The 285,675-nt window shown below is 49.6% G+C and overlaps 3 protein-coding genes and 2 long non-coding RNA genes across 17 annotated transcripts in view; 1 reads left to right on the forward strand and 4 right to left on the reverse strand.

Moving 5' to 3' along the window:
- Positions 1-1,557: 1,557 nt before the first annotated feature.
- Positions 1,558-104,976, reverse strand: Atp2b4 (ATPase plasma membrane Ca2+ transporting 4). Of its 6 annotated transcripts, none has more exons than XM_052736991.1 (22): positions 104,594-104,975; positions 56,444-57,103; positions 41,757-41,954; positions 40,995-41,252; positions 40,377-40,502; positions 39,840-39,965; positions 38,257-38,292; positions 36,687-36,848; positions 33,000-33,214; positions 32,423-32,665; positions 31,349-31,590; positions 30,103-30,334; positions 29,052-29,231; positions 28,307-28,394; positions 27,426-27,532; positions 19,413-19,604; positions 18,762-18,975; positions 17,666-17,877; positions 16,286-16,393; positions 14,534-14,710; positions 10,607-10,714; positions 1,558-6,007 (listed from the first exon to the last, which is right to left on the reverse strand). In XM_052736991.1, the coding sequence occupies exons 2-22, from the start codon at positions 56,634-56,636 to the stop codon at positions 5,702-5,704; spliced, it is 3,723 nt and encodes a 1,240-aa protein (XP_052592951.1). In that variant the 5' UTR covers positions 56,637-57,103; positions 104,594-104,975; the 3' UTR covers positions 1,558-5,701. The 6 variants fall into 6 exon arrangements, with proteins under 6 accessions (XP_052592951.1, XP_052592945.1, XP_052592946.1 ...); XM_052736989.1 differs by having other exon boundaries at positions 5,863-6,007; positions 10,561-10,714; XM_052736988.1 differs by having other exon boundaries at positions 5,863-6,007; positions 10,540-10,714.
- A 19,649-nt stretch (positions 104,977-124,625) lies between these two features.
- LOC128109702 (uncharacterized) lies at positions 124,626-154,439 on the forward strand. 8 transcript variants are annotated; one of them, XR_008217903.1, is made up of 8 exons: positions 124,626-124,875; positions 125,533-125,629; positions 126,989-128,573; positions 128,727-128,858; positions 131,317-131,412; positions 142,048-143,211; positions 148,846-149,019; positions 153,741-154,431. It is a non-coding gene; the product is annotated as an uncharacterized LOC128109702 (long non-coding RNA). The 8 variants fall into 8 exon arrangements; XR_008217904.1 differs by lacking the exons at positions 124,626-124,875; positions 125,533-125,629 and adding exons at positions 126,209-126,323; positions 131,527-131,636 and having other exon boundaries at positions 153,741-154,433; XR_008217905.1 differs by lacking the exons at positions 124,626-124,875; positions 125,533-125,629 and adding exons at positions 126,210-126,323; positions 131,614-131,636 and having other exon boundaries at positions 153,741-154,432.
- Positions 154,440-207,919: 53,480 nt separating this feature from the next.
- On the reverse strand, positions 207,920-217,126 carry Optc (opticin). The gene is made up of 7 exons (XM_052736557.1): positions 216,896-217,126; positions 215,613-215,748; positions 214,023-214,181; positions 213,085-213,287; positions 209,990-210,085; positions 209,424-209,618; positions 207,920-208,093 (listed from the first exon to the last, which is right to left on the reverse strand). Exons 1-6 carry the CDS (start codon positions 217,118-217,120, stop codon positions 209,448-209,450), a joined length of 990 nt encoding a protein of 329 aa, XP_052592517.1. The 5' UTR covers positions 217,121-217,126; the 3' UTR covers positions 207,920-208,093; positions 209,424-209,447.
- Positions 217,127-221,893: 4,767 nt separating this feature from the next.
- Prelp (proline and arginine rich end leucine rich repeat protein) lies at positions 221,894-233,500 on the reverse strand. The gene is given in 4 exon segments (XM_052736992.1): positions 221,894-224,360; positions 226,236-226,985; positions 226,988-227,211; positions 233,340-233,500. Coding segments are annotated over 3 exon segments (1,134 nt in total). The 5' UTR covers positions 227,196-227,211; positions 233,340-233,500; the 3' UTR covers positions 221,894-224,184.
- A 47,173-nt stretch (positions 233,501-280,673) lies between these two features.
- Positions 280,674-285,675, reverse strand: part of LOC128109386 (uncharacterized) — a 5,852-nt gene continuing 850 nt past the window's right edge. Inside the window, exons 1-3 of the long non-coding RNA XR_008217808.1 lie at positions 285,328-285,675; positions 282,276-283,844; positions 280,674-281,678 (exon numbers count right to left, since the gene is read on the reverse strand). The exon at positions 285,328-285,675 is cut by the window's right edge and continues 850 nt beyond it. This is a non-coding gene — a long non-coding RNA (uncharacterized LOC128109386). The remainder of the gene's footprint in view (positions 281,679-282,275; positions 283,845-285,327) is intronic.

A 285,675-nucleotide genomic window follows, 5' to 3' on the forward strand; every position in this document is an offset into this window, starting at 1 on the left:
AAGTGATGCATATCTTTAATCCTAGCACTCAAGAGAAAGAGACAGGTGGATCTCTGTGAGTTCGAGCCAGCCTGGTCTACAGAGTGAGTTCCAGGACAGCCAGGGCTACATAGAGAAACCCTGTCTCAAAAAACAAACAAACAAAAACACACACACAACAAACCAAAAACCAAAACAAACAAACCAAAAAAACACAACAAAAAACAAAAACAAAAAATGGGTATTTAGAAGGGCACTTACAATGGGGGAGAAAAGCAAGTGACTGATTTATGGCTTCTGTTCTCAAATAAGGGCCCAAACTCCTTTAAAGCTTAAAGTTACTTAAATTAATTACTTCCCTAGCCTCCATTTTAAAGAAACTAGGTGGGCCACGTGTCCACGCCTATGGAGAGCAATCTGGGACAGGCAAGAACGCTGGGGATAACACTTAGGCTGAGGGCTGGCGAGATGGCTCAGTGGTGAAGAACACTTGCTGCTCCCAGCACCCACATGGAGGCTCCCAGGCATCTGTAAGTCCAGTTCCAAGGGATCCAAAGACATCTTCTGGCCTCCTTGGGCTCCAGGCATGAGGAGCACAGATATACATGCAGGCAAAACACCCATACACATCAGAATTTTTTTTTCTTTAAGACATAGCCTGCGAGTCTTCCATCCAGGCTAGTCCCTTTTGAACCAGCACCTTCAGAAACATCCCAGAGAGACCACCAGGGAACACTGGCTGTCCTCCGCCAACACACTTTACTAAGGAACCCTGGACAAGAGACAGGGCTCTTTTCTAGAGGGGGTGACTTAAAAGGGGGCAGGGAACTTGGTTGTATACCTGGGTGCAAGCTACAAGGAGTCATCTGAGAGATATGGCAGCCCAGAAGGTAAATGGCCTACATTCTTTGATCAGCGATTGGAGTCTAACACAGTCATGATGCCAAAATGTAACGAACGGAACGTTAAAAACAAAGGGAACAGGAGGTGGGCGGTGGAGAACGTCTGCAGGAAAAGCAGTTACTGTAAGGGGGACTAACTTTGTCAAAAGGCATTTTAAGAAAGAGGAGGGGAGAGCTGGGCATTGGTGGCGCATGCCTTTAATCCCAGCACTCGGGAGGCAGAGCCAGGCGGATCTCTGTGAGTTCGAGGCCAGCCTGGGCTACCAAGTGAGTTCCAGGAAAAGGCGCAAAGCTACACAGAGAAACCCTGTCTCGAAAAACCAAAAAAAAAAAAAAAAAAAAAAAAAGAGGAGGGGAGAAGGTTAGGAGGAAGGGACGAAGGAGGAGAAGAAGGAGGACCTAAGCCAGGAGTCCTCTTGCTCATCCTTCCCAAGGCCTCAGCTTTTCAGGACCTAGATCATGAGCTCTAGCCAACTCCAGCTGTAGAGTGTACAGAAAAGCTGGCTCTCCTAGGGAATGAGGCTGGTCCCCAGGGCTGTGGGCCCCTGAAGGAAGCATGTCATGGGAAGGAACATGCTTGGGCCCTGTTTTTGCTCTAAAGGTGGTGAAGGTAAAACCCTTCTCAGCCCCGGCAGTCCCAATGGTGAGACCCAAAAGACACATGGAAGACAGCACATTACAAGTGGGCATGGGTTTTTATTCTCAGTGCATGGCATTGGTTTCTGCTCATCAGCAAAAAGCTTTATTGGTTCCAAAAAATGACCCCTTTACAAACTCTTCTTCCCGTGTCAGTGGGACGACACATTTGCATTACAGATTTGTCAGTTTATAGCATCCCCCCAAGAGCCATATAAATACATGTGAAATATTACACATAGAGCTTAAATAATATCAAATGCAAATACAGATTGGGTGCACTGTTAAGCTGAACTGCAAACTATGGCAATACACACTAGGATATACATTGCTTTGATATGATCATGTCTGTCATGCAGACTACAACAGTCAATTTTCTGTTTTTTTTTCTTTTTCTTTTGTACAAAAATAACCAGTGCTCATTATACTAGTTACTGAGAAGAAACTCAAAATTCCTATCTGCATGCCGATTAGAAAAGATGGCATAGATCAATTTGTTGGCACATATATATGGCATATTTACATATGGCATATATACACATGGGGAGAAAACACGAACCAAAGGCCGATTGGGATGCAGGGAGCTCACCTCCCTTCACCTCTCCCAGGAAGAAGAAAGGGGACAGCAGGCCTAACTGCAGAGCTGGGAAGGCAAAAGTTCTGGCTCTGAGCTGAATGGCAGGGAGGGAGGGTGTGTGGTCTACTGAGGAAGAGGCTGGGATGGCTTTAGAACAGCAGGCATTGTAAGTGCGCACCCCCACCAGTGCCATGGGTCGGACCCGAGACGCAAAGGTGGCTGAGTGCGCAGACTGGGATGGTACCACAGGTAGCTTCAACTGTAAGGCAAGGGATGGGAAGAAAGGGAGGGATGCAGGACAGGAGTCAGGCACACTCAAGCACGCGTGCCCCTCTGGATTTTCGGCAGTGAGGTAATCACTCTGATTGTTCTGCGCAATTGTCCCCTAAAGCTTGAAGGAAACTATAAATCCAAACCTGAGGAATCCACAAAGGCCCAGAGGGGGTCTAGCTGGTCTCTCTTACATCCTTTGGGATGGGAAAAGCACTCTAGAGGACAGTGAAGGACTGTTGAGAGGGACCTAGTCCTCGGACTGTCAGACTGGAAGCAACCATTGCTGTATTTATCTTTTCTATTTGGAGCTCAGTCTCCCATCTGCTGTGTTGTACAAAAGAGGAAGGTGCCACTACTCAGATTCATGCACAGACACTCACTAATGGGGTCACTCTGGGGAGAAGGGGAAGTGAAAGAAGCGTAAAGAAATGCAAGCCCCATGTCACAGTTCCCTTGCCTACCAGGAGAGACTGTCATTGACACTGCTTGCCCGCTAACTTCTCACACACAAGCCCAACTGGCCCTGGGCCCTGGTTACCAACAAGCCTGGCCCTCCTCCACGGCAGCATACATCCATGTCCTGACAGATGAGAAGTCTCTTTCCTGGGGTTTCCCTCACTACCTGCAGGGTTATCAAGAGGGCTCTAGGATGGTTTCTCTTTCTCCCCATCAGAACTCTTTCAAATCCGAAGCACCATGTAGGGGAAACGGTTATTAACTTCTGTCATATTTACTCACTGCCACCTGGATCACTGAAACTGAATAGAAAAAACATATGCACAGAAACACTTGAACTTACTCAATTCCATTTCAACAAAATATATATTAAAAAAAGTCTAGAACCCAACAATTATTTTTCCCTAAATATAAAGATGGCTGTTTGGAGAAAGGAAGTATGGTGTGTATATATATATATATATATATATATATATATATATATATATTAAACCAATTACAAATATACTGAGCCACCTGTCATGCCAAAGCTGGCTGTGTGCTCCCTCTATGGTGCTCTGTGACGGCATTTTATTTGAAGTTCTTCAAACAATATATATATATGGCTGACTCAAAAATATTAGTTTCTGATCTAAAGAAAACTATGTTTTTTGCATAATATTTCTATATTTTCTCTCTTACTATGGAAACTAGAACACACACATACACAGGCACACACACACACACACACACACACACACACACACACACACAAACTATTGACTTTGAAAAAGTAGACATAAAGCCCTCAAGAGTGACCTTCCAGGCACCACAAAAGTCCCTTGGGAGCAAGGATGGTAGATGGCCTTCGAAGCCTGTTATTGGCTTGCTTTGAAAAATGATCTGAGGTAATAAAAGAGTTGACAGAATCAATCTTCGAATGTACTTAAATGTGTGTGTGTGTGTGTGTGTGTGTGTGTGTGTGTGTGTGTGTGTGAATAATTAACAACTCCAGTGAGCTGTTTTTTCGCCACAAGGAAAGATTGCTCAAGTGTGTAAGCTTTGCAAAACCCAAATCAAAGCCTTCTCGCTACTTCCTGTAATGATGGAGTATGCTGTAATGGGTGTGGAATGGTGATTGTTCACTCATCCTATCTTGGCAGCTTGGGTGGGAGGAAGATCTCTAGAAGAAAGGCTAGGAGTGGACAAGTTCATCTTGTCTTTCTCTCCCAAGTGGAAACCTGGCAGTTCTCATGAGCCTCGCGCATCCTCCTTATTTCCATACCCCTAGAAAGTGGGAGGCAGGCTTCACTGAACTCATGGGAGATGGGACTTACTTGGGGACATCAGTTTGGTCCACCTGCACAAAAATGCTTAGATCAGCATATCAGGGGTACAGATGGAGCACCTGGGAACGTGCCTCCACCTCGTCCCAGTAAGGCGAAGTCCCTTTCGGTGAAGTTCCCAACTCCCGAGAGGCGGGTGGGCAGAGGATGCATTGGGCAGTGTTGGGGGTAAAAAGGCACAGGCTTTCCTGGGCAGCAGTGGAGACACTGCTGAAGGCAGGGAGAGCGTGTGTGTGTATGTGTGTGTGTGTGTGTGTGTGTGTGTGTGTGTGAAGCGAGGAGAGAGGAGGCAGGGAGCTTTCCGGGGAGGGCCTCTTGCTCCTTGAATCAGAACCCTGTCAGGGAGCCTCCTCTTTCCGGTGTGTATTTTCAACATTGAAATATTTGCAAAAGTTGGGGACCTCCTTAGAGGCGGAAAATGTTGTGGAACACAACAAAGCATAGAATTGGAAAAGCAAAGAGAATGTCAAAGCTGGTACTCAGGCACCTAGCCTGAGGGGAGGTTTCTCAGATCCCGATGGATTGGTTCTTTAGCCCCTCCCAAGGCTTCCTAACACTCATTCCCTAACCATCAGCTCCTGCCCTGGGAGAGCCTTGGCAAATACCCTTGAAAATAGTCTGCTTCAGTGATTTCTGGTCCTACGCCTGCCCCATGTTGGTCCTGAAATTCGTCATCCAGCTAGGAGGCAGGGTCATGTCCCATTCAAGGAGGAAGCTCAGGCCTGTGGTAAAAACTATATATTATACATATGAAAGCTTCATGGTCATGGCTGATTTCCCTGGCACTTAAAAGCCCCAACATACTCAAGAAGACAGCTGGACATTCAGAAGTTGGAGCTGACCTGGTGGAAATAGAGAAATATTTCACTAGCTCATTTGCTCCAAAAAGACCATTTTAGCAAAGAAATCTGCCTGCCTCTAGAACAAAATGAAAGGTTCTACCAGGGCCAGAAGGGGCCAAAGTTGACTCAACTTGTCCATGTCCTTTCCATTCTCTTAATTACCACAACTTAGGAAAAAAAAAAAAGAGTAAGAGGAAGGATGATAAGGGTCATATAAGAACCAAAGAACCTTGGAGAGGTCAGACTGAAGAGCAGGAAGAGCTAGAGGCCTTAGGGTGGGCATTTTCAAAATAGGAAAAATGTTCTAAGGATAATCATCAGTCTACTGAAACACAAACACAGGGTATTTGTCTCTCCCTGAGCCTACAACTTAGCTTGTCAATGGCAGAAACTCATAAAGTCTCCAAGTCAGTAGGCGGTGACACATGCGGGAATGCCGTGGAGACTTTGGGTTGGGTGATGCCAGGAGGATTGTCATCATTTCTTTAAAGACGACAACTGATACACTTGAGGAGTAGATCTACCATTACCTGCCCAGGGTTTGACCGAATCCTTGTAGGTCTGTGCTCTGGTTTCTTCACGGCCAGGTAGGGGTTCTCACACACTTAGGAGCAGCTGACATAACAGTGACAAGTCCCATCGTCACCTTATAGACGGGATAGATGATAAAAGAAACAGGGAAAGCAGGGACGGGAGTCAGAGAATGGAAGTTCAAACTGATGTCTCCAGGCTTTGCAGAGGGCTGTCGGAATGGGAGGTGACGATTTGCACTTGGTTGCAATCCACGGCATTGTTGTTTTTGTTGTCATGTGGAGTGGCCTCACCATCCAACAGGAGCACCCCAGTCCCCAATTTAGAACTCGGTCCAGAATCTTCCTCTTGATCATCCTGGGATGACTTCGGAAATTCATCGTCTACGTTGTATTCAGGGTGGTTCATGAAGTTGTGGATGGAGTGTTGGTTTCTGGGTTTATGGATGACTTGTTGGAAATTATGGAACACTTTGACCACTTTGATCTAGACCAGGGGGATGAGAAAGAGGATGAGAAGATAGGGAGGTGAGAATTGGTAAGCAGAACAGGAAAAATTAGTGGTCTAAGGAAAGAAACAAAACCCCAGCCACAAAACACGGCGGTTCAACAACCCAAGCCATCACACGCCTCAAATCTCAAGCACGAGGCGTCAGTGAGGCAGACAATAAGGATGCTTCAAAGGCTGCATTCCAAAAAGTAGCACAAAGCCAACTTAGCATTCCCAAACAATCCACTCTTAAAATGAAACCAAACCAAGAGACTCATTAGTTCTTTTGGACAGAGGACAGTGTGTTGGAACTTGGTGACATTGATGGACAAACTTAAAAGACAACCCACACGGGTGGCTTTCTGGAGTGAAGCAAACCTTTTGTGAGTGTGGGATGAGAATCACACACTGCAGTTTTGTTATCCATTTAAAGCCCCTCAGAGAGCCAACATTCACCAGTCTGCACACGATCAACACTGGGTGACAAGTGCCCGTGGATACTGTGCGGCCAGGCAGACAAACCAATCTTCATTCCACAGCATGCAGGAAATGAAAAGTCCCTAACTGTTCAGTCAGAAGACATGCACATCCTCATACCCCCACAACCTCCACTGTGTCCCCTCCCCCTCAAAAGTGGAGTTCCTCCGCTCCATGCCCTCCTCTCCTGGAAGATGCAGATAACAGACAGGTGTCAAAAGAAGCCTTGCCCTGCCTCCTGAAGAAGGCCTGGTGTCCCCCATTCAAGTGCACATTCATGTCTGGTCCACAGCAATGCTGCCCAGACCCAACGTGTAAACTCACGCTGCTTGGCCCAGCCATTTGCATATTGTAAAGAAGAACATGACCTTGTGTGAAGAAGCAGAGGACCAGGAGAGAAACCTGATCCTGGAGGCGGCAGTGTTCCTGGGGAGACGGACAAACACGCTACCCTGTCACCCTGTCCTACTACACAGGAGGGACTCAATCCGTCAAGGAGTCCAGAGAAGCCCTACTGCCCTCCCTGGGGAGGAGCAGCTTTTCCTTAGTCAGAAGCATCAACTTGGTTTTTTTTTTTTTTTTTTTTTTGCTGTTATTTTGCTCTGCTAATTCTACGTTTCTGAACTGTGCCACTCAAGTGTGGCTTAGAATCTGGGCTGGTAGATTGGGGTGCGGTGTATGTGTGTGTGCGTGTGTGGGGGGTGTTGGATGCCAGAGAGAACTGAGAAGGGAGATCAGGAAAGGAAGATGGTGATTGGATGGTTTTTGTTAGGGGAAGTGGCCAGTCCTAGTCTGGTTCAGATACATTCTCCCTCAGAAAAGAAACGAGAGGGATGCAGAAGTTGTTAAGGTCGGGAGAAGGTTAAGAAGGAGTGGTGGGTGTTGGAGTAAGAGTGTCTCTTTTATTCTTCTGCTGTTTAAATAAAAAATACATCCCTGGAGAAGAAGCAAGAGCATGGAGGTAGCAGCACACACGGACAGTTAGCCAAATAAGCCAGCTGGATTTCCTGTCCCAGAACCTCTCATCATTTTACAGATCCCTCAAATATACTGCCTACAGCAGCCTCACCATCAGAACTGTGGCTCTCTCTTCTCTGGCTAAGGCTGTCCTTCCCTGGCCTCTCTCCTCTATAGCCTACGGAGTCACCCATGACTGGGGTGTTCAGACCTTAGAAGGCAAGGGACTCTGCCACTCAATGGCCAGCTCGACACTGCAGCATCCATTAAGAAGCATAAAGGCATCTAGAACCTCATCAGCAACAGTGAGGGCCTGTTTCCATTCATCTGTGGTTCTGCTGCCCATCTGCTGGTGAATTTCACCAGGCAGCTTGCTCCTGCTCAGATCTGGGTAAAGATTAGGTAGAATAGAGGCCACCTCTAACCATCGTGTGGTCCCAACTTTTCTGTAAGTTAGATTAAGCGAGCTCAAACTCAAGGCTCTCTCCCTTAGCCCTGGTATAGATACTTTGGCCAAGGGACAGGTCCCAAACCACCTCTCTTTGGTATGTATTTTTATCTGCTATTTCGGTCTTCACATTCCTCAGAGTCATACAGGAGGACAGGTACCTTTATATTACTAGTTCCTTGTCTTCTAGATTAGTGACTTTTAAATTTGTAGATTCTAGGTTTTTTTCTTTTTTCCTTTTAAGCAACTGGACACTTTATTGCAACAATTATATGTGAAATCCATTATGAAAGGAGCTGATTTGTGGAAATTAGGGTCGGAGGGTCTGAGCCTGTTCTGACTCTTCCTTTCCCCCACTGGGGCAATTAATAACACTCTCATGGGTAAACAAATGAGTGAGACAGAAGAAAAGAGGGATGGGCAGGTGGGAGGAAGAGGGGAACTTTTCGGGGAAGCAAAGCACAGTCGTTCAGTTAGATTTCAGGACTTCTGGGGACTAAGGAGAACCAGCTAACCTGTAAGGAAGCTCAGGCAAGGAGTCAGGGCACCTGGCCCAGGGGGTGGGGGCGAAAGTGAGCGGCAGAGGCCTGGGGCTGTGCTGGAATGCTCAACTCCAACATTGGCTCAGTGAACGTGTGCTGATGGACAGTCACACAGTCTGTCACCAACTGGTCCAGGGCTGGCATCCTCTGTGCCCGGAGCACAGGGTCTCCATGGAGTACATGGACAAGTATTGGGGACAAGGGAGGGCTGGGGGAGCTGGTATGGGGAAAGCTTCACACACTCCTCACTTAGCCAGCCAACGCTTCCCTCTGGGTAATGTTTCCCCAGGGGCTGATTGAAGGGTAACTCCTTCATGAGGCAGGAAGCCAGAGTAGGCTGGACCATCAGGTGAAAGTGGAGCATACTGTGGAGCTCAGTGCGCCAGCTGATGATTTCCCCACTGGAATTCTGTACTTTTCTACTCCCACGTCATAGACTAGGGCTAGAGAAGTAAGGGGCTTCCTCCCAGATGGAAGCCTTAGAGACCTTAGGGAGATAGGATGCACAGCATTTTAAGTGCCCTGGAACGGGAACAGGCTTTAAAACACACAGCTGCAATCCCCGGACCTCCAGGGGAGGGGCAAGCTGGAGAAAGAGCAGGTGTGGTCTGTCTCCTTTTGGTGTAAACTTTTGGGGGCTCAGGACATGGGGTCTACCAGCTCCTCTGAGCCCACTGGTCTCTGCCATCAAGGCTCTGGGACAGCCAGCACCGGCCGTTTCTAGAAACGAATCACTAAGCAGGACTGAAACTAGTTAGAAGGGGATGGCCGGGTTTAGAGAGAGAAGGGATTAAACCAGGAATGTGGGAGAACTAGAGGGGGAGGCGTCTGCACTAGGCAGGGCAAGGTTTTAGTGCCTTCAGGCCCGCCTTCGGGCCTGAGGAAAAAGCAGCCATCACTGTCACCTCCACCCTCACTCCCCACTCATACCAGAACTCTTATGGGTAGCTAAAAGGCAAAAACAAGTTGAAGCTTGGAAAACCCGCTCCACAGTCACGTGAAGCATGGGCAAAGCAACCCAGGGCTGGCTGCGGGAGGGATGCCCTGGACACGCAAGCATTCAAAGTCCACAATACTTGTGGTGGTGGAGGACCTTCCCTCACCAGGCACTAGAAATGACAGCCTCCCCCTGCTTCCTGTTCTGGGAAGGTAAAATGACCAGAAATGGGAAGGCGTTAGCAAGTGTTCCACAGTCTACCAGGAAGAGCAGCAAGCCCTTAGGCTGAAATCGGACAGGTACTAAGTAAGTCTAGACAGACAGGTTTTCCTAAAACTGAATGTGCAAAGCATGATACAAAGGGCTGGCCGTTGAACAATCAAACTAGATGAAAAGATGGGGTGAGGGGGCTCTTCAGAAACTTCTGAACTCACAATCTTTTTACCTCAGCCTACTGAGTGCTGGGGTGCCACATACGACCACAGGGGCCAGACACGTTTTATTTCTCCTACTCGTTTGTGAGTTAATTGGCTCTTGAACTAGAGTTACAGTTAAGGTCATCTATGAGCGGTGGGACAACACAGGTTGGACTAACTTCTCCAATCCTGTGGCCAGCCAGCAGTGCAGTGGTAGCCCAAAGGACTGCAATTACTGAACAAGTTTGGTACTGGCTCCGTTTGGCCAGGCCCTGGTTAAGGACCCGTGGGCAGAGGCTCCCTCTGCCCCCAAGTGAAGAGACAGACTTCTTAGGTCTTCACTAAGGACTGATCTCATCTCTAAAGGGGCGGAGTTAGACCAGAAGAGGGGGAGAGGGACAATGCAACAAACCAAACCTGAGGTGAGACAAAGCAAAGCGAAGCAAAACAACTCAAGAAAAGAAGCAGCAGGCAACGCAGAGAACCATCGGAAAGCAGGGTTATTGTCTTTAACACAGTTAAGGTTTAACTGCTTTCCATCAGTGAAAAAGGAAGTAAAATGAAAGATCATACAGCCTGGTTTTAGTCTTTTTGTGTTTTTTTTTTTTCTTTGGTCTTTTCTTCCTTTAAGTCAAAAGGTCAAAGGGGGAGAAAACGAAAAGGATAAGGAACCACGGTTGGTTAAAGTGGATGCCACGTGCTCTCTTGTGGTCGCTCTAGCAAATCATGCACGGTAACAGACTCTCACTCACTGCCCACAGGAGGAGACGGACCAGCAGAAGAGGTGGAGGGGGAAGGTTTGGCTGGAGTGACAGCAGCGGAATAGGAGCTAGGAACCAGCTTTACATCAAGCTGTTGGTTCATGTTCTGTCGCTTTAGGACTCCCTTAATGGAGGCTCCCGTCTGGAATGTGTTAATTACTTCAATCTGCAAAGAATCAGAGAGTGAGACGGCTTTGTTCCAGAGTGAGAGGGAAGGGAAGGACGAGGAAGGCAGGGTCAGTCGGGCTGGGGGAAGGCGAGGAAGAGCAAGAGAGAGATTCCCTCGAACCCAGAGCGGCAGGTGGAGATGGGGTTGGGAAGGACATCAAACTGCATATTGCACTTCATTTAAGGGACCACTTGCTATGGATTTTTCAAACACCCCGCTACGATTCGGTTTTCATTCCCCTGTAGCCTAGGATGGACAGGAGTCCAAAGGCCTTTTAAAATGTAAAGGAACTTCTCCCAACCACTAACAGCTAGGCAGAGACCAGTAGCTCATTCATCATTTTGAACTGTACCCTTAAAAATAAGGCAGACAGACAAAAAAAAAAAAAAAAAAAAAAAAAAGCCGGGCGGTGGTGGCGCACGCCTTTAATCCCAGCACTCGGGAGGCAGAGGCAGGCGGATCTCTGTGAGTTCGAGGCTAGCCTGGACTACCAAGTGAGTTCCAGGAAAGGCGCAAAGCTACACAGAGAAACCCTGTCTCGAAAAACCAAAAAAAAAAAAAAAATAAGGCAGACAGAAACTGTGGTTGGTATGTAAAATAAATGAAAAAATGTACAAAAATTAATTAATTAAAAAATAAGGCAGACAATTTGACATATTGGAAGCAAAGTATATATATATATATATATATATATATACATTAGTGAAACTTAGGGCTCAGGAGCTTCTAAACCAACTAAGTCAACTAATCATTTTGACAAAATTTCCAGGAAAACAACAGGTGTTTAAAGAAAAATGGGCAGTATAGCAGTCCACACACGGGTGGCCACGGTCGAAAGACTACTAGACCGTGAGCTGCTTTGCTTGGATGAGGTGTCTTTCATGACCAACTCTTCCTCTGGATGCAGCGGAGCTCAGGTGACCTATTAGAATTCTACTCATTGTATTCCTGAAGCACTGGAGACCTTCACTGGCAGACCTGCTGACAGGAAGTCAGCAGTTTCCTGAGAGCTGGCACCCCAGTGGCTGGCGGTTCGGTGCAGGTGCTGGTGCCTGGAGGCTCTCAAAGTCTACCTGCCTACCAGATCAGGCCTCTGGCTTTCAGTTTGCTCCACCTCAAGGACAGAGGCAATTAATACCATCACTTTCCCACAGTGACTGTGATCTGGGGTCTGTATCAATCTACTATCCTTTTCTTTGACCCCTAAGTCATAAGGAGCAAATAGAAGGGTTTGTTTATCCTTCTGAGATCTGTTGGGATCCCCTTAGGAACAGTCCAGGAGGACAGGAAAGGCACTGTCTCTGTCCTTCGACTGCATCCCCAGAAGATGAGGCAGACTCCTCTTCTTGTATACAAAGCCTCTGGGAAGCCATGAAATGCTTAGGGGTAGCCTCCGGGTGGAGATCAAGGTTAAAACACCCCCTTTTCTCACTTATGCGATTTTCTGTTTCAGTGGACTGAGGGCTAAAGCTGGAGGTGAGGGCTGCCCTGGGGAAGGTTCCAGCCCATGAAGAAGGTAGAGGCTCTTTTCTAGGTGCTTATAGCATTACAAGGTCCAACTTCCACAATGAAATTGCACTCTATGTTTACTGTTCTAAGAGTCCAGCCCTTTCATTCTTCAAATATTTGCTTTCTAGTGCTTTTACCTCCTCCAAACTAAAGGGAAAAGGTAAAGGGAGGAACCGCCTAGACCAGGGGAAGGGGAAATCCCAACCAGGACTGAGCAGGCGCTTGGCAGCACCTCCCACCCCACCTGCTGCAATGGGGTGGACCATCTGGACCAGCAGCCCGACAGTAAGGGATTTTGTTAGGACCCCACTGAGGCTGAGCAATCGATGGGGTAGGAGGGCTTTAGACATGGAAGGTACACTTAGCGTACTCAGCATCGTCCACGCAGTCAGGTGCCAATTACAACGGCATGGGTGTCAATGGCATCTTTTTTTTTTTTTTTCCCTCGAGACAGGGTTTCTCTGTGTAGTTTTGGTGCCTGTCCTGGATCTCGCAATGTAGACCAGGCTGGCCTTGAACTCACAGAGATCCACCTGGCTCTGCCTCCCGAGTGCTGGGATTAAAGGCATGCGCCACCACCGCCCGGCTCAATGGCATCTTTAATAGGCTGTCTTTGGAACCTAAGTTTAGGCTTTTGCTTCTCTGTTTTGGAGGCAGGATCTAGCTAGATAGCCCAGGCTGACCTGGAACTAGGAAGCCTTGGCCTCCTGAGTGCTGAGATTAAAGACAGGCACCACCATGCGTGGCCTCAAATTTAGGCTTTAAAGCCATTCTGACCCTTATGCTCTAGCAGGGAAAGACGTATGCCGAAAGCTACATATGCAGTGAGATCAAACAGGAGTACAGGCGAGGGAATGGGAACGGGCAGTGACGGGGGAAAAGGTCCAGGAATCTCAGCTCCCCAGAGGAAGACTGGCAAGAAGCAAGGAGGCTTCGGAAGGAGGGGTCCTGGCTAGGAAAACAAAACAAAACAATCACACAGGAGAAGAGGAGGCAGGCGATCCTGAAGGGAAGAAAAGCAAAGAGGTTATTTTGAGAAGAGCAGACCCAAAGCACAGCATCGGGGGCTTCAGAGGTGGGAGTCAAGGTGCTAAGATCTGCAGCCACCCACGGGACTCAGGGGACGGAGGGTGGGCAGAGGTGGGGACTTGACGCCATGAGGCAGTCTGCAGGTCATGATTCGATTCCTTTCCTGGCAGAGAGAGGAAAGGAGCCCCGGAGTTCCCTACCTGTATCTTGCCCAGGGAAGGACAGTTCCTACCGGGTATATAGTTTAGAGTGTGCATTCATTTATTTTCCCTGTGCACTAAGGGGGGTGGGAGTGGGGGTTGGTCAGACAAATTTCTGAACCACTTGAATGCTGGTTCATTCAACACATTTCATTCAACATTGAAAATGAAATATTTTGGGGCTCTCTAGCCAACTAGGAGGAAGAAACAGGCCTCGCTCTGGAGCGTCCCCTGGAGATCTTGGAACTGATGGTTGGTTCAGGAATCTTGGACTAAAACAGTAAACAGTCGTGGGGCTGGAGCAGAGGAAAAGCCTTACTGATGCCAAGGCCAGTCCGCTCACCCAGAAGGTAGTTACACAAGGAAAGTGGAGGGAAAAAAAGTTACGGTTAGGGCTACAAGCAGGGGACTCACTTGTACCCCATTTCAGAAATTACAAGAAGGGAAAGGGCTTAGAAGAAAGGACAGCCTCTTTCTCTTTCGGAAGCAAGTCTGAATCCTTCAAAAGATATCAACTGAGAGACTGCTGTTCATACCCACTTAATCATCGGATTCCGAGAGAGGCCTCCCATCAAATCAGGACAACGGAAGCAGGCAAGTTTCTTTAACAAAGACTTCCCCAGACAACGGCTTTTTACCATAACAGCAGATGAAGGTCACCCCAAGTGACTGCCAGGGATGCTGACTCTTCCTTCCACTTTTATAAAAACAGGGTCTCTTAGTCCTTCTTTGGGGGCAGGGAAGGACTACACATTCCCTATCTTGGGGTCAAGATTGGCACTGAAATAGACCTTATGTGGGAAGACAGCTCCGCCGACAGGTCTGAGGGGGGGACTGTAGGGCCAACCACAGCTGAGGAACTCTGTGAATAGTGACCCAGGGTCCCTCCTAGAGGAGTCAGTCCCACAGAGACCTCTAGCCTTGTTGACCCTGAAGCCAAGGAGCACAGGCCACCCTTTTAACTGCGAGCCTTAGGAAGGGGTAAGGTTGCTGGCTGCCGGGAATTGCGACTTTCCTACCCCTTCCCAGGATGGGGAGATTTCTTCTCCCAGGATAATGACAAGCCACTACAGAGTACCTGAGTCTGAATCCGGTTCAGGCCACGGAACCAGAGGATCTGGCCTCTGCGCAGCTCCATCTCAGCAAGATCAATCTCATCCATTCCCTCGGCATCCTTGGTGATCTCATCCTTGGCAGAGCCATGCCCAGCCTCCTTTAGGAACTTCAGGGACTGGGTAGGTATTGCAGAGATGATCTGCGGGCAGTCCCAGCAAAGAGGGCAACAGTCAAAGTGGAGAAGAAGAGATGTTAGCTGGCCTGGGCCAGGCCCTTGGGAGGTTCCTCTGCCCTACACCTTTCCCACCAGGACAGCACCAAGAAGCACTAATCTGCCCAGAAGATTAACTGGTTGTTCCAGCTGTCAGCTCTTGGGAAGGTGCCAACATTCATGGACACACAGAACGGGACTTAATTCCCACAATCTCTCAGCCGTGTGCCTTCCTACACTCACACTCGGTCCGGGCTCTTCCTTCCGGTGTGATCCTTGTAGTTCTAGACGAGAGAACTACAAAGCGGGCGTACAGCCGGAAGAAGCGGGGCCTGGGGCGAACCAAGCCGGGAGAAGGGCACATTGGACTTACGGAGCTGAGGGGCTGAGAAAGGAACAGGAAGACAGCTAGCTAAGGGTTTTACCCCTTCCTTCCTTTCTTCTTTCCTTCCTTCCTTCTTTCTTTCTTTCTTTCTTTCTTTCTTTCTTTCTTTCTTTCTTTCTTCTTTCCTTCTTTCTTTCTTTCTAATTAATTAATTTATTTATTTATTGTGCATTGGGGTTTTGCCTGCGTAAGGGTGTCGGTTCCCTGGAACTGGCGTTACAGACAGTCGTGAGCTGCCATGTGTGAGCTGGGAATTGAACCTGGATCCTCTGGAAGAACAGTCAGTGCTCTTAACCACTAGGCCATCTCTCCAGCCCCGGTTTTACCCCCTTTCTTAATTCCATCCTTAGCTTGTGAAGGGACACTAAGGGAGTCTCAGCAGAAACTTGAGATCTGCAAAACGGCCCAGGCCAGAGCTAAGGACGGTATTAAGGGAGGGATGAAACGCTTAGCTGAGCTGACATTACTGTAATTAATACTAACACTCACTGAGTACTTATCACAGGTATTGTCCTATTTTTTTGTATAGTAACAATTAGTGATGACTCTGTTATCCTATGTTGAGGTCCCCGATTAATGGAGTCGCCCATCGCTACTCAGCTTGTGAAAAGGAGAAGGGTGATTCAAGCCCTTCCAGTCGATTCCAGAGACTGTGCTAATCTATGTGCCACGCCTCCTCTCTAGAGCATTTGCAGTACTGATTTATCTCAGGTGGGAGTTGGGCGTTCAACCAGAGAAAGCCATGGGGATGCACAGAAAAGGCAGGATGCCCTGCACCACAGCAGTGCAATAGCCCTGGCTAGGCTGCTGCGTTAGCGGGACGTCGGCTCGTGAACTCTTCTCCTTTTAAGACTCAGATTTATTTCTTAATGGAAAATTTCTACTTCTGTTTCAAGAAAGCTAAGTTTTTGCAGCCTCTAGGTGTGGGCAGAGAACATAAGCCCCTGAAGGGAAGGCAGTGGTCACTCCAACCCAGCACCCCAAGATGGAAGGAGCTTGGAACCGAGATGGAGGGGAGGAGAGGGGAGGAGAGGGGAGGGGAGGGGAGGGGAGGAGAGGGGAGGGGAGGGGAGGATGAGATGAAACAAGGAGCTGGGTGTCTGTAGCCACTGGTCCCTCTCATTCGGAGAGGAGAGGTCTGCAGCCTGGAGGATCTGTGGAGGGCACACCACACTCACCTGGCCCCACAGAAGTTCTCCAATCCCTATGAAGAGACACCATAACCACTGCTCCAGGTTGAGGCGTGTACAGCTGAAGGGCTTCCCCCCAAATTCCACGATTAAAATCTGAAACGGAGCAAAGGGCAGCCAACCATGATGGAAGCCACTCTCGGGGAGTCAGCCCTCCACCCACCAAGGCCGACAAGGTGGCCAAGGCCACAGCACCCCCTGCGGGGCCCTGGGGGTGCAAGTCCTGATTTTCCTGTGGACCGGGAAAGAGAAACTCTGGAAGTGGAGAAGGGTGGCAGATGCAATCTTTACAGCACTTCAGTGGGAATCACACTGTTCCTATGGTTATTGTGACAGTGATTAGTGTACATTAACGTACGGTCTGGCCAGAGCAGAGGAAGCTGGAGGCTTCCTGTGACTGAGGTCAATGGGTGACAAAAGACACAGAGTCAGGAATGGGGGTAGAGGGGTGGGGCATAAAGGAGGGGCTTTGCTGAGAGAAAAGCCAGCATATTTTCAAGATTTATTTTTAAAATTGTGTGTGTGTGTGTGTGTGTGTGTGTGTGTGTGTGTGTGTGTCTGTGTCTGTGTCTGTGTCTGTGTCTATGTGTGGGTCTGTACTCTGATCCATGTGCCACAGAAGCCAGAAGAGTGTGTCAGATCCCCTGGCACTCATTACAGGTGATTGTGAGTCAAATGATGTGGGTGCTGGAATTCAAACTCCGGTCCTCTCTTACTACTGAGCCATGTCTCCAGCCCCAGGAAGATGTTCTTTTGTACTGTGACCTGCTCATAATCCTTTGTAGCCATCTGCCTTAGTGAACTCTGACTACGGCAAGAAAAGAGGAACTCATTTTTCCACTCCCAGGCAACCGTGCTCTTGACTCTAGTTCCCATAACAGAAGCCCAAGCCAGGGTTAGCACAGCAGCTACGTGTGCACCAATCCCTCACTCTCCTCTGTGAATTGTGTGGCATTTTCGAGCATAAGCCCATTCAGAACAAAGGGGCAGGGAGAAGGGGTAGGGGTGGGGAGCCTACACTACCTGTACATACACATGCCATGTGTGCTGGCCTGGAAAGGAAGAAGAAGAAGAAGAAGATAGTGACCCTTCTCTTGGGCACTGTATGGAACTTCTGCACATTTAGAAAGATCATCCAAGTTTTCTACAAGTCGTATCTGCAGGTGACATGCTACCTTGCCCCGGAGCACCTGACTGGGCTCAGGTCCAGAACAAGGTGCACATGGAAGCAAACTGAGAATCCCAAAGTGTTTACTCACAGTCTTGGTCCCCATAACTCCCTCTCTCCTCATCTTGGGCACATTAGAGTCCCGGCTTCTGGTCTCTGTCCCCCAGCCCCCGCTACCCCAACTCCAGTCAGAATCTCACCTGGCAGAAGAATGTGCCTAAAACTACAGAGCAGAAAATGACGTTGTGGTAGATGCCTGCAAAGACATTCTTCTCGCCATGTATCTTCCGGGAGTTGATTTCGTTGAAGAGCTGCATCAGCACGAAGGTGTTGAAAACGATGGTGTAGTGCTGGCTGGGTGGTGAATGGAGAGGGGCCTTCCTCCCGCTGTCAATGTCAAACATTTTCTCACCTGGTGGGGGCAGGACAAGTATTAGAGAACACCCGTGGTCTCAGTGAGGGTTCAGGTTGAGTTAGAACATGTCGGGACAGCCATGCTCGTGGCTTCTGGCCACTAGAGAGTTCATTTTAATTGGTCAGCTTCTGAGTTACGCTAGTTAGTGAACGTATTATTTTATTCATTTACATTTATTTATTTATTTATTCATTCATTTATTTATTTACTTATTTATTGGTTTTTCAAGACAGGATTTCTCTGTATAGCTTTGGCACCTTTCCTGGAACTCACTCTGTAACCCAGGCTGGCCTCGAACTCACAGAGATCCGCCTGCCTCTGCCTCCCGAGTGCTGGGATTAAAGGCGCGTGCCACCACCGCCTGGCTGAACATTTTATTTTTAAAATAAAACATTGAAAAATTATTTTAGATTTATGTATTTTATGTGTATGAGTGTTTGGTCTTTATGGATGTCTGTGCATCATATATGTGTCTGGTGCTGCTGGAGGTCAGAAGCAGGCATCAGATCCCCTGGACCTGGACTTACAGATGGTTGTGAACCATGTGGCTGCTGGGAGCCAAGCCCAAGGTCTCTCCAAAAGCAATAAGTGCTTTTAAGTATGGAACTCTTTCTCCAGGGCCCAAGAACGAAATATTTCCAATGTTGTCTCTGGTCTCAACCTATCTGACCTTGTCCGTCAGTTGGTTCCACTGGTACTTGTTTCCCCGTGGTGTGGCATGATGGGAAGCCACGTGCATTGTCAGGAATACAAAGGCTGAAGCTGCTATTATGTCGGTCTGTACATCACCATGCACCACACTGCCATCTCTTCTCAGCCATTCTCTGTCCCTAACAGATCTAGCACCCGACAGTTGCCCTCCTTCCCCAACTGTGGCTCACCAGCAAAGACAAGGACAAAGACGACCGTGAGCTGATACACCGCATGGCCCAAGATGTTTTTCATCATAGTCCGTGAGATCAGAGGTTTGTTTCGCCCGTAGGGGCGACGCCTCAACAGAGAATCGGTAGGGGGCTCTGTGGCCAGGGCCAGTGAAGCAAACGTGTCCATGATCAGGTTAACCCACAACATCTGCACTGCTTTCAATGGAGAATCCTGGTGGGAAGAAGAACCAGTCCTTTCAGCGTGCTCCAGAAAGCGAGACCGTCTCACTCTCCAGCTCCATCCTTCCCTTGAGGTAGCTTAGCTCCCACTACCCACCAGACCTTGAATCCGGCTAGCTACCTATGGAGTGACCTTGACAAATTCACATAACTTTAGGCTCATCACTATAAGGGGAAAATAACATCTGCCTAGCAAGCTTGCTTTGAAAAGACAAAGATAATCCACATAAGTTCTCTTCATAGTTTCTGACAAAAGAATGCTAAATTAATGGTAGGTAACCACTACGGTAGAGACTGTAAACCTGGACCAGCTAACTGTCCACACAGTGCTGGGAAACACTTGTCCTTAACTCCTGAGTAGATATCCTACACTCCGTACCCTGTGTTGCTTAGCTCTTGAGTCATCCCGCCATCCAAGCCCTGCCTAACCTGAGTGATACAGGCTCCGGTGAAAGCCACGATCACAGCCACCACATTGACGGTGAGCTGGAACTGCAGGAACTTGGAAATGCTGTCGTACACGTTCCGTCCCCACATCACCGCCTTCACGATGCTGGTGAAGTTGTCATCGGTCAGGATGATGTCTGACGCCTCCTTAGCCACATCTGTGCCCGCAATACCCTGAGGTGGGAGAGGAAGGCAGACAGCGAGCAGCTGAATTCAGAGCGCGTAGCACACTCGGAAACCCAGGGTCTTAAGAACGCTGACCTCTAAGGAGCCACAGATCCAGGTACAGGCACTAGAGGGCACTATAGCCACCACAGAAAACAAGGGGGCTCCACTTCGCTGCTGCTCTACAGAAAAGATTCCCCAAGGTGATCAAGGGAAGGACCATCATTCTCAAGTCTCTCAGGGTCTCTTGCAAGCACCCATGAAATGTGTGTGTACATGGACCTGAGCCTCCCTCACTATCTCTGCTCGTTGTTCTGAGGAAACTCTGGGTTGGAAATGCTGCACGATTCACAGAGAAGTGAGGAGTTGACGCGTTCTGTGTTGGCTAGGCTCCCACTGTGGCAATGGGTCCGTGGCGGCTTGCTGGTAGATGAGAAAGGAGACTGCCGCACATCTGGAGTGTGACCTCATTGACTGACTCCTGCTGCCTCAGGTGAGGAATCAGACATCTTTTAACAGTCCTTTCTCCCTACCCTACTGCTTCCTCAACCTCAGAACTGAAAGGGAGGGGACAAGTCCTATCTAGTCTACCTCCAAATTCCTACATTTCTTTGAACACAAGCAGGACTGGAGCCCACGTCTCCCCAGCACCTTTCCGAAACCTTGCAGGTTGTTCTAGGAAGAACGGTCTCATAGCGTACAATAATGTTCTGTCCTTGTTCAAAACCCTGTCATTGGGGACCCATGAAAGCCTTTTGAATAGAAACTTTCTAGGCTGACAGTCTATGTCTTCACAGTGACCCTAGATTCAGGTTCCAACCTGCTCTCAGGCAAGCTTTCTTCTCAAAAGGTACTGGTTTACTAAAAATCCCCTGAATCCCTCATTCCTTTTTAGAGTTTGGGCTTTTATTCCCATCATTTCTCTAAGTCGGAGACATCCTCTATCACCATGTTTGAACCCTAGCGATTTTTATTATCCAGTTCAATTAAATCCTAACATCCCAGCACACAGCTCACTGCTATACACAGCTTTCCTTCTTGTCCTCTTCTTTGAGACAGGGTCTCATGCAATCCAGGCTAGTCTCAAATTCACTAGCTGGCCAAGGCTGGCCTCAGATTCCTGATTTTCCCATCTCTGCTTCCCAAGTACTGGTGTACATTACCATACACAGCCCTACTTGGTATTTCTATCACACACCGTGCAACTCCTAACCCACAAGAGCTTGTTCTTTTTGTAAAAATCTTTTAATTTTTTTGCTTATGTGTCTCTTCTCTGTGTGTATGAGTACATGTATGAGGTACCTGCAGAGGCCAGAGGAGGGTGCTGGATTCCCTGAAGCAGGAATTACAGGTGGTTGTGAGCCACCCAACACGGGTGCTGGAAACTGAACTCAGGTCCTTGCAAGAGCAGCAATTGCTCTTAACTGCTGAACCAGCCCTTTAGTCCCAGGACTTATTCTTTATTTTGACGTATACTAGATTATTCTAATTACCTACTAATAGTGTTTTACTGTCTAGATGGCAGCAAATGAAGACTGTCTACAGAAGAGCATGTAACTTAGTGTTTCTATCAAAAAGTTCGACTGTGCAGGACATGGTAGTATGCCTATAATCTCAAAGCAGGAAGATGTACAGTTTGGGGTTGGATAGGCGATCCTGCCCCCTTCCCCCAACACTCAACACAGCTACATGCTGCCATCTGGTGCACTGTGAAAAGAAACAAGAAGAGTAGTATGTTTGCATCCACTCACTGCTATGAAATAATTTCCACCGAGGAAAAGAAAGGTGGGAAAGAACATATAGATGCTACCATTTATCGAGAGGGGAACACACTGTAGTTTAAAAAAAGACTTATTTTTATTTTGTCTGTATGGGTGCTTTGCCTGCATGTCTGTGTACCACAGGCATGCCTGGTCCTGTGGAGACCAGAAGAGGGCATCAGGTCCCCTGGAACTGGAGTTACAGATGGCTGTGAGCTGTCATGGGGATGCTGGAACCCAAACCTGGGTCCTCCGGACAAGCAGCCGGTGCTCTTAACTGCTAAGCCATCTCTCTAGTCCCTATTTGATTTTGTTGTTGTTGTTGTTTGGTTGTTTGGTTTTTTTTGAGACAGAATTTCACTGTGTAGCTTTGGCTGTCCTGGAATTCACTCTGTAGACCAGGCTGGCCTTGAACTCACAGAGATCTGCCTGCCTCTGCCTCCCAAGTGCTGGGATTAAAGGTGTGTGCCACCACACCTGACTTAATTGATTGTATTTTAAAGCAGCAAAAGAATAATATAAAACCTTAAAAATATATGTTTTTCTGAGGATGAACACACAGGGACAGGAACCCGGTGTCTAGGCCGAACCTGGTTCTGTATACTTCTTTTACAACAAACTATTTGGTGTAATTAGAACACAGAATTCAATTAGAAGTCCATCTCTAAAATGGAAAACACTTGACGTGATGAACTGCTGCAGCCAGTCATTGGCACAGCTCCAGAAAAGAAAAGTGGCCCCGATGAGTTTTCAGTAGTTTGCTTTGTTTTGTTTAAGAGTTACTTACTCCTGTATTTTATGTATCTGAGTGCTCTGTCTTCATGCGCGTCAGAAGGAATCAGATCCCCTTACAGACGGTTGTGAGCCATCATGTGGTTGTTGGGAACTGAACTCAAGGACTTTTGGAAGAGCAGCCAGTGTGCTTAACCACTGAGCCATCTCTCCAGACCCAACCTTTCCCAAGACAGGGTTTCTCTGTGTAGCCCTGGCTGTCCTGGAACTCACTCTGTAGACCAAGCTGGCCTCAAACTCAGAGATTCGCCTGCCTCTGCCTCCCAAGTGCTTGGATTAAAGGTGTGCACTGCCATTGCCTGCCTCAGCCCCTATTTTTTAATTGAAAAAATAAATTTTTAATTTTTTTTTTTTGGTTTTTTGAGACAGGATTTCTCTGTGTAGCTTTGCGCCTTTCCTGGATCTCGCTCTGTAGACCAGGCTAGCCTCGAACTCACAAAGATCCACATATGTGCATGAATGTTTCACCTGCATGAATGTCTGTGCACAAAGCACAAGTATGGTGCCTCCACAGGCCACAAGAGGGTGTCAGATCCCCTGGAATTGGAGTTACAGGCAGCTGTGAGTCACCATGTGGGTGCTTGGAATAGAACCTTGGTCCTCTGGAAGAGCAACCTGTGTTATTAATCTCTGACCCATCTTTCCAGCCTCTATTTTTTAATCTAAAAAATTATGCTTTTTAGTAATTTGATGATGCATTCCTAGTAAGATATATTTACAGATAAAAAGACAATAAGAATAATACTTATATATACATGTTCGGAACTGCCAAACAATAAAAAATAATATAAAAACTAAAAAAAAGAAAAAAAAGAAAGAAAACTATTTAGTTCAGTATGGTGGCACATGCCTGTAAGTCCAGGACTCCGGAGGCTAAGGCAGGGGGATTGTGAGTTTAAGGCTTTCCTGGGCTACATATTAAGGTTGAGGCCAGTCTAGGTTCATAGTGAGACCCTGCCTCAAAACAAAATGATAAAAGAATATTTTTAGTAATTATTTTTGTTATTTTATAACTAGTACATATGTTTTCAGACAAAGTCAATAATTACATTAACAGCATTAGGAATCATGGTTTTTATCTTAAGAACTACAAATATGAAATTAGGGAAGCTAGAAACAACGTAGAGAATTAGAAATAAATTAGGAGGTTAGCATTCCAGAATTTTGAATTTGAATGAGAAACACGAACACTGATTTAGGAAGCATTTAATCTTAGAAGCAGGTGTAGGAACAGCACTAGGCTGCGGAAGCTCGTGTCTTAGCTTGGTGATGGAAATGGTGTGTGCTCAGAGGGAGAGTGTGCCTTTGTGCTTCGCTTGTGTTCCCTAATATGGCTTGTCACCAAAATGACGCAGAGCCCCTGAAGGAATGCTCCATGCCAGATCCGGGATAAGAAATAGGTGCAGCTGGCCAGTGGTAGCACAAGCTTTTAATCCCAGCGCTCAGGAGGCAGAGGCAGGTGGATCTCTGAGTTTGAGGCCAGCCTAGTCTACACAGCAAGTTCCAGGACAGGCACCAAAACTACACAGAGAAACCTTGTCTTGAAAAACCAAAATAAATAAATGAAAAAGAGTCCCAATCTCTTCCAAGTGTCTTATTGGGCAAGAAACCAAGAAATCGATAAAAGACACCTAGGGTTACATTAAAAGGACTCAGAGACACTGAAGAGGCTTCTCCTGGCTAGTGATGGATCGATTTGGGCATCAAGACAAAAACAAGAGCAATGTATTGAAACACATCAAATATATATTCTAATTCCCTTGTTTGGGCTGAGCTGTACCTCAGCGATAGAGCATATCTGAAGGGAAATCTCCTTTTGTGTAACTATTCAAGTTAATAATAAATAAATTCAGAATACTGTCATTTCACAATCCCCAAGGCATAGGATCTGATTGCTTCTAGAACCAATGTACAGAAAATTCAAGGGACGAATCAGGCACAGTGGTGCATACTCAGGAGGCTGAGGCAGGAGGACTGCTTCAAGTATGAGAACAGCTTGGACTAAAGACCGAGGGGAAGGCCAGACCATGTCTCAAAACCCAAAATGAGGCAGAAAAACAAACCAAAACAAACCAAAAACCAAAACAGATGTGGCGGGGCAGGACACCTTTCATCCCAGTACCTGAGACAGACAGAGGCAGTTCTCTGTAGCCAGTTCCAGGCCAGTCAGGGTACATAGTAAGACCCCGGCTCCCACAAAGCACTTGGTCATGCAAATCTAATGACTTGAGTTTGATCCTAGGATCCCATAGTGGAAGAAAACCTGCTTTCCAAAGTGGTTCTCTGACCTCCACACCCGTACCTTGGTGGGTCCACAGACACACACACACAGAGGTGGGGGTGATACAAATACAAACGAAAACATAAAACCTCACTCAAATCAAAGCCAAGGGACCCAACACTATCAACATTACAGGAGACTATAGAAAAGAATGAGCACATTCGTGCTACTGGAACGGTCTGTGCAGACAAAAAGTCCAGTTCCTTCAACATAAAATAGCTAGGCCAGAGGTGGAAGGGAACTGCGCAGACCCTCAACGCAGTGGCCCTGAGACCACCGTCCTCAGAAAAGCCCACTCGCAAGGCTGGCTCCCCAGAACTTGGCTCTCAGAACACTCTGCTCGGCACTTCACTGAGACCGAGTAGCTCACTTGCACACAGCCGGGGGTGTCCAACCTTTTGACATTGTGACAACACTCAGCTACGAAGTTCTCACTCTACAACAACAACAAATAGCGCGCGCACACACACACACACACACACACACACACACATACACACCCTGATCTCAAGGTATGTAGAGCATGTCTTACAGTTCTGTGTTGGGTCTTATTCACAGCTATCCTTGGCTGCATGTAGACCGCAGACGGCAGGTTGGACACTCTTGGCGGACTGTGCTGAAACAATCTGGCTTCGACTTCCCTTTAGGGAGCCTGCAGTTTTGGTATGTGTTAGAAAGTTCCCAAAGGCCAGTATTAATAAAAGCTTCGGGAGCTGAGTGTGACGGGCTTCCCTGTCAGAGGCATCATACACACTACTGAAGTGTTGCAAATATGGAAGAATGGACTCCCGTCATGGCAAGGAGACCACAGGAGGCTACATGTGGACCCCTCTGGAGTCTGCCAGCATTCTGTGATCTAACTGTAACCCCAGCACACGTCTGGAACAATGGCTAGCTACGTGTGTACAGAGTACATAGGCCAGGTTCCATGAGTCCTTCTAGGACACTTGTGACTACAAGGACAGTCTTTGAGACACAAGCTGATACAAAATCAGCGCCTCTCAAACATTAGGGCACATTAGGACCCCCAACTCCAGGCCTTCTGGTCCAGTCGACTCAGGTGGTGCCTGAGAATTTGCATTTCCATAAGTTTCCAGGTACTGCTGGTGCATTGGGGTTTGAATACAGTTTTTTTAAATTCATTTTATGTGTATGGGTGTTATGTCTGCATATATGTATGTGCACCACATGTGTGCCTGATGCCTGCCAGAGAAGGAGTCAGATCCCCTGGAACTGGAGTTACAGATGGTTGTGAATTGTTTTGTAGGTGCTTGGAATTGAACTTTCATTCTCTGTTAGAGCAGACAGTGTTCTTGGCCACAGAACTGTCTCTCCAGGTCCACACAGGACACACTTTAAGAGCCACTGCTGTGGATTCAGAGATTCCACCGATGCCTCAGACAATCATAATGTGTGGATCCTCTTTGGATTCTGACTTGGACAGATAAACCATAAAAACATTTATGAGTCAGTGGGAGAAATTTAAACACGGACTAGAATTTGGCAATAGTAAGGACTTGTCAGTTTTTTTAAATGAGAAATTCTAATTTTTTACACATATTTTATTGATATACATTATTTAGAGATATATTTAAAACTTGATGACTATAAATGACAAAATGTCTTAGATTGACTATAAAATAGTTCAGCTGGATAGAGGAAACTGGTGGGGGGTGGTTTGTGAAGCAAGATGGGCCATGTTGATAATTATTTTGTTGTTGTTTTGCTTTTTGTTTTTGTTTTTCGAGACAGAGTTTCTCTGTTTAGCTTTGGAGCCTATCCTGGAACTCGCTCTGTAGCCCAGGCTGGCCTCGAACTCACAGAGATCCACCTGCCTCTGCCTCCCGAGTGCTGGGATTAAAGGCGTGCGCCATCACCGCTGATAATTACTGAAGCAGAGTGACAGGCCTATGGGGATTCATTATATGACTCTAACTTCTTAGACACACTTTTGAACTTTCTTAGAATTAAAACTGTGTTTTGTTTTGTTTTTTAGAGCTCCCTAGGAGCTGGAGAAACGGCTCAGTGGTTAAGAGCACACGCTGCCCTTCGAGAGGGCCAGAGCTGGATTCCCAGCACCCATGTCGGGTGGTTCACAACTGTCTCTGGCCTTCATGGGCATCAACATACTTGTGCATATGCTCACACACAGACACACATACATACACATAACTACAAAAAAAGAGCTCCACAAAGATAGGTTATTTTCTTTCTTTTTGAGACAGTGCCTTACTATGGATCCAAGCTGGTCTGGAACTGCCTATATAGACCAGGCTGGTCTTGAACCCAAGATCCTCCTGCCTCAATTCCCCCAAATGTTGAGATTACGGGTGTCCATCTCCAAACTTGGCTAATATGACACTGGCACACACACACACACACACACATTTCTAAATTCCCTTGCATTGCTTAGATTCCAACAGCAGTCTGATTTGGATGGGAGTCTGGGAGCAATGAGCCCCTTGAATGTGAGGGTGCACTTTGTACTTTGGGGACCCCCATGCCTCTCTGCACACCAGAATCAACTGCTGTGCTCGCAAGAACCATCAAACCTCCATCATCACCACCAAAAAAAAAAACAAAACCCTCACACCAAACCAAACCAAACCCCAAACGCTTCAGCACCCATCCAACCTAACTGAAGCAAGATGCCTCTTTGGGATTTCTGACTTACAGAGGAACTTGCCACGAGGTTCTGATACTCACGGGCTCACATGTGAAGAGCACGGTACTGAACGCGTTCTACGCGGAAGCTGAATTTCCTGTGACTCCCACAGGCACACAGCGTCCCCACGGTGCTCTTGTTTTCCTGGGTGTGGCGCTTTGCGGTCTCCCTGACAACCTCCACGTGTTTTACACACACAGTAGTGGCCAGGAAGGCAGGAGAGATGGAGGCAGGAAGAAGAGCATCGGCGGGACGCGAAGGCACAGGAAGCAGAAGACTGTCCTGGCTCCTGATGGAGAGGGTGACCCACGGGGAGACCCTGGTGAGCTTACCATGGCAAAACCGACATCTGCTTTCTTTAGGGCAGGTCCATCATTTGTCCCGTCACCGGTGACAGCCACTACCTGTCGCTGTTCCCCAACAGTGCTGTCAATGATACCTGGGACAAGGAGACACACACAACAATGAACACACACACGCCACCTGAGGTCGTGGTGGTGGTTTGAAAGAAAATGGCCCCCCAAAGGCGTGGCTTTGCTGGAGGAAGTGTGTCACTGTGGGGGTGGGCTCTGAGGTCTCCCGTGCTCAAGCTATTCCCAGTGTCAGAGACCACTTCCTGTTGCCTGCAAGATGTAAGACTCTCAGCTACCTCTCCAGCACCATGTCTGCCTGCATGCCACCGTGTCCCACCATGATGATAATGGACTGAACCTCTGAATGGTAAACAAGCCACCAAAATTAAATGTTTTCCTTTGTAAGAGTTGATGTGGTTATGGTGTCTCTTCACAGCAACAGAAACCCTAAGACAGAGGTCATGTGGAGAGTACTGTTTCCTATGAAAGGGACACTTTTAATCTCCTCCTCCATCTCCACTATTCTGCCTCTACTCTCTCCTTCCTTTTCCTCTCTACTGCTGGGTCTACAGTAACCATGCAAGGGCAATTGATTCACCAAGTCACCCTGCGCTGAGAAAGGTAGTCTTCATCCAGTGCCTCACATAGCAGCTAGGTAGTTGGGGAAGCATGAGACGGCTTTGAAGGCAGCCGTCTGGGTTCAAGCGTACCACTCCAGCCTGCTAGCAAGGGACTAACCCCCCCACCCCCAGCTCTAGACAGCTGTGATGGCCCACCCCTTAAGCCCAGTACTTGGGAAGTGAAGGCAGGAGGATTAGGGTTAGATATGGCAGGCACACACAATCACAGGCTGACCTCACCTTTCACCAGCGTGTGCTTGTCCGTGGGAGAAGATCGTGCCAGCACCCGAAGCTTGGGCCAGATCTTGTCCAGCTTCTCTTGTTCCACCTGCCAGTAGCAGAGACAGCTGGATCAGTCAAGCTCAGAGCCACTGTTGAGTGGAATCTCCACATAACTCCAGCCTCCAAGGGTCCCCTGAGCCCCTGGCCTCTGGGGACATGAGACAGCCAATAAGGCTTCACTGATGGTGACCATACAGGCCCATTTTTTCTTGTCCGTCCCAACTTCCTTAATGGGAGCCAATCCTTATTTTTTGGCCCATGATAGGAGGAGGTCAGGGTTAACAGCTGGTTCTGGAGCTTCCAAGGAGCTGCCGGGGTCTTAAGTCTGATTCCATGTAGACCCGGAAGCTTTAGTCTATTCCAGACCCATAATGCATCCAAGCACGAGCCTGTTCCACCCACAGCCACAGGACAGTGACACTGGAGGGGTGGGGTAGGGGGAAAGCAGCGCAAAGGAATCATTCCAGGAGTTTAAAAGCAAAAATAAAACGAAGTTGGTGATTCTGTCCCCACAGGTAATTGAATGAAGACGAGACAACTCCCCATTCACCATACGAGCAGCTGCGGTGGGAAGGGCCGTTTCACTATGAATAGACTCCAGTTTAGAAGCCACCCACGTGCTCCCACAAGCCCCAGATACTGCGCACTAGAACCAGCCATTCCCTTGTGAGCGGTGCCCTGGCTGCTCCCTCCGTGGCCCTACCTCGCCCTTCTCGTTGCGGATGAGTCTGTTGAACTCTTTGCCTTCTAAGCACAGGAAGTCGTCTCCGGGGCTCAGAATGCCGCATTTGGTGGCGATGGCTCGTGCTGTGTTGACGTTGTCGCCTGTCACCATTCTGACAGTAATGCCAGCCCGTTTGCATTTGGCAATTGCGTTCGGTACCTAAGGAGAGCGAAGCAAAAAGAAAACGGTCAAGAGACTGAGGATGCGCGGCACGCTGCCCTGGTTCAGCTCTCACTTCACTCAGGACGGCGCAGAGGCTATGGCTGGTCATTTTCATATGCCCCCCTGATTCTGTCCATCCTACGGTGGACGTTTAAATTTCACTCATCATCTCACAGGTTGAAGGGGAATTTGCTTTGGGAGCCTGATGTGAACATTTGTGCCTCCCTTTCCTCCAGGTTCCCCGGGGAAGCATCTGGTGATGTGGCCACTGCTCTCCTTCCCACTCTCTGACCACCTGGCTCAGGCTCCAACCCATGAGCTCACTGTAGTGGCGGGATCCTCTCACCATCTCGGCCTTGACAAGCACCGGTCCATCTATCTGACTTTTCCGGCTTTTTGAATCCCCTCGTGCCTAGAACAGTGTTCTGCACACAGGGACTGCTCAAAAAGACCAGGTCGTTGAAAAAAAGTGACTAAAGAGTAAGTTGCCTTTTGGTTAATTCTGCCCCTGACTATTCCCAAGTACCAATGAAACCATCACTGTCTGCCCCTCAGATAGCCCTCGCCCTCGCGGGATGATGCCTTCTACCGACTCGGTACTCCATAGCTGATGTGGGAAACAGGTATTGGAGAGTCATCTGTCTTTGTTTGTTTGTTTGTTTTCTAGAGTTATCTGTCTTTGTAAGTGACAAGTAATTAGGCACAAGTCTGGGGTCACAGCTAGGCCAGACATTTGCACACGCTTTCTGTGACTCCCGGGTGGCTCATTAGGTTACACTGGATCTGAACCCTAACCAGTGGTCAGTGGGAGACCAGCACCTCCACTTTCCTGCCCTTTCTCTTCAGTTTAGAAGCTGACAAGCCTTACCTCTGGGCGCACAGGGTCCTCAATGCCCACCACTGCAATGCAGATCAGCTCAGCAAGGACTTCATTCTCATTGTCCCATATGGGCTCTGGGCCATCGAAGTCCCGGTAAGCTATGCAGATGGTCCGGAGTCCTTCGCTGGCCATGGGCTCAATGACATTGCGTACCATATCGTCTCGGTCCTTATTTTTGAATTGTACGCATTCTCCTCCCTTGTCCAGGATTTGATTACACCTGGGGAAACCAGAAATCAGTGTCTGTCATCCCGCTTGACACCTTCCAACCATCACAGGCATTAGGGTGATTCTGTATTATTCCTAGAGACACTATTCCATGGTTAATACATCTTTTATCTGTCACCCAGCTGAGTCTCTCTCTCTCTTCCTCTCCCCATGCCCCCCCCAAATGAGATAAGAGTCTCATGTAGCTCAGGCTAGCCTCAAACTTGCTATATAGGTTGACCTTGAACTTCTGGACAGGGTCTTTCATCCTGGCTTTACTGGAATTTGCTATGCAGACCAGGCTGGTCTCAAACTCACAGAGATCCTCCTGCCTCTGCCTCCGGAGGCAGGCAAAACTATGCCCAGCCTTCTTTTGGTTTTTGCTTTTTTTTTTTTTTTTTTTTTTTGAGACAGAGTGCCCTAGAATGACTCTGAACTTACAATCCTCCTACCTCAGCCTCCTTAGTGCTTGGATCATCGGTGTGTGCCACCCCTGCTGGCCACGTTGATTGGGGTGGGTTGATTATAACAACTCTAGGTAGCTTAGCTACTTTTAAAGGTATATAAAGTGTAATCAGAACTGAGAATGAGAAAGAGAAGGAACAGAGAGGCAGCATTGTCAGCTCTTGGTGTGTGCAAGACATCTTATGCTCACCGACTCCTTCGAGGCCAGTGAAATGAGGAGCATTCTGACTACCTCCATGAACTCGACAGGAGGTGGAAGCTTAGGCTGCTCCAGGCTGAACCCTGACTGTGGCACTGTTAGCTGCTCTTTCTATAAGCAAGCTACGCAGCTTCACTGCGCATATTTTCTCATCTGCAAAATGGCTCAAAATAGTACCCACTTCGCTATTTTAAAAGATTAAATAAAAGGAGTCAGCAAGGTTCTGAGAAGCAATGCCTGTCCTGAGTTCAAATGTCACTACCTGGCTGGAGGGTCACTCATCCTTCAGACTGGTTCGGCACGGGCCCTCAGACCTTCCTGAGGGGGAGTCTCAAAGGGGAAAATGGGAGGGAAGGGGCTCACCTGCGCAGCATTATCTCAGAGGCGCCCTTGCTGAACATGCGGAAGCCCCCTCCAGGCTTCCTGATGACGGTGCTCATGGACTTTCGCACTGAGTTGAAGGTGTACACTTTGAAGAGCTTCTCCTCAGGCACTTCAGTGCGAACTGCTTGGTAATCCTGCTTCAGATCTGTGACAAAGCCCAGCAGGGCACACTCTGTCTTGTTGCCTACCTGCCGAGGTAGGCCTCCCTCCTTTTCTGGAGGCTGAGAGAGAAAAGAAAAAACAGAAACAAAACCAGACATGGAAGTCATGAGCGAGATATCTGGGCCAGAGAGAGAACTTGGGCCGGCAGATTGGGCAGGCATACCAGTGCCCACAGGGGAGGCAGCATCTGCTTTTGTTCTTTCAGAGGTGACCTTGACTCATAGCCATACAGGTCTTGGGATCTTACAGTTGCTCTATGGTAATGAGGTGTCTCGTCCTCTGGAAGTCTCATTCAAGTGCTCTCTCTCTCTGTTTCTGGAAAGTGAGTAATTAATTCTGGATAACTCTAAGTCTGCTGTAGGCCTGAGGTTCCTTCTTGGAATCACTGCCATAGGTCCACCCTGAACACGTTCAGTCAAGAGTAAGAAACAGAATGCTGAATGGAGATTCACACAGAATAATAACAGAGGATGTGGTGGCTTGAGAGAGAACGGCCCCCATGCGCTCATAGATTTGAATACTTGGTCCCCAGTTGGCAGAACTGTTTAGGGAGGATTAGGGGGTGTGTCACAAGGGGGTTTGAAAACTGATGTCATCCCCAGTGTGCTGTCTGCCTCCTGCTTGTGGACTGAGATGTGAGCCCTCAGCTACTGCTCCAGCGCCATGCCTGCCTGCCTGCCTGCCTGCCTGCTGCCATGTTCCCTGCCGTGATAGGCAAGGGCTCTAACCCTTTGAAACTGTAAGCTGCCAATAAACTCTTCTATCAGTTGCCTTGGTCACGGTGCTAGCACAGTCATAGAGAAGTAATTAGGACAGAAGAGCTATCTCTGGCAAAATGAACATTGCTCCCCAGTCACCTACTCCAGGTGCCCAGACAGTGGGAAAGCTTACCAGAATCTTAGAAGTATAAGCACTGTTAATGGAAATGCCATTGACTATGAGGTCCAGGACCTTGGGTGGGAAGATGTCAGGGCTTGGGATCTGGCGGTAATGAGTGCCCCCAATGTAAGCTTGCACCACGGTCATGCGGTTCATGGTCAGTGTTCCTGTCTTATCAGAGCAAATGGCTGTGGCGTTGCCCATTGTCTCACAAGCATCCAAGTGCCGTACCAAGTTGTTGTCCTTCATCATTTTCTACAAAGGAAAAGAGAAAGGAGTTGAAAGGGGACCAACAGAGCTCCCCCAAACAAAGGTCACAGGCGGGCTAAGTCCTAGCCGACATTTCTCTCTTTGTTTTCTAGTCCTGCACAAAAATGCAGGGTACTGTTTTTGCGAGGCTTTAAGAGTCTACTGATCTAGTTAAACAACTAACTGAACAGTCATTTCCTAGAGCTAGGGGCTTCTGTTCTTGGGGGACCACCTAAAGTGTACCAAGGACAGAATAGCTCATCCTTTAACTGAAGGGCACACGGAACCCTTCTTTCCCATCTCTGTCCTTAAGTAACACAGAGTATTTTTCCAGTCTTACCTTTACAGAGTAGGCCAGTGAGATGGTGACAGCCAGTGGCAGCCCCTCTGGCACAGCCACTACCAAAACCGTGACACCAATGATGAAGAACTTGACGAAATACTGGATGTAGACGGGAGTACACTCAGGCAGCCATGATCTGCGCTGTATCACGAAATTTTCAACCACAAAGTATAGAATCAAGATGACAACTGTGAGAGCAGACATGATCAGACCTGTCCAGGGCAACAAGGCACACGAACAGGGGTTAGCCTGCTAGCCTGCTAGACCCTCGCTATAGTTGGTTTTTGGTTTTTTTTTTAGCTTTTTAAAAATCTAGTTTTTGTGTCTTTTACATTATGCCTCCCAATTCCACCCATCTCCCTGCCCCCCAAAATAAAATTTAAGAGAAAAAAGGAAAAAAAAGGCAGAAGGGGAAAATCCCGTCATAGAAGCTGCAGTGGGACACAGTGAGTCACACAGTAAACCCCTTTGTCCATCCATCTTTACATGCAGGCTTTCATCACATAGAATCATTGGTCTGGTTTGAGGCCCCTGGTCTCTGCTATACCATCGATGCTGGGCCCTCACTGGGACTCTCCCTGGACATCTTGCCGCTGGCTTGTGCTGTGGAGATCCTGCAGCCCTGGGACCACAGGACCGACCCCCTCGTCACCATCACTACCTGTGCTCCAGCAGGTCACAGATGGGGTGGACATGGGGGTGGGCCAACACAAAACTCTGGTTTGGGGCCTGGGTAGTTGTAGGGTTGGTCAGCCCGCCAGCCCTCTCCTGTTTTCACCAGGGTGAGCTCTCCAGCATGGCCCTGGCTAGTTCACCCCTTGCAGGGGGCATGAGCAAGGGGCGGGGCCAGTTCTCCCACTCTCATATCCTCAGGGTCGGGTCTTCCATGTGATGATACATTGTGTATCCTGACAAAATTTGCCTGAAGATCAGAGGACAGAACAAGCCACTAGATTAATCATAGAGGCCAGGCAGTGGTGGCACACACCTTTAATCCTAGAACTCAGGAGGCAGAAATCCATCTGGATCTCTGTGAGTTCAAAGCCACCCTGGACTACATGTGATTGACTCAGTCTAGGAGAGAAACAGAGCCAGGCAGTGGTGGCACACACCTTTAATCCCAGTACTTGGGAGTCACACAACTTTAATCCCAGTACTTGGGAGTCACATGCCTTTAATCCCATCACTAGGAAGGAAGTGATGATGGCTGGGTGGAGAGAAAGGTATATAAGGCGTGAGGAGACAGGAACTAAAGGCTTTTTCAGCTGGACCCCTTTTGACTGAGGACTCAGAGGCATTAAGTCAGAGGATTCGTGGAGTTGGTGAGGTGAGGCGTGGCAGTGGCTTGTTCCTTTGTCTCTCCGATCTTCAAGCAAACTTTATTAGGGTACACAATATATCACCATACTCCCACACCTACACCTTTGATTCTCCCTCCCCTACACCTTTGGGGCCAGCTCTACTGTGATGTCTGGTCAAGGTGTAGAGGCCACTCTCCCGAGTGCTGCAGCTGGTGAGGGGCAGGGACAGTTCTCCTGCTCTTATGACCTCAGGGCCAGTTCTCCCACCTGCCATAGGCATTGATGGGCAAGCGGGGAGGGGTGGTGGTGGTGGGGGGGTAGGGGGGAGGCAACTCTCCCCAGCCCATGCTGCCACATGACAGATGAATAATGGGGACAACTCTCCCATGCTCACACCTTCGAGGCTGGCTCGCCTACACTATTAATAACAGGGTCAGTTTTACTGTGCTGCCCAGGTGAGGTGCAGGGTCTGCTTTCCTGAGTGCTGCAGCTGGTGAGGGGGAGGGCCAGCTTGCCCGTCTGTCGCAGGCAGTAAGGGGTAAGGGGGGGCATCTCTCCCTCACCCACACCGCTACACGACAGACGAATGGTGGGGACAGCTCCCCCATGCTCACAACTTTGGGTCTGGCTCACCCACACTTCCATCAATAGGGTTGTCTCTACTGTGCTACCAGGAGAGGTGCAGGGCCTGCTCTCTCGAGTGTTATAGCTGGCGCTTCCTATAGTTTTTAAAACCATAAGCTTTAGAAAGTTATATATTACAATTTTCTCCCATTCTCTGTGGCTTGTATACAATGACAGAGTTTGTGGGCTTGTGTGTGTGTGTGTGTGAGTGTGTGTGTGTGTGTGTGTGTGTGTGTTTCCCTCTGGAGCTGAGGACCGAACCCAGGCAAGCGCTCTACCACTGAGCTAAATTCCCAGCCCGTGTGTGTGTGTGTGTGTGTGTGTGTGTGTGTGTTTAAGATGTATTTATTATGCATACAGTGTTCTGCTTGCATGCGTCCCTGCAGGCCAGACGAGGGCACCAGATCTCATTACAGATGGTTGTGAGCCACCATGTGGTGGCTGGGAATTCCACCCCCTCACCCCCCACCCCACCTCCCCCGCTAGTGAAAGGAGACTAGTTTGGTTCTGGCTTGATTAAGGAAAGGACCAAAGTAAGGAAGCAAAGCACCTGTGGTATGAAAACTTATGGATGCTCGCACGCGCGTGCGCTCTCTTTCTCTATGGGTTGGAAGGTATCTTGCTCATTTCACACAAGTCCTGACCTAGCTTGACATGGACTTGTGGCCGATCTCTAGGTACTTTTTACCTCCAAGGAAGAATGAGGCAGGGATGAGGAGAACACTTGGGCTAAGGGGTCTAGTTAATGCTTCTGACTTGGATACTGGGCTTGACAGGGGACTTGTGCACCCACAGCTCAGCTCATGGAGTCTACATAGAAGATTTCAAGGTAGTCAGAATGAGCTAAGTGTTGACTGAAATGAACTGGCTAGGTCAATACATTCCCACCAGAGCTTTCTGCGGTGCTTGAGATGCTCTCACTTGGGACTGTCCAGAAAGATGGTTACTGGACACGTGGGGCTAGTGAATATTTAAAATGCGGCTACCCGGCAGCAGACTGCAAACAGTGGTTGCTGCTGTAGCTATCACAGATCCCTGTGGACTCTCAGGCCCTGCCACAGACTTTCTGAAGGTAGTCCGCACTTTAGCAAGGACAGCTGGAGAACTGTGCCCAGAGAAGCATACTGAACATGACAGAGCACTCACTGGAGGACCACACCTTGAGGAACATTGCACGAAGGAGTTATCCTTTTGTCCCCATTCCTGCTGCTCCCCTAGGCCAGAAGATGGCAGGAAAGTGTAGGGGTGGATGATGGAGAAAGCACTTGTCACCCCCACTATAGGAACCGTCTTCTGAATAGTCTCTTTAACCGATCTTCTTTGCCCTCCAATCTTTACTATGTATTTATTGCTCCATGCTGGGCCACGACATTCCTCCACTATGGAGGGATCGCCTCTAGCAAACTGCAGCCCCCTCTGCCCTTGAGGGATTATAGGACAGGTGAGAGTTCTTAACCTCCTTCTTGCTAGCATGACCCCCTCTCCAGTAGACCCCCCCTCCAACCCCCCCCACCCCCCACCCCCCCGCCAGCTGTTTGGATGAAAGAGACCTTGGGGCTATTAACCTTTATACGTAGGAAATAGCTCTCTTCCAAAGCCCAGGAGTGGCCAAAGATACAGCTATGTAGATCCCAGGAGCCACCTCAAGTGCCAGCGTCTTCCTGCCAGCCCTGCTTGGTGTGGCGGGAAGGAAACTGTAGTAGCCAGCACACAGGGTAGCGTTTCGAACCGGCAATGGGAGGCAGGCTTAGCTACTCACCCGCCTTCCCGATCTGCACAGCCAGGCGCGTGAGCTTGCCCTGCAGCACCGACTTCTCTTTCTTGGGTATCTTGCTTACTTTCTTCTCCTTTTCCTCACTGTCGATACCCTCCTGGCTGTTGAGAGGCTGGATTTCCAAGGCCACTCCATCTTGGGTCTTTGCTAGGGTAGACACACAAGTGGGGCATGTGAGTAGGCAAGGATGTGAATGGCAGGCAGGTGGAAGGCAAGACGCCCCTCTGTCTTTCTCCTGGAATGTCCCTTAGGCCCCTGACCTCAGTTCTGATCATTCCTCACTGGTGCCAGATGTAGGACTCCACTAGGGCCTTTGGGACAAATCTAACAACTGGTGATGAAGTGGAGGATGCCTTTTGGGTCTGGATTTCCTCTTCATGACAACTTCCTGGCACCCCTCAGAGTCACATGCCAGGTTTATAGCAACAAGGGGATTAATTACACCACTAAGGCCATCACTACAAGCAGACTTTCTGGAATCCAGAGCTTAAAACAGTGAATGTTTACCATAGACCAAGGGGAGAGTCTAGCAGATGCTAGGGTCCTAGCCTATTCTGTTAAAAGCCCCCCTAACTCCCAATCAGGAAAGAAACACAGATCCCACCCCCCCCCCCCAGACCAAAGTTATTCTTCAACTACTTCTTATATAAGTTGAAGGACATGGATTTGAAGTAGCAAGCAGAACCTGAGTTCAGTATTCTGGGGGAAAGAAAAGACGCTGCCATGAAGACTTAGAGTAAGGGGAAAGCAGAGATGTGCAGACCCAGTAAACCCATGTATTTCCCTTTTAGAAGAAGAATAAAGAAACCCGAGATTCAATTTTTTTTTCTGCTTAAGCCCTGGTGCTCTGATACAGTGATTTTATTTCTAAAGAGTACTACGATGTGTGTAACAAGGAAAAAAAATAGCTTTAGGAACTGTCTCAAGACTACTTCTTGCTGGTCCCCAACATCCCTCCAACGTCACTGTTTGCTTAGGAAGTACTTCTTGAGATACAGTCTCTTCTGTCTGATGCACAAACAAGACAGAGATGGGATGTAGACACAGCCACCAAGAGAAACACAAACCATATCAGGAGGAACAAAAACAGACTGTGGGGAGAACAAAGAAAGAAGTGGGCAGAGAGGCAGAGAGAAAAGTCTCTCTCCAAAGCCTCAGAGCAGACGAGCAGAGAAGAAATACAGAACCAGAAGACACCGGTGAGACTGTCAGCAGAGGAGGGTGCAGGGAATGCCCAGCCCATGTCCTCCACCATGACTTCCAACCCAGAAACTGCCGGTGTGGGCGGGGAAGCAGAGCTCAGCACTCTGGGAAGAGCAGATCCGTGTCCCACACCCTAAGAATTCTGGGCATGCGCTTCCTCAAGCCAACAGCAGAGGGTGCTGCTGTTCCGCCTTGAGCCCACCCCCGGATCTCTGCACCGTCCTCAGGATGAGGCACTGGGCCACAGCAGCAGGTAACAGATTATGGAGAGGGCAGGGAGACAGATGGCCTGGAAAGGTCTGGTTTGAGCGTGGGCAGATAGAGATGGCACATGAGTGGGTGGAGAGGTTACCTTTGTTGCGATTTTCAGAGACTCCTTGTTTTTTACCTGTTTGAACAAGAAAGAAAAAAGTGGGGTGGAGACCCAAAGTGACTACTAAGAGATGATCAGGCCGGGCGGTGGTGGCGCACGCCTTTAATTCCAGCACTCGGGAGGCAGAGCCAGGCGGATCTCTGTGAGTTCAAGGCCAGCCTGGTCTCCAAAGCGAGTTCTAGGAAAGGCGCAAAGCTACACAGAGAAACCCTGTCTCGAAAAACCAAAAAAAAAAAAAAAAAAAAAAAAAAAAAAAGAAAAAGAGATGATCAGATATCTAATTTGTTGGTCCTCTCCCAGCATAGAAGGGCTACAGCGAAGGAAGGAGGTGGGCTGTAGGGCAGGGAGATACATGTCAAGGAAGCTCACATCTCTGTTCATTCATCCTTCCTATCGGTTCTCATGAATCCTTGGGACCAGAGCTGAGTGCTGAGATATGTGCACACATGGTCACGCCTGAGCTTCTCTTCCTGCTAGGAGGGAGGATGCTCTTGGCTTGAGTCAAATCTCTTGAGAAAATGGGGGTGGGAGTTCGGGAGAGAGAGGCAGGAAATGTTCAGCCCACGGAAAGGCCCTAAAAGGCATTTCCGGGTCAGTTCAACAGCACGAGTGTTGTTCTCCTAAGTGTCCATCTGAGGGTAGCTGTGGAAATGAATAGTTGGGTTCTGAGAGACTGTCTCTTATTCATAAACTGCTCTCTACTAAGAACCTAAGATGAGCCTTGGCCAAGTGGTAGGAACTGTTCTCTCCCCACGGGAAGAAGGAATGATCAGAAAAAGGTGTGAGTTTGGCATTAACATCTGGGTCTTTTACTCCTGTTGGTCCTACTCTGGACCAAGACTAGTCTAAAGGCCTCTCCGGTCCCACTCTTCCAACTGTCCTTCTCTTCTGCAGAGGCCCACAGTTTCAGCGGGACCCATGTTCTCCTCAACTCACCTTCCTCTTAGCTGTGATGGCTCACTTACTCCTTAATCCGTGAGGAAGAGAGTAAGGGAAGAGGAGGAGGACCCGGGGCACTTTGGCTGGAGCACCTTCCAGCTCACCCAGGGTAGGGCTAACTCAACGCTTCACAACCAACCCGAGATACAGGAATTAAGGTCCAAACAAAATCTGACTTGAGGGCTTTGAGCCAGGATTCAGTGTTTTCATCAGAGGTCCTCAGAGACATAAGGTTGACGTGTGCGTGCGTGCGTGCGTGCATGCCTGCCTGTCTGTCTGTCTGTCTGCACATACGCCTATATACCATGTGTGTGCCTGATGTCCACACAGGCCAGAAGAGGGCTAGGATCCCCTGGAACTGGAGTTATAGATGGTTATTAGCAGCCACACGGGCACTGAAAACCAAACCCAGGTCCTTTGCAAGAATAGCAAGTGCTCTTAAACCACTGAGCCACCTCTCCAGACCCACAAGTGACATGTGCATCTTGGCAAGGAGTCTGGACATCCGTCGCTTCATCCCAGCAGACTTTTCTAATAGGCTTTCCATCTGCATCTGCTCTCTGACCTCGAGTTCATTCACAGAGAGCAAAGAGACTTTCATTCTCATCTGGCATGTCCCTTACTTTTCTTCTTCTTTTCCTCCTCATCTTCCTCACTGGCCCCTAAGAGGGTGAAGATGATTCCGGTCTGAGAGTTGATACCCACAGCAGTCACTACCATCCGGCCAGAACCTTCCATCACGTGAGTCCCTGTCAAAGGGAAGGGTGGACATGAGTACCGTTTGATGTTCTTAGCTGTGATTTGGTATGAAATACACACACATGCACAGCTCCCTTTCCTTTAGGGACACTAATCTATTTAGAAGGCGGTAAGAGAAAGCCAAGAGATGAGCCCATTTAAAGTGACCAAGGAAACAGAGGTTAAGGTTAATGTGTTAACTTTACGCCATCTTCCCAAATAGCAGAGCTCCCATAACACTTTATGAAAAACTTCTTTCAGATTACTGACATCCCTGCATCAGGACCACCCACATGTTTCTACTCCATCTGAACCCAAGAGAAGAAGAAGAATGGAGCTAATAGAGGGAACAGGGCCCAGAACCCGTAGCCTGACTGTCTGGGGGCCATGGATGATGACCTGGGCAGCCAGAGAGGCTATACCTGAGAGCAACATGGGGTCTTTCTCCAGAGACTTCTTGACATGATCTGACTCTCCCGTCAGAGAGCTCTCATCAATCTTCAGGTCATTCCCCTGGATTAGGATTCCGTCTGCAGGGAGTAGGTCACCTGGTGTAGGAGGGAAAGGTTGACGGTAAGGCCAAGCAGGTAAGAGCCAGCTCCTCCACTCCACCTCAGGGCTGCTCTTCCGGCAAAACCCAGAGGGCTATGGTCCCACGAGAAGCTGAAGAGCATCTAAAGGTAACTCTGGAGCTGTGGAGGGCCTCAGTGGTAGAGGGCTTACCTATACTGCAAATGGCCCTGGGCTTGATCCCTAGGGTCACACCTATCTCAAACCGATACCTTCCTGTGGCCTAAATATTGTATACCTTTACTCCTAAGCCAAACAGGGCACAAGTATGACAATCCCTTGGAAGAGTTTTGGCTATGGCTTTCTCCAGAATTCCTTCCTGCAACCTCCTAAATTCTACCAGATAATTTAGCACAAGCTGGGGGATTATTTGGGGGCGGGGATCCAGAAACTCCTAGCCTTTCATGTCAATGGACCTACTCCTCAAATGTATGTGTGGGGCATAGGCCAGAGAAACAGAGTGCTCTCACCGTATTTGATCTGGGCAATGTCTCCCACCACAATCTCAGCCACTGGGAGCTGGATGAGCTGACCGTTCCGGATAATGCAGAATTTTTGCTCGAGTTCAATGCGACTCTGCAGCCCCCGGAACTGCTTCTCTTTGCTCCAGTCATTGAAGGCTGTCACTAACACCACAATGATCACCGAGGTAAGGATGGCTGCCCCCTCAATCCAGCCGGTTTCTGCTTCCTCCTCGTCGTCTGGGCTACTTGTAGTCTGACCACAGACTAGCCAGGGAGGGGAGAAAGAGTCGTTGGAACGAGGGTGGTACTTCCACAACCTCCACAGATGGAAGGTCATGGAAAGAGAGCAATAGAACATAAAAAAAAACCCTGCTCTCCAAGGAAATCAGAAGAGAGCAGGATGGACTGTCATCTCATCACCACCAGATCTATTTGTGCTAATTCCTAAATGGCACAAAATATGCCGATGCAAGTGACATGAAGCGCAGTCGGGGCTCACTGCTCTTTCCCATAATGCCAAGCACTATGGTCAGGACGCACTGAGCAGCAGAGGTAAGGACACAGGATGGGTGGCATTCTGAGTTAGGATGTGGTAGGGGAGGGGGACGGTTAGGAGAATGGCTTACTAGCTGCTAGCTGCTCTCCTTTGCAGAGCCTGCTGGGTAACAGGAACACTGTGTACTACAACCTGTCAGCCACCGGTACTAAGTATGGTTGGCGGTGTGGAATGGACCCAGGTCAGCCACATGGCGCAGCTCAGACACTCACTTTCATTGTCTCCGCCAGGGGGTCGATAGAAGGACAGGACCAGGGAGATGATGGCTGCAATCTCCAGGATGATGAGCGTGACATCCTGCAGGGCTTCCCACACTAATTCTAAGAAAGTCTTGGGCTTTTTCGGAGGTATCACGTTCTGTCCAAAAACAAGTCTACGCTTCTCCAGATCTGTAGGGTTCCCAGATAAACCTGAGGAGACGAGAGAGAGAGTAAAGGGGGTGGGAGGTGATATCAGAAGTCAAGTTAAAGGCCTGTCTATTTATTTATATCTGTCTGTCTGTCTGTGGGTCTGTCTGTCTATCTGTCTAACTACCTACCTATGTGTATACGTGTGTCTCTGTGAGAGTATATGCCATATATGTCTGTGTGCCTGTAGAAGTCAGAAGGGGGCATCAGAGCTCCTGAAGCTGGAGTTACAGGTGCTTGTGAGCTGCTTAATGTGGGTGCTGAAACCACAATACAGGTTTTTCCAATGAATGATCAGCAAGACTATCATGGTTGAAGCCTTGGATACCACAGAAAATACAAAAGCCAGAATCTAGCATAAGGAAGGAATTCCTGATCAGCAAAGTTTGACCTTTGCTAAAAACAAAAAAACAAAATAACAACAAAAAACAAGCAAACAAACAAACAAACAAAAACCTGGAAGATGTTTACACTTTGAGTATAACACTCCAAAGGAGCTGACACTTGACCTGGTGTTGAGACTTTGTGGTGCTAAGAAAGTTGGGGGTGGGGGTGAGGTCTAAAACTGCTCTCCAGAAGCAGAAGAGAAAAAAGGTTAAATTGACTGACTTGAAACACTATGAGGTGAATGAAAATGGCAAAATGAGTCACCTTCATCAAGAGGGCCCTTCGGGGGCATTTCAATGTCAGCTGCTCTGGCAGACATCAGTGTGCCATGTATTGTTTGATTTACAGACCAGAAGACCGTGTATGGGTTAATAAAAGACATGAACTAAAAATCAAACCAAAGTGAAAAGACCTCTTGTCCACTTAGGAGACCCGGAATGGCGGTGTGGTGGGACTATGGCCAACCATCCCAGTTTGTCATGACACCAGGACTATGGAACCTTCAGAAGTTTCAAAATGAGGAAAGGGTGACAAGATGGCCACAGGATGGGGGCCTTTTGCTTCTGGTGACCAGGCTAAGTAGATTTCTGCTCCTCAGGGGCTGTGCCCCAGGCTCTAGCTCTAAGAACAGAAGCACTAGAATGTTCTCAGGATGCACAGAACTCTTCTCTCACAAGAACATGCAAATTCTGGCAAGGACCTGAGCATGCTGGTTCACACGTGAGGGCCAGAAAGAACCAGCCATCTGTTCCAGGTCATGCAAGGCGGAGGCAGAGGCTACCCATGTGTCTGTCTTCATTCCAAGTTGTAGGAGCTGTAGGTCACTGAAGGAGAACTCTCGAGGGAAAGTAGTCTTAGGTGCGCCACCCCTGCTTCTCTGTCTATCAGAACCTTCAACAAAAGTCTGGCTGTTTTACTTCCTGCTAAGGACTTGGGGTGAACTAGACAAAGTATTACAGCTCAGGCTGAATAACCTGAACCAAGCAAGGCCATGAAGTTTCCAGATATTACACAGTTCTTGACAACCAGTATTTCCCCACTAAAACAAAACATGTAACTCCCCCCCCCCACACACACACACTCCCAGGGTGGGGGGTGGGAAGGCAGAATTATACTCCGTAGCTTCCCAAGAATTTTGGCCCCTTTTCTGGACCCTAGAGGGGTCACAGGTGGAGGGAAATCTTATCCAGCAGTAAACACCAGTTGGCATTCATTAAGTTGTTTACATATTGCAGCAAATTACTTTTTTTTTTTTTTGGCTTTGGTTTTGGCCCTGGATGCTGTTGGCTGCCTGTTTGATGGGTTCCCCCACAGGTAGGGTGGGGCAATCTTTGTCTTGAAAACAGGTCAGCAGCTGAGGAAGCTCAGGATCAGGGCCAGGGGATCCTCCACTGAGCTTCACACAAAGCAAGGAAATGTGTGCGCCTGGAAGGAACAAGGTCGGAATGGAGTCCAGGATGTCAGGGACTCCACACTCGGTCATCATGGAGGTCTTCCAATGGTGAGGAAAGGAATAGGCAAACAGAGCACCGTGACAGGAGGAAGGAAGGGGGGCTAAACCTTAGGAAGACCTCGAGGCAGAAAAAGATCCTGAAAATGGGCCAACAAGCACACCCGGAACACTGCCTGCGGGGTGGGAGGTGGCTGCCATTTCCCATGCTCACAAAATCGGCTCACAAAATTGTGCAGAGCCCTCTGGCTCTGAGGGAGAGGAGTCGGAAACAGGCGAGTCTGGCAGGATGGATGATTTGGTATCATTCTGTGCAGTGAGAGACTGGAGGGCATGGAGGGCAAGCCACTTTCATTTGTTAGGAGGCAAGGGGCAGGGAACTCCTTGGGGACACGGTGGTGCCTGAGACTGTAATCCAGGGCCCCATCAGTCAGCGTTTAATCCCTCACTCCAGCTGAGCAGCCAGTTGGGCTCCACAGGGGAGCAAGGCTGGCTTCAAAGCACTGGAAGCCAAGTTGAGCTTCTTCCCAGACGTCCCTGGCCTCCTCCGCCCGCCCTGCCCGCCCTGCCCGCCCTGCCCGCCCTGCCCTGGGAAGTCAGGTTCCCAGTCAAAAAGGCAGGGAAGGGCCTGGGAAAAGAGTGTTCTGGGCAGGGCATCTGGATCCCCAGGCAGACAGGGGCAGGGTGGCCAGGAGGCAGGGCTTTCTGGTCCTTTGCCCTAGGGGACCAGAAAGGGCAGGGCTGTGCCAGCTAGGGATTACTGCTCTGGATGGACAGATCGGCTTGAGGGAGACAAGAGTTTGGACATTTTGTTAATCTACTCAGGGTGTTTGCGAAGATGTGGGATTCACAACTCACTGGGAGGAAATATCCTTCCTTTCTTTGGTAAGGGTCACCAGGGCATTGTGAGGGTGACCGAGGTGTTAAAGATCAGGGCTGGGTGTGGTGATTCAGGCCTGTATTCCCAGCACTCAAGAGGTTAAAGCAGGAGAATGGCCGCATGTTCAAGGTCAGCCTGGACCACATAATGAGTTCCAGGTCAGTCTGTGCTAGAGAACCTCATCTTTAAAAACCTAAAGAGTGCTGCATGGTGGTGGCACACACCTTTAATCCCAGCATTGGGGAGGCAGAGGCAGGTGGATCTCTGTGAGTTTGAGGCCAGCCTGGTCTACAGAGCGAGATCCAGGACAGGCACCAAAACTACACAGAGAAACCCTGTCTTGGGGAAAAAACAAAACAAAAAACCTAAAGAGCTACCAAAGATCATTTTAAGGGACACCCCAATAGCCTAACACTCTCCCCAAAGTGAGTCTGCCTGAGCTACTTACTTCAGTGTGCAGGGGCAGGGTGACTACTTACCTGTCAGCAGGCTCTCATATTAATACCTAAAGATCATCTCTCTCTCTCTCTCTCTCTCTCTCTCTCCACCTTGCTCTCCGGTTCTCAGTCTGCTCCACAAAGATCTTTTGAAACATGTAAGGCAGTACATGCCACTCATCTTCCCAAAACCCTATGTGGCTTTTCCATCGAGTGAAACCAGGCACCAAGGCCTCTGATGGCCTCTAGGGCCACTTAGGGGCCTCCAGCATTTATCTCTTCCTATTTCCCAGTCTTCAGAGCTCTGGCCCAGCACACCTTCCTTTACTCTCAGAACATACCCCCTGATCCCTACTCAGCCTCTGCACACGCTGTTGCCCCCTCTTTCCCCAACAGAGCCTCTTCCTAGGCTGCCCCTCCCATCCTTCAGGTCTCTGTCCCCATCTCAGTGAGGCTAAGGCTGTGGCCGACCCCATTCCCCAGGTCGCTCTCCTTCTTGTCCACAACACTGAGGCCTTATTCACCCGTTGCTTGACTCCGCCATCGCCCTAAGAGCAGGGTGTCTGCCTTTGTTCCTGAGCAGCACCTGGCGCAAACACACACTCAAGCCTGCTGAATGAACCGAGTGGATGACTAATGAACAAAGTCGCTAACATTTAAGTGATTGCTGTGTGACAGGCACGTCGCCAGGCACACTTTGCTTCTCATTCAAATATCAAGAGTCAGTAGAGGCAGTTACTAGGAACCCCATTTGACGTGCAAGACAACTAAGGCTTTAGCAGGGGCAGGGTCTGGATCTCCCATAGGAGGCAGCTGGACGTCAATCTATACCCAAAGGGTCCTAGGACATGAGGGCAGTAGGGCTCAACTAAAGCTCCATTCTAGTATGACCGACTTACCCTGGTTTGCTGAGACTGCCCGGGCTTCAGCACTAGCAGCAGATGGGCAGGTGACCACCTTGTTTCTTATGCCGGAGTGTTGGCCCACACATTGTTAGCTCTGTACCTCTGAGCAAGCCAGTGCTGCCCCTATGGCCTATGACTGGAGGGGTTGGTTCCTGCCTTTTGCCTGTCCTCGGGGATGGTGGCTTCATCATCATGGCCCAGCTCACTGAAGCCTGTGCTCACTAAGAGGCTCCTATGGCCTTTTCTGGACTCGAGCAGATGAAACAAGATACATTTTAGATAGTACAAAGGTGGAACTTGGCCTCATCTAGATGTTCCCTCAAAGGAACACATTTGCTCCCTCTCGCCCTATTCATGAGCGTGCGTGCGTGCGTGCGTGCGTGTGTGTGTGTGTGTGTGTGTGTGCACATGTGTGCTTGTGCACATATATGTGCTGCACATGTAGAAGTTGGTTCTCTCCTTCCACTATGTAGGTCTGGGGGATCAAACTCAGGTCATTAGACTTGGCAGCAGGTGGCACCCTTACTCACTGAACCATTTCGCCTGTCCCACACCCATTAGCTGTTTTCTACTCATCGATCCGCCCCACCTTCAGTGACACACAGACTGTACAACAGCTCCCTTAAGCAGTCAAGTGACTGTCCGGGTTCCCAGAGCGCTCTGCAGGAGGCCAGGGAGGGCCCTGGATGCTGGCCTGGGAATCCTCTCTGACGCGCCGTGCTGCACGGGAAAGCCATGTGGGGCTGGGACCTCCGCCAATTCCCAATTTTGGGCTTTCCACTCCATTCTTTCCACCCCTGAGCTCAGTGGCCGTAACCTCACACGAATAGTCTGTCCAGTTCAGAAATATGTTTTGGGCCCTGATCTCCACGGTGGCTTCTCAAATACTTACACGGCCTCCTGGAGAGGGGAAGGAAGGCTTGGCGAGAGGGCTATGCAGAAAACACAGGAAAAGGGGTTCCCCCGAGAAATTCATGAGGGGAATTTATCTCTGAGAACAGGAGAGAGACAGCCCCACCCAAACCGAGAGTGCTTCCAGTCCTTAGAACCAGACCGAGCACATGAGCTGGGAGAGGCAAAGAGAACGCGCATCTGAAGTCACTGCCCCCGCCCATGCTGGGAGGTGTAGGGTCCCTGCCCAGGCTCCTCAGGCCAGAGTCAGCAACAGTGAACACTGGTGTCTCCTGTGCAGGGCCCAGGCCAGGAGGAGTGGCGGCCAGCCTAAAGTGGTGAGACTCCGCCAGGACAGGGCCTGGGTCAGCCTCCTGTTGACACCACAGATGGTGTGGGCAGAGGCGCCTCTTATCAGAGCGGGCAAAGCCCCAGAAAGGGTGGGTCTAAGTCAGACATGAGGGACTTCCCAGCTGTCTGAATTACGATACCTTGCCAAAGGAGGTGGAGGAAAAGCCTCTCCCATACAGATAGTGCAAGGGAGAAGTTTCTTGAGGATGATCGAAGGCAGCCATCTTTAGGTTCATGAGAACAGGCATTGGGTACGTTTCAAGATCTGGGTGTGTAGGTCAGTGGTAGAGAGCTTGCCTGGCTTACAGACAACCCGGGTTCTAGTCTCAGCCCTCACCTCTAAACACATAAAAATGTGTCTGCAAGTCCTTCTTAAAACACTGGACAGGCTTCTAAGGAGGGGAATAGCTTAAGATCAGAGGGTCTGTGGGGGCAGAGTCAGCTCCTGCTCCTAGCCAAGTGCTGTGCTTTCAAGCAGCATACAAGACCCTTCCTGTTGCAACACCTCCAGCGCAACACAAATACAACCGGAGACATGCTTGTCCTGGACTCCCAGCCCTGAGATGGAGGGACAGACACAAGGTCCAAGTAAAAGGGCCCTGGCTGGGTGGTGGTGGTGCACACCTTTAATCCCAGCACTCAGGAGGCAGAGGCAGGTGGAGCTCTGAGTTGGAGGCCAGCCTGGTCTACAGATCGAGTTCTAGGATAGCCAGGGCTACACAGAGAAACCCTGTCTCGAAAAAGAAAAAACAAACAAACAAAAAAAGGACACTGGACTATAGAACAATGTTCCCTCCAGAGTGGCAGCTTCTCCAGGGTCCGGCTTTACCAATCCCCCACCCCTACTCCATCCCTGCTCTGACACAGGGAAGAGGAAGTTCCCCTGAACATCCACCCTCTTCATTCCTCTGCTCTGCCACCTTCCTGCACTGCCCGCATGTGCTTCTAACCAGTGTCATATTCCCAGTGCTCACACCTCTGAGCTAAATAAAAAGAGCGAAAGCTCCACTTCTAAGGGTAGACGCAACTGTCTGCCTCAGCCAAGGAGGGAACACCAATTTTCTTCCCTTTTCCTGGAGGCTCAGTGCAACACAACTGAAAGGTTAAAGGTCAAAGCACGAGGAGCTGGGGAGATAGCGCAGTTGGTAGGGCACGTGCCTAACAGGCACAAAGCTGTGGGTTCAATCCCCAGCACTATATAAAACAAGGCAGGACAGTACAATCTTGCTATCCCAGCACTCAGGGGGTGTAGACAGGAGGATCAGAAGTTCAAACTCATCCAGAGCTACATAGCAAGTTTGGGGCCAGCCTAGACTACATGAGACCCTGTCTCAAAGGGAGGAAAAGAAAGGGTTGGAGATACAGCTCAGCAATTAAGAACGCTTGTTGCTCTTGCGGAGGACCTGGGTTCAGTTCCCAGCACATACAAGGTAGCTCACAGCCATCTCTAGCTCCAGTTCCTGGGGATCTGATGGCCTCTTCTGACCTCCTCTGGCACCGGACATGAATATAGTACATATACATGCTGTTCAAATACTCATACACATAAAATGAATTTAAAAAGAAAAGAAAAAAATCAAAGCAGAAGCCAAAAATGGAGCATGCCTATCATTCCAGAATTTGAGAGGTTGAGACCAGAGGATCACTGTGAATACAAGGCTAACCAACCAACCAGCCAAAACTCCACTCACCTCAAATTAGAGGCTGGAATGTAATTCAGAAGAAGAGGGATAGGAGCCTTCTGTTCATACACAATTAGACAAAAAAAAAAGCAAACCAAACTCCAGAACATGTAATGCTCAGAAGACTGCTGCTGAGCTACGGAGTCTCCCAGCACAGAGGTGCCACGCCTGGGGGACAGGAAAAAGCAGGGAGGCTTTCAGGTCCAGAAGACCTCGCTCTCCTATCAAGGGCTCTCACCCCTGCCTGGTACATGGTGTCCCCAAACTCAGATGCTCAGCTCTGGGTGAGGAGGGGTTGGATGGCGAAAGGTTGGCAGAGTGTAGGGTTGGGTGGGGACAGCTCTCCTGGCCTAATTCAGCCCTAGGCATGAAACCTAAACCTACATTCCAGGGTGCCAGAAACCTTCCCTGTTGGGGCGGGAGGGCATCTTCACCCTCCTGCGGCCTCCAATCCTTTCATCCTCTAGATGTTACAGGAACCCTCCTCACTCCTCCACCAAGCATTAAGAATTTCTCTAATGAAGGCACTAGCCTGGCCCACATTGTTCACACTGGCCCACACTGCTCACACTGGCCCACACTGGCTCACACTGGCTCACACTGCTCACACTGGCCCACACTGCTCACACTAGCCCATACTGCTCACACTGGCCCACACTGCCCACACTGTCCACACTGCTCACACTGGCTCACACTGTCCACACTGCTCACACTGCTCACACTGGCCCACACTGTCCACACTGCTCACACTGCTCACAGTGGCCCACACTGTCCACACCGCTCACACTGGCCCACACTGCTCACACTGTCCACACTGCTCACACTGGCTCACACTGCTCACACTGGCCCACACCCAAGGCAGCTAGCCCTTTTCTAGCTGTTGCTGGCTGTGCACATGTGCCCTGTCCCCTCCCTCCAAGATATTCCTCCAGTGTGAGATTCACACCTTAAATTAGCACTAGCAGATTTACCCGAGGCGTGAGAACCCAGTGGACCACAGAATGCTAGTCTCGGCAGCCAGGCCCAGACAAATTGCTAGGAAGGACCCTGGCAGCCCTAGGAGAGGCGGGACAAGAGTCCAAGGAGAAGGCTGGGGACAGAGGCTGTAAGGAGAGGTTGTGCCTTTCAGAGTCACGAGCTCTGCCACACTGATATTCCAGGATGGACTATCAACGTTAGAGAGGAAAGGAAGCCAAAGAAGCCAGGCCCCTGCCTTCCTGTCACACCTGTACCATCTGCATTCACTCACCCACCTAGCTCTTCACTTCCCCAACACTAACATTTCCTAAAATGGTGGTATCTAAGTGTGTGTGTGTGTGTGTGTGTGTGTGTGTGTGTGTGTGTGTGTGTGTGTAGGGCGGGGTGTGTGTGTGTGTGATGCTTCTACCTTTTGGAGAATAGGGAGAAAGTATTAAGAAGGTATTAGAATTTTCTATATTACCTCATCCATTTCTTTCTTTCTTTCTTTGGTTTTGGTTTTTTGAGACAGGGTTTCTCTGTGCAACAGCTCTGGCTATCCTGGAACTTACTCTGTAGACCACACTGGCCTCGAACTCACAGAGATCCGCCTGCCTCTGCCTCCCAAGTGCTGGGATTAAAGGCGTGCGCCACCACTGCCGAGACCCTCATCCATTTCTATGCCTGCACATCTTATTATATAAATAAGTTTAGTGTTAGAAGAGAACTACCAGTAATTCAGATGTGTCCCAAGTGAACATTTATTAGGCATGTATCAATTTCTTTTTCTAGATTGATAATGCTACTAGAAATTTCAGGTCTGAGGGTGCAGCTTAGTGATGAGCACTTGTCTAGCTAGCATTGGCAGACCTCCGGTTTGATCCCCAGTACCTTTCTGGGGGTGGTAGAGGAGGGGGGCAGATTGGATTGATTTCAGTCTGCCCTGTGGAGGAAGAGCCCAATCCTAGCCTGTTCCAGATCGTGATAAGATGACCACGTCCAGGTAGTACATCGTGACAGGAACACAGTAGAACCCCAGATCTTAATCTTGTAATTGGTGAACTCCAAATCATAATTAGTCTGTCTTCAAACAGGTTCTTCTCCCTCTGGCCATTCCCCCAAAGAACTTCACCTTCCTACATCCAACAGCTACTCAGCAGCTGGGGAAGACAAAGATGCTTGCATTGTAAACTAGGAACACTCTGGAAGGGGAGCAATCACCACACAGCTGGTGTATTCCTAGGCGAGCCTTAGATGATGCAGAGGGGCAGGGTCAAGCTCCCAAGCCCCTTTCTTCTCCATTAGTCCTGCATCTTAGCTCCTGTGCTGCGTGTCTCCTCGACACCGCTCTTCCTCCAAACACAATTTGAGAATTCTCTTTCATTTGTGTGCAACTTCTACTGACTTGGAAGCTCTGGGGGAGGACAGACAGTGTGTGCTGTCATGGTCACCAGTGTGAGGTCGTCTACGGAGCTGGAACTAGTTGTCGCATTTTGTTGGAGGCGTATTAGAGGACCTTAATTACTGTGCTGCCCTACTAGGTTTTGTAGGGGAGGGACCATGTAGAAGGCTAGAGATGGAACCCGAGATAGAAAATCCAGCCAATGTTTATCTACATCCAAATTCAACAGAACTGTCTTTAGCCACTTAAAAGAGGCCCCATGTCAGTGATTTATAGTTTATTTAAAGCTCCCTGTTCTGACCCTTCTTCTCTGCGTCCAGAATTTCCTCCCATCTGCCAGCCTACTGCTCCCAGAAAACAATGTCTCCCCTGATTAGGGTGCTATGGCAGAGGGTGTATATGGAAGACTCCTATGTGGAAGAAAGAATACATCCTTCTATCTCGTGCAAAGAGGCAGGTTCCTCCTTCCACACTAAGGAGTGCTGAGACTGAGGGCATGCCTCCTCTTGTCCTCAAGGCAAGGGGCTCCTCACTCCAGACTCACCAAATGTTCTCTCCTCAGGAAGCCCCAAGATGGGAGGGGCAGCTCAGAGGATAAGGGCTCTTTCCTAGCCTGAGTCTCCTGAGCTGCTCCACTCTGTGGCGCTTCGAGAGATTTCTGGAAATGGGGCAGAGACAGAAGATGAGAAAATAAAAGGGGGGCTGGAGGAATTTGGGTTGAAAATTTGAAGTCAGCCTGGCTCTGTCAAGAGGAAGCAGAATTTCAAGAACTGGAAAGGGGGAGGGGCTCATGAAGGCCAGCCCTTCCGGAGGATCTACAGGTAGTTAAGAGACTTTCACCCCCCAGGAATGTACCCACGGGTAAGGTACCGATGCTTCTGTAAATAACCTTTCATCCATGTTTATGTAACAACTCTAGTGAAATTCAATGGGTCATTAGAAGAGGAGGAGGAGGAGGAGGAGGAGGAGGAGGATATTGACAACAAGAAAGTAGACGGAAGAAGTTGGGAAGATGAAGTCATCAGTGGGAGGGGGCTGGAGAATGTGATCAAAATGCATGTACACATGTATGAGAATGTTGTAATGAAGTCCATTACTAGATATAATTACTAATACACTATTATAAACTTTTTTAAAGAAGGGAATTGGAACTGGGGAAAAAAAAGCAAGAAAATGAAAAGGGTCCCATTGGCGCAAAATGCTGAGTCCCTCTCCTGATAAGCCCATGTTGACAAAGTGTCCTGTTGACTCCCATCCCTTTGTCTTAGCTTTTGTTTATACAAAGCCATAAAGAACTGGGGCCTGCCGGGCGGTGGTGGCGCACACCTTTAATCCCAGCACTCGGGAGGCAGAGGCAGGTGGATCTCTGTGAGTTCGAGGCCAGCCTGGTCTACAAAGTGAGTTCCAGGAAAGGTGCAAAGCTACACAGAGAAACCCTGTCTTGAAAAAACCAAAAAAAACAACAACAACAAAAAAAAGAACTGGGGCCTGGAGTGACGGTTTGCACTCAGGGACCTGGGTTTGGTTCCCAGCACCCGAATGGTGGCTCACAACCATCTGGAACTCCTCCTTCAGGGGATCTGATGCGTTATTTGAATTCTGCAGGCAACAGATTTGCACATGGTGCATAAACACAATATGCAAACAAAGTATTGACACATAACATCAAACAAACAAACAAATAAACAAATAAATTTAGACTGGAGTCTATAGCTTCTTCCACATCTTCCCAACCCTTCTTATTTCTCTAGACGTCCCTCCTCTTTTCTGGTCACTCTCTCAACTTTGTGGCCAGTCACTGTTGACTGCTGAGGTCACCCAGCACTAACTAGCTCCCCGACTCCCACCACCCTGCCCAGGGTCTTCCTTATTCTAACCTACTCTAGGCTGAGGAGCAACTGCTACTCCAACACATCAATGCAATGCAGGAACCGTATTAGCATGTGCATTGGACCCAATTCCACATTTTATCAGACATTAAAACGCAAAACCAGGGGCTGGAAAGATGGCTCAGCAGTTAAAAGAACTTCCTGCTCTTGCAGAGGATCTGGGTTCAGTTTTCAGTACCCACATGTCAGCTCATAATTACATGGAACTATATGTGGTGGTTTGAATAGGTATGGTCCCCATAGACTCATGTGCCTGACAGCTTGGCCCATAGGGAGTGGCACTATTAGGAGGTGTGTCTTGTTGGAGGAAGTGTGTCACTGTGGGGGCGGGGCTTTGAGATCTCAGATGCTTAAGCACAGGCTCAGTGTCACACAGTTCTTTTGTGGCTGCCTGTGGATCCAGATGTAGAACTCTCAGCTCCTCTCCAGCACCATGTCTGCCTGCATGCCACCATGCTTCCCACCATGACGATAATGGACTAAACCTCTGAACTGTAAGCCAGCCCCGATTAAATGCTTTCCTTTATGAGAGTTGCTGTGGTCGTGGTGTCTCTTCACAGCAATAGAAACCCAAACTATCATACTTTCATTCCAGGGGATGCATGACACTGACTTCTGGCATCTTCTTGGCACCAGCATACATGATGCACACAAACTCATTCAGGCGCGCGCGAGCACACACACACACACACACACACACACACACACACACACACACACACAGAGAACATCTTTTAAAATACAAAACCAACTTTAAGTCCTCTGCACTTCTGTACACAAGAGGAAACAGAGCATTAATAGGCTGTGAGCCGGAAAACAGACAGTCCTCTACTGGTGCAAAGACCCCAGGCAGGTCATTAAAATCTTTAGCTTAGCAGAGAATAATAAATTCAAGTGCTAGTCAAACAACAAACTCAACCAATAAAAAGTAAGAAAACAACAACAACAACAACAACAAAAAGCAAGTCCTGTCTGTCTCTAGAATTGCATAAATAGAGACTAACAAAATCACATTAGTGTCAAAAACCCCAAGTTCCCTTAAGCCTCCTTATTTGCTATAATTTGAAAAGTTGTATCTACAGTAAACCCAAGCAAAAAATAAAAGAAAAAGGGTCACACTCTATTTCCCTCACCACCGACACCCCGCCCCAGAAGCCGGGCTAGCTTCAAACTCCCTGGCTCACGAAATCCTCTCTTCTCCTGAGTAGCCAGGACTTCTGGCAAAAGGTCCCCTACTCCAATCTACTCAAACTTACTTCATTTGGGGCTCTAACCAGAATTCAAACTTACTCTCTTATCTTTATTCCCATTATTAATCTGCAGGAGCCTCCCACAGGTGACAAAATCATACGAAACCAAAAGGCATCTGAGATTGGTCTTCTGGTAATTTTTATAGATGGTAAATTATCATAGTTATATGAAAGGATGAGAGAAATGGGAGGAAAGTCTGGGTCCTGCTCTGAGGAGCCCCCAGGTCCCAGCTTATTGGACCCCTGAGTCCACTTTGTGACAGAAACAGCTGACCCCAATAATAAGAGGAAGAAAACAAAAAGATCCAGCTTCAGTTCTGGCGGGAATCTGTAAAGTAAGACCTGCATGTCTCAGGAAAGCGCAAGATACACCCTCTCCTTAGAGCCCACCCTGCTCTAAGAGTCACTGAGAAAGAAGATCAAGGGACGGCCTTGGTGGTGCATGCCTATAACCCTGGCACTAAGAAGGGCTGAAGCGGGAGGATCAGAGGTTCCAGGTCAGCCTTGGTGGCAGAGTGATACTGTCTCAGAGAAACAAACAAACAAAATAAAACCAGGAGGTGATGGTGGGTGTGGCAGTGCGTGCCTGTAAATCCCAGCACTTGGGAGGCTGAAGCAGGCTAACTGGTGTGAGTTCAAGACCATCCTGGGCTCCAAAGTGAGACCTTGTTTCAATAAATAAATAAAAATGAAAATGAGCCGGGCGGTGGTGGTGCACGCCTTTAATCCCAGAACTCGGGAGGCAGAGGCAGGCGGATCTCTGTGAGTTCGAGGCCAGCCTGGTCTACAGCGCGAGATCCAGGAAAGGCGCAAAGCTACACAGAGAAACCCTGTCTCGAAAAAACCAAAAAAAAAAAAAAAAAAAAAAAATGAAAATGAAAAAAAACTTTAGCTGGCAGGAAGTAGGCAGTGTCCAGAGGGTAGTATTAGACACAGCTTAAAGGCCCAGAGGAGCTGACTGAAGGCCACCAAGCCCTGCCATCTTCAGCCTCTGAGGTGACAGGAAGCATGGGGGACAGACAGCAGCTGCAGTCACACATACCTTAGCCACATTAGAGATTAGGATTCTTTGAAACATATAAGCATGCGTATTCCAGCAAAACCTCCAGGCACACGAGCTCTGTTTAATTTACACAACACCTATTATCAGTTTTCACATGCATACATAAACACACATGTACACACATGCACTGTACTATTTAATCCCAGGAACTCCTATGGGCTAAATATAAACATTACTTCAAGCACCTGAACCTAAAGCTTATAAGATATGTACCAGGCCTGTAATCCTATCTACTTGGGAGACAGGCAGGAGAAGCATGGACTGAAAGGCTGCCTACACTACAGAGTGAGTTCAAATCCAGCCTGGGCAATGTAGTGAGAATCTGTCTTAAATTTAAAAGTAAAAAAGGAGGGCTGGGCACTACAGCTTAGTGGTGGTGGTGGTGGGCGGGGCTTGTGCAAAGTCCTGGGTTTGGTCCCCACATGGTGGGGGAAATATGTTTATCAGACAGGGTTAAGAAAAAAATCAGTAATCCCAAGACAGAAAACATCAATTGATCCAAAGGCACGCTTACGATATGCCATCCCAATTCTAACTGTGTACAATAAGGTACTCAGATGGTGGGAACACTACTTCCTGTAGACCTTTCTCAGACATTGAACTTTAAGATAAGTGTGAGGAAGAACTCTATAGTAAGTTCTTCCGTAATCAAAGACTGACAGAACGGGAAATTGATTGTAAGTGCATCTAAATCATAAATAAGTACAGACTGGTAAAGAAATAGGAAGAAAGAATGCTTTGGAGAATCATAGTTCCTCAGGTGTCAGGAGAAGGAACAGCTCTTCATGGCCTCCCTCCTTCCAGCACTTTAGAACACTGTACTCTTCCCACAAGACGAAAACCAATCCATTGGGTCTCCAGAAATGTACCTTCCCTAGAAGCTGGAAAATAATATTTCAAAATCCTGGTCACTGTCCTCCAATCCCCAGCCCTTGAAATGTCCTTTACCTTCTACAGGGGAGGTTTTCAGTCTCTCGCAGATATTCTGTACACTTCCATAGTGGGCACTGATCTGGGTGACTGCATCAGCCGCACGAAGCTCCATGAGCTTTCTCAGGTCCATTAATGTGCAGCCAAACTCCCCTTCATAGTCCTCAGCTACTGATTTGCCCGGCAAGCTATGTGCTGATGAGCTCGTCATTTTGCCTGCGGTTACCAGACTCTCAAACAGAGAAGATGTAGAGTTTCCCTCCAACTGATCTGTGTCTCTTGCCTTCTCTTCCCTGTTTCTTCTCACTTCTTTCTTCTCTGGGGGCCCGGTTAGGGGATAAATTGACAATATCTTGTGCAATAAGCTTCAGAGTAGCAACACCAAGCCTAGATCTTTTCTTCTGTATCAAGTCTACTAGTGAGAGGAAGAAGAGGTTGGGGGAACTTAGTAGAAGACGGACTTGGCGTCACGCTGATTGGTGTCCTCTGTGTGGCGATGGAAATAGTCATCCAGAGCAGGTAGGTTCCTAGCTTAGACTACTTGTCCATATAGAAGTGTAAACAGGATAGGCATGTTACCATGGAGGCAACCTTAGCAACAACCAGCAACTGCGGTGGTAGAACAGCGTCATCAGGAGAAAGAGGAGGGCTCCCTGGATAACGATGACACCTAGGTCTCTGGAATAGAGATGCAAAAAAAAAAGACAAAAAAGAAACAATTAGAACAGCCATGAGGAGCCAGGATCTGCAAGGTACTCTCCAGCACAAGGGTTTAAATGACAGTTGGTGTCTGAGCGGAACTGATAGCTGAGGCCTAAGCTGAGCGGCCAGACTCATGGGAGGCCCTGGGTGGGCCTGTCAACTGGTAATGTAGAGAATTTATCTCAGAAACATCATCTTTAAGTTACTTCTTCCAAACCAAGGCACACAAATTAACTTAAGAAACTTGCATATAAAAGGTTACCACCTCTAATGCCTTCCCATAGTCCCCCAGGAGACACTTTAGTCTGGCCTTTCCTGTAAGGTGAGAGAAGAATCAGAAAAGGAATTCAGACCCAAGAGGGCAGGATGGCTAGGCCACGCACCATGAACTCCTATGCTCCATACTCTTCCCCACTCCCAACACAGACGTTTACAAACCAGGAAGACAGGCTGATAAAAGGTCCCTTAAAACACCTTTCGGTAGCCGGGCAGTGGTGGTGCACGCCTTTAATCCCAGCACTCGAGAGGCAGAGGCAGGAGGATCTCTGTGAGTTCGAGGCCAGCCTGGTCTACAAAGTGAGTTCCAGGAAAGGCGCAAAACTACAGAGAAACCCTGTCTCAAAAAACCAAAAAAAAAAAAAAAAAAAAAAAAAAAAAAAAAAAAAACCCACCTTTCGGTGGTATGAAGACTTGGCAACCCATGGCAGTTATCTGGCATCAAATTTTGGTCTTAGGGCTAAGCCCTCTCAGCAGCTTTTCCTGGTAAGGAAAGAGTAAAATGCTCTGGCAGTTTATGATACAGGGTGGGATCATTTTTCTCCCTATAAAGGGCCGATGGGCCTCTGAGGAAGGAAGATAGTAAGTCTGACGCCTATGAGTGTTCAAGTTTCTCCAACGTAGGAGAGATAAGTTCAGCCGGTGCATAGGCCCCAACAGTCAGCAGTGTGAGGAAGCACCAGAGGGTCTCACGTTAGGACAGTGACACATCAGAGAGAGAGAGATGTTACGTGGAGCACATACTGGCTGAGTGTGTGGGCACAGCTAAGTGTAAGTAAGGATGAGCAGGGCTGAAGGTGTCACAGAGACTGAGCTGAGCCCTGTGCTTGGCTACAGACAAGGGCTGACACGCGTCACACATCAGCCTCTCCAATGAGAGGGGCTCTCTCTAGACGTAGCACCCAAATATGTAGGGCCCGTGTTAAATACTCATTCCATATAACTGGGTTATGCCGCCAGGAGCTGGCAAGGCACTCCAATTGGCTGGGTAATAAACAGATGTCATTCTTGCTTCCAGAAGGTGAACGAAACTCAAGAGTCATCAGATAAGGACTTGGTTCTTTTTATCAATTATTTTCTCCAGAAGCAAATTTGATCAAAGCCCCTGCTGATTCCAACCAACCCTGTTTCAGGAGGGTTATTCTGAGATAGAGGTTGTTACACCCCCTCCCTCAGCTAACATGCCCCATCAACATTTTCAATGCCCAGACTTACAGTAAGTTAAGCAAGCAGGGAATCCTGAGAAATGCGGTCTGGAAAGGGCCTGAGGCAATGGGTCTAACTCCCTTGTTCAGACAGGCCTAGATGCAGGAAAACCCTAGCAGTCCCTTCCTATTCAAATCCTGTGGAAAGGAGAATTGGGGATGTTACGAGAAGGGTGCATACATTCACATAAATATGCTGTCATAGTTGCCCAATTTTGTTATTATTTTTGTTAATTTTTTTTACTGTATATAATTTATTATGTGTGCATGTGCACATGTGCACTTGTGTGCACACACAGGTATATGTGCATGTTTGTGTGCATACATGTGCTTAGAGGATAGAGGTGCACTTTGGGCCAGGGTCTCTCATTGACCTAGAGCTCCCCAATTAGACTAGGCTGGCTAGTCAGTGACCTCCCAAGATTCCCTTGTCTTTGCCTACCCAGAGCTGGGATTACAAGCACCTACCACCACCCTGGCATTTTACGTGGGCAATGGGGATTGAACTCAGGTCCCCGGGCTCGCATCTGGTCTATCTCACCCAGTTTCTGTGCCTAATCTCTAAATTAAACTTTGTCAGCAGGTACAGTGGCATATGCCTGTAATCTCATCACTCAAGAGGCTGAGGCAGGAGTGTTACAAGTTTGAGGCTTAGTCTGAGCTATAAAGCAAGGCCCTGCCTCTAAAATTAAATGTTAAAATAAGTATTTTCTTTTAGGAAAAAAATATTGTGTCTATGAGTATGCCTAGTGTTCTGTTCTACGCAGGGCTGCAGTGGGGGTCTTGGACTGCACCTTTCACCACCAGCTGTCACAGGACTTGCTCCCAGTTTGGTTTCTCCAAGACTACCAGGAGTGAGAGGAACTACAGCAGCAGGGGACCCATCTTCACCCTCAGGTAGAGACCCTTAATCTTGCAGAGGATGTCCAAGACAATGCTGAGGAGCGTGGAACTGGGGATCAGATTTTACTTTTCTTCCCACTCCCTCTCTTATTTGAGACAGGGTCTCTGTGTAGCCCTGGCTGTTCTAAAACTTGCTCTTGTAGACCAGGCTGGCCTTGAACTCACAGAGATCCGCCTGCCTCTGCCTCCCGAGTGCTGGGATTAAAGGCGTGCGCCACCGTCACCCAGCGGATTTTTTTAAATTAATTTTTTTAATTTTATGTATATGGACATTTTGCCTGCATGCATGCCTGTGCATCACTTGCATGATAGAAGGTACCCAAGGAGGCCAGACAAGGGTGTCAGGTGCCCTGGAACTTGAGTTATGTATGGTTGTGAGCTGACATGAGAACCAGAGTCCTCTAGAAAAGTCGCCAGTGCTCTTAGCTGCTGGGCCATCTCTCCAGCCCTACTTTTTTTTTTTTTTAAAGACAGTCTTGCAATGGATCCCAGGCTGTCCTGGGACTCACTATATATAGCACAAGCTGGGTGTAAATTCATGACCCCCCAGCTGCTGCCTCTCAAGTGCTGGGATTACAGGTGTGAGCCACTACTCTTGACAGAAGATTCTTATTTTTTCTGTCCCTGCCCACTACAGTGGTGACTCTGTGAAGCCAGGGATTCTTTTGTCCATCTTGCTCACTGCTTGCTCCTCATTGCTTAGAAGAGAACTTGTATATAGTGGGCACTCAGCTGACATTTTTATTACTAAATGCACCGGTAGCCAATTCAGAAACACACCTGCTACTTCCCTAGTCACCTTTAGGGAGTCACTTAGGCTGCTTAGGACCTTTAATTGGGAGAAGAATCAGCCCCACCTAACATAGTGTGCTAAGGAAGCAATAAAGGAATGGGTTTCTTGACTTAATAAATGAGCAATTCAGCATGCTGGATGTTCAGCATAGGGCATTCAAGCGACGGGAGAAAACCTCACTTGATCTGAGTGAACGTTTGTTTCTTCATCCTTTAAGCGGAAGGACAGTTGCTCCATGAACCTCTCCAGGAAGCCCCCCCACTTCAAGGAAAAGAAAATTCTAAGGCAGCTTCCTTAACAATACCATGAGCTGGGCTGCAGCCACTAGCAATCGTCATTGGCATCTATGGTCCTGGGTCTCAAGAGAATAAGAAAGGGCGGTCCAAGTCTAGATTCCCTACTTCAGACCTCCCCTCAGGTTCAAGAGGGGGAAAGCCTTCCTCTCACAGAGACAACCCATGGAAGTGGGTACAGACGATTAGAAGGCAGAATGCTACGGAACTGCTCAGGAGAGGCAGAGATGTACACACGGCAGGGCAGCTGTCCAGCCATGGGTGCAGAGTCTAAGGAGCAATGTGTGATGGAGACCTCAAGTGTCAGTGGGATCCTCCAAAGTCCTGCTGCACTGAGGGGCGCATGAGGTTTCTAGAATGAGAGCTCTTGGTAACTGCTGAGCTTGCTCCTACCCTTGTTAGGCAAGTGCCTAAGAAGAATCTGTGAGCCTCATAGTATTCCAGCCAGCGAGGCACAACCTCCGTCAGGTCAGGATTAATCAGTGACTCAGAGGGAAACATTCTGGGCTAGGTATGTTCTCCATCCTAGGGGATGATAGGCTAGAAGGCTGAAGTCTCATCCTTTTTTCTTGGGGCAAGAAATCACATTACTTCATATGATCACATTGCCCTGCTTCCCAATGCACCGGAGAAGCATGCCACCCCACACTTCCTGATAAGCTGAACCTAACGAGGTTCATTAGCAAGTACCCCAAATAAGGAGAGAACCCTATGACCCAAGTCACAACAGCCTGACGGCCTTTCCTTCAGTTCTGTCCAAGGAACCCCCTAATCCCTGAGGCTTTCCTGAGGTACTGAAGAAGGCATTCATCCCCAGAGCATCAGGGAAAGGGGCAACTTCCTGTGTAGGTGACAGAGGAGTCACCTTTGATGGAAGGAACCTGTCCCCCGATTCTCCTGCGCCTCTGAAATTGGATGAGGCACAGGCAACAAAGCATGCTTGGAAATGGAGAAAGGGGGCAGCGGGCTTGGAGTCAGGCTTCAGGCTGGTCTAGCACCACAGACAGGCTTGCCTAGGACAAGAGATGACAGGGGTCATTCTACTGGGGCTGCTGAGGACAGCAGACTTGTATGTCCTACCCTCCTCTGTCCTTTTCTCTGGGCCAAGGACTTTTGCTTTAGGGCAAGTTGATAGCACTTGGGGACACTCCAGGAATCATTATCAAGCATGGTATGAGGGTATGGAGGAGAGCTCTCGGGGTAGGTAAGAAGGCTGGCCCTGTCTATGGGATGCATCAGACTGAAATCTGAAAGCGGCATCTGAGACCCCCCAGCAGCGCCTGTCATCTTCTCTGATGAGTCCCCCTCATCCCAAATGAGACTCCAATTTTCTTGCATTCAGGAGTAGAGCAGGGATGAAGAGAGGTGGAGAAGGAGGGAAGTGCTATTTTTCTTTTGAGTACATTCAATGTGTTAGGCACTATATTTGAGATTTCATGTGAAGATGAGAACGATATTAATTACATATAATATGAATGCAAACATTATATAGTACCTAGTACAGTGGCCGACGAGGCCTGGCTGCTGTGTACCCAGTAGCTAGTATCATTATTACGTATACTGTGTCACTGAATGCTCAGCAATCTTATTTTGCAACAGACAAATATGGCTTCAGAGAGCCAGGGTTTGAGCTCTGATCTGAACCCAAAGCCACTCTACCTCAAAAAACAAGACCAAAGCTATAGGAAAATAAAAACAAAGCTATAGATTTACTTCCTCAACCTCAAAGGCCCACAGAAACCTTTTGGTCTCTCGGTCATGACCCACAAAGGCTTTGAAATAGGTGAGAGAAACACTTTTTGACTTTTCTAAGTAGTAGTAGACTCCAAGTTCACCATGGGAAGACACTGCCCAAATCTTCCTCTCTCATCCACCCCGCATCCCCACTCTGACTCCATTCCAAAGCAGCATGAATTGGCCTCTAGACTGGGCTCTGGGAGCATGCAGTCCCCACCTGAGAAGAGCCCAGGAATGTGGATACCTCTCTGCTCCACATCTCGTGCCTCCACATCTCTTGGCCTTTCCAACCCCGGTGACCTGCACTGAGAGGTCCTGCTCTGGTCTGCTCCTCTCTGGCATTCCAACACTTTCCAGAGAGCCGTTCCCTGTGAAGAAGGCTGTCAAGTAGGCTGGGTGTGTAGCTCAGCTGGCAGCATGCTTGCCTAGCATGTAGGAGGCGCTGGGTTCCATCCCCAGAACCACATAAACCGGAGCCAGAGTGGTGGTGAACACCTGCAGTCCTAGTGCTTGGTAGAAGCAGGGGATCGGGAGCTCAAGTCCAGCTTACGTAGTGAGTTTGAAGTCAGCCTGGCCTGCATGAGACTCTGTCTAAACAAGGAAAAAAAGAGGGCCGATGAGGTAGCTCAGAGGATAAAGGTACTTGCGGCCAAGACTGAGGACCCGAGTTTGACCTCTGAGGACACACGGTGGAAAGGGAGAATGGACTCCTATAAGTTGTCCCCTGAGAGCATCCACACATGCGCCTTGGCTCACATGCCTCCATACACATACTCCCCGATACAAATAAGTAAACGTAATTAAAACAAAAATTTTGAAGAAAAAGAAGAGAGGTAGCCGGGCGGTAGTGGCGCACGCCTTTAATCTCAGCACTCAGGAGGCAGAGGCAGGTGGATCTCTGTGAGTTCGAGGTCAGCCTAGTCCCTAGACAGAGATCCAGGACAGGCTCTAAAACTATACAGAGAAACCTTGTCTTGAAAAAAACAAAGAAGAAGAAGAAGAAGAAGAAGAAGAAGAAGGAGAAGAAGAAGAAGAAGAAGAAGAAGAAGAAGAAGAAGAAGAAAGGGGGCGAGCACCTGGTCATACAGTCCTTCTAGTTCTTGGGGGCCAGAGGCAGGAGGATGGAGGGTTCAAGGCTAGCTGGGGCTACACGGAAGCTATAGGCCATCAAAAGCTACACATGAGACTCTCAAAAACAAAACAGGAACCTGCCACAGCAGGCTGCTGGGTGCGAACTATCCCGAGCTGGCCCCTCACACAGCTCCCAGGCAGGCTGACCTGAACGCACCCCTCCTTTAGATACACATGGGAAGGAGCCACAGGCAGAGCGCAGGACTTCGCCAGAGTGGTGGTGACATCTAGGTGGTGGTGGTCCCGCTTCTCATCATTTCTCGATCGCTACACTCACGACAGGAAGGCAAGTGAGGGCAGGGCAATGATCACAGGATGGCACTCTGCGGCCAGATCCGGGAACCTGATGCTGTGCTCTGCTAGCACCTAGACCTGGGGGTGTAGTGGGTCAGTCCTTCCTGGAGGAGAATACTGCTTGCTGGTTAGATGTGATAGTGCATGCCTCTAATCCCACCCCAGCACTCAGGATGGGGAGGAGTTCAAGGCCAACCTGAAATTCAGAAATACGGTGTCATCATGAGGGCAATCCCTTAGAGAAAATGTGACCTCAGAGATCCATAACCCATCCCCCTCCCCAGAGCCACCAGGTATTTCTAAGCTAAAGTAGGTATAAAACACTATGCTTGGTGGAAGAGGCTGATAGTTACACAGCTTTCACAAGGGTTAAAAGACATGCATTCAAAACAATTCTATACATTTTAAGGGACATGCTTGTACAAAAAGATATCTTCGACCATTAGAATGTTGCCTACAGGCAGAAAAGAGAAATAGGAACTGGGGAAAGATTGATCAGAAAGGGACCTGATATAGACTGATGCTAACAATGGCCATGGATCCACAGATTAATTAGCCTGCCCCAACTTAACCCCAAGGCCCCAAACTATATACCATCAAGCATGGTGGATTACACCTGTAATTCCCAGCACTTGGGAAGCTGAGGTGGGAGGATCACTGTGAGTTTGAGGTCAGGATGGGCTACAGAATGAGACTATGTCTCGAAAACAACACCCATCCAAAAGAAGAAAAAGAAAATGCAACATAATGCCAAGACCTTTCCATTGTGGAATGGCTGTGTTGTCTGGGGATGCCGTATAGCAAACCTTGTCAGGTCTTGTGGGAGGCGGGAAGAAGGTAGCCCGTAGAGATACCACAAGTTGACCTATGGTTGATGGCCTGCTCCTGCCTGGCCTGCTCAGATCCGGCCTGTGTCAGAGACTGCAGGATAAATTAGGTGACAACAGACATGGGCAGGGAGACAGCGCATGGCAGGAATGTGCCTTCCTTCCAAGGCAATGTCACAGCCCTACCTCCACTCCCAGCTCCATCCTATAATAGCACTAATGTTATCAGGACATGAAAAGGCAATCCCCTGGGACCCAGAGCTACAGGAAGGTACTCTCTTCCCAATCATCTGGAACACACTGGCCCAGGTCATCTCCATCCTCTTGTGGCTAGATGACCGTGGTGTGTGTGTGTGTGTGTGTGTGTGTGTGTGTGTGTGTGTGTGTGTGTCTGTCTGTCTGTCTGTCTTGGGGTATGCAGAGGAAAAAGCAACCATAATGTTCTGTTGGTTAAGGAGGTTGAGAGTGGATTTTTTTGGGTGGGAGAGACAGTACCATCTAGATCAGTGGTTCTCAGCCTTCCTAATGCTGTGACCCTTTAACACAGTTCCCCATGTCATGGTGACCCCCAACCATACAATTATTTTGTTGCTACCCCATAACTGTAATTTTGCTACTGTTATAAATCGTGGTGTTAAATATCTGGTATGCAGACTATCTGATACAAATACACAAATGGGTCTCGACCCACAGGTTGAGAACCGCGGGTCTAGACGGGCTAGCATCTCGGGAGTTGGGCAGCCTCGCTGCCCCTGCCCCCTGACCCTGAGAAGTGCCTGGGAAAACAATCAGCTGGAGTACTTAGTTCTCAGTCCTCAGAACCGAGACAGGAAGCTGCAGGGCCGCGCTCAGTGCTCGAGGGCAGTGACATTCAAGCATTCGGTATATACATGTTCTTGGATGACATGGATTGCCTCTCTTGGGGCTGTGGCGGTTTTTCCACACGTTGGTTCCAAGGGAACAAAGGGGCTTTTTAGCAGCTGGATTGCCTCTGGGGCTATTTTTAGAAACAAATTTCATCAGAATCTGTCCTGTTCATGGAGAGAAGTGGAGGGTCAATCTCCCTTGGCTGTGGGAGTATGGGCCTGCATGCTCCCAGGTGATGTCTCCCTCATCTACCACAAAGGAGTGCCAGGGCAGCTGCTCTGTGCCTAGGGTCTCCACAGGAAAGCCAGCAGAGTGGCACTCACCAGAGGGCCACATGGTGGCCCTCCATTTCCCCCCTTCAATCCCATGAGTCCCATCTACACAAAGACAAAGCTCTCGCCACCCTGGCCTTCCTGGACTTCTCTCAGCCCAACTAGTTCCTAGAAGACGCAGGCAAAGGGGTGAGGTCGGCTTGCTGAAAAGGTGTGCATTAAGAAAACGGCTACAATAACAAACCCAAAAGACAAACCTGGGTGTGGTGGCATACGTCTATTATCCCAGCACTTGAGAGGATGAGGCAGGAGGATCACTGTGAGTTTGTGGCTACATGGCAAGACCCTGTTTTAAAAAAAAACAAAAAGGAGGGAAAGGAGAAGGTGGGGAGAGGAGTCAGGAGAGGGGGAAGCAAAAGAAGGCTTTGGGAATGGGAGGGACACCAGGACTCCTGGGAGCTGGCCCTCCACCAGCTTGCAGATCAGGACTGAGGCCAGCCTGGGAATGGACATTTCTTTCTCTCTTTGTCTCTTTCTTTCTGTTTGTTTTTTGCTTTTGTTTTAGAGATAAAGTTTCTCTGCACAGCCCTGTCTATCTTGGAACTCGCTCTGTAGACCAGGTTGGCCCTCAAACTCAGAGAACTGCTTGCCCCTGCCTCCCAAGTGCTGGGATTAAAGGTGTGCTCCACCGCCCGGTTGGGTATGGATGTCTCTAACAACTGGATAGTGAAGCCATTGGTCAGGGCAGCATTTGAGAGCCTCTTGTGTGTGTGTGTGTGTGGGGGGGGGGGGGTTCTGATGCTCTCCACATTCCACCCATGTGAGTCAGCCGCACCCAAAGGTTACAAGCTTTGGAAGCCCGAGGCAGTCAGAACACTGCCCAAGCTCCAGGCTGACAGGGGAAGACAAGGCCTCTCCGCTCTTGCCCTCTCCCTCCTCAGTGCTCTTCGGACGCTGATGTCCTTTTTCTTCATCTCAGAGACCCGGGAGCTTTCCAAGGAGAACTGCTTCTTTTTATAGGGTACAGCAGGAGCCTGTGTTTATTTAAGAACTTGGGCTCAGATAGGGCGGAACCCCTGTCACTCCTGCTCCCGGTCTCTACAGGAGAGGAGGGACAGGTGGGAACAGGTGAGAGAGGAACAGCACCCCCCAGCCTCCTACCCCACCTCATCCCCATCCCACCAAGGGCCCCCCGCTTAAAGGCCAGGCCCACTGTCTCCATGACACCTCCCCGGGAGCCTGCCCACGGCTCCCAGGCCAAGGGCCCCAGCGTGCTGCTGGTCCGGCTGCAGCTGCTGTTTTCCAGGCTGGCTGACAGGCTGTTATAAACACTCGTTTTAGGTTGCTATGGCAAAGAGAGTGTGTAGCCTGGCTACGGTGAAGCTATTTATGTGCCTGAAATGGCACAGTGGTATGTTTTTTATTATTTTACTTTGAAAGTTTTTCTTTCCCAACCCCCTAGAACAGCCTTAAAAAAAAGAAAAAAAAAAAAAAAAAAAGAGGGAGGGACCACAACTTTCTGGGGAACAAGAAGAATCAAGTCAGAAAACAAAGCTTGTGCCTTGAGCTGGGAAGGGGAAACCCGAAGTGTGAGCCCGGGTAAGCACTGGAAAGAAGGGAATGCCTGGCTTCAGGCCACAAGTGTGCCTTACCGCTCGGGAACTGGAGCCCTCCCTCAGCCCCGGCTCATCAGGGAGAAGGGCCAAATCCAGGCTCTTGTCACCTTTCTGTAAACTCCTACCACTGAGAAAGACAAAGCCCCTTTGTCCTTGTCCTCCAGTCCCGGCATTTTGATGTCACTGGGATGAAGACACTGATGAGCTCTCCAGGGTCAGAGGAGGGGAGCCTCAAAGCCACCGCACCCTCTCATGGGCAGCAGGGCCATCTGGCACAGAACCCAGTCACATGTGGCTAGAGGTCTGCAGAGAACAAGCTCTTCTGGTACCTCTGAGGGGGACACACATTCCTCTACTTGTCATCTCCAGGAAGACTCTCTCTCTCTCTCTCTCTCTCTCTCTCTCTCTCTCTCTCTCTCTCTCTCTCTCTCTCTGTATTCCTATACAACACAGCTAAGATGTTAGTAGAGGTACACCACTGAGTATGTATTTAAGTTCAAATGCTACAGGAGGATTAAAAGCTTAATTTCTGCTTAGACATTTGTGTCCCCATGCCACCAACATAGAGAGAGATTTTTGGTAGAGGCAGGGAGTGACCAGAAATCAGGCTCACTAGAATACCTTTCTAAACACTATGACCCTCTGCCTTGTCCAGTCTCTCACCCCAAAATAAAGTAAGTAATGGGAAAGCAAGAGGACAAAAGGAAAGAAGGAAGGAAGAAAGGAAAAAGAAAGAAGGAAAGAGAGAAAAAGAAGCCATGGATCACAGCAGCTCAAGAGGAGCAGAAGAGAAATCACTAGTTATTGGGTAAATGTATGAAGAAAGTGTGTACTGACTTTGTTAAACATTCTGTAGTCACTTAATGGTGGACACGAGAGTCACCTTCCAGAGGTCACTGGTTAGCGTACAAAAGATTGCTGGTTGGAGATACAGCTCAGTGGTAGATAGGCCCCGTGATCAATTCTCAGTACGACAAAGGGGGAAAAAAAAAGATTTCAGTATCTTCACATCCCTCTCTCCATCTTATCCCAGCTCCTTTCTGATTGGCAGACTCTTATTAGTAGGAAGAAACTTCTACTGCTGTTGGGCGTATTAACTAGATTGAAACACAGTGAGGGTGGGCGATGGTCCAAATCCTAGACTGGTCCAGCTGCCTCCATATTGAAAGATAACGGACTGGGAGCCTCTGGGATGCCACCATGGCTGGGAAAGGATACAGAAAACAAGCCCCATAGGGAGAAGAGAGGGCATGGGGAGTAAGGGGAGGATGCCAACCCCCCCCCCCCGAGGGAAGCCCCATCTGCAGCCCCCTGAGAGGTCAGAGTCTGGCAGCCCCTGTGAGCCGATGAAGTGGCATTGCAGAAATCAGAACTTGGGACACATATCAGTCTTGGCAGCACCTTGAGGTCAAAAGAGCAGAGCGGACCGGGTTTCTAAGCTTGTCAAAGCAACTGTCATCAGCTTCCCAGTCCCTGAAGGGGAGGAGGGGGAGGGGTGGGGGAGGGGGAGGGGGCAAAGCGAGCAGCAGGAGTGCTGAGCACAAGCTGGTTAGAAGGCCGCAAGTTGGCCCTCTCACACTCCAGACAACCAGCGGCGGCGTGGGTCTCCCGGGTCTGAGGCGGGTGGACACTACTCAGGAACTGATAACACAGAGCAGATGCTGACATCGACCTGTCTCCGAATCCCAGGGTAGACACGAGCTTCCCAAATCACAGACTGTAAAGAACACCCGTGCCAAAAGGCCGGGCTCCATGGTGATGGACACGGAGTTCATTGTTGACCGAGACAAAGGGCAGGCAAAGAGGTGACTCAGCCACAGCTGGTCACCGTTGGCGGGTCTCTTTAACAGAGAGAGTGTGCGTATTTTTCTTCCAGGTGAGCAGAAGGTTGTGTTGCGTCTGTATCCCAGGCGCAGCCTGGTGCTTGGCTCAGGGTTTGGAATTAATGAGTAAGAGTGATCCGGTGAGGTATCATTTCCAAGGTAAGGAAGAGTAGACAAGTCCTGGGGGCGGGGGCGGGGGGAGGGTGCCATATCTCCAGAGAGTCAGTCCTTGTAAGCCCCTAGTCTTCTGCATTGGCCCATCTCCCCTTTTAAATGTCCTGACCTTGGCAGATGGAATAGACTGGAGGCAGGCACCACGCCCTCGGTCTCTGGGATTTGGGTACAGGGGACATGTGGGCCATCAGCACAGGAATGACACACTCTCTGGTGAGAAGTGAAGGGAACGTAGCTCATTCAACACTGAGCTCCCACACCCACCACATCCAGTATTCCCCAGAGCTCTGCACCATCTCCAAGAAGACTATGGGTAGGGGTGGCAGTAGAAAGAGTGGGGGAAAGATGTCTTCCAGACTGTTTTATTTCAGAAGTTCCAGGTTATCAGAAATCATGGCCTGGCAGAGATCTAGCATCACTCTAATTACGTCCTCGCTTTCCTCTCCACACACCATTCCGAAGCCTGGACTCAATGCTTTCATATCTACATACAGCACCATCCCATGTGTCTATTTCAATGTCTGATTCTTTCTTTTTATACATCTACCAGGACAGTTTAGCTGTGCAGAACTTAATTCTCCATACCTGGATAATCTCTGAGCCCAATCACCCCCATGCCAGCCCACACAGGCAATAAATGCAGCAGAGAGATGCTGAGAAGCAACGAGGTACTGTAGGACTCCCATCACCGGTACCAACATGGGGCTCTCTGTAGCACCCGGGTCCCAGAGGATGGGACCCTATGCATATCCTGCATTCTCTCAAATCCATCAGAGCTTGCCTGGCCAGGTCAGCTACTCATGTGGTCTCTGACTGCTTGAAGCAGAAGAAAGCTGTTGCCACTAAAGACTGCTGAGTGGGGAACACTGACCGGGAAAGACTACAGATTAAAACCCAAAGTCAGAATTTTGTGTGCTCTGCCAACCCTGAAATAGGGGCCGGCTGATGGTGGAAGGGGCTGGAACACTGGAAAGATGAATGACACACTCCAAGATGACTGCTTTCAAGGATCCCAAGGAAGCCCAGAGGATGGTAAGCTTTTGCTATCCAACTGCACGCTACAAGATGTCTCTGCTGTCTGTCCCTATGGAACTTGGGTAAGGAACAGATGGAAGATAAGCTCTACCCCGCCTGGTGGCAGAGGCCTTCTTTTGACTCTCCCACCTCTATGCAAGGATTCCGAGAGGAGCCGGAGGAAGGGCAGTGTCACCCTCCCCAAAGGAGCCAAATTTCTAAAACTCCCATAGGCATCTCGCACAATCTGCCATACATGAGCTGGGGTTTGCCGGAGTGAGTGAGCGTTCCCAGGCTTCCCCAGCCTCCTTCTCCCTGGCCAGCTGTTTGGAATTAGTGAGATCTTCATCACCAGGGAACAACCCTTTTAGGTGTTGGGAAAGCTTGTGCCTCCCTCTCCCAGGGAGCTGCCGGCCCAAAGAGAAGCTGAGGACACACAGCCTCCTCTCTCCTCCCCTTCCCTCTTCCCAGGCCTCAGCGACTATCCTTGTGGTGGGGGGGAGAGGAGGGGGGTGCAGGAGAGAAGGGCAGACCCAGGGCATGCAGGCAGCAGGCTGGGAGAAACTTTGCCGTCTAAGGCTGTGGAATTCTCCCTCTGGCTTCCTCCTTAATCATTGCAGCTCAGCTATATCCCCAACTCGGAGCTTTAAAAGGTAGCCCCGCAGCAAGAAAGACAAACATGTCAGGGAGAAGAAGAGCGGCCGCAAGCTGGTGTAAGCACCTCCAACACAGGCTCTGGGGTAACCAAGGCACCGCGACAAGGGAAAGTCCCGTGTCGTTCCCCCCCCCCCCCCCCCCCCCCCCCCCCCCCCCCCCCCCGCCAAAAGAAAAACCAAACAAACCAGGCATAGGCCACATGGCAGAGATGGCTTCCAGATCCCCATCAAACACCGCCTGTGCCCACATTCCTGACCCCATAGAGAATTCTGCTCCCATTATAAACCTACCCAGAGAAGGAACGGCCAACGGCTGGTGGAGATTGTTTGATTAGTTTTTGGAAACTTTCTCCTTTTAGCAGATCTGAAAAATCAGAGGCGTTGTGGCCTTTTGGGAAAAGAAATAAGTGCTAGAGCACTCATAGGTCTGAAATCCTAGCTTCTAAGATGGTACAAATGGCCTCTGAGGCCAGGTTGCTATGGTTTCCAGGAGGACAAATAGAGATTTGGCCCAAAGAGGGGTAGGAGGGGGACTGCCTTTTGCTTCCTATGGGAATAGTTTCAAGAAAGGAGGGTGTGTGCGAACTGAGGAGAAGGTTACAGGACACGGAACAAAATGTGTGCAGTCCCAATCTTCCTTCGAGCAAGAGGGAGAAGGCCCCTGAAGGATAAGACCCTATCCAGGAGTGAGATCACTTCAGAAGGCCCAGGAAAGGTGAGCACTTCTCACCCAAGCCTAGAGGCAAAGAGGGCTGAGCTGAGCTCCTCGGGAGAGCCTGGACCTGGAAAGACAAGTGAGGCCAACAGCCCAAAACTCTGCACGAAGGCACAGTGCCCCCAAATGAAGGTCTTCCCACCCCTATATGGCATTAACGCATGGTCTTCCCAAGTCTCCTGGTTGCTTCACCTTCTGACTCTCAAGGCAGAAGAATAGGATGGGCGGGTGCCAAGTGCCAGCCTGCTACCACGTCCTCCCAGCAGGAGCTGTCAGCTGAACCCAGCCACCTGGCCAGGGAATTCCCTTCTAGGGCATGGGAGAGCGTTGTTTCTGAGATCCCTTCAAATGAGAGCAACAGAGCTCACACCAGCTTGCCTCCTCCTGGAGAGGTGACAGAGACAGAGTTGCTGAGGGTTCTGTCTTCTTCAGAAACAGTGACGTGGGTGCCACAGTACACAGAGGCTGTCATCAGCTGACCACAGCCACGAGGTCAACAAATCACAGTTGACCCACAAACGCACCAGCAAGTCCCCGGCCCTTTCTTGGAACAGATCCCTGCTTTCCTTCCTACCAACTGCAGTGCCGGTTCTCAACCCGTGGGTCGAGACCCCTTCAGGGGCTGAACGGCTTTTTTCACAGGGATCGCCTAAGACCATCTGCATATCAGATACTTACATTACGATTCGTAAGAGTAGCAAATTTACAGTTATGAAGTAGCGATGGAAATAATGTTATGGTTGGGGGTCACCACAGCATGAGGAACTGTACTAAGGGATCACACAACTCACAGAATCCCAGCTTTGCAGAGAACTTTGGGGAAAGTAATATAAACCTCATGGCTTTACACAAATTGTGAGTCGAACATGGGGCCCAGGCATTGGACAAACACGTTGCACGGTCTAGATGTGAAAGCAGGGTAGAGGCCGAGGAGGCTGATGAAGTGGTCTGTATTAGGCATGGGCTGAAGGCTAGCGCTGCCTGCCTTTAGCTATTCATTCACGTGTATCCAGCATCTCTGGGGCCCTTCTGCTTGTGGCAGTCAGACTTCATGAAGCGGAGCTCATTCATAGCCCGGGCCTCCCCTTATGGGCTCAGCCCTATACCTTGAACCAAGAAAAGCCTTCTGCTTTTTAAACCAGGATACCACCTACAGTTGTATAGGCTGTGCCCTGCACAAAAGTACCAAGTAAGGGGGTGGTTGGGACACAAAATCTACACTGTTTTTCAAATTAGCCTCGTACCATGGGCTATATTCACCTTTCTAAAATCTTTACAAAGGAGTCTTATGGACTAACAGCTAATCTTACCTCTTGGCCTGGAATATTCTCTAGACCCACCAGACAGACCTCGAGCAATAAGTGAAAACCAGCAGTGCAGCCGTTTGGCCAGTGATATATACTAGAAGCAGAACTTAGGAGGCCAAAGCAGCCTGGGACATGAGCCTCGGAGCCCAAGGCCTACAGCTCTGCACAGGAGACCAGGGCTATCACCCCTAGCCACGCTGCTGCCAGAGAGCCGATTCATGGCAGTCTGTCCCAATCCGCCCTCCCGGGGTCTTCCTGTCCCTTCCTGAACAACGCAGAGCACCAAGTGAGCCACATCCAGGAGTCTGAGGCAGTCATGATTTTGAGGCTAGCCTGGGTTATACAGACCCGATCTCCAAACTGCAATTCACTATATAGAAGCTGGAGTGCTCTAAAGGATTGTTTCCTTTGGGTGTGAAGGGTCAAGGACTACAGTAAGAAGCCATTGAATAGTAGAAGTGAACTGCCTGTCCCTCTGCCATGGCTCCTGGCTCCTCTGGCAACCCTGTTCCCATGCTCCCCATCCTGGACCTGACCCTGGGCTCGACAACGGAGGAGCGGGAGGACTCCGGGGTTCCCTGCTTTCAGACTCCTCCCAACTGTCTGAGGAATCTGTTTGCCATTTGTTAAGCTGTGTCAGCAGGACTCAGCAGAGGCAGAAAGGGCAGTGAAGGATCACATCCCAGGTTTTAAGACACTCTGCCATTTGGTCTTTGTGACAATCTTTTAAGACAGGCCAGATTTTCATTACACGTGGGTCTCGATGAAGTGACTCATTAAGACCATACAACAGCCACAGGAAGAAGCCAGAAGCAGCTAAGATATAGGACATGTTCCACGGCCCTATCGAGAAAGTAGAGGGAGCCAGGCCCGGGGGTACAGGCCCATAATCCCACCTACTTGGAGACTGAGTCAGGAGAACAGCCATTCACAAATACCAACGTCAGCGAGTTTTGAAAACCAAGAAGCTCCAGTCTTACTTGGGTTGCAGAGGGAGTTTAAAGTCGTCCTGGGCAGCAAGTGAGCTGGAGTGGGGACCAGGACCAGGGCCTTAAACAACTGGTTGGTCTATCCCTGGTCAAACTCAGTGAGAGCCCGTCTCAAGAGAAATAGAAAAGCCAGACATGGTATTGTCTCCCAGCTCAGCACCTGGGAGGTAGAAGCAGGAGGGTCCAGAGTTCAAGGCTACTCTGGGCTACATGAGATCCCATCTCAAAGAAAGAAGGAGTATTGGGGATGTAGTTCCGTGATAAAGCACTTGTCCAGCATGTGTGAGGCTCTTGTTCCAGGACCAGTTCCAGGAACACTGCCTCTCCACAGATATACATACTCGAGAGAGCAGAAAGAAAGAGACAGAGAAAAGCGGAGGGGCACACATGAAAAGGATTATTTCAGACAGTATACTGGAGCTAGGGGATTCCTGTCCTGGTGAGCTCAGAAAATTATTACAGGGTTCTCTGACTTCCTCCCGGAGGTGACTGTGAGGCATGATGAGTCTATGTGTGATGTCGGTGTGTGTCATCGTCACCATTGGCCACGGACACCTTAAGGGTACAGATTGTGGTCTCGATAGAGGCTACGCAGCTACCGGTGCACTGGGGGGAGGGGGGCCGTAAAAGGGAGAGCCGCTGAGGAAGAGTCAGGGCAAGAGATCAAGAGGGCTCTCTTCCTTAGGGAACTCCCAGTCTGGAGAAGTCTGAATGAAGGGTCCAAGGCACACCCACTGGAGCTGCGAGGAGAGCCAGTGGTTACGGTACAGTGTGCACTCAGGAATTTTGGGGGCGCTGAGGCCAACGTGGAGCCCTGACGTGATAAAAGCAGACAAGGGGAAGAAGTGAGGAGAAAATAAAAACAAATGAACCCCCCTAGACGTTTTTAAAAGCGAAGAGGAAAGGTTGCTGTGGGGTCCTAGACTCTAGGAACATGATCCCTGGGCTGCCAGGGGCACGTTCTCTGGCACAGGCAGGCTGAAGCAAGGTTGAGGTCCCAGGAAATCACTTCTCTCTAAGCAGCCCTCTGGGACCTATGTGATGTCATGCCACTTCCTTGAAAAGAGATCTCTGGAGTCAGGCGCAGTGGAGCTCACCTTTATTCCCAGCACTGGGAAGCAAAGGCGGATCTCTGAGTTCAAAGCCAGCCTGGTCTATATAGTGAGTTCCAGGACAGCCAGAACTATATAGTGAGATCCTATCTAAAAAAAAGAACACAAAAACCAAAAACCAAAAAGGAAAAAAAAAAAGAAAAAGAAAAGTAAAGAAATCTCTGGCAGGTGAAACTTAAGGTTTTACACCTACCCTCACTGTCTGCAAGAGCAGGCCTCTAGTTTCCTGCTTTTAAATGACTGCAGATTGTGCTGTGTCCAGTGTGTGGAAGGAGAGCCCCGGTGCTGAGAAGTGGGTAAGCACGAGGTACTGCACACTCACACAATAGAACTGTTATTCTGTTACTCAAGGAAGGAAACTCTGACACATTACAATACCGAGTCTCAAAACCGCGATACTAAGCGAAATAAGCCAGACACAAAAGGACAAGCACTGCGATTCTATTCCTGTGAGGGACCTAGAAGAGAGGCAGGAAGGGGAGTGCCGATTACCAAGGGTAGGGGTGAGGGAGAAGGTGCAGCATTGTTCAGAGGGAACATTTTCTGTTGAGTGGATGAAAAATTCTGGGGATGGATGGTGGTCATGGTTGCACAATAGCATGGCTGTCCTTAATGCCAGCGAAAAGGGTAAGTTTCATGCTTTATATATTTTAACACACACACACACACAAACACACACACACACACACACACACACACACACACACACACACACACACACACACTTAAGGAAAGAAAGCAAAAACAAGAGCAGCACTGTTATGTATGTAGTGCAGAACTCAGTTCAGGGCTTGAGCCCACCATGGTCATAGAGGTGAAAGGTCAGAGCTACAAAGAACAGTCACCATAGACAGTGGCCTCTGACATGCTCAGGCCTGGGAGACCAAGGAGAGCTTGGTAAACAACAGCACAAGGGTAACCTGGTGAGGCTGGGTGACCCAGCCACGGAGGGGAGAAACAGACAGGGCTTTCTAAATACAAAGAGGGTAGGAGGTGGCGGAAGGGCAGTGAGTATGCTGGGCAAGAGGGTGACCAATCAGCGGGGCGGTGGTGGCGCACATCTTTAATCCCAGCACTTGGAAGGCAGAGTTCCAGGTCAGCCTGGTCTACAGAGTGAGTTACAGGAAAGCCAGGGCTATGCAGAGAAATCCTGTCTCGAACCCACCCCCCCCAAAAAAATCACCTTCTGAAGGAACAGAGGAAAGACCAGGCTTCATCCCCTCTCACTTCCAAAGTCACCCCACTGTCTCCTCAGGGAACACAGACCTGATTGGAGTTAGGATTAGACCTACCCCAAGGCAGAGTCTCTAGGTTTTTAAGACTTCTACATTATCTCATTGGATCCCCAATGGCCTCGGGAAAGAGGGTGCTACCACTTCCATTTTTTTACAAGGAGAAAACTGTCCGACGCTTATCTGGGGACACACAGGAGCAGATCCAGAACCCACATCCAAGGTTGACAAGAAGCCACATTGCCTCCAACAACCCTGCCTTTGAGATGCTTTCTAGGCATGGAGACTCTTTCCCAGGTCCCAGTCCCCTCCAAGTACTGTGCAGTGGTCAAGGACATGGGCTGGTTGAGTGCAGTCGGCTCACATTCCAGAGCCAACAGCCATCAGCACCACAGGTCTGACCTTGGTAGAGTCAGTCTCTGGCTCCAAAGTTTGGGCATGGAAAATCACACACACACACACACACACACACACACACACACACATACACACACTGTGCACGAGTAAGGAGAGGTAAGTTGGTGCTATTGTTTGGTGGTGCTGGAGATCAAACCCAGGGCCTCAAGCATGCTAAACGTGGGCTCTACTCTTGAACTTCATCCTCAGCCCGGCGGCTGGCTGACTGACTAGTCCATTTCGCTTGTTGGGTCTGTGAGCCAGTAGGGACCTACTTCATCAGTCAGAAGGTGAGAAAAACTGTACACCGCGTGGTAAAAGGAAAGGCATTTTTGTTGAAGTCTAACGACCTGGAGTGGAATCTAAGCTCTGATTTTGGACAAGTTCCCCACTCAGCGATCATGTAAGGTGAGGCGCACCGTCACGTGCCAAGCATCATTTGGCTTACTTCTGCAGAAAAGCGCTTTGCTTACAACCACTGAGTTCCTCAGCAGGAGAGGCACATTTTGCTCTCACCCCACTGACTTCCGATCACATCCTCTTTCAGAGCCCCTGTATGCAGATTTTTAGGCCTGCCCACTTAATTCCTTCTAAAATCAATGAGTCCCTACCTATGATCAAAGCCTTGGTTTCCGCATAGTAACAGACGCTTTCACGTTTGATGCCTATTATATCATTATATATATATATATCACATGAAATTATGAATATCAGTGATTCAAGTGACTAACACTGCAGTTACCCCAGAAATGGTTATAGTTGTTTTTCTCTTGGACCAGAGCCTTAGCATATTTTATGTGTGCGAGGGTTTTGCCTGCCTGTGTGTCTGTGCATCGTGTGTGTGCACTGCCTGTGGAGGACCGAGGTTGATCCTCTGGAACTGGAGCTGCAGATGACCGCAAGTCCACAGTGTGAGGCACCGGGAACTGGACCGGGTCTTCTACAAGAGCCTCAAGTGCTCTCAACTGCTGCCATCTCTCCGGCCTCAAGGTTTAACATAGATTTTTTTTTTAACTGTCACATTTACAGTCTTCATTTGTGTTTCCGTTCCCTTTACTAGCTTGGAAGGTGCAGTTTTTCATCTAGATTTAAAAAAAAAAAGAGCATTTACAATTTTTATTTAGATTACTAGGTTGGAAGGGCATGCATGTGCCACAGCGTGTGTGTGTGTGTGTGTGTGTGTGTGTGTGTGTGTGTAGGTTGGAGGTCAACTCCGGGAAGTTAGTTCTCTTCTACCTTCATGTGGGTCCTGGGGATCAAGCTCTGATTGTCAGGCTTGCTCGGTAAGTGTTCACCTGCTGAACCGTCTTTCCAGCTCTCACTTAAAAACCTGAACCTGTGACCGATAGCATCTTCAAACTCTTCCTGAATTATATGAGGATCTCTCAACACTTAAACTCCAATGACTCACCTTCCTGTTTATATACCATAGCTTTTAGGGCTGTAATTACAACTTCATTTTTTATCCTGACACACTAGACATTGTTATCTTCATTGTCTTTACCATCAACTGCAACTTCATTTTTTTTATCCTGACACACTAGACATTATCTTTATTGTCTTTCCCATCAATATTTAGAGAGCTCAGTGCTTACCATTTCTTCAGCTTATCATTTCTTCTGGAACTTTAGATCTTTTCCTTTACTAATTTTTCTTCTTGAACTATGTCCTGTAGAAGTTTTTTCAGTGTGTGTGTTTTGGGGGGCAGTCTTATTGGTAGAAACCTGTTTTCATCTGTCTCCAAAGGGCTTTACCCTACCCACATTCGTGAAAAGATTTTTACTGACAGAATTCTGTGCTAGCCATCATTTTCACTGTCTTCTAACTTTTGAGAAAACAGCTGTCAGCCGGGCGTGGTTAATCCCAGCACTCCAGACAGGCAGCTCACTGTGAGTAAGAGGCCAGCTTGTTCTACATAGCAAGTTCCAGGACATCCAGGGCTATATAGAGAGACCCTGTCTCAAAAAACAAAAATAAAACAAAAATAAGAAAACAAATGTCACTATTGTCCTCCTCAAAGTAGTCTATGGGGTGGGCTTCTTTAAACATATTTGTCCTTGGCCTTTTGCAGTTTCAATTATGCGGTGTCCATGGACAAAGTTAACCTGTCCCTTGAGATAATTTATATATATCTGTGAGGTTATGAGGTTGAATTTCATCAAGTTTTGAGTAATTTGTCTTCAAATATATCAGGATCATTTCTAGGTGCTGGCAAATCATACATAGCACATGGGCCAAGATGGGAGGGCTGCCTGTTTTTGTAAATAAAGTTTTATTGATACAAAGCCACAACTACCATTTAAATATCCTCTGTGACTTCTTGTGACTTCTTCCACACTATAATTGTACAACTAGTCATTACAAAGAGACCATATGGCCACAAGGCCTAAAATATTTACCTTCTGGCCTTTTATAAAAGAAAAAAAAAAGCCTTGCCAATTGGGATCTGGTCTCTCATCCTCTGTATTTCTCCATCTCTTCCATCTTCTATACTGATTTCTCCAGAAAAACCTTGCTCACTAATCTTGTTCTTAGCTATGCTACACGATTTAAACTAGGCATTCAATGTTAACTTCTGAGAGCCTGGGATTGTAGCTCTGTGGTATATCACTTGCTTTGGGGTTCAATCCTCAGCACCCTTAAAAGTGGAAAGGTCATAAAAAAATAAATGTTGCAGGTATGGTGGCTCATTTCAGTCATTCCACTATTTAAAGGCCGAGGCAGGAGGAGTACCCTGAGTTCAAGATTAACCTGGGCTACAGAGTGAGATAGTGTCTCTAAAAACCAGTAAATAATAATAATAATAATAATAATAATAATAATAATAATAATAATAATAATAATTTCCTTTATTGTATTTGGTTCTTCGTCATATCTGCCTGGCCAGCTGGGTTTCCGGTCTCTTCCTCATTCTTTCAATACCCTGCTAACTCTGATTATCTGCCATTTCTGCGAGCCTGGTCTGAAAGAATCATCTCTACTGCTCAACCTCATAGGCAATCAGGAAAAGGCATGTAGAGCAGGAAGAGACAGACGTGCTCAGCACTCAGGAGGCACAAGCAGGATTGTAAATTCAAGAATTCACTGTGAGCTTCAGTCAGCTTGGGGCACATAGTAGGGTTCTCAAGTGTGTGTGTGTGGAGGGGGGGAGCAACCAAAGAAGGAAGGGAGGACGTGGGGAGGGGGAGGAGAAGGGGGGACTCTTCCACTTGCATAGTCAAAGCTACCAACCGTGACAAGGTCCTCAGACCTGACCTCCTACTGTCAGCACGCAGCTTTGAACACGTGAGCCTAACAAGACTTTATCAATGAAAGAACTTCTCACTAGAGCCTTCTGTGGGCAGGAGAAGGAACAGTCAAGCAGAGCAGAAGTTCTCTGAGTTAGAGGCATTGAAGCAGGGGTGCCAGCGAATTGCAGAGGCCCGATCTCCCTCTTTGGGTGTGGACTGTAGAGAGTCATTACATTTCACAATGGAAGGAGGCGCCGTTGTCCCCACAGGCCCGAGTGAGCATCTCCTCTGGGATCCACAATAAAACCACCTAGGGCAGAACCCAACGCCCTTCCAGGCCAGACTTGTTGGGTTCTAAATGGAGCCCAACCCCACCCAGCCAGCAGTGGTAGCTGTGGGCTCCGGAGTCCCGGGTTCAGTGACTAGTGCGGGAGACTTGCCCTAAACGGACCTCGCTGCCGCCCTTGCCCTGGGTGCGCAGCGTCTGGACCTGCCACTCCCCGCCCTCCGCCGCGGGCGCCCGGAGCAGCTGGCTCCCAACACTGCTGAGGATGGTGAGCAGCTGGGGAAACACAGGCCTAAAGCCCCCGAGGCCTGGCTCAGCCCAGAAACCCAAAATAACAAGACTAGCCCCACCCTGACAGCAGCGATTGCTCAAGAAGGGGACCTATGACTCACAGGAGTGCATCCAACCTAGTGGCCCAGGCCCCTCCCTCTCTACGACCCCACCCCCTCCCTGCCCTTCCCCCAACCAAACTCTGGGGAGGCCGCGCCCCACCTTCATCTTACCTGAACAAACTTTAAGCAAAACCTGCCCACGGCAGGGGCCCTGGCAAGGTTTTTCCCTGGAGGGCCCCAGGGCAAGCCCCAAGACCCCTTGGGAACGCAGCTCCACACTCCGCACCTCGTGCACGCTTAGTCAACGCTGATAAATCATGAGATGCCTGATGTGAGAGGATAGGGGCTAAAAACCGGGGTGACTCTGGGGTGTGAGCACTGGGTAGGAGAGGCCCCCCCCCCAGTCCCCTCTCAGCAGCAGGGAGAAAGCCAGGCAAACTGGACAGCACCCCCTGAGTATGTGGGAAGCCTGAGATCCCAGAGTGGAAACTTAACTATCCTTCTCGGTTACCAGCGGGGACCACCAGTTTCTGTGATCTCAATTTTTGCAGTCTGATTAAAAAAGAAAAAAAAAAAGCCGGGCGGTGGTGGCGCACTCCTTTAATCCCAGCACTCGGGAGGCAGAGGCAGGAGGATCTCTGTGAGTTCGAGGCCAGCCTGGGCTACAAAGTGAGTTCCAGGAAAGGCGCAAAGCTACACAGAGAAACCCTGTCTCACAAAAAAAAAAAAAAAGAAGAAAGAAAAAAGAAGAATCTTTCCGAAAATCACAGTGTTTTTAACTTCCCAGAGGATGCCAATTTAAATTTCATACTCTAGATTATCATAACAACCCCTTGTGGTTAGAAGCCGATGACAAATGGGGCCCAGAGATTAAGTGACTTACTCTCTAGCTAGTGGCAAGGCCAAGAGTAGAATTCAGTCCCCAGATTCCCTGCTGAACCCCAGGATTCCCAGGTTTCTCCCGCACTTTGAGTAGGCCATTCCACTGAGACTCACTCTCACCTACAGCATAAAAAAGGCTTTCAACTTCTGGGAGCTGGAGAAATACCTCCTAAGCGTCTGGGGAATAGGGGGCCCAGGATACTCACTGGACCGGCTTCCTCATTCCAGCCTTCAAAACAATCACCTGCACACCTGCAGGCCCTCTAATGGCGTACAAGGCACATTTACATTTCTTGTCTTACAGGCTTTTCGCAACAAACCTGTAAGGTATTCAAAATTATATTATCTGATACTTTAAAAAGACAAAAAGCAGAATTTAGAGCCAGGTGACATATTCTATTCTCTTTGTGTGTTGCTGCAAGAGGCACTGGGTGAATTAAGGTTCTTCTATATTACTCATGGAAATCCCAAGTACTTCCCTCCATTTTCTTCTCTATCTTCCAAAGATGTCCAGGGAGGAGGAAGATGAAAAAATGGAGCCTCTCCACTGGCCAGGGACAGATTATGGACACACTGGCCCAACGTTTACCCAGAGTCACACTGAAGCCAAGACTTCATGATCCAACCCGTGGTCTTGCCCTGAACCTGGGCCAGCATCCTTTGGATGGCCTCAGAGGCCACAGGGACCCTTCAGAACTCTTGAATTTACGGAAACCATTTGGTACAACCTCCAACAGGCTGGTGTCCAGACTGACTCCAAACTATGCTAACTGTTTTAGAATGTCAGGGGGCCTCTCTGCCCCCACCATAGAACTCCGTCTTTTTTTCTGGCCACACATTTTGCTCATTATCCCTTTGATGTAGACAGCCTCTTTGATTTTCCCAATTCCTTTTTCTCTGTCTCTCCCTGCTCTATTCTTGGATGATATTTTAAAGTTTCTTTTCTTTAAAAATATAGCTGCAGATAGAATATACTTAGCTTGTCTTTACACATGAACATGTAACAGGGTGAAGATAGGAAAACCTCCCAGTTCTCCCCAACCAGGAGCCACGGTGAGAAGCCAAGTCTGCAGGAGGGGCCAGTCTTGGCCATCAGTGAGTAAGCCTACTCACAGGTTTATGAGGGGCTTTATTTAGGACGCTCTTCTGCCAGAACGCCAGGCCTTGGGCTGAGCCTGGGCAGGGGCCACTTCGCATTTCTAACTCCCACTTCAAACACAAGCTGGTCTGGTCATCTCACACCTTCATGTGGGATCCAGACACGCTGAGGAGGAAACTTCCCCAAAGGCAGTCGGAGAGTCCCAAGCCTTCCTGCCTCTCTGACCTGTCATCACGGTTCAGACTCCACACCCTGCCGGGCTGGCTCCAGATCACAGCTCTCAAAGCGTGGTCTGTGGGCCTCAGCCTCTGATTTCCTTTTGTAGAATCATATTGATCTTTGCCTTCTATTTGCTTCTGCTGGAACGTGTAACCAGTTCCTTATGATGTAGGACCAACGCTCACTATACTATCAAGTAGGGAAATGTTTAAGTCAATAACTCAGTATTTAACATGTTCCAAATTTGTTTTTAAAATGTATATACTAACCTGGGTGTAGGGTGTGTGCCTGTAGTCCTAGCTACTCAGGGGGTTGCTAAGGAAGGAGAATCGCTTTAGCTTAGAAGTTGGAAGCCAGTCTGAGCAACAGAATCAGAGTGTCTCTGTCTGTCTGTCTGACTGTCTGTCTCTCTGTACATACATTTAAAAGAATGAAAGAAATATATAAACATATTAATAGCTATAAATTTGAGTGTACTATAAATCTTCTTTTTAGGCTCCCCCTTAATTTTCTAAACTTTCTAGAATGATCCTGAGTAGAAGAAGAACAGAACTCAGACTATAGAGTCCACAGCCTTCACTTAGTGCTCAGGGGAACTTGGACAAAGCATTATTTGATCTGTTTGCTTTCGTGTCTCTTTGAAAGGGAGGATGGGCACAACACCTTCCTTACAGAGGAAATGAGGTCATGACACTTAGCATCTGTCTTGGTGGGTGATAGTAACCCCCCCAGCATGATATATAAATATCATGTGAGATGTTTATGTATTACTGTTATTCTTAGAGGAAAAGTAAACATCCTTAGAAATAACATTTTGGCTTAATGTTACCCTGAGATATGAGACCCTGTCTTAAAAAAAAATTCCTTATCCAAAAATACACCATTCACATTAACAGATACTTAGAAACCAACAAAAGCTGTCACCCTCTTCAAAAGGCAGTGACTGGAGCAGGAGTAAGCACAAAGCCTGGTGTAGATGTGTGCATGGTCACATGAGAAGAGGAAAGCAGGAGAGGAAAAGGGCGACAAAGGAGCCGTGACTGAGACAAACACAAGGCACATGGAAGAAAACAGAGGTGGCATTTTCTTTTCTTTTGGTGCAGCAGGTTGAACCCAGGGCTAAGCATTCACTCTGCCACTGAGCTGCACTCTAGCTCAAGATGGTTTTTGATGAAAAAACAAAACAAAGCAATGACCAAAAACAACAACACCACAAACAAAACAAAACCCCCAAAACCAATAAAACCCAACCCCACAAAACTAGCTAGAGCAGACCACAGAGTAACGGATCAAGCAATCAAGCAATAAGCTTCAAACTGGCATACCCAGCCACTCTCCAGGGCACCTGTAGCTCCAGGACACTGGAGGTTGAGGCAGGAGGATGGAGGGTTCAGGACCATCCAGCCTGGGTTACCCAGAGAGGCCATGTCTCAAAACAAACAGAATCCCCAAACCAAACCAAGACTAAAAAAGAAAACCAGAGCAGAAGCACATACAGAGCAGAGAGGAGGAAGAGAGAGCCTGTGGGCCGAGGAAGAGGGAACGTTCTGCTCCGGTAGGGTGTTTGAGGCCATGTTGCCTGCCCCCACCCCACTCCCCACCCCCCACCCCCAGCAGGATGACGAAGGGGCTTAGTGAGAAACAGCTCTGGCTTAAACTGGGTCTGAAGTTAGGCCCAAGTTAGACAAGGGACTTTGGGGGTTGAGGGGACGAGAATGGGCCAGCCCAAAGGCCTGTGAAAAGCAGCTGTTGACAGGAACAGGTGCCTGGGTCGGGGTGAGAGGCTGAGCAGGGAGAGTGCCCTGAGGAGCTGAACAGAGTTGGGATCCTGGATTTCTTTACATTGATTTTTTTTTTAAAACAGTCTGACTTTGTAACCATCTCACCTGTTTTGTGCCAAGGAGGTTGAGGTTGGACACCAGAGAAAAGGGGATTATCACCATGACTTCAGGTTTCCCGAGGAGCTTTTACTCTCCTCTCAACCTTAGAGGATGGCCACCTCAAGTGGGCAGGGGACTTGTGGTTGGGGAACTCACAGACTCCTAGCATGGGTCTGAGGAAGGTGAGACATTGAAAACTGAGGTTTGCTCAAACAGGGCTTCAGCCAGCCATGGTACGTCACAGCTAAAATCCCAGCACGTGGGAGGTGGAGGCAGGAAGATCAGGAGTTCAAGGCGAGTCTGGCTAGCATTGTGAGTTCTAGGTCAGCATGGACAATAGAACAAGACCCAGTCTCAAAACAAGCAAACAAACAAGCAAATAAACTCCCCTAAAGATTTCACAATACCGGGGGACCAAGACCCAAGCAACTTCTCTCGGGGCCTCGGCCATGGTCGGTTTTCAGTTACTACCTTCAGGATGACTCCCCCAGTCTCTGTTGTCTGAGGCTAAGTGAGCAAGAGCAGATTTGCAGGCCACCCATCACCCTATTCTGTGCCCTCTTGTCTTCACCCCTCAGAGTTATTTTCCCCATTCTAGGTCCGCACAATCAAATGGTTGCTGAGATCAGGCGGAAGACAAAACTGAATGAAGCAGGGTTGAGCCCTCAGCAACAGGAGAGAGAGAAACACAGCCAGGGGAAGGAAGCTTCACACCCATGGCCTGTCGGAACAGGGCAGCAGGAACTTAGCTCCTTCTGACCGTTGCCATGGAAAAAAGGTAGGCTGGTGTCATCTGGGTTTCTGGTTTGGGAGGGGGGCAAGGAATTAGGATCTATGTGAAATCTTACTTTTAAATTTTGGTAATCAACTATAATTAATCTGCAGGGTTGTTAGGGTAGGAGGAAGCAGAGAATTTGAGAGTCGAAATGTCCCTGAAGTACATTCAGCCCAAGCTCGATTTTAGCCATGAACACACTGAAGACTGGCAAGTTTTCACGAGTTCCAGAGGCCAGAAAGCAACTCAAAGCCCGGTCTCCCAATGCCTGCTCTAAAATCAGCTTCTCTAGAGCCCCGATTCCTGTTGACCCACATGAGCCTGTGCAACTGGACATGAGCTTCCTGAAACATCTGGCAACAGCAAAGGGTTTCTGAACATGCAATGGCCCCAGAATTAATCCCAAATCAAGTGTGTTTCTAAGGGGGTTCTGGCCGTGCTTGCCCGTGTTGTATTGTGGGACTTCACCGCAGCCTTGGCTCTTAACACACAGTGTAAGCACTTTGCACCGTGTATGCTGTGGTACCACGCAACAGCCAGGGAACACTATGTGAAACACCTGGGCTCAGAGTTCAGGCTACTGTATGTTGTGAACTACAGTGTTTTTAGTGTACATACCAAGTTTCCCCTGCTTATAGAAACCCAATAGTTTAATTACAGAAGATAAGGATTTTTAATATTTCAGTACCATATCAAGTTAGTATATTTGGGGATTATATTGTTAGAATGTTTCGTTTCAGCTAGGGCATGGTGGTACACAGACTCTTAATCCCAGGACCCCAGAGGCAACAGATCCAAATTTGAGGCTAGCTTACTCTACACAGTGAGTTCCAGGACCACTAGGGCTATGTAGAGAGACTCTGTCTCAGAACAACAAAAAGGAAACAAACCAACAAAAGAATGTTTTATTTTATTTTGGTTTTTTGAGGCAGGGTCTCTCTATTATGTAGCTCTGGCTGTTCTGAAACTGGACCAAGCTGGCCTCAAACTTACAAAATGTTTGATTTTAAAAACTGCTGTTTGACTTGCTACCTTGAGTTTCATTTATGAAAAACAAAACAAAACAAAACCAAAAAAAAACAAAAAAAACAAAAAAACAAAAACCCAACAACAACAACAAAACCCAAAACCAAAAAGACTGTTGTGGACCAATGAGATGGCTCAGCTTGTAAGGGCGTTTGCCGCCAGGCCTGATGTTCTGAGTTTGATCCACAGGACCCACATGGTGGAAGGACAGACTGCCTCAAGTTGTCCTCTGGTGTCCACACTTGACTGTGGCAAGAGTCGCCCATGTCTCCAGTGCAGACACAAAATTGGTAAATGAATAAGCGTTTAAAAAAAAAAGGTTCAGTTGAATTTTGTTTGTGCTTTAGAAGAATTGACAACAATTTCTGAGATGTCTCTAAATATACTTCTGCCATTTTGTGCTCTGTATTTATAAGAAGCAGCATTCTCAGAATTGACAATTATAAAATCAAAATATTAGTCAGTTCTGAAAACCACTGAAGATGCTCTATGCCCTCTAGTATCAGATCAGCAGCGAAGATTTAATTCTTTATCTAAAAATAAACAAGCATGTCTCATTAGCATGCAAATTTGCTTTTAAGTATACCAACCAAAGGGTTGTTTTTAAGATAAATTTATCATTTACTATCAGTAAATGTTTGATTTATATGCTTATTTTGTATACCTACATAAAATGTGACAATTTCTCGGGAAAAGGCGGTCATAACTGGAAAAAGCTTAAGCAACCCTACTCTAGACCACCCTGTCTGTCATTTGGAGGCCTTTGCAATTAATTATTCAGGCATGGGATGCGAGCTACTGAGGAGGGATGCTGGCTCTGGAAAGGAAATGGGTAAATTTACTATGGTCTTGACTCAATTTTAAAGAAAGATTTTATTTAATTCATCTATCCATCCATCCATGAATCCTTCACTGATCATCACACTATGAGGCAATGTCTGTGCTATATTTAATCCGGGCTACACAGAGATGACTAACGCGTCACTCCTCCTTTTAAGTAGCTCACAGGCTGGCTAGTGGGCTTGGAGAGAATGCTGTATGGTAGCAACTACATTGCAATGGCCTGTGAGCTCTCAGCTAATATTCACATCTACATCTGTAAGTCACCTCCTCTGAGAGCGTCTCCCAGTGCCTGATGCTATCCTTATGGACTGAGAGAGGGCTGTAGACTCTCCTCCACTCAGACCCCAGAGCACTACAGCAATCTACAGGAAGTGAGAGCAAGATGCACTCAACGCCAAGTCCCTTTCAGGGCAAGGGAGGCCAAAGTGGTTCATGCATTACCTTGACCCAGAGGCCACTGCCTTCCTGCTGAAATGTCTGCGAGTGTATACCAGAGAAAGCAAGGGAGACTGAAGCCTAGACTCCCCTGCCTGCTCACCCAGTGGTCTGCTCAAGTCCGGTAGCAGCCGGCAGTTGACCTGGGTGACCAAATAGTGATGATTCCCTTGTGTCATCACAGTTTCGAAAAAGAACATTGCCAGCCGGTTTGACTCCCTCTATGGACAAGAGTTTCCCCAGCGTTGTCTCTTAGGGCGAGAGAAATGCAGGGTAAGAAGAAACACGGCAAAGTGGCTGAGCTACCCCACCTTCAGCTCGGCCTTAGCTTGCCAGGGTTCCCCTTGCTCAAGCAGCAAGCAAAATCCCAGCAGTGGCGCCAAGAAGCGAACCTGTAACGTGGGAATGACAGAGCTCCGGGGCCACTCCCTGAAGTGCTTTGCTGGAGAGATACAGCTGGGGGACATTTTAGTTATTGGGAGACAATGGGCAATGACAGATGCCTGGATAGATGGAGAGGGGAGAAATAATGGGATAGAAGAAGGAAAACTAAAACTGGTTGTGCACCTAAGGGCCAGGCCCTTAGAACACACCATTCGCTAACTGGCGCGTGGTCACAGACCTGGCCAGACACACGTGAACCACAGTTCCACCTGAGTCCCGAACCCCGTGCTCTCTCGTAGTAATCATCTGCTGGGATCAAGAGCGCCTGGGTGATCTGGGACACAGGAAACTGATATAAAGAAAGGTATCAGGGCAGGGCGGTGGTGGCGCAGGCCTTTAATCCCAGCACTCAGGAGGCAGAGTCAGGCGGATCTCTGTGAGTTCGAGGCCAGCCTGGGCTACAGAGCGAGTTCCAGGAAAGGCACAAAGCTACACAGAGAAACCCTGTCTCGAAAAACCAAAAAAAAAAAAAAAAAAAAAAAGAAAAAAAAAGAAAGGCATCAGAGGAGATAAAAGATCTGGTTGGTGCTGGCCTTTGGGCTGAAAACCCAGTGGAAATTAGCATTCTTCCCCTCTCCATGCCGGACCTCTGGATCCTATTTCCTAGTCCCAGTAAACTGCGCTAGGGAAAATCTCCCGTCACTTGTTTTCTCATATAGCTAACATCCTAGGTCAGAAGCATTTAAAAAAAAAAAAAAAAAAAAAAGGAAACATCTAAAGTACACTGTCCGCTAGACTTTTCCACATTAAGAGACAGTTCCTAACATTTCCTCATAACCCCAACCCTCATAAAAGTTAGGGACCAGAAGCACGCCACAGGACTGTTCCACTCACTTCAGGGGCCATTCCTCAAGGCTTAGAAAAATAACCTTTTCCCCTCTGATTCTGTAGACTTCAGGGGTCAGGTTTCCCAGGTGAAAGCTGTAAGTACCCCCACCCCACACACACCCCTGTATTTTCGTCATGTCGTAGATGGTAAAACTCAGGCTTTCCTGAGAGCTAGACAAATGTCCTATCCCGGCGCTACACTGCAGGCCCGCAGCGGTCTTTTATGGAGCAGTTATCACAGGCTTGGAGACGGCCTAATGGAGCACACACTCCGGAGAGAGTCAGGGCTCAGCATGTACCTTACTGAGACCGAGCTTGCCCAGTGTGGGCAAGACCTTGGGTTCAATCCCCAGTATCAGAGAGGGTGGAGAGAGAGGACCAAACACTTCAGGAGATCAGAGGCAAATAACTTTGTTCAGCAGGCAGCCCTGAGTAGAAAGGGCACAGGTTTATGTTGGACAGGCCTGGGCCAAAGATCAGCCCCAACACTAACCAGCCAGATGGCCTCTGGATAAGACAGGGCCGAGCAGCCATGTCTGAGTGTGCCTCACACCTCCAGAAGGCCCCAGATAATGGGGGGACCATCAGAGCTCAGCTGGAACCAGCATCTTTTGACATTTGGACTGAGAGCCTGAACTAATTTATTTAGAGAACTAGACTGAGCCTGCTGCTTGTGAATGAGGGAGGAGGGAGCCTGCTGTGAAGGGAGCACTTCCAAGCCCTGGGGGGAGGCCCGGCCCAACCAAGGCTGCCCTCCCACACCCAGGTTCTGCAACATTTCCCTAAACCTTTGAAGAGAGCCCCTCTGTTCTTTCTCCTCCTGCCCTTTTGAGTGAGCTTCCAAAGGCTGGAAGACGCATGCTCTACCTGTCTCGGAAGGTGGCTGCTGTGACGGGATTAGGAAGAAGCTGGCGCTTGGTTGACATTCAATAGATGCCGCCGAGTCTCTCCACGCTCCTGTCAACTAGTCAGTCACACAGCGATAGAAAGAGGAAGCCCATCAATGCGTCCGACTAAGGTTGCTCCTCCTCAGCCTTCTGTGTTAGACATACCTTCACTAATCTGTAAAAGGGAGACTCCCGATACTGATCTCTTTGTAAGATGAGGGAGTATGAACGGCATATGCCAAGTTAGATGCCGAACACCAATTGATAAATCAGCTTGGATTACTGTGCCCACTGCTGTTGATTTTTAAGGTGAACAGATGTTGCCTTAGGTTTTGTCTAGGCAAGGGGAGAGGACAAGATGACAGTAGCCCAGGAAGCATGCTGGGGTGCCGAGAGCTGGGCAGTGGGGAGCAGGGAGAGAGAGGGAGAGGGAGGAGCAAGTACAGACAGCCCCACGGACGCCCAGCACGTCCACGTTTGCGCAGCGCTCTTCATCGTACCTCCTTTGTCTGTCACAGCCCTACAGGGCACACAAAGAAGGATGGCGTATGTGTTTTCTAGAGGCTCCATAAACGTGTACAGGACGCTCCATCGGAAGCTGGATCTACTGCTTCCGAAAAGAGGGTGGAGGGATGGAAGTGTGACGGAAGGGCTAGTGAAGAAACAGAGTGTCTCCTGTAAGTGTACTGTTCTATCCCTGGGTACCATTTGCATCCAGTCTGGCTATCCCAGGGACGCGGCATCTTCACCTCCATCTGAGCAGGGGTCTCTGGATGCACACAAGCGTACGAGTGTGCACAAAATCAGGCAAGGCTGCGACGCGGCCAGAGGACTGGATCCAGCAGACTGGACAAACATCCAGTTTTTAAGCACCATACCTTGGCCCAGTGCAGCTTCTATCAATGAACAGGAGCAAGGCCTTTACCCTAAAGTCACAGCTCACTGGTGACCCCAAGGACTGCCAGCAATGGTGTCTTTGCATCCCTCCCAGCTCCGAGCTTCCTTGTCTGAAGTCCCAGATTCCCCGGAATGCTGCCACAGTTAGGGCTTTCTGCAGGTACCTGGTTCAGAAAAAGCTTCTCTGGGCTTCAGGTTAGTCACTCTGGGCCCCTCCTGTCTCCTGGATACCACTTTCCCACCCCCCAACATAGAGGCTGGCATATGGTTTGCACTCATGTCCTGTTTACGTTCGATGAGTGACAGATCGGTTCCATCTACAAAACCAGCATACACTGTCATGTTATAGTGACCCTGCTTGTTGGCTCTTAGACCGCCAAGTCAGAGGTCACAGGCTAATCTGGCTTAGTCAGCTGCCCTGGACGAAGCAGAGATTTCACAGTTTCCTCTCTGCACCTCCTCTGCCCTCTCAGGGAGCCTGCACCAAGGAAAAGGCAGGCCCAGGGGTACCCAGGCAGAAGGAAGGTTCTGCCCACCCCTGCCACGGCTCCTGCTTCCCCTCAAGATCATCTCCTGCCTCTTCCAGCTCAAGGCCCTACTATATGCAGAGCTGTGAAGAGGAGAGCCTGGCTCCATTAGCGGCTGTGTGGATGGGGGTGGTGCTCCCCAGAGCACTGCTCTGCATTTCCTCTAGTGCTAATGATCCTGACTGTCAATGGCACAGCGGCTTCATGGTGTCTAGCATCTTTCTTCCAAAGTGCTCCTAGCACGTGACCTCGCGGTGCGGCACACCGTTCTCTAATGTACAGGAATGGTTCTGTCTGTTATAGGAGGAGAGACCCTGGGACCAGGGGGGTTCAGTGAGGAGGGGGGTCACCCAGTGATGACAGGGTGGGGGCTGAACACTCCGTGGTAGACTTGGAAGGGGAAGAAGTGGATTTCGACTCTGGCTCTGCCTCAAATGAGCTAGGTGCCCTTGGGTCAGTCTCTAGGTTTCTGTTTTTGCCAGAGAAGGAAAACGGACTATTGTCCTAACTCTATCTACCTCACAGGCTCTAGCTCAACAACATAAGCTGCTTCCCAGCCCCAAGCCAGTGGCCCACCTCCCTGAACAAGGTCAGACAGACAGCCCCTGGAAGTGGGGATGCCAGCTGGGTCTGTCCTCACATCTAACAGATGTCCTACGAGGGCTCCCCACAAAGAAGGCTGTGTAGAACAGACAGTGGGGAGGGAACATCAAAATCATCCTAATGGTCCCCGGCACCAGGGGAGCAGGTAGACAGCAGCTGCTGTTGAGGCCAGATGCCATCCTGCCTGAGACACTGGTACTGGCTCAGACAAGGCTGGAGGCATGCCAGCGGGTGGGCGCAGACACAGCCTCCCTCACCTGCCAAAGCAACCGACTCTTGAGCTCTCAGTGTCTGCAGTAGGATGCAGTCACTGCAGCCCTTCCTCCAGCTTTGCCCCCCCCTGCCTCCCCTCTGCTCCACACAGCCCTTCCAGCTTTGCCCCTGTCCCTCTGCCCCCCACAGCCCTTTCTCCAGCCTTGCCCCCCTCCCCTCTGCTCCACACAGCCCTTCCTCTAGCTTTGCCCCTGTCCCTCTGCCCGCCACAGCCCTTCCTCTAGCTTTGCCCCCCGCCTCCCCTCTGCCCACACAGCCCTTCTTTCAGCTTTGCACCCCCCCCCCGCCTCCCCTCTGCCCCACACAACCCTTTCAGCTTTGCCCCCTCCCCCCCGCCTCCCCTCTGCCCAGCACCTACCCTCTCCTTTCTACCCCTTCAGATCCTGTCTGGCAATTGCCTTTCCTCAAAATTATTTTCAGTTGAGGCAGGTCTGGAGGCACAGGCCTAGAATTCCAGCTACTTTCTAGGTTTAAGCAGCAGAGTTGCAAGTCCAAGGCCAGGCTGGTCTACAGGAATTTGGTCAAGTTCGTGAGACCCTGTCTCAAAGTAAAAGATGGGCAGGGGACGTATAGCTCAGTAATAGCATGCTTGCCGAGGCCCTAGGGTCCATCTCCAGTACCACAAAACAAATAATTATTCAGGGATGGTGGCACACACCTGTAATCCTAGCACTTGGGAGGCAGAGGCAGGAGGATAGCTGTGAGTTCTAGGCCAAGCTGAGCTACGTAGTAAGTTCCAGCCTAGCCAGGGCCCTTTTAAGTGTGTGCCCTCCTCTCTGCCATAAGTGAGGGGGAAGAATAGTTTGCTTCTGTTTCCCTGAAGTTTCTTCTCCTCAAGTGTCAAGCCAGGTACTAGGGACATAGAGGTGGTCTTGTGAAGGTGGGTGGCAATGTCTTCTCTCCATGGGAAACTGTGTTGGCCAATTCCAGGAAAGTTAATGTAAGAATTTCAACGGAAGTTTGGAAAAAGACTTGGCCAACACGTGCACCACTTTCAGGGTCAAAAATGCTGCAAGAGAGGGCAAGCCGGCCCTCCAGGCGACAGCTTACCCAAGTGTTGCCAACCCCACTGGCCTGCAGCACTAAGTATGCAATCCCTGATTTCCAACATTCAATACTGATATTTAGGCTGAACCATAGGAAACTACCGTTTGTGGGTCAAAATGGTTGCATGTGGGTAATTTTAATCTAATGGGTCTCTTGGGATTTGTGACCCCCTAGAAGACAGTAAGTCCTTGAAGACTTGGATTTCTCTACCTCTGAGTCAGTGTTGATAGCTCTTGACATGGTACAATCATGGCTAGGTGTGGTGGTTTGAATAAAAATGGCCCCTATAGGCTCATATATTTGAACATCTAGTCACCAAGGAGTGGAACTCCTGGATAGGATTAGAAGGATTAGGAGGTGTGCCTTGTTGGAGGAAGTATGTCACTGGGGGTGGGCTTTGAGGTTTCAAAAACCCATGATAGGCCTAGTTCGATCTCTCTCTCTCTCTCTCTCTCTCTCTCTCTCTCTCTCTCTGCCTGAGGATCAGGATGTGGCTCTCAGTTACTGACTAGCACTGTGTGTGTGTGTGTGTGTGTGTGTGTGTGTGTTGCCATGGTCCCTTCCATGAGGCTAATGAACTCAGCCTCTGAAACTGTAAGCCAGCCCTAATTAAATGCTCTCTTTTCTAAGGGTTTCCCTGACCATCTCTTGACAGCAATGGGACACTGCGAAAGTATTAATACTAAGTCCTTGTGAACTGAAGTACTGGGGGTGGGAACCTATAACCTGTCTTAACTTCTCACTCCAAGGGTGGCTGTCCAAGGCAGAGCCCGTCCGGTCTCCTTTCTTCGGGTTGTCTCAAGTAGATGATGGGCCTGAGCTGCAGGGTGTAGCGTCTAGATTCTGAACGACTGAACTTGGTTTCATGGTAACAGTGAGGGAGGGAGACAAAGGCTCAGAGAGATGGCTGCCTCAGTTAAGGTCACACAGACAGCATCTCATAGGCCGTCTATGTCTACAGACGCCTAGCTCTATGCTCCCCTGGCAGGCCCAGCGGCTCCTAGAACAAACCCCTCCCTGTCTGTCCATTTTCAGCTTCCTGGCTCCTGCTCCCCCCCAGGCTCCCAAAAAGACAGAAGAGGAATTGAAGGCGGGATCAATGTCCCTTTCCTATGTGAAAAGAGCCCCGAGTGGCACTGGGCCTAGCCCTGGCTTTCCAGGGACAGAAAGATGAGCAGCCCCAAAAACTGGATCTCTCCAGAGCCAGGACCAGGCTGAGAAGTAGGGGTGACCACACTGTGGTTTGGGTCACTGACAATGCAGCCGGGTATACTGTCCCCAGCAAGGGAGAGTCTGGAAGAGAGACCATGCTTAGCCCAGAGACCAAGGCTCTGAGCAGACAGCACAGGTTCCCTCAGAATCACCTTATTAGAATATGTGAAGGGGTCAGAAGAGGAGACAGCTTTGGGGCGGTGGGCACGTTCTTCCTCTTACAACGGGGGACCCTCCTCAAATGGTGAACCCTCTAGTCCCTAGGCTTCCTTACAACCGGGGACCCTCCTCAAATGGTGAAGCCCCTAGTCCCTAGGCTTCCTTACAACCGGGGACCCTCCTCAAATGGTGAAGCCTCTAGTCCCTAGGCTTCCTCTAGGCCAAGGCAGAGTGTCATCGCTTCCCCTGCGCACTGTTTGGCCCACTAGGCTACTCACCCAACACAGAGGGAGAGGGAGGATCTAAGGGAGGTAATTGTGTGGGAAGACCCTGCAGGCAGCTTAGGGAAGATGGGGCGGGAGGCTAGGAGTCTAGGGGCCCTTTCTGGCCTTGCTGGTATCAGATCTCCCCCTATCTTAGACTGTTAAATATACCACACCTCAAATACTGAAGGAAAACAAGACAAAACTCCCCAAACTGCACAACAATCCACTCTACAGACATCCATTGCTTTTGTCTGGTTTTCTCGTAGCACTGGGGGTGGACTTGGGGTTCTGCACACACTAAGGAAGAAGTCTTATCCTCAGCAGACGTACCAACTGTTACCATTGTCTTCTCCTTTAGTGTGTGTGTGTGTGTGTGTGTGTGTGTGTGTGTGTGTGTGTGTGTGTGTGTGTGTGCGCACACCTTTGCTGAACCATTTGGAAATAACTTACAAACATGTTCCCTTTAATATTTTGCATAAAAGGATACTACCGCATAAAACTATATTACCACTTTCAAATCTAAAAAAAAATGACATATTATCTAATATCTAGACTAAAATATTCCCAATTGTCCCAGGATATCTATTGCAATATATACCTCCCACCCTATGCAATTAAAAGTTATACACTGGAATTGGAGAGCTGGCTCAGCGGTTAAGAGCACTCAGCTCTTGCAGAGGACCAAGTTTGATTCCCAGTGCCCACACAGTGGCTCACAGCTGCCTGTAACCCCTGTTCTAGGAGATCTGATACCCTCTTCTGACCTCCACAGGGACCAGGCACACACAAGATTAACAGACATGCATGCAAAGCAGAACATTCATTTCCTTAAAGGAAACAGAGATATAAAATTAATTTTTAAAATGTATACATTGGGCCAGTGAGATGCTCATTGGGGAAGGGTACTTGCCACCCAGGCTGATGGTCCGAATCTGATCCCTGGTGTCCACATGGCGTAAGGAGAGAAACAATCCCACAGTCGTCTGACTTCCACACACATGCCAAAAATGCACTCTTGAGAACACACATACACACAGATACTAAGGTTTTAAAAAATTAGAAAAAAAATTAAAATTCATATATTGTACATGGATAGACTGTCTCTTTTATTTCTTCTATGTTCTTATTTTAAAAGATTTATGTTTTATTCATGCGTGCTACATACATAAGAGTCCCCACAGAGGCCAGAAGGTGTTACGCACCCAGGAACTGAAGTTACAGGAGGCTGTACGCCTCTGGATGTTGGTGTTGGGAACTGAACCTGGGTTCTTTACAGGAGCAGGGAGCAGAAAGTCCTCTTAATCAGTCACCCGCCTCTCCAGCTCTTCTTCTGTCTCTTTTAATCTACACTGGGTTCCACCTCCAGCCTTCTGTAGCAACAGCGTTCTTTTCATTCACTTACTTACTTTGTGTGTGGGCGTGCACATGTGGGGGTCAGGGTCAACTTCAAGCAGTGATTCTCCTCTCCCACCCTGTGTGTCCCAGAGATTGACTCCAGTCCCCAGCTTGGGTGGCAGGCACCCACCCCTTCCCGCCAGACAGTTTGTCAGCCCCCCCACCACCAATTTCTGTTTTTGTGAAACTCCTTTTTTTTTTTTTGAAGCGTCTTGGCTGCCAGTTAGCACGGCCCCCACCTTAGACGTCCCTGTCACCTCTTAGAAACTAGATCTGGCTAAGCAGTTTCGACTAGACCACAGACTGTGGTTGGAATTCCTACTGCAAGGCTCAGGGAAGCTTTCCTGTCTGGGGGTTGAGCATGCTTGAGTACTTATTAAGGTGACAAGTGCATGCTTAGGTGAAGAGCATCTGTGAGGTGAGCATTCAGGACTGAATGCTCCTGTGGCCCCAAATTCATAGAAGTTAAATCCTCAAAAGCGACGGCGCGAGACATCGGAGGGCAGGAGCCTGGAGAATAGGGTTAGTGTCTTCTGAAGAGACACAAGCGAGCTCCATGGTCTCTGTCTCGCCCCATCTCCTGAGGATACATGGAGAAAATGGCCTAATCAGGAAGTGGCCCTCGCCTGCCTCCTGGTTTGCCGGTGTCTGGCCTTAGACCTTCAGAACTGTGAAAAAGCTATTTCTGTTGAGCCAGTCACTCTGCAGTGCATGCTGGGACCAACCTTTTATCTAATAGTGCTCCCTCCTCCCTGCTCAATAATTTTATCATCTGCTAATGAGCTTAGCCTGAATCAGCTTATTGTTGGGGAAATTCTGAAGGAAAAGGCAGGTTGGGAGATGTTGGCCAAGAGATAAAAAGTTTCAGTGAGAAGGAATAAGACTTTGTGATCTGTTGTCGAGTGTAGAGACTACAGTTAATTATAAAATATATTTCAAAACTGCTAAGAGAATAGACTTTAAGTGCTTATCTGTCTTTTCAATGTGGTCCTGGATATGTTAGTCATCTTAATTTACTTATTCCATAGTATATATCAAGATATCACATGGTTTATTCCATATATAATTATTTTTCAACTAAAAATCAAACTTAAGGGCAGGTATGGTGGCACATACTTGTAATCCCAGCACTCAGAAGGCAGAGGCAGGTGAATCTCTGTGAGTTTGAGGTCTACATTAGTGAGGTCCAAACTAGCCAGGGCTACGAAGTAAGACCTTATCACAAAATAAAATAAAATAAAAATTCAAATTTAAACAATTTTGAGTTAGAACCTCACTATATAGCCCAGACTGGCTATGAACTCACCACCTGTGGTGGTTTGAATAGGAATGGCCCCCAAAGACTCATGTGTTTGAATGCTTGGCCACTAGATAGTGGCACTATTAGGAGGTGTGGCCTTGTTGGAGGAAGTGTGTCACCGAGGGGTTTTGAGGTTTCAGAAGCTCAAGCCAGGCTCACTCTCCCTTCCTGCTGCCTGCAGATCCATATGTAGAACTCTCAGCTCCTTCTCCAGCACCACGTCTGCCTGCATGCTGCCATGCTTCCTACCATGATGATAAAGGACTGAACCTCTGAACAGCAAGCCAGTCCCAGTGAAATGTTTTCCTTTATAAGAGTTGCTGTGGTCATGGTGTCTCTTCACAGCAACAGAAACCTTAACCAAGACACCACCCTATAGTGTTGCAAGTAACTGAGGTTGCAGGCATCTGCCACCATGCCCAGCTAAATAAATAAACATGCTTATTTGAATAAGCTTATCTGCTGCACCATAAAAAGCTGAACCAAGGCTTGGTAGGTCCTAGGCAAGTGATCTACCATTAAGCTAAATTCCAAGCCTTTTTTTTTTTTTTTTTTTTTAGATATTTATTTTGAGATAAGGCCTTTCTAAGTTACCAGTCCTGCCTTGAACTTGTGATCCTCCTGCCTCAGTCTCCCTGGCAGTCACCAGGCCAGGCCAAATTGAAATGTAAAGAGTTCTGACACTTCTTCTGCATCTGGTTAGCAGGCATTTCTGTGAAGGGTTTTCCCCTTCCGGCTCTTCCCTGCCCCTTCTGCTGTTAGACTGGGCTCGTGAAGTCCCTTTCATCTCTGTTTTGTTTCTTGGTGTCTCACATCACTGCAAAGGCCCCGTATGCAGGCTCCTGTGTTCTTTGACATGAGTGTGCTCCAGCTTCCCGCCACAACACAGTTCACTGTCCTTGGCCACTCTCATACCTGACAACAGCCAAGTGATGCTGGCTTCTAACAGGGGACATGGTACCTAGAAATAAAAATCCAGGGGCTGACAGGATGGCTCAGCAGGTACAGGCACTTGCTGTGCCAGACTGGCAAACTGAATCCTATCCTTGGGCTCCACAAAGTTGTTCTCTGACCACCCCCCCCCCCACATGTACCCTCTCCCCATACACCTCGTGTACACACATGCACGCCATAAAAATGAATAAATAAACGAAAATCCGGCACTGGATGTAGCTTCGCTTCTAAATGCCTTTGGTGGACAGATCAACAAAACAGACAAAGAAGCAAAGAATCCCGTGCTTCCCCACCTTCTCCATCCATGCTCTTCTCTGTTCCATACTCAGACCCTGACTTCAGACATCCAAGTTCCAAGCACAGATACGCATCCCATACTCCCTCTAACAGCAGAACGGTTTTCTGTTCGGGACGCCGATATTGTGACTCACAGCATACCTATGAAGCACAGTCTGAAGTTTCTCTCAATTCTTAGACTATATATTCCACCAAGAATATAGAGTCAGAGCATTGACAATGAAAAACATTTTAATTAGCCGGATGTAGTGGCACATGGGCTACAACTCCAGCACTCCTGAGGACGAGGCAGAAGATTATTACAAGTTTAAGACCGGTCTAAACTTGTCTCAAAAAAAAAAAAAAAAAAGCCCTTAAAGTTTTTACTTAATCCTTTGTAATGAAATTGTTACTCTATTAGTCAGCTTTTCTATTGTAGTCAGATTTAGGTTGTTTTTTTTTTTTTTTTTTTTGGACCTAATTTAATTGTTGAAATAAGTATTTTAATTAAAACTGTCTGAAAACATCACCAAAAAAGCCTCACTTCCTGTCACCTCATCTGCCTCCTATAGGGAACCATTTTCTCATTTCGAATTTATTATTTGTGTGTGTATGCACACAGGCATGTGTGTGCACATGCACACCTCTCTCTCTCTCTCTCTCTCTCTCTCTCTCTCTCTCTCTCTCTCTCTCTCTCTCTCTCTGTTTTTTTGAGACAGGGTTTCTCTGTGTAGCCCAGGCTGTCCTGGAACTTGCCCGTAGATCCTCCTGCCCCTGCCTCCCCAGTGCTGGGATTAAGGCGTGCACCACCACGCCCAACTCACCTTTCTCTTTTTTGAGACGAGGCTTTGCTGTGCGCTGCTGGCTGGCCTCTAATTCACAGCACTTCTCCTGCCTCAACCTCACAAGTGCCGGGATTACAGGTGTACACCACCATACCTGTTTTAGCTATGCTCTTCAGGATGGGCAGTAGGACAATTCGCAATGGTTTCTATTACAAATGCACCTTGACTTGCCTTATGCACGCATGTTTCTTTATTTGTGGGTACGCATCTTTGGGATAACGACTTGGGCTGCCGTGTAAATGTGTGTGTGGCATCTTCCCTCTGGGGGCTGTACTACTTTGTCCTCCTGACCCTGATTCTACAAACTAACCGGACCTCACTGTAGCGCCTTGAGCTGAGTTTCTTTGAACCCCGGCAGAGTCCCAGACATGTCTAGCAGTAAGCACACCACCTCACCGCCAGTGCCCACCCTAAAGTGATGCCAGGAAGGCAGAGAGAAGGTGGCCTTGCTGATGCCACGCCAGCTCATTTTCCCAAATTGTTGGGATTCGTGTATGAAACGTGGTGAGCCAGGAGAAGAGGGCTGAGGCTGACATGACAGCCTGAGAGAGGCAGACTGAGAGCAGTGACCGAGAGGTGGGGACCCGGTTCCTGGGTGCCTATGTCCTCCTCCCCTTCCCTCTCCTTTCACTTCTCTCCCCACTCCATACTCAACAACAGACACTTCTCTGTTGCTCTGACTCTAACTAGTTCCTTCCTGGTTTCTCTCTTCCTTGGTTCCCACCGAGTTTACGTGGGCTGAAGTCACTTAAGGAGGAGGCAGAAGACAGTCCTCATCATTTCTGTTGGAACATGTTTGAAGAAAATAGATCAGTGGAACGAGAGCGGCTCGTCCTAGGGAAAGAGGTGACAGAGATGCTGGGAGAGGAAGCAGAGTCTAAAACTCTCCACACAGCTCCCTTGGACTCTAGGGCACACTCACGTTTATGACCTACAGAAAAGGGGAAATGATACGGTCATTATGGAAAACATTGTCAGGTTCATCAAACCGGTAAAAAATAGAGCTGGAGTGTCCAGTGGCTGAGCACTTGCCTATGCGGCACGCAAGAGGTTCTAGGCTCGATTCCCAGCACCCTACAAACAGAATTAAAAACAGAACTGCCATATGATCCAGCCATCCCACTACTGGGTATATATGAAGAGGAAATAAAATCAACATAAAGAAGAGACATCTGCCTGCTCTGTCTATGGTAGAAGCACTGTTCAAAATAGTGAAGAAATCAAAACAACCAAAGTATCCATCAGCTGATGGACTGGTAAAGAAAATGTTATCAGTCATGAGCAGAATAGTAACCTGTCATTTGCAACAATATAGAAGGAGCTGGAGGGCACGATGTTAAGTGAAACTAGCCAGGCACAGCAAGACAAATAGCAGATGACCTCATGTGGAATCTGGAAAAGCTGATTGGTTGCCAGGCTAGGGAGGAGGGATGAAGACAGGATGATGGACACCACCTAGCTGGAGCTGAGAGGAGTAATAAATTCTGTTGTGCTATGATATGACTGGAGAAAGTGATAGCATGCTGTTCATGCCAATCTGCAAGGAAACACCTTTGAATTTTTTTTTAACCACAAGGAAATGATAAATGTTTGAGATCTGAATTGAACATTGTATAGTATGTACATATATCAAAACATGGCATCTATAAATACGTACTCTGTGAAAACAATGAGTGTATTATCTATTTCCCAGAGAGAAAAAAGTGGAGAAATGCTCTTAGCCCAGTTAGATTGTATCTAGAGGGTGCCTGCCCCACCCCGTCTTCCTCACCACTACCTCCCTCCTGGCATTAGGGATGGAGAGAATCAAAGCCCTCCGAGGTGCAGGCAGTGGGCTGGGTGGGCAGGAGTTACCTGTAGGGAAGGAACACAGATGGCCTGGCAGATAGCCCTCCAAGGAAGGGCAGGCTCAGGGTGGGGCATTACCTGTAAGGTAACGCCAAATATGCTTCTTGGGATCCTAGGCACCTCCAAATAAACATACTCCTCATCTCCTTCAGAAGTTTGGTGGATCTTAATGTGGGTGCTGGGCCAGAGGCCCAGAGCACTGAATAAAGAGCAAAGGGCCCTGGGTACCGAGAGAAGTCAACTTAATAGTCTCTGGTGGCAGTTGGAGCAGATGATAGTGGTGGCAGAGCAGCTCCAGTCCCCCTTCCTCTCCAGATCTTCTAGAAAGTGGGAGTGGGATGTAAGGCTCCCTGGTATTCCTGCTCAGTGACCTTCATTCACACATACCACCTTACTTACGCCTCGGGCAGATTCTGACTGTTTAGTTTTTAGTTTGCCCCCTCCCCCACCCATAGTACCCTCATTTTGATTCTCTTCTGACATCAAAGACCACAGCAATGTGACAAATCTGACTCAGCCACTCCCTCCCACCGTTTCTGTGGTGAGCCGGGTTCCCAGAGCAAGGAGAAGCTAAAGAACGGAGGGTAAACTAGGGGCCCCTTCCTGCACCTCCCCATGCAATGGATTCTCAGGTGCTATTACTCCACCCCTTGGGACGAGCAAGGCGGATCTGTGGGGTAAGGACTCCTGTCTTGAAGCCTCTGATGACCTGAGTTTGTTCTCCATGGACCCACATGGTGGAAAAAGAGAACACATTGTCCTCTGACCTCCAGATGCAGTCCCCCAATAAATATTTTTTAAAAATTAAATTGCCCCGTTCTTCCTGTGCAAGTGTTGACAGAGTGCCTCTATTTGTCCCGGCTGTGCTGGAAGCCGGGAATCCGAGGGATGAAGCAAGCTAAGCCCCTTCAACTTGACCTTGGATCCAAGGATCCAGATACACGGAGATGGGAAACAGAAGGGTAAGGGACTGAGGCACCAGCAGGGGCCGGAAGGCTGGAAGCCTCTACTCCTTCTAAGCCATTTCTCCTCTGAGTACTCTGACTAGGGCAAAGCCAGCCAGGAGGGTGGAGCCGGGCTGCTGAGAGGCTGACGGTAGGGCAGGTCACAGGCTGCTAGATGGGAGGGGGTCCAGATTCTACCGCAGTATTCCCAGCCCTGCGGGTCTCACAGCTGGGAGAGGTGGGGGCACAGCTACCTGAAAAGCAGTCTCCCCAGCTGCCCAAGACCCAGCCAGGACTCAGGGCCATTAGAGCAGGCACCCTAGTGCGTCCGCGCTAAGCCGGCATCTCACAAAGCAGCCATCCTTAACCTACCAGTATCTGCTCCCGGGATTCCCTCCTCCCCTTCTTGTAGAAGAAAGGCATCAGTTCTTTTTGTGGTCGGTCAGACCACAGGTAGGGTAGAGTGCTGAGGGGTACAAGCCTGATCCGTCACCAAACACCTCCAAATGAAAGCTCGAGCTGGCTGGCGGCTTGCCTGGCTGCCTTTTAAACTATTTCTTTCCTAGGGTCTCAAGCAAGGCTTTTCTCATAGCCTCGGAAGATAACTTAGCTAGCCTGCCCACACCATAGGGTCCTCTTTTGAGATTCAACCTCTCCCCTAGCCCCCTTTCCATGATGATCCCAGCCTGGAATGACCCAGAGCAAGGGGGCTACAGGCAAGGGTCTCTTAAGTGGGAAGAGCCAGAAACAGGGGGTGCTCATGTGGGTGGGTAGGGGTGTCAAGCATGGAGGGAGTGGATCTGAAGACTCCCTGCCAGACACCCCAACTGGAGGAGAAGATGGCCTGCAGAATGGAAATCTGTCTGCCCCCCCCATTTCTCCTTCCCTCTCTCAGCATCACAGCAGTTGCCTGATTTCTTCACCTGACACCCCAACTACCCATCTGGCCAGCGCGAGCGGGCATCAGGTCTGGAGGAGACTGTGAGTCCTACAGGAGTAACCAGGAAGGAGATGCCTCCGGTCAGGGCGTGCTCTATCAGCTCCCAGGATTTTTTGGGCCCCTCCTCCCATCCCCCCACCCCCAAGCTGGAAAGAAGTAGGCACTCTTCTAGAGGTGGACCAGAGCATAAGTCTGGACTCATCTCAGGGAAGGATACCAGCCACCACCCCACTACCAAAACAAGGAGAGAAAAAAAAGAGGGGGGACAATCCCAGCCTGAGCGTCTCTCACTTAAGCGATCTGTTCGGGGACCTTCTCAAGATGCCAGAGGCCCAAGCCAGCCAGCCCCACAGCCTGGGGCTTGAAACTGCAAACTTTTCAGTTGGCCCCTTCTTCTTCTTTCCCTGTAGAAGCAGGGATGCGTGGGGCGGTGCCCTCAGAGACACTCATACAGTTGGTTCTGGACGCTTACACTCACTCAAACAACAGCAGTGAGAGGGAACTCCCAGCTTTTTCCACAGCTAATTATAGACGTCAAAGTCTGAGGATGTTTTGTAAGCCGCAGAGAGAAACTGCTGAGGTTTCCATGCAAAGCCAAAGAAATTTAATTTGTGCGCTCCGGGTCTCACCCTCCAACTTCTCCTAGCCTATCTCCACCTCACACCCCCAGTGCGCCCCCTCCTTGGCTCTAAGGCCTTCCTTCCCGCTGAAGATTTATTTGGTTCTATTTTCCCATCTCTCTTTGGGGCTTTCGAGAAAGGGAACAGACGCGGAAAATATTTTTTTCCGCAACAGTTTTCCATTCTGCAGCTGGTTCCCAAGCCGAGGGGGAGGGGGGAGAGCAGGAGTGGATGGGGGTCGGCTGGAATAAATACGCGTTCCAAGAGCTTAATTTGGGTGAGAAAAAGGCAGTCCCTCCATTTCCCCACCCATCCCATGATCCAGAGGAAAACGCAAAGAAATCACTTGTTTGATTATGTGATTCTTCAGAACCCAGGGAAGAAAAGAGTGTTGAAGAAATCATTTTCATTTTCTCCCCCCACCTCCATCTCCTATTCCACCACCCCACCCTCCCAGAATTTGCGAGCATGAGGAAATTCGGGTACTTTGAGAAGCCATTGAGAGGAAAGAAAGAAACAAAGTTTGTAAATCCCGGAGTCAATTCATTCTCTGCAAACCTACCTCTCTTTCTAGCAAAGATTCAGGTGTCTCCAAGCGGGACTCTCCCTCCGCGTTTCCATGGACCGAGTAGGGTGGGGTGATCACCCACCGCTCTACCCAGTGTGGCAAACCACCCAGGGATGCCGGCTTTGAGCCACAGCTTTGAGCTAGAGCTGGGGGAGTGGGCTGGGTCTTCTTCCCCAGCCCTTCCACGCGAAAGGACCTTCCTGGAAGAAAATGGGTGCAGGGAGCTGGGCGGGTGTCCGACCTCGCCGTCTTCGGAGGGATGGTCCCCCAGGAAGTTCGTGCCCCCACCCCACCCCCAGCGTAGGACGGTCTCAACAGCGGAGCTGTCTTAAGAAAACGCTTGTCATGGCAACAGCTCCAGCCAACTCCGGCCAGACTGGGGCTCCCCAGCTCTCCCCCAGCAGAGCGGGAGGAGAAAGGGGCGGAGCGCGAGCCGGCGGGGGTGGGGCTTGGCGGGAGGCCAAAGCATTGCTCAGCTCTTAAGGTGGCCCGAGTGCAAGACGCGGCGGGATGATGCTTCTTGGTCGGTCTTAAGGCGGAATGGCGAATCCTAGGGGGACTCCTCTGCCCTCTTGGCTTTCCCCCAGCGCTGGTTCTTACTTGTTGAAAGCGGAGCAGAGCAGGGGTGGGTATGGGTGGAGGTGGGAGTGGATGTGGGCAGCGGTCTTCAACCGTTGCTGTGTGGAGGGGAAATAAAGGAAGCGTCTGCAAGCCTTTCTGCTTCCTGCAGCTCCTCCAGACCTCTCAATCTCATACTGATTTACATTCAGGACCAAGAAGCCTCAGGAAGCTCTGGGCACCTGCCCTACTGACCCCGTCTGAACTGGGAGTTCACTGGCAAAGAAGAAGCAATCGCTCAGGGTGCCCATACACATATGTGCCTCCTCACCCATCAGACGCAGGCCACATCTTGTTCTCTCTTGCTTGTGCATCCAACCAAAGGCATGTCCACGGGGCACAGAACGGCTGCTTGCCTGTGTGTGGGCTGTACACCCAAGCCTTTGCATCTACGATATCGTTTCTAGCCCTACTGGCAGTCTCAAAAGGTACTCATTACTGTCTTTGTTTCACGGTTGAGGAAATTAAAGATTGAGTGACTTGCTCAAGGTTATACGTCTGGTTAATGACAGCCAGCATTCAAGGGGCAAGTCAGACCCATCCCAGAGCCTATGTGCTTTTCTACCCCTGTGCCATACTATGCCACACATTTCCATTCTAGACTGTACGACACACGGAGACATCCGTACACACTTAGACACAACCTATAAACTGTTAATCACACCCCCGTGCCGCACACCCACCAGCATTGTGCAACAGTGCCACCCATAGCTTTCGCATGGAACCTTATGGCTTTCAAGTACAAACATGCACGATCAGCTGGCTCACACAACATCTCTTCATTGACTGATACATTCCCACACCTTCCTCAGCACACACACTCGCTCACGTCGATATGCTTATGAGAGGCAGGCTAACGTAACCTCACAGGTTATTGTGAACTGTATCCTGGGAAGAATGGGATTGTCACAGTTTCCCCACCTATTAATAGAGTTTCAAAAATACTCCCATACCTAGCCAGGCGTGGTGGGGTACACCTGTAATCCTAGCAGTCAGAAGACTGAGCCCGGAGGACTGTAAGGAGTTTGAAGTCAATCTGGGCTACACAGTGAGAGCCAGGCCAGCTATAACTACACTACCAACAAGAGCCTGTCTCCAACAAATCAACAAATAAACCCCAAACGAACTCCATACCTCATGTCATGCTTCTTGGTCCCTCTCTGCCCCAGGATGCAGAGGCTTGTGTGCAGAAGAAACGAAGTCTCAAAGAAGACCAAGATCCCTTCCCTACTTCCTATCATTTAGTCCTTCCTTTTTTACTTCCTAATCCCATCGATTCCTTTTTGTTTGCTTTGTGTTTTGGGGACAGAGTCTCATGTATTCCAGGCTCACGAAGTAGCTGAGGCTGGCCTTGATCCTCCTATCCCTACTGCCTAATTGCCGGGATCATAGGCATGTATGACCACTGCTAACATATTTCGCTGTTTCTCAATACCTCATCTACGTCCTGTTTATGAGGTAGGGAGAAGTAAAAGTAAAGGAATTATTTAGAGTAGCTGGGCTCAGAACCCGCGAGTTTCCTCTTTGTAGAAGAGATCATCGGCCACCTGTCTAATGTGGGAACAAGATCCATAATCAGCCCGTGCCCATGTTGGTACCTTTCCTCCTGAGACCCACCCAATTGTAAAGTACGGGGAGAATCGAGAATCACCCTCTGCTGAAAGAAACCAAGAATAATTTCCTAGACAGTTCTTCCTGGGGTTCTAGCTCTCGCACATGAGGCACTTAGAAGACACCAAAGGTGACATCACTCCCCTCTGTCCCCAGACCTCCAGCTCCTCTGGTCTCTCTCCTATGCCTAGGCAATTCACTGAAAGACAGAGAGTATCTTATTAGATGTGGTAGGTCCTACCAAAATGTCAGCTTCAGGAGCCCACATTAGTTGTTGGGGCAGACACGGGAAAGGAAGGGAGAGGAGTCAGCTGGCCAGAGCCTCTGAGTTAATGGCTTGTCAGGCTCCCTGCCGGATGGCAACAGTTTGACATTTCAGTGTCCAAGGCAGTGGCAGTGGCATCTTTATCATGAGGACGCCCGTCTCTGAAATGGCTCTTTAAACATATGAAAGTGTATTTCCGGCTTTCAGCAGTGGCAGTAGGTGGAGGAGGCATCGCCTAACTGTTTGGTAAACTTGTCATGGGGGAATAACGGTTTAGCCCTAGGTGTGGTCCTAGGAAAGGAGAAGTGTACTTTGGCTGTGTCTGGCCTATGGGGACTGTGGATGATGCCTGGTCATAGCTGGCTAGTACGAGAAAAGCAAGATCCTCTCCTAAAGCCCTCTGGGCTACATGGAGACAGGCTGTGGGCGTGGTGGAAGAGCTGCTGTTAGGGAAAGAGGCTCTGCTGTCCCCACCCCAGGCTGGCGGGCCAGGATGCTGATGTCTACAGGGGATGTAGGTCCTTCTCTTGAAGCGGGGCTCTCTCTTGGCTAGGCTTGTGGGCTGAGAGAAAAGGACCCCACCTCTTCCTCTCCTTCTTACTTCTTTTCCAGTTGACTCTGGAGGAAGCCCCAGCCTGAGTTCTGTGGCTGACCCAGCCACTGAAGCCTGAGTTCTGTGACTGACCCAGCCACTGCAGCCTGAGTTCTGTGGCTGACCCAGCCACTGCAGCCTGAGTTCTGTGGCTGACCCAGCCACTGGAGCCTGAATTCTGTGACTGACCCAGCCACTGGAGCCTGACTTCTGTGACTGACCCAGCCACTGCAGCCTGAGTTCTGTGACTGACCCAGCCACTGCAGCCTGAGTTCTGTGGCTGACCCAGCCACTGGGGCCTGAGTTCTGTGGCTGACCCAGCCTCTGCAGCCTGTGTTTTCTAGAAACCTAGAAGCCTTGGTGTCTTATTTCTTCCAGCTGCAGGTTTGAGGTCTAGAATGGATAAAAATAAATCTACCCATAAAAATAACCACTAGATGTGGGAAAGTGGAGTGGCCTCTCTGGGGCAAAGGGTGGAGCACTGCCCTCACTGTTTGTAGTCGGGCTGTTCTCATCCCTCAGCTGAAGAGAATGGAGCTAATGATCTCACCCTAGGAGCTTCACAGAATGTTACTTTGCCTCTTGAGAGCTCAGTCTTGGGTTCCCCCAGACCCCCTCGTCATTCCTCTGCATCTCTTGAACGCAGACTATATCACTGCTATTTGGGTATCTGTGGTAACCATCCTCCCTACACCCAGATCCAGGGTTCTTCTTCTTAGAAAGAAAAATCTATCTACAATTCAGTATTTAGTTCTTTGTGTCTCTCTGTGCGTGTAAGAGAGAGAATTGTAAGTGCACAGGTGTGCAGGGGTGCACACACACAGAGGTCGGAGGAGAGTGTCTGGTATCTTCCTCATTCTCTGCCTAACTCCTCCAAGGCAGGGCCCTCCCTAGACCTGGCACTCACATCTTTGGCTAGGCTGGCAGCTGGCAAGCTTTACGGAGCCTGTCTCCATTACCCCAGCACTGGGGTTACAGGGTGATGCAAGACTACATCTGACTTGTTATGTGGGTGCTGGGGTGGGAACTGGGGGATCAGGGTCGCACAGGAAGTATTCTTAATCACCGAGTCATCTCTCCAGCATCAAGGCTGCTTCAAGATGTTCTTTCTTCTCAACGTTAACATGAGAGCTGTCATTTCGTTAGTGTCCCTCATGAGCCACACTTAGCCAATCACATTCTTCCCCGAGACTTTTAAAATTACCTTTATTTGTGTGTATGTGCATGGGCACATGTGTGCCCCAGTGCATGTGTGGAGGCCAGAGGACAACTTATAAGACTCTGCTTTCTCCCGCCGTCGTGTGGGACTCGAAATGAATTCAGGTGTCAGGCTTGGCAACAAGAGCCCTTACCCACTCAACCATTTTGCTGGCTTTCTTCCCTGAGATGTTTGAATGTAAGATCAAAAGAAAGCGAGAACAAGGCTCAATTCATCAGTGAACATGGCGCATCACCAGACTCTGGGAGTGTCAGGAGGCCTTGTTCCCTGTCATGTGGAAGAAGCCCACCAATAGGAAGAGAAACAGTCACATGCGGAGAGAGGCAAAGAAGAAAACTGAAGAGTGAGTGCTGACCTCACCACAGCCCTCAGAAATCAGAGCTGGATGGTAGTGGTGCATGCATGCCTTTGATCCCAGCACCTGGGGGTGGGAGGGGTGAGGGGGTGGGAGGCAGAGGCTGGTGGATCTCTGGGATCCAGGCCAGCCTGGTCTGTGGAGTTCCAGGACAGCCGGGGCCACACAGAGAAACCCTGTCTCAAAAACAAAAACAAAAACAAAAAAAAACAAAAACAAAACAAAACAAAAAAGCAGCCGGGCGGTGGTGGCGCACGCCTTTAATCCCAGCACTCGGGAGGCAGAGCCAGGCGGATCTCTGTGAGTTCGAGGCCAGCCTGGGCTACCAAGTGAGTTCCAGGAAAGGCGCAAAGCTACACAGTGAAACCCTGTCTCGAAAAAACAAAAAAACAAAAAAAAAAACCAAAACAAAACAAAACAAAAAAAAAAAAACTGAAAAAAAAAAAAAAGCAAAATCAGAGGCAGGAGGATCATGAGTTCAAGGCTAGCCTAGACTACATGACAAATTCAAAGTCAGCCAGAACCATGGAAACCTCATCTCAAAAATAAACAAAACAAAACCCAACAACATACACAAAAGGAGATGTGAGGCTACTGAGTCAGTGGTATCTCCGCACTATCACACCCTTCCTTTCCTACAGATAAGTTCCATGACTTACTGTCCAAACGCAGTTATGGGAAACTGAGATGTTTAGTCATTTGTACTAATACAGAAACACAATCTGAAAACCCTTTGAGGCGGCTCCTCCATTTTGATACACCCGTTCACCACATTTATTCCTTCAGTGAGTGTTATTGAATACCTCCAGCCCAACGGAGACACACACACAGTGAATGCATACTGTTTCAGCATCTAGTGGACCCAGAGACGACAGAGGGAGGGAAGATGTGTTTGTGGCATGAACAGTTACAGTAGAGGAGGCTATGGTTGTTTTTTAAAATACATTTACTGGGTGTGTATTATGTGTTGGGTGGACCATGAGAACACTTGCATGGAAATCCCAAGGATTAATTTGCTTTTGATGGGAATACTGGATAGGGGCAGGGACGGAGACTTTAGAAGTATACAGAAAAGCTTTAGGCTGTTTGGGGTAGGACTAGGGCGAGGCAGGGCAGTGAAGGTGGCAAGGAACACAGGTTCTAAAGGAGAAAGAACAGAGTGAAGGATGAGGAGACCGTTTGTGTCTAGTGTACAACAGACCCTGAGCAGCATCAGTGTGTCTCTGTCTGACCTACAGACTATGATAGCAGTTATGTAGGGTGGATGGGCACCCACAAGGCACAGTGTTAACTACTGGGCATTTTCATAGAGCAAAGTTACATATGTTTTGGACTGAGTTCCCTCATTGGGCCTTAACAGACCAGATCGAAAAATCAAAATGGAGTCACCCACGCTAAAGTTCCGAGTTGCCAACAACTCAATCATTGCCAGACCCTCTAAAGAAATCAAGGGAGAGGCTGGGTGTGCTGTACATACACCAGGCATTAGGGGTGGGGGCAGGAGAATCAGGAGTTCAAGATCATCGTTTGCTATACACTAAATTCAAGGCCAGCCTGGCTACATGAGACCTTCTCTCAAAAACATAGAGAGGCAATGCCAATGCGATGGTAATTAAGTAATTTTAGGTGCTTTAATTTTGTCCTAGCTAGAGTTACTATTGCTGTGGTGAAACACCATGACCAAAAACATGTTGGGGAGGAAAGGATTTATTTAACTTACCCTTCCACGCCTGTAGTCAGTCCATCACTGAAGGAAGTCAGGACAGGAACTCAAACAGGGCAGGAGCCTGGAGGCAGGAGCTGATGCAGAGGCCATAGAGGGGTGTTGCTTACTGGCTTGCTCCCCATGGCTTGCTCAGCATGCTTTCTTAAAGAGCCCAGGACTAACAGCCCAGGGGTGGTCCCACCCACAATGGGCTAGGTGGGCCCTCCCCCATGAATCACTAATTAATAAAATGCCCTATAGGCAGATCTTATGGAGGCATTTTCTTGATTGAGGCTCCCTCCTTTAAGACGACTCTAGTTTGTGTCGAGTTGAAATAAGACTAGCCAGCACAAATCTTTCTGTGAACAAGTTAACTAATGAGTTATTCTTCTGTTGTTCTGTCTCTGTTTGCTGACTGGCAAGCAAGGTAACTTTGGAAATTTTCTTCCTCTTTGTTTTGACTTTTGTCAGTCTTTCCATGCCTATAAAACTCACCTCCTCGGGATAGATTGGTGGAACATTTATTTTACTTTACAGAATGAAACGTTGCCCGATTCTGGAATTGAAAATAAAGTCAATCAGAATCTTTCAGCTTGCCTCTGATCTAGTTGCAGAGACACTACAGGTAAAATCAGGATGAAGTTTTTGGTTAAGTCTAAAACTTAGCCCCAGTTGAAAAGCTCTGAGAAAGTTTTATTCAGGAGAAATGGGAAGGAGACCGGAAATTCCCAAGGAGCTTCCTTAGACCTGCCTGCTCCTCCTGCTCAACTTGGAAATTCTTCTTGCTTTGGTTTTTGCTCCCACTATGAGGCCCTGGCTGGCCTGGAATGAACAGAAGCAGTCTTCCTGCTTCGGCTTCTTGGGTGATGGGATTCCAGGTATTCACCAGGATACCCAGCCTAACGCTTTGCTTTTCATTCTACTGTCCTGTAGAATGAACCCGGTGCAGGCTGGAGACAGGACAGTGTTTAACCAGGTGTCACTAACCTATGTCCTGTGTCTGTTCTTTCCATACATCGTCAGAGCAAAGGGATTTGATGAGGAAGAAACCAGGACTGGAAGACCGCTCAAGATGTTAACTTAACTTCAGCCAGGTCCAAAAGGTTGACACCAGTGAGCATCAGCTAGAAGCCTAGAAAATGCTGGGCACACACACCACGCATAAACCTCCGAGCTTGGCCTGAGCCAAGATGGCAGGAGTCAAGGAAAGGCTGTACAACTAGATGGGAACTCAGATAACCAGAGTGCACCCTCCAAGCCATCTTCATTCATCAACAAAACAAGTCCATGTGAAGATGGCTTCAGGACCCAAGTAGGGAAGGCTGTACTCATGGAAGACAACAGTGGCTTCTGCTTATGGGCAAAGACTATAAGGATGGGCAGTTCTGGTAGTGTTCATATGAGAAATGAGCGAAGAGCAGCGGCTGCAGCTTCCAGATAGGCGGCTTCACCACTGGCATCTTGCTGGGTCCTCCACAGGGGGCCTGGCTTCCAGCTTGCCCTTTAGCATGTGTGGGTGGCCATCTATACTCCACCACAAGCAACAATTTCATTTTCCCACTTCCTGGGATTCCTGTGGAGAGAATTGGAGGGGGCAGCCTCTACTGAGATCATTAAAAAGCAAGTGTGTCTCAACAAGGGTGGGATGTGGAATTCAAGCAAAGGACATTTCCTCTGCTGGCTTAAAGAGCTGGTATAAGAGAACCACCTAGAGCAGTGGTTCTCAACCTTCCTAATGCTGCAACCCTTTAATACAGTTCTATTGGTGAAATTATTAAGGCCACTCCACGTAGTTAAAAGGAAGATTTATTTAGTGGGTAACTTACAAATGAAGGGATAGGTAGGTTGCGGGGTCTGGGGAAGGTGTATCACAGTCCAGCGGTGTTCTCTGGAGCTCTGCTTGGTCCACCTCCACCGTCCAGGGTCCAGGAACAGGGCAAGCTGCTCATCCAGATCTCGGGTCTCCACGGTCCTCCCTTGGCCACACCTTGTAGGCGTGACAGTTGCCGAAGTCTCAATGGGGGTTGGAACTTCCAGATCAAAGCTGGAATGGCTACCCACTACAAGTTCCTCAAACCATGGTGACCCCCAACCGTATAATTATTTTCCTTACTACTTTATAATTGTGATTTTGCTACTGTTATGAACAGTAATATGAATACCTGTGTTTTCCGATGGTCTTAGGGGACCCCTCAATAGGTTTTGACCCACAGGTTGAGAAACTCTGACCTAGACAGAGTCATCTGGAAGCCCTCTGGGGCTCATTGTGTTTGCTGGCTTTTCTCCTTTTGGTTACATTGCTGGTTTCATGCTCTGATTTTGGTAGTGTTGAAGTGGGTGTGCCAAGTCCCACTTTACTGGGATCAGTGTCCTGATAGATAAATACCGGCAGGGGATAGAGCTGGTCAGGGTGGGGGTAGGGGGTGGGGGTGGGGTAGATTTCACAGGAGAATCCTGAGCTGGGCCATGTGTTCTGGAAGGGAAGGAATTGTCTTTTTCTTTCTCTGATGCCAGTGGTAGCACATCTAAGACATTTGGTGCATCTGTGGAATAAAGACAGACTTTAGTTTCTTTTTATTGATAGGTTTATCTGTTTTGCAAGTTTCAGACTTGTGATGCAGTCTAGTCTGGCTTCTAACTTGTAATACCCCTGTCTTCACCTCCCGAGCTGGCTTTACAGGGATGTGTCACCATGCCAGGCTTGGAAGACCTAAGAGGTAAGGGGCAGGGGTATCTTTCTGAGTCAAGGCCTGGGATGATATGCAGATTTGTTCGATTTTCTTGGGAAATATTGCTGTTAGAATTTCATTCTGGTTCAATTGTTCTGGAAGCTCCATTGGTTCGGTTTTAATTTCACTTTGAACTCATTAACTCGGTTTTTGCTTTGTTGGCTCTCTCCTCCTCAAAACTCTAGTTTGGTTCATGATTTGTTTTTCTAACAAAATATTTGTCTCTCATTTGTTTTAGACTGCAGCAAATTAGTGCCATTTAAAAATAGTTTTTGTTTAATGGCTGTGATCAGTAGAGCTAAGGAAGTGATGCGTAGGGGAGGGAACATGTGACGAGGAGTTTGCATTTAATTTTTAATCCTAATTAGTGTCAGCAACGCCCTACGTGCTCATTAAGTCTCAAATGAAGATCAAAGGGAGCCCAGGGGAAGCTTCCTTCCGGCTCCCATGCTAGACAGGAAGCATTTGCTACCTGTCCTCCATCACACTCTGACCCAGAGACTTGAAGAGACGTCTGTGTTCTTTGTAGTTTGCAAAGGGTTTCTTCCTTCTTCCCTCCCTCTCTTCCTCCCTCCCTCATTTCCATCTTTGTATGTATGACATGCATGCACATGTGTGTGTGTGCATGTATTCATGTGTGAGTATGGACACTCTTGTGCCACAGCACACAAGTAGAGGTCCGAGGAGTGCCTCTGGTGCCCTGCCCCCACACCACCTTCCGTCTTAATTGAGATAGGGCCTCCTTGTTCTTTGGCTGTTGAGTATGCAGGCTGGCTGGCCCACAAACTTCTGGATGGGCTCCTGTTTTGCTTTGTGTGTTTCATTTGTTTGTTTGTTTTAGACGCATTTATTTTATTTTTTGTGTGTGAGTGTTTTACTTGCATATATGTCGTGCACAATATGCATGCCTAGAGTCCCAGAAAGTCAGAAGAGGTTGTGGGATCTCCTCAAACTGGAGTTAAGAGTTAAGGATGGTTGTGACCCACCATGTGCTGTTTATTTATATAGTTGGTTTTGGCTTTCATTGAGACATGGTTTTGCTCTGAAGCCTAGGTGCCCTCCAGTTCCTAATCTTCCTGACTCAGCCCCCTGAGTGCTGGTATTGCAGGTGGGCTGCCCACCTGCCCAGCTAGCATGGATAATCTCTAGACAGAAATTTAATCCTTGGAGTTCTAGACGCTGGGAAGTCATGGTGTTTACAGACTCGGTGTCTGGTGGGCACCCACTCTGACTTCTGAGATGGTTCCTGCTTGCTGTCATCACACGAGTGCCCTCAGTGACGGACATTGAACCCAGGGCCAGATACGTGCCAGGCCCTGCTCCCACTCAGCGCCAATCTCATCCCAGGCTCTGTCTTTAATCAGGGCACCAGTCACCTCCTGGGCTCCAGTTCCTATTACACTAGAGATTGGGTGTAGGTTTGGGAGGAAAACAGACATTCAGACAGTAGTTTCTCACATGAACAGAAATACTTAAAACAAAAAACTCAAGCTTATCACTTCCTGCCTGCTGCCTGCTCATCTCTGCCCTCAACTCCTCTGGGTATCTGCTAACCTTTGGGGGATGGAGGTATCCTGAGCTGGTGGGAAATTACTCGGTCCCTACCTCGACTCAAATCAGAATTAAACTACATGTGGCTCACCAATTGAAGACTCCTTGCAGAGAGAGAACAATTCCCACTTTGTTTTAAGAGACGATCTCATGCAGCCCAAACTGACTTCCAACTCTCTATGTTGTTGAGGATGACCTTAACCTCCAGATCTTCCTGCTGCCTCCTCCGAAGCACTGAAATTCCAGACATGTGCTATCAGGCCCAGCCTGAGGGAGGCAAATTTTTTAGAGGGTCTACCAGGTATGCCCAACCTTCAGCCACAGGCTACACACAGAGCATGTCATAAAGGACAGGCACGAATGCATCCCAATCCAAGATCCTAAACTTACTTAAAACATTATGAAATCTCTCTCTCCTAACTCAAGCGTGTGGCTCTGCAGCATGGACTTCACAGATGACACTGTGTCACCGTGTCCAAACACTGGGCACACCTGACTCCCTTTGTGTTTTTCATTGCAGATTCATCCAAGAACCTGCCAGAAACAAGAGGGCACTCATAACCCTTCTGTAGGCTTTCCCCCTTCTCTAGACTTCCCTCAGTGGCCTGGGGTCTACTTCAGAGACATCTTCATCTCTTAGAGGTGCATGTGGCAGTGAGAGAGTGCCCCAAAGCCACAGAGGCAAGGACTGATTGCTCTGGTGGCTTGCTCCTACCAGGTATCCTCACCACCGGCCTCCTTGCTGTGTTCTGGGTTTGGTGGTTGGGAACGGGGAGAAAGTTGTAGAAAGAAGACGTTAATTTTATTTGAGCCTGTGGAGGAATATGGTTTACCTGAGGAATGTAGATGGCTACAGGGCTCTGCTCCTGGTTTGCTGAGTATCCTTTGACAAAGTGGTCAGCTCCCCAGGGCCTCTCTGGCTGGGTTCCCCTACCTGTGGCACCACAGAAAGGGAGGGGGATGTCCTGGGCTACCTTTTCTGGTAGTGTGAGACTTGACTAATTAGCTTGAGGGAAAGTCAAGGGCAGTGCCTTGAGCCAGCATCGTTGGGATTGGTTACAAGCACAGGCCCAGATTCTGAACCTGCAGGCTCCTCTGGGAAGAAGAGACCTTCAGCTGCCCTTTATTTCTTTCCCTTCACTCTCCAGGCAGCGTCCTTGACATTACTGAACAGTACCTGATTGTGGATCAGGAGACATTTCTGGAAAACATGATTTTTAATAGCTCTGTGTGGCCATACTTTTCCCACAGACAACAACTCGACCTTGCTCTGTGAGGTGTAGACTTCTATTCCTATATTTTGCATTGAACATAAAGGCTTCCAGTGGTCCATCCTGCCTGGATCACTGGCTTTAGGGTCAGAGGACAGAATTCACTCCAAGTGGCCATAGGTATCGGGCTGTAACTTCTGCTCATAACTACCAGGTGCCGAGCACCACATGATCTCCAATGAGCTTCTCGTGAAATAGGGCTGAGGAACAGCAGTGAATTAACTACAGTACAGATCTGCTTGGTTGAGAGTTCTGTAAGACTCGGCTCCTCTGTGAAGCTTTCCTTAAGTCCTCTTGCATGGGATCCTCAGGGATTCCAGAGTGTTCCAGACTTCCCTCTGTGAAGGTACTCAGTGTTCACTGTGATGCACGGCTGTTTATTAGCTTGGTTCCACTGGGCCTCAGTTTCCTTGAAGGCGAATATATCTCAGGCTCTTCTGTCCTCTCGGCGGCTGGTATGGTGCACTAAGAAGAAAGCACGGGAATTAGGGCAGTAAGAATGAAAGAATGAGACAACGTGGAATGAATGTGAAGGCTGCTGGCACTGGAAGTAGGGGGCTAGTTATAAGAAAGAGCACCCCAACAGTTCCCAAGGCAGAGGTCTTTAAGAAGGAGCATCATGCCACCTGCTTGGCTTGAACTGACCTGGGCAGAGCCATGAACGGCTCTCAAAGAAGTGACAAGTGTGTATGGTTCTTTCTAGGAACAGACCCTCTTCTCCCATCTGTTTTTGAATCTGTCTGTAGCAAGAAAAATGTTGAAGTAGAGAATCTTAAGTGCACCCCAGCACTGGCCCAAGTGTCTAGTGCTGTACTACAGGTCTTGGTTATGTCCTTGTATTTGAGGCCCATATTGAGGGTACCAGTATCCTTGTTTTATAGATGAAGAGACTAAAGGCCAGAATGGTCCAGCCGTTTAGTCAAGTTCATTCAGCTGTATGTGTGCTGCCACTCAGTTTCCAGTCTGTTTTTGTTTCTTGGGTGTTTTTTCTTTTTTAACTCTGAAGCCTTTTCGTTCTTTTCTGAAGACTGTAGTCCTGACGTTCACGATTCCTGGGCATCTGACTCCTCCGTTCCTATCACCTCCTGTCTTCTCTTACACTTAACCCAAGTTTCCTGACTAGAGATCCCCAAACACTTTTATCACTGGGTCCAGCCTCTTGATGGAGAAGCTCAGCCCCCGAGAGGTAATCCCCAGCACCTGTGATGGGGTGCCATGGCCTTCCGCAGCCACGTGTCCAGTTCCATCTCCTGGATTCCTATTCTCTCCACTCAGTTTGTGGCCAGGGAGATTTCTCTTGCCTTCTTCGACAACACCAGAGGCAAACTGTCTTCTGCTTGGACACCAAAATCACCTTGGCTTTCATCACGGCTGTTTGTGTCAGGGCCTCATTATGTAGCCCAGGCTGGCCTTGAACTCACTACCCTCCTGCCTCAACCTCCAGAGTCCTATGATTGCAGAAGTGTGACCCCATGCCCAGTGATCACAAGCGCCTTAATCCAAGTGATCGGGGCTCTCTCTGATTTTTGAAAACTAGAATTTTCCAAGTAGGTTCCGCCTCTTTTGAACACCCAGGAGAAAGGAGATTTCATTGGCTAACTGTTATTCATTTTTCTTGAGTTCACAAGTTAGTCAAGTGCCCTGGGAGTACTTCTGTCAGTGTTCTGATGTCATGCCAGCCCTCTCTCTTTTTGAGACAGGGTATGTAGACCAGGCTGGTCTTGAACTCATAGAGGTCCACCAGCCTCTGCCTCCTCCTGAGTGCTGGAACTAAAGGCGTGGGCTACCATGTCTGGCTTATGCAGCAGTCAAGACCGAGAAACAAAAGTGGATCAGGCTGATCTCTGGCTGGCCATGGACAGGTTAAGTCTTCCATCACAATACCTGGAAGGATGAGGCGAGAGGACCGTGAATTGGAGGTCTATCTTGACTAATGGTAAGATCCTGTCTCAAATTAAATATATATATATATATATATATATATATATATATATATATGTATATATACATATATATGTATATATACACACACACATATATATATATATGAGAGAGAGAGAGAGAGAGAGAGAGAGAGAGAGAGAGAGAGAGAGAACACTCTTGTTACTCCCCATTTGTTAAGGAAGGAAAGCCGAGATTGAGAACTCAGGCCCCAAAGCTCTGTCAGGATTTGAACCAGCATGTTGTCAAATACTTGCTTTCCTCCTCTGCCATTCTGCCCACCCCATCCCACCCACCACCTCAGCCAGTCCCTCCTTCCTGTGCCTCCTGGTGACTCATTCTTTCTTGGCAGATGCTGTGGTTTGCAGACATTGTGGGTTTTGATAACTCGGTAAATGAAGTCATCATGTTGTTGTTCTCGGCGTCCTTGTAGCGGCTGGTTCTCTGGCCACCCACCGGCCCTATTCCCCGTGCCGCCCGCCCGCCGCCGAGAGTCCCCTGGACTGTGTGGGAAACATGGCTTCTGGGTTGCACACTGTCTTTGAAAGAGTGTGGGTTCCCCGGAGACCAAGCAGAAGCCTCCCTAAGCCTCTGCTCTGTGTCATCTGTGTCTTAAGCGTCAGGAACCAGCGTGCTCACTGCAGGCTGAGTTCTCCACCTTCTCAGGGTTCCCACACTCGGTTCCGAGGCCAACTTCACCTTCTTCTTCCTCTGAGACCTTAAGCCTGATGTGGCAATCCTCGGTCTCAAAGCCCTTCCTTTGATCTTTTCCTCAGCCCCCTTGGTGCCTTGTCTGTGGGATGCATGAAGTGACCAGCACCAGTCTCCCGGAATTCCCTTGGTGGGTGTGCAATTAGCCTCCACCTTGTGCCCCTTGTGAGAGGAGACTGTAGAGGGACGTGAGACTGAGTAAAGAGGCGTGTGAAAGAGGAAGAGGTGAGAAATACTGCACAGATTCTCCAGGCCAGGCACAGAGCCTTGCCTCTAGCTTTCAATTTAATCACAGTACTCTATCAGTACTCTTGACCTCGTTGCCATGGCGACACAGGTACTCAGCAAGGCCAAAGTGGCCTGCCCATCAAGGGCAAATCTGGGACTTGCTCTTGGCCAGTTTGATTCTGAAGTTTCGATTGCACTTTATCCTGTCGGTGACAGGGAATCATTGGAAGTGTCTTAGCAGGAAACTGGGAGACTAAAGCCTTGCTGAAGGGAGACTGCTGAGAGCAGGGAGTGGAACGGATGGGTGAGAAGGGAGTCCAAAGCGGTGAGGACAGTGAAGGGGGCCACAGTGTCCACTGGAGTCTTGACCGGGAAGAGAGAAGAAGCAGAAAGACAGTGACAAGACAGCCTTTGCCCAGAATGTCCTTCCTTACGCTGTCATTGAGGGCTCTGCCAGGGTGTCTGGACTATGCCAGGGGTGATGCCAATTGCCACTATACATAGGGCACTCACTCAGGGGCAGTATGGATGGGAAAGCTGGCAGCAGGGGTGGGGATGGGGACTTCTGAACTCTTTCAGCAGGGCTGGACTAGGCTGCCTTCTCCCGCTGGGGACCAGGCTCAGGCCACCACATGGAGTGTGCTCAATACATAGTAAATGGCTGTGGTAAGCTATGAAGTGGCTCTGGAATAGAGCTGAGCCACCACTGTTTATGAGTGCCTCTTGTCCTGTGCTGGCATGGCAGACTGGGTGACTCCTCCTTTCCTGATGGGGAAACTGAGGCTCCGGGGCTCCAGGGCTTCTTTCCCACGGTTGCCTGGAAGGCCAGAGGGCGGGGTTCAGATGGAAAGCCTCAGTTCCAGCTCTGACAGCTCTCTGAAGCTCTTCTGTCTTTGGTGTCGGAGAAATGAGGGGAGTAATGATAAGCTTCCAGGAGTGGGGCAGCTCACAGTTTACAAAACTGCTTCCCATCCATTATCCCATTTGGTCCTCGTAGCAATGTGTTATTATTATTATTATTATTATTATTATTATTATTATTATTATTACTCCCATTTTGCAGTTGGGGAAACTGAGGCCCAATTATTTGAGGTTGTGGTCATTCAACCATGAGTAATAGAACTAGAATTCCAGATGAGGGATTCCTCCTTCATCCTCCCCCCCTTTCTTTCTTTTTGGAGACAAGTCTCACTCTATAGGACAGACTAGCTTTGAACTCACGGCCATACAGGAGAGAGATAGCATTCCTGGCTTAGGACAAGGTTGACTCTAAGCCCACACTCTTTCCAGGAGGCCGTGGCAAAGGAAGCAAAGGAAAGCCAGAGCAACACAAGGGAGAGGCAGAGGGCTCCAAGGTGGGCGATGCGGCATGGCGGGCGCGGAGGGCTTCAGGTTAAACTTCATGAATGTTTCTAGGGAGCCACAGCAGATAGGGCTGTGGGGAAAGTTGTTTTATCTGCCTGGGAAGTTTTCACAGTTATTACTAGAGGGGGAATGCACAGGAGGAGCCTCTGGGACAGAACTCCCCATTTCTCACTTGTGGACCTTGGGAAGACAAAAAAAAAAAAAAAACCAGGAGAAAAGGGATAAGACTGACACGTTTGCACTTGTCTCTGAGACGCCCAGTAAATTCAATTGTATGGATAAATGGGTGGATGGAAGGATGGATGATGAGCGGATAGGTGGGTGAGTTAAGTGGAGGGTAGGATAGATGAGCAGGTGAGTGGAAGACTGATGGGTAAGTAGATGGAAGGATGGATGGGTGGGTGAGTGGGTAGATGAATGGGTGGGTGGGTGGGTGGATGGATGGGTGGGTGGATGGATGGATGGATGGGTAGATGGATGGGTGGGTTGGTGGATGGATGGATGGATGGATGGATGGATGGATGGATGGATGGGTAGATGGATGGGTGGGTTGGTGGATGGATGGATGGATGGATGGATGGATGGATAGATGGGTGGGTTGGTGGATGGATGGGTGGGTGTATGGATGATGGATAGGGGGTGGATGGGTGGATGGATGAATGGGTGGGTGAGTGGGTAGACTGATGGATGGGTGGATGAATGGATAGATAGGTAGGTGAGTAGATTGATGTTTGAGTGGAAAGGTGGATAACTGGGTGAGGTGGATGGATAGGTGGGTGAGTAGATATCTGGCTCTGGGTTTTTGTTAAGACCAATTACGATTTGTGCTACATGGGTGTGTAGATGGGTGGATGGAGGGAGGTTGAGTGAGTGGAAGAATGTTTGCAGGAATAAGATTTAGAAAAATTGTACATTGACTCAGGCAACATCTTTCCCACTCCAGGGTCCTCTTTATAATTCCCGAGGTTATCTTGTTCTTCTCGTTTTAGCCTTTTGCAGTATTTCATGTTATAAGTGACCTTCCTACCAAGAGGATGGCATCAGGACACAGCACACAGAGAGGCTGAGAAGTCCAAGATGGTAGATGAAGTCTGTCCAGTTCACCAGCATCTCTAAAGTCTTGCCTCCACTGAGTCAGGCTTCCTCAGACTCAGGCCCTGAAGAAGCTCGAACTGCCCCTGTTGGAGGGGACAGTCACCTTCCCATGGGGTGGTCAGTGTGGCTTTTGTGGCAGAGTGTGCCTAGAAGGACTCAAGAGCTACTAATGGTGTTTGTTCAAGGTCTATTTACTCTGCCTGCTGTTTGCCCAGCGTCCTTAGAAGCACTGCAATATGGATGCTCTCAAGCAACTGGGAAGGGTAGGGTAAGGCCAAAGAGTCAGGCATGATCCAAACTGGACTGTGTCTTCATTGCCTGCCCATCCCAGTTACCCCAGTAGAATCAGTAGTAGTTCTGACCTTAAGACTCTTAGCCTTCTTACATGTGAACTCACTGGAACTGGGTGTCACAACACTGGATTCTAGTTCTCACTCTGTTGAGAATGTCTGCCGTAGAGTACAGCACCAGCCTCTAGCAGGTACTAACTGCATGGCCGAGGAAGGAGTGAGCGAAAGAATGAATGAAATAGCTGGTTGTGACCTTGGCAAACCATTTCCCCATTCATAATCTTGGTTTCTACATCTACAGAGTTGGGATTATGGTGATCTCTCCCTTAGTCACCCTCAAACCCCTACGAGTAAATAAATGGATAATTATAAATGGTGGATAGGCACCAGAGTTCTAGGCCCAGACAGGTCAGGAACCACACACACCACAGCTGATGATAACTGTGAGGATCAAATGCAGTGGTATGTTGGGTAGGGTAGCACATACCTGTAACCTCAGCACTTGGAAGGCAGAGGCAGGAGAAGGATTAGTGGGGGTTCAAGGCTAGCCTGGGCTACATAGGAAATTCTCAGATATCCAGGGCTACTACATAACAAGAACTTGTCTCAGAACAAAATAAAAGGCAAAACTTACATTCAAACCACCTAGTTTAACTAACTAAAAAGTGTCCCTCAAATTTTAAATAAAATTTAAAATTTTTTAAAATTACATTTATTTTGTGTGTGTGTGTGTGTCTGTGTCTGTGTGTGTGTGTCAGTGTGCACATGCATGTGCCCATGTGAGTCTGTGTTTGTGCACGTATGTGTCTATCTGTGGATGGGAGCATGTGCATGTGTATGTGTGTGAGTCTATCTATGTGTGCATGTTTGTAGGTGAGAGGAGAGCTTGTAGGAGTCAGTTCTCTCCTTCCACCATGTGAGTAGAGTCCTAGAGGTTGAACTAAAGTTGTCAGATTTGGCAGCAAGCTCCTTTACCCACTGAGCCATTTTGCTGGTCCTGAGTGATTTTTTTTTTTTTTTTTTAAGATGCGGTTTTGCTGTGCTGGCCTGCCTGATTCAAACAGTCTTTTTGTTCCAACATCTCAAGTGGATGTGACTATAGGCTTAGCTGTGATTTCTTTTCTCCCTTGAGACAGGATCTTGCTAAGTAGCTTAGGATGGTCTTAGACTTGCAATCCCCTGTCTCAGCCTCCCAAGTGCTCAGACTGTAGGCATGTGACCACCTCGCTTAGCTTTGGATATGATTTTTATTGACGCTCTTCTTCTAGAAGTACTGATTTAACATGTAGGAGTGGCTGTAGGGCTGGGGCAATGGTTCGCTGGGTAAAGTGATGGCCATGTAGGCACAAGGACCTGGGTTCTGGTCCTCAGTACTCTTGGAGAAAGCCAGGTGGGGAAGTGCTCACCTGTGACATCAACATCAGGGCTGGGAAGACAGGAGGATCCTTGAGGCTTGCTGACTAGCCAGCCCAGTCAACTAGGGAGCATCAGGTTCAATGAGAGACTTGGCCTCAAGACATGAGGTAGAGGATGATTGAGGAAGACATCTGACGCTGATCTCTAGTCTCCATGTGCACCCACACATGTGTGCACATGAACATACCACACACACCCAAGGGACTGGGTTGTAGCTCAGCACCATGAAACACACACACACACACACACACACACACACACACACACACACACACACACACACACACTCACACAGAGCTGTGGTGCTGGGGATTACGATTCATAACATGCAGTGGGCTGGTGAGATTGCTTTGGAGGAAGGGTCTCCACGGTTGCATTAAGAACTTGGAGAACTGTCTGCTTCATCTCTGTGATTCTGACATCCCCTCACCTAGCCGGTCCTAACCTGCTGTGCCCTCCTGATTGTAGTAGGTCATGGGTTCCCTTTCCACTCCCATAATCGACCTGCAATGTCTTCTCCTAATGATCTCGCTGGGGAGAATTCTCTACAGTACTTGGGAGGTCCCTCCTCTGCCCAGTTTCAACCCAGGGCCTGGTGCTGGCAGAGTAAAAAAAAATGCCCCGTTTTATAGTCAGCCCCTTGGAGCCTCTCATGGAAATACTACAGACCCTTCAGACTAGACGCCAGCCTCAGTGGCAGCGGGCGCCGTTCTAAACCCCCAGCTTTGTGCTAAATATAGTGGCAGGAGGGAAGGTGGTGTGGATTTGGGGGGAATCTAAGCAGAGGGAGGGAGTCAGGGAGGAGAATGGGAGGGGGAAGAGGGGCGGGAGAAAGGAAAGAGACAGTGATGATGCGAGCGAGAGAAGTAAAGGAAGGCAGAAACGATGCCGAAGAGGTTGGAAGCAGTGTAGACGATGCAGGAAAGGAAGTCAGGCTGAATGAGGGGAGAGAGACAGAGAGAGAACATGCAGGCTGTGCGCCCAGCTAGAAGTGAAGCTCAGCACAGGTGTCAGTGGGGTGAGGACGCCCAGAGCGCAGAGGGAAGGATCCCAGGCCACGCCCCCATCTGGCTAGGCCACGCCCCCATCTGGCTTGCCAGCTGGGAGCCCTCTGTTGGAGTTTATATGCTGCAGCAATGGTTGACTGAAAACGACACAACTTTCCTGCCCCGAGTCTGTCCCCACACAGGGACCAAGGTTCAGCTTAGCTACCTCTGCAGACTGGACCCAGCCAGCTTCCTGCAGTCTGGGACCCAAATTGGATGGAGCTTTTCCGAGATGGTGGTGGTGATGGTCGCCATGGGAAGGGTCAAAGTAGGCCTGGCCGGAGCGAGAGTGGGATTATGGTAGAGCCTAGTGAGAAGGGCAGCCTGGAGGCACCTGAGAGAATCTGTTCTTGTGCCTTCAAGTACTTATCTCCTCTTGGCCTTGGGAGGCCTTGTCAGTCTGTTGAATTGAGCCAGAGGAGGCTGGCACTGTGAGTGGATGGTTCTGGGAAGCCAGAGGAACACTGTAGACAGTCACCTGGGAGGAGCAGCAGCACTTGGGGATTTCCAAGGCTTGGGCAACGCACTGTATTTCCATCTAAGACTTATGTGCAAAGGCAAGACATGCTTTCCCAGCAACTACCAGCCCTCCTTGGAGATAGAGACGGCTTGTATGTGATCAGGGCTCCTGGCTGGGCCAGTGAAGGACAGACCTGGGGCACTTGGGGTAGGGAGAAGGGGCTGGCAGCCTTCTCAGCTCTAAGTAGCGGTTCTCAGTAGCTGCTCGGGAAACGCTTGTGGGTGGTGATACAGAGCAAGAGGACTGAGCACCTGGGGAGAGAGGACAAGACTGGACCGCTCTCTTTTCTGTCTGTCTTATCCCTTTCCCCTTTCCTAGAGGCTGGGGTGAGGGTGGAGAGGGAAAAGGGAAACCTCCAGTTAGAGGACACGGGGAGATAAATGAGTCCTGTCGTCCTTTACCCAGGCGCCCCAAGAGCAGAAAAGTCCCTCTCCCACATGGGAAGAACAACTATTATTTATGAGCCTGTCTGAAGTGGAGCTCCACATGAGGAAGAACAGGGGTGAGTTTTCTTACAGGCACAGGAGGGCCTGCTGGGGAATTGAAGGGTCAAGGGACACCTTCCAGGATAGAGGAAAGAGGAAGAAATGAGATCTACTGCAGTGAGAAGTCTGAGCTGCCCAGTCCGGGAGGTGAGAGGAGAGGTCCTTGAGAGCAGGAAGGACTGGGGGTTTTCTGACACCTTTGTCCTCAGAGACGGACTATCATGCCTCTGCTAGTGCTGACCTGTCCAGAGTCCAGAGCCAGGAGGAGAGACGAAAGCCCCTGACCAGCAGACACACACCTGTAAAACCTGGGAATTTGTACTGGGCTAGGAGCCCTGCATAAGGGGGCTGGAAACAGGAATGTCCCCTCCCAGGTTTGGGTGTGAGAAAGCACCCCAGCTGTTCTGGGTTGGGGAGGGAACACTGAGCATTGAAGGCCTCCAGAGAAAGAGCCTGGGCAGAAAGGGGAGCATGCGGGGTGCGGGAGAGGAGTGGGAATGGGAAGGGGCAGAAGCGGCATTGGTTAGGGGGTGACATTTGAGATAGGGGTGGGGGTCCAGCCACAGCAAGGCAAGGCAGGGCAAGAGGTGAGGCTGCAGAGCTGCAGACAGGAAGTGCAAGCAACCCAGCTCCTGCCAGGTGGGGAAAGAGACGCACCAGGAAAGGAGGAGGAGGAGGGCCAGGCTCAGGAAAATGGGGAAAGAAGAGGAGGTAGGTGAGAAGGCCCAGCTGGCAAATGGAGCATGGGAGAGAATAGAGCGGCCTGGGGTCTGATGGGGAGGGAAGGGTGTGTGGGTGGGCAGCCATGACGGGAGAGCAGTTGAGCCAGCAAAGGGAAGAGTACTGCCCCCCCCCTTTCATTTCAATTGCTATCAATAATACATTCCCAAGGAGCCGCCTTTGACAGCAATTAAAAAAGCATTTATGCTCCCAGAGAGAAATCGGAATGATTCCCCCCACCGGCCTCCCCTCTCCAGCAACAGTCCCTCGTGATGATTTCCCTGGTGGTGTGTCCAAACTGGGGACACACGAGGGAGGGGAATGGAAAGGGGCCAAGGAATATTCTCTCCCTCTCCCTCTCCGAAGGCGGACTAGCTGAATGTTTTATACCAGGCTCCTCCAGAGTGTGGGTGGCTGTGGGGAGGTAGGGTATGCAGAGGCTGGGGATTTTAAATACACAACTAAAACCCTTTTCTGATTACCAAGCCTCGTGGAGCGGGGGTGGGGGGGTGGGGGGTGGGGGGTGGGGGGGCAGGACGCAGGCGGGGGGAGGGGGAGGCTGGGCCTCATCAACCTGCTGGTTGGAGAGGACTTTTGTTTCTCTTTGCTGAAGGGCCAAGAGTCTGGGAGGTTGAGCAGGGTACCGTTCATTTTAGACCTTTGCTGAGCCGCTGCAGTACATCAGGACCCACTGCTTGTGGTGAAGGTGCTTTACCACGGGACAGAGGCAGGTCAGCCCTGCGGGAGAAGGTTGTCAGACATGCAAGACCCTCTCAGAGAACTGGGTGGCTGTGCAGTTGGCGGTAAGGGGACACAGGGAGGCCAACAGACAGCCTGGGGTGGCGGTGTGGCTCATACCTGTGATCCTGGCACTTACGAGGCTGAGACAGAAGGATAGATAGCCTTGAGGAGGCTAACCTGGCCTTCAGAGGGAGACTGTTTCAAACAAAATGAAAAAAGTCCAATCCAGCAATAGTGGAGAAGAAAGGAGAGGAGGAAGGAATGGGGAGGGGTGGGGGCTGGGGCTGGGGAAAAGCTCCTGCTTGGGAATCCTGCCCGTTTGCTAGGAAGCCTTTCCTGAGGGTTTTGTGCCAGGCACTGCATAGGTAAAACTTCTCTACTCAACCCTTGCAAGGACCCCACAAGGGGCACACTCTTCCACCTACCAATGAGAAGCCAATGAAGAAAGAGCAAGTGTGTCGTTCACCAGGGGTGGCAGAGGGAAGCGCCAGCGCCAGGGTGGAAGCCTTCATCTACCCTCTCACTGTCCCATGCCACTTCACATGGAGTTGAGTTCCAGCAGCGATCTCCCATCTGGGATTCCACCTGAGGGTGACCTTCCATATCTGGGGAGCTGAGTGGTACCGTGCATGATTAGCAGGCATCAGTGAGGTCCTGGGTCCGGTCTCCAGCACCCTTTACCCTCCAAAAGGAAGGAGAGACTGAAGGCTGGCCTCGTGGCATGTGCCTGTAATTGTAGCACTCTTGGGCAGGAGGATCACGTTTGAGGCCAGCATGGGATCAAAAACACGGAACAACAGCAAATCCCCAAACAACCTTCGAAGGGGACTGGTTCCATGGATTTATAGACAATGGAATATCTGCCGGTTATCAAGAGAGATGAGAGCCCTTTGTGTCTGAAGACAGACTAATCCCTCAAACATATTGTTTAGTAAAAATAAGTGCAAGCACATAGCAATATGTATAATTTCCTGCCATCTGTGTGAAGGGGGAAAGAAGGAGCATTTCCATACAGTTACTATCTTGCATGATGTATCTTCTGCTTCTCAAAAGGGCCACTAGGCTTTGGGACACCAACTTGCAGTACTTGGGAGACAGCAGCAGGGTAAGTTCAAGGCCAGCCTGGGTCACTGAGTAAGTTCAAGGCCAACCTGGAACCTCAGAAAGACTGTCTCAAAATTAAAAAAACAAAACAAAGAAGGGCTAGAGCACACCACCATTATTTGCCTCAAGTGTCAAGGTACATTGTTTAACCCTTTGAGTCCCTTTGCCGTCTGTGATTGGGGGTTCCCCTTCCTTGTGGGTCTTTTGCTAAAAAAGAGGTTGACACAGGGTTTCGTAGATTACTGACACAGGGTTGTGTAGATTACGGAAAGGAGCTGGCCATGAGAAAGGCTGCTGTACAACGTCCTGGGTCTCAGGAGCATTGTGAGCACACCCCTGCCGCTAAGATCCACTGTTGTTGGAGTTGCATGGGTGAGGAGATGTGGAACTCACCAGGTAGGGAGCCCTGGTTTAGTGCCAAGCAGCCCTGACCTGTGCATGCCCCCCCCCCCCCCCGACCCCAGGAAACCCCAAGGTGCGTCCATGTCTGAGTAGAATTCTAGGCTTTCTCAGCCTCTTTTCTTCAAGCAGCTTCCCATTGTCCCCAAGGACCAGAGGCACTGCTGTTGGAGGAAGGCCACATCAGAGCAAACACGGGCTGAGCAGTGGCGGGGATACGTGGAGACCCGAGTCAGAAGAACATGGTCGAAACAGGGACCCCACATCTATTACTTTATGCCGGTGAGTCTCAATTTCCTGCCCTGCTGAATGGATACCCACCCATAAAGACCAAGTACATGGTAAAAGTCCAGGGATAGCTGTGTGAAGCTTGCTTTTTTATCTTAGAATCTTAATATATTTTCTCAGTACTAGGTATCAGATAGAGCTTCATGGGGTTAGGCAAGGACTCTACCCTTGAGTCACATTCTCCAGACCTTGGAATGGTTTTGATACATATATCATAGAGGCTGATAAAGGGGTTGGTAGACAAACTCTCCAACCATGCTAAGATCAGTCTGGGCTTTCAAAGGAATCTGATCTGATTAGGACAGGTGCTGGCTGCTTCAGCTAATTAAGGGGCTCAGCAGTAGGCTGCTGAGCATGGGCAGGGAAGGAAAGCTCAGTGGGCAGCTACAATGATGTTTCTGAGTTTTTTTCCATTCACTGAACAATTAAGAATGGGTGTCCTTATGGATTCTACTGGGAGAGTCCAACAAAAGATAAGACATAGGTGACTCTATCTTACCCTTGAGAAGTTCTCTGGCTTACATGGAGGGCAGAGGTCATTCAGTCAACCGAACCACTTGGGAAATGGCTCTGACGGATGCCCAGGGTGGATTAGCCACAGTCCCTGCTCTCCAGATGCGCGCGCAGGAGGGGTGGGGGGAGATGATTCACAGCACATGAGGCTTGATTCTTCACGAGAGGAAATTACCATTGTGCCAGCTGCTTGTGTGGGAACTGAGAAAACCGGCAAGTGGTCAGGGCTGGGGAGGCTAAGCCAGGGGAGACTTCCGGAGGAGGAAGGAGCTAACCTGGAGAACCAGGGAGCCATGCAGAGGTGTGGGTGACCCCCCCCCCTCGTCGAACATGCAGAACAGAGGATAGGTTCAAGAGGGTGACACCTGATGAGGTAAACAGGAGGGGAGCTGGCAGAGAGACAGGAGCCAGGGAGCAGATGAACTTTCCCCCAAACCCCCTCTGGCCAGGCAGCTGTACCCTGCTGTGCACGGGGTGTCCATCATCTGCTCCATATTCTTCCCTGCTTTACTCAGGCATTTATCTGGTCAACATTAGAGTGAATAGGAGCCATTAACCCTGGGCAGGGACAAGAGCAGGTGTCACGGGGAGATAAAGGCACAGATAAGCCCCGGCAGTTGTGAAGGTCTAGTCACTAGACTGTCGTGGCCACCTGACTTTTGCGGACCTCAGCCTAGTCCAGAAAGCAAGGAATCGAAGCCTGGCTGGTCTCTTCCTTAGCTTTGTGTCTGCATTAAAGCCCGCCCACGCCAGGGGCGTGCTGGACCTCCTGGGAGCCAAGCCTGGCAGAGTCAGATAAATATTGATTGTCTGTTCAGCCATCCGTGCAGAGAACCAGAGAGGCTGGGCAGGAGGGGGAGCCTAGTAGGCGGTCCTGATGTGAGGGAGTTGGGCGGGTCCCAAGGCTGAGAGGAGCGGCAGGTGTCCTAGGGCGGTGAGCACCCACCCTTAGGATCTGGAGCTGTTGTTAGCTGCCCAGGGTGCAGGGAGCATCTGGATGAGCATCGGCTCCGGCAGACTGGTCTGTAAGCTAAGAAAGGCTTAGAGGCCATTGAACTGTTTTCAGTATCTCCTTGTATGGCTACACCGTTCATGACAGTTTTCTCTGGTGACTTGAGTGGTCATGGGACCCTACCCCAGCCTCAAGAAAGACTTGAGTGATCCATCGAGTCTGGAGCTGCCTGAGTGAGCGTAAGAAGCTCTCAAGGAGGGATTCCCAAACTGAGAGTAGGGGTGCAGCATTTGGGAGGTGGAGGCAAGAAGATCATGAGTTTGTGGCCAACATCCAACTACACAGTGAGCCTGGGCTAGAGTGAGACCTTGATTCAAAAAAACCAAACCCAACTGAAACACCCAATAATCAAAACGTGTATTTGGGAGGGTAGAGATTGAGGTGTGGTGACACAAACCTGTAATCTCAGGATTTGGGAGGCCGACAAAGAGTTGGAGTGACAGGCCAGTCTGGGTTCCCAAGGCCCCAGGACCAAGCAGGCTCTGCCCTGCTACCTCTCCTTCCTCAAGCCCGGCCAAGGGAGGGTGTTCTTTTCTTAATTCAGATAAACCATCCTAAGATCTGCAAGCGTAAGGAGGGCACACATCTGGCATGGCTCTGGGCACTGTCCTTGCGGCATTCTTCAAGGCTCCCTGGGTGTTCTCCGTGTTCTCGGCTCCGTTCCTATCATTGACCCCCACTCACCCCACGGGCTGAGCCTCCAGGCATGGGGGGTAGGGTGGGAGTAGGGCGAATGGGTGGGGTGGGGTGGGAAGGTTTTGGGCTTTGGGGAGAGAAGTGGTGAAGACTGCCCGCTCTGCTGGATTTTGCTTTGTTTGCACTTTTATTGTCGGTTATTCCCAAGCAAACACCCTTTTGAAGGATTTGGCACTAAGAACAAGCTAAGGTTTTCCTTAGAAATTGTTCTTTTTCTTTTTCTTCTTCAAGGTCCCACGTATGCTGGGCGAGCGCTCTGCCACCGAGGTACCGCCTCAGCCCACTGAACGTTTTCCTCTGGAGGAGTTATGGATGTGTCTAGATTAGGTGTGGTGGTACACACTTTCAGTCTCAGCTGCTCGGGGGGTGGGGGTTGAAGTGGATTAAGCTCCAGGAGTCCAAGGCTAGCCTGGGCAACCTGGTGGTACCTCTGTCTTGGAGTGGAAAGGAGAGGAGAAGCCATGGCTGGACTGGAATTCTCTGTAGACCAGACTGACCTCAAACTTGCAAATGGTTCTCTTGTCTCAGCCCATCGAATTCTGGGATTACAGGTATGGGTCATCACGCCAGGCATCTTGATGTTTTAATTTTGAGGACGGGTCTTGCTAAGTTGCCTAGGCTTGTCCTGGGTTCACTTTAGCCCAGGGAAGCTTTGAAATTGCTTTTTTCTTTACTTTTAAAACATTTTATTTAAACATTTGGAAGTTATATTTGATTTATATTCTCTCTCTCTCTCTCTCTCTCTCTCTCTCTCTCTCTCTCTCTCTCTCCTGTGTGTGTGCGTGTGTGCGTGTGTGTGTGTGTGTGTGTGTGTGTGTGTGTGTGTGTGTGTGTGTGTGTTTGTGTGTGTGTGTGTGTGTACATTCAACATGACACGCATGTTGTGGAGGCCAGAGCACAACTTACAGGAGTTGATCCTCTCCTTCTGCCCTATGGGTCTTGGGGATTGAACTAAGGTCCTTAGGTTTGCTAGCAAACGCCTTTACCCACGAAGCCGTCTCACCAGCCCACACAACATACATTTTAAAAGGTTGCTCTTGGGGACCAGAGAGATGGCTTGGAGGTTAAGAGCACTTGTTCTTACAGAGGACCTGGGTTCAATTCCCAGCGCCCGCATGGTGGCTCACACCCCCCTACAACTCTAGTTGCAGGGGGTCCATCAGCCTTGTCTGGCCTCTGTGGGTACTGCAGATACACAGTGCACATGCATACATGCGGGCAAAGCACTCCCACATAAAATAAAAACAAACATGTATAACTGCTGCTTTTGTTCTATGCATTGTGAATAAGGTCATGATATAGCAGGGAATTCCTTACATTCAACGCTTCTCTGGCGTCCTACCCACATCCAGAAGATCGGTGACTGAAACGGAAATCACCAGATTGGCACTAACCTCTTTTCTCCCCATCCCTCTCCTGTCTACTGCCCCTAGCTCATCTGGGGCTGGCAGAATAGGACCATCAGATCTCTGTAAGCACACTGGGGTGGGGAGACCATTAGCCTATAGGGAGTGGGCAAGCATACACCTAGCATCCCAGCCCACTGTGGTCATGTTATCTCATGTGTGTCTTTCAGAAGAGGACTTGTTTGACCTGGATGATGTAGGACAGGACTCTGGCCTCTTTGGAGGCTCTTGGTGCTCAACACGCAGCAGCTTCATAAAACATAGACCAGAGGCCTGAATGTGGTCATGGACTTCTCCTCTCTTCCCTTGGGGAAAAGGACTGGCCCAGAGCCTTATATCTGTGGGTTCCTGGCTATTAAGCCAGACAGGGCTGGGAGTCAGTGACCAAGAACAATGGTCTGACAGGCACTCACGTGTATTTTTTGCTCCGTTTCTGTCTAAGCATTCTCCACAGAAGGGTGTGTCACCACATTGTACTTGTTTAGGTGACCCACAGTTACTGTTCCATGGCTGTGTCTCTCTTGGACCTGTCTACCCTTCCAGAATAGAAACGTCCCAAGTGCAGTGTGATGTCTCCAGCATGAAACCCTCCGGGGGCTGCTGACCTGCTCCCTGGGTGCCTTCTTCACTTGTGTGTGTCCCACCTTCAGAACTGGGTCCCTCAGCCAGCTTGTCGGTGAGAACACTGGGCAAAACCACCAGCCTGTGTCTGCAGGTCCTCCAAAGCACTTTATGAGGACCTTTCTATTCTTCAGGGGCAAAGACGCCTGTGACACCAGAGGAGAAAACAATCTCCTTTCCCATGCATGCATCGGACTTGGGAACCCCTGGGAAATCAAGCATGTTGGCCAGACACACAAATCACAAACCTGGAAATGGCGAAGTCGGGCTTCCAGTGCACAGGGCTTTTATCTCTGGCTGTCAGCTTGGCCCCCACGCCTATTTGATGGAATTTTAGCAACTTGGAAAAATAGCTCAGTGCATCAGTAAGAGGTATAGAAACAGCCTCAGCAGCCCCTTGGCTGGTGGTTTTAGCAGCTCTCACTCCTACTGATGAATAATTCAGTTTGTCTGTGTAGTGGAGACAGGTCAGACAAGGGCTGTGTGCGTGCGTGCGTGAGAGCAAGCGGCCGCTCTAACCCAGGCAAGTTTCCAAACACTCCAAAGGGGCTAAAACGCCAGACTGAGAAGTGGAAGTGGTGTTGAGGGGCAGGCAGGGAAGGCTGGGGGCGGGTCTTCAGGGGTGGTGTGTGAGCCCCAGGAGGACAGGTCACTTCTTGTAAAGAACCAGAAGTGAGATCATGAAGTAAGGCACCGGCAGTGACAGAGGGGCTGTAGGCTGACTGGGTGGCTGGCTCACAGGTGGGATGGCCTGTCTGTCATTGAAAAGGATGGAGACTCTGAGAAGCCAAAGGAAAGGAAAGAGGCCAGCTTGAGCAGGGCAAGGGGGGTTGGTGAAACCGGCCATTTTGGTCTTCAGCTCCTGAGAGTAACTGTTAGCCTTTATAGGAGGCTTTACAGGGGATGGGGTTCAGAAAGGGAGGGAAACTGGTGCTGAGGAGAATGGGGAAGGTCAGCGGGGAAGGGGTGGACACCAGGAATCCAGCGAGACATGGGAGGTATCTGGGTGTGCTTAGAGAAGTCCCGAGGCCCTGGTCTTTCCACCACAGACTCAGCCCCTGGAAGAGCCAGCATTGACAGGCAAGACCCCCGTTCACATCTTCATTCGGCTCACCTGACGGCAGAGCCTGGTGGCCTCTGTGAAGGAAAGATGATGCCTTCACCGTGTCGTCATGTAGAGAGTGATGAAGGCTTGGACAATGAGGGGCTGCATACAGGAGAAGTTCCACAAGACTGTAGTAGAAAGAGTCCTGAGGCCTAGAAAGGTCACAATCCAGCGCATGCTCATGTTTGTGACGATTGCTGGTGTGTGCAAACCTCCCAGGCTGCCAACTGTACACAAGTACAGCAGTGTACACATGGCACAGAACGCTTGATAGCAACATTTGACCCTTGACCGTTTGTATGGTCACTCTCCTATATTTTTGTTTGTTTGTTTGTTTTGAGACGAGTCTTTCATAGCTCGTACTGGCTTTGACACTATAGTCAAAGACGACCCTGAACTTCTGATCCTCCTGAGTTTAGGGTTACATGTGTGAGCTGGTTTATGTAGTGTTGGCATTTGAACCCAGGGCCTTGTACATTGCCGGGTAGGCACTCTGCCAAGTGAGTTACATCTCCAGTCCTGTTTCTGTTTGTTTGTTGAGATGGAATCTCATACTGAAGCTCAGGCTGGCCCTGAACACTCAGTCTTCATGCCTTAGCCTCTTGAATGTTGGGATTACATAGATGTGCCACCATGTACATTCTTTCTTTCTTTCTTTCTTTCTTTCTTTCTCTTCTTTCTTTCTTTCTTTCTTTCTTTCTTCTTTCTTTCTCTCTCTCTCTCTCTCTCCTCTCTCTCTCTCTCTCTCTCTCTTCTTTCCTTTCTTTTTTTGAGACAGGGTTTCTCTGTAGCCCCTGGCTGTCCTGGATCTCGCTCCTGTAGACTGGGCTGGCCTCAAACTCCCAGAGATCCACCTGCCTCCTGAGTACTGGGATTAAAGGTTGTGTCCATTGTGTGTACTTTAGTTCTCAACAGCATAGAAAGAGGCTGTGTTTTGGAGGCATCGTGGCAGAGATTTTCTATCCTAGTAGTCGGGAGGCTGAGGCCAGAGAACTGTAGCAGTTCAATGTAGCTAGAGTTTTCCTGCCTGGCCCCACAGTCAGGACAAATCTCTGTCACCTGCCAGTCCCACAGCCGCTCAGACCCAACCAAGTAAACACAGAGACTTATATTGCTTACAAACTGTATGGCCATGCCAGGCTTCTTACTAACTGTTTTTATATTTTAAATTAATCCATTTCTATAAATCTATACCTTGCCATGTGGCTCGTGGCTTACTGGCATCTTCACATGCTGCTGGTCATGGCGGCGGCTGGCAGTTATTCCTTACTCAGCCTTCCACTTCCTCTCTCCTTGTCCCGCCTATAACTTCCTGCCTGGCCACTGGCCAATCAGTGCTTTATTTATACAGAACGATATCCACAGCAGTTCAAGGCCAGTTTAGGCTGCCTAGTGAGTTCAAGATTAGTCTTGAACTAATTGAACTAGGGGGCCAGAGAAATTGCTCAGCAGTTAAGAGCATGTGTTGTTCTTGCAGAGGACTTGGGTTTGGTTCTAGAGTTTTTCCCCACAAGTACTGGGGATTGAGCCGTAGGCAAGTGCTCTTCCACTGAGCTACATTCCCAAGCGAGGACCTGGGTTTGGTTCTCAGTCATCCTATCAAGTGGCTCACAACCTCTTGCAACTCCAAGGGATCAGATGCCTTCTTTTGGTCTTTATGGGATGACCCACACACACACGCACACACACACACACACACACACACACACACACACACACACACACACACACATCTTAAAAGGAAAGATTAGCTAGGGCTATATAGTTAGGCCCTGTCCCAAAAATATACTACTAACAGAGACCAAGTGGAGTGACTGGCCTATACTTAGGTTTGTGTAAATACACTCTATGATGTTCCCACAGCGAGTACATTTGCATTTCTCAGCACAGTGTCCTGTTGTTCAACTGGCATGACTCTACTTAAAAAACAGACAAGCAACCCTGCCCTCCTCCCCTCTTCCTCCTCTCCCCTCCTCCCTTCCTTTCTTTTGGCAGACATAAAGACTACATCCCGATCAGTGTGTGTCTGTGAGTGCCTGACTTCATGGGGGAGAGCTCCATTATGACAAATGAAGAATAGATAAGAGGGATGGAGGAGCCAGCTAAAAACTAGGGCCTGCGATCAGGTGCCAGGGTCTAAGACAGGCACAGTGAGGTCCCTGGCATTGTATCTGAGGTGCCAGGGTCTAAGACAGGCACAGTGAGGTCCCTGACATTATGTCTGAGGTACCAGGGTCTAAGACAGGTGCAGTGAGGTCCCTGACATTATGTCTGAGGTACCAGGGTCTAAGACAGGTGCAGTGAGGTCCCTGGCATTGTATCTGAGGTGCCAGGAACTAAGACAGGTGCAGTGAGGTCTCTGGCATTATGTCTGAGGTGCCAGGGTCTAAGACAGGCACAGTGAAGTCTCTGGCATTATATCTGAGGTGCCAGGGTCTAAGACAGGTGCAGTAAGGTCCCTGGCATTATATCTGAGGTGCCAGGGTCTAAGACAGGCACAGTGAAGTCTCTGGCATTATATCTGAGGTGCCAGGGTCTAAGACAGGTGCAGTAAGGTCCCTGGCATTATATCTGAGGTGCCAGGGTCTAAGACAGGTGCAGTGAGGTCCCTGGCATTATGTCTGAGGCCTGTGAGATGAGGCCTTCGGAACCGCAGCCAGAGGAAGGCCATGACAAGGGAGCTAGACATGGCCACCTTCCTCATCCCTTATCTCAGCTTGTTCCTGGCAGACAAGGCCTGAGACGCTTGCCTTTCCCAAAGTCATCTAGAGCAGGGGGATGCTCAGAATTTAATGGGGTGAGAGAATTCCAAGGGATGATGCCTCCCCTTTCCCAGCAGAGGGCAAGGCACGTGGCTTTCTGAGCTGAAGTCAGAAGGGCAGAGCTGAGCTCCTCCAATTTGAAATTTTATGAATCTTATTACTATGGTGGTGTTATAAATGATTAATAAAGCATTTGAATTGTCCAGCGGAGACAAGGGAAGGGAAGAAGATCAATATTTCCTGAGAACGACAGGCATCAGGGTTTCTGGAGTACTCGCATACATTATCTCAGGGGTTTAACCTGGCCCAGTTAACCCCTTGCCTCCCACAGCTTCTCCTTTATCTCTGCTCCATCTGGGCCTTTGTAAGGAAGGCGGGTATTCCCCTATCGGTTTTTTGTTCCCAGGGGAGCTGTCTGGGAGCTGGCCCAGCATCCGTTCATGACACCAAGTTGTACTGGAGCAAACTGTCAGCTGGAGGCTTGTGAGGACAGGCCTGGAGGAGGAGGGAGGAGGAGGAGGAGGAGGAGGAGGAGGAGGAGGAGGAGGAGGAGGAGGAGGCAGAGAGGAGGAGGAGGCACTGATAGCTGGGATTTCCTCTGGTCACCTTTCCAATCAGCCCAGTGGCCTTTACTTACTCTTCTTCTTTTTTCTTTTTCATTGTTTATTTTTAATTTTCAAATTGCATTACACTTATTGTGGTGTTGTGAGAATAGAACCCAGGACCTTGCAGATGGTAGGCGGGCACTCCACCACTGCACTTACTTTCATGCTTGACAGACCCTCTCCTAAGCAGTCATCACTCCAGTGCCCATGCTCCCCTCCTGAGGGTGTAGATGGGAGAGTGGCGTTCCGGGCCTCACCCTGGATCTGCCAACCCCCCTTACCGTTCCTCAGGCTGATCCTGAAGAGCTGTAGAAGAGAAGCTCAAGAAGAACTGGGTTGTCCTGTTGCGTGCGTGTCTGTTCCTGGAACAGTGCGCGACACATAGTAGGTCCCCGGAAAATACCTACTAGATGAGTCTCAGGCCCTTTCTTCTGCAGAGACATCTTCGTCTAGGAAACCTGTGTCACTGTGCTCTTCTACTCTGCTCTGGCCACAATGTGAGGTAGGATGGAGAGGAAGAATCCTGGCCTTTATCATTCAGCTTCTCTGAGGTCCTGGCTCCCCTCGGGCTCCCCAGGCTGCTCAGGGAGCTCCAGTGTGTCAGAGTGAAGGAGGGTGAGGAGGGGTGCTTGTAAGAAAACTTCTGTCAAGGTCATGGGTGGCTAGGCTTCTGAGAGTCTGTAGTCACAGGACAAAGCAGGTGTGGTGGGGAGACAGGCTACGGGAGGCAAAGAGAGGGAAGAGAGAGAGGAGGAAGGCGCAGGGACAGTCGGCCATCTTCCACGGAGACTGTATGTTATCCAAAAACCGATGTTTCCCCCCCAACCCCACAGAATCTTTAGAAATGGCCTGGTGGGCTACAGGAAATCTCTTACGGGCTCAGCTGTTCACTGGGGACAGGTCTTGGTTCCCTCTTCCTCCCTGCCAGGCTATAGCTTGTGGAACAAGTTAAACTTCTGAAGTTCAAGGTCCCTTAGGCAAGAGGTGGTCTTCTGAGGCCCGGCGCCATTCCTGTGCATTAGGACCTCCCCGCAACCCTGAAACACACACAGCATGTCCTTACTTGCCAGGTAGGCAGGCAGGAAGGTCAGTGTCCTCCAAAGTCTGTCTTCGGGCAGCCCTTCCAGCCAGGTCATGATCTGAGCAATAAGTCTCTCATTGTGGAGGGGTAAGCGCACTCCTGGGGCTTCTTATAATCCAGGCTCCAGAGACAGGTCCTAGGCATCAGCAACATAGCCTTTGGGTCCCAGAACCAGCACCACGGGTAGGGGCCAGCAGCAACTCTTTTAGCTAACAGCAGGATGCCCCCTGACCATCCCTCTCCTGCAGAGGGAGAATGTATGGCTGTTTTCCTTCACAACATCCCAGAATAGTCACCTCAGAAGGAATATAGGCATTGGTTGAATTGTCTCTCCATGGTATGTATTTTACAGCAAATGTGAAAACTAAATCTGGGTCCTGAAGCTTCTCTGTTCATTTTCAGCATGCAAAATCCTGCTCCCACCCCCCGCCTCAGTCCCCTGGTCTCCACACCGTCAGACTGTCCAATGTGGAGGGAAGTTTTCCCTAGGGACTCAGGTAGCGTCTTTCGCTTTCTATCACGGTGATAAAACACCGTGACCCAAAGTGTTTATCTCAGCTTACAGCTTGTCCGTTATCCAGGCCAGCCACTCAAGGCAGGGGCTGGTGCAGAGGTTAGGAGGGCTACTGCTCACTGGCTTGCTCTTCATGGCTTGCTCAGCCTGCTTTCTTATAGTACCCAGGACCACCAGCCCGGGGATGGCGCTGACCACAGTGAATTGGGCTCTCGCATATCAATCATTAATCAATAAAATGTCCCACAGTCTCTCCCACAGGCCAAATGATTCTGCCCATGCTGAGTTGTCATAAAACTAGCCAGCACAGGTGGGTTGGATTTTCCATCCCATTAGCTCTGTCTTGTAACCCAAAAGGCTCCCCGAGTGGGCAATATGCTCGGAGCGGCTCTCCACCTGCCTGGGACTTTTCCCCGGGCCCAGGAAGGACAGTCAAGTCATTTGCGTTGACTTTGTCCCACTGCTGACCATTGCCCTCTCCTGGAGGGGTTCCCTCCTCCTTATACCCCCCTTTTTGGTAATTAACAGGGCCCAGAAGGGCATTCTGCCAACAGACGGCCAAAAGGCAGAGCAGACAGCTGTGGCGGTGCCAGCAAAGGACAGGCTATTAAAACAAAAATGATTCATCTTGGGAATGAGAGCAAATCGCTTTCCATTTATGGGAATTGGGGCTGGGCTCCAAGCAGCCTGCATGCGATCAGCGGGCCGATGAGTCTGGGCCATTGACCATAAAGTAAGGAGCACTTTGAGTGCTCCCTGCTGACTCCTCTGAGAGGGGATCTGGCGGGCACAACCGGCAGGAGAGCCAGGGGAGGTCTAGGGAGACCCGGGCTTCTCAGCTGTTAGGACGCTTCTGCCAGTTGTGACCTTGGAAGTCCCCCACGAGTCCTGAGTATCCTTGTTAATGGAGACCCTAAGGAAACAGTCTCAGGATTCCCAATCCCTGTGCTCCACAACCGAGTGACTAACCAGGATATATTCATTTCATTCAGTTGTTCAGGGCTTATCTGAATTCACAGTCATCCTCCTGTCTCAGCCTCCCGAATGCTGGGTTTGCAGGTGTGAGGCACCACACCTGACTCAAGGTGACTTAAGGGCATTTGTTGACTGTACCTGCCGCAGTGGGTGCCAGGCTCTGGGGTCTGCAAAGAACAAGACAGGAATCTCATCCTCAAAGGACTTAGTGTGCTGGACTAGGTGGTCTGCAGATCGACACAGGAAAGCAAGGCCTTGGGGAAGGACTGTGAGGGAGACCACGGTGGAGGCCTGAAGTGGGCAGAGGTTAGACCAGCCTGGTAGTGGGTGGAACAGAGAGGAAAGGCAGCATGGTGACTTTCGTGCTGGGTCCCAAGGATGACTGGGTCCTCCCTTTCCAGGTAGATTGGTGTGGGGCAGCAGAATGAAGTGGGAAAGAGCTGTGTGGAAATCGTAATTCCAGCTGTCTACTATGGCTTGAGGAGGGGCATAGGTGGAGAGAGGCCAGTTCGGGAAGCTAGGGAATGTCATAGTAAGGAGATACTGACCCTGGAGCCTCAAGTGAGGGGGCAGGGAGGTCAGCTTTCAGTTTTAGGCAACTTCTAGCCTCCCCTGAGCGCTTTTCAGTGAGGCCTACCCAGGGAAGCCCATAGAGTCTGAAACCGAATTTGAAATGTGTGTGTCAGTTTGTTAGCATTTATTTGTGAAAGGAAGCAGGCGAATGGCTATATGTTGTTTTATTTTCATTGTTTTCTTTATGATTTTATTTAATTTAAAGAAGTCTGTTATTGTTGTTGTTATTGGGGAGAGAGAGAGAGAGAGAGAGAGAGAGAGAGAGAGAGAGAGAGAGAGAGAGAGATGCAAATATGCATGCCATGGTGTGGATGTAGAAGTCAGAAGATGACTTTGTGGAGTCATTTCTCTCCTACTCCTGTGGGTTCTGGAGCTCTGACAGAACTCGGGTTGATAGGTTCGGGGGCAAGCGCCTCTCTCTACCCACCCAGCCATCTCACGGGCTCTGTTTTCATTCTTTTCTTTTTTTAAGCCAGGCTTTTGTGTAGTTGAGATTGGCTTTAAACTCAGTACGTGAATTCCTGCTCCATGTCTCAAGTTCTAGGATGCCAGATATACGCCACCATACCCGGTTATGTTTTTAAATTTTAGTAATGATGAAATTTGATGTGTACCGGTAATCCCAGCTGTCCAGGAGGCCAGGTTAGGCAATATAGAGAAACCATGCCTCAAAAAACAGACCAAGCCGGGCGGTGGTGGCGCACGCCTTTAATCCCAGCACTCGGGAGGCAGAGCCAGGCGGATCTCTGTGAGTTCAAGGCCAGCCTGGGCTACTGAGCGAGATCCAGGAAAGGCACAAAGCTATGCAGAGAAACCCTGTCTCGGAAAAACTAAAAAAACAAAAAAACAGACCAAGTGGGAGAGAGGTCAATACAGAAAGAGAGGGAGGGAGGGAGGGAGGGAGGGAGGAAAAAGTAAGGTTGTTTGAAAAGGCTGTAAGAAATCATATTATTTTTTATTTGCCCCAAATTACTTATAATACATATTAGCCTCTGTGTCACACACACACACACAGACACACACACACACACAGACACACACACACACACACACACACACACACACAGAGAGAGAGAGAGAGAGAGAGAGAGAGAGAGAGAGAGAGAGAGAGATTAAATGAATTTATTTAACAACATATACTTTATATGAAGTAGTTAAGCCACTTGGGTTGACCATGCTTCCCCAAAGAGCCATGGACTACCTAATAAAATTCCCAGTTCCAGGCATGAGAAACCTGCTTTCAAAGTGTTGGTCATGGAAATTCAAGAGATTCCTAAAACAATACAGGCTATTGCTGTTGCCCCTGGTTGCCTCCCACAGGTTAAAGGTGATTCCCTATTGCTGAAGACACCATGGACTCGGGATGCAGGACTAAGAAGACCCGAACTGGATCTCATCTGAGGACTAACTTTCACAGTCTTGGAAGGTGCTATGCAAGCTGCCAAGGACAGAAGGAAACCAATAGCCCTCCTCAGTCATGAAGCTTATGAACCATATTGACCAGCATGGCAAGATGTCCTTAAGGATGGCAGTCATACCTTGGCGATAACCAACAGATACCTAATTGGACTTAAGGCCACTCAACAAGATGGAAAACTGGCCAACGGCCTGGGGCCAGTGAGGTCATGGATCTTAGGGGAGAACCTACTACCACCACTTTACTAAACCAGAATAATTCCTAACAGCATTCTAAATACCTATCCTTATACTCACGGATAAATGTAGCTCCCAATGCTCACACAAGAAACTTCTCTTCGCAATAGACAGTAAGTTATAGAGAATCATAACTGGTCAAAATGCAGAGAGCCGTTGATCATGGGGTGCCCAGCTCCGGTGGATACATTTATAGCACAGCTCCTACATACAAGGCTTGGGAACATCATGGAAGAAGGGTGTAAAACTTGTAAGAGCCAGAGGCCCAGGAAATCTGCTGCCAGACTGTGTCTCTTAGACACAATGGGAAAGCTTGTCCCGTGATACCTCAACAACACGGCTGCCTAAACAAGACCCAAAGAACTCTAGACAAAGAACTACAGGCAGCTAACAATTGAACGATTGTGAGAAAAGGAGAAATAGTCTTCCCCAGGATAAGCTCCCAATTAGTTGTCCAATACCAAGTGGTCAGCCCTGAAATTATACATACAAGCAGCACTGAACAGACTCAGCACATTGTATTTATACATTTGTGCATACATATACCTTTCATATATATATGTATGTATGTATGTATGTATGTATGTATGTATGTATGTATGTATGTATATGTATTTGAAAAAGGCCAGGAATTTGAGAAGAGGGGATTGGATAGAGTATTAGGCAGTGTTGATGAATGAAGTTGAAGTATATGTTCTGTCACGACAAGAATTCCTGAGATGTGTTTTCAAGCTGCATTTATAGTGATGTGTACTAGCTTGATTCTGCTTTTGCAACAGCAGCAACTAGAGAGAATGGATCTGGAAGGAAACACACCAAATCACTAAAACGGTAAAATTACTCTTTCTGTGCTTTGTTTTGTTTTGCTTTTCTTGAGATCTCTTGAGACTGAGATCTGCCTGGTTCTGCCTCCTGGGTGTCAGGATCTAAAGGTATAAGTCACCATGCCTGTGGCGGTTTGGATAGGAATGGCCTCCATTGGTTCATATATTTGAATGCTTGGTCATCAGGGAGTGACACTACTTTAGAGGGATTAGGAGGTGTGGCCTTTTTAGAGTAGGTGTGGCCTTGTTAGAGGAAGTGTGTCACTGGGGGTGGGCTTTGAGGTTTCACTCTCTCAGTCTCACTGCTTGGGGGTCAAGATATAGCTCTCAGCTATGTCTCCAGCACCATGTCTGCCCGTGTGCTTCCCGCCGTGATGATAATGGACTAAGCCTCTGGAACTGTAAGCAAGCCCCTGTTGGGAGATATTTGGTTACACTGTGTAAAGATATGTCACTGTAATTGGTTTAATAAAAAGCTAAACTGCCAATAGCTGGGCAGGAGGTATAGCCAGGACTTCTGGACACAGAGAGCTCTGAGAAAAAAAAAAGTGGAGTCGCCAGCCAGACTCAGAGGGAGCAAGGAGGAGGGGTAAAAGCCATGAGTCACGTGGCAGCACGTAGATGAATAGAAACGAGTTAATTTAAGTTATAAGAGCTAGTGGGACAAGCCTAAGCTATAGACCGAGCTTTCATAATTAATAATAAGTCTCAGTGTCATTTGTTTGTGAGCTGGCCACCCAAAGAAAAATCCATCTACAAGCCCCGGTTAAATGTTTTCTTTTATAAGAGTTGCCTTGGTCACGGTGTCTCTTCACAGCCATAGAACAGTGACTAAGACAATGCCCAAGTGAACCTTAACAAGGAATCTGAATGATTATTATTTTGGGAACAGGGTCTCATGTATCTCAGGTTGGCCTTGAACCCCTACGTAGCTGAGGGTGACCTTGGGTTCGTCTCCTTGCCTCCACTTCCCAAGAGCTGAGCTTACAGGCATGCACTACCACATCCTGCTTATGTGGTGGCTGGGGACTGAACCGAGAGCTGCTTGCACACCACGCAGGTGCACTGCCAACAGAGCTGCGTCCATAGCCCAGGCTCCACTATTTTAAAGTAGAACCTCTCTCACTGCAGAGGCACAGCCTGGTGTCCCAGCTCCTTGGGAGACTGAAGCAAGAGGGTGGCTTGAGCTCAGGAGCTCAGTGCCACCGCTGTCCCAGGAGTAGCTTTGCCTCTCTTCCAGTTGTTTGCCGCGCTGGGTTGGAATCCGGAGTCTTCCGTGGCCTAGGTGAGGGTTCTATCACAGAGCTGTACTGCAGCCCCAGGCTACATTTATTTCCATGGAATCTCAAAGTTATAGAAACATTGTAGAAAGAATAAAGCAATTCCCGTGTACTCAACCTAGACGACACTTGCTAATATCTTGCCCAAAACATGTACAATTTATTTTGTTTTGTTTTGTTTTTTTTAAAGAAAAATCGTCATCTCCTTCTTTGCCAACCCCCATGGCCACTTTTCAGTTTTCTGGACCATTTTACTGCCAATGACCCTGCTCTCCTCCTTTCCTTGAGCTGGCTGGCCTCTGTGGCCTTCAGCCTCCTCTGTTTCTCTTCCTGTGCCTCTCACTCCTTCAGCAATCTCCAATTACAGTTCTCCTCTTCAGAGACCTTTTGCCTTGGGGCGCCTCTCATTACAGTTTGGCCTTGGATATTTTCTTATAGCATCTTTTTTTTTTTTTTTTTTGGTTTTTTGAGACAGGGTTTCTCTGTGTAGTCTTGGTGCCTGTCCTGGATCTCACTCTGTAGACCAGGCTGGCCTCGAACTCACAGAGATCTGCCTGTCTCTGCCTCCCGAGAGATGGGATTAAAGGTATGTGTCACTGCTGCCCGATGTTTACTTTTGAGGAGTGTCTGTCCACGTACATTTACCAAAACCATGATTCATTTGCTGGTGGAGCCGGAGCCCTGGTCTCAAGCTCTTCTCTCTCCCTCTGTTTCAGGTGCCTGTGTCTTTAGGTAATGTATAAACATGTCATCTTCTTCCTTCCCACCCTGTCCTGCTAACCATCTCCTCCTTTTGAGTCTTCCATCTCAGATAATGGCACACACATCTTTCACCTTGACAATGGTAATCAACTCCTAATTGGTTTCCCTGACTACAGTTTCCCTTCACATAAATTCCCCTCTCATACAGTGGTCAATGTGACAATTCCAATACTCAAATCTTAACAGGTCCTACCCCAATAAAAACCACCAATGACTCTCCATCGCCTATGGGTGGAGGTCCAGACTCCCTGGCTGAGCACATGCAGCTGTCTGTCCCCTGCTTCTCTCCTCCACCTTGCCTCCCATCTCTGCTTCTGTGTTCCTCATAGTTTACACGTGTGTGTGTGTGTGTGTGTGTGTGTGTGTGTGTGTGTGTGTGTGTGTGCCTTTTATTTTCTTTCCTTGCCTAGCATATCCTTCAACACTGAGCTCAGCAGGCCCTTCCTCCAGGCCGGGGAAGCACTTATATGGTGTTCCTGATGCATTATATACATCTACCAAATCAATGTCTGCCGCTGCGGGTTTCGTATGGATCGCTGTCACTGTGCTATATACCCCGGAAGGCAAGGGTTTGCACGTCTCAGAGTCATATGCTTTCAGATTCCCGGTGCTCTAGCGGTGCCTGGGACAGGCAGAAGGCTTGCATTCGGTGTTTGATTGACTGAAGCAAGCATTCCCTCTCTGCTTAGCTGCCCCTCTGTGGTGACAGCAGGCTTTATTCTGTGCCTTAGATTTCTCTGCCAAGGGCTGCTTGGCTCCAGCTCTGCTCTTCCCTCCCTGCTCTGTCAACATGCCGAGGCTTGGCCCCCACACTCTCCTGGTGCTGCTCTCCCTTCTATTTTAAGTCGCTCTTCCTGCCCTCCTATATCTTTCTAGATGTTTCCCCCCAAAGGGGAGGTGGAACACTCCAGAAAGTCCCAGCCCACTCCTGGCCCAGGTATCTGCAGCAGGCCTTTGTATAATTACCCTCACAATGGGGCTTAATGACTATAAAGCAGTGGTGATTCTGGGTTTTCGGCAACCGAAGCCGACCGGTTACTGTTGGATGTACACCCCAGCAGGCCCCTCTCCGCGAGCCTTTTAGAAGGTGTACCCCACAGCCCTTTAGTGAACAGGGTCATCTGCTAACTGTCTTTCTCTCTAATACTGTTAAGCTAGCTTCACTCCCTGGTTTCCAGACTCGTCTCCATGGTGAGGCTCCCGTGCAGCCCACTCAGCCATTTGACAGGTTATAAACCGAGGTTCTACCAGGGGAGGAGCCTCCCACAGACGCGTTCATTCAGTAACTCCCTCACAACTTTCTGGAGCTCTGGCTAGGGGCACCCGCTGTAGGTCAGGGGATAGTGGAGACTCCAAAAGAAACCCTCAGGCTAGTGAGGAAGACGAACATGAAGATAAGAAAATCTGTTTCTCCTCCCCTCGGGGTCCCCCCTGCTAGGTAGCCTCCCTGGATCTGTGGGTTGCAGTCTGGTTATCCTTTGCTTTACATCTAGTATCCACTTATGAGTGAGTACATACCATGTTTGTCCTTCTGAATCTGGGTTACCTCACTCAGGATGGTATTTTCTAGTTCCATCCATTTGCCTACAAACCTCATGATGTCATTGTTTTTCTCTACTCCATTGTGTATATGTACCACATTTCCTTAATCCATTCTTCAGTTGAGGGGCACCTAGGTTGTTTACAGGTTCTTGCTATTATGAATAATGCTGCTATGAGCATAGTTGAGCATGTGTCCTTGTGGTATGATTAAGCATTCCTTGGGTATATGCCCAAGAGTGGTATAGGGGGTGGGTTGGGGGGAAAGGCTGGGGGGCAGGAGGAGGGAGGACAGGGGAATCTGTTAGTATGCAAAGTGAATAGAAAAATCTCTTAATAATAATAATATAAAAAAGAAAAAATCTATAACAAATGCCTTGGGAGAGATAAACAGCCAGGCCTGTAGGGAGTGGTGCAAGCCTGAGCAACAATTACCTGTTGTAGGTGGGGTGTGGGCAGTGAGGAATGGGTCTAGCCTGGGCACCCTAACATGAAGTCCTGTCACATATCAGAAGAGTTCCTTCCCTTCACCAACATCCCTTTTCCTGACTTTTGAAGTTCATGCCTAAGACTTTTTTATTTGTTTTATTTTGTTTCTTTGAGACAGGGTCTCACTGTGTAGCCCCGGTTGTCCTGGAGTTCATTATGTAGACCAGGTTAGCCTAGAACTCACAGAGATCCTCTTGCTTCTACCTTATGAGTGTTGAGATTGAAGGTATGTGTCACCATGGCTGTCCTACCACTTAATTTTAAACAGGCCTTGGCCTTCTAGACAGGATTCACTCCAGGCTACCTGTGCAAACCTCTTACATCACATCAGACGCCTCTCACTGTTCCCCAGTTGTCTACGTATTAAACCCTCAGGCCTCCCAAGAAACACAACCACCAGGGGCTGGGAAGATGGCTCAGTGGTTATAAAGTTTGGATTCCTAGAACCCATGTAAATGCTGGCATGGTGGCCCACCTGTAAGTCTAGCTTTGGAGAGCAGAGACAGAGGATGCCCAGAGCAAGCTGTCTAGGAAGACCAGTACTTCCTTGAACTCTGGGTATGACTGACAGACCTTGTCTCAATGGATAAGGTGGAAGAGCAATGAAAGATGGATTCCTCATACGTAAACACACACACACACACACACACACACACACACACACACACACACACACACACACACCACAACAGTCACAGGCTTTGTGGCTGATGTATGGAAAGTGGCCCTTTGTCCTCAGCACCTCAGCCAAGAGAGGGCAAAGCTGAACTGACCAGCAGAACCTCAGATCGTTTGACCTTGTCCGATGGTACCCAGAAAATGCTTGAGCTTACCCTGCCACGGAGCTGCTGTGACACTAGCGAATCTCGGTGTCCTTCTCAGGGTCACACATGTGACTCCCACAGGAACCTTCTGGATCACCCTTTTGCTTCTTCTGGCTCCCCAGAGATTCATCCCTAGGGTGGTCTGCTGGGTGGCACCTGTTCCCCATCAGCCCAGCAGGTTCAGAGGAGAGGAGGAGGGAGCATGTGGAGCATGCCTCTGCTTGGGGTGGGCAGGGTGGGTTTTCTTCCCAGTTTCTTTTTTTTTTTTTTTTCTACTCTCAGTAGGTAGGGTTGGGTGATTGGAGCCACCTGTGTGTTGGAGGGAGAGGATTTAGGGAATGGCGTGAGCTCTGCCTATGCAGGCCTGTGTGTGTGTGTGTGTGTGTGTGTGTGTGTGTGTGTGTGTGTGTGTGTGTGCGCGCAGCGCGCGCGCGCGCAGTGTGCACACACGCACGTACAGCTGTGTGGGAGGACACCAGCAGCCCCTCTTTGCCCACCATCTTGGGCTCTGACAACACTCCCACTGATTTGGCCTCACAAAGTTTTCTTGCGGGGGTGGGGGGGGGTGGGGGGGGGGTGGGGGGAGGTAACAAAATAGAAGATGCAGATCACAGATCGGTTGTGTGGTTTCCTTGGCAACCTCAAAACACAGTGGGGGAGGGCAGAGTGGGAACCAGAGAGAGGGAGTGACTGAGCTCTAACCACTCATCACTGCCTCTCTCTGCCACCTTCCGCCCCTCAAATTAGCCCAGAATCAAATGTGAGCCAGTTCCAGAATTCTCCTTCCTGAGCCGTCCGGAAGGAGGGAGATGAAGAGCGATGGAGGGCAGTGGTACCCTCAGATGAAAAAAAGCAAGAGGCGAGCTTAAGAACGCGCTTCCTGCAGGAATCTGGCAAGGCTTGCTCATCATTCTTATCAAGGTGACATATCTTCCCCCTCCGTCTACCTCCTTTTCTTATCCCTGAAGTTCCCAGGACCTCTATCCCCATCCACTCCCCCAGGGAAAACCAGAGCCCAGGCTTCCAGGTTCTCTGAAAGGACGTGATTGGCAGGGGAGCAAGGAGTGGGTGTTCCCACCCCCACTGAACCTCAGGCCGTTCCATTCCTAGAAAGCAAGAGAATGCACCAAGATGGGGGCAGAAGACAGGCTGTTCATTAAGAACAAAAGACATTTTATTAGCAATTAGTGGGGCTGCTTCCCCTCCAGCAGGTCCCCTCCCTGGAAAATGGGACAAGGCACCAGCCCTCAGAGCAGATCCAGGCAATACCCAGGCCTAGCAATTCTGGACAACTCATGTCCTCTTCTTAGAGAATGGACCACTGGACCGGACTAGACCTGGTCCCTGGCCCCTTTTACCTTGTCGACAGAATTCCTTTGCCAGAACATCTGGGAGTTTCTGAAGATGTGGTACAATATATATATTAAAATCAAATAACCCATCACTACACTAGTCCTGCAATTACTCCCACAGAGATTGTGACCGTGGTGTAGTGCAGACAAGGAAAGGGACCCTGCTGGGGTTTCCGTATTTAAGGAGCAAGCGAAGGGAGCCAAGCGCCTGGAGTCCCTGGACCTAGTGCTTTCCCAGCCTCTGCTGAGGACCCAGCATGATGACCCGGCAGAAGGTTGCTGAGAAGAAAGGGCTGGGCCAGACAAAGGGATCAGAGTTCAAGTCTCACACCAACTCTGAGCAGCTCTGGGCGGAGGGATGACAGCCAAGCAGTTGTTCCCCACATTCCTAAGCCAAGCATTTGGGATAGGCAGTCTGACAAGCTTTGGGGCGTGGAGCAGGAGATGGGGCAGAGGACTTGGCAAGAGACACATGGCTGTGACCATGATGCTTCTGTCTGTCCTGTGTTTGGCCCTCCCCTTTCCCTCCATATCTCCGCAGCCATTCCTCCCAAGATGTGATGGTTAAGACCTACCTGGTTTTTTTCTTCCAGGAAACCAAGGATCTCAGGGCAGTGTTACTCTTTCCACCTCCCCTGTTAGCTGCCCCATGCATCATGATGGAGTGAAGGGACACAGAGTCCAGCTGTTTCTGCTTCATCTATGTGACATCTCTTTTTTAACATGGCATCAGCTCCCTCCCATCCAAGGGATTCTGTCCTGGTTACATTGGTGTGTGTGTGTGTGTGTGTGTGTGTGTGTGTGTGTGTGTGTGTGTGAGAGAGAGAGAGAGAGAGAGAGAGAGAGAGAGAGAGAGAGAGAGAGAGAGAGAGAGAGAAAACTTGACACAACCCAGAGTTATCTGGGAAGAGGAAACTTGATTGAGAAAATGCCTCTATCATATTGCCTATAGGCAAGGCTGTGTGGCATTTTCTTGGTAATTGATTACCATGGGCGGACCTATCCCATAGTGGGTGGTCCTGGATGGATAAGAAAGCAGGTTGAGCAAGCCAGTAAGTAGAGTTTCTCCATGGCCTTTGCTTCGGTTTCCGCTTCCAGGCTCCTGCCTGGAGTTCCTGCCCTGACTTCCCTCCGTGAAGGACTATGACCTATACGCTGAAACAAACCCTTTCCCCCCAAAGTTGCTTTTGGTCATGGTGTTTCTCACAACAGTAGAAAGTTAACTAGGGCAGGTTTCCTCCATCATCAAACTCCCCCACTGCAGCCCAGGGGAGGAGAGTCCAGTTCGCCACCACTCCTCACTGGACATGGATTTTGAAGAGACACTTTTAACCCATGGCATCCCTTAATTTACATACACCCTGCTTTGGTGGTGGGGTATCTGAGAAGACTTCTACGATTTTGGCCCCCAGTCAAGACTGGTCACGATGTCCTGAGAACACACCAGCACTGGACAGCCTAACCCATCACGTCCACTCCTAGCCATCCTGAGCTTTCTAAAAAGTTGTACAGCTAAAATGATTGAGCCCCATTCTCCAGGCATAGGCATAAATGGACACCACACACACACACACACACACACACACACACACACACACACACACACACACACACGAGGCAGCTTTCTTAGGTGGAGTGATGTCTTCCTCCACCGACCTCAGCCTGTCTTGCTGCAGCTCTGTGTTGTTCCTTTTCGGCTGCCCTTGAAGTGGACATGAGCCTCTTCCCGGTCGGCTACTTTCACAGTACTCACTTGGCATTGATCCGCCTTTCCAGGTTCTACAGAGATGAATTTTTCTAGAGAGAGCATGTCAGAGGCCGTTAGAAAGGCAGAGATGAAAGACCCTTCTAAACGGATGGATTTGCCATTTTCTCTATGAGCCATCCTCAACCATTAGTTTCTATCCCTTCCGCCTCTCCTGCCTCAGGGCTGGTGAGAAGCTGAGCTGTGACTCTCCCTGCCTCAGCCTTTAGCCACCCCCATCTCCACCAACCCTCCACAATTACTCTTTAGTGAAGAGAGAGCCCGGAAGACATACTCCAGGTAACGTGGCCATCAGTCACCGGAGTGTTGGCATCAGCAATCATTACTGTGATAAATTGCTTCCAAGCTCCCATCATCAACAGCAGGACAGGAGGAAGGAGATGGAGTTAGCCAGGAGTCCCTACTGTGTTCACCTCCTGTTGGCATTTCAAAGCAAAAAGGACCCCAACATGGCATGATTTGATTTTTCTTTTAGAAAAAAGGGTGACAAGTAGTTGAAGGGGCGGGAGACGCTGTAGTGGAAGGTCTGAAAAGCTCTCATCCTGTCTCCATCTGTCAGGTCACTACCATTGTAGAGCTGAGGGCTCTGGTGATAAAAACCTGTTCTGCCTAGGCACTGCTCAAGGGCAAATGAAAACTGAGGAGCCAGGAACAGGGCCTGAGGAGTGGGAAGTGAGAGTAAGCGGTGAATGGCATTCCACAGACCAGTAGCTGCCCTCGAATGACCAATGACGGTCCAGACTGATGTTGTGTGTCCTTTCCAAACATGGATTTCACCTGGAGTCCAGAATGTAGCTCAGTGGTGGGGTACTTCTCTAGTACACTCAAATGAGTTAGATCCCCAGCTCTATAAAAAGAAGAAAGAAAAATAAAACAAAACAAACAAAAAAACATGCATGGATTTCGCCTACAATAAACAAACAAGCAGTAGTTATTTTTGTCAGGCTCTGTGATATGAATTTTATATGCTACTATGTTAGATTCTCATCACTGACCAGTATCCGAGACAAAAATGTAAAGGCAGGGAAGACTTAGCTCATTTCAGACCCCTTTTGAGGGTCATACCCACCTTGTAACATTCCACTCTTGGCCTCCAAAGGCTGACGCTCATCTCATAATGCAAAACACACTCATTCCCTCCCGAAAGTCTCGATGGTTCCAATATTGCTCAAAAGTTTAATTTCATGCTAGGCAGTTGTGGCGCACACCCTTAACCCCAGCACTTGGGAGGCAGAGGCAGATGGATCTGAGTTCGAGGCCAGTCTGATCTACAGAGGGAGGTCCTGGACATCTAGGGCTACACAGAGAAAACCTGTCTCAAAAACAACAGCAACAACAAAAACTAAAACTAAACTAAACAAAGAACCATAATAATAGCAATAGTAATAATAAAACGAATTTCAAAGTCTCTGAAAGTCAAGACAAACTCTTGGCCTTAAGATCCTGAAAAATTAAAAATTCAGGTCCCACCCTGCCAACATACAATGGCAGAGGGTTAAACAGCCCCATTTTTTGCTTTGTTTTTAGATATGTATTGTGTGGTGTGCATGTATGTGCATATGAATTCATGCACATGTGTAGATGCATGTATACATGTGCTTGTGGAAGCCCAAACTTGATGTCAAGTGTCTTTCTCCACACTATTTGTACTTCCCATTCTATTTGTCGAGGCAGGGTCATTAATTCTAGCTAGTCCAGCTAGCCAGTCTGCCCCAGGGACGCCGTGTCTCTGCCTCCTGCATTACAGACAGCTGCTCTGCCTGCCTCGCTGTCACGTGGGTTCCGGGGATCTGACCTCCAGTCCTCACACTTGCATGGCAAGCACCTTATCCACCGAGCCACCTACTAGGCCACACTGCCCTTCTAAAGGGGAGAAATGAGAATACAGAAAGGAGAAGATGGGACCAAAATGAGACCACAGCCCACCAGGTGTTAAATCCCATAGCAACCAGAGCAGTGTGAACCCCAAAGGACTGGGGCATCTCCACTCCTATGGCCTCCCAGTTGCAGCCCCCCGGCTCTCGGTTGGCTGACTCTGATTGCCGCCTGTGACATATCGGGTACCCCACAGTCTCCATCCTGTCTTCAGCTTCACTCTCATAACTTTCCACATCACCTTCTCAGGGGCCGCCGCCGACCTGGGAATCTGGTGCTGTTATCTGTAGTATTACTAGGGCTAAAATAGCAGCTTTGGCTGGTGGCTCCGCCCATCTCAGCTTCCCAACGTGGCGGTGGTACGTTTACCACCAACTCTGAGCCACTGCTAGCTCTGGGAGCCATCAGCTCTTAGAAACAGTGGTTCTGTGCTTCTATCCAAGCAGCGTGTAGCCCAGAAACCTCTTTTTTTTTTTTTTTTTGTACTAGCAAAGACTAAATCTACCACTCAGCGTAATGTGTCACTTGTAGACGCCTCATTCCCGTCATACTGTCAGTCAAACGCGCACGCCAGGAACCAATCAACTTGAGAGAGACAACTAGGAAGCTGTTTTTAGCTCGTTTTAGAATCTTTTTTTTTTTTTTTTTAGGTTTTAGGTGGAAACTCTTGGCAACCCATTGGGCACCATTTGTAGCTAGAGTTTTTCTCTCCAGGTCCCGCCAAGCCCCGGCAGTTATCCATTGCCTCCTTCCCCAGGCTTTCCTTCGAATCTGAGTGGAAGCTTCTGGGACCCCACAGCTCTTGCGTTCTGCCTGCCTGCAAAGCCAACACTGCCTGAATGATGCCAAGATCGGATGCTGGGGCAGCAGTAATGCTTCCCTTCCCCCATGTATCCCTGAGTGCCTGGAGGGCTGGTCACAATGAAGAAATGCATCGGGGAAACAAGTTCCTAGGTTGCTTTGTGCAAGCAAGGTGCCCCTGAGGTACCTTCTTCTTGAGAAAAAGCCTTTCACATGTATAATTTTACACCCTGGAGCTTGAGAAGGGTGGTCGTGTTGTGTTTTGAATGAGAAATATCTCCCATAGGGTCATGTATTTGAACACTCGGCCCCCAGTTGGTGCTGGCTGGGGGGATTATGGAATCTTTGGGAGGGATAGCCTTGCCTGAAGAAGTATGTCTTTAGGCGTTGCCTCTGAGGGCTTCTAGCCTGGCCCCACTTCCTGCTTGCTCTCTCTGCTTCCTGTGTGTGAATGAAAACCATAGTCAGCCAGCTTCACGCTCCAGCTGCCAGGCCATCTCCACGGCTCTTATGGACTCTAGCACTCTGGAACTGTAAGGCTAAATAAACTTTCTTCCCTGGTTGCCTTTGGTCATGGTATTTTATCACAGCAACAGTAAAGTAACTAATACAGATGGGGTCGGGCATTATTGCTGTTGCCCCAGTACAAACTAGTTCTTCAGAATGGCACTAATCTCCTTAACAACTGTACCTTTTTCTTCCAAAGTATTTAACATGCCCCCTTTCTGGTCAAACTGCAAGTTTCTTCATGTTCTTTCATTCCGTTCTTTTGCTCCCAATTCTTATAATAAGCCTGGCTAAAAACAGCCAGCAATACTATCTTAGAGTTTCTGTTGCTATGAAGAGACACCATGATCACAGCAACTCATAAAGGAAAACATTTAATCGAGGCTGGCTTACAGTTCAGAGGTCTACTGTGGGAGACCAGCTCCCATCTTTTCAAGAGTTCCTATGAGGAGGAGAGAGGGATAAGAAAATATTAGGTAGAAAGAGAGACCTAGTTGATGAGAAGAAAGACAGAAACACAGGATAGCTTCGGGAGGGCCTGGGTCAACACCCAATGGCCTTTTCTGTTTATTCAAAAGGGCTTTTTATAACAATGCCAAGGGGCTGGGCAAAAGACCTCCTCCTTGCTAGATCAAAGCACATTGCACAGCTTAGTGTAGAGCCTTCCAAACACGTGGTAATCATGCCTGTGGTAAAATCATCCCCTTATGCAGCCCTGCTGGGTAAAGTAAGCTCAGATTCTCCGACCCTGAGTAATTTGGGCCTCCACAGTTTAGTCCATTGTCATCATGGCAGGGAGCATGGTAGCATGCAGGCAGACATGGTGCTGGAGAGTTGGCTGAGAGTTCTACATCTGGATCCACAGGCAGCAGGAAGAGACAGTGACACATTGGCCAGACTTGAGCTTCTGAGACCTCAAAGCCCATCTCCTAGTGACACACTTCCTCCAGCAAGACCACACCTCCTAATGATGCCACTCCCTATGGGCCTATGGGGGCCATTTTCATTCAAACCACCACAAATAATTATGCTACAGTCTTGAAATCTACTTTGTCAGGTTAATCTGTTACCTTTTAACTCAGCCTCCCCCAAAGTCTCTAGACTAAATGTAGACAAGTTCTTTGCTACAGGGCTACACAAATGGTCTCTAGATGCAAACCAACAGAGTGCTCATTAGCATCTGAAATCACATGAGCTCAGTCTTGACAGCATTCTGGTCTTTTCAGTTCACACTTAGCATCATCCACTGAGCTCTGCCTACAGCATTCAAGGTTTTTCTGGTCTGGTTCTTTAAACTTCTGTCCCACTTCTGCAAACCAGCTCCAAAGGCTCCTGAACTACATCATCAGTTAAAGTTAACATTAATGGCCCTACTCACTTCTCCCATACCAATTGTGATGGTCTGAATAAGAACGGCCCCCATAGGCTCATACATTTCAATGAGGGTGTGGCACTATTTGAAAAGGATTAGGAGGTGTGGCCATATTGGAGGCAGTGTGTCACTGGGGGTGGGCTCTGAGGTTTCAAAAGCCCACACCAGGCCTCAAATCTTTCTCTTCCCACAGCCTGTGGATCCAGATATAGAACTCTTAGCTATCTCTCCTGCACCATGTCTATCTGTGTGCCACCATGCTCCCTGCCATGATGACAATGGACTAAACCTCTGAAACTGTAAGCCATCCCCAATTAAATGTTTTCTTTTATAAGAGTTGCTGTGGTCATAGTGTCTCTTCACAGTGATAGAACACTGACTAAGATTCCACTTCATGCATTAGTCAGCTTTTTCTTGCTGTCGTGAACACCTAAGATGAATCACTTAAAAGGAAGAAAGACTTATTTTGGCTCATGGATTCAGAGGTCTCAGCCCTTGGGCTGCTGGTTGTATTATTTCTGGGTTGTGGTTGGGCCAGGCATATGTAACTGGTAGACATGGGAAATGGGTTGGCAGAGCAAAGTTTCTCAGTTCATGGTGACCAAAGATCATAGAAAGAAAGGGTGCGGTGGGGATGGGTAGGGAAAGGACCCAGGACAATATATAGTCCCTAAAACATGCCACCAGTGACCTACTTCCTCCAACCAGGCTCCATCTCTGAATGTTCCCACCACATCCTAATAATATCATCAAATTATCAATCTATAAGTGAATTAATCCATTGATTTAATCACAGATCTAACGATCCATTCACATCTTAATGTGAGTGACTTCACCAGACTTGAACATGTGACTGAATGTGTGTGTGTGTGTGTGTGTGTGTGTGTGTGTGTGTGTGTGTGTGTTTGCCCATACAAACATGTGTGGAAGACAAAGGTTGATATCAGAATATCTTCCTCAGTCACTTACCTGAGAGGGTCTCTGCAGGTGTCAAGGCAGGCAGAAAAACAAATTGAGAAGAGGTAAGAAAGAAACTCAGTTCGAATTGACAATCTAACTTCAGGAAGACTGATGCCAGGCAGTTTATTGCTGGCATATTTAAACCCAGTAGAATTTGAAAAAAAAAAATTTCGTGGTGTAATACAATTCCAGTGCAGAAGAACACATAATTACATCGAAACTCAACTCAGGGTACATGTCATTTCTTGCATTAAGAAGGGTTCTAGAGATAGGATACCTGTACAAGCTTAAGGGCCTAAGGAAGAGTCCAGCCTGGTCTCAGTCATACAGATAGTGTAGAGGTCATTTGGGTTATTAGCCACCTCAAGCCTTGGGTATGGGAGCTTAGAAAAGGCCCTGGCTATACAGATGATGTATAGGTCATTTAGACCATTAGATATCTCTGGTTCTGGTTGTGGGAGCTTGAGGGAGCCCCTAGCTATAGGCAGTGTAAGGGTCATTTAGATTACTAGCCACCTCTGGTCCTGATTGTGAGAGCTTGGTATGGCCTGGCCCAACCGATAACACACATCATCATATTGTTAGTCACCTCCGATTCCCAGTCTTCTGGATGGAAGAGGAGGTTATACATCCATTCTTTTGAGAGGACAGTCCTGTGTGCTTAACATTCTTAGTTTCCCTGGAGATCTGTGGGCACAAGGACCTCCATGCTCAACACTTACCTACCTTACTCCTTTGAGGTAGGGTCTCTCACTGAACTCAGTTCTCTCACTCACTGCAATTACAGATGCATACTGCAGTGCCCAGCTTTTATGATGATGTTGGATATCCAAACCTAATACAAATCAAGCCCTGTAAAGCCATCTCTCCAGCCTTCCAAAACTCCCTTTTTTATTTTTATTTTTATTTTTTTGAGACAGGGTTTCTCTGTGTACCCCTGGCTGTCCTAGAACTCACTTTGTAAACCAGGCTGGCCTCAAATTCACAGAGTTTCGCCTACCTCTACCTCCTGAGTGCTGGGATTAAGGTCGTGTGCCACCATGCCCAGTTTGTTTTTTGAAAATCTCTTAATTATTATTATTTTTTATTATATGTGTATTGGTGTTTTGCGTACAAGTATGTCTGGGTATCATGTGCATGCCTGATATCCAAGGAGGCCAGAAGAGGATGTTGGAGCCCCCAGAACTGAAGTTACAGTTGGTTATAAACCACTGTGTGGGTGTTAGGAACTGAACTTGGGTCCTCTGGAAGAACAGCCGATACTTCTGGGTGTCCAGCCCTCTCTCTAGCCCCTGTTAATTTTATTTTGAGTGGAAATTTTACCAAGTTGTCCAGAATGACCTCAAACTCTTTAATCCTTCTGCTTCAGCCTCCTGAGTAACTAGGATTAGAGGTGTGTGCACCACATTCAGCTATAGCTTGGGTCTTAAAGGCATGTGTTTAGGACTTGGTTCCTTGGAGTGGCACTGTTGGGCGGGGGTGGAATCTTTAAGAGCTGGTGCCTAATGGAAGGACATTAGTCATTGGGACTGTCCCTGCAAAGGGGAAATGGGATCCCGGCCTTCCCTCCTCCTTTTTTAAGTTTCTGGCTTCATGAAGTGAGCAACTTTCTCTATCATGTGTTCCTACCATCATGTACTACTACATTGCCACAGACCCAACAGAAAACCCTTAAACTGTGGAAATAAGCCCTTTCCTCCTTAAATGCTGACTGATGAGCTGGGTGTGGTGGTGGGGAGGGTTTGAATCATAGGCCCAGAAGAAGTGAAATCTCCAGTTCAAGGCCTGGGCCACATTACAAGTCTGTTTCAAGAAAACTGACCAACTCTCCAACCAACCAACCTAAAAACTTCTAGTTCAGTTGGCTTGGTGCTTTGCTAAGTTCTGAACTCATCCACCCTCCCAACGCCCCCCCCCCCCCAAAACCAGGCATAGCGGCTCACCCTTGAGATCCTACCACTGGGAAGTGGAGGCAGGAGAATCAGGAGTTCAAGGTCCTTCTCTACTATGCAGCAAGTTCTAGGCCAGTCTAGAAAATGAAACCTTGTCTCCAAAAGATTTTTAAAAAAGTATCTCAGGCCACAGGCCTAAGTCAGGCTTGGGATATAGCTTAGTAACCATGGTTAGAGTGCATGTCTAACATGCATGAGGCCCTAGGTTTCATTCCCAGGACTAGAAAAAAGCAAAAAACAAAACAAAACAACAACAACAAAAACCCCTCAATTATTTTTTCTCCATAATGGAAAACTTACAAAGATCAACAGTTACAAACAGAATACTAGTTTGCACCACACACTGAGCTCATCAAGGTCAGAAACCAAGTCCTGAGGACTCAGCACGATACTCAATAAATGTTATGTGTGCTGGAGTTGAAGATTCCACACCTGGTCCAACAAATGCTGAATATGGGGGTGAAGGAGTGAACGTACATTGTGGGGGTTGCATGTTTGCCACAAATTAAAACTACTTTTAAAAAGTCAGCTTCTCTTGACTTAGATGAACTGGAGTTCACATGAGTCATAGAAGTTTCTGGAGGGTTTTGGGAATTAAGAATTAAGGAGCCTTCTTTAATTTTCTTTTCTCTTTCTTTCTTTCTTTCTCTCTTTCTTTCTTTCCTTCTTTCTTTCTTTCTCTTTTCTTTCTATTTTTCCTCCATCTGGCCTCCTGCTTACCCTGGCTTCTCCCTTCCTGGAGATGACAATTCATCTAACTGCAGGACTCTAAATGTCCTCAGTGTCTGACTCACAGTGCTCCTCTGCACTGTGAGTACCCTGCTCCCAGTCTTGATAATTTAATATCCTGTATAGCTGCTTATTTCCTGAGCCACTAATCAGACACTCCTTCACCTCAACCTGCTTTCTGAATGTGCTGTTACCCCAACTTCATTCTGAAGATTATGTTTTCTACCCTGACTTAGCTAAGGTTTCTATTGCTGTGATAAAACACTGTGGCCAATAGCTCCTTGGGGAGGAAAAGGTTTATTTCCTCTTATAACTTGTAGTCTAAGAAGTCAGTCCAAGAACTCGTGGCAGGAATCTGGAGGCAGGAATAGAAGCAGAAGCCACAAGGAGAGCTACTGGCTTGTTCTCCAAGGCCTCACCCACCAGAACCACCCACCCAGGAATGGCATTGCCCACTGTGGTATGGGCCCACCCACGTCAGTCATTAATTAAGAAAATGCCCCACAGGCTTGTCCATAGGCCAATATGATGGGAGCATTTTCTCAACTGAGAGTCTGTCTTCCCAAATGATGCTAGCGTGTGTTTAGTTGACTTTAAAACTAGCTGGTACAGTCGACCCCCTTGTCAACTTGATACACAAACAAATCACTCTTAAGCGATAACCTTTCCTTTCTTGCTGACTCTTAAGATCTCATATTAAGTCGGGCGGTGGTGGCGCACGCCTTTAATCCCAGCACTCGGGAGGCAGAGCCAGGCGGATCTCTGTGAGTTCGAGGCCAGCCTGGTCTCCAAAGCGAGTTCCAGGAAAGGCGCAAAGCTACACAGAGAAACCCTGTCTCAAAAAACAAAAAAAAAAAAAAAGATCTCATATTAACATCACAATATAAAACATTCCAATTTTAAAATGTATTTATTTTATTGTATATGTATGTGTGTGCGTGAGTGTGTGTATGTACACCATGGGTGTTCAGAGGTCCCTGGAAATCAGAAGAGGGCATCAGAGCCCCTGGAACTGGAGTTACAAGCAGTTGTGGGTGCTGAGACCAGAACCTGGGTCCTCTGTGAGAGCAGCAAGTGCGCTTAACTGCTGAGCCATCTCTACAGTCCCACGTACCAACTTCTAAGTCTCAGTTTAGTCTTCAAAATTATCACATTCAAGCTTCAAACGTTCTATCTCTTTAAAACATCCAAAGTCTCTTTGCAAGTTCCAAAGCCTCTCTAAACTATGCATAACATAGTCACAACTGAATCAAAGTGACACCTTTGCTTTGCTATGGCAATTGTCACAGGTCAGCTGGGGGTGGTTAAGAAGAGAGCAGCATCACTGAGCTGAGATCTTCCGGGAACACTTCCCCAGGGTCAGCACACAGGAGCTGTGGTCCAGAAGAGGCTAAGGCTTCATCTCATGCTGGCAGCTCAACTTGGTGAAGTTTACGAGTCACCCAGGTGGTACCAGTTTGCAGGCAGGAAGGGTCATGGAGAGCAGCTGAGGCTGGGCACTATGTGGCAGGGCTGGAATCCCAGCAGAGAGCCCAGGAGAGGCTGTTGGTGGAAATGAAGTCCATTTGTGGGGGAGATCTGGGCATAACTATGGAGCGGGCTTGAGCCTACAACACAAGCTGTGTGTGCTGATATGTGTGGTTGCTACCAAGACCCTTTGGAGCCCAGAGGATCATGAGTGGGTCCCAGACACCTAGAAGTAAACTTTTTACATGATTAATTTTTGGTTTGCTAATTTTTCAGCCCCGCTGACCAGAACCATCGAGTCATAATTCAAAATACCACTCCATCAGCCCCTAGAGAGTCTTTCTTTTGAAACTTCACAAGCCAGGCCTCCCTCATCCACACTGCCCTCAGCATTGTCGGACTCACAGGCTCTAAGCGGTCCTTGCCTTAGGTATGTGTCCCAGGAGCCAAATGTGACCTGTCCTCATCTTCTCTTGTTTGATGTATATTTTCAGAGAAGAAGCTCCACCTCCTTCCTGTTCCATGTTTTATAACAGTCCCCAACACAGAGTGGTGAGCATGTCTTATTTTATACTCATAGCCTCCTGAACTCAACCCCACTTTGAGACAGAGCCTTGCTATATATCCCAGGCTGTCCTGGAATTCTGGATCCCCTGCCTCAGCCTCCTAAGTAGCTGGGATTACAGGACTGTGCCAACCATCACACCCAGCATATCTCATCTTTAAGGAATCCTCCTCCTTCTCTATGGCCCAAGTGGAGCTGTGAATTGTGGTGTCTTGCCCCACCCCCCACAGACTGGGGCCACAGATGAGGCTGGCTAGTGGGAATTCTCTGTCCTCTGACTTCAGAGGGGGTTGCCGGGACAAGCATATATCTATCCAGTACTGACCAGTCCACTTGGAGATTTGCTACATTCATGGACAAAGAAGGCCTTCTTCTGAGTTCGGAAGCTATAAGGATCTTACAATCAGGGAGTGCCTCTGTCCATCTCTGTCTCCATGGAGGAAGGGCTACGTAATGGAAGAGAATAAAACCCACCCTAAACAGTGGAGAGATAGAAAGAATCACAGTTGACGTGTTGGGGTGCTGACCCGGTTCCAAATACTTTGTGTGGAGAATCTCTTTTACTTCCCACAAGGGCCCTCTGAGGTGAGCTGATTATTGTAGCCATCTCACAGGAGGGGAGCCGGGGTGGGGTGCAGGGGGCGTTGCCTAGCACGCATGAAGCCCTGCATTCCATTTCCAATATTGCACAAAACCCAAAAGACAGTTAGTTGTAAGGTGAGAATGTGAGGTTTCTCCCCCACTTTAAGAGGTGAGAAGCAGCCGCCCCTGGGTCCCCGGGAATGAACCCCAAGGCTTCGGTCCTTGTCTGAGAGAATTGCTGGCTCTGGTCCAGGGGTGAAGAAAGTCAAGCAGGAGAGTAAAGAGTTAAGCAATGGGCTTAACACACCACCCACTGAAGGAGGCTGCTGGAGCCAAGATTTGAACTCAGGCTGTGGGATTCCAACGCTGTCAAGCTACGCCACCGTCTAAGCCAAGATGAAGGAAGTTAAGGGAACTGAAGGATTTACTCATTCATGAGCAAGTGTGAGAACTGACAGCGTGGTAGGAGTGCCTGGCTCTAGCCGAGCCTGGAGTCAGCTGACTTGGGTGCTTTCTAGTTAAGGAAGCCAATGCATTCCCTGTTTTGCTTAAAATAGTCTGTACATCAGTCACCTGCAACCTTCTGCATTTGGTGTCGTCTTCGAGAGGGGGAACCTTCGAACTCCGGGTCACATCCTGGCACTGCTCTTCACACTTGGACAAGTCACTTGACCTCTCAGATCCCTGCAGGTAAATGACAGGTTCTCGAGGCAGCTGTGACAGGAGATGAGATTAGGTATAAATGCACTTAACACTCTGCTAATACAATTTAAGTAGTCAATAATTGTCGGAACTCTCGCTTCCCTCTCCCCATTAGGAGTAGGTGCTCAATAGCATTTGTTGAATTGAATTAAGTCCTCTAGAGGCTGCTGGATGCTGCCTGAGTTTGAAAGCAGCAGGAGCTGCCGAATCGCCAATCAGGAGGCTTCTCAGCCTGAGTGGCGCCTAACAGCTCTATTTGGCTGTTAAAAAAAAAAAAAAAAAAAAAAAAAAAACTGCCTTTCCCTTCTGTTTCCCTGGTAGCCTCCTCCTCCCAGGCTTTCAGTCTCTCCGACAGAAGAAAAAAACAAAACAAAACAGTGTTTGCAGCAGGAACCTCAGAGGTGGCCTGGACCCTCCCATCTCCCTGGTCTCCACCCACTCAGCTGGTCCTTCTGACGCATCTTCTAGGTTTTTCTCTCTTCCTTCCTCTGGCTTCTGCCCATGCCTTTGCTCGCATGCTCCACTTCTCTGGGTGCCTGCAACAGCCTCCTCACTGGCCTCCAGCCTGCCAACCCTACCCAGGGGAGCCAGAGACACCGTGCTCAAAAGGACCAAACCTCTGTTAGCTTAGAACTGCCCCCAGGATGATGTCAAGCCTGGGGTGATGATGTCAAGCACACGGTCCTTCTCGGTAGCCGGTGCTGCCTGGGTGTCCGGCTTGGTTCTGCCATGCTTCTTCTTCTTCTTCTTCTTCTTCTTCTTCTTCTTCTTCTTCTTCTTCTTCTTCTTCTTCTTCTTCTTCTTCTTCTTCTTCTTTTTCTGGAAATACTCACTCAGCTCCTACACCTACTCTCTGGGCCGAGGGCACTTCTTCTCTGTGCTCCTACAGCGCCCTGCCTGGTTCTGCCTTCTTATTGTTTTGACCTGATCACACGGCTGTTGTTATAAGCACTTTAAGGCATGTGGTGCTGAAGGACTCTATTAGTACCTCCCCCCTACCCCCCCACCCCCCGACCCTACACACAGTGCCCCGCACTCAGAACCTCCCACCTGCAGACAACTTGCAAGCTGTAAATAAAGGGACCAGGAAGGAAAAGGAAGAGGCTTAATTTTAGCCTAATTTCCGTGGTTGCGTTGTCCTGTGAGGCCCCTGCCCCTGCGGTTTAGGGATTAATGTCTGAGAACTCCCGGGGCCCTTTCTCACCTTGTAAAGCTGGGAGGGGTTTCATTTCCTCCCTTAACAAGCTGGGAAACTTCATCAGTGGGAGAAAAGGAAAGGAAACTTTCGGGGATGCCCTGGGGCTGTTCAACTGTTCGAATTACTGAATGCCCCCCCCCCCGCCTTACAGTTTTGCGTGCAACACAGTTGAGAGAACTCTGACTACCTTAAAACAGCCCCCACTTCAGTTGGAGAAAGGATGAAGTTATTTCCTTACAACTAAATATAGACGTGAGTCTGTGCTATGCATAACTTAGGCAAATGCATGCAAATCCCTCGTGGACTGGGGTTGGGGGGGGGCGAGCGGCGGGGATCCCTATCTTCCGAGCCACACAGCCAGGAGTTCTCGCCTGCTGGGACCTCCAGTCACAGACTTAGTACTGACCCAGCTGAAAGCAGAGGGCCCAGGCACTGCAGTGATGTGGGCCTCGGGGGCCTCGGGGCCTTTGTGGGAGGTCACAGCAAGCAGGGCTGGAGTTTCGCCATTCCTCTATAATTCTCCGTTTCCCCCCATCTTGAACCGGGTTCCTATAAAAAGAGACATTTCCCCTTTCTGCCTAGATTTCAGAGACACCGCTGATCTGGCTTTAAGACCCTGGCTGCATCTGCTCTCCCTTTAAGCCGTTCACCAAGTCAAACCAAACAAGGCAGAAGGCATCCCGGCCTCTGGGGCCAGCCCTTACCCACCATCCCGTCCCCCACTTATCCTCCATCCCCTTCCCTCTCTGCTTTCTCCTTTCTTCCCTGATGGAAATTTGGCCTCTACCTGCCCTTGTGACTGGAAAAACCGGCGTCCCGTTCATCAAAGCAGAACAAGGTTGCTACTTTAGTGTCCTTGATCTATGGGTTACCAGGAAGGCCCAGGGTTACCCAGCCCTGTCTGGTCCCAGCCAGAAGTGGGGGTGGGGGTTCTTCAGCAGGTGTAAGGCCTGCCTGGGGCAGAGAACTTCGTCCAATGGTGGGGGAGAGCCTGGGCAAGGGAGGAGGGGGGTGGTTTCAGAGGGGAATGTGTGGAGGTGACATGGCCACTGTCCCGGCTGGGCCAAGCTGGAAAGGAAGGCCAAAGAGAAGTGTTCCCTCAGGCCAACTGCCTCCTGGTGGATGCTGGGAGCAAGCCCACTGTCGCCCTCACTGTCTCTTGGAGGTTCTTTGGAGAGAGGGATAGAAGAGGCAGGGCCATGGACAGCTGAGGGGAGGACCCGTATCTCTGAGGGGCCTGCTGGGGCCAGTTTAGGTAGAGTCTAACGGTCAGCAGATGGTCTCTTTCCAAGGTACGTCCAGGTGAGCGTTTTGAGGACCTCGGTTCTCCAGAGATGTGCTAGGGAAAGGGGTCTGGACTAGAAGTTGCCCATGGAGGGGATAGAAAGGAGCAGGCTGGACAGAAGTCAGCTGAACTAGGGACGGAAGGGTGGCAGGAAGAAGGAAGGGTACCTCAAAGTTCAGCATCGAAAGCTGAGCCAAAGCCAGGCATAGTGGTCTACACCTGTGATCCCAGCATGCAGGAGGCTGAAGCAGGAGGATTGCCGTGAGTTCAAGGCCAGCCTAGGCTACGGTGTGAGACCCTGTCTCAAGGGGGAAAAAAAACCCAAAAACTCTGCGCCAAGAACACTCTACAGGAAGGACATTTAGCCATCCCTGCCCCCTCTCTGTGGTGGTGCTGGGAATCGAACCCAGGCCCTTGTACATACTAGGCGAGCACTCTACCACTGAGCTGCGCCCCTAGCCCATTTCTTCTTTCTTTAGCCGTGAAATCTTAAGGAGGCAAGATTGACCGCTTAGCCCCAAGACTACTTCTCCAGCTTACTGAGCAAAGCTTCAGCCTGCTTTAGCTGATGGACATGAGGAAAAGGAGGAGATACGTGCCACTTCTGGGCAGTATCCTTGAGAGAAAGGCGCACACTCACGCTCTCCCTGACTAGACCTGTGCATGGAGCTGGAGCAGGCGGCATCTGAGGCCTCAAGATAGAATCCACACAATGAGGATGGCAGATGGACAAGACTGGATGAGCTTGGGTCCCTGGGACTGCGGAACTGCCACATTTAGTCCTGAGCCGCTTCTGCTGAGACCACTCTGAGAGGGTGTGCCTCTGTCTTATTTCGGCCACTGTCACTGTGATCTCTGGTACAGCAGCCAGGCCTCTATCTTGCTGTGTTTGTTTGTTTTTGAGACAGGATCTTGTTCGGTGGCCCAAAGTGGCCTTCCATTTGAGATCCTCCTGCCTCAGCTTCTGGAGTGTCCCCGGGATACATACCTAACTGAGCAAATAACCCATCTGGTAGCGACAGAGCTCTTTCCCTGCCCCCCTGATCAGTGTTCTGAGTGTTTCATGTGCAACTTTGGTTCGGTGAGCAGGATGATGGTCCTGAGTCTACACATCCAGACCTGTCTCCTCCTCTCACTGATCTAAGACCCAGCCCCTTCCCTCAAGACTCCCATTGCTTTCCAGTACATACAGGACTCATGAGCCTACCAGGGTGACGTACAGCCCCGTTCACCTTGACCTAGCAGAAGAGCCAAGCAGTACAGTAACTCGTGCACAGTGAGTGGGGTTGGTGGTCACTTCCTGGTGGCTGTGGCAGTGGGCTTTTTGTGACCGATCACTCTCCACCCTTCTTTCCCAATCAGAAATGCCCACTGTGGAGCAAGGCAGTCAAGATGACGTGCGGCTTACTTATTTGTTTAGATTTTTAAAGATGATTTGGCAATTCCATATATACACACGCACTCTAAAAATATATGGCCCGCTCTTCTCTCTTCTCCCCTCAGACTCCTCTGAACCCCTTCTTCCCAAGTTCTCCTCCACTTTCCTATGTATCTCTCCTTTCTCAGTCAGTGGGGGGGGGGGGGGTATTTTTGTTTTTTTGAGACAAAGTCTTGCTATGTAGTAGCATTGACTGATTTTGAAATCGCCATCCTCCTGCCTCTGCCTCTCGGGTGTTAGGATCACAGAGGTGTACCACCATGCCTGGCCAGAGTGATGTTGGTGAGGATTTGTCCTGATACACTCTCTAACGTGTGGGCTTTTCCAAAGGGTTTGGAGCATTATTAGTAACCAGTCACCATGCTCAGGGTCAGCTTCATGACTGTCAAGCCTCTGGCCTGGCAGCTCCCACCCCCCCCCCCTCCCCACGCCCCCCTCCCCCCTCCGCCTCCCCCCTCCCTCCCCCCTCGTGCTCTGCAGCAGCATAGAGTGAGGCTAAGTGAGTGCCACTCCTCATGGACAGGGGCAGCAGGGACACAGACTCACTAGAGCAGGCCTTTGGGGAGCTTGCCTCTCCATGCCCCCTTCTACCTGTTCCTGCTAGCAGTACCTTGCTTTACTTTCAGGGAAAAGCCTGCTGCCTTTTCCATGGGACTAATGTCCATCCTCTCCAACGGTTAGGTGTGTGACCCAGAATGACTCTCCTGGGAATCCAGTATGGTGACCCAGCTGGGAAGATGAACAGCAGTTAGGACTTAGTTGTCTTGTTCTGTATGATTCTGAGCAGGGCTAATTCTGAGCAGGGCTATATGATTAATAAGTTAGGGTAAGTTGAAGGTTATTCCTCGTATATTGGCATTCCCTCTTGAAGAGGCAGGAGAAGGATTCGGATTGTAGGTAACAGGCAGGAAGCCTGATGTTACTTGCATGAAGGTTGCGGGCTGGGATCCTATCCTTCCCAGGCATGGGTACCCAGACTTCCTTCCATTCCGGGAATTTCCCAAGAACCAGAGCAGCCTCCCCATGCATCACCGAGCACTGTTTGCATGCCATCCCTGCAACTGTGTGAAGTGGTGGCCTTCCAGCAAAGTCCCTGCTGTTGCTTAATTTAACCCTAGGGATTACAATTCAAAAAAGCCAACCAGAGAGTCTAGCCACTCTCCTAATGCTGAGTGATGTTGCTATCAAGCAATCCAGAAGCCAGACCTATCTCCCTTATTAGAGTCCCAGGAAGAGGCCTGCCAAATTGAGTAAATAAAAATGCAGGCCACCCCGGCACATGTGAATATCAGATAAATGTGAATGCATAATGCTGAGCACATGCATTGACTGCGTATCAGGTATCTGGCAACCCTCCCCAAGAGAGAAGAGGATGTTCCTCCCATCTCTTTGTCTGACCTTGCAGGCATCTGCCTGTTTTTATTCTGTTGCTCCTCTATCCTCCTCTTGAGTAAATGGTTTCTTTAGAAGGCAGGTAATTTACTAGAAGATTGGCCCAATAAAGGCGTCCACACAAAGTACGTCAACCAACAGAGTTCCACGGGGCTTTTTCAAGCAGGAAAAGAAATGAGTACTCTTAGGCCTTGGAGCTGCTGCCTGGATTTCCTGCATGAGGGCAGAATTAGTCTTTCTCAATTTTCTTTTTCTTTTTTTTTTTTTTCTTTAAAAAGCTATTATAGCATAGCTCGGGCTAGCCTAGAACTCATCATGATCATCCTGCCTCAGCCTCCCAAGTGTGAGGGTGGGGCTGGGCTCCTAGGAGTGAGTGTACCACCAAACTAGACAGAGCTGGTCTTTATGGAAAGAGTAGCCTGTAAGTAGGCATCAGAGAGGGAGCTGGTTCTGCCCGGCACTCAGAGTCCTAATTCCTATTATTCTCAAGGCCTGCCTGGGTTTATTATGTGTTGATTATGTTTTCTCAGATTCCACAGACTAAGTTCTTTTCTGCCCAAGGGCCGAAACCAATTCAATGCAAGTCGCAGCCCTTCCTTCACTGCGCTAGCCAAAGCTGTCCCATTTCACTTCCCTGGGGTTGAGCAGGACACTGCCTGGCATCAGCCTGAGGCACCGGCCCCAGCAAGGCAGCATGGCAAAGGCCGGTGGAGTCTGAGGTACGTTAATGAATGACTTGGCAGTCTTGCGGGGGGGAAGGGTCAGCAGCCTGCACTCAGCTGATTTCCTTTCTTCCCAGGACCTCTTCTAAACAGCTCACTGGAAGCCACACACACACACACACACACACACACACACACACACACACACACACACACACACACTCGTCCACCCCCAACTGGCCTGAAAGAGGGCAAGGCTGTGCCCCGGAATGCACATTCGTCAGGAGAAGTACTGGAGACTTCTCGGTAGGGTTTTGATTCTTGACACAGCCTGGCTTCCGATGCTCCCTCTGTGTACCCTGGTTGCTTCCTCCCCTTTCTAGACAAGAAGGCACTTGAGAAGGAACTCCACTTGGGGTCTTCTAACCAGGCCCAGTCCTTTGGTGTCCATGACCAGTACGGTCCATGGATGGGGTGGAGAAGAATGGGGAAGGGACCCAGATGGGCTTTCCCAGGGTGCTGCTGTCCCGGCTGTGGAAGTCATGGGATGCGCATGTGCACTAGCACAGCATACTGGCCCTCAGACCCCCACCACACTCGGTGAAGCTGGAGGATCCAGGCTCAGGCTGCACTAAATTCATGGCACCTGGAAGCAGGACATGCAAGCCTCCTCAGTCTCCAGACCTTCAGGAAGATCAGTCAGCTTTCAGCTGAGTGTCAATCAGGCTGAAAGGAAGGGCCCATCAAGGGACTCAGGGTCCCTGGAGAGCAGTGGCCCTGCATCCTAAACCTCTTGGGGGCAGAAGGAACTTCCAATGTGTTGTCTCCACCCCCAGCCCCATTCTTGAGGCATTTCAGGAGGAGAATTTCAGCGCTGGGAGAATTTGTTTGCTTTTTCACGAGTTATGCTGTTCCTTTCTGTCAGGCCAATTTGCAATACAAAAGGATGGCCTACCGTTCAATTATGGCGAGAGGAAACAGGAAACAAACCAAGGCTTCCTAACAACAAAGTGAATATTATCTTTGTCAGAATGTAAAGAGATGTAGGGAGTAGGGGAGAGGCTTCCAGAAGTTTCTGTGCATACCGGCTTGTCGGCCATCTCGAGGCCCCTTTCCCCACACTGCCGTTCTGCAGGCGTTCGGTGGTTCCTGTTTTCCTCGTTCCTCTTAACTGCATTTCTTCGCCCCCCCCCCCCCCCCCCCCCCCCCCCCGGCTTGCTTGTGCTGTGCTTGTCAAGTCTGCATGCTGCATTTTGCAACAAGGTGGAAACAGCCTCTCTCTCGGAATTTGGAACTGTGATACAGAACAAGGACTCAGTGTCCTGCCCTGGTTTGTGGGCCTCTTCCTCCTAGCTGCTCTGTCTCTGGGAGTTCACCCCTACCCAGCACAGCACAGTGCAGACATCTGGCCCTTGTTCCTTGGAAGAATCATTGGTGACTTGCTGGCCGACAAATAAAGTCAGTGCCGCCGCCACCACCCCACACAGTGGGGATCAGACAGGGACCGCGCCTTTGGTAGGTTCTCTACCTCTGAGCTCCACCCCTAACTGTTCCGCATCATTTCTTCACCATGAACAATGTGGCGGGCGAGTGCTGTTCACAGTACTCCACATATACTATCTCACTAAAAATTCTTGACAACCATACTAGAAGACAGTATGATGTTTTCCCCGTTTGTCAGGCAAGAAGCTGAGTCCCGGTGACCTTAGACCACTTGAGTGACGTCCCACAGCTGCTAAGTGGCTCAGCCAAGGTAAGGACCAAAAGTCTTCCTGACTCGGGGTTGCCAGGCTGCGATCATAGTGATCCAGAGAAGGCTGTGAGATGCGATCCACAGAAGCAGGATGAATCACAGAAGTTGAGACTGTCCCCCTAACGGAAACGTGCACATCGTTGGATGCTCTGAGACTGATGTCCCCGAGAGACCATCTCCCCATAGCAATCTTCACTGCTCCAAGGGAGGACACGGAGGAATTGTTGCTGTCCTCTTCCGGCTCCGGCTCCTTACTAGTGACATTAGCATGGCTGGAGATTTAAAAGCTGCACATATCTTTGAGCTTTCATGGTGAGCCCCTTGGATAGGGAGCCCCTCAGGTAAGGAGCCCCTCGGGTAGGGAGCCCCTAGGGTACGGAGGGGTAGGGCGGCGGCTCTCTACACAGAGGCTTCATAGAGGGCTCTTGCACTAGCAACTCCACCAAGGGGCAGGAGGTACTCAGACTTGTAGGTTCCACAACTTTCTGGTAAACTGGGGGGTCATTTGTTTTGTCCTGCCCTGCCCAGGATGACTTAACCCTCTTTGTCTCCTTTCATGGTTTTTTTTTTTTTTTTTTTTTTTTGATTTTTCGAGACACGGTTTCTCTGTAGCTTTGGAGCCTGTCCTGGACTAGCTCTGTAGACCAGGCTGGCCTCGAACTCACAGAGATCCACCTGCCTCTGCCTCCCGAGTGCTGAGTGCTGGGATTACAGGCGTGTGCCACCACCGCCCAGCTCCTTTCATATTCTTGAAAGGAAGTTGTTGAGATGCAAAAACAGATGAATCTTCTTGCATTCAAGACCAGGCATATTCTCCCTCCTCTGTCCCTCACCTCCTTCCTGCTCCTTCTCTCCTTTTCCTGTGTGTGTGTGTGTGTGTGTGTGTGTGTGTGTGAGAGAGAGAGAGAGAGAGAGAGAGAGAGAGAGAGAGAGAGAGAGAGAGAGAGACTCTTCCCTTTGCTTCCCTCCCTTTGAAGATTTTGGGACAGGGACACTTAGAGTTTCCAACTAACCTGGAACTGGGAAGTTGTATGACTTTGGGGCTGAGGCAGCTCTGTGGATTTGTGTGTGTGTGTGTGTGTCGGGGGGGGGGAGTGAGTGTGTCACAGCACATGTGGGGAGGTCGGAGGACAACTTTGGGTTCCAGGGATCAGACTCAGGTCACTAGGCTTGCCCAGCAAGGGTCTTTATCTGCTAGGACATCTCACAGATCTTTTAAAAATTCTAAAAATAGCCGGGCAGTGGTGGTGCACGCCTTTAATCCCAGCACTCGGGAGGCAGAACCAGGCGGATCTCTGTGAGTTCGAGGCCAGCCTGGTCTACAGAGCGAGATCCAGGACAGGCACCAAAATTACACAGAGAAACCCTGTCTCGAAAAACAAAACAAAACAAATTCTAAAAATAATTAAAAATAATTTATTTTTTATTATGATTTTCTTGGGGGTTTTCTATGGACTAGAGCAGGTCTGTCAGGAAGTGAGAGGGAGGAGAGAAGTTACCAGTCCCCTCTCCCCGGGCTCCATTGTCTCCTGTTCTTGGTTTGATGCCACACCTCCAGAACCTGTCAGTGAAGCGCCTTTTCTGCTAAAATGAGCTCAGATGAATTTTATCCCCTGCAACCCAGTGACTCCTCACTGAGGTGCTTTCCAGACATCTCTACTACATGGCATAATCCTGCACACGCACATGGCGCGTGCACACGCGTCGTTCATGCCACCACATCTGGGGAGTTTTACTCAGAGACAGAATAGCACAAGGAAGATAACTGGAGCCTGCAAACTGTTCGAGAGCTGGAAGGGCTGTGAGTGGAGGTAGCTTGTGAGCTACTGCTGAGGTGGAACTTGTATGTGGAGATTCCTTTCTTCGAGGGCAGGTAGCCAATGGCAGGCGGTCCTGAGTCCTCTTCTATCTCATGGTCTATCTCGCTGAGGTCAAAGCTTTGAGGGGAGGGGATGTGTCGCTGCAGAACAGAGGAGAATTGCCATGATGCGCCTTCCCTGCAGCCTTGCACCGAATGAAGCAAGAAAGTGGCAGCTCTGGGCGAGGCTGCCGGCTGGAAGCAGCAAGGACCGGGTGAATGCCTGGTTAGTCCCTTGGTAGAACACCTTCCCTTTGACACTGTCAATACTCGGGGCTACACAGGCCATACTGAGAAATTATTTATTCATTTCACTAAATTGCAACAGTTGAATTCTCTGCCAGGCCCTTGCTGTGGCTCAAAGTAATGTCTAGATTAGGAAAGAAAGAGATCTGTTAGCTGGGAATGTGTAGAAGTGGGATGCTGTGGGATGGTCTGTATGGCAAATGTGTTGCTGATTGGTCAATAAATAAATCACTGATTGGCCATTGGCTAGGCAGGAAGTGTAGGCGGGACAAGGAGGAGAATAAAGCTGGGAAGTGGAAGGCTGAGTCAGAGAGACACTGCCAGCCACCACGATGACAAACAGCATGTGAAGATGCCGGTAAGCCACGAGCCATGTGGCAAGGTATAGACTTATAGAAATGAATTAATTTAAGCTGTAAGAACAGTTAGCAAGAAGCCTGCCACGGACATACAGTTTGTAACCAATATAAGTCTCTGTGTTTACTTGGTCGGGTCTGAGAGGCTGTGGGACTGGCAGGTAAGAGAGATTTGTCCTGACTGTGGGCCAGGCAGGAAAACTCAAGCTACAGTGGGAAATGGAAAACGGGGGGGGGGGGGGCTCTCTCCAGAGAGCGCCCCACTGCGTGGACTCCAAAAAACCACCAGAGGCCTTCCACCATAAATACCTTCTTTGACCGGGACAAGTGTGTGGAGAAGGCAGGGTGCTGAGTTCGAATGCAAACAGGAGAAAGGAAGTCTGGCTCCTGCACTAGAATAGGAAACAAAAGGTAAAGTTGGGTTCAGCCCAGTTGCTGCTAGGCAACAGAGATCTGGCTGAAGCGATTGTTCCAGATTAATTAGGTCCTGTTCCTAAACAACTAGCTAGTTATTTCTTACGACTAGCAGAATTCTTCTGTGAGCAGAATTGCCAGATAGCCCAGCATGTTCAAATGAAGGTGGTGGGAGCCTTCCCTTCCCGATGGTGGCCAGGTACCCGGCAGAAGTGAATGACTACGCTCCGGAAGTAGAGCATTAATATGTGCAACACAGAATACAACACACAAATCTGAAAGCTGGAGGAGAAGACGGGCAAGAGTAGTCACGAAATAGAAGAGGAAAATGACAGAAGACCTTCAAACCTACTCTAAAACTCCAGAACTAAAACAGTATGGCACTGATCGACAGTCCCACTACCGGGCACAGCGGGTCCCTGTGTACTCATGTGTACTGTGGTGCTGTGCATTGCAGCCAAGACATGAACTCAACCCATGGGTTCACCAACCAACAGTGCGTAAAGGAGATGAGGCACACGTGATGGGATATTATCCAGCCTTGGAAAGGAATGAAATCCTGTTACTTGTGGCATATGCAGGGCGCTGGAGGATAACATGTAAAGTATGATAAGGCAGTCAACAAAAGACAAATAGCACATGTTTGGTTCATAATGGCGGACTCTCATAGAGGTCAGAAGAGTGATTAGCAGAGGCTGGGAAGGGAAGACGGGAGAGGGGGTTGAGACAGGATGGTTAAAGGTGGAAAAGGGTTGTATGCAGCTCAGTAATAGAGTGCTTACCTTGTGAGTGTGGGGGGCCCGGGATTCTATGCCCAGAACTGCAAAACCAAGTTCTAGCCTTGTACAGTAGAGTGATTGTAGTTAATAATGACTTATTGTGTATTTCAAAATAGTTCAAAGAGAAGATTCTGGGTATTCCCAATGATGAGCACTGCAATCAATGAGTATGCTAATTGCCCTATTTGCCAAATATATGTTGTCTATGTGTATCAAAATATCCTGGACCCCACAAATGTATACAGTTATTGTGTCAATAATAATGTAATGTATATCACCATCAAACAAAAATAATAAAGGTTAATTTAAAAATAAAATAGCATATGACTTATGCCTCATATAATATCTACAAAATGATATTCCAAGTGAAATATAGAGAGGGAAAATAATCCCTAAAACAAAAGCAGTGTAAAGAAATAACATTGAAATGGGAGAAGTTCAGTCATAAATATAAGAAATAATAAAGTAGAGATTATCAAATGTTATGGTATAGAAGTATTAAACTTTCTGAAGAAAGATGTTATTTAAAAAAACCAACCAACCAACAACAACAATAAAAAAAACAAAAAAAAAAAACCGAGGGGCTGGTGAGATGTCTTAGTGGGGAAAGGTGCCTACTGCCAAGGCTGATGAGCCAAGTTCAATCCCTGGGACCCACAGGGTGGAAGGAGATCACCAACTCCTGAAAGCTGTCCCCTGGCCTCCATACATGCACACACACACACACACACACACACACACACACACACACACACACACAGAGTAAGTATAATAAATAAAAAAAAATTTAATTTTTTTTTAAATCAAATGACAAGCACTGAGACCAGCCCTCGTGGCAAGGGAGAGTCGGGAGTTCAAGACCAGCCTGGGTGATACAGTGGGAGCCTGTCTCAAGAGCACAACCAAAAGCCAGACATAAAAGCACAATAAAATAACAACCAAGGAAATCAAAATACAAGCAATAAACTAAAAGTGCCTGGAACATATAAACTAGAAAATAGGTTACTATCGGTTATACATAAAAGGGTTTTTTTTAAAATAAATTAATAAGAAAACAATGTACTTCAAAGATAATTTATAACAGAATACTAAGTTAGAAACACATCTACCATCCATCATACTGATTTGAGATAAAATGTAGGATATTATGTCATCGAGGCTTTGGGAAATGAGTTCACACACATATTCATTTACATGTGTGTGTGTGTGTGTGTGTGTGTGTGTGGGGGGGGTGCGCATGCAGATGTGTGCACATTTGTTTGGAGGCCAGAGCTTGACCTTAGACATCTTCAGGAGCTCTATACTTGGTGTTTTTAGACAGGTTCTCTCACTGAACCTAGAGCTCACCGAATCACCTAGGTTGGCTGACCAGCCAGCTCCAAGGATCCACCTGTCTCTGTTCCCTGTACTGCTGGGGTGACAGACATGTGCTCTCACTCTCAGCTTCTACAAGGGTCCTGGGAATGTAAACTGAGGTCCACATCCTTAGTGTCTGGGCATCTCCTTACCCGTCCCCCGCTTTGAACCCAGGGTCTACTGGCTGCTTCACGCTCCTGTAGTCCCAGGTCCTGTGGGGCTGAGGGGGCCGGAGCTTCAGAGGCCAGTTTAGGCCGCACAGCAATACCTTGTCTCAAATGACAGCGGCCAACAGAAACAAAATAGCAAACCTCCTGATCCCCCTGAGTGCTGGGATTATAGTCATGTACTACCATGCCCACTTCACACATGCATCCATGTTATGAGTGGAAATACAATTTAGTAGCAAGGATTTGGAAGACAATTTACAGTATCCATTATACACACACATTAGGTTGTATGTATGTATGTATGTATGTACATATGTATGTATATTACATGTAATTGTTTGGGGTTTTTTTTGAGACAGGGTCTTACCGTGTAGTCCAGGCTGGTCTTGATCTCATGATCTCCAGCCTCTACCTCCAGAGTGCTGGGATTAAATTATGTCCACGGTGCTCAGCTTCCAGTACCTATTATATTTTAATTCCGTTTCTAGAAATGTATACTCCTAAGTAAGTGGGTGTGGCGCATACATTTTTTATTGTTGCACTGAGGCACTGCTACCTGCATCTGACTATTTCCTTTGGTACTTTAGAGGAATGGAAAGAAAAAAAAAACCCAAACCAAACTAGGCTAGCTTAGTTCCTATTTCTGTCCATCTTTCTTCAGACAGGGTGCAATTGACTAAGTTTGCGCTTAACGAGACAGAGATCTACCTGAAATTGTATTCAGTTTATTCAAATGAAAGTCCAAGGCAGTACCTACCTCTTCAGCCACATTTTCCAGAGAACATTCTACCTTTACTGTCCATGAGCCTTATTTCTTTAACTCTCAGGGGGTAATTTTACTTTTAATCACTTATATATGAACAATAAAAAATAAAAAAAAAAGACATGGCAAAATGCCTCATGAATTCAGACTATTATTAACTTCATTTCCCAATTTCCTGGAAAATGGATGAGGCCAAGGAATCCTGAGTGGAATACGGAGGTGGGGAGACGCAGAGAAGAAAATTAAGATAATAATTATGGCTAAGTGCCTGGCACCATAAGAAGCATGGATCCCGGTGCTTGGGAGATGGCTCAGCGGGTAAATCGTTTGCTGAGCAAGCATGAGTACCTGAGTTCGGATCTCCAGGGCCCATGTAAAAGCTGGGTCTGTAAGCCCAGCCCTGGGAGGACAGACAGTCAGATCCCAGGGCCTTGATGGTCGACAGTCAGGCCAAAAGGGTGAGCCCCAGGTTCAGTGAGGGACTCTAGCTCAAAAAAGTAAGATGGGCAGCAGTAGAGGAAGACACCTAGTGTCACCTCTGCCCTCCACACACGCCTGGGCAAGTGTACCCAAACATACACACACACATACACACACACACACACATACCACGCACACACACAGAGAAGGTTAGAATTCTACATGGCCCTGTTTAGGGACATTTCTGGCTTTGGGCTGTCACATGTAGAAGCCTACCGCTGACATGGAATAGGTAGAAGACAGAGATGCTGCTGAGCATCCTACAATGCACAGGACTCCCCCTCCCCCCACCACAGATCAGTCAGGACAGATGGGTAGTCAGGTCAGGCAGTAACAGTCCTGACGCTGACTCCTGGTATATTCTGGTACAAAGACTCTTGTGTGGACTATCTTATCAGTCTCCACAACTGTACAAGGTAAAACCAGAAAGTGTCTAGATGCCCAAATCACTCACTAACCCAGATGGCCTCCAGTAGATCCCCTGGAATGATGTCCCTGGTACAGGAACCACGGGAGACTGGCTGCTCTCCAGAGCTGTTTACATCTTTCCCATCAGGGCTGCACTCACCACGCTGCTTTTGTTTCCAGACTTGGAAATGTTCTTATGACTGCCGTTATGTAACTTGGCCGTATATTACATAAATCAGACTTTCCCAATCTTGGTATTGACGTTGATCAGTGAAATGTGAATGCAAAGATAAGGAGCCGGCTGTGACAGCCGAGTCGGCAGAGACTGGCTGTGTCCTCACACACTTGGCTCCTGTAAGGCCTAGGCTCACAGCTGGACAGTTCTCAGAACTCTGAGCTGGAAGGAAATTCGCTGCTTCTGGCCGCTGGGGTGTGAGCAGAAGTCATCCGTGCCACTTCCAGAAACAGAGTGCCTTCTTTCTCCTCTCCCTTCCCTCTCCTTCTCATTTGATTATCCAAAAGCAGGACCGTGTGTTGGGCACAGCCCCACAGTCCCAGCACTGGGGAGGCAGCAGCAAGGGCCTGGTGTGAGTTCGAGGCCAGCCTAGTCTACACAGTGAGTTCCAGGGTTGCCTAGGAAGACCTTATCTCAAAAAGAACCAGCGCCTGGGGAAGCACAAGTGGAGATTGCAGAACCAAAACAAAGGAGAGCCACTTGCCAGTTAGCAGCAGCTACTCGGGCTTTTACGTGCGAACTGCGTCTATTGTTCTTGAACCGCTGTATATTTTTGGCCTTGAGTGCTGGAGCAGACAGCGTCTCCTTAACTAATATTACTGGTTGACCATTTTGGAAATACTTGTAAGAGTTCCTCAGAATTTGCTATGAAACTCAGGTTTGGTGGATGTGCGTGCCTGGGTGGGGAGGTAGAGGCAAGAGGGTCAGAAGGTCAAGGCCAGCCTGGGCTGCATAAGATTCTGTCTGAAGGAAACAAACCAAGGGCTGGAGAGATGGCTCAGTGGTGAGGGTGCTGGCCGTACGTGGTTGTTTGAAAAAAAAAAATGACCCCCAAAGAGAGTGGCGCCATTATGAAATGTGGCCTTGTCGGAGTAGGTGTGGTTTTGTTGGAGGAAGTGTGTCACTCTGGAGGCGGGCTTTGAGGTATTGTATATGCTCAAGATATACCCAGTGTCTCAGTCTACTTCCTGTTGCCTGCACATCAAGATGTAGCCAGCACCATGTCGGCCTGCACGCCACTATGTTGCACCATGATGATCGTGGACTAAACCTCTGGAAATGTAAGCGAGCCACCCCAGTGAAATGTTTTTTCCTTTATAAGAGTTGCCGTGGTCATGGCGTCTCTTCACAGCAATAGAAATGTTAACTAAGACTCCATCTTAACTTGAAGACCTGGCTTCAAATCCCCAGCACCCATGTGAAAAGCTGGGTGTGCATTCAAAGTTTATTTTTATTTGTTATTTTTAACTTTAAAAATTATTATATGTGCTTGGGTATTTTGGCTGCATGTATGTCTGTGTATGACGTCTATGCCTGATGCTTGAGGAAGCCAGAAGAGGTAACTAGATGCCCTGGAACTAAAGTTACAGACAATTGTGACCTACCAAGCGGGTGCTGAAAATTGAACCCTGGTCATCTGGAAGAGCAGCCAGTGCTCTTAGCTGCTGAGCCATCTCTCCAGCCCCCATTTTTATTATCTGTAACTATGTGTAGATGAGTGTATCTGTGTGTGGATATGTGAATGTGACTGGAGGTATCTGGGGAGGAGTCACATCCCATGGAGCTGGAGTTATAAGCAGTTGTGTGCTATCTGATGTGGGTACTGGGAACCAAATTTGGGTTCTCTGTAAGAGTAGGACATGCTAGGCCATCTTCCAGCTGGGCCATATTTCTTTTGAAGAGTTTTTAAGCTCTTGTCTTGTTTTAAAGAAATCTTGGACTTTAAACTGCCAGCATGGTTCATTTGAGAAAATCATCTTGAAATCAAAACATCAAACTCCAGAGTGCTTCATCTTTATCAAAAGATCAATTTAGCTGGGCATGTAATCTCAGAACTTGGGAGGCTGAGGCAGGAGGATTACAGTGAGTCTGAGGCCAGATTGGGCTTCATGGCCAGATTCTGTCTCAAAACAAAAACAAATCAAAACCCAAATGAAACAAAAAGAGTAGCCTATATTGAGGGCTTTGTAGGCACCAAATCTACACCCTACTTTTTATTATTATTTTGCTGTTGTTACTGTTTTGCTTTGTTTTTGACACAGGGTCTTGCTATGAGTCCAGGCTGTCCTGGAACTTGTGGTCCTCTTGCTTCAGCCTCCTTGGTACTGGAGTGTGTCACCACACCCATCACATATAAACAGCATTCCCTCTCCCCCATCCTGCAGTCTTGAGGATCAAACCCAGGGCCTCATATATGCTAGGAAAGTGTTCTACTACTGACCTATGCCACAAGAAAAACAGCCCAAGCAGTTCTAAGTTGCAACTATACTTAGAATATGTAAACTTAAAATATGTAAAGTAAAACATATATTTTTAAAAAAAATTATTGACCTGGCTCTTATACCACTCGTCCTGGTCCCAGGGAGTGAGGCTTCCAGTGTTCTTCCATTTTATAGATCAGGAAAAGAGGCTCACATAGATAAGGTGACCTCCTCAGGTCACATGGCTAGCAAAGGGCAGAACCAAAATTCACTTTCAGACTCGGCCCTCACGCTTACCCCTCAAGTTCCTTCCTTTCCTTCTAGGAGATCAGAAGTGCCCGAACACAGGTCCACTAGCTCTATGTGCTGGAGAAGCCCCTTCTGCCTGGCAGGGACCAAACCCAAACCATGGGCAGCAAACATTCCCTGGCGACTTGCTTATTTGGCACATACTCGCATAGGAAATTGACTGTGTGAAGAAAGGAGCCAAGGGCTGTGGAGCCCGATGGTAGACTGTTTGCAGTGGGCCCTGGATTCCATTATCAGCAGGAAACCAGAAGGCACAGCGCTGGCCTCTGCTTGTGTGCCAGCCCCGCTCAGAGCCCCACCACAGGCTCTTCCTCACCACCCTGGGTCTTGGGCTCCCTCTCACCAGCAAAGAACCAGCAGTTCACAGACGCTTTCTCCATCCATTCTCTGTTTGCGCCTCTCAACATCCTGTGAAGTCGGCAGGCACCGTTGACTGTGTCCTGTAGAAAACTGAAGCTGATGTAGCTAAGCAACATCCCAAAGTCCCATGGCTACCATGTGCCAGTGACAGAGATGGGACAGTATTGGGGTGCTAGGGCTACATGTGCAGACCCATGAGCTGGGATCTGTGCATTCCTCTGTCTGCTGAGGTAGCGTGGTTAAGTGCCACCATTGACTTTCTGATCTCGTCTTTATAGTCATTTGCTCTGTGTCCTTCTACTAGTCTAGTCCCTCTTGGCCAGCGTGTTATGATTTTGAAGCCTGCCTCTACTGGGCTCCACCTTGGGTGGTGTTATTATAGTCTACTCCCTCTGCTGTGTTGGGAGCTCATCAAGAGTGTGTTCTGGAATAGGCTGTTTGTGGAATAATAGAATTGGGTTAGTTATAATTTTCAGAGAAGTTGCAAACATTGTTTCCAGGGCTGGAGTTATAGCTCAGTAAGGTAGTAGAATGCTTGTGTAGTGTGTGCAAGGCCTCGGATTTTATCTCCAGTTATGAAAAGAAAAAACAAACCCACAACTAACAAACTCCCCGATACAGAAAGAATGTGGGTTAAAGATCTGTTTGACTTATTAACAAGGAACTGATAGGGTGTTAAAGCTGATTATGTGTCTAATGAGGGGCTGGAGAGATGGCTCAGGGGTTAAGAGCACTTGCTGCTTTAGCAGAGGACCCCGGTTCAGTTCCCAGCACCCACAGCTCGTGACCATCTGTAACTCCCGTTCCAGTGGTCTGATGCCCTCTTGTGGCCTCCTTGGGCATAGCAAACACATGTGCACAGACAAGCAACCAGACACATAAAAATGAACTAAAAAAAAAAAAAAAAAAAAAAAAAAAAAAAAAAAAAAAATCTAAAGGATTAAAAGAAGCATCTGGCCGGGCGGTGGTGGCGCACGCCTTTAATCCCAGCACTCGGGAGGCAGAGCCAGGCGGATCTCTGTGAGTTCGAGGCCAGCCTGGGCTACCAAGTGAGTTCCAGGAAAGGCGCAAAGCTACACAGAGAAACCCTGTCTCGAAAAACCAAAAAAAAAAAAAAAAAAAAAAAGAAGCATCTGATGAACAGAAACTTCTGTAGTCAACTAGAAAGAAATGTAGAAGCAAGTTTATTAAATTAGATGCAAACCCGGTTATTATCCTACAGTGTAATGAAACTGCCACTTTTGCATTATTTATTGTTCTAAACAGAAATCATTTATTTGCATTTCCACCAAACAAAAATCTATGAATTAATGCTTGATGAATGTTCCTAGTTCTGGGCCCTAAGACATGGCCTGCATGAAGACAAGCAAAACCTGGTTCTTCCAGGAGACCGGGGACATCTTGGTGGGCCCCTTTAGACAGCCATTCAGTATGCCATGCAGAAGCAAACAGCAAGCAGCCCCCACCCCCACCCCCTTTCTTTGATAATGCTGGGTAATTTTTTTTCAGTGCTGAGGCCAAACTCAGAGCTTTTCACATGCTGAGCAAGCAAGCACTCTACTACTGAGCTACATCCTCACCCCACGGGGTGTTATTTCTCCGGCCTCTCATGCCCTAACAAACATCTTCCTTGTGCTACCCTCCAACTGTTAGCATGCTCTTGTGTCTGGAGATGGCCTAAATCTCTTTGCTCTCTCCTCTGCCCGTCTAGGAGGCACCGTGAACTCAAGACTCAGCCTACAAACAGGAGGAAACAGACTATTCATTTTCTGCTATAAATTTGCTGAGATGCCAGTTTAATAAAGAAAACAAACGTCTCGTCTCAGTATTTTCCCTCCTTATGAATATGAATGAGCTCTTGGAACGTTGGGGAAAGAAAGGCTGGTGGGCACAGCTTCCGCATTTAGAGCCTGGTTGAGGAGAATCCAGAAGCCTTGCAGGCCCTGCCTTTCACCCAGGTTCCCATGCCCACACAGGGCTACTGAAGAGGGGGAGAGGACACAAGGTGGAGAGTCACAACCTCTAGTGAATGCCTGCTGTTTGGTGTCACAAAAATGGCCGAGACACGCTGTTCTGGTCTCCGAAGTCCGAAGTCTTCTAAGAGAAAACCTGCGGACAAGCGAATTACAGATACCATGAGATAAACACAGCCACAGAAACACATGCACGATGTAGGGGTCGTTTGTAAGTCGGAATGGGGCAGCGAAACGTTCAAAGTGGGCAGGCGGCTGCACCAGCGTCAGATTTTCAAGCCGCTTACTTGACCGCTCTAGACAACTTATTTCTAAAATGGGGTCAAGTGTCTTCCTTATGGTTCTGTGACTATTGGATAATGTATCTATCATACTCAATATAGGGGCCGGCACCCAGTTGGCACTTAATAAATTATAGCTATTAATGAGAGACATTGATGTTTTTTTTAATCTAGCTGCAACAAAACAGCCCATCATAGAATTGCCCTTTGTAATAATGTATAAGGCACTTTCAGATCCATTATCTCAACCCCGAGGAGCAGGGAGGTATTTTTGGCTCTTTCTAACCATGAGAAATTTGTGGCTGAAAGAGGTAAGGTCTTGGCCAAGGCCACACAGCTAGAGCAGAATGGCTGAGAAGGAATTGCACTGGGGCAAGACAGAGAGCTAATGGCTAGTATCAACCACAGGCCAGAGACCCTTCTGCCTTAACAGTGCCTTCGGGCCCCAGGGCTGAGAAAGAGGGGCAGAAGGGGGGGGGGGAGTGCCATGATTGAGTCCGGAGTATCACCCACAGGTCTGTATTTTGTGCTCACTCTCCAGTTTGTGGTGCTGTTTTGAGGGCTGTGGAGCTTTTAGGAAGTGAGGCCTGGTTGGCACAATTCGATCAGTAGGAGTGGACCTTTGAAGGTTGCACATGCCTGAGTTTCCGGCTGCGTTCTGTTCTCCGGGTCTGCCGTGATAAGAACAGCCTTCACCACATGCCTCCCCTGCCGAGAACTGAGTTCTTGCCTTCTTGCCGTGATGGGCTTGAAATCCCTCTGAAGCTGTGATCTAAAGCAAGCCTTTCCTCCCTTCCATTGCTTGTCGTCGTCGTGGTGATGAAGAGAATAACTGCCTAGAAGGACTCGGCATGACCGGTGATCATGGGATAGGCAGAAGGTCGGGGAGGCTGTGGAGCCCGCTTGGGGCACTCAAGTCACAGGATGGGAGCAAGAGGCCCTTCTGTAATCTCTTATTATCTCAGGGAAGAGATGAGGCAGGGGGATCCAAGAAAGATCACTGGATCTTTGTGCTGCCCCCCATCCACTCTCAAGTGATGAAAAATGAGCTCCCTACAAGGAAGATCAGCTGTCTCCATGGTTTGGGGGATAGCAAGGAATTAGGAACTGGGGGAACAGCATCCTGTGTATGGAAAGAGGAGTACCCCAGGAGATAGGTGGGCGGTAGCAGCTTCTCAGAGCACAGGCAGCTGCTGAATTGTTCATTCACTCTAGAGCAGTGGTTCTCAACCTTCCTAATGCTACAGCCCTTTAATACAGTTCCTCATGTTGTGATGACACCCCCCCAACTTCCAAACCCCCCCAACCATACAATTATGTTGCTACTTCATATCTGTAGTTTTGCTACTTTTATGAATTGTAATGTAGATATCTGCCATACGACCCCCAAAGGAGAGGGGAGCCCAGGAGGATTGGAGATGAGCTTTCACAGAAGCCCTGAGAAGCAGCGTCTGCACTGGGCTGGAGAGAAACAGCCTGCAGATCACAGCTGAAGGACTGGAGGGCTCAGTGGTACCTGCAGAAGCCCCCCATAAGGCATTGCATAGAGTCAGTACTGTAGAGGAGTGTGAGTCCTATCCCCACATTGTCCCGTGCTGGTCCTGGGTCTCCAAGTCTTCATTTGTAAAATGGGGGCGTTTCATGAGATTCTGAACAAGAGCCACCCAAGAGCTCTGAAGGTCTGGGAGGAATTTTGTGTGTTATCTTGTTACTTTGTGTCTGTCTGAGTCCACTGTCCTGCCATACTGATTTGGAGCACGCTGATGGTAAATGCCTCCTTTACTCTCCATCTGGACTCCCGGGCAGAGGACTAGAGCTCAGCTCCCACTTCCATCTTTTCCATCCCTGCCCCTCCCCTCGGGTTCCTGCAGAGCAGTGGTGCCCAGCCTTGGTGGAGTGCTGCCCAAGGCTCGGCTTCATGCTGTGGCTACCTCCAGTTTCTCTTAAGCATGTAGTCCTTGCCTTCTGTTTGGGGAATTGGGGCTGCAGGCCACGGCGAGCCACCATTGTCTCGGCTGTGGAGTGTTAGAAGTGCATGTTTTATATGCAGCAATACGGGTTTAAGTTAGACTTTATACAGATTAAATTAGCTAGGAAGCCTGATAAATGAAAAAGGAGATGGAGAGACTGTAGTTTTAAGGGGTTTTGTTTGTTTGTTTTCCTTAAGTACTTCAGAGTAAATTACAAATGTGATTTTTCATTTCTATATCAGTTTGTCTCTGAAACATTGGATCTATTTCTAAAAGAAAAAAAATCCAGCTGCTATTAGAGCTGGATTTTTTTTTTTTTTTTTTTTGAGATGAGGTCTCATTGTATAGAGTAGGCTGGATTGGAACTAGAGATCCACCTGCCTCTGCTTGAGCCCTGGGATTAGAGGTGTGGACTTAGGACTGTTCTGATAAAGGTGGTGTGTGTGTGTGTGTGTGTGTGTGTGTGTGTGTGTGTGTGTGTGTGTGTGCTGTGTGCACCCATGCATGCTGTATGGTCCATGTTATGCAGTGTGTACTTGTGCACTGTGCATTTGGTCTGTGTGTGTGGTGTGTGGTGGTGTATGTTTGCATGTGTGTGCTGTGTGTCTGTATTCTGTACAGGTGGCACACTGTATAATAACACAGTATAACAGTAATTTATGTATGTGATACGTATGTGTGATCTATATGTGGTGTAACTTAAGGTGGTGTGTGTGTGTGTGTGTGTGTGTGTGTGTGTGTGTGTGTAGGTACTGCAGGCTGTTCTTAGAGGAAAGGTGAAGGATGGCCTGTGTCTGCTGTATTTATATTTACTTCTTTCTCAGCCTGAGTCTCCCCAAGCAGGGGTGGGGATTCTCCTGGTCCTGGAGAAGGTGCAGGTGGGGAGACAGAGACAGATTCCTCGGCATCTCTTCCTCATCCCTGCTTCCCCAAGACACTCAGGATCCATTGCCACGAACTCCATCATCTCTCCTGAGGAACTCGCATGGAACGGAGAGCTGAATGCAGTCCCCAAATTGCAAATCAATGCATTCTGAATTAAATATTGATTTCCCCCCTTTCCTTTCAAGGAAGTTTCTCGAGAGTAATGAGCTTGCTGCTTTTGTTTTTTGCTTTTTAATTTTTCACCCCGATCCTTAAACACTCTGTTGCTGAAATTCTGCGAGGGGAAGCATGGTCCTCAGAGCCCACCTTCCTCAGGGCCCTCCTCCCTCCACCCCTCTGGTAACTTTCCTCTCCCAGACACGAAATGTCGTAAGTGGGAGAAGTGGTTCACAGAGCAGGCCTGTCTGCCATCAGCCCACGGGGCTGTGGCTGGGCAAAGGGCAGCCGCCCGCCTCCAATGCCCCCTGGCTTGGACATCAAGTCCCAGAAGGGAGGGTGAGGCGCCACACAGTCCAAATGAGAGACACACACTGGGCCTTGCCAAGTGCTTGACTTTCTGGGATGCACCCAGCTCTCTTTACTCTTCTTCAAGCAACCTTCTTTGATCTGAACCCCCAAACCAAGCCCACCTCCCCCCACCTTTATGCGTCTCCTCTGGACCTACTAGAGCCAGAGTAAGATATTTATGAGGTCCTGAGGTTTGTAAAGATTATAACATGTGCCTCCATTCATGTGCAACATGAATTTCAACATAAGCTAAAGGCAAGGAATGCCAAGGGAGTCCTAGGTTTCCCATGAGGACAGCTAGAATGTCTTTTATTTTATTTATTTATTTTTTTGTCTGTGTTTGCTTTGCTGGGTTCCTGTTAGTGGCAGGGCCATTTTTGAAGAGAGACTAGAATGCTGATGTTTGCACCAGGGCCTCCCCAGCCTACCCTGAGAACCTCATGTTCAGGCTGTAGGCAGCACGGTGTTCTCTGCCACCCCCAGAACCCACTCTCTTTCCTCTGGGCACCAGCAGCTTCTGGGTGAGAAAGTCAGTTACCAGCTCTGGCAGCCAAGAAAGAAAACAGGTAGCTCCGTGTTCCCAGAGGCCCAGTCTGGAGAGGAGGCAGTTCCGGGATGCCCGTGTTAGCAGAGAAATTTAATTACTGCACTCTCACTAGACTGAAGGCCCTATCTCCGCAGAGCCTCCTTCCTGGACTAATGGAGTGTGGGGGTCTCACAATGAAGGTGTAGGATGGAAGGGAAGTCATGGGCTGGTCTCCGAGATTTATTTCAGAGTTGGATGTATTCAAGAGGAGAATGCAGGGCCCTGGTCTTGTATGCTTTGTACTTCGGTCGCCTGTGCTGGAAATACTTCTCTAGACTCTGCGATGTGGGCCAAGTCTGGGTTTGAATGGCAGAGACTGTATTCATTCACCACACTCCTGTCTCTGTCTGACCAATGTGTGCCTGAGGTAGGATATAAGGTCATGTGGAGATTAAAACAAACAAACAAACAATAACAACAACAAACCCAACAGCCTGTGATCTCCAAGATGCTGGCCGCAGCACCTGGCCTCCGTTACAGTACAGTATGTCCTGTGTGGCATGCTGGGGGTGCAACTGGCCAGGGTTGATTCAGAGCTCGTCCTTTGGATGGTTTAGTCAGTCCCCCAAATGACTGAGACTAGAGGAAAGTGCTCTAGGTAGAAAACAGGGCCTGGGAGATAGCTCGGTGGAAAAGCACACTCATCCTGTAAGCATGGAGACCCGAGTTCGGATCCCCAGCACCCACATAGAAGCCTGATGTGGTCATGCACGCCTGTAACTCAAGTGCTTCCAAGATGGCCAGTCTGCCTAGCTGAAAACTGAGAGTTCCTGCCTCAAGGGAATAGGCTGAAAGAGAAAGACACTTGATATCTATCATCTTCATGATTCTACATGCACATATAGACATATGCACACACACACATATACCACACAGAGCACACACACACACACACACACACAAACACACACACACACGAGTGTATACATACAACAACAAAACCCCAAACAGGGAAAGGAACCATCCTGGAGCAAATGGGAGGGAGACTGTCTTAGGGGGTTGTGTGATGTTTCCAACGGGGTGCCTGGTGCTCTGAGATGTGATACGCACACAGGCAGGTCTAGGGGGTCAAATCCCGGAGGCAGGATGGTGGGCTCTTGGTTCTGTGATCCTGGGCAATCTATACCATGGAACCAAATTCGCCACAGGGAACACCACAAGAGTTCTTCAGCACAGCTGGCCTGTCGTCCTCGTTGACGCTGTTCCTGGTGAGCGTATGACCTTGCAAATGTTATTTACAGCCTTCACCCTCAGCTCCCTCATCTGTAAAATGAGGGTTTTGAAAATGTCTGTTCAGGTGGAGCGGATGGAGAGGCTGCCTCACTGACCTTGACTCATCTCCTAAGGCAGAGCCTGTAGCGGACCACGGTCTCTTCCGTTCTTTTTCATCCTCCTCGCCCCTGGTAGAGGACACTTGCTCTGGAAGGGAAGCTGCCTTCTGAAAAACAGATCCAGCTCCTACGTCAGTGTGCTTTCCACTCAGTCAACTTTTCTTTACCACAACCTATAGATCTGCTTAACGAATTAGCAATGCTCTTAAGAGAGTCTAGCGGTGTTAAGAACCGGCCTGTTTACACATTGTTGCGATAATGTTTCAGAATGGATGTATAAACTGCTGAAATCCCTTAGGATAACTGACGGACAATACACATGAAAAACAGAGGAATATTAATGCATTTCCCCCCAGCAACTTTTTTTCCAGTGCTGGAGATTGAACTGAGGCATGCTCATGCTAGTTAAATGCTACACCTCTCAGCTATATCCCCGGCCAATGCATCCTTCATTACGACAATCAAACCCAAGGAAAGAGTCCTTCATCCACACAAGGGGAGTTGCACAAGTTTGTTGTCTTGTTATGGATAATGAGGAAGAATGGGGAAAATCTGTAAAGTCAATCCTAATAAGATACTAGTGAGCTAGTGAGGGAGCTGCCTCCTCAAGCTTATGAGGTACGCGAAGCCGTCAAATTCTCACACACACAGAGAGAGAGAGAGAGAGAGAGAGAGAGAGAGAGAGAGAGAGAGAGAGAGAGAGAGAGCTGCCTCCTCAAGCTTATGAGGTACGCGAAGCCGTCAAATTCTCACACACAGAGAGAGAGAGAGAGAGAGAGAGAGAGAGAGAGAGAGAGAGAGAGGTACGCGAAGCCATCAATCAAATTCAGAGAGAGAGAGAGAGAGAGAGAGAGAGAGAGAGAGAGAGAGAGAGAGAGAGGGAGAGGGAGAGGGAGAGGGGGAGAGAGGGAGAGAGGGAGAGAGGAAAGGGAGATAGATGCTGCGGAGTTCTGGAAGTGGGTGGTGGTGATGGTCACACACTGAGAATGTACTTGGTGATGCAAATGAAGCCAACTGTACACTTTAAAATGTAAAAAGGAAGATCTGGGAGCAGTGGTGCCCTGCAGAATTCAGGAGGCAGAAGCAGAAGGACCAGAGCCCAAGGATAAGCAAGGCCTTGTCTCAAAACAAAGCGGCAGATCTTAGGCTCTGTATATTTTATACAATTAAAGAATGATACAATGGGCTGTGCGCGTACTGAAGAAGTCTAAAATACTTTAAAAATTCCCTTTTCACCAGGCGGTGGTGACACACACCTTTAATCTCAGCACGTGGGAGGCAGAGGCAGGGGGATCTCTATGTGTTTGAGGTCAGCCTGGTGTATAGAGCGAGTTCCAGGACAACCAAAGCTACACAGAGAAACCCTGTCTTGACAATAAATAAATAACCAATTGAATAAATAGAAATTAAAATTTCCTTTTCTAAAACTTAATTCACTTAACCAGAACTCATCTGTAGTATGGAAGAGGAGATGTGAACGAAACCAAGAAGAACATGCTTTCGTTCATGTCATGAAACAAATACGTATGTGTTAAGCACTGTCTTGGTACAGGGTACAGAGTTGGACAAGAGAGCCCTGATCCATCCTTCCAGTGTTGATCTGAACTGGGGCCTGCAGTCCCATAGCATCTATTAATTTGTCCGAGATAATTCAGGCAGATGTGCCTGGATTTTGCATGCTGGGGCTGGTTTTCTCTGATGGACAGGTGGCTGGGTCCTATGTGGATGACGTGGGCACAGTCTTTCTAATGAACTCTTCAATGGATTTGTCACTTTGCCCAAGAAAACTCTTCTTCTGGAAGGGAGTAGCTGAGCAAACCAGTTCACTTATTTTTAGGCCTTTGAGAGCCACAGGAAACGTGTGTCAATCATCCAAGGTTGTCGCCAGAGAGGCGCACTGGGCTGGTATCATATCCTCAACTGCTACAGAGAGGGCATCGTCCATGTTCAAGATTTAGCCAAAGTGGGCATGAGGGATGCTCTCTCGTAGGCTAGGGCCTCTTTCTTGTCAGCACTGACTTGAAAATCGTTTTCAACCAGGTACGATGGCCAATTCTCCATGTAGAATATGGAGACAGAAAGATCACTAAGAGTTTGAGGAGAGCCCGGGCTACACAGCGATTTCCATCCTTCCTGGGTTATATAGCAAGACCCTGCCTCTGTAAAAACAAGTAAAAGTAGCAGAGGCAGCATGGGAGTGTGGCTGAGTGAAGAGTGCTGTGGATATCACTCTGTATAAATAAACACTGATTGGCCAGTAGCCAGACAGGAAGTATAGGCGGGACTAACAGAGAGGAGAATTGAGGAAATGGGAAGGGAAGGGAGACACTGTCTGGAGCTGCCGCCAGGACAAGGAAGATGTAAGGTACCAATAAGCCATGAGCCATGTGGCAAAGTATAGATTAATAGAAATGGGCTAAATATAAGAGTAAGAGCTAGACAATGATAGGCCTGAGCTAATGGCCAAGCAGTTTAAGTAATGTAAGAGTCTGTGTGTTTAATTTATAAATGGGCTCCGGGACTGGCGGGATTTGGCAGGAGCTGGAGAGAAATTCTCCAGCTACAGAAGACAGTGAAGAGGGGTACCTAGTTCAGGTGGGATCTGCCCTCTAAGGGGTTACTTTGGGTGGATTTTTGTCTTTTTGAGACAGGGTTTCTCTGTAGCCTTGATTGTCCTGGAACTTGCTCTGTAGACCAGGCTGGACTTGAACTCAGGGATTAAAGGCGTGCGCCACCACCTGCCTGGCAATGGTGAGTTATTTAACTACCTCTGTGACTTAGTTTCTCATCTGCATAGTGAAAATTCTTATCTGGCTTGTGGGCTGCAGCTAGCATTAGAGGAACCCAGAACTGCAAAGTGCTTAAAGCAATGCCTGGCATGTGTCAAGAACTATGGGAGTTGCTCTTAAGTGCGGTCCTATAAACTATTGGGGCCATGGAGCTCACATGGTGAAAAGAGGCTTGGAGCCCGGACTGGGGCTCTGCCGTCATCTTCCTCTTGCCTAAGCTGCAGCTCTCACTGGCCTCTCCTCTCCAGGAGATCCCCATCACCTCCTCTCACCCAGCAGGGAGCTTTTGTGTCCACTGATAGATGAGGCGATGGTAGGGGCTGCTGAGCTCCAGAGGCAGGAGCAGGGTGCAGCCAGCCAAGGCAGGCAGCCTCTGTGTGCTCCTGGTGGGCTCCGAAGCAAAGGCATGCCAAGAGCAGGCGGATGCCGAGTGCCACAGAGGCAGATTAATATAATCACTGTATTACCAGTCCCACTCCCTCCCTCCCCCACTCTCCCCTTAATGGTGATTATTATACTTATTAGAGGTTCAACTGCCAATGGCTATTGATTCTCCCCGCTCTAGCATTGTAATAGGGATTTGGAGCTATTGTTGGGTAACCCAAGCCTCTGAGGGCCCCAGAACAGTGCAGAGCAGGACACGGGGATCTTTTCAGCCAGGCAAGCAAGGTCCCTCGGGTTCTGGTGTCACACAGGGCACTCATCTCAGACACATCTTGCTTCTGTCTGGCGGCAGAAGCGGGGACTGGCACCTCCTAGGCTAGGCTGGCTGGTGCTTCCAGCTGGAGTTGGCTATTCTTGGTATACTGCCAACTGCCCTGGAGCCTAGGAAGGTTCTGTGACCCTTCACAATTACCTGGCATCCCCACAACATGTCCCTGGAAGCTGGGGCGGTGGTGAGCTGAATACGTCTGGGTATCTGTGGGGATCAAAAAGATCATTGCAGGGTGACATTGTAGCCTGGCTAGGATATAACCATGACACTCTGACCAGGGCTCAGGTTGGGGTGAGAACAAATTCATTCCTGCCAAACCCTTATGACATGTCAGGTGTGGTGTTGGGAGTTCCTCCCAGCATCCACATTGCTCCTCAGACCCATCAATCTTTCTTCAGACACGTCACTAAGCACATTGTACAGACATGGAGATCCACAAAGAGACTTGCTCAAACTTACTCAGCTAGGTCCAAACACAGCCAGAGTTGGACTAGGGTCTCACACTTGATAAAAATGCCATTTTACATATGGTGGAGAATCTTCCAGACCTATGTGATGTCAGTCCTACACCACATGCACCTATGTGGTGTCAGTCCTACACCACATGCAGTCTAGACTCTTTTTGTTCGTTTGTGTTTTTTGAGATAGGGTCTTTTTTTTTTAAAGATTTATTTCATTTATTATATAAACAGTGTTCTTTCTGCAAGTTTTGTGTGTATGCCAGAAGAGGGAATCAGATCTCATTATAGATAGTTGTGAGCCACCATGTGGTTGCTGGGAATTGAACTCATGACCTCTGGAAGAGCAGTCAGTGCTCTTAACCTCTGAGCCATCTCTCCAGCCCTGAAATAGGGTCTTTTTATATAGTACTGGCTGTCCTGGAATTTGCTATATAGACCAGGCTGGTCTTGAACTCACAGAGTTCCTCCTGCCTTTTCTCTGCCTCCTGAGTGCTGGGATTAAAGGATTAAACCACCACACCTGGCTAGATTCTTCACATATGAGCCCGAGAGAGGGAGGCCTGTGCCCTGGTGGGAACACCTGCCCAGGAAAGCCCTGTGTCTCAGCTCTGACTCCCATATGTTCTCTGGATCCTCTTTCCATTTGTGTGTGGAGGTAAAGCAACCTGACAGGCTGAAGGCCTTGTCCATTCCACACCAGAGGACGTGGTCAGACCTGGGATCCTGTTCCAGCACCTCTTCTTGCCTAGGACCTCATCACGTCCCCAGCTGTGTTCCTGCAAGTCATGGCCGCCTATAGCCCCATACCAAGTGTGGAGGGAACAGTGAGCAATAAGAGTCAAGTGAGAAATCGATAAATCAAAAATATTAAACATTATGAAAATGGATTGCATACAGCCACAAACAAATGGATGTGTAACGTGAATATTTTCAGTTCTGCTGAAAATACGAAGCAGATTGTGCTTTCCCGGGTAAGAAGGACTACAGGCCTTTGTGGCTGACACTGGTAAGCTTCAGGTCCAACTGGATCCCCACATGCTTGCTCATGCTGGAGGGACTGGGACAAGTGACATCCCAGGGTCCCTTCTATCATTGGAGAGAAAACAGGATGGAGGAGAACCAAGGACCCGCCACACCGCTGTGCCCTGGTGAGGGTCCCTTTTGTCCACGGGGTACGCAGAGGGATCTAAGCTCTCCTCTGTGTCTTCCCAGATCCCTTCTCTTTTCATCCTCCTCTGTGTCGCCAACTCAGAGTCTAACACCGTGAGAACCATGTCGTTGTGTAGACCCCACGGACCTGACCAGCTTGGCAAGGCTGCACCTGCTTTTTCCCTCTGGCTTTTCCCTCTACTTTCCCTACCTGAATGCCCAACTCCCGAGGTCCTGCTGGCAGATCGGTGCCTTCAACGACATTGCTCACATGTCCCTGCTGTTCTTGTGGGGCATGCCCGGGGCCTTGGGCTGGTCCAGCCTCCCTTACTGTGTCCTGCCCACCCTCAGGTTGTGTCTCTGGCCGTGGAACACTGCTGCCTTGTTCCCCAACCCCCTCCCCCGTCTCTCTTTCTCTCAAATGTTCTTATTAGCATATATTAATTATACATAATAATAGGTTTCATCATGACATTTTCATACTCTTTTTAAAATATATTAGTTTGTTTCTTTTCCTGCCTCTTATCTCTGAAAAACACCAGCTCTTCTGGACTTCTCAGAGAACAGGGGGTGTACCCTAGGCCTACTGGCTGCCCAGTGGCCTCTGGTTCTCACTGTCCCCACTCCAGGTGCTTCTGAACCCCTTTGGACAGAGATCACCTCTACATGGCCAGCCTCCTGTTGGTAGTCAGAAACACTTCTACCCATGCTTTCCCTACGTGAATATTCAACTACTCTTCTCCTGGGACCCTGTGCCCCTCTGGGACCGTGTAACCCGGGTGTATCTAGCTGGGTAGGATGGAGTTCTACCGGTGAGCTGTGTCATGTCATCATGAAGAGCTCAGAACACTCCCGAGCCTCAGGCTCTTCTTCCCTGTCCAGCGGGGATGGGATGAGGATGAAAGAGTACCAAGCCAGACTGTGTGTGCGGCACCTCATCCAGTGGCTGCTCCCACCTCGGGCGTTCCCTGGGCCTGGATGCCAACTTCCCTTCCCTCCCTCTAGCTGCCTTGTGCCCTTTTCTTTGTGGCATCTGGCTGGGAAGGGGATGGGACAGATGGTGTGTGGATCTGATACTGACTGGCCTGTCATGCTGAGTCTGTATCACCAGAGGATGTGAGCTTCTGTCTTTGTTCCTACCCCCCCCCAAAAGTGTCTTATGAAGCCACACAGCCCAGCAGCTCCTGAGAGGCCCCAAGACTTGGTGATAAGTCACACAAGCGGATACCAAAGACATGACAGACGCCAATGGTGGGATCCTGGTTATGATAATAAACTTAAGTGAAACTTGGAAAGGTACCACAGAGGTAGGCTGCTTCGGTCCCTGCCCTTGCCCCCTGGGATTCTAATACAAACAACCTTTGTTTTTTGCCCCTCCCAGCACATGGACACCTGTGCTCTGGTCTGTTCAGAAGGCAGGAGGTGGAGTCCCTGGGATGATAACCTTTCAGGGGAGGGGTCACTCCAGGAGAATAGTGTGCTACCCAACTTCCGGGAACTGCCCCAAAGCCTCCCAGAACCCACAGCACCCTAACATATTTGTCACCATGTCTGATCCCCAAAGAGGCTCCCAGAGGGGAGAGCTTAGGTACTCCACACTTCTCTTACGGCACAACAGCCGAGCGACAATTGTTTTTTTTTTTGTTGGGTTTCGTGCTCCAAACAATGCAAGCCCTATGTGCGTGTGCATTGCTATGAAGTTTAACCCTGGGCCAGCCCAGACAGGGGGAGTGTCTCATTTTATAGATGTCAGTGAAACACAAGAAAACAGCCCAACAACTGGAGGGACTAAGATTTGAACCCAGGCTCTTCCCACGTTAACCAGGCTAGGCCATACCTCAGAAGTGACTGGATCTAAGGTAGTTTTCTCCATGTTTCTCCCACTGCTCGGGGAGCAGATGCAAGGTGTGGGGGTTTGAATGAAAATGGCCCCCATAGGTCCACAGGAGTGGCGCTGTTATGAAGTATGGCCTTGTTGGAGTTGGTGTGGCCATGTTGGAGGAAGTGTGTCACAGTGGGTGGGCTTTGAGGTTTCCAATGTTGCTCCCTCTTCCTGCTGCCTGCCAATCCAGATGTAGAACTCTCAGCTCCTTCTCCAGCTCCACGTCTGCCTGCATGCTGCCATGTTTCCTGCGTGATGATAATGGACTAAAGCTCTGAACTGTAACCCAGCCCCAATTAAAGACTTTCCTCTATAAGAGTTGCTGTGGCCAGAGCATCTATTCACAACAAGAAAACCCTAAGACAGCTGGTGTCTGTCTAGTAGAAGAGAGAGGGTTGACATGTAGCCAGGTAGGGCTAAGGGAAACCAGGAAAGCCCTGAGAAGAAACTGGAGTAGAGCCTTGGTTTCTAAGACCTGGAGAGACCCCCAGCCAGTGCAGAGGCTGCCCTGCAGGACCACTGGATTTCCGGCCTTGGAGGACGAGTACCACCCCACAGCACAGACCCAGGCCTGGCAGTGAATGAGGAGTCAGCAGGGAAGCCTCCGAAGGTCTTAGGTCCTCCAGTCAGGTCTCCCTTCCTGACCTCCCCAGAGGTACTTGCCAGACAGGTGGTCTTGGCAGCCTGGTAAGGCATAGATCTGGGTGGAATAGGAGAAAGTGGAGGGGCAAGTGGGATGGGCTGTAAGCAGAGTATCTCTGCAGGGACCGGAGGGGCAGGTGAGGTCAGGCTGGGTCTCTGATAAGGGCCTGGCTGGGAAAACAGATGATGTAATCCCTACTAGCTGAGGACAGCTGTCCCTCTGGTTTCTCTGACCCATCACTACATGCCCTGGTCACCAGGGCTCTGGTGCGGAGGCGTCCCTGCATTTCTCCATGAGGACCTGGAGCACTGCTTAGCCTTGAAAAAAGATCTATCTAGAGTACTGCAGGGGAGCTAGCTGAGGCTGGAGAAGCTAGCTAAGTAAGCCTCAGCCTGTGAAGGAAGAAAGAGAGGAAAGGCTAGTTCCCCATGGAAGCCACCTTCCTGCTTCGCACCCTCAGAAACGCACTCGCTGTGGGTAGCCTCTTGTTCTTCCTACAGATGTGTGTTGTGCTGTGCAAGGCCCTTCCCGACCTGCAGAATCTTATACTAAGCAGCCATCTGCATGGGGCTGCCCCGCCTGGGTCGTTTGGCCCGGGTGCTTGCTGTCATCTCTAACAGGTCTTTCAGCCTATCCCATGCAGGCTGTGTCTCTCATTGTTAACATTACAGCCGGCCACTATGGCTCCAGAGTCTAAGCTCCCAGGACAGGGTCCGTGTTTGATCTATTAATATAAGTCCCATGCCTACAATTACGGGAGCCACAGGAGGTGAGGCCCAGATCTGAGATGCTCTATAATCCTAACCGCCCCGTGTTCACTTTCAGAGAGACTGCTCCATGATCCAACCAAACGGCCCCTTTCCCCACTGCCTGTTGGGCAGGAGAGATCAGTAGTACCAGAGGACCCCAGCCCCAGAAACCCAGCATCGCCTCCTATTAGCTGACTTGTAAGAAGTGGGGCTCCCGTGGCTTTCTGCTCCTTTGTGCCTCCTCTGCTCCCAGCAGCTGACAGGAGCGAGTGGGAGGCCAATGTTAACCTGTCAGTTCCCCTGATGTCCTGTGTGCACATGGAAAGAATGGACAAATGGAATTCGCAGGCTGGGAAGAGTAGGCTGAGCCCTTGCCCATCACACCTACGGATTCCTGCGCCTGCCAGGGAGCTGGAAATGCAGGGTCTCACTCCGGGAGACACTGGCTGCAGTTCTTTTCTCCCTTGAACCCTCGGGTGGAGTCCCAAACGGGCAGAATCCCAGGAGATACTTTCCTCTGCTGGCCTAGTGTCTGCCGGCGGGCGCTGCCCGAGAAAGCCTGGTTGGATGGAAGCCTGAATCTACGCAAGAAAACCAGGAGCTGGGGCTGTTTCTGAGGCACTGGGGCTCTAGAAAAGAAGCCGAGCTGCCTGTGGGTGACGTACTCCTCGGAAGAGCCTGAGAGCTTTCCAAATCCATGGCCCCAAAGAGACAGAGGGATGGCCTTTCAGACGCCCGAGTTTTCACCCTTTCCTTTCACCCATCCCCCACCACTCTGTGTCACGGATTAGAGGGCGAGCTGAAGCGAGGAGCAGGGCAAAAAAAGATGGCAGAGAGCAGGATCCACCTCCCCTCTCTCACCCAGCCCCCTAGTCTCTCTTGTTTCTGGATTATTCTGCTGCCATATTTCTCCCCCTGATCCTCACTGCTGCCCTCTGTCATCCCAGCAGCCCCCTCCTGCTCATCCATCATCTGGCCACAGGGCACTGGAGTCCATCTCGCAAGGAAAACCTCCTGCCCTAGGCCTCCAAGGAGGAGGGCTCAGCTGTCAGTGAGAAGAGTGCCTTCCAAAAGGGTCAGAGCACCAGGGCCCTCTAGGATTGATGGCTATGAATTATGGATGTCACAGCTCGATTGGTCCCGGTGCTCAGGAACCACAGAGAGTGTCTCTGCTTCTCCATCCTCAGACGTCTCTCTCCTCTAGTGCCCCTTTACCATACATTTCTGCATTCATTTTGCATGGAGCCCATTCCTGTGTTGCTGATGCTCCTTGCTGGTTGCTTTTTTTTCTTTCTTTCTTTTTTTTTTTTTTTTAGTGGGTAGGGTTTGTGCATGCCCTCTACATCAAATCAGGAGTCCCCTGAACATGAAGGTTCTGTCTCTTCTATTAGCTAGAGCCCAGTTAGAGAGAGCTGATGGCCAACCATATTCTGTGGGCCCTCAGTGTAGAGTGGGCACCATGACCCTCATGGATGACGGAAGGAAGACTGGTTCATCCCCAGGAAGACCCACAACATGAGTGAATGAGGCCGCCTAGGCAGGCAGCAGTAAGCCCAGACTGCACACAGCACGTCACCAGGAGCAGGGTCTCTCCCATGGTAAGTGGCGGTCTGCAAAGCTCTGCTCTGAGAGGGCTGCCACCACCCTCTCCCTACCCAGCTGTCGGCTAGGTCCTCCAGCTGCTCTTGCCTCCATGGTTCTCTTCTGCTCGAAGACCCCTGTGGCTTCGCAGGGCCGGTCTTTGGCCATGTGCTTTTCCCACAGAGTGTTTCTGCCTCTGACCCCATCCTTCCCTGAAGTCAGCTGAGCTGAAGAACCCCACATCTGTGACACCTTAGTGGTTCTCGGGGGTGCCTGCTACCCTTCGTGGAGGCTAATCTCGCTGCCGTTGTCCCTCCCCACAGGGTAGGGCTCCTAGCCAGTTTCCAGTTCTTCTCTTTAAATCTACTTTTGCAGAATTTCCCAAATACCCACCCGACCTGATGCTAACCTCAGAAAGCTCATCGGTCTCTGCCCCTTCTTCTGCCTGCCCCTAGGCATATCCCCACACTCGAAGTTTGTCTGTGGTCATACCCTGTCCCTGCTGAGCTGATGCCACATGGTTTCACAGCCCTGGGTCGGGAGTAACATCCTGTTTCGAAGCACTCCATCCCGGGTTCTCTGCTCCAGGATGCCATCATCTCTACACCCACGTGGACTAGCTGCTGCTCCCCTGGGTGCTGCCGCCAGGAGGCTGCGGGAGCGCCTCTGTCGCCTCAGTTACCGCGTTGTACCTTAATGGTTTATTCCTGCCTCCATGGCACATCCCTCCCCGGGTGCCTCGTATCCCCAGCCCCTGGGATTCCTGGCACATAAACAGAGTGACTCCAAATTACTGAACGTGAAAGGGCGAGAATGAAGAAAGGATTTGGAGTGGACAGGCCGAGTGAACCGATACTCATAGATAAGGACTAGGCAGGTGGGTCCGAGGAGCAGCTCGGAGATGAGCGAGAAGACAGTGCCAGATGCAGCCGCGGAGGGGAAAGGCATCAACACCCTCCTGGCTGCTCCCATCAGCACCTTCCCAAAGTGAGGAAAATAAAACTGTTTTCCTTATGACAACCTTGGTCTGATGATAAACCTTCCCAGCTTCCCAGGAGGCGACAGTGACGCTGATTGGAAGGGGGAAGGCAGGAGGAGTAAGAAAAGAGGGAGAGAAAAAAAGAGAGGAGAGAGACAGGAGGCGGGGGAGGAGAGCAAGAGAAATCGCCTGCTTGTTCTGTGCGCTGATTACTGATGTGGGGAAGGCGCGCAGCAGGTTCTGCTGGGAGGCATTTATTGCGCATGAGAAAGCAAGCTGCCTGTTAAAAAGCTACCTCCAGTCTGCAGCTAGGCTGGAGGGGAGGAATGGGAGTCTGGGGCCCCCACAGGGCAGGGGACTGCTCTGCCTTGCAGCTGCAGGGTGGGAAGGGCCAGAGGGACGAGGACTGTTGGCTCTCCCAAGTGACAGTCGCTGGAGGGTAAGGGGCTTTTCTGTATGACAAGGCAATTTCACCCACGGAGCCCACAGACTGCTTCTCCGGGGAGGTGTGGTCTGTGGGCACTTGTCCCTCTGTTTACTTTCCTGTGCCCTGTCCTGGCACCCACACAGCAGCTTATGGAGGTAGCTGATAGTCCCTGGCCCCAGTGGATGTCCCTTTGAGGTCACTGGACCTGAGTCACACAGCTTTCATCCTTGGGAAGTCTGTGGCTGATCTCTCTTCCTCTTCTTTCCCCATTTCCTGTAGTGCTGGAGACAGAACCCAGGGCCGTCGCCCGTGCTAGGCTTGTGCTTGACCATGGAGTTCTGTCTTCTCCCAGGCAGACGGTTCCTCTTATTCTGCATGCCACCTTAACTGGATTGCAAGATGCAGAAAGCACATCTCTGGGTGTGTCTGTGAGGGTCTTTCCAGAGACAGGGAGACCAGGATGGCTCTGACCTAAGGCCTGGTTTGATCTTTGGATCAGATTATCGTCCTTTGCATTGACAGTTAGGAGATGGTGGTTCTGTGGGAGATGAGGTCTGGTTGGAGGAGGTGTGTCCCAGGGGATGCACAGTGGAAGAGCATATCTTGGCCCTGACTTTTCCTGTTGCTCTCTCTCTGCCTTCTGACTGCAGTGAGGTGAGCAGCCCCCTCCACACATGGCCACTGCCATTCTGCCTCACTTCAGGCAATGGATGCAGCTGACCTCTGACTAAAATTTCTGATAAATCAGCAGGGCGGTGGTGGCACACACCTTTAATCCCAGCACTCGGGAGGCAGAGGTTGGTGGATCTCTGAGAGTTCGAGGGCAGCCTGGTCTACAGAGTGAGATCCAGGACAGACACCAAAGCTGCACAGAGAAACCCGAAAAAAACAACAACAAAAAATTTTCTGATAACTCTGCCCTCCTTTAGGTTGTTTATGTCCAGTATTTCGTCACTGGGATGGAGAGTCCAACACACTTGTTTTTGGGGAAACTTCTCCAGCAAGTGGCTTACAACCTCCTGTAACTCCAGTTCCAGGGCACCTGATGTCTTCTGGCTTCTGCAGGCACCTGCGTACATGTGATGCTCATAAACTTGTGCAACAGGCATACATATACATCACTTAAAATGAGTGAATAAACCTTTCCAAATAGAAAGAAAGCAGAAATCTACATGGGCATGGAGGCCCGGACTACCTGGACCCTCTGGTTGTGGACTCCGATCTGCTCCTGGTAGGGGTAGGGAAAGAGGGTAGAGGACTCATGTAAGCCACAAAGCAGTTCTGCGTGGAGGAGCAGGGACAGTCACAGGGCCTCTCCTACTGCTGTGGCCCCAGGAAAGCAAACCTCCTTGCTGCATACTTCCAAAGACAAAAGCCTGGAGCCAAGGGACACCCTGACAGTATCTTCTTAGGACAGCGACCGAGGAAAGGTTATACTATATTAAACCCACTAAGCACCCCTAAAATACTCTTGCTACCCGCTTCTCAAGGTCCCACACCCTTTGGAGGCTGCTGGCATCTCTCCTCTTTAGGTACCCCGCCCCCATGAGCAGCCCCAGGGAGTCTCTCCTTCTCCTTGTCAGTTCCCCATTTCTACCCATTAGCAACCCAGGCCTGGTAGCCAAGCAACACATTCTTCCTTTCTTAAAAGGTTATGTTTGCTCTGGTCACTGTCACCCTCTGGTTTGTGAATAACACTCCCTTCTCCCCTGCCCGATGGTTTTTAGCACGACTAACGGGAAAGGAAGGGGTGGAGGGCATTTGAATTTCTCAGGGAGGGATCCATCACCCCATATCATTCTATGAACTGAGGGCCCTGCTACTTCCAGCCGGCTATGGCTGCCCACACACGTAACCTCTCCCTCCCCCAAATTTGCCACGCTTTACTTTCTTCTGCTCCGGGCTTTGATCCCTGCGGCTGGAGAGCAGTTCCGCCCACGGTTCAGGCTGCAGCGTGTTCTTGTGGTGCCCCTGCTCAGCTGTCACCACCTGAAAAGATCCCCCTTGACTGCCTCATCTACTGCCATCAGCGTTTACCCTCCATTCTCACTCACAGCCCCCCCCCCCCCCCCCGTGGCATTAATATGTAAGAGACAGAGACATCCATGGGCTCATGGAGTCGCAGATTATTCGCACCCCTCATTCCCTGGTAGCTGAAATATTCCCTTTGTGAATTAGGTCCTGTATCTGTTAGTGTTTATTTTCTCCCCACAGTGAAGAGATCTTGCCTGCCTTTGTTATGATGATGTCCCTGGTGCTTGGAACTTAATGAAGAGCTCTTCAGAGAATCAAGAAAGGGAACTAGAGACACTTGAGGCTGAGGCAGGGTCTGGATCTGGGGAAATCTCTTTGGCTGGGCCCTTGCACACTCGGGGTCCTTCTCTGCAGCTCAGAAAACTGAGACTCAAGATCCATGTGAAGGCCAGTCGTCTTCTTGGTCAAGAATGAGTAGCTTCCCTTCAGTGTGAGACAAAGGAGCTGAGGGCAGCCACTGCCTGGGGTAGGGCCCTGTGTACTAACTACCTTGATCCCTGGGTACATTGGAGGGTATCAGTCCCTCAGCCAGGGCTTTGCTTAGAATCTGCTCTTCAGACCTCAGGGTGATGGGAACATGATTGACTGTGGCAAAACGCATCTTTCCCTTTCTTACATTCCTTTTGGCAGTCCAGCCAGAAGGAATGTGCCCTTCCTGGACTCAGGGAAGAAGAAAGAGGCAGCCAGTCTGAAGCTGTGTTCACTTGCCTTCCAAGCTGAAACAGTGAGGTGGGGGTGGGTGGCTGGGGGGAGGATGGGGGGGTGGCAGAGAGGCAGAGTGGGCCAGACTGCCACTCTAGGAGTTCACATCCCCATTTGGAGACTGCAGTGAGCTCAATTCCGGAGGGAGACGAAGCCTAGCTTGGAACAGCCCCACTGGGCCGCCTTGTGGTTCTGTTTACCAGGATGGAGCCTATTGTAGACAGGGAGGTGGAAGGGAACTAGTGAATGGGTGCTGAGGAGCCAAGACGCTGGGATCCGGGACAATAGATGGGGAGGGGAGGGATGTGGGGGCAGGGAGGAAGACTGAGACTAGAGAGGCTGAGAGGAGAAACCTTTGGAAGGTGGGGAGGAGAGAGAGCCCTTAACAGATTTTGTCACGTCTCTGTCCTTCTGTGCTGTGCTGTACAGGAGCTGGCCCGGCAGTGTTTATCAGGTGTGCCCCGTGCCCCGAGCAAGGTTCCTATAGGAAGGATGAGGTGAGACCCAATTTAGCATGTGTGTCAGACACCCAGTTCCAATCCAGGAGGCCTGGAGGACTTTGCTGACCTTCTGTCTTTTAGTGCTATGTGACCTTGGGCAAGGAATTGAGTTCTATAGAATGATGGTGGGGCCCACCATACTGAACTCCTCTGGAGATAAAAGGTGAACTATGAAATGCAAAGGGCAAGCACGGGCTCCTAGAGTGACTCACAAACACAGGCAGCTCTCTGCAGTCTGTTCCCGTGGCCCTGCCTAACGCCCAAGCAAAGACCCCACCCTGCACTAGGTAAAGGCTGGTCTGGACACAGGGGCAAAGAATTCGAGCCTGTTGGGTTCTTTGGAATACAGAATTCTGCCTACTTCTTTGTCTCTCCTTGTCTCTGCAGGATGATGTCCTGGTCTGGTGACAATGAGAAGGATCCTGTTTTTAGACTCCCCTTTCCAAACACTTAGCATTGAAATTGGCAGTGTGCTTTCGTCCCAAGTACAGAACTGATCCGGAAGACTTAAGTCCAGAATTTTCCTCTTCAGGGAGCTTTGGCTTGAAACATCTGGACAGCCACTTAACACTTTCCTATTTTTGCAGAACATTCTCAGCACAGAGGCTAGGTTTTTTTTTTTAGGATTATCCATAGTCAAGGGCTTCACTCACCTCCGGTGCCCTTTCTCTTCTCTACCTACCCATTTCCTGTGCCCCCCTAGCCCTGAACTCCCCTAAAACCAGAGGCTCATTTTCCTCATTGCCCATCCCCAGGACACAGGAATTTCTGTGGCTCATCAAGAGAGAAGTAGCTGCTTCTGTATATGCTGAGCTTAAGGAGCCCGGGCTGGGCTGTAGGGTCCCTCTTCCAGGGCTATGGGTTTTAACCCTGAGGGGTGCCATTCAGGCACTGTTTCCGGGGTTGTCAGAAGCAGGAGTGTTGTTTGGATTGTTTCCTCTTCAACACAGGCTAGAGACGGGTAAGAAGGCCTGCCGTAAAACGAGATGGAGGCTGGAAGGACTGGCCAGACTGGATGAGGGGGGTCTGAGCGTGGGCATTATTGTGGTAGCCAGACAGTCCTCAGCTTTGATCAATGGAAGAAGGGACACGTGGGGACACACAGGCACCCTCCCTCCATAGGGAAATTCTTCAAGCCGCAGCAGTTTAGGGGACCTGGGAGCTGCTGGAGACATGGAGTCTGCTGGCCAGGCTGGAGATGACCTTGAGAGAGCTGGTGTGCTGGAGAGGAGGGGGCAGGAAGGAGGAGCAGCTGAGAGGATGCAGCTAGGAGGGGGCAGGGTAGAGCCAGGCCGCTTGCATCTGTCTGCCTTCCTTCTGGCCAGGAGAGACACAGACCCAGACGTGGACGGACGTGTGGCAGTGGGCGGTTGGGGACAGGGTGTCCTTGAGCCACAGGGTTCTCCTGAGATGTAGGCCCTCGCTGGGCACCCCTTTTCCAGTCTGAGGGATGCATTCCTCAGCCGTTGCTCTTTAAAGTACTTTGAGGGATTGGGGAGATGGTGGAACTCTTGTCCTGGATTCGATCCCCAATATGTAAACAACAACAGTAAGGTGCTTTGTGGGATGGGGGGGCACTGAGGAACTTCTGAGAAATGGTGCTTTTCCTTGCAGCTCATCTATCTTTTGTTTTGTTTTCTTGTATTGTCTGTTTTTTGAGACTGCATTTCATGCAGCTCAGGCTGGCCTCAAACTCACTCTGTAGCCCAAGATGACCTTGAACTCTCCTCTGTCTCTGTGTCTCTGTATATCTGCCCTCCCTCTCTGTAGCAGGGTCTCCCTATGTAGCTTTGGTTGGCCTGGAACTTGCTCGTAGACCAGGCTGGCTTGGAACTCAGAGACCCACCTGCCTCCTCCCCCAACCCCACACAGTGCTGGCATTAACGGCATGCTGGCTTCGAACTCTCAATCTTCCTCCCGAGAGCTGGGATGGCAGGCGTGGAGCATTAAGCCCGGTTTCCTATCTTGTTTTCAGAAACCCAGCGCTGTTTGCCAGCTTTCCCTCTGCTCAGCACATGGCTGTGGAAAGTGGGAATGGCGGTTCATCCCTCGCCGAGTCAGACCGTGGGGTTAGAGCCCACATGTGAAAGAACTGCACAGAGTTCACGTCTGCAGCCTGAATGATTCACAGGGGAGAAGGCCTAAAGGAAAGGGAAGCAGGAAGGAAGTCCAGGCGAGGTCAGGGAGGAACCCTCCTGGCCTCCTCAGCTCAAGTTGGCTCTAGCCCCTGGCAGCCTCTCCCCTCCTCCCTTCCTCCCCTGGCCTGGGCCCCATTGGGTGAGATTTGGGGAAAAAGAGGGCTGTGGAGTTGAGGACAGGGTGGCTCAGGAGGAAGAGGAGGTCGCTAAAGCTCACCTTCCTTGAGGAAGGAGAGGCCCCGCCTCTTCCCCTCTGCCTCCTTCCTCCATATTTATAGAGCTGACAAAGGTGATTTTTCCTGAAGTTAGACACCCCCACCCCCCACCCCCGAAGGCCACGGGCCAAGGACGGGCCTTTGTCAGGGTCAGATGGAGTTCAGTCGGGGCTTACCCTGGGAGTCAGGTAGGTAGATTATTCTCTGGTGTGGGCTATGAGGCATCTGGGCTGGTTGCCATGCCTGTAGGGACATTAAGGACCCCTCCTTTGTTCCCTCATGGCTGGCTGGCCCCGGTCCTCCAGACCATTCTCACGGTGCTACCATTTGACAGGAGGGGTGGGGTGGGGTGTCACTCTGGCTGGAGAGATGCTCCCTGTTTGCCCTTCCAACCCAACTCCTTCTGGTCCTGAGCAATGCCAGCCTGGCTATTTCACGTAAGACCGGGAGGCAACAGCTGCTGGGAACAAGTTGATCTCTGCAACCTTCTCTGCAGCAGAGGGACAGATGCTCTGCTCAAAATGTCTTCAGTGAGCCAATAAGGGCATTCCTTTTGTTCTCTGAGCTTCCCAGCCCAAACCGGGGATTAGCCAGGAGACAGCTGCAGAGGTGTGGCCTTGGGGAGATCCTATCCAGTGCACAGGATGGCCTCAGGGAAAACAGATTGCCTCCTTGACCTGCACTTGACCACAACGTCCGCCCAAGAGTGTGAAGTAAGAGCTGGGACCCTGAGTAGAGGGACCTGGGTTTGAGATTTGCTTGGACAAACCACTTCTTTGCGGTATGAATGTGGGCTACATTTTTTTAGAGGCCGATTTCCACATCTGCCATGAGGACATGTGCTTCCTAGCACTACTTTGGGGTTAAATAAGTGAGCTGCTCATCTAAAGTGTCCATGGCACCAAGTAGCAAACTCCAGAGCCCAGTAGTTGCCGGCCTCCTCCTCTTATAGGAGAACGTTGGCTGGAGGATTTTTCCGTCAGTACAAGTTCATCACAGGTGTGTAGGCACCTAGGTGTGACGTGGCTTCAGCACCCAGGAGCCCTAGTTCTGGGAAACATTATATATGCTCTGTTATGTATACAAATATCATTTATTAGTGGGTCCCTTCAATGCAGGGCTTCTTACAGCTAGGGATCTTGAAAAGTCAGTTGTTAGATACCTAAGTCTTTTCAAATACAGTAAAGGGAGGGGGATATGGGATGTGGACTGGTGTAGGACTGGTAGAGGGAGGGTGCTTGGGGGTACACAAAAGAAGCCCAGGGGTGAGAGGGCTGCATAAGCCTGAAGACCTGAGTTCATATCCCAACACTCATGGCGGGGGTGGGGTGGGGGGGTGGGGGGGGGCGGGGCAGGGGGAGAGCAGCTCAGGCTGGAGAGACGGCTCAGCCGTTGAGTGCACTGGCTGTTCTTCAAGAGGACTTGGGTTTGATTCCCAGAACCCACATGGCAGGCAGCTCACAACTGTCTGTAACTCCAGTCCCAGGAAATCCGACACCCTTTTCTGGCCTCCATGGGCACTGAGCTCACCCATGGTGCACAGACATACATGTAGACAAAATAGCCATAAGCTACAAATCAGTTTTAAAAGGGTGGGTGTAGCAGTGGGGCATGAACCTGTATTCCTAGTGCTGGGGTGGTGTGGGGGCAACAGAAATATCCCCGGGGCTCACTGGCCAGCCTGTCTAATCAAACTGGTGAGGTCCAAGTTCAGCGAGAGACACTGCCTCAACAAATACGGAGGAGAATGATTAAGGAAGATGTCAGACGTCATTTTCTGAGCTTCCTGAGTACCCACACATACATGTATATAGACATACCCACCCACACATGTGCACACACGAACACATACAAAAGAGGCAGAAACACACACAATCGGAGGCAGAGAGAGAAGGGGGTAGCTGGGGAGATCTGCTGTAGCAGACTCCTTGGGAGCCAGGGAGAGCTTTAGCGTCTCTAGGAGCTCTTGGACCTCTGCCCTCCAGACCTCCCCTAGGTGAGGTGTGCTGGGACCTAGGTCTCCAGGAGAGAAGACAGAAGCCTCAGCCAGGACACAAGGACACCTCTCAGCCTCTCCGAGACTCCCCCTTGCCCTCCTAGAGCCAGTATGAAGAGTCTTGGTCCAAACTTCAGTAAACATGAGAGACGGGCAATCGATTTATCTTCTTCAGGACTCAAGTTCTTCATCTGAAGAATGGGAATAATCAGCCCTGACATGCCTGCACACAGGTTTGTGGTGAACAGATGAGGTACTAACCAGGGGTGGGGGAAGGCAGATGAATGGCTCCCCTCCCCCGTGGACCCCTATAAACAGCTGTCCCTTCAGACTCAGACACCACCCGGGAGGGACCTTGGCAATGCATGGCTTGGTTGGTTCCCACTCCATCTCCGGTTTCAGCTTAAATGCTAGTCTTGCGAAGAGGTCTCCCAGACACTGAGACGTGTCCCCTCTTACCAGCTCCTGTCCCATTCTCCAGTTCCCTTTGGAACATGTCTGAGTTGAACAGTGTAGTTGACTGAGTGATGATTAGCTCTCTGGGCTAGATCTTAAGTTCCATCAGGAAAGAGAAGTTCCTGTTGCATACCCACCCATCTTATCACCAGGAACAGTCTCAGGCACACCACACAGCAGATAGGTGTGGCACCAAAATCCTACCAAGTAAGCCAAGGCCTTGCCTGCCTCAGCCAACACCTGGGGCCCAGTACCATCCATCACCCCCCTCCCCCACCCCTTATAAAAACCATGGTAGCAGGGCATGGTGGTACATGCTTGTAATCCCAGAAGTGAGGAGGCTGAGGCAGGAGGATGACAAAATTAGGGCCATTAACACGACTGTCCTTAAAACAAAACAAAACAACATCAACCAAAATACAAAGGTAGCATGGGAAGATTCGTTCTGTCTCTTCCCTCTCTCAAAGAAGTTGGCTGAGGACAGCTGCCTTTTCATTCTCTCAGCACCCGAGCCCCACCCAGGCCCCACCCAGGCCCCACAGTCTGGAGGTAATTGCTCTATTTATTTATTTATCTTTGCACAAGGCTGCCCTCTGCTGGCTGCACATGCAGGAGCAACTAGAAAGAATGAAAATCAGTGGCCAGAAACCAGGAGGCTGAGGCAGAGCCAGGGAAGAGGGGAGCCCCAGCCACAGGGCTTGCAGGTTAGCGTTCCCTCCCTGGGGATGATTCCCTCCAACTGGAGCAGGGGAACCTAGGAAAAGCAAGAAACAAAGGACTGTACCACAGGGACTGTACTCAGCGGCCACTGGGTAGTGTAGGGTCTCGGAGGACTAATTTTAAACATAGTTCGTTGTCTTCAGTGGTGTGCTGGTAAGTTTTTTTTTTTTTTTGGTTTTTCGAGACAGGGTTTCTCTGTGTAGCTTTGCGCCTTTCCTGGTACTCGCTTTGGAGACCAGGCTGGCCTCGAACTCACAGAGATCCGCCTGGCTCTGCCTCCCGAGTGCTGGGATTAAAGGCGTGCGCCACCACCGCCCGGCTCTGGTAAGTTTTTAACAGCTAGATCTCAACACATACACATACATATACGGACACACAGACATACACAGACACACACATACAATTCTCACACATACACTCACACAGAGACACATATTCTGTCTGTCTCTCTATGTGTCTCTGTTTCTGTCTCTCTGTGTCTCTCTCTCTCATACACACACACACACACACACACACACACACACACACACACACACACACACACACACACCCCTGATTTACAGCAGTCATAGATTTCCATGGTGTAAATATCCCACTATGGCCAGCTTCAAACTCCCAACACAATGTCACCCCAAGAGTTGGGAAGATTGCCTGTAGCACTCCATTATCTGGAATGTCTACCATGAAGCTACCACGGACATAAATAACTTCAACACAGGGTAAACTCACTGGGAAGTGACGAAGTTTGAGTGTTCGTCCCGGCTGTTTTCAGTACAATATATTTAGCTGTGAGGTTATATAATTTAATTTTTCATAATGGCCGTGTTTAACAACTGAACCACAAAATTCTGGAAAATGTAATTATCAATCTTGTCAGCCTACCAGCCAGTTAAGACGAGGCTCCAGCACACCGATGTTTCTTCTCTCCCACCCTCCCCTTTACGCCCTGCTCTGTCCCTCTGCCGCCTCCTCTTCCTCCTCCTCTTTCTTTTTCATGGCTCTCCTGGAATTCTGTGTGGGAAGACAGGTATGGAGGGTGTGGAAAAGACCTCTGCTGCGGCTGTTCTCTGAGTCAGGAACCATAAGGTGTAAGGAAAAAGAAGGGAGAAATGCAAATTCGGTGGCTGGAGGTGATCTCTCTCTCTCTCTCTCTCTCTCTCTCTCTCTCTCTCTGTCTCTCTCTCTCTCTCTGTCTCTGTCTCTGTCTCTCTCTCTGTTTCTCTGTCTCTCTCTCTCTGTTTCTCTCTCTATCTCTGTTTTTCTCTGTGTGTATGTGTGTGTGTGTGTGTGTGTGTGTGTACAGATCAGCCTTTAGGCGAGGGAGCCAGTGCTCCCCCAGTGAGTCTCGGAGCAGTGTACCGTACCTGGGACGAGAACGCCGCTGGCATCTAGGTGAAGCGGCCCACAGGGAGCCTTGGCAGGCAGAAATAGGCCTCTGGGAAAAGGCTCAGATTGATGGGGTTCCCGTCCAGGCGGATGTCCTCTAGCCGCCGGCGCTCGTGTCTGTGTTCCCCGGTGTCACAGAAGGCGTCCCTTCCCATGGTCTCGATCCTGTTATTCTGGAAGGAACAGTAGACACTGAAGGCACACAGCCTCCCGTGCAGCTGGAGAATCGGAAGCAGGTAGAGCTGAGGCCGTACAGGGGAGGAGAAGAGGACGCTTGTGGAGGGTGAAGAGAGAGGGAAGAAATTAGAAGAGATGGGAGAAGCAGGCAGGAGGCCCTAAGGGGACGAGAAGGGACAGGAGGTCGGTGAAATGAGGATACAGAAGCAGGTGGAATACCGACATGTAAGGGAAGGAACTGCTTTAAAAAGGAGTGGGGAACATCGTTTGTACGGACCGTGCTTGTCCTCACTGCCCGGCACTCCCCTGTCACCTGCCTCCCACCCTACTCACTGTCTTTTGCCCTTGGTCTGTCAAGGCTCCTCACCTGCAGGTGCAGGGAACGCAGACTCAGGGGCAAAGGCCCAGGGATGGAGTCCAGCAGGTTGTCTGCCAGGTAGAGAAACTGAAGCTTCTCCAGGGCCTGCGGGACACAAGTGAAGGAGACTGATGGGCCATGAAGAGGTGCCCCAGGAGGCCACTGTCACATTGGTCCCACCCGTGGGGTGGGGTTGTCTCTGTCTGTCTGTCTCTCTCTCTGTGTCTCTGGGCCTCGCTGTCTCCCCTCCCTCTCCAGAATCTTACTCTCTACCTCAGGCTGGCCTAGAACGCTCTATATAGCCCAGGTCGGCGTCCATCTTGTGGTCCTCCTACCTCATCCTCCGGAGTCCTGTGTGCACGCACCACCAAGCCCAGCTAAGGATGCTGGCTCTTTAAGGAGCTCACAGATACTAACTCCATTGGGATGTTCAGCAAAAGAAAGCTGCTGTCACTGAGTGCTGGCAGCTGGGGAGCGTAAAGGAGCTGTTAGTGCTGGCTGGGAGGAGTCGATGAAGGCAGGAACAGGTAGAAGGAAGGACCAGGGGACATTTCAGCTCAGTCTCAACTGCTCTGCCACCAGCGAAAAGTCTCACAAATGCTCCACTCAGAGTGGCTATGGGGAGCGTGCTCGGAGGATGCCAGGGCGGCGGAACCGAACCCGAGGCACACAGCACATGGAACATGTGAGCAAATAAACATTGACAGACTCAGGGAGAGCTGATCAGACAGGAAGAGATCTGCCTGCAGGGGGCTCAGAGAACAGTGCGGCATAAGCTACCACTCAAGGGAGCAGCCGCTACCTGCATCGGATCATCCTGTGATCTGTGCAACGGCTGTTTCAATCCTGCAGCAACTGTGTCAAGTGGGCATTATCACCCACGTTCTGCAGACGAGGGAACGAGAGCGGAGGTGACTCACTCAATGAGCTCAGGTCCTTTGGCTCCAAAGCCCCTGCCTTTTCTGGACCAAGAAAATAGGCCTGAGTGAGGGCAGAGAAGCACCTCCTAATATGGAAACAGTCAGGCTGTTTCTGAGGGCTGGGACAGCCAGGGACCTCCCTGTACAGACAATCCCAGCACTTCTGCACAGCTGAGAAACTAACATCTGCAGGGTCTGCATCCCACCCGCCAGAGGTGTGGATACCGTTCTCTGTACCCTCTGGAGGCCCACAACACACAGCATACCGGGAGGGGGGAAGAAGTTTGTGAAGAAGAGTAGCCACAGAGCAAGCACCTGGCTCTTGGTGAGCATGGTGATGCACCATTGTTCTTTCCAGTACTCAGGAGCTGAGGGAGGGAGACAACAAGACCCTTGTCTATGAATATATGTCATATATAATATAATATAATATAATATATAATAGGATAGATGCAAATGGCTATATGGATACTGCCATTTTTACTTTATTTGATGCCTCTACATATGACTTGGTTTGCAAAAAGGAGCCTTCCACAATGGAGCACTGCTTAAGGACAGGGATGCGTTCTGAGAAATGTGTCACTGTGAAATCACTTACACAAACCAAGAGGGCTATGAAGTTACTAGATGACTCAATCTTAGGGGGCCTCCACTGTGCCTGTAGTCCAGAACTGATAGAAATGTGGTCGTCTGGTTGGACTGTGCTCGAGAGAGACAGAGAGGCTGCACATGAGCAACCGGTCTTTGAAAGCCCTTCCCAGTTCCGCAGCCGGCATGCTGGGAGGTGTCAGTCTTGTGACTCTCTCCTTGTCTCCGTGGAAGGCATCCTGGGCTCTTGCCAGCCTGTTCCTTGGGCAGCCCCACAGCACCATATTTGTGTAAATATCTTAACTCTTTCCATCCAGTCTGGCCAGTAACCCATCAGCTTGCGTCTCCAGAACAGTGACCAGTTACTTGGTGGAAGATTTCAAAACCATTAGGATGATATGTAGGAGTTAGAGTCAGGGTCAGCACCACAGACAAACTGGAGTTTTCAAAGGCAGAATGGGTGAGCAGGTCTGGGGTGAGCAGGTCTGGGGTGAGCAGGTCTGGGATGAGCAGGTCTGGGATGAGCAGGTCTGGGGTGAACAGTCTGGGGTGAAGCAGGTCTGGGATGAGCATATCTGGGGTGAGCAGTCTGGGGTGAGTATGTCTGGGGTGAGAAGGTCTGGGGTGAGCAGGTCTGGGGTGAACAGTCTGGGGTGAAGCAGGTCTGGGATGAGCATATCTGGGGTGAGCAGTCTGGGGTGAGCAGTCTGGGGTGAGTATGTTTGGGGTGAGAAGGTCTGGGGTGAGCAGTCTGGGGTGAGCAGGTCTGGGGTGAGCAGGTCTGGGGTGAGCAGTCTGGGGTGAGCAGGTCTGGGGTGAGCAGGTCTGGGGTGAGCAGTCTGGGGTGAGCAGTCTGGGGTGAGCAGGTCTGGGGTGAGCAGGTCTGGGGTGAGCAGGTCTGGGGTGAGCAGTCTGGGGTGAGCAGGTCTGGGGTGAGCAGGTCTGGGGTGAGCAGGTCTGGGGTGAGCAGGTCTGGGGTGAGCAGTCTGGGGTGAGCAGGTCTGGGGTGAGCAGGTCTGGGGTGAGCAGGTCTGGGGTGAGCAGGTCTGGGGTGAGCAGTCTGGGGTGAGTATGTCTGGGGTGAGCAGGTCTGGGGTGAGCAGTCTTGGGTGAGCAGGTCTGGGGTGAGCAGGTCTGGGGTGAGCAGTCTGGGGTGAGCAGGTCTGGGGTGAGCAGGTCTGGGGTGAGCAGTCTAGGGTGAGCAGGTCTGGGGTGAGCAAGTCTGGGGTGAGCAGGTGTGATATAAAGAAAGCCAGTGGAGCAGATGTGTAGAAAAAGGCCCACACTACAGTGATATCCTCACAGAGTCATGCGAGAGTTGCTGGTATTGGCTTCCTGTGTTTTGTCCCCACTAGCAGGATCCTGAGGCCTGACGGCACCATGTTTCCCATTCACACAGGCTACAGAGGCTACCATGATGGCACGATGTAAAACACCCTTTTCTGAAGAAGAATGTTTAGTAAGCCATAAATAGGAAAAGGGGAAAACATAGGACTTGATTCCGAGGCCCCAGATCAGGCTTGAGCATGAATTGCTGTGAGGTCAGGGTACATGGGTAGGGTGGGTGTTGTGTGGAAGACTGAGGTCCTGACTCACCACGAAGGCCTCAGGCTGTATCCCTGAGCTCTGCAGCCTGTTCAGGCGGACATCCAGGAACTCAACGCCACTGGGCAGGACAGGCAGGGCCGTCAGCTGGTTCTTGGGGAGGATCAGATCCTGCAGGGCAGGCAGCAGGCGGAAGGCATCATTGTGGATGGAGGAGATGGAGTTGCTAGAGAGGTCAATCCTTTTCAGCTTTGCTGAAGGATGTTGGGAGAGAACAAAGGGTGAGTCTGGAACACGCATCTCTGGGGCCCCTGTGGGACATGCTTGCCCTCCATGCCTTCCTCCATCCTTCTCAAGGGAGTTCTAACCAGCTCACCTCCTGCATCAGGTCTAAACCACAAGCAACAAGGATAAATCAGCTCTCCTTCAAAAACGATGACATTCCTCAACAGCTTTCCCCAGAGCTTCGGTTCTGTGGTAGTTACCTACCTTAGAGCCCCACTCCTGCCTCAAGACAAGAACTAACAAGTTCAGGAACCCCTGCAGTCACCCTCCCTCCCCTGCACAACTCAGTTTACACAGAAGACACTGAGGACCCGAAAAGATACCAGCAACGCAAGGTAGGAGCTGCAGGCAAGCCCAGGCCTCCCCGCTCGAGCAAGGACTATGGCATGAAGTAGCAAAACAAAGAAACAGCAAACAGTCCTTTGAATAGCATCAGAACCACAGAGAGGAGAGGTTAAAGGGGGTCTAGGCTAGAGCCTAACAGGGGCAGTTTCTGGAACATTCTGGAAATGTTGCCTTGAGCATCCCTTTCGTTCCCATGCCCCAGATCCCGCATGAGAAGAACTGGTTACTGCCACCACTTTAGACTCTTAAGGATTTAGAAGGATTGGGGCGTCTGTCCCTTTGACAGCCTGTGAGCTCATGTCTGTGTCCTGGCAGTCCCCCTCTGCCCTACCATGGCCTTTTCTCGAAGCAGAACTCACTCAGCCCTTTGAAGTCTCCGGCCTGGATGTGGCTGATGTGGTTGAAGCGAGCATACAGGTAGGTGGTCATCCGGGGAAGGGGAGGAATGTTCTTGAGGTCTGCATCGTCACAGTACACGGAAGAGCCAAGGCACACACAGACCAGGCAGGTAGGCAGGCCTGGCCAGGCAGAAGACAGAACAGAGGGACACCTCTGGTCAGACTCCCTCAGCCTCTGTGGGATGGTCAAGCTATGGGTATCTGTGGCTTTCAGATTACTCATGGGTTTTTGCTTAGAACCACCCAGCACAATGCACCCAGACAATACTCATCGTTGATCTCAGCCTGCCACTCAGTCCTGGCCTATAAGGTGCTTTCATCAGACCCTGATCCTCTGTAGGTTCTCCTGAGGTAATGTGGCTATTCTAGGACCTCTGTCTGTCTCTTTTCTGAAGGACCCTTCTTTAGTGCTAAAAGGTACAGAGCAGATGGGGAAAAGAAGCCAGAATTATATGGAATAGCCAATGGCTGCTGCCTCTGCCTTAGGAAGAGGAATTGGTCATGTTGTATGTGGCTCCAGGAAACACAGCAGAGCCAAAGTGGAGTGGACAGCGGCTGCCTGGCATCCATTTCCTCTTGGGATGTGTCATCAGCGTCCTGCTTTTCCAGTGGGAAACATCCCTCCCCTGCTCTCCGCCCCTGGTGCTCTCTCTGCACAGAGTGGTCGAGAAATTCAGACAACTGAACAACGTTAGTGTCACTTGCTATCACAAGTCACAGAGATTACTGAGAGGAAGGCTTGCATCCAGAAGGCACTGGAAGAAAGTTCACAGTCCAGAGATGAAGCAGCAGGAGGGGTCAGCAGGGGCGGGAGACAGAGGTCCTGTGCCCTTCTCCCAAGGCTGAGAAAGGCAGGTCCAGCTGAGACCCTTCACGGCCTCTTCAAGTCTGAGGCTGCGGCTGTGAGAGTTTGTAGACTCCCCATGGAACGCCTCAGCTGATCTCAGTACCGCAGGTCCATGCTGGCGTGCATCCGAGAGGAGAGCAAGACACCAAATGCCAGTGAGTCCAGAATAAGCTGTGTTCCTCCTGTGTCCCAGTTTCGATGCCCAGCAGGCAGGGATGCCTGCCCCAGTCCCCAGGAAGGCACTGAGGGAAGGCGGCTAACAAAGGTGAATCCGATGCTGAAGTTGGCGTCACCGCTTCGTTTACTCCCATGCCAAGCGACAGCCACCGTTATTTATTCTCCTTTCCAGGCTTTTAATCATCTCTAATCTAATTACCACTCAAACTGCTCCCCAAGTGATGCTGTTAATTAAGGTAGGGTGGCTCTGATAGGGTGTAGGAGTTCTTGCTTGCTTTGCATCCCACTCAATTTGTGCATAATATTTATGCAAAAGTATCAGGGACAGCCAGCCACTCCCCTTATGGTGGTGGTGCTTGTTTTTACCATGGCAACCTGCCCTTCTTTTCCTGCTGGCAGAGGCTAATCCAGACCCAGGACTCCTTGGCCTTAGCCCTCGCCATACCCCACTTCAGAACTGCCTGGTGCTAGCTTGAGGCTGCTTTGTCTGTGATCTATGTGTACGGTGTCTGATTGCATGCACTTACCATGACTGCCCTGGGCGTTTGGTAGGCCCGTGGTGGTAGGCCTGGTCACTGTGAGGTTTGATGATGGCGTCTTTGGAACCACAGTGCTCTGGGAGGGACTAGTTCTTGTGGGAAGAGTCAGGCTGTCCACTTTAGCCTGGAGACACAGCCCAAAGCATACCATAAGGTCAGTCTGTGCCTGAGAAGGACTTAACTGTGGCCTCTGGAAACATCAGTGACCAAGTTCAAATATGTGGAATAAGAGGAGGGAGAGGGAGCAGAAAGAGCAAGCAAGGAAGGGATCTTGGAGAACATGACATCTAATAGCATCTTCCATACACAAATAAGGAAACTGCGATCGAGAGAGGAGAGGGTAAGGGTCAGGTCCCCAGAAGGTCCCCACACAGAGCTGATGTCTGGATCTCTGGGTCATCTAGGCTGGTACTCACTCCTGGCCTCTCTGCATTGTTCAGGTCGGCCCTAACTCTTTTCTCTACCCCAACCCTGGTCACATCACAATGGGCAGAGGCTTCTGGGCTCACGTGCCATGCTGCACAGGTCAGTCCTTACAGAGGACAGGGGAGCTGGGGAGAACTTCAGACTGAAAGACAGACTATGAATTGACAAGCTAGCATTTCCCCCTTTTTAGGGAGAACATGAAGACACAGCTGATCGTCACCCCATGGCATGGCTCATGGTCTGATTTGAGCACATGGGAGGCATGTATGAGGTCCCCTTCTGGGAGGGGTCCTGCCAAGTGTGCCGCATGGACTAAGACAATGGAGGATGTTAGTGTCCTCTTTTGTAGTAGCCTGTGAGTGACAAGCTCCTAAGGAGGGATAAGAATTTGTACCTCATGCCTGGGAAGCTAGCCCTGTTGGAAAGTGCTTCCCTTGCAAGATGAGGTCGTGAATTTGATCCCCCTGAACCCTTGTTTGTTTGTTTGTTTCCAGATCTGTGATTAATGCTCACAATCTCAGTGCTGGGGAGACTTGCTGGCCAACCAGCCTAGCTTACTTGACAGGCTCCGGACCCAGTGAGAGATCCTGTCTTAAAAGAAGATGGACAGCTCCAGAGGGGCAACAGCTAAGGCTGCCTGTCTGTCCTCTGGCTTCCTTGAACATGTGCACACATACTAATGAACACACACACACGCACACGCACACGCACACACACACACACACACACACACACACACACACACACACAAGTTTGCATTATATAGAGAAAGAGTTGAAGACTTGAGAGACTTGTCTTATAGGGCAGGTGGAAAGGGAGCTGGCGCCTCATCCCATTTCTTTCACCTCAGAGATCTGGTCCCCATAGTCAGCAGGTTCCTCATAGCTGCTCAGGTCAATGACTTCCCCGTAGTCCTCTAGGCTCAGGGCATAGTTCCCCGCAGGCAGAAATTCGTAAGGGTCTCCTTCCTCAGGGCCATGCTCTTCTCTTTTCCTCTCCCTTGGGAGGGAAGCTGTTCCAGCCTCATGCAGCACCAGGGTCAGCAGACTCAGGAAAGCCAGGAGCCTCATGGGGTTCTGGGGGAGGAAAGGAGTGTACATCCCGTTGATGTCCATCTTGTGGGCAGGTGGTAGAAGGGCCGGGATCTGAGCTCTCTAGTGCTTTGTGGGAATGGCCCAAAGTTACCCAACCTCCGACCCGCATGCTTGCTCACTCTTGCCCTCCACCACACAAGCTTACTCAGCATCTTCATCTTACACTAAGGCTCCTTAAAGACCGGGCTGTGTCTGGAGGCATCTTTAGTCATCACTCACTGCAGCTCACAGTGTGGGGATCAGTCACTCAGGCTCCCACAGGCAGCTTCCACAGGCTGGCTCACTCATCTCACCACAGACGTGCTCACAAAAGTCCCCTGTCCACTCACGTGCACACTGGACACACTTGTGCATTTGCACAGATATTCTCTAGCAAACAACTGCGTATTCAGAACAAAACTCTTTGCCAAAAAAATTAGCTTTAGAGAAACCACACTAAAAAGATTTTTGTTTCCTTTTGTTTTTGATTTTGTGATAGAGTCTCATGTACCCTAGATTGGCCTCAGATTTGCTATGTAGTGGAGAAGGACCTTGAACTTCTGACCTTCCTGCCTCCGCTTCCCATGTGCTGGGATTACAGGTGTGCACCATCACGCCTGGTGTATGAGATGCTGGGTACCAAGCCCAGAGCTTCATGCATGTTAGGCAAGCTCGCTACTCAATGAGTCCTCTCCCTAGCCCTACTTGTGGTGACTCTAAGATCACTCACTCATTCATGTATCATTTAAACATTTATGGGGTGTCTACTGAGTTGCAGTCTCTGGACTTGCCTTTGGAGGTGTAGAAATGAATAAGGCCCATCCCATTTTAGGAGCAACCAGTTAATTTAGAGACAAGTCTTATAATTTGACATACAATGTAAAAGAAGGACATTAGCTCATAAAATAGACTTAGAAATGTAACTTTTTAGAAACATTTAAACCAGAGAGTTTGTGAGTGGTTGTGGGAGTGCTTTCCCATGAGGAAAGCTCGGCAGCTATCTATGGACATATCCATGTACATATGTGTGTGCACATGGGTAACTTTGAGCACATGATGTGCATATGAGCACAAGCGTCTGTGCACTTTACTCATATCTGTGCAGACAGGTGGAGGACCCTGTGTGCTGTGGGTCCTGAAATGCCTGTACCATTGACACCAGTATGTGACCACACAGTCCTTCTAAAGCCAGCTGCACAGGTATATTCTTAATTTCAGCCGGACTCAGGGTAAGTCCCCAGCAGTAGTAAAAGGTGGTGTCTCTTTGTTCCTTACCCCCAAACCAAACCAAAATAATGCTCTTGAAAGCAATTCCCAAGGCAGTTCGCCGACCACTCAGAAGCCTCTTCCAGCGTCTTTGATTAGAGTCTTGGACTCTCCATCCTTTCCACCGAGTTCCTGCCCTAGCCTTGACTCTGTCCTTTATTTGTATGCCAGCATACATTGGTTGTGAGGCCTCCAACCCTGGACCTTACCTTTTAGATGCTTTTGAATCCGTCTGGCCCTGCAACTTCCAAGGAGATGAAGGCTCTGATGGAGAGGATGACTGCCTGCCTGACTAGGGGACAGCTAGACACGCCCTCATCTATTGGCCAGGGTGAGGACAAGCAGTTGGCCCAGGGAGCCACGTGTCTAATTAGATTTCCCATTCTTTGCAATGTCCTGCTGTTTCCTTCCTGTTTCCTCAGGGGGTCCCCAATCCCATTTCTTCACTTAATGAACAAGAATTCTTTGTGTACACACACACACACACACACACACACACACACACACACTCACACACACACTCCACACCACCTTCTTCTCTGGTCTTTGGGGGTTGGTCAGTCAGATTAGGAGTTTTCCAGAAGGCTGAACTGAGGTTTTCTGGAGGAAAGGAGCTTGCCGGCCCTCTTTCCCCACAGGAATGATGAGACTTGACTTCGTAGATGGAATCCAAAGAGAAAAGGGTCTGGACTGGGGCACCCCAACGAGCCCTACCCACAGAGCACTGGGAATCATATTAAGCAAAACCACCAAGGAAGGTTTTAGGGCTCTGGCATGTAAAGGGAAACGGAGTCGGATAGAATTTGAAGACCAACATCAACTTCGGTGGCCACCAAGTACAAGACAGAAAGTTCTCTATCTCCTGTAGGAAGAAATGACCAGGACAGGAGCCAGGTTTTGGTTTACAAAACCCAAGACATTGTGCCATTGTGCATGGCCTCTGGCCAGAACCTAACCCTCCCCTCCCCTACTTCCCAAGGGTCCCATCTTTCCTTGGGGTATGCCCCAGATATCCCCAGAGGGCAGGAGCTGGAGAATATCACCCTGATTCTGCTGCCCAGTGACGCTCTTCACTTCCTCCTTTTCTCCTCTAGCCACACCCTGAATCTCAGGTGGGAGGCCCCCTGAACAGCATCTATTCAAACTCCTTACTGTAGAGGAGGAGACAGAGGGCCAAAGAGGGGAAGTGATTGGTCCAAGGCTACCCACGGCCAAGGCCAGCACCACATTTTGAGTGTTTTCTAGGTTCACAAGGCTCATCTTCTTTCAACCTCATCCCAGGAATCCTAAGAACACGGTGACTCTGTGCCCTCAGAACAGATGCCCTTGGCAAAACCCATGCTTGGCTTTTGATGCCAGGTGAGTGGGCACACCTAATAGCCAGACCCCGAGGAGGCCTCAGCTGGTGTGAGAAGGGGCTTCCGGCAACCCAAGAGGCCACCTGCCAGAACAAGGCTGTTTTGTCTTGGAGATCCCCCCCCCGCCCCCCCAATCTGGGGAGTGACAGCTTTCAGAAGCTCAGCTGGGTGGAGGGAGAAAAGAGTCCCAAGCCAGGAGGACGCCCTCAAAGCAGATGGCACATTTGGCTGGCCCCTCCATTCTTTTCTTCCAAAGACCCTTGGCCCCTGCAGACAGCCCAGAGCGTGCCCCTCTCCCACCTCCACGCCATTTGTTCCTGCAAGGAATGCAGATGAGACTGTTCATTCATTCCCCCTGCCACCTGCTCCCACCCTCATCCCCACTCTCGGCGACACACCCCCTCCACACTCCCGTCGTCCGTCACCCACCTCCCCTGAGCATCCACCCCCGCACTTCGAGGCGGCGGGAGCAGCCAGCCCTGTACCGCGCATGCGCCGGGCTCCCACGCGCTTTCCCCAACCCCATCCCCCGAGGCAAAACTCATCCTACACTTTCTCCCAGCTTCTATTCCCGCCTTCGCAAGCCTGCGGTCGTTCCCATGGATTTCGGGGGCGTTGGTGGACGGGAATGTGGACCTGTGTGGGAAGCGGCAGGTGTGTGTGGGGGGGTTTTGTCCCTGATCCGTGAGCCTGGCAAGCAGCTGCCCTTTAGGAGAAAGACAGGAGCCATGCTCATGGAACAGAGGCAGCAGGCCGTGTGCACAGAAGTCTGGCCGGCTGACCCTGCTGCTGCCCTGTTGTGGGCAGTGACAGAGGGGAGCAGAACGTTCAGGGACCCGCCTGCATTTTGGTATTCCCTGCTGAGGACTGAGGACCCCTACCCACCCTGACACGGGCTAAACTCCAGCCCAGCTAGCTACCTTTTGGTTCCCGCTGTTTTCTGCCAAGTCATATGCTTTCTCCATCTCTCCTCTGGCAAAACTAGATCCCTTAGAGCCCGCTCACGTGAGACTTCCCAGGCAGAGAGTAGGTCTACTCTGGGTTGCTTATAGTTAAAGTCATTACAATTAAGGAAAAAAAAAAAAAACAAAAAAACGAATTCATGGATGCGCCCCACCCTTTTATCAAGTTATTAATTCCCCCAAAACATGGAGCATGTATTGCTCACCCTTAAATTTTTAACCGGTACCTGCCCAGCGCACAGTTGATCTGAAGCGGGCCCTTATCAGGCAGGGAGGGAGGAGCGAGGGCATCTGTCAGTTTTCATCCTACACAAGATAGCTTATACCGGGAGGGTCACAAATCCCCTTCTGTAGCCAAATTCCCTCCAAAGACAGCCCTGGTAACTGTTGTCTTTTTGAACTTCTGCGTGGCCTGTAGACCTTTCCAGATGATTTGGTCCTTGGCTGTCTGCCCTGGGCACTTCCCATACACACTGCATTTCCCCAATTAGTCTACGATCTTTTCTTGGGCAGAAGAGGTAACCATGAGTCTTCCGGTGTCTGCCTTGGTTCTGAGCGCTGAGAAACTCCACAGTTTGGTATCTGTGGATTGAAAGAACTTGGCTGTTTCGGTTTCAAATGGAGCTATTAGATTTCTGGTCTGACTTTAGGAATAATTTTTCATGAAGGTTATGAGTTTTGGGTACATTCTCTAAGAAAAGGCTTTGGTATATCTCTCCTACAAATTTATTTATTGAGACAAATCTTGCTATGTAACCTTGGCTGGTCTCAAACTCCTAGAGATCTGCTGCCTCTATTACCTGAGTGCTGGGATTAAAGGTGTGCACCACCACTCCTGGCTCCTAGGAGTTTTTAAAGATAATTTGGAGGCTAAAGATGTGACTCAGAAGTTAAAAGCATTTGTTGCTCGTTTAGAGGACCTGGGTTCGGTTCTCAGCACCCACATGGAGGCTCTCAACCATTCATAATTCCAGTTCCAGGGGATCCAGTGCCATCTTCTAACCTCTGTGAGAACAAGGATGCATGTGGTGCACACGCATACACGCAGGCTACACACTCATACACATAAATAAATCTAAAAAGCACTTTTTAAGGAAGATATTTTCTTCACCTATCTCTCAGCAAGAAGTAGGGAGTGGGGTGGCAAGACAGAATTTGACCCATCCACATGGTCAGATTCATGCTGGGTTTTTCCATATGACTTTATTTCCTTTGCCATGAAGCTTGTCAAAATGTGAAAGCTGTATCAGAGTTAACATGGTCTTTAAGAGAATAGATAAGATGTACAGAGCTCACACACACACACCTATGCATGCACCTGCATGTATAGTTGCCAATGGCACTGAGTGAATGAACTTGTGTGAGAAGGGGCTTTCTAAACCCAAAGGTAAACTAGCACACTGTCTGTCTGTCTGTCTGTCTCCTGTAAAGCCAATTTAACTCTAGCCCCTCTAGCTGGCAGCTGCAGAGAGCAGTGTGGGAAGCTGGCATGTTCCAGGTGGGATAATGGGATGCCGATGGTGTGACTGATAGGTCTGCGGATCAGTGCCCACCCCTGTCCCTAGCAGCCACAGGAGCTGTGCTCCCTACAGGCCTCACCAAAGAGGCTGAGGCTGCAGGTCGTGCGCAGATGCAGAAGGGGCGTGTCCAGGCCGTAGCACCGGGTTGCTTTCAGCCGTGATACCGTATTGACTTTAAGCAGGAGCCTTGGAGAGACCAGCTGCAACTAGGAAGAACGAGGAAGTCGCGCAGCAAGGGGGAAAGAGGCTGTGTGAAGTGGGCTCCATTTCCAATAATGAGCAGATGAGACATGCGATCAAGACTATGAATGGGATTTCTGGACTGTCGGGCCCAGCCTAATCCGATGTCTTAAAACAGTTGTGTAACTATCCCTGGAGAGATACAAAAACCTCCAGAGCCTCCCCATCCTAATGAGGTGGGCCCTATGCTTCACTCATTTCTAGAACATTCACCTCCCCGTATTCCTCCTCGTCATACACTCAGGGAACTGTGGCAGGGCAGGTGCAGCCTCCCCTAGAGGGAGGTGAAGGGACAGGAAAGGTCAGAAACCCAGGTTCTTGGAAACCTGCCAAGTTGCTCACCTGGGCTAGGAAGGGAGGGAAGGGAAGTCTTTGGGGGAGGGGTGTTTGTGCAGGGAATAAATTACTGCAAGGGGGCGGGGTGACACCACTTGTCCTGCGTTAGGTGTGCTCTAGAAGAGTGTGCACAGACATGCAACGCAGCTCGGAGAGGACCTTGGAGGAGCATCCCACCTACTGCCTGAGAACAAATTCGGAGGCTGAGAGCAAGAGAGCTGACAAGGTCGAGGTCGAACCGGCTTCCCTTAGACTCCCAAAGCTTTCTCATTCATACTCACTCATGATGGGAATGAGCCCCACCTCTGCCCTTCCCTTTAGAGCCATAAGGAGAGAGACACTAAGCCAGTCACCCATGTTTGCAACAGCACCCCAGGAGCGTGGAGTCGGCTGTGACCTGCAGCAGCCACCAGATGTCACCGACGAGTCTGCTTTAGAGGTGGAGACTAATCCCCAGTGTGAAAGAGGCTTCTGGGAGATTTCCAGGTGCTCCCACCCCTTTTTCACTGTTTCCCAAGGGGTGGGGTGGGGGACATGGACTGGGTCGTGTACGTAATAGAGAGCAGATGATTCTGGGATGCTGCCTCTTGGCCTTCCACTGGGAACACTGCCCTCCAGAGCCTTGGGTCTCTTGTCAAGTTTGGGTCAGGGAGTCTGTAGGGCCCATTCTGGGGCTCTTGACCCCCGGCCACTACCCATTAGTTAAATTCTAGTTCCTTGAACCACTCTTCTCCCTGGCTGTTCCTCTCTGAGGCCTAGCCAAGAGGGTGTGTGCTGTGCTTGGCCCCAAGGAGGAAGGGCTGATGGAGAAACTTGTGGGGGACCCTGACCCTCCACAGTCATTCCCTCATACTTCCTCCTGGAGAATGTGAAGTGGCAGAGAGCAGGGTGATGGCTGGTGTCAGGAAACAGGGTGGCAGGGCAATAGTTTTGGAAGGAGGGTTCTTGGCCCAGGATACCTGGGTTTGTCAGCCTTCTTGAGGCAGAGATGCCCAAGGTGGAGGGGTTCTCAGCAGAACTTTCCAGGGGTCACCTCTGGGATGGCTTCCACTTCTTATTTGGCTGAGACTAAGAACAGCTATCAGTCCATGGCCTTCCTTACCCAGGAGAGGGGAGGGGTGGCATCTGTTGGCAAACTCCTGTGTCTGAAGCAAAGGGAGACCAAAGAAGACCAGAGGTTTCAGCTGGCAGGGTCTCTTTGGACTGGGTGGGGAATCTTGCTTTAGAGCTGGAGCAGGACACATGGCATTTCCCATCCTCAGAAAGGGATGAAAAGAAAGAGCTGGGAACAAGAAAGGGAGACAGAAAAATGGTGGAGACCAGAGCTTGGGCCACCAGCCTTCAAGTGCTGTCAGAGGGGGTCCAGCTCTGGGCACGGCCTAGATGACCACAGACTGCAGGAGTCGGAAGCACATCATGAGGTCCAGTGGGATGGGTGGCTTCAGGAAGTTCCCGTCCAGCCGCAGGTAGCGCAGGTGCGGCACATTCTCCAGGTCCGAGGAGAAGTCGTGGAAGGCCACTAGGTTGTTGGGGCAAATCTGGGTCCCGTTGATTTCTATGGAGAAAGAAGGGGAGACGTCAGCCTCAGAGGCACTGACAGCACAGGCAGGGAAAGGGGGGTGGCCACCAAGTGTGTGGACTCCACAGTTCTCCCCTTTGGGCAGGGTGACTTTGCTGTGGGATGTTCTGTATGGCAAATGTGTTACTAATTAGTCAATAAATAAAACACTGATTGGCCATTGGCTAGGCAGGAAGTATAGTCGGGACAAGGAGGAGAATAAAGCTGGGAAGTGGAAGGCTGAGTCAGAGAGACACTGCCAGCCGCCATGATGACAAACAGCATGTGAAGATGCTGGTAAGCCATGAGCCATGTGGCAAGGTATAGATTAATGGAAATGGATTAATTTAAGCTGTAAGAACAGTTAGCAAGAAGTCTGCCACGGCCATATAGTTAGTAACCAATATAAGTCTCTGTGTTTACTTGGTTGGGTCTGAGCGGCTGTGGGACTGGCAGGTGAGAGAGATTTGTCCTGACTGTGGGCCAGGCAGGAAAACTCTAGCTACATGACTTGGGGAAGGTGTGGCTGTAGATCACCTGGTCTCCAGAGTCAGTCAAATGATCTCAGTTGGGGACGATCGGCCGCAGCATGTCTTGCATGAATGGCTTATTCAAGGACTAAACAACACACATCTTTTTCTGAACCTTTCTGCTGGCGCTCTACTCAGAGCTATTGTACTCCCTGCGCTGACCTTGAACTCTCCATTCTCATGCCTCAGTCTCCCAAGAGTCGAAATTACAGGCATTTGCCACCATATCCAGTTGAAGAGTTTTTGTTTTGTTTTTTGGAGACAGGGTGTCGTGGAGTCCAAGATGTCTTTGAACTCACAGTTCTCTTGCCTCCACCCCACAAGCGCTGGGGTTACCCACATGTACTCCCCATGTCTGGCCTGACATTTTTGACTGAAGCAAAATGGAGCTCCAGCCTCATGCCCTAGGCTACAGTTGACACACCAAGCTCAGGACCCTGTAAGTATTCCTTAGGAAAACTGTCCCAGCGGAACACCGAAACCTTCCATATGGAATCAGAAACCAGTTAAACATGCCCCTGCCCTGTCTCCACCAGTTCCATACCCTGACTGCATAGCTGCCTCTCTGAGTCCTCTTCACAAGACTTTTTAAAACCAAGGCTTAGTTTTGGGAAGTCCCCTGATGTGGCTACTGCTGGCTTCTTTGCAGTGGCGGGCCCAGAACACGAGCACTTTGTACCTCTATTCTACTCTTGGGAAAATACCCAGCGTAGTTCTGTGTCTGTCCTATTTACAGGTCCAGTGGCCAGAAAGGCTGATGCTGATTAGAAGGGCTGGAGAAAGGAAACCTCATGCTTTTCAAGCATGCTGTTCAGCATCCTTCACACATACATGGTTAGGTCAGCCTATTGAATTTGTGTATTTGTGTTAGAAGATAGTACTGCCATCCTCATTCTACAGGCAAGGAAACATTCTGTATGGGTAGAATATCTTTTCCAGGTCACACAGATGCAGTGAATAGTGAGGCCATAGTCAAAACAAGTGGGATTCCCCCTCCCTTTTCTTCAGTGGCTAAGTATGGAATGTAAGGTCTTATGCATATTAGAAAGAACTCTAAGCCGGGCAGTGGTGGCGCACACCTTTGATCTCAGCACTCTGGAGACAGAGGCAGGCAGGTCTCTGAGTTTGAGCCAGCCTGGTCTACAGAGCAAGTTCCAGGACAACCAGGGCTAGACAGAGAAACCTTGTCTCAAAAAACCAAAAACCAAAACAACAACAAGAAAAGAACTCTAGAAGGCTAGAAGGCTATACACCCTTGTCCCAGCGGTTGCTTCTTGTGACTCCACCCTGGCGGTCCTGTACTGAGCTCTTCCCTGTGGCTGGCCCGGCCCACCCGACTCACTCTCGATGCTGTTGTTGTTGAGGTACAGGTGTTCCAGCTTGTTGCTGATGGCCGGCACATTGCTGATCTTGTTGTGTGACAGGTGGAGCACCAGCAAGTTGGAGATGTTGAAGGAGTTCTTGGGGAGCCCTCGATCTGACAGCTTGTTGTAGTTCATGCGGATGAAGGCAAGGTTGGGGAAGGCCTTGAAATATCCACTGGGGATGGTCTCGATCTTGTTGCTGTCCAGGTAGAGCTGGTGAATGGCCGTGGGGACCTTGGGTGGCATCTTTCTCAGGATGTTGTGGGCCAGATTGAGCTGCATGAGGTTCTTGAGGCCCTGGAAGGTGTCGGCCTTGAAGACACCATCACTCAGCCGATTGTGCTGCAGATCCAGGAGCAGCAGGTTCTCGAGCTTGCTGAACACACCGGGCGGGATCCTGGAGATGTGGTTCTGGCTCAGCCTCAGCTGTTCCAGGTTCCGGGGCAGAGCTGACGGCACCTCTTCCAGCTGGTTCTTCTCCATGTAGAGGAATACCAGGCCGGGGAGCTTCTCCAGCACTCTGTGGTCCACCTTGCGGATTCGGTTGTTGTCCAGGTTGATCCACCTCAGGCCGGTGGCATTCTTGAAAGACTCCAGAGGGAGCTCCGTGATGAAGTTGTTCTGCAGGTAAAGGTAATGGATGCGGGGCGGGATGATAGGGACCTTGCGAAGGTTGCGGCTGTCACAGTAGAGGGCTGATGGGAAGTCAGGGGGGCAGTAGCATTCCGAGGACAGTCAGGGAAGACAGATGGAGGGCCAGGAGGAAGGGGTGGAGGCAGGTCTGTAGGCTCTGCTGGCTCGTGGGGCTGAGGAAAGCTGGGTGTGGGTCTTGGTTTGGGTTTCCTCCGAACCCCAGGTTTTGGTCTTGTTGGTTGGCCCTGGGCCACTGAGGCCAAGATGAGGAGAAGTGGGAGGAGCCAGAAGAAGGATGCCCTCATGATCCAGGTGATATACCTGCAGGGAGGAAACTGGGAACAATTAGCCTGCAGGGCCTGAGGAATAGAAGGCGTGTCTCTGCATCAGGGCTCCTCCAGAACTAAATCCTGGGGAGAGGGGCAGAGCCAGGGACCTAAAGAGCAGGTGAGGACCTGAGGCTATTGAAGAGGCCCCTCTGTGGGAAGATGCACATTAGCAGAAAGCACAAGGTGCTGGCTGGGAACCCAGAGTCCTAAGGCATGTTGGAGACCTTTAGCTGGGGTTGGGGGTGGGCTCTCAGCAGCTGTAACCTGAGAAGATCACCCCCCACCACCCCCTCTTATAAGGAGAGTGCTCAAGGGAGTGCTCTGCCACAGAGCGACACCCCCAAACCCACTGGACACTTTTTTTTTTTTTTTTTTTTTTTTTGGTTTTTCGAGACAGGGTTTCTCTGTGTAGCTTTGCGCCTTTCCTGGAACTCGCTTTATATCATCCCTCCCCCAAGGAAAGTTCCCTACCCTTCTCAGAGGGATGCTAGGATATGGCCCAGAGTCCTAAGCAGTGGGTCTGGAAGATTCCTTACAATTCCCATCTGGCAATGGTTTTCAAACTGTGCCTGCATTCCTGTGCATCCCCTGAGGAGGTACACTGAGAAGGGGCCCCCAAGGGGACTCCTGTGCCAGCATGGGCAGTCTTGTTCCTTAAATCTGTTATAGACAGAGATAGAAATACTGAGAAAGATGAGAACACACACACACACACACACACACACACACACACACACACACACACACACACGGGTGGTTAGACAAAGCGTTTGAAGAAAAGAGGAAAACATCATTGCTAAAAATGGCCTGCAATCCACCCACCGTGCCCAGCCCCCACTGTTTATAAAATTGAGGCTAGAGGAAAGAAGTGTCTTGCAGAGGCCAGGAGGCTGTTTGACAGGGCACAGGACAAAAACTCCAGGAGGTCTCCTGAAAGGGCAATGCTCAGACATCGGCACTCACCCACTCACCCAGGCTCTGTCCCCTCCTTTGCACTTGGCCCAGAGAGTGCTGGTCTTTGCCAGCATGAACCATGCCAAGAATTCCTCCCCAGATGTAGAGGCCCTTGGGAAAATAAACAGGAAAGGAACGGAGAGAGGCAGACATAGGGAAAACACTCTCCTCTCTTTAGCGCTGGTGTGGTCGCTCCATGCACTTGGGACTGGGTAGTGTTGAAATGGAGTACTAGGAAGTACTTCCTGGTAGCTTCAGGGACACTGGGATCAAGAGCTGAAGGGGCTTTTGGGTGGCTCTGCTGCCTTGTGTGGTTGAAAGAGGGGAAATGCTGAACAATCCGTACCAGCTAGAGAGTGGCAACTCCCAGAGGCTCCCTTCTCCCGCCTAGGGTAGGAAGGGCACAGGGAGAGGGCCCTGCACTTCGTATCCCTACAGCTCCTCCCCGCTGAACCTTTCCACTTCACATCACTGGCTCACCTCGGATCTCCCTCACTACTGTAGCCCTGGGAATGCGGGCTTCTTGGGGTTCTCAGCGGTAGAATGGGCTAAAGTGTGTCCCCAGCTTGTAATTGAACCCTGTGATCACGGCCTCCAGTGTAGGCCTCCATCTCCCACCTACCCCCTGAGCCCATATCAACGTCAAATCTTCCTTTGCTCTTTTCTAGGGACTACTACCTTCTGCATGCTTTGATCAAAGGAAAGGAACAGGGGGTCGGGGGTCCCCAAGTTGTGCATCAGATGCTCAGGTGGAGATGAGTGAGACAGAGAGCAGGCAAGCAGGAAGAACTCAGCCCCCAATGGGCAGAATCTAACTGTGCTTATCCCTAGCTGTATATGTACATCACACACACACACACACACACACACACACACACACACACACACACACACACCCCTCTTTAACCCCACCCTGTACCACTCTATACATACATTCAGCCCTCTCTCATACACACACACATACACACACACACACAGTCTCAGGGCCCTGTATGCATGTGTGAGCTTTGTATGTTGGGCTATGTGATGTTTCTGTCTCCTGTCTGGGGTGGGTTTCTCAGACAAACCTCTCAGGCACATTTAGAAGGTCATTTGCCCTGGGCCTCCTGTGACAAGGGGCCTGCAGTTAGGTTCTTGGTTTGTCTGCCCCGAGGCTTCTCTGAAAGGACTAAAAAGATGATAAGTTCCTTGCAGCACTTGAAGTGGAGCCTGGTTGCTAGATTCCACATCGCTCTCTAACTGGTGTGTTGTGAATTCACGTTTTTATAAGGTTTTCATTTTCTTGAAAACAGAACAGTCCTGTTACAGAGGAGTGAAGAGAGTGAAGACTACTATTCCAAAAACATTTTGAAAGCACCAGTCTTTACAACGCTGACTTGTTTTTCTGTTCTTTGAAATCTCTTTGTGTATGAATTACCCAGAAGTCTGTAGGCAAAATTACCCCCATGCTGTGAACAACCTTGCCCCAGTCCCCAAGGGACTGAAGTTCCCTGGTTCTCTTTGTGCCCTTGTTACCAAAGGCGCTTCCAAGGTGTAGTAGTGGACCCCAAGTTAAGCAAACAGAGCTTTCCAGGGGAGCCAGCAGAGCCTGCCCTGTGAAGCACGGTGTCCTGGACATCTGGCCTCTGTCGATGGGGCATGGATGGGTCTCAGTGCTGGGCAGCCCTGGCTCCACTGTCAGGGGCTATCTCAGTAGGAAACCCATTCACTCTCCCTGTCTGGCTCAGGCATGGGGTCCCCAGGCCTTCCTTCCCCTTCCTCAGATCCAGGCCAGAGTCTTGGAGAACCCTTCCTTCTGGATCTTAGGTCTAGAGGCCCAGGAGGGTCTCCAAAACAAGCTCCCTGGATCTGAAGTGAAGAGTTTCCATGGGGGAGAGGACCAGCCGTCCCCTTTCAGGCCCCAGGGCTGAACCAGAGATCTGTGTGCCTGTGTGCAGAGTACACAAGGAAACTGTTCATCTCCAAGGCCTTCCTCACAGGCACACCCCTTCCTGCCAAGCCTGGCTGTCCTTCTGGGAAGTTCTCACTACAGAGCTGGTCTCTCTAGCCAAGCTCTGCCGCTCTAGCACTCTCTAAAGGGGAGCTGAGACAGACTGGAGGTAACCCCACTCCAGAGGGGTTTGTAGTCTCACCAACAAAGCCCAGAGCCAGGACCCTATGATCCTGTCGGGTCATTAGTTCCCGTAGGGTGGGGTGTCTGTACTTAAAATCACTTACGCCTCTGAAAGCATACCTCCCCACATCCCGTCCAATCCCACTCCCTCCTGGCCCTGCTCACCCTCAATCAAGTAGCATTTGTTGACCATGCCCTGCACCAAACTTGTGCATCCGGGCTCTCCAGCACTGGCTCACAAAAGGCTGCTGCTTCACAGAGGAAGCAGTTGCTTCTTTGCCCACCCCCAGTTCAAGCTCTGCGTTTAGTAGCCTTTCCTAAGAGATCTTACTATTCAAATTTCAGTTCTGACAGCGTGGATCTGGGCTTGAATCCTGCCTCTGACTCTCCCGTTGGGCCCTAGGCTTGACATCTGCGTGAGGGTGGGATGAGCTCATGCATCTGAGGGCATGTTCTAGAAGAAAGCAGACTCTGCGAATGGTAGAGAGTTTGTTTACAAAGGAGAAGGCTCTGGGAGAGGCTCCCCGAGTTTCAAGTGAGATCATCCTCTTTCCTACCTATCCTGTTAATCTGTGCTAAGAACCCAGGGCTTGTCGGTGTTTGGACTCCTGCAGCATGGGGCTGAGGTACTGTGAGCCAGTACCGTCCAGGGAGAGTGGTCCTTCTAAATGCATAAGCCCACCCAGTCATCGGATGTAAATGGCAACTTTAAAATGCAATGCGGATCAAAAAGTCCTAAAGGCAAGCTTAGCACTATTTGCAGAGTAACCTTCATGTTCCGGTTAGAATAGGCGAATGTAAACAGAATGGGGGTTTTATGGTTTTAGGGAACTAGTCTGAAAGAGCAAGCTCCCCATGGGAGCGAGGAAGAAATCAGACAGACAGACAGTCCCTAATAGCCTGCCGCCCCCTATATCTGCCTTTCTGCTTCTCCCCCGAACACCTCCAATCCTTGACTAAAGCCGAGCAGAATCTGTGTGAGACGGGATGTGGGTACAGGTTCAGATTCCACCCTGCAACTTATTTTAGCTGGGTACCACTCCACAAGTTTCCTCCTCTATAAAACAGGCATGCTTGACGATTCTGAGGTGCTGAAGACAAAAACCAGGGTTCTGTGGATATTCTGCAAGCACTCGCCCACTGAGCTACAGACCCAGTCTGGACGAGGTGAGGATTAAATCAGTTGATGTACAAAGTGCGTGCTCAGTGTATGTCAAGGGGCCGCTGGGACCACTTAGAATCCATGGTTTTGTTGGTTTGTTTTGCGTTCCTATCAACGTGGTTGGTTAACGCCCTCCATCCCTCTACCGGTGGAAGGCAGGGGTCTCTCTTGCAGTATAGTACTAGATCTTCCACTCAGAGAAACTTCATTCCCTTTGAGGCTCAGAAGACCACGTTTGGCATTCAGAATCCGCGGGCTGGAACGCCCCAGACACCCGGCCAAGCTCACTGCATCTCCATCCTGACTGCCTAACCCGCCTCTCTGCTTTCTGCAACAGGTGGGGACCCTGGCCAGCAAAGGGACATCTCTCTTTTCTGCCGGTTGTGACTTCTCCCAGGAACCATTTTTGTTCCTTCTAGCCTCAAGATGCTCTACTCGCATGCCTTCCAGGGAGGTAGGGTGGGTAAGAAACTTACCATCAACTAGTCTGTCCTCTGAGAGAGTGGAGCAGCACAGAGCACAGGGAGAGGGATCTAAAAGGGATGGAGACAGCACCCAGTACCAGCTCTTGGATGCCTGGGATAGGTAACCTAGCAGGTAAGAGGAGCTGTCTTTAGGTAACTTCCTTTCTTTCTAGAATGTTCTCTGGGAATATGGTTGCCCAGGATTACGAGGATGATGATGATGGCACTGGAGGCGCGAGGGGTGGGGGGGGGTGGGTAGCAGCAATCATATGAGAGTGCCTGTTCCCTCCAGTAGTCACTCCCCACTGTTAGGACTGTGGGGCTCCTTTTCCAGGAAGCCATACAGCCGTCTGTACCTTGAACATCTAGGGGAGTCTCAGGGTGCATTAAAACAGCTCTGGGCTCCTTGGCCCTGTTTGATGGGTCAGTAGTGAGTATCTGGCCATGTTTTTAGCAAAGCTTCCGTATTCCCTGTCTACTGTCTAGGGGCTTCTGAAAATTACCCTTCTTACTGCCATGGGGCCCCTCCATTGCTGGAGAGGAGGGAGTTATGTAAACAAGGCTCTCAGGCCCCCTCCCCCTTCCTCTACTTGAAGCCCCCCTTACCAACTGAACGGTCAGGACAATTTCAGAATAACTTCAGAGAGAAATGTGTTTCTGACTACCTGCAGGGAAAAGAAAAATTGTTAACTTGGAGTTAGGGCCTCCAAGGCTTGCAGGCTCTGTGGACTTCTCTTTGCAGAAGCCAAGTGGTTTGGACCAGGGAGGCAGGAATTCAGGCGGCTGAGGAGATACTGTGCAGGCCCGAGAGCCACTTTCTCTCCCTCCTACCTAATTAAGCTCAAAAGAAAGAAGAGAACCACCCGATTGCTCACGTCTTCCCTGCTCAGCCAAGACGTGATTGTCTTCAGGCTCTGTCATCTCAGTGGGAGGACACTTTCTCTCTGGACTTGTAGCTGAGGAGGCATGTGAGAGGGTAAGAGACAGACCGTGTGTGTGTGTGTGTGTGTGTGTGTGTGTGTGTGTGTGTGTGTGTGTGTGTGTGTGTCTGTCTGTCTGCCTGTCTTCTGCCATGTGTGACAGACAGTACATGAAAGGTGCAGAGAACTGGGTTCTGGTGTCCGGTTTCTATGGCAACACCTGCTCTGTTGAAATTCTGTGTGCGACACAGCTCTGTGTGTTCCACAAACATCAGCACTTGAGGAAAGTTGAACTTCTGCTGCAAGCAAACACAAGGGCATGGGATGCTGAGGAGACGTGAGGGTGTCAGCAAGAAATGAGGAAGACTAAGTCTGAGCTCTGTGGGGAGGAAAAATAGGAAGGAAGAAGGGAAGGAGGGAGGAAAGAAAGATTGGACAGAGCTAGAGGGAACCCTCTGAGGAAGGAGCCTTCCAGTCTCCAGTCTTCTCCCCACTGCCTGGGCTTACCTGCACACACCTGCCTCTCCTCTGGACTCTGGGGCACTCTTCTCTTCCTCCCCACCCTTTGGTGGAGCTGTGGCAGCGGAGAGCCAGCTAGGAGTTCTGGTCTCCCAGTGGCGTGTGTCTGCGTGTGTCTGCCTGACTTTCTCCTACCAGAGCCTATTGGGGTGGGGAGGTTAGGTTAGGGGGAGGGAGGGGCAGATCGGAGGGGGGAGGGCAGAGAGGAGGAGGGAACAGAGGAGAGAGGGAGGGCGCTTGGGAATGACAACAATACCGTCTTTATTTGGCAGCCAAAACTACACAGACCTCATCCACACCCGATGCCCACTAACGGCTCACTTTTAATAACTTTTTCCTGCTCCTGCTGCTCTGGAGAGGGACCATTTGACCCGTGTTTGGAAAACAAGCCAAATCTAGGGAAGGAAGCTCTTGGAAACAAGCCACTGTTTCTGCGCGGGCGGGGCGGGGTCGCTGGGTCCAGCACAGGCCTGTTAAATTCCCAAACGCCAGCCTTGCTTCCCTGGTGTTCATTCTTCAACTCATCATGGGATGCTTTTCAGAGCGGAAGCAGTGACGATATTTCCCCATCATCTTCTCCAGGAGCTTGCTAAGGGAGTGGAGCCTCCCTGTGCAGTGAGCTGACATAAGAGGTAACTGGTTTGGTGGCCAGGAGGCTAGTCTGAAGACCAGAGAGGGAAAAGTCTGGCCCGAGGATCACACAGCCAAATTAAAGCAGATTTCTAATTGTAAATCCTCAAGTCATTGTTCCTAGTTCATGAGGACAATGTTGGGGGGTCTTCTTTCAGTTTTGTGTCACACTCAGGTGAGATTTGGGGACTGTGTGGTCATGAGACCGTAACAAGGAGACCCTAGCCTCCCCAATGCATTTCCACTTCCTGGAAACCAATTGCAGAACCTCTGCTATCTGAACAAGACTCCTGAGCTAAAATCAGGCATACTTGGCTTGAAGGAGCATCCAGCACAGCCTGCTACTCAGAACCTCAGGAGAGTACACTCACTTGGTCATCATTAGGTCAACAGAGACCTGCAGAACCCCCCAGCCCCCTCCCCAACAGTCTTCAGTTCTTCCTTCCACTCACAAGAAGTGAAGGGTGACCTTGGGCAAGTCACTTGATCTTGAGATGCCTCTGTTTCCTCGTCTGTGTCTCGGGGAGTCCCGGGAGATAACTGTGCGTGAGGCACTTTAGAGACTGGGGGGACAGAAGGGCTTCAGAAGGGATTGTGGTGAGGAATAACCAGAGAAGAGGGGAGACGTAAACCTCACTCACTGCCTGGCTGTCTGCTCTCTCACTGTGCTGGCAGGGTGGGTAGGTGGTGTGTCCACTTGTGGGGATCCATCCACACCCCCAAAGCCTGCACTCTCGGGAGTGATGGCAACCAACTTCCAATCCCTCCTCAAGCTAGTATCCCTTTCTCCCCTCTCCTTGGCTCCAGGCCATACAGACACAGGCGGAAGAAGGATGGGACCACCAGGAAGGATGCCCTTCAGGAAGGCCTAGGGTACAGCTTGCAAACTGGTACCCCTGTGACCATGACATGATACACTAATCCAAAAGTGGTCTTTATAGAAATGTGAAAGCATACACATTTGTATTCTGGGCTGTCTTCCCTTCCCCCCCATCTCCCCCTTGGTGCTAGGGGGCTCAGTTCCAGGGCCCTGAACATGCTAGGCAAGTAAGTGCCCTACCACTGAACTGCATCCATAGCCTTCATAGACACATTTGCACAGGAGACTGTCAGCTCATTACTTCACACCCAGATCATGGTGGCTCATACCAATAATCCCAGCACTTGGTGCCTGCAGGAGAATTACTACAAGTTTGAGGCCAGCCTGGAAGACTGAGTGAGAACAATCTCAAAACAAAACAACAACAAAAAAAGTAACTACTAAATAAATAAATGGTAATTACCCACTCAGGACAATTTGGTTTCTCCTGTGCCTGCATCCCACAAAACCCTGCTGGTATGTTTTGGAGTTCATTCTTCCTTTATTTTATTTGGATGCCTTTAGGCAGGGCAGGAACTTCCCTATTCAACACAATGGCCAGTCTGCTGCCTCGGCTGCCTTAGCCTAGGTTCAGGGCCCGGCCTTCTCTACGTGGTGCTTATCTTCCCATCATTAGCGACACTTCAGTTCTCAGCCACTGGTTTACTGGCAACTGTGGGGAGTGGAGGGAGGTGGGACCAAACAGGTGATGTTAGCCAGCCTGCCTTTCTGTGCTCCCTGACAGAGGCTAGAACAACCTCCAAATTGGGGACAGAGGCCTGGGATGTTGCGCCCCGGCTTTGACTCTTGCGTGGTCTGCCACTTTCCTCCCAGACTTCTTCATTTTTAAAACTCGAGGTTATACTGACTGAGCTTCGAACTCTCTTCCATTCCAACACCGTGAAAAGAGTCTGGGAGGGGGCATTAGGACACCTGGGTTAAAATGTCAGCTCTGCTCCGTTCTTGGTACCTGGTAAGCCGATCTGAGCATCAGTTTCCTTAGGTGTACATATCAGAATAACTGTCTTCCTCCTCGCTCATCCCCAGGAGCCGGGAGGCTTGCCAGAGCAGGGGCTCCGGAGCATCGTCGATCACACAGCCAAGGCTTCTCCAGACTGAGCATCCCTGCTCTCAGAGTCTCAGAAACACACAGTGGGTGACATATTCATCTCTTCCTCATGTGGCACTCCTGAATATTTCTGGGGAATGCTGGGAAAGTGTGGGAAGTGTATCCAGGCTGCAGCCACCAGGGAAGGCCAGGCAGCATGGCTGAGGTGGAATGCAGGGGGCCAGACCTAGGAGAGAGGTCCCCCCCCCCCCGCCACTGCGGTGGGTTTCAGCTGCTTTTCTAGGGACTTGGCCTGCCCACCAAGACCGCCATCAGTCTGGGGCTCACTGTTCCTTTGCCCTCATGGTAACGGCTGCCTTGGCTGCTGCCATGTGTGCCATAGCCAGAGAAGAAAGGGCAGATTGTGTAACACGACGCCCTATTCCTCTAAGTGCAGCGAGCAGGGCCCTAGCCTCCCACCTCTCACTGCCTGGCAGGGCAGGGTAGGCTTTGGAGGTTTTGACTCAGGCCTCAGGGTGGTCACCAGGACCCACAGAGGCTAGCCACTCCTCACCCCTGGACAGGGTAGGGTACACAGCAGGGGAAGAGACTGGGGGAATCCCAGGGCACCCACCCCTCTGTCTGGCTGGGGGGCCTGGGCTCCTGCTGGGAAAAGACAGCAGCCTGTTCATTGTCGGGAACCCACAGCACCCACCAAGGGCTTGGTACATCCGGGTGCTCAGCACAGGGTCTGTGTCCTGGGGTTTAAGAGGGTTAAACAAGGACAGTCTCTGTCACTCACTTCTTATAAAATCTTATATATTTTTTTAATGTATCATAATTTGATTTCGGGTCCCTGCCTGTCTCCACCCAGGAGACACCGTGTGCAGTTTTGTCTCCCCCACCCCACCCCCCCTCCCTGATACTAAGGAGCCAACCTAGGATCGGGCCCATGCTAGGCAAGCGCTCTATCACTGAACTCCTCTCCAGCTTTTTTTTGACGTTTTTCAAGACAGGGTCTCACTAAGTTGCCTAGACTGCCTTTGAACTTGTGTTCCGTCTTTACCCCCTTGAGGAGCTGGAACCTGTGCCACCAGACCCCGCTGCTGCCCCCGAGCTCTTCCTCCCCAGCCCCCTTCCTCTTCCCCATCTTCCTCTTCCTCCTCCTCTTCCTCTTCCTTCTATTCCTCTCCCCTTCCCTTCCCCCTCTCCTCTTTCAGCTGCTATTCCCTCCCCTCTCCTCTTCCTCCTCCTGCCTCCCCCTTCTCCCTCCCCCTCCCCCCTTTCTTTTTAAAGACAGAGTTTCACTTTGTAGTCCAGGCAGGCTGCAATCCCCCTGCTTCGGCCTCCTGAGTGCTGCTCCCTAGGCCACACCAGCACCTGCTTTTGCTCTTTTAAATTTCCCCTCCCAGGATCCCTTGCCAGCTACTCCACGCTGGCACACAACAGTTCTTTCTCGGTGTTACCTCCCCCAACTTCGTTTGACCAGTACCTCCTGTTGGACATTTGGGCTCTTGATTTTTTTTTTAATTGTTTTTGCTTTGAGATGGGGTCTCATGGAGCCTATTATGGTTGACTTGAATGTCAACTTGCCATAAATTAGGACCACCCAGAGAGGGAGCCTCTCCCGAAGAACCATCCCCATTGCCTTAACTGATACAGGAAGACCTACCCGGAATGTGGCGACACCTCCTGGTAGCAGCTCTGTTTAGAAGGGCGGCAGAGGGAAGCTGTCTCCTGCTGCTCACTTCCCTCTGGCTGAGTTGCTTTACCTGTTGCTGTAGCAGCTGATTCCTCCGATGATGTCAGAACCGGGGTTCCCGGTCTGCCGTCGTGGACTAAGGAAACTTTCAGGCTTCCAGAGTCAGATTGGGAGTGTCGAGGTACCCAGCCTTGTGGACTGAGCATCTCCCGAGTTGCCATCCCACGGGGAAAGAAAGCCCCCATGGGGTTACTCCATCTGCTGAGGCACCCAGTCGCAAGGTCCAAGCAGCTACCAGGTTCCCAGCCTCTCAGGCGTGATTCAGTGTTGTCACTATTTTAATGTGAACTGATTTAATACATTCTTTGATATATATAAATCCATCCCATAGGGTCTGTTCCTCCAGAGAACCCTGATTAATACATAGCCCAAGCTGGCTTCATGTCATGATGTAGCCAAGGGTGGCTTTGAACTCCTGATCCTCCTGCCTCTACCTTCCAAATGCTGGGATCCCAGTTGTGTACCGCCATGCCTGGCTTGGGTCCCTCATTTTGAGGTCAGTGACACTGGGCTTATAGGCTCACATGTGTGGTACCAGGCCTGGCCCGGCTTCCCCTCCATGCTGACTAGGAGCCCTCAAGCTACTCAGGTCCTCCCGATCTCCATGTCCTCGTGTGCAGTATTATTTACAGTCTGTGAACTCAGCAAGGGCAAAGGACCCTGCCCCGTTACTTACCTTCCCCTACAGCACTGGTTCAGAGGGCTTGTCTCAGCACAGTGGCAAACACTCCACCTCATCCTTGGCACCCCCCCCCACCCCACCCCCGGGCTCATCTGCAGCTTTATGAAGACAGACTTAAGTGGTGCTGGACCACCAGGGCAGGGCTGTGTGAGGACATGCCTCCTGCTCTCAATTACCTGTGTGCAGTGTGTATCCAGCCTTGGTCTAGCCCAGCAGCTCTTTGATCCCTTCCTGGACAGCATTTGTAAGGGACAGAAGCCCTTTGTAAGGTGATCATTTCCTTTTGAGGGACACACTGGCTCCCTGGCATTGTATCAGAGAGAAGACCAGTAGCCTTCTTGGGTCCTACTGATCTCCCTTTTATTCTTCCTCACCCAGTCCCAAGCCTAGAAGTTTCCTTAACTCCCTTACTTCTGGCCAAGACATCAGTCTATACCCAGAATCCCCCAAGGGCTTAAGCTTGTGGAAAATGGGGCCAAAGGCACTTTGTAGACTGTTTCCACTTTCTCCTCCCCACAGACCTCTCCGCCTGTTTCAACAGAAGGAGGCAGGGCAAAGGCCAGGAAGGGAGAGGTAACCATGTTACCATGGGCTCAGCCAGGCTGAGGATCCCTAAGCCCCTGCCCCTTGGTTGTCAGGAATCCTGCACAGAGCTCATCAGCTTTCAGACTGTCCCAGCAGTCCTGCAAAGATGGCAGCATGGGAATGGGGAGGGAGTCACACACGTGCACGGCAATCCGATTGTTCCAGCAATGTGTGCGAAGCTGCCCAGCTGCCATGGCTGGGCGGCAGCCTCAATGAACCATGCTCTGCATCCCAGGTCCTCGAGAAGCCAAGCTCAGGTGGGTAATGACAGCATTCTGCATGTGGGTCCCCTTTTTCCTCACGGTCCATTGGCCACCAGTCCCCGAGGACGAAGGGGCAGAAGTGACCACAGAGAGCCTTGGACGACCTGTGAACACAGCAGAAATAGCCTTCCGGGATCAGCCTTCCAGTGAGACAGCTCAACTTTATTCCAGAGTATCGGGGATATATAGGATTGGGGTGGTAGCTGGGGCAAACCCTAATTTGCATTAGGTGGCATGCTCCTATCACACAGCTGGATTGGTGGCAGCACAGCTCTATGAAGCTACAGCGTGTTACTTAATTACCATACGGGCAGCAGGGGAAGAGCGTTTGCAGGGAACTATGTCAAGAGTCATCCTTGAGGTAAGTCAGGCATCCGGGCCTAGAGACACCCTCCAGATAAGGCTAGGTAGAGAGCAGGAAGCCGTGCCCCCCCATTTGTGTGTGTGTGTGTGGGTGTGTGTGTGTGGGGGGGTCCTCCATATTGTGTCAAACCTGGGGAGAGCTGTTAAGCTACGTTAGACTGCAACCTCTGACCAGTGCGGCCTCCCAACATCTGCACGCCCAGGTAAGGGCCTCCCAGGTTCCGGGATGGTCTGATTGCATCATACTGAAACTCCAGTCTAACTTTAATGTAGTAAAAGTCACAAGTCACGGCAGACACCGGTGCTTAGCTCTAGTATTCAGCCAGGTCCTGGTGTCACGATTGTTAATATTCTGACCCGCCCCCTTGAAATCCCACCCCTTGGGGCCACCCTGCATCCTGACATAAAAGTCTCATTTTAAGGAAAAATTCTGCCCCTTCCTCTCTCTCTCCTGCTTTTCTCCCACGAGGTATGCACCCTCGAAGCCCCCTCTCTCTTCCTCTCTCTCCTTTCTATCTTTCTTTCTATCTAATAAACTCTTTCCACACAAATGCAACATCTGGGTTGTGAATTACTAGCCGCTGCCACCGCCATGCACGCATGGTGTGCATTTGCCCAGCCTGCCACTGCATCTGCCCGGCACACCAGCAAGTTTTCCTCCACAAGTGGGCCCGGGCCTGGCCAGCCTTGGGTCCCCTGCGTGCATAATTCATAACAAGGATGAGCTAGCTTGCTTTGTTAAACTGCTCTGTGCCTTGGGGTCAAGGAATGACTGCCTCAGAAGGGCACAGTGCAGGTTAATGATGGGACAACGATCAGTCTGTGGACATGTTTTGGTCAGCTATGTCCCATGTCACAATCTAGGAGGGCAAGAGCAATGCGTCCCTGCCAGAGGCCACTGCCCATGACCTGGGGGGTCCTCACACCTGCCGGAGCAGCAATCCTAGAGGCCTCCCAAGAGTTCCTGCATGGCAGGTGCCTTCCAGTTCTCTGTGTACACGTGCTCCAGGGTTTTAACCTCTCCAGGGACAGGAGCTGTGCCAGACCCATGGCTCAGACACTGCACAGCTAGTTCATAAGTTCAAGGTCACACACCAATGAGAGCAGATACATCGTCAGGACCTGTGCATCTGCTCTGCCTCTTGTGTGTGGCTGTGCTGCCGGGGCACGTGCAGGGGTCTAAACCCACCTCAGAAGCCCCAGGGCATGGGTCACGTGGTGTTTTCTATTCTTGTAAGTCTATCTTACTATCAATTGTCAAGACACTATGCACATGCGTGTGTGTGTGTGTGTGTGTGTGTGTGTGTGTGTGTGTGTGTGTGTACCTGCTAGCTTGTGTGCAGAGGTCACAGCAGGGTGTCATGTGTCTTCCTCTATTGCTCTCTACATCACTGCCTTGAAGCAAGGTCTCTTACTGAACCAGAAACTCACCTATTGGGCTGGGCTGGCCGGCCAGCAAGGTCTCTGGCTCCATTAGTCTCCGTCTGACAATGCTGGAGTTACAGGCACAAGTAGCCATGCCCTACCTCTTACACAGATGCTGGAGATTTGAACTCAGGTCCTCGTATTTGCAGAGCAAAGCTCTTCCCTGCTAAACCATCTTCTTAGCCCCACATACTTGTCAACATTGCAAAGAAATCTTCACACTTGAGGCTGTGAGGAGCCACTGGCCTGATTTCAGATTTTCCTCCTTAAGTAGATGTGACAAGAGTGTCCCTCTGCCCATCACCATTCCTGTCCCAGTATGCCTAGACCCCAAATTCTGTCAGGGTTTCTCCTCTGTGGCTTTTAAGGTTAGGGCACTGATTCCTTCAGACCTGGTCCTCTGCTGTGGAGTCCTGATGAGTCCCCCTCGGTCCTCCACCATCTATTCAGCTCCAAGAGGTGAGCTTGACTAGGCCATCGTTTTGTGGCTCTTTGTCCCTGTGACTGTGGTTCTGAGCCCCTGGGATAGGTGCAATGCTCCAGAAGCCCACCCTCCATGTGCTCACTCAGGCACATCTGTGGAGTTTGCTTGTGAGGTGCTGGGGGTGGAATCCAGGCCTCACATGTGCTAGAAAAGCTGGCTCCACTCACCCCAGACCTCTGTTTCAGAGGCCGTCAGAAAACATGGCTGTGATTTGTCTCCTTGGCTGTGAGTCTTAGACCACAGAATGCAGTCTGAGCTCCTCCTGTGTCCCCCACCCACCTCTGCAAGCGCTTTTCAAACTCTAGACCACAAATGTTGGCTGTGTCACAGAACACTCCAGACCACCTCCCCTGCAACGCCTTTGCTCAGCGTTCCTTCTGTCTAGAAGGTCCTTCATCCCCCAGGGGCACCTCTTCCAGGACATCCTTCTCTACCCAGGCTATTGACAACCTCTCAGAGCCCTCATGTGTTCCAGCCCCGCCCTAGCGAATGTCGTCCAAAACCCATAGCACTACCTATCACTGCTGTCCTGGCTATCTGGTCTACCAGACTCCACCGCTGGTGCTAAGCCTGATTCACCTTTTGGGGCCCCAGAGCCAGCTCAGGCTTGACAGGCAGCAGGTTCTGAGTCTCTGCCTAGTGGTGCTTGGGCAGCGAGTCTGTGAATAGCTGTGCTTGGGCAGTCAGCCTGTGAAGGCTAGGGTTGTCTGTCAGCCCGTGAAGGCTAGGGTTGTCTGTCAGCCTGTGAAGGCTAGGGTTGTCTGTCAGCCCGTGAAGGCTAGGCTTGGCTTTCCTCTCATGTGCTGTTTCCGAGAGTTGTTATAAATCGTCCTTTATTTTTTTGCTGTAGTTTCTCACTCCCTCATCTTTTCTGACCCAGCAAATGTGTTGTTTTCCCAAATGTAAACCTGACTGTGTGGGTCCCTTGCTTAAAATTCTGTAATATCTCTCAGCTGTTTACAGAATGAAATCAAAATCCTTGGCCCCTGCAGGCTGAATTCCTGTCATTCTCTGAAGACCAAATTCTTGGGAATCATGGTCCCTGGATTTTCATGTCTTTGGGCCTTTGCCCAATCTAAGTTTCCATGTCCTTCTTCCTCCTAGTCTCCCTCTGAGGAACTCCTATTCACCCTGCAAAGCCCAACTCAAATGTTCCTGTGTTTAAAATTCTTGCTCTTGCCTTTGTCCCCCAGGCCACAGAACAGTCACCACTTGTTTCCACGTTTACCTCCTTTACACGGCTGAAAGACCCGCAAAGCACAGACCCAGCTCCTGGCAAATCAGTACTAACAGTGAGGGTAGAGAGGCTTGCGAATGAGTATTTTACAGTCCGTCCACACATTCCGTCCTCATAACAACCCCAGGAGGAAGCCTCAACTCACCTCCACTTTGCACACGAGGAAACAAAAGGCCGAGTGTCACCCCAGTTAGGAACTGTCACATATATAGAACTTGACAAGGGTGGACTGAACCCAGTCCTGATAAACGTGTATAGAATAAATGGATGGTACCACAACTGTCAGCTAGACCCAGTGTGCGTTATGAGACCTGCTGCCTGGGGGTCCCTGTCCACCTGTCCCTTACATACCTCTCACGTCCCTGCTCTGCGGTTCTCTGGAGCAAAAGGGCTGCCATCTCCTCACCAGGTGCCACCAGCCTCGCCCGCTCCTCTCCTCCCTCCCACAGCCTCTTTTCTGGGCGCTTCCTCTTCCTTTGGCCTCTTTGCACAGCTCTGCCATCTCCTGATTGGTCTCCAGTGAAGCCTTCCCTTGAGTGCCACAGGGCCATGTTCAGAGCCGGGTCACAAGGCTACTTCTAAGTCTGTGAGCTTCCCCGTGGCTGCTCTTCCTAAAGAGTAGGCTCCAGCCAGAGCAAAAAAGAAACCAAAACAACAACAATAACAACAACTACAACCCGCAAGTGAGCACAGGCTACAGCAAGTTCAGGCTGCCTGCAGGTCAGGCCCCTGCCATGCTACAACCTCCAGACTCACAATGGCCGCTCCACAACTTGGGGCGGGTGACGCTGGGTGAGCTGGAACAGAGGGAGAGAGGTCACAGCCATTTTGTTGCTGTCAGAGCTGCCCCAGGCCCAGGCTTGGTCTCTAGAGAGCCGAGCCACTGTTCGGTTTATCACGTTGCATTGTGCCTCCTCCAGGAGTGTGACCCTCCTGAGCAAACCCTTTTCCTGACACCCACTCCCTTGCAGACTCCAGACCCTCGCCATCTTTAGCATGGTGGTCCCTGGAGGCTCCTGTGCGTCTGAGTTGCTCGTCTTCTTGTAGGGCTGGGCACTTCACGAGGGCAGGGGTGGTGAGAGGAAGAGCCGTGCTAGCTTCATTCCTTCATCCCAGTCAGTGTCCAGGGAGGGCAGCGAGGGTCCTGCGAAGTGAGCCAGCTTCCAGGCATCTACATGGACTGCACAGACCGGACAGGACAATCTGAGGGCACCGAGACCACAGTTGTCCGGCTGAGGGTACGGGCGAAAGGTTAATGCCTTTTCCAGCTGCACTGGTGAGGGCCGTGAAGGAATCCAGAGCATTGTTAGGTAGCATCCCTGCCAGGAGACACCATGTTTCCCTCACAGTGTTTACACTGGCCTTGGCTCTGGCAAGAGGGAGTCCGGCCAGGAGCAATCTGGCCCCAGGCTGAGAGCTGGGCACAAGTGTTTCCCTTCAAATCAGTCACTTTCCTATAAGCAAGGATCCTCATCAGGCCATAGGAGGCTATTCTGGACTTCCTTTATTCCCTGGCATACTCCTGCTGCGTGCTACCTGAAAGTGTCCCTTGCTAATCTCGGGGCCTTGGGCCTGCCTGTCCCATCCCATGAGGCTGTTCAGGGTGTTCGGGCTGGAAACAGTGATGCTACTGATTGAGTGTCCCAACTTGGCCCACCCCAGGTGTGTGGAATTTTCGAGCCGGGTGAGCCAAGCCACAGAAGGAAGGCAAAGAGGCACAACATGTTTTGGAAGGTGGCTGGCAGCTCCGGCTGTCTGTCTCATGGGCCAGGGCTTAACACAGGGCCGTGCAGCCACAAAGTGATGTGGGGCCTGGGGATAGATGGCTCGGGATGGTGGCTCTGCCTCCACTGAGACCTCAGGAAGGAAGCTTCTCTAGCTTCTAACCATTTCCCCGGTCGGTGTCAGCCTAGTTCTTCCAGATGAAAGGGCCCTGTGAGGAAGAAGGTCTTCTTTCTGTCTCCTTTGCCTCCTTACCAGAGACCCAGATTGTCATGGGCTGCTACAGACACCTTCCCCTGTCTTAGACAAACTTGGCTTTGAAGGGAATGTTGGACTGGGAGACAGGTGCTGGGTAAATGGCAGGGTGTTGTCATTAGGGTCACAGTATCATCAGCCTGACTCATGTGTGACTCTTCATGAAAGCAGCAGCTTTCTGGGCGAGCAAGCACCCTTGCAAGGAAGAGTGGAGGGGTGTGGGGAGACATGGAGAGGAGCGAGCAGATGGCAGGAGAAAAAGACCAGGGAACAGACACAACCATCCCCAAAACCAGGCTTCCAGAGGCCTCCATGACTGGCTGATCTAGAGGCAGGGTAGATGGAGGGCTTCGGGTGGGTGAGGCCCTCATTCCCTGCTTGCTGTGGATGAAGGAAGACCTCTCCTCTGCCCTCCCTCTGCCCTCCATTCCTCCATCACTCCTTCTGCCCTCTTCCCCTCACTCCTCACCCCTTCCTCGTTTCTCTTCCCTGCCCCCTTTACTATTTCCTGCTTCTTCCTTGAGCAGGTGATAGCATTCTTCAGTGCTGAAGTGGGTAAAGCCATCCACAAAGCGAGGGTGAAGCCCCTCTGAGCTCCAGACCTCTAGGACCCAGAAGTTCCCCAGATCCTGGGCTCTTCAGTCCCAGAGAGCCCCATTTCCTGGAGCTGGGTGCACTCCCATTCTCACAGTCCCTGGTCCCTGCATTAGGACCCACACTCCTACACTAACCTCTCTTGCCTACTCCCTTTACCCAAGCCCGCCTCTCTTCTCTAAGCTCACTATGGCAACTTATCTGGTATCTTTTCTCACAAAGATCTTGAAATGGACCTCAGAAAACAATCTGCTATCGAGACACCAGCTTCTCTTTTAGACTGAAAGTTGTGAGGACTGTGTATATCTGTATGCCCAGCACAACACTTTATTATTTACTGAGTACCTACTCCCTGCCAGGCACCAAGCTAGACTCTGCAGGTATGGCAGCCAAGCAAACAGACATGGTACCTGCCTTCCCTCCTGGACCTGTCCATCAGTATAAAGAAGATACAGAAATCAGTACACACAGGGCTGGAGAGATGGCTCAGTGGTTAAGAGCACTTACTGCTCTTCCAGAGGACCCAAGATCTGTTCCCATGTACAACAGCTTACAACTGCCTGCAACTCCAGTTCCAGGGGATCTGATGCCCCCTTCTGGCCCCTGTGGGTGCTGCACTTATGTGCACAAACCCCCCCCACACACACACATCTAAGTAAACTATACAGAGGGGGTAGCACTATGAAAGGGGAACAGAACCTCATTAGTCCAACCCCACTGCATGCTTCTTGCTTAAATTGCATGAAGGATGAGTGAAGTCCACCCCTTTTCCTATTCCCTATTTCCTTTCCTCCCCTGCTTCCAAGCCTGAAGGCTGGTCCAGTCTGTACCATGCACAAATATCTTTAATTATGTCCTGTCTTAAACTACTCATTCCTTTGTTCTCCATGCATTCATCCTGTCTCCCTCATAAAAGTAAATTTCCATGCATTAATATATGTACCAAGAATTTTAACATATTGCCTTATTTAAAAATCTTATTCCTGTTTTAAATATAAGGGCACGGAGAGTCTACTAAATCATGTGTCAAAAGTCATACAGCTAACACCCAGAGATGAGCCATGTCCTATACTTCTAAATGGCCATAAGGAGTGTCCCCCATCCCCAAGATACCACAAACAGAGCTGGGAAACCTTGCTGGTAATAAGTGGGTGATCTGGAGTTCAGCAAGAGAAGGGTTGGTGCCCTTCCATCCCTTCGAGGATCTCATCCAGCTTTCCTCACCCATGCTGTTTGATCTCTAGGCTCCATTGCTGGCCTCTGGAACCCTGTTCTTCACCCTTGCTCCTGTGTCTTCCTCCCTTTCTTCCACAGGTCTGCCCACAACCACCTTCTCACAGAGAGGAATCCCTGGGCGTATCTACCATCTCTAGCTCCTTTTCTTTCTGCTCATTTCCACTGAGCTTGGATTTAGTCCGACTGACAGCCCCACCCAGCATCCTGCCTCCTGGCCTGTCTAGCAATCACTCAGTTCCTTACCATTGCATTTATAAATGGCTCTCCTCCACTGCAGAGGCTAGGATGGGGACCCAGCTGAACCCCGCAGTCCCGATAACACTGAGGGCCAACACAGAGCTTCCTGTTCCTCTATCACTCCTTCTTCATCACAGGCAAGAGACACTGTTTCCTCAACTACTTTTTCAGTCATTTGCATAAAATAGCGGGTACCCATGGATGAACTCACTGACGAGTCTGTGTACCCGTACCCAGCACCGGGATCAGATGTGCTCACTTTCTTTGTAACTTTGATACGAGATCATACCCGATTGTGGACTGCAGAATGGTGTTTGGTGTGTTGTGTAGTCGATGAATTGAGCTAGTACACGCAGAGCCCCTCACATTTCTTATGTCTTGAGATGACCGTTTAGCCTTCCCAGCATTCCCTCAGCTGTGTTTTCAGCCACACTGTGTCCGCTGGGAACAGTGCATTGGGGGAGTATGAGAACCCAGGGTCCACACGGATGCCGATTTTTGTTTCCAGTCATGGGACTGGTGCATCCTATGTAGTTTAATTTTCAATTATTTTGAGGAACCTCCACATCACACTGTTTAAACTTATAATACTACCTCAACTGAGAGTAACACCCTCAATTCAAAACCCCAAATTTGAAATGCTCTGAAATTTGAACCATTTTAGCACTGCTGTGACACCACAGAGGTGAGTTCCATGTCTTGAAACTGTTTCAGGCACAAACTTATTAAAACTATGGTACAGATCACCCTGGTCTGAGCACAGAAAGTGTGTTAGAGCTATAAGGGAATTTTGGGTTCAGACAGGGTTCCTTCTCCAAGAAATTGGATTTTGTATGAACAAATGTCAAAAAAAATCCCTAAAACAGTAATAGTAAAACTCTGGTCCCAAGCATTAGGAGACTCTCCCACCAGCACTAATTTATAAACCCACTACAGTGGACAAGCTTTCCTTTTCTCCACCTCTGCTGTCACTTGCCTGTCACCTTTCTGTTCTGGACCTTTCTGACAGATGTGAGGGATAGCTCACGGTAGTTTTACGTTGTGTTTCCTGGGTGATTAATGATGCTGAAGCTTTTGCATATAAAGATTAGATATAAAATAGCTCTGTCTCCACAAAAACTTGCATGTCATGTGTCTTCATTGGATTTCTAGTGCTATGGTAAACACCATGACCAAAAGCAACTTGGAGAGGAAAGGGTTTATCAGCTTACAGTTGTAGTTCATCAGGAAGGGAAGTCGGGTCAGGAACTCAAGGCAGGAACTGAAGCAGAGACCACAGAGGGGTGCTGCTTCCTGGCTTGATCCCCATGGCCTGCTCAGCCTACTTTCTTGTATAGCCCAGTGCCATTTGCCCAGGTGTGGTACCAACCCACAGTGGGCTGGGTCCTCCCACACCAATTAGTAATCAGGAAAGGGCTCCATAGACTTGCCTACAGGCCGATCTGATCGGAGCATTTTCTCAGTTGAGGCTCCTCTTCCCGGATGATCCTGTCTTGTATCAAATTGGAAAAAAAAAAACTCTAACAAGGAAGAAAACTAGAAGGACGAGATGGATGATGAGCAAGAGCCAGATGGGGTATCTAGGTGGGTGAGAATGGGATGAGAAAGACTAAGATGGGGCAGAACTAAGATCAAAGAGTTAAGATCGTACATAGAGGGAAAGGCGCTAAGTAAGAGAGCAGAATAGAAGCTGTGTAGAGAGAAAACTGACTCGGAAAAATAAAGTGAATGGACTAAAGAATTTCGTGTGCATAGATTCATTTGCCATCCTTAAGATTAGACTTCTCAGCTGGTTGATAGATTCTTCCACAGACCCTGGGAAAGAGCTATCGAGGGGCTGAACCCCAATAGTCCACAAGAGTTGCCGTCTTGTCAACTTGACAGTACAACACTATTAAATAATAAGCTTTTTGTTTTTTGTTTATCCCCAAGATCCCATATTAATACCATATCACAATATAAAATATCACAACTTCAAAAAAAATCTCACAGTCTTTAAAACCTCTAACTTTGAAAGTTCAGTCTTGGGGCTGGAGAGATGGCTTGGTTGGTGGCTGTGACCACTGGCTGCTCCTCCAGAGGATCCAAGTTCAATTCACAGCTCCCACATGGCGGCTCATAACTGTTTGTAATTTATGCATGTGGGACACAGATATATGCAGGCAAAACACTAATACACGTAAGTAGAAAGATAGATAGATAGATAGATAGATAGATAGATAGACAGATAGATAGATAAATAGATTTTTTTTTTTTTTTTTTTTTTGGTTTTTCGAGACAGGGTTTCTCTGTGTAGCTTTGCGCCTTTCCTGGGACTCACTTGGTAGTCCAGGCTGGCCTCGAACTCACAGAGATCCGCCTGGCTCTGCCTCTCAAGTACTGGGATTAAAGGCGTGCGCTACCACCGCCCACTGATAGATAGATTTTAAAAAGCCCAGTCTCCTTAAAATATCCAAAGTCTCTTTAAAAGTTCAGAGTCTCTCTAAAATAATATCCATGGTCTTAAAACTGGGTTGCTGTAAAAAAAAAAGTTTTGTGGTTTGTTGTTGTTGTTTGTTTGTTTGTTTTGTTTTGTATGTTTTTTTTTTTTTTTTTTTTTTTTTGTGACAGGGTTTCTCTATGTAACAATGCTGGCTGTCCTGGACCTTTCTTTGTAGACCAGGCTGGCTTTGAACTCACAGAGATCCATCTGCCTCTGCCTCCCAAGTACTAGGCTCAAAGGCATATATCACCATGCCTGGCTAAAAGTTACTTTCATACTTCAAGAGGGAAGAACAGGGGCACACTCAGAATTTAAGCAAAACTAAAATCCAGTGGTGTAAAAATTCAGTGCTTGACGTCCGGGACCCACTTACAATCATCTGGACTCTAAAAGACCTGGACAGCCCAACACCTCAGGCTCTGCCCTGGGCAGCACACACAGCTTGTGCCATGGGCTCAGGCTGGCTCCACCCCATAGCTGCTGCCATCCTTGGTGGTCGTACCACGGTCCTGGCTTTTCCCATATGCTGGGGCTCCACTGCAGCTGGGCTGTACTTTCACCAACAGCTTCTCCTGGCCTCTCTTCAGGGACACCAGCCCATCACATGGTACCTCAGCCTCTCTCTGTGACCCACTCAATCCTGGGGTCCCCACTGCACCTGAGGCTGCCTTTACCAGTGGCCTTGCCTGGCCTCTCACAGAGCCAAACCTCACCTGCTTTACGTGACTTCTTCAAATCATGCTGCTCTCCTACCACCAAAACCTGTAACATGTGGGGGACTCTTACACATTACCAAGTTTGGCTGCTAGCCTGAGACGTAGCCTTGGCCCCCACCTCTAGACCACAGCTTGGTATGCTGACCTGGAGGAAAAACTTTCCATAATACTTCACCTCAGCAATGCTGATCTCTTCTTCTTTTTTTTTTTTAATTTTTTTCTTTTTTTTTTTTAATTTTATTTATTATGTATACGGAAGAGGGCACCAGATCTCATTACAGATGGTTGTCAACCACCATGTGGGTGCTGGGAATTGAACTCAGGATCTCTGGAAGAGCAGTCGGTGCTCTTAACCTCTGAGCCATCTCTCCAGCCCCTCTTCTTCTTTTTTAAAAAATTAATTTACTTTTAAAAATTTCCATACAATATATCTTACATATTCTTCCCCTTCCCCAGCTCCTCCTACCTCTCTAGCCACTCATCTTCATACTCTCTCAAAAAATAAATAAAAACAAAAAGTGCAAATCAAAATACATGCAAAAGACAACACAACAAAAAACAAAACCCAGTGAGACAAAGAAAAGTCCAAATCAAAACAAAAAGCACACACACACACACACTACATGGAGTCCATTTTGTGTTGGCCAACTACTCCTGGGCACGGGGCCTGCCCTGGAATATGGTTGATACACCCAGTGACACTTTGTTGGAGAACATTGACTTTCTCTTACCTAGTAAGTATCAATTGCAAATAGCTTTTTGGTGAGGGGTGGGACTTTGTGCTTTCCCTTCTCCACACTGGGATTTTGTTTGTTTTGAGCATTTTGTCGCGTACATGCTGTCACAGTCTTTGTGAGTTCCAATGCGTATTAGTCCTGTTGTGTCTGGAAGACCCTGTTTCCTTGAAGTCATCCTCTACCTCTGACTTACAATAGCTGTTCTTACGGCTCTCTACATGATGCCCCCCCCCACCTCAGGTCTTCCTCCAGTTCCGCCTTCTGAAGAGTAGACCTCTGCCTGCCTTACCTGAAGTTTGCAATATTCATGTGAAATATTTTCACCCCCGTTTGGTTTAATTTTCTCCCTGGCAATTACTCTTAACACACTGGAAATTCCATAAACGTATCTGTTTATGTCTCTCCACTTAGAATATATGTTCTGTGAGGTTGGGGTTTGCCTGTTTCTGTCAAGTTATAGTTCATATCCTCTAAGCTATACCTGGCGTGTAGGCCCTTGACAAATAATTCCTTTGTGTTGACTTTTATCTGACCCATCCCAGAGGGATTTGCAATTTTTTAAATTCAGTTAAGGGAGTTAGGGGCTTATCCCAGTCTGACTGGCATCCTGGAGGCAACACATGGGCCTAAGTTGGCACACTGGCATCCTGGAGCCTAGGCCAGCCCAGGAATGTATTTTTATTTAGCTCAATAGAAATTATATTAGCTGTCAACATTAAAGGATGAGAGATTTCATATTTTTAAAGCCCAGATTCCAGCTTCTCTGGAAAAATCCAATGATCTTGTGGTCCTGGGGCTGCATTCCAAGCTGGCAACAATCAGGATGCTTAGCTGTGCCTGTCCTCTGCACTGGACCAGCTCCTGCCAGAATCAGGATGCTTAGCAATGCCTGTCCACTGAGATGGACCAGCTCCTGCCAGAATCAGGATGCTTAGCAGTGCCTGTCCTCCGAGATGGACCAGCTCCTGCCAGCATCATTCACATACATGTTCTGGACCTACCTGGTCTCTTTGGCTTTGGTTTGTGTCTGTCCAGTGGTGTGGTCGGAAGCAAGTACCTCTGAGTTTCCTATCCTCGTCTGTGACTAAAGGTGATAATGTGCCTGCACTGCATGAGGAGACTCATCTGGGAAGGGTCTGTGTGAGCTGCAAAGCCCAGAACACCCTGAAACAGTTGGCAGCCACATCACACCCTTTCACATAAACACCTCATCAGGGGCAGCTGCTGAGCTCTGTGCCCTGCCCTGCCCTGCCCGAGGATCCCACCCAGATACTCTGTACAATGGCTTCCTGCTTCCCAGATAGCATCTGGTTCTCATGCAGTCGGCTCAATGCTCCTCTGTCCTCAAGCTTGTCCGTGGACACCTACATAAGCCCTCTCTGTCACCTCCCAGTGCAGTCGTGGGTCTCTGACAAGACTCCCCTGTACTGGCTCTTGGCAGTTGTACCAGAGAGGCCTTGCAGCAGGCCCTGGAGAGGTGTTTGAAGGTGTGGCCCTGCCACCACAGTGCCCACCAACATTGCCACCAAGAAACCAGCATGGTTCTCAGGGGATCCCTACCTGATACTAGACGGCAAGAGTATGAAGTATTACCATGTACCAGTAGGTTTGGGGTAGGAACACAGATGTTCCTGGGACGTCGGGAATGTGTGAGGAAGCCACAGGAATGCCAGGGGAGGGAGAGAGGGACACTGAGTCGCTAGCTTTCAGGGCCTTGTGTGCCACGTTTGTGGGGCTCAGAATCCCAGCTTTGAGTAACCACGTGGTTATCTGTTGGCCGTGTTGCCTGAGAAGCAACTTCAGCTTATCTGGGTTTGGATTCCTCTCCTGTGAAGGAAACTTTTTGTTTTCCCCCCCTGCTTTCCTGTATTGTGAGAATTCCACGAGATCATGAGAACCACGTGGTCACATATGTGGCAGACACGACCTGAACACTTTGCATAGATCAGCCCATGTATGCCTCACACCATCGCCAAGAGATGGGGTCTGTTAGCATCCCCATTTTACAGATGGGGACACTGAAGCACAAAGGCTAAGGAATTGACTGTAAAGTTACACCAAGCGAGTGGCAGAGTTGGGATTTGAACTCAAGAAATCTAGGCGTGGAGTTCCTTGCTTCTTTAAGTTCTGACAATGTCACTTCTGCATGAAACAGTGCTGGGACAGTCCTAAAAGCCTTTAAATGTCAGGCAGGGCACATGGTTCCCTCTGATGGCTGGGAGTTGTTTTGCTGGGAAGCAGGGATTTGAATTCTCCTCAGCAAGGGCCACAGCTGAGCTATCTTAAGCCTCTTGAGCTTCAGTGGGGTGCCTGCACCCATGGGGAGCCCTTAGGTTCTGGGGTAAGCCAGGCCCAGCACACAGGGCAAGCAGAGAATTAACAGGAGGGCAGTCAGGTGGGCGGATGTCTGTGGGTCCCAGGAATTGCCACAACTCTGCTTCTTTGGGCAGAGTTGCATGAACTTTTTCATGGGAGAGCTAAGTACCCCTACTGTTTATATCTGATTGCACATGTACAGCAAGGTCCACATCTAGTTGCAAGGGAGTCCAAGAACTGTGATTGTATTCTGAGAAGGCAAGGGGGTAGGTGAGATGCAAGCAGCACTTAATAGCTTGTTTTGTGGCTCAAAGCAGAGAGGAGTTTACTCAGCAAGGTGGGTAGCACTGGCACTTAAGGTCAACACTGGACAGACAGGGCCTGAAGACATGGGTGAGTGGTTAAGCAAGTTTGGAGGATATGATGTTTCTGGCTTCCATCACAGTCACCTGCATGTGCATGCGTGCATGCTCATGTGCATGCATACACACACACACACACACACACACACACACACACACACACACACACACATGCACACACACATGCACACACTCACACATGAATAGAAGTAAAATAAATCTTTTAAAATTATTGGACAGACAAAGACTTGGAAGGGACAAACTTTGGTAATTGGAACAGAGCCCAAGAGTGCATAACCCTAAGCCCACAGGTGCCAGATGGTGTAGTAGACAGGAGGAGTAAGAGAAAGAAAAAAACAAAAAAGGGCAGACGTAGGCAAAAGTGGCCCAGAAACAAGCGCAGAGCAGACGGGCAGTCTGGACTTGGGCGAGTTGGGTATTGCCTGGTATGCTGGCATCCGGGAAACGGTTTTTCTCCAGATGGAGGTGCAGTGCTACAAAAAAGGACATGAAGACAAGAAGGGGACATGCTGGGAGGAGGGTCCCAGAGAGAGGAGGAGGGTCCCAGAGAGAGGAGGAGGGTCCCAGAGAGAGGAGGAGGGTCCCAGAGAGAGGAGGAGGGTCCCAGAGAGAGGAGGAGGGTCCCAGAGAGAGGAGGAGGGTCCCAGAGAGAGGAGGAGGGGAGGCAGGGTGACGGCAGGGGAAAGGACCGAACTTCATCCTGCATGTGTACCAAACTGTCAAAGATTCTGTTTCTTTAGGACATGGTCTCACTAGGTAGCCCTGGTCAGCCTGGAATGTGACATGTAGAGCAGACTAGGCTGGAACTCACAGAGATCCTCCTGCCTCTGCCTTCCAGTTGCTAGGATTAAAGGTGTGCACCACCACGCCTGGCTAAAAAAAATTTTTTTTTAAATATAAAAACCAAAAAAGTGTGGTACCATAGTGAGGAGCCATCTTAAGATGGTCACCCCCAGGCTTGCTGCTTGGGGAAACACAGGAGGATCTTTCTCCCGCCCTCCCTTCCTCCCCCCTTTCTTTCCTTCAACTTTTTAATTTGCCCATTGCTTTGTGTATATGTATGTAGACATGTATATTTTTTACTTTCTAATGTATTTTTTATTGTTATTTCTCTCGCTTCCCTTCTAACAGTCAAATTCCTCCCCCACCTCCATTTCCTACCTTTTCCCTTTTCGCTTGTCGACTGTTCTAACGTTTTTGCTTTCTGGTTTTCCTTCCCTTTCTCATCCCCTGAAACTTGTTGGTTTAGACACTGGGGAGATGACCCAGTCAGTGTGTTGCTTACCACACGAGTGTGAGGACCTGAGGTTGGATTCCCAGAATCCATGCAGGAGCCGAGTGCTGCCGTGTGCACCTCTAAACCCGGCACTGGGAGGCAGAGACGGGCAGACCTGTGAAGCACAGGGGTCAGCAGCCTAACCGAATCAGTGGGCAGTTAGTGACAGACCCTGGTAGAGGGGTGATCGATGAAGACACCGATATTGATCTCCACACATGCACACACGTACACATGCATGGAACATGCACAGATGCACACACACCACATGCGTACATGAATTAAAAAAAATCACAAATTTTTTTGGTTTCTATTATTTCTGACCGCCCCCCCCTTTCTATTGTTGTTGGAGTTGTGGCTGTCGCATTTGGTTCTTGTTGTTCCATGATGTCTGTCTCTGGTTCATTGTCCTTCGTTGTCACTGCTTTTTTATTTTCCTGTTTGTGTATGGCCCTGAAGATCAAGCATGGTACCCTGAGTGTTACGTGGATGTTCCGCTGCTGAGCTACATGTCCAGCCCAGCTGTGTGTGTGAGTGCGTGACATGCATCTTGCTTTATACACAATTTACACCCCCCCACACACACACACATTCTTAGACTTATACTTTAACTCAAACAATAGGGAAGCAACCACCCCCACCCCCACCCCCAGCTACAACCAGGATCTAAGCAGACAGGCCTGGGGATGGCCTACACCTGATGATCTGCTCTGATCATCCACCCTGACAGCAACAAAAGAGAGAGACAACAAAAAGACCATGGGCACTGTACTCACGAGGGGCCACAGGATCGCTCCCTCCCATACCCTTCCAGGTTGTCCATTGTCAGCTGGACTGGGGGCATAATCACAGGAGGTGTACCTTGCATCCTCCACTGACTACAACACAGCTGTCTGGCCCGATCTACTAGAAGATGCTGGAAGCATGCCACTCTTACAAGTCCTTCAGAGAAAGCAAGACCTTCAGCTTCCAGCACACTTGTTACTCTGTCAAAGTCCAACTGAAAATGTATTTGGTATTTCACAACAGTTTGAAATCCCAGGACACATTGTCAAGAGAATAGTGCTCCTTAAGAAAGATTCTCATGTAAAGACAGAAAAGATGTCCATCCAACAGGTGTGCCAATCTCCACACAGAGACATGAGAAATCTAGAAAGAACAGGGCAACAGGATGCTCCAGAGGTCTATAGTTCCCAGGCATTTTGGAAAAGAACCAAATAGAAATCTTAGAAATAAAGAGCTTGATAGGAAAAAAATCAGCTGTGCAGTGGTGGTGCTCACCTTTAATCCCAGTGCCCAGGAGGCAGAGGCAGGTGGATCTCTATGAGTTTGAGGCAAGCCTGGTCTACACATCAAGTTCCAGGATAGCCAGGGCTACACAAAGAAACCCTGTCTCAAAAAATGGAAGGAAAAATCAAAATCAAAACCAAACCCAAAACAAAATCCAGCCATTCATGATCATATACACCAGTAATTCTAGCATTTGGGGAACAAAGACAAGAGGTTCACTGCAAATTCAAGGCAGGCTAGTCTACATAGCAAGTTTCAGGCCAGCTGGGGCTATATAGTGAGATCCTGTCTCAAAAAGAACAAAAACAACCCCCACAACTCCCCAGCAAGACACCCCACCCTCCACTCCCCATCCCTGCAAAACAAAGAGAAACCCTCAACCAATCAAATAAAAAGCACTACACCTTAATGGAAAGCCTCACTGCTTGAAGACAAAATTGATGTATTGTAATATTTAGAAAGTAATAAAGAACAGAAACTATAAAGAGAATATGCAAAAACCCCGAGGCACCCTTACAAGACCAACTTCCATGCTGTTAGAGATGGTGGTTCTGAGGTACAGACCAACATAACAGGAAACTCATTGAGGGGAGGAGGGCAATGATTTATTAGGAAGCATACCGCACATGCATGAAAGGCCACCATAAAACCCATTACTTTGTGCAACTTTAACAACTAATAGGAAAGAAAACTTTCTTGAGTGACATAATAGAAGAACATTTTCCCAATCTTAGGAACAATGTGGGCATCCAGGCACCCCTTGATGACATTTAGAGTGGATCAAAAAGGAACGTCTTGTGTAGAATGCAGAATGAAAGAAGACTAAGAAAGCTGTGTGAGAGAGGCAGAGGGTCACAGTGGCCCTTCAGCAGCGACTGCAAAGGCCGGGAGAGCGTGCAAAGAAACTTGTCAACATAGACGGCCATATCCAGCAAAGTCAGCCTTCAGAACCAACGGAAAAACAAAGACCTCCAAGGCAGGTGTACACTAAAGGAATTCACAGCCACTTAGCCAACACTGCAGAAGACGTTTAGAGGAATCCTACACGGCGGAGGACGATAAACACCGCTCTGAATGCACAGCGAGGAATAATGCCACCAGAAGGGCAGATGGGCAAAGGCAATAGAAAAGAATCAAACGTTACAACGACAGAATAACCAAGTGCGGTGGAACACACCTGTAATCCAGGCTGAGATCACAAGCTCGAGGCCAGCCTTGGATTCATGGTGGTTCATAGCCAGCCTCGGCATTTAAGTAAGATCCTGTCTCAACATAAAGCATTTTCAGTGGGAGGATTTAGGGTGTGGTAGAGCAAGACTCTTGTTTCAATAAAAAAAAAATCTGTTTCAAACAAAAAAATAATTCCATAAAATTGAACGAAACAAAAGAAAGAAAACAAAACTGTAAGACATAGCATATGACTTTTAATTATAACCCTGTATGTATGCTGTCTTTATTCTCTAATAAAGATACAGACTGGCCAGGTGTAGTGGCCCATGTCTTTAATCCCAGCACTTGGGAGGCAGAGGCAGGTGGATCTCTGAGTTCAAGGCCAGCCTGGTCTACATAGTGAGTTCCAGGACAGTCAGGGCTACATAGTGAGATCTTGTCTCAAAAAATAAAATAAGAAAAGAAAAGAAAAAGAATAGGACACAGGCCGAAGGAATTTTTAAAAAGTCTGGCTCTTCACTGTCTGCAGGAAGTACACTGTGGGTGAAGACACACAGAGATTAAAGGTGAGGGGTGATGTGATGATTTCAATATGAAAGGTCTCCAACAGGCTCACGGCTTGAATGGTTGGTTCCAAGCTGCTATTGTAGCTATTTCTGGAAACTTTAGGAGGTGGCCTGTTGGAGGAAGCAGTTCTCTTAGGTTGTGTTTGAAGGTGTATCTTTTCCTTAGTTCCTTCATGGGCTCTGCTTCTTGGGCTCCATGAAGTAAAGAACCTCACTTACCACATATTGCAACAAGTGAATGGGGCTGGGCAACCAGGGACTTCTCTTTCCAAGCCATGAGCAAAATCAATCACTCCTTTAAGATGTTCTCTTCGGTTTTTTGGTGACAGCCACACAAAGGTAACTAATATAGATGGAAAATTATATCATAAGAGAATGGAATCTAGAGGCAACTGGCTACTCATATCTGCCAAAGCAGACTTCCAGCTGTGAAGGTCAAGAGACAAAGGCCGTATATAATAAAGAGAAAAACACACCATGAAGATACAATGGTGGCAGCCTGAGGGTATAACTCTGTTTGCCTAGGATGCACAAAGCCCTGGGTTCAGTTCCTACATGATGCTGGCATGGTGATTCATGCCTGTAGTCCTAGCACTTGAGATGTGGAGGCAAGAGGATCAGATGGTTCAAAGCCAACCTTGTGTGTGGGTCCAAGACCAGCATGGGCTACAGGAGACCCTGCTCTAAAAAAATAGATATAAGGATGATGTATATACAAATATCAGCACACTCAATTTAAAAAATCAAAAAACTGCTGGACATTATTAAGTGATAGGTGCTAGTATTACAATATAATATGATATGATATGATATGATATGATATGATATGATATGATATGATATAATATAATATAATATAATATAATATAATATAATATAATAATAGTGGTATCCCAGTCTCACTGACAGATCAAGACAAAAGGTCAACCGACTTAAACTGCACTATAGACCCAGCAGACTTATCTGGCATCTCTAGACAGAGAATGCACATTCTTTGCGGCTGCTCCTGGAACTGTTTCCAGACTAAATCAGGTATTAGGACGTGAAGCGAGTCTTAACAAGAGCAAGAAGTATCAGGACAATCTCTTGTACCTTTTTAGGTCCTAGTGGAGTGAAAGTGCAGCAGCAGCCAGAGGAACGATACGAACTGTACAGCACATGGGAATTACACAGTGTGCTTTTGAATAATTAGTGAGTTGCTGGAAGAATCAAAGAAGAAATTAAGAAATTTTCCGAGTCCTAGTAGAAAATTAGTATGTAAGAATCTGTGCATTTCAACAAAGGCAGTTCTCAGGGGTAAGTTTATGGCAGGGTGTCCCACGTTTAAAATAACAAGGAGCCAGGTGTGGTGGCCTACGCCCTCAGTCCCAGCACTGAGCATGCTGCCACACACCCTCAGTCCCAGCACTGAGCATGCTGCCACACACCCTCAGTCCCAGCACTGAGCATGCTGCCACACACCCTCAGTCCTAGCATCAAGAAGGCTAGGCAGGAGGATTACTGCAAGACTGAGGCCAGCCTGGGCTACATAGTGATTGCAGGCCAGCCAAGACTACACAGGATGACCCTGCCTCCAGAAAACAAAGTAATAAATAAACATTACAAAGGTCTCAGACGTCTCAAGGTCTTGGAGACACAAGAGCAAGCCAAACCCAAACCAATAGATGGAAACCATAAAGATGTGAGCTGAAATGGACAAGGAAACACACAACTCTCTGAAAAGAGAACGGATTTAGACAAACTCAAAATTTGCAAAACCTAAATTAATAGGTATAAAGGCAAAAGGGGGGTATTACAACAGATACCACTGAAATATAGAGAAGTATTTTGAAAAATAATACCCCAGTAAACTGGAAAATATAGAAGGTGTTGGGTAAATTTGTAGACATATATAACCTAACCAAATTGAACCAAAAAATCAAACAAACAAACAAACAAAAACCAGTCCAAACCTAAACATGACAATAACAAGTAATGGAGCTGATGTAATAATGAAAAATCTCCCAACAAAGAAAACACCAGGACCAGATGGACTCATTGCTGGACTTTACCAGACCTTTAAAGAGAAACGAACATAATTGCTCCTCAAAGTGTTCTATAAAATGGAACAGAAAGAAATGCCTCCATCCTCTTTCTTTGAAACCATTATTATCCCGATATTAAAAATTCAGTAAAGATGGATGGATCTAGAAAAAAATCATCCTGAGTGAGGTAACCCAGACTCGGAAAGACAAACATGGTATGTACTCACTCATAGGAGGATACTAGATGTGGAACAAGGATGACTGGACTGCTACTCACATCACCAGGGAGGCTACCTGGAAAACAGGACCCCAAGAAAGACACAGGGATCGCCCAATGACAGAGAAATGGATGAGATCTACATGAACAACCTGGATGTGAGTGGGGGTAATGAAGGGCGAGGGTTGAGGGAAAGAGAGCTTGGGGGAGCGGGAGATCCCAGCTGGATCAACAACAGAGAGGGAGAACAAGGAATAGGAGACCATGGTAAATGAAGACCACATGAGAATAGGAAGAAGCAAAGTGCTAGAGAGGCCCACAGAAATCCACAAAGACACCTCCACAGTAGACTACTGGCAATGGGTGAGAGAAAGCCCGAACTGACCTACTCTGGTGATGGGATGGCCAAACACCCTAATTGTCGTGCTAGAAACCTCATCCAATGACTGAGGGAACCGGATGCAGAGATCCACGGCCAGTCCTCAGGTGGAGCTCCAGGAGTCCAATTGGTGAGAAAGAGGGTTTGTATGAGCAAGAATTGTTGAGACGAAGATTGGAAAAAGCCCAGGGACAAATAACCAAACGAATGGAAACACATGAACTATGAACCAATAGCTGAGGAGCCCCCAACTGGATCAGGCCCTCTGGATAAGTGAGACAGTTGATTAGTTTGATCTGTTTGGGAGGCATCCAGGCAGTGGTACTGGGTCCTGTACTCAGTGCATGAGTTGACTGTTTGGAACCTGGGCCTTATGCAGGGACACTTAGCTCAGCCTGGGAGGAGGGGACTGGACCTGCCTGGACTGAATCTACCAGGTTGAGCTGAATCCCCAGGGGAGTCTTTGCCCTGGAGGAGATGGGACTGGGGGGGGGGGCCTGGGGGGGCGGGGGGGGGGGAGTGGGAGGGGGGAGGTCAAGGGAATCCGTGGCTGATATGTAAAATTAAATTATAAAATAAAAATTTAAAAAAAGAAAATAGAAACAAACAAACAAAAAAATTCAGTAAAGACACAACCCAAAAAGAAAACTACAGACCAATATCTTCGATGAAGCTACACAGACATAAAAATCTTCAACAAATAAATCCATCACTCCATTCAAATTATCACACCAAGTTGGGTCATTACAGAGGTCACACAAATTGATAAATGTGACCTAGCACATAAACAGAATTAAGGACAAAAACCATGCAATAGTTTCCATAGATGCAGAACAGAACTAACCTTCAACAAAACATAGCATCCCTCATGATATACAAGCCATGTAGAAGCTGTAGAAAGATCATGTCTCACCAAAATAAAGGCTATACAAAACAAACCCATAGCCAACATCATCAAAAAGTGAAAGCATGTCCTATAAAATCCTGAATGAAACAAGGAAGTCCAGGCTTACCATTCTTTTTCAATATGCAGTACTTGAAGTCTTGACAGGAATTGAGAAGGAGCTAAGTCAGATTGTGCCTACTTTCAGACAACATAGTCCTGTGCTTTGAAGAAACCTTATATGCTGTTGCTGGGAACATACATCATTGCAGCCACTGTGGAAATCAATATGGAGGTTCCTTGAAAGACCGAAACTGGAACGGCCACGTGGTCCGGCTGCACCTGTCCTGGGAATAAATATGAAGTCAGCATACAGCAGACACCATTTGCGGTGCGTGTGGACTCACTTTTCGTAGTAGCCTTGGATGGAATCAGCTTTGCTGCTCGTCAGTAGATGAATGGGCCAGAAAACAAGGATTTATGTTCAGCCACAAAGACAGACGAAGTGATTTCCTTTGCAGGGAAATGGATGGGACTGGGGAGCATCACGGTTGGTGAAATAGGCCAGACTCGGAAAGACAAGAGTTGGAGTGTTTCTTGGGGAGGGGGGGTGTTAAAGTAGAAGGAAGTCTGTTAGGGAAAAGGAGGGGATCAGTGGGGCGGGTAGGAGAGGGCAACAGGTGCTGGACAGATGGCTCAGTGGTTAAGACCATTTGTCGCTCTGGCAGAGGACCCTGGTTCAGTTCCCAGAATCCACATGGTGCTTCACAACTGCTTGTAACTCCAGTTCCAGGGGACCTGACACCCTCTTACCTTCACAAGCACCACACGTGTGCTGCACACACACACACACACACACACACACACACACACACACACACACACACACAGGCAAAACACTCGTACACATAAAATAAATGAATCTTTTTTAAAAAGTTGGAGAGCATAATAAGGGGTGTTTCTATGACCAAAGTATACATATTTATTAAAATGTCATAGTGAAACCTATCCTTTTGTATAATGGCTGTCCGTTAATAAAATGAACTTAGACCACAGCTACAACCCGTGCTCACTAGCCAGCTGCAAAATCTGAATTGATTAGAACATAAAGGCATCCTATGAAATAAAACACTTAGATTTCCTAAAACAGCCAGCCTTCCAGAAATTATGATTCAGTCATCAAACATTCTGATCTATAAATAGGATTAATAGTGTACCTCATGGAAGTTGAGAGGATGGTGAATGAGCCCTTATGCCTGATGCATCATAAACACTGTATCGTGGTTGCTTGTGCTGTTATCCCTCGGGAATGTTCTAGCTTCTGTGGGGATTAGAGAGATGACTGAGCTAAGCTCTGTGCATTCAAGGAACTCCTAGTCAAATTCATTAAAGAAGTAAAATGCAGGGCTGGAGCGATGGCTCAGAGGTTAAGAGTACTGACTGCTCTTCCAGAGGTCCTGAGTTCAAGTCCCAGCAACCACATGGTGGCTCACAACCATCTGTAATGAGATCTGGTGCCCTCTTCTGGTCATACATGCTGTATACATAATAAATAAAAATCTTTAAAAAAAAAAAAAAAAAAAAAAAAAAAAAAAAAAGAAGTAAAATGCAGAGAAAGCTCGACAGTTGTGGTTTGCCATGCAGGGTGTGCCTGGGAGTCCCCTGAGGCCTCCTCTCTCACAGTTTGGATTTTCTCCACTGGGTGGAGGCAGGGCTGGGACATCTGTGTTCTATTAGAGGTGCACAGGAGATTCTCAGGCACACCCAAGGTGCAGGAGACTGCTTTCTGCTCTGGTGGATGCCATATAGATGTGGCAGCCTTGGGTGGTGGCTGACTGACTCAGCCTGGGTCAATCAGGAGAGGGTTCACAGAGGAAGTGATGCCCAAAGGCTACAAGCAAAGATGATCTACCCTTCATGGAGAAGGCCCAGCACACAGTAAACTAAACACACGGAGGCCTGGCTCATAGCTCAGTGATAGAGCACTTGCCAAACATGTATAATGGGGCTGGGCTCAATAGCCAACATTTCCAAAAATGTTTTAAAACAATTGAAGACTTCTTTTTTCCAGAAACTATCAGAGTAAGTCTGTGTCCATGGAGTACAGATTCAGGAGGGTGTGAGGGATGGGGGGAGATGCCAACAGGTGACATAAAGGAACCAATAGATGTGATTCTGGTCAGTCAGGATCAGAAAAACAAACAAACAACACAACACAATTTTTCTGAAGCAAGAGATTGCATAGGTGTAATGTCCACAATCTCCCGAGGGTCCTAGGCATCCTCCTTCACTTCAAGTCTACCCACTGCCATGCATGGGCTGTGAGGCGGCAGCGTCTGGAACGGAGATGTGAGATACGGGGAAGATCTGGTTCAGGCGGGAATGCATGAGCTGCTTTGGGTTGAATTTGAGGTGTTTCACATTCAGTAACCAAGTGGAACTGTCTCGGAGGCAGGTGGGTGTATAGATGTGGAACAGAGGGAGAAAGTACCCTCTGGAGAGGCTGACTGGCATGGGCTGCAGGCTGGTGGTCAAGTCGTGGGGGTATCTGGGGCTCCCTGGGGGAGTGCAGGGTAAGAAAGGCAGAGGATGGCCAGGCTGCAGTGTGAACGACTGATGGACACCTTACCAAGGCAGGCAAAGCCTGATTATCAACTCTTCACATGCTAGGGCAGTCAGGGGTGCTATGGTTGATGGTCCAGGACAAGAGCAAGGACCCCGTGAGGGTGGGAGAGAAGCTACCGTTGTTTCTCCTCCAAGTAGGAGTCGACAGCTGTTTGGTTGAGGGGGTGGCTGTCCTGGTAGGCTGGAGAACAAGCTCATGTCCACTGTCCTGTGCCTGCAAAGACTGGAAATGCTCAGGGCCACTCCTCTTCCTTTGGATGGGCTTTCTGAGAAATGCCTTATTCCAGTCAGCACAGTGTAACACAGGAACACACCCGAGTTGTCACAACGCCCCCACCCCCACACATTTATATTAGTGGTAGCCAAGCACAGTCCCCTTGCACTTTCAATGTATCTATATGAAAGGACCAGCTAAAGGATGCAATTCAAGACATATTTAGCAAGAGATTTAATGGGGGGGTCCTCTTTTTTTAAGAATAAAATTATTCAAATTGGAGACTATCCTAGGAAATAATGGGCATATGGTCACCATATGTTGGGCAGGGAATTTTTCTGAAATACTAACTTATGTTCCTTCCTGGTGTTTCCTTCTGTTCTTAGGTCCTCTTCCCTCAAGCCTCAGAGAGGGCTTCATCTGCAAAGCAAAAATCTCTCTGCCCAGCCTAGTCCTTGGCCTCGATTATACATGTTAGCAGATCAAAGATCGAGGTGAGAAATACCAAAGACACCCCTCCACCCGCCTGCCTAACCTAACACACAGGTGCATTGGGAAGAACAGCAGGGAAATAGAGGACACAGACATCAACAAGGTTTAGAGCCCCGGGCTCTGCCCCTAGTTCTTCAGCTAGTGGCTGGGATGAGCCTCCCAAAAGGAACAAAAATACCAAAAGATAGATAGAAGCCAAGGCCAGAAAGGCCTTCTGCACCAGAACAGCAGCAAGGGGTAACAGCTCCCAAGGACCAGGACTTCAGTGGATGTAGCACACTGTGTGTGTGTGTGTGTGTGTGTGTGTGTGTGTGTGTGTGTGTGTGTGTGTGTGTGTGTGTGTTGGGGGGGGCTCCCCAGGAAATCCTTCCTACAGATTCCAGTGTGTGGAATCTTCTAGAAAGTAACAGAGGGAGCCACCAACCTGAAGGGACCACAGCGCAGCTTCCAACAACTGAGATGACCTAGGCAAAGTACAGAGATGGAGGGCCCAGGATCTGCTTCAGCAAGCAGGTGCCCCGCCTCCTGGTGCCCGGGCTGCCTTACCCTGCAGTTGATGGAACCAGGAGGGAGTGGGATTGGTTCCTGGATTGGCTAAGATGCTGCCAGCCCGGTGAACTGGAGAGTCAAAATAGAATTTTATTTCTTAAAGAAAATGAAAGGGTCACATTTCTTGGGTACCTAAGTTTGGCAACCAAGATACATACATTTTAAAAGAACATATATAAAAGCTGTCTCTCTCTCTCTCTCTCTCTCTCTCTCTCTCTCTCTCTCTCTCTCTCTCTCTCTCTCTCTCTCTTTGTGTGTGTGTGTGTGTGACAAGTTTTTGTTGTTGTCGTTTTTTAAATAACTAGACATTTAGGGAATAGAAGACACGTGGTCACTATGCTGTAATCCTGAGTCTTCAGGTGGCTTTGAAAAGAAGAGAAATTTATTCCTACTCCATGCTCCTGAAAAAAAAAAAAAGGCCAGGAAAAAGAGGGTCTGTAATGCTAGCAGTCATTTCCCAGTATTAAAAAAAAAAATTCCCTGAATCTAGTCATTCATTCATCTCGGGCAATGTGGAAAAGCTGAAAGAATGAGCAACGAAGGAAAAATTAGAGAAATGACGGGAGCGGGGCCGGGATGGAAAGTGTTGTGCAATTCTGTCCGTCCCTGTTGCTGTAATTAATGGTCCTGAAGGTGGTGTGTTTGGGTGGCTGCTGCTAAGGGGAACCAGGAAGAGACCGGAGAGCCTGGCTCTCTTGACCTTTGTGTATTCAGAGCCCTGATGCCTTGGTGTCGGAAACAGATGCCTCTTGACTGCCTTTTGAAGGTCACTGGCCAGTCCTGTATACCCGTCCCGGCCCCGTGTACCCGTCCCGGCCCTGTATACCCCCGGCCCAGTTTGTGCGGTGGAGCCAGGGAGCCTCCTGCCCCTGGAGACACTGCTGTGTAAACTATTCTCGCTGAGGCAGAGGGAGCCGCTGTCTGTCCGCTCACCATCTTGACGTCTCTGAAAGCTTCCAGGGCATCTGGCTGTAAAACGAGAAGCATTTCAACATCACCCAGGTCACACAACATACTCTGGCCCCCAGGGAAAACTAGGGCTCAGGTGGGAGGGTGAGCCCAAGCCTCCAGGGAGCATAGGACTGTGCTCTCCATTAATGCTTCCCTTAACATGGCCGTCTCCAGTGCCTTCCTCTTTCTTTTTGTTTGTTTGTTTGGTTGGTTGGTTGATTTTTTTAGAGAGGATTTCTCTGTGTAGCCTTGGCTGTCCTACAACTCGCTCTGTAGACCAAGTTGGCCTTGAACTCACAGAGATCCACCTGATTCTGCCTCCCGAGTGCTGGGATTAAAGGCGTGCGCCACCACCGCCCAGTTCCTTCCACTCTCAAGCACACCCAGAGACGTATACCTGACGTATACCTGCACACAGGCATATGTTTGCTCTCCTGGCTTTCCTGAGGATGGCTCAGGGCCTCCACGGCTGACTTGATTTTTAAGCTTGCCTTGAAGAAGTTTCCTTGACTCTGGGAAGCCAGGACCAGCATCTTGAAAGTCCCTCACTGGAGCCAATGAATGGGCAGAGTAAGAAGAATCATGCATGATTCTGGGGGTTCTTATCAAATTCAAGCATCCTTTTGAACTGACTGGCTTACTTCTTCTGATCTCGGGGTATCAAGACAGAAGCAGTTCGTCCACTCGCCCCGGACACACTCCTCTCCTGTTTCCCCTCTTCTAGATGAAGGAAACAGAAGAGCTGGTTGTAATGCCAAGAACTGACCGAGCAGTGACAGTCTACAGAGCACTATCCAGCACGTCCAGCAGGCCAGACCCTTGCTGTGGCCTGTCTTATCCAATTCCTCAGCAGCCTGGCAGGGAGGGACAGGCTTCAAAACAGAAACCAACGCCCACTTACCCAGGCTGCATAACTCTGAAGACACAGGCTAGGGTTTCAGGTCCGCCTGACCCTCACACTCCCAGTGTGAACTCACGTACTTCCTGCTCTCTAGAGGGAAGGCAGAGAGATGGTGGCACTTATAAACCTGGGGAAGGACCAGCCCAGCACACAGATGGCAGGAAGGGCAGAGGCAGGGGTCTGTGTTGGAGGTATTGATGTTATCTCTGGGGAAAGGCTGACAATTCCATTGTTCAAATGATGCCGTTCTTACATCTGATAAATTCTGATTTTGGAGGCCACGGCTGCACAAGGACAGTGGAAAAGGGAAGTTGGAAAAGACTGGAAAGTTGGGGTTCTATCAACTCCCTCTACATAAAGGAGGATGCTCAAACACCACTCTGTCCCAGCCGACGCCAGTCTGTACTTCCCAGATCTTCAGCAGAACTGTAGTCTCCACCCTGTCCAACCGGCCACACTCCATGCTGCCCCCACCAGCTCCCAGGGAAACAGTGGGGTGGGACAGAGGTCTGGACAACAGCTCCAAGGCAGCTACCATAGCTACCCTGTCTCCCGAAGCCAATGGACAGAGTGACCCACAACAGTACTACCAGCTAGGAGGAAGCTGGGCTCTCTCTCCAGTCCGTGGGCACTTGTTCAAAGGTTTGCTCCTGGACAGCCCCGGAAGGGTCTGAAGTGAGCAAGGAGGGTTCAATGACTCAGGATGGCCGAAGTGTAGACATTTGGGTGAAAAACTGACTGAGGATAAACAGCTGTACATTAGACTAGGGGGCTTTGATTGGGGCTGAAGTCCCCAACAGTCCCTTCCTATGTGTGGCACTCACTAGTTTAGTTAAAGACCTCCTAGAAGACGATTGGTGCGGTGGGGGAGGCATGATGTCCATCCTGTCAGAGAAAATGGACAAAACAGAAGCAGCAGCTGACCAGAAGTGAGGAAAACAAGCTGCTTCCTACCCCAGGCCTGCTTAGAAGGACAGCGGCAATGACCAGTCCAAGTCAGGCTGGACCAATGTAACAACCCGGCATTTACTTCCCGGAGATCTGGAGCCTGAAAGCCAGAGCCCAGTGCCTGCTTGGTTCGATTCCGGTGAGAACTTCTCCTGGCTTGTCCAGGGGCCATGTTCTTGTTAGGGCTCACAGACCTTTCCCCAGTGCAGTGGTGTGCTTGGAGAAGTTCGCTCTTTCTCCCCGAATAAGGCCACCAACCGCACAGGGTTAGGGCCCCACCCTGATGACCTCATTTAACCTCAATTACCTCCTAAATGCTGTGTCTCCAAATATAATCACCTTGGGAGCTGGGATCCGACATATGCGTGTATAGGAACTCCATCAGTCCCCAGCACACCCTCTCTGACTTCAGCTTTCCCTCTCACAGTGTGACGTCATCAACACCATCACTGAGGCAGGGTTTTGCCTGTCCTCCCTCGGTCCCAGCTGTCTGTGGCAATAACCTATCTGCTGACTTTCAGAGGCCCAAGCTGTTTACCGGAGGCTCCTGGTTCCCTTGTAGAGAGGCAAGGAGGGTAGTATCATGTCGTGCCGGGGAGCTCTGCTGTGCACCTCAGGGTTCAGTGGCTAAACACAGAGAGCGAAGTGTATCCATTCACAGGAGAATGGATACAACTGGTGATAATGATATTAAGTGAGTTAAGTCAGTTTCAGAAAGACAAATGTCCAGTTTCATTTCATCTCATTTGTGGCCCCCAGATGTCACACACACATATATGTCTGTCTAGGAAGGCTAGGGGCACTGGCCAGAGGTGGGAGGGGCAGGAAAGGGAAGGAGAGGGAAAGGAGGAAGAAGCTCATCACACAATGTGCGCATGCACAAAAACGTAAATATTTTCAAAAGGAATTCAGTGACTTAAAACAATCACTTTATTACACTTCTGGATTTTGTGGGTTGGGAGTCGGGGCAGGTCTTGGCCAGATGGTCCTACTGCATGTGGCTCTGCCTGAGTCATTTTAGCTTTGAGCTGGTGGCAGGCTGGTGGATCAGGGGGGTGCAGGAGACTTCCCTCAGAAGACGGGCACCTGGCTGGGGTGACTGGAGCGTTGGGCCCAGAGACTGTTGGCTGGAACGCTCACTCTAGCATGGCACAGAAGTCTACTCTCACGAAGTGCAGTAAGAGACCTGAGAGGGAATTTTAAATGTTCTTGAAAGTTCGAGAACTTCACATCTGCTGGATTCCTTTGATCAAGTAAGCTAATGAGACCAACCCAGACCTCCAGAGGAGGAGCAGAGACTGGTGGCCATCTTTGATTGACTACATATTCTGTATCGGCCTGCTTTTTGTTACTATAATGAAATACACGATACAGGCTATTTTATAAGAAAAGCAGGTTTATTCCGGCTCACACTTCTGGTCCAAGGTTGAGAGACTCCATCTGGCAATGGCCATCTTGTTAACAGATTCCTGAGGTGACACTGAGTTTGCCATAGCAAGAGAGAGGAGTGTACATGTCTGCATCTGTTTGGAAAGACATTAGGACTCAAACATGGGGCTCTAATTTAATGATCCTACCAAATCCTGACCACTTTCCAAAGACCACTTCCTCTAAAGCATCATTGAATGAAGTTTCCACTTTCTCAATATTCAATGATGGAAATAACTTCCAACACAGGAAGCCTGTGGGAACTCAGACTATATCTGAACCCTGACCTCCTCCACAGAAGGAGGGAGGGAGTTCAAACGCAGAGGTGCCAAGATCCCAAGCAGAAACAAGCAGGAATTTTGAAAGCCTCTGTCTGGCTCACTTCTGAGAACATTCCTTTGGTTAAGGGACATCACAGAGTTGGAGTCAGGGCAGAAAGCTGCCCTGGGCTTCTGGGAGAAGAGATGAAGAGTTGGAACCTGACTTTATTTCCTTCTAAGGCTCAGGACCTGTGAGGACTGTGATTATAACAGTAAGTTCACCACCGAATGTGTGTTACAGGCTCAACGGGGTCAGGGACCTTGTGGCCCCACTTTTATTTTTAGCCCATTTGATTTGCTGTTCTTAGCCATGACAGTCTCCTCCCGTGGAGGGGTGGGATTTAATTTTCTTCTTTTTTAATTGATGAGGGCTGAGGTTGCTCTACCCACTGGAGCACAACAGAGGTGATATGGGGTGACAGCTATGTTTTAGATCATAAAAAAATCCAGCTTCACCTGACTTTCTCTGTCTGTTTGCTTTGGCACTCAACCACCATGCTACAAAAAAGTCTTTACCCTCTCGAAGAGGGCCTGAGGTTTTCTCCCAGAGTCACAAACATTTGCCAGTTGAGCAGGCCACCTTGGAGGTTGAGTCTCCAGCCCCACTCACAGCAGCAGACACTGTGGTCTGGTGACTTCCCTTTCCTCCTCCTCAGTATAGGCAGAGGCTCTACCACTGAGCTACATCTCAGATCCAGAGACATTTTTAACGACAACCTCAAGACCCAGAGGCAGAACTACCCAGCCACACAATAGAAATGACAAATATAGCCGGGCGGTGGTGGCGCACGCCTTTAATCCCAGCACTCGGGAGGCAGAGCCAGGTGGATCTCTGTGAGTTCGAGGCCAGCCTGGGCTACCAAGTGAGTTCCAGGAGAGGCGCAAAGCTACACAGAGAAACCCTGTCACGAAAAACCAAAAAAAAAAAAAAAAAAAAGAAATGACAAATATAAATGATATCGCCGTGTTCTGCCCTTGCAAGTGACATCATTTGCTATGCTGCATTAGCTACCGAACACAGACCTACTCATGAGGCCTAGGACGAGATGGGAGTGGATATGGCTTGGGACCTACAGAGACCCGTAGTATCCAGAGGACTGAGTGGGCACTAATGGAGTTAACAGCACTGTACCATTTATTTGTTTGGTGTGTGTGTGTGTGTGTGTGTGTGTGTGTGTGTGTGTGTGCATGTGCACATACCATGTGTGTTCCTGCTGTAAGCATGACACATATTTAATGCAGTCAGAATATACCAGGTGTGCTAAGAGGAAGAGATATGAAGCCTTATTTCCCAACTCAAAATTAGGACAATTGACTAATAGTGCCCACTGTAGCCTGGCATTGAATAAAGTGTTTGGAAGCAGGGGTAGCCAGAATGACCTGGAAGGTATGATCTGTTTGCCCTGAAATAGTTCTGTGAGAAGGAAGCACTGGAGGGAAGAGAGGGCTCACTGGAGTGGCAGCTATAGAGAGGGGAAATCCTTCCCTGAGTGTGCCCATCGTCTCTCCTGCTTAGGTTCTCCTGAGAACGGCTTCCCTGCCCCTCTCTCCAGGGAAGATGTTACTTAGCCAAACGGCAAATGCGGAGCCTTTGTGCTACAGAATCAGGAAGAAAGGGGAGAGAAGAAAGAGAAAGGGTGTACCGTTGGAGTGGGATCGGGGAAGGACAGGGACATGATCAGATATAGTATATAGAGAAAGTGACAGGAAAGGAGGTGCAGCCAGCCGCATTGGGACTAGACTTGGGTGCTGGCCCTAAGCCTCAGCACTGCTTTGGTGCTGGTGCACAGAAGGAATGGGGTGTGGTGGTTGGCTCTGAGATCAGACTGTTGGGTCAGTGGCTATGGGAGAGAGAGGCTGGGAGCCAAGGAACTGTTCGTTTGTTCCAGGACTGGAAGTCAGTTCAGTTATGACCTGAAGAATTTGGGCTGCCTCAGGCCCAGCTGTGTCCATTTGTAGCGCCCACAGGCTCAGACATGTCAAGGCCTGTTTGTTCAAAGCTCACTGCCCTCTCTGGTACAGCCCCCAGGGTGACACTGGGAAGAGAGGATCAGGGCAGGATCTTGACCTTCTATTTCCAAGTTAGGGGAGCTGGGGCTTCAGGAAGAATACTGAGCCTCACAGGATCTGGGGGTGCAGAAGTAAAGCCAGGAAGGAAAAACTGTATGGAGAGAGAGAGGGATGTGAAAAGCAACGTCTATTCCCTAGAATGTCTCAAGGAATCATGAGCCCCAAGGTTAGGGGCTGCTGGATCGTAAGCATGTTTATTTTTTAGACTTAACACCATCCCTCACAGGTTGTAATTGCTCCATGAACCATGCCAGGGGGAGGGAGGGAAGGATGGAAGAAGAGAGACAAGGCTGAGGGGTATTGTTGGTTCCCAAACTTCCCCTCAAAATTAATTGACTGCCTAATTAAGACATGGCATTATTCTAACTGAAATCTAGTTTCTCCCAGAGGCAGAGGAGGCATATTTCTACCCAAAGCTTCTGGAAGTCTGGACCTCAAGGTCTGATGTCTCCACCGCTTCAGCCTCTTTATTCTTGGATGAGCTGCTCATTGAGGGTTATGGAAATGTGTGGAATCTGATGGACAGACCTGAATTCAAATCCCCACCTCCCTTTACCCATGGTACTTGAATCAGGATGCTTAAACTCCTTTACATGGACTCAGTTTATTATGGAAGGGGCCAGGTAGGACTGCAAAGATGGCTTTGTGGTCACAAGCACTTGCTCTTCCAGAGGACCTGAGTTTGGCTGCCAGCACCCATATCAGGCAGCTTACAACCATTTGTAACTCCAGCTACAGGGGATCCAACCTCCTCTTCTGACTTCCTTGGGCATTTACACACACACACACACACACACACACACACACACACACACACACACACCAATAATAATTATAAATACATCCCTAACAAACCAAACCAAAGATGAGGTCCTTGCTACATACAGTAAAGACTTAAGGAAACAAGATAGAAAAGCATCCTAGGAATGCCAGTCCTCCCAGGATTAGATAGCTCCTCATGCTGCCATCCCTCCAACTGCCTCCTACTCCATCCCAGTATCTCTGGCCATGGCCTCCTGAGCTTTTCCAGGCTCTGTTTCTGCTGCTGTGATTGCCTATGTGCCCTGCACATTTATCTCTACCTCCAACTCAACCTTTTGGGGGGGGGGTGCTTATCAGTGTTTGCCAGGAGGTTTGTGCTTTAAGGGAGGAGCCAGCCAAGAGCCCAGGATCAGCAACAGGGACAGGACTTAGAGAGAGAGAAGAGAGAGAGAGAGAGAGAGAGAGAGAGAGAGAGAGAGAGAGAGAGAGGAGAATGCTAATGCACATCTCTCTAGCCTCTGCATATAACCTATTATTTTGCTGGGATATAAAATAAAAACAAAAGCAAATGGATGCTCCCAAGTTCTGCAGTGTTCCAGGGCCCTGCCTCCTCCACCCTTCTACTTCGTCCCCATGCTGCAGGGTAAAAAGCGTCTCTGTTCCCTGGCCCTCATTCTGCCTTCCTTGCCTTCCCAAGACCGTCAACAGAGCCGGAGAGCTTCAGGTTTAGCAGCTGTCTTGCCACAATCACTCCCAGAGGGGAAAGGATGATACACATGCCCAGACCTCACCTGATCAGAGAAGAGCGGCTCCTGTCCTTAAATTGCATTGTGCACCATCCTTGATTTGGAGCGGGATGACACAAGGACCGGGGGGTGGCCTGATACAAGGTCAGTCTACCCTGACAGTAAGCATGCTGTGCGGTCGGCCAAGAACCCAGGCCCCAGGCCTCAATCACAGCTGGAGAGAGGGCTCTGGTGAGGGCTTAGATCATGCCCAAGATCACCCTCGTGACACAGAGAAACTGACATAGTGTCGGGACAAAGACTTGAGAACCTTCTCCTTTAATGGCTCACAAGTCCTCAGAAATAGTGTGGTCAGGGCTGGCTTTTTGTCCACCAAGGGGCACCCGTGCACTGCGGGGAAGGTCCGCCAGGAGCTGCCAGCGTGGCTCTGTGCAGGGGGAAGAGCAAAGCTTTGGGGGGAGCTGCTTTAAGATGCCCTGGCAAGTGCCTTTCACATTCCAGAACACAGAGGACCATGAACCCCTGCTTGTCCAGAGGCATCTGGGGCTGGCAGCCAGCCCAGGCATTTCCTGTCCTTTCCATTCAAAATGTCTCTATTCTGTTTCTACATGTCTCCTTGGTAAAAGGTTGTGCTGGGACTGGGGGAAACTGGGGAACTTCCTGCTTAATTCAATGCCCTTGGGAAACTACACATGTCTAAATATTCACTGAGCACCTACAAGTGCCCAGTACTGTGCCAGCCACCCAGAAGGAGGCAGTGGAGCAGCCCTGATGTCTGCCTGTGGGGCTACTGCCCAGGAGCTGCATACTTCAGAACCTTAGCAGCTGCATCCATCAAGGGATCCAGGAGCGATCTTGCTGAGGGTCTGCACCGCTGGACCACAATGGCTGTATGATACAGGGCCTCATCTGCTAAATCACATCTGATACCTGGCACCTCACCTGGGCCAGGGGAGGGGAGGGGGGTCTCGATACACATTTGTTGAATGAGTGAGTGAGTGAGTGAATGAATGAATGAATGAATGAATGAATAAGGCTGTCCAAGATGGCTTCTTGGAGGGAAGGTGGAAAGATCACAAACATGCCCAGATCCCATCTGATCACAGAAGAGCAGCTCTGTCCTTATATGGAGTATAAAGCATAGAGATGGCTGCCCAAGACTTCAGTGAGAATCCAAAAGGACCTGGACCTGAGAACAAACTTCACACAGTCCCAAACCAGTCTCCACTCACACCAATTGTGCTTCCGGCTCGCTAAGCGGAAGGGGAAGGCTGAAGAGGGCATGGCCCCCAAGTGCTTCCGAGCCCCCATTAAGCACTAACAATTTCTGATTACATTCGGAAGCATCCTTTGTGGGTAGCAGTTTCTCATTAGCCTGTAAGCTAATGGACTGGGGTCAAGCCTGATTCTCTTTGCATAATTGCATTGCCAATTAAATGCCATGTCAGGTACATGATAAGTTTAGTAAGCGATCATTTCTTTATTTCGTTAATTGATTACTGATCGATCAGACTCGTGTAGAGACAGCGTCAAACAGCGCTTCCAGTCTCCGGCCTCAGTAGTGACTGGGCCAGAGGAACCAGCACTCACACCAAGAGATGACACCAGATCCGTGACAGCTAAAGTAGGAAATGAAGCTATGAAGCTACGGGAGACAGGATTCTGACTAAACATCACATGCTTAAGGATGGCCTAAGCCCTCACTTAAGATGAGAAACCGAGACCAGGAAACTGAAAAGATTCGTTCAAAGTCACAGGACATCGCTTGCTCATCAGAACTGTTTTGTTTTTTTTTAAGATTTTATTTATTATTATACAGTGTTCTGCTTGCATGCTAGAAGAGGGTACCAGATCTCATTGTAGATGGTAGTGAGCTACCACGTAGTTGCTGGGACTTGAACTCAGGACCTCAGGAAGAGCAGCCAGTGCTCTTAACCTCTGAGCCATCTCTCCAGCCCAGAACTGGTTTTCTTGGCCTGTGAGGCTCAGTGTCCCCTCACTGCACCATGCTGTAATTTCTTGGGCATCTCTGAGCCTCACCTCCACGCCGTCTCCCAAGAGGCATCCTGATGGCAATATCTGAGTTCAAATTCTGCGTGTGCCTCTACCTGCCACTCAGTCAAGAAGCCTGAGCGTGTCACCATGTTCCCTTGGAGCTAGAGTGAGAGTTGCTTCCGTCTGCAGGGTCCCGGCACTGTGCGCCACGCAGTGGTCTCCGTGAAGTGGTCTCTGCAATGGCCGTGAGTAAGGGTCAGCTGCTGCCGCCCTTCCTGCCATTCTTGGGACTTGTTCTGCTTTTCCGTCCTTGTTCTGTCTTTTAGGAAACCCTTGTCTACTTCCAACGCCCTCTTGGAAAGTCGAAAGTTCAGTTCTCTGCGTGTGTTCAGGGTCCACCCTAAGGTAGGCATTTTGCTGGGCAATCATGCCAGTGGATAAGGAAGGCTGGGCCTCCCCTCTTGCTCCAACCCAACCCAACCCTTCCTACCACAGCTAGTGATGAGGGGTGGCAAAATTTTCCACTGTTCTCTTCTTCTTTTTCATTTTGGTTTTTGAGGTGGGGTCTCACTATGGTTTTCAACCTTCCTAATGCTGCGACCCTTTAATACAGTTCTTCATGCTGTGGGGACCCCCAACCATAACATTATTTTCGTTGCCACTTCATAACTGTAATTTATCCACTGTTATGAATCGTACTGTAATATCTGATAGACAGGAGATCTGACATACAACCGCTGTGAAAGGGTCGTTCGGCCCCCGAAAGGGTAGCCACCCACAGATTGAGAACTGCTGATGTAGCCTAAAAGCTGACTTTAAATTCAGGGTCATCCTGCCTCTGCCTCCCAAGTACTGGGATTACAGATGTGTGCCACCACATCTGGCTGCCTCTTCCTTCTGTGTTTTGTTTTGTTTTCTTTCCAGGTTTACATTTCCTTCAATATCCCTGTTCGTTTTCATTTCTCCTTCCTATGGCCCTGTGTAGCTGGAGTTTTCCTGCCTGGCCCACAGTCAGGACAAATCTCTCTCACCTGCCAGTCCCACAGCCGCTCAAACCCGACCAAGTAAACACAGAGACTTATATTGGTTACAAACTGTATGGCCGTGGCAGGCTTCTTGCTAACTGTTCTTACAGCTTAAATTAATCCATTTCTATAAATCTATACCTTGCCACATGGCTCGTGGCTTACCGGCATCTTCACATGCTGTTTGTCATCATGGCGGCTGGCAGTGTCTCTCTGACTCAGCCTTCCACTTCCCAGCTTTATTCTCCTCCTTGTCCCGCCTATACTTCCTGCCTAGCCAATGGCCAATCAGTGTTTTATTTATTGACCAATCAGCAACACATTTGCCATACAGAACATCCCACAGCAGCCCTATGGCAGTAACCACCTCTGTCTCCTGCCCTTCATGTGTGGCTGCATAGTGGCCTGATGTCCCTCACAAACAGACACCCCACCGGGCATCTCAGACCTGCTGGATGCCTACCCTGATGGGAGCTGACCTCTGCCCCCAGCCGCAGCTCCTACAGCAGTCGAGGCAGTTAGAAATCAAACAGCTGGGGAGAGACAGCAGCTGCCTCCCTCTGGCTGTCAGACCCAGCTGCTCCCAGAACAAGGCCATGGAGGAGGGGTTGAGGTTTCCTTCCTAGCCCCTCTAACAAGTGCCCGGAAGACCCTTGGGCGTCCCCCAACTCTGTGGGAGGGATGGGTACTTCCAGCTCTTGCTTGCCCAATACCCACCACCACCCCCATCCCAGAGCTGGGCTGGCTTGGACTTGAAAAATTCCAGGGCAGGCGGAGGCAGCCTGCCTGGCAAACAAACCTGGTGCCCAGAGCTCCCACAAGAAAGGCCCAAAGATTTCCTTCTAATCCCCAAACTCCTGGCTTGGAGTGGATCTCATAAATCAGAAAGGGATTTCGTTGTTTTTAGTGGTGCGCCCTTTCTCCTGCTGGTTGGCAGCCTTCCCTCTCAAGCTTTTCCTCCCCCCCTCTGCTTCCTGGGGGTGGGAAGGCGTGAATGGGGGGGGGGGACTGGAGAGTCGGTAATGGAGGACAGGCGAGAGGAAAGCACCCCGACCTAGCGTGGACCACCTACGGCTGTGCCCACCACTTTCTGACTAACCAGGGACCTCATTGCTATTCTAGCCCTGGCTAGCCTGGGAGACAGCAGGAGATATGTTCTGGAAGCATGTTCAAGGGCTTCAACAGCAGCTGTGTCCATCCATGCCTGAATCCCTTCCTGCTTGCTGCCTAACAAGGCCTCTGGAGTCTGCCTTTTGCCTCTGACTATCCCTCCACTGGTCCAGAGAGGACTTACATAAGCCTCCATATACTAGCCACATGTGCCCTTCAGAACATGGACTCTGGCTGGACGCAGCCTGCTCCACACCTTACCAACTGTGGGGCCTTGAGCAAGCGCCTCGGGCTGTCTGGGAACCCAGCGTCCTCACTATAAACAGAGGAGATGCCATCACAGTGCCTGCCCCAGAGGGCCACGGTGGTGGTCACCTGATTAATATGTAGCCAGTGTTCAGAGCAGGTCAGTGTTTGCTTAATCAGTTGCTCCCAGGGCTCGAGTACAGGACAACACAGCTGACAGACAGCTCCTCTCTCAGTATGCACCCAACTGCTGCTCTTCAAACTGCTGCTTTTCCAAGCTCTTCATTTGCTCAGCAAACATTTATGAGAAACATTCCACACGCCTCTGTGTTTGGCCTGGGGTTTGCTGTGTGAACAAAGCCAACTGGTCCCTACACTCATGGGATTTATAGTAAATGCTTAGACAGATACATGCTTGGAGAGGTGTTTTTGTTCTGTTTTGGTTTTGGTTTTGTGACAGGATCTTCTTATGTGGACCCAAATTTGCAATTTTGGACCAGATTGGAGCTTTGGGGTCATAGTTCAAGCAGAGCGGAAGAATCAAGGGGATTAGGGTAATGAAGCCGCAGGACCCTACTGGGTTTAGAAGTCCACCGGCTGCTGGATGAAGAGTAGCTTGGCGTGGGCAGGCAGCTGAAGAGGACAGTTGTCAGTATGCTGGGGTGGAGAGGCAGCTGTGGAGTAAGAATAGGGGGACAGGGTGAGCCTGTGGAGGGGTGAGGCTGTGCTGGGGTGAGCCTGTGGAGGGGCGAGCCTGTGGAGGGGTGAACCTGTGGAGGGGTGAGCCTGTGGAGGGGTGAGCCTGTGGAGGGGTGAGCCTGTGGAGGGGGTGAGCCTGTGGAAGGGGTGAGCCTGTGGAAGGGGTGAGCCTGTGGAGGGGTGAGCCTGTGGAAGGGGTGAGCCTGTGGAGGGGGTGAGCCTGTGGAGGGGTGAGCCTGTGCTGGGGTGAGCCTGTGGAGGGGTGAGCCTGTGCTGGGGTGAGCCTGTGGAGGGGGTGAGCCTGTGGAGGGGTGAGGCTGTGGAGGGCTGAGGCTGTGGAGGGGTGAGCCTGTGGAGGGGTGAGGCTGTGGAGGGGTGAGCCTGTGCTGGGGTGAGGCTGTGGAGGGGTGAGGCTGTGGAGGGGTGAGGCTGTGGAGGGGTGAGGCTGTGCTGGGGTGAGCCTGTGGAGGGGTGAGGCTGTGGAGGGGTGAGGCTGTGGTGGGTGAACCTGTGGAGGGGTGAGGCTGTGGAGGGGTGAGCCTGTGGAGGGGTGAGGCTGTGGAGGGGTGAGCCTGTGGAGGGGTGAGGCTGTGGAGGGGTGAACCTGTGGAGGGGTGAGGCTGTGGAGGGGTGAGCCTGTGGAGGGGTGAGGCTGTGGAGGGGTGAGGCTGTGGAGGGGTGAGGCTGTGGAGGGGTGGACCTGTGGAGGGGTGAGGCTGTGGTGGGTGAGGCTGTGGAGGGGTGAGGCTGTGGAGGGGGTGAGCTTGTGAAGGGGTGAGCCTGTGGAGGGGTGAGGCTGTAGAGGGGTGAGGCTGTGGAGGGGTGAGCCCGTATAGGGGTGAGGCTGTGGAGGGGTGAACCTGTGGAGGGTGAGGCTGTGGAGGAGTGAGGCTGTGGTGGGTGAGGCTGTGGAGGGGTGAACCTGTGGAGGGGTGAGGCTGTGGAGGGGTGAACCTGTGGAGGGTGAACCTGTGGAGGGTGAGCCTGTGGAGGGGTGAGGCTGTGGAGGGGTGAGGCTGTCGAGGGGTGAGGCTGTCGAGGGGTGAGGCTGTGGTGGGTGAGGCTGTGGTGGGTGAGGCTGTGGAGGGGTGAGGCTGTGGAGGGGTGAGCCTGTGGAGGGGTGAGGCTGTGGAGGGGTGAACCTGTGGAGGGGTGAGGCTGTGGAGGGGTGAGCCTGTGGAGGGGTGAGGCTGTGGAGGGGTGAGGCTGTGGAGGGGTGAGGCTGTGGAGGGGTGGACCTGTGGAGGGGTGAGGCTGTGGAGGGGTGAGCCTGTGGAGGGGTGAGGCTGTGGAGGGGTGAGGCTGTGGAGGGGTGAGGCTGTGGAGGGGTGAACCTGTGGAGGGGTGAGGCTGTGGAGGGGTGAGCCTGTGGAGGGGTGAGGCTGTGGAGGGGTGAGGCTGTGGAGGGGTGAGGCTGTGGAGGGGTGGACCTGTGGAGGGGTGAGGCTGTGGTGGGTGAGGCTGTGGAGGGGTGAGGCTGTGGAGGGGGTGAGCTTGTGAAGGGGTGAGCCTGTGGAGGGGTGAGGCTGTAGAGGGGTGAGGCTGTGGAGGGGTGAGCCCGTATAGGGGTGAGGCTGTGGAGGGGTGAACCTGTGGAGGGTGAGGCTGTGGAGGAGTGAGGCTGTGGTGGGTGAGGCTGTGGAGGGGTGAACCTGTGGAGGGGTGAGGCTGTGGAGGGGTGAACCTGTGGAGGGTGAACCTGTGGAGGGTGAGCCTGTGGAGGGGTGAGGCTGTGGAGGGGTGAGGCTGTCGAGGGGTGAGGCTGTCGAGGGGTGAGGCTGTGGTGGGTGAGGCTGTGGTGGGTGAGGCTGTGGAGGGGTGAGGCTGTGGAGGGGTGAGGCTGTGGAGGGGTGGACCTGTGGAGGGGTGAGGCTGTGGAGGGTGAGCCTAGAGTGTCCTGTCCTGGAGAGCACTCTGGGCTTTAGGGGGTGTGAGATTTGGTGATATTTGGGTATGGGAATGGATCTGGGGTGCGTGTTGGATGGGTCCCTTGCTGTGGGCGGTGGCATCTGAGGAGATGGTGATGGAGAAGGAGGGGGAGGGGCCCATCCGTTCTTCCCCACCCCTGAAGGCTTCTGAGTGTGTTCCTTTGTCTTTTAAAGCCTTGCAGTGGTGCTCTTAGCTCAGAGGACAGCGTGCCCACGGGGCTCAGGGCTCAGAGGACGGCGTGCCCACGGGGCTCAGGGCTCAGAGGACAGCGTGCCCACGGGGCTCAGGGCTCAGAGGACGCTGCCCCTTCTCATCCGTTCCCAGCCCCGTGCCTCGCTCCTGAGTGCTCAGGGTCTGCCTCAGCTTAATCCTGGCTCCACGACTTCCTAGTCATGATGAGGTCTTGGGGCAGGTCACACAGTACCTCAGTTTCCCCTTCTGCAAAATGGCAATATAGGGTGGTATCTAACCATGGGTTGCTTTAAGGATGGGGGCTAAGCACACTGTGAAAACTGATATCTGCTCAGCGGAAGGGTACCCATCCATTTTGTCCTGACTGAGTCACCCTGGCCTCTGAAAGCCCCACAGCTCGTCTGCGCAGGCCGCTCTGAGCCCCTCCTCCATCGCTCCGAGCCGTGCAGGCTGCATTTTAAACCCTAGTCAAGGCCTCCACCGCGATCTCTGGTCAGTCTCATTTAGTGAGATGCAGCCTGTGGCGCCAGCCTGTCAGCCTCCTTTCTGTTTTGATGAGGGAGAGAGAGGCCGTGTGATGCATGCTGAGCTCAATTTTGTGACCACAGAAAGGGCCGTGGATGGTACTTTTACCAACCCCCGGCCCCATCATCTGATGAATGGCCCCGTCTGGAGAGGTGAGAGGGGGCAGGCTAAGGATGAAATGGAGCTGAGAACCAGCAGACACCCCCTTCCTTGCTGGTGGGTAATTCAGCATGGGAGGCCTCCGCAGCTTCTCCCAGGTCAAAGGCTGCCTTTCCTGTGAGTGTGAGATACCGGACCGCAGAGACTGGCTGAACGCCACTTAGTGGGTTAGCCAGCGACGAGGCCAGGGCACGAGCCCCGTCCCAGCTCGCTGCTCACGGGGCTTCTTCACTTCCTGATCTTCTCTCTTTCCAAACTGCACCGTTGCATTCCCTGACCTTGATCAGAGAAGGACCGGGCACTGCACCGTCCCCCATGTTGAGTGCACTCACCACCCCTGGTTCCCCCTGGATGAACACCCCCAACCTTTCCTGTGGCGCGAGGGCAGCACAGCCCCTTCCATACAGGCTGTGGAGATGCACTCTGCCTTGATCACCCCCGACTCTTACCTATCTTGCAAATGATTTCCTCATGGCCATGGCTAGTGGCTTTGGTGTTTGGACTTAATACCATGTGATGCTTCCACACGTTCTCTCTTCTACCATCTTTTAAGGACGGGGCCACATACCCAGGAGGTACTCCTCTCTTCTCCTGCTTTCCACGCACTCACTGGGCTCTACCTGTAGAGGTGACCGGCCCTTAGCAAAGGCCCAACAAAACTGCAAACCCAGCAGCCCAGGAAGTAAGAGGCCTTTGATTCTGCAGTCTGTCTGCCTGCCACCCCACCCCTACACAACCCCAGGCTATGGCAGAGAAGAAGGACATGGTTAATGCCAGATCTGTGGGGTTGCTCTCTGGCCAGGCACAACAACACACCTCTGGTACCAGCTTCCAGAACTGGTCCACTGCCTGCCGGCAGCCACTTTCTCAAGTTAATGCCCTCCTTGTCTGCCATGTGTGCTGGGAGGGGTTTTCCCAGGGGGAGCTTCTTGGAAGAATTGGATTTCTCCAGTAGCTGCTCTATAAACAACGGAGCAAGCCGAGGTCCAGAGGAAGCCGGCTCATAGGAGCTCCCACACCAGTGCTCACAAATTAACCCCCACGGGAGCAACCTGTTCAGACTAAGGGGAACAAATTCTGGAAGATTCTTCTTTTCCTCATTCCTCATTCCCCAAATAAATCTTGATTAACTTTCCAGCCAACCTGCTGGTCTGCCTTGGGGAAGGCCAAAAGGAGATCAGGACTGGAAGAAACAGGAGAAAAACAAGCCTTCGTACTTAAATAGTGCTTTATCTTTCCAGATCACTTCCGACACTCTAAGTCCAACATTCATTCCGTGTTATTACATGTTCAGTCACTCATCACACGTTCAGTGAGAGTCTACTCTGCTGGATGCTAAGAGAGATGTGCAGTAAATTAGACCTGGAAGAGAGAGAAGCCTGAGCAGGGATACAGAAGCAACAGAATGTATTAACTGGCTTTCTGTTGTTGTAACAACATACCTGAGGCTGGGGTGCTTTGTAAAGAGGATTGCTTAGCTTACAGTATCAGAGGCTGAAAGTCAGCCCTAATGAGGGTCCCCTGTCTGTGTCACATCATAGAGGGCACCTGTGAGATGGAGAGAGCACGTGATAGACAAAAAGTCAGATGGCAAAGAGGAGCAGTCTTGTTTTTCCCAATCACTCACTCTCTCAGGAACTAACTGGAGTCCCAGGAATACTATGTTGATCTCTTCTGGGGGCAGCACCCCCAAATATCTAACTGCTTTCTGCCTGGCCCCGAAGAGTTTAGTTGGAATTACTCTACCCGGAGACTAATGTTCCTCCCACAGCCATAGGCTGACAAACAGCCGGGTGCCCGGTGTGGGATACTTCCCTTCAAATTGTTAGTCAGGGCATCTGTCCCACAGAATCCCCAAACAATATAGGCACTGCCGTTGCTCTTGGCTGTCCACCAGGACGGGATAGAAAGACGCTGTTGCTGACGACTCCACATACCTTGACAGAGGACATGGAGACATCAATTAGGTACCGACCACGAAGCTTCCTCTCCACTGGTTAACTTTTCATACCAATGGAAGGTGTTCCGTGGACTGCTGGAGTGGGAGGGGGGAAAAATCCGTGCTGCCCAGTTGTGAACCCCGAAAGCCGCAGTAATGACTGGCTTGGCAGTGTGCCCACGGTAGTAGTGGTGGCGTGAATGGTATGGGGGTAACGACTGTTTTCTTTCTGATCCGATTCAAGGCCTGCTTCACCACAAGCCTAGAACTGTAACTCTGACCACGAACCCCCGTCTGGGAAGCTCATACATGTGGGAAATGAAGCTGTTGTGGGTTCATGAGTTATCCCCTCTAGTCTGTCCAGACCTAGCTTCCTGCAGGGCAGTGAAGCACACAGGAGGACTACCCCATTCCCGCCCTGGAAGGAGCAAGTTCAGGGAAGCAGACAGAGCTCACTTTCCTCTCTACCCTTCCTCAGGCTGCCAGGAAAGGGGTAGGGGGAGTGCACGGACTTCCTCAGAGCCTCATTCTCCTGCAGATACATGGAGTGGACGAGGTCATCAGGTGTCTCATCAGATGTCGTCTCCAGGCTTACACAGGAAATTCCCGCAGCTGTCAGAGCAGATGGAGAAGACTCTGACTGTCTTCAGGCCGCGGGATAGAACACAGGCCAGGTTGAGGAGGCCTAGATGAGACTTGTTCAGGTTGCTCTTAGGATTGATGTCACACGGGATGGCGGTGTGGGGGGCCACTCAGTTGCAAGGCTGGGATCAGAGTATTTAACTTTGAAGGACCTTTATCATCGGACAAGGACTCCCGGAAATCATCTTCCATAACCTATGAGCTCCTTCAAGACAGAGAATGTCTGATTCACATTTGTTCCCACCTCCCTCTTAGGTTACCTGATACTGGTAAGACATTCAATCAATATGTGTGGAAGGAAGGCAGGAGAAAGGATACATTAAGTTGAGCTACACAAGTGAGCTAGCTGTCCTGGGGGATGCAAGCCCCACCCCTCCCCATGCCAGGCCCACTTTCCTGGAGACTGTTTTCAGAATGCGTCCTGGTTTCTCTCTTGGCCCTTCAGGTAGAATTCTATCAATACTTCCATTCCTGCCTCCCCCAACCTTTGGCATGCCCAAAAATCATCACCCATTGCCTCCACAGCATTTGGTCAACTGAATTGAGAGTCTCTCCTCATTCGTAAGCAGAGATACTTGAGGAAAAAGACCTGAGCTGTCCCTTAAGCTGAGTGACAGGTTTTCCAGCCAGAGGGTCAGAAGACCACACAGCAGGTAACTGAGGTGAAGGCTAAGGATGAAGAAAGAGGTGTGTGGGAGTGGAAGGCTGCCCTTGAGAAGGGGCTGGTTGTCAGCCAAGCAGGACAGGAATGTGCTGTCTGGGCATCCACAAGGCAGCTAGGACAGGATGGAGACACCCTGACTTGGCCAGTAAGGGTTCAGGACTCCAGCACAGGAGAAGAGAGGAGCCTCCGTGATTATGGAGACCAGCGGTCCTGAAGAACCCCTTCAGACCTCAGTCTTCCTGAGTTCTCACAAATAATCAAAGAAAGCCGGAGAGACAGCTTTCAATATTTTCAAAAGCTTAATAAAATTCTTATCACATGGGAAGATTGCAAAGGATAAATTAAAATGTCGTGTGTTTTGCCTTTGGCTAGAATCCTATCAGCACGACATCCCCGCAGAGAAATATATTACTTGATATATGCAACTTGATGGATAAAATCTTTCAAGATGGAGTCCTGAGCCCTTGCAGGCCATGCTGGAATGTCTCCATTCTGCTCCTAAATTCCTTGTGTCCCTCATAACAGCCAGTTTGTCCGAGCCCAGATGTCACATTCCTGCTGCTCTAAAGATGTCTTGTTGACCTTGTCTGCCTGTCAGCCACCACCATAGTTCTAATTGCTTCACCCCCGGCTGAGATGGCCCCAAGAGACCACACAGCTGACCACGATAGGCCTTAGGCTGGAACGGAGTCAACAGATGCTAGCCACCTGCCCTTCTAGCCACACCACATGCTTGTCTGTGTCCTCCTGGTTTCATTACTCCTTCCTAAAGGGAACCTTCTCTAGTTCTGCTGACTAAGCAGCCACTCCTCTGCTGGACATCTCCACTGAGCCCCAGTGTCGAATGCCATCTGTAAGCCCACAGCTGCCAGGTGAGAGGGTCCCCAGATCCGCGTAAGGTTCAGCAGTCTGATTAATGCTTAGTTATGTGTGCAATAGCCCTGACATCAATAGTGTCACCAAGAAAGCTATTTCCTTCCTTTTCCTTTCTCTAAGCCATGCCCACGTTCAAAACTCAACTTACCGCAGAGCGGTAACTCCATCCACGGATAAAGAATTGCTAGGAAGTGAAACAACACATAGTTCCTGCTGACCGTCAAGGAGCTGCTTCAAGGAAGAGACAATTATCAGTCTTAGTGGTCCCAAGAAAGCAGGAAGAAGGAAGTTCACAGCTATCTGAAGAGCTCTCCCTGCTGCCTGTGGCCACAGATCAAAAGCTAGGAGGGACGGAGCATCCTTGGCCCTGGCACACAGCCTACCCAAATGCCGTTCCTCTCTGGAGTGAGGACGGATCACTTTCAGGCCCCTGTTTCTTTCATCTCTAACAGAGGCAATAATACACCTGCTTCAAAGGATGGTCATGAAGATACAG

The sequence above is a fragment of the Peromyscus californicus genome, unplaced genomic scaffold (assembly GCF_007827085.1).
Source record: "Peromyscus californicus insignis strain IS unplaced genomic scaffold, ASM782708v3 Scaffold_14__1_contigs__length_90479793_seg_2, whole genome shotgun sequence".
NCBI lineage: Eukaryota > Metazoa > Chordata > Mammalia > Rodentia > Cricetidae > Peromyscus > Peromyscus californicus.

Excerpts from the sequence above, each read along its gene's own strand:
- Atp2b4 (XM_052736991.1), bottom strand. The coding sequence starts at position 56,636 with ATGACGAGCTCATCAGCACATAGCTTGCCGGGCAAATCAGTAGCTGAG. Across the intron at positions 41,955-56,443 it reads GAAAACCTCCCCTGTAGAAG|GTTTATCTGGGAACCCTACA; the intron begins GTAAAGGACATT and ends TCGTCTCCTCAG. Across the intron at positions 18,976-19,412 it reads CCGGAGCCTGTATCACTCAG|GATTCTCCATTGAAAGCAGT; the intron begins GTTAGGCAGGGC and ends TCTTCCCACCAG.
- Optc (XM_052736557.1), bottom strand. The coding sequence starts at position 217,120 with ATGAGGCTCCTGGCTTTCCTGAGTCTGCTGACCCTGGTGCTGCATGAG. Across the intron at positions 215,749-216,895 it reads ATGGGGACCAGATCTCTGAG|GCTAAAGTGGACAGCCTGAC; the intron begins GTGAAAGAAATG and ends CTGTGTCTCCAG. Across the intron at positions 213,288-214,022 it reads CGGAGACTTCAAAGGGCTGA|CAAAGCTGAAAAGGATTGAC; the intron begins GTGAGTTCTGCT and ends AACATCCTTCAG.